Source organism: Aotus nancymaae, unplaced genomic scaffold (genome assembly GCF_030222135.1).
Source record: "Aotus nancymaae isolate 86718 unplaced genomic scaffold, 86718_ANA_hifiasm-v0.15.2.pri h1tg000058l, whole genome shotgun sequence".
In the NCBI taxonomy this organism is placed as follows: domain Eukaryota; kingdom Metazoa; phylum Chordata; class Mammalia; order Primates; family Aotidae; genus Aotus; species Aotus nancymaae.
The window spans coordinates 34,965,623-35,253,980 of NW_026988472.1; the positions used below are offsets into that span (position 1 = coordinate 34,965,623).

At 43.0% G+C, this 288,358-nt stretch overlaps 4 protein-coding genes across 13 annotated transcripts; 1 reads left to right on the plus strand and 3 right to left on the minus strand.

The window, feature by feature from the left end:
- Positions 1–28,687: 28,687 nt before the first annotated feature.
- ACOT9 (acyl-CoA thioesterase 9) lies at positions 28,688–130,675 on the plus strand. 8 transcript variants are annotated; one of them, XM_064364454.1, is made up of 18 exons: positions 28,688–28,790; positions 47,217–47,325; positions 69,065–69,203; positions 82,074–82,171; positions 96,395–96,492; positions 99,521–99,566; positions 102,025–102,195; positions 102,444–102,481; positions 110,265–110,348; positions 111,070–111,173; positions 121,091–121,164; positions 126,106–126,173; positions 127,161–127,272; positions 128,044–128,134; positions 128,308–128,393; positions 129,428–129,515; positions 129,663–129,813; positions 130,197–130,675. In XM_064364454.1, the coding sequence occupies exons 7-18, from the start codon at positions 102,041–102,043 to the stop codon at positions 130,301–130,303; spliced, it is 1,158 nt and encodes a 385-aa protein (XP_064220524.1). In that variant the 5' UTR covers positions 28,688–28,790; positions 47,217–47,325; positions 69,065–69,203; positions 82,074–82,171; positions 96,395–96,492; positions 99,521–99,566; positions 102,025–102,040; the 3' UTR covers positions 130,304–130,675. The 8 variants fall into 8 exon arrangements, with proteins under 8 accessions (XP_064220524.1, XP_064220523.1, XP_064220521.1 ...); XM_064364453.1 differs by lacking the exons at positions 28,688–28,790; positions 47,217–47,325 and adding exons at positions 64,744–65,936; positions 66,070–66,181; XM_064364451.1 differs by lacking the exons at positions 28,688–28,790; positions 47,217–47,325 and adding an exon at positions 64,744–66,181 and having other exon boundaries at positions 69,065–69,207.
- On the minus strand, positions 48,744–51,600 carry SAT1 (spermidine/spermine N1-acetyltransferase 1). Its single transcript, XM_012448856.3, has 6 exons — positions 51,517–51,600; positions 51,207–51,258; positions 51,039–51,122; positions 49,525–49,626; positions 49,393–49,433; positions 48,744–49,267 (listed from the first exon to the last, which is right to left on the minus strand). Exons 1-6 carry the CDS (start codon positions 51,580–51,582, stop codon positions 49,097–49,099), a joined length of 516 nt encoding a protein of 171 aa, XP_012304279.1. The 5' UTR covers positions 51,583–51,600; the 3' UTR covers positions 48,744–49,096.
- LOC135269908 (uncharacterized) lies at positions 51,567–51,656 on the minus strand. Its single transcript, XM_064364455.1, has one exon. It carries the CDS (start codon positions 51,654–51,656, stop codon positions 51,567–51,569), a length of 90 nt encoding a protein of 29 aa, XP_064220525.1.
- A 17,587-nt stretch (positions 130,676–148,262) lies between the features above and the next one.
- On the minus strand, positions 148,263–167,541 carry PRDX4 (peroxiredoxin 4). 3 transcript variants are annotated; one of them, XM_012448855.3, is made up of 8 exons: positions 167,223–167,532; positions 162,981–163,098; positions 159,854–159,970; positions 155,974–156,096; positions 153,355–153,485; positions 152,168–152,202; positions 148,616–148,662; positions 148,263–148,374 (listed from the first exon to the last, which is right to left on the minus strand). In XM_012448855.3, exons 1-8 carry the CDS (start codon positions 167,461–167,463, stop codon positions 148,371–148,373), a joined length of 816 nt encoding a protein of 271 aa, XP_012304278.1. In that variant the 5' UTR covers positions 167,464–167,532; the 3' UTR covers positions 148,263–148,370. The 3 variants fall into 3 exon arrangements, with proteins under 3 accessions (XP_012304278.1, XP_064220526.1, XP_012304277.1); XM_064364456.1 differs by having other exon boundaries at positions 148,612–148,662; XM_012448854.2 differs by lacking the exon at positions 148,616–148,662 and having other exon boundaries at positions 167,223–167,541.
- Between the last annotated feature and the right edge of the window lie 120,817 nt (positions 167,542–288,358).

Consider the following 288,358-nt stretch of genomic DNA (forward strand, 5'->3'; position numbering starts at 1 on the left):
AGAGAAAGAAGGCTGGGGGCAGTGACTCATGGCTGTAACTTTGGGAGGCCGAGGCAGATGGATCACTTGAAGTCAGGAGTTCAAGACCAGCCTGGCCAACATAGTGAAACCCCATCTCTACTAAAAATACAAAAATTTACTGGGTATGATAGCGGGCACCTGTAATTCCAGCTACTCAGGAGGCTGAGGCAGGAGAATAGCTTGAACCCAGGAGGAGGAGGTTGCAATGGGCCAAGATCGAACCATTGCACTCCAGCCCGGGTGACAGAGCAAGACCCTGTCTCAAAAAAGAAAATTCAAAATATAGGCAAAATTCCTGTGCTCACATATACAGATGGGAAAATGTGACTTGCTCAAGGTTAAATAGCAAATCAATAACAGGTAAAATTAGGCCATGTAGTGAATATTGTTGATTTTTATTAGTCTAAAGATATAATTGAGAATCCTTGCATTCAGAAAAAATAATAGATAGGGGTTATAGTTTCCTCATATTATCTCTTTCTGGTTTTTTTTTTTTTTTTTTTTTTTTGCCCAGGCTGGTGTGCAGTGGCATGCATGGTCACAGCTGCTGCAGCCTCAACTTTCCAGGCTCAAGCAATTCTGCTGCCTCAGTCTGTTACATAGCTGAGACTGCAGGCATACACCACCTCACCCAGCTAATTTTTTATTTTTTGTAGAGACGAGGTTTTGGTATGTTGTCCAGGCTGGTCTCAAACTCCCCAGTTCAAGTAATCCACCCACCTTGGCCTCCCAAAGTGCCGGGATTATAGACGTGAGCCACTGCACCCATCTACCTTGTCTTTTATTTATTTTTTTTTTTGAGACAAAGTTTCACTCTGTAGCCCAGGCTGGAGTGCAGGGCGCAATCTGGGCTCACTGCAACCTCCGCCTCCCGGGTTCAAGCAGTTCTTCTGCATCAGCCTCCCAAGTAGCTAGGATTACAGGTACCTGCTGCCATGCCCGGCTAACTTTTGTATTTTTTAGTAGAGACGGGGTTTCACCATGTTGGCCAGACTGGTGTTGAATTCCTGCCTCAGCCTCTCAAAGTGCTGGGATTACAGGTGTGAGCCACTGCATCCAGCCTCCACCTAGTCTTATCTTAATGAATGTACTTTGCACTCATCATTTTGGAAAGTCTTTTTTTCTTTGAGACAAAGTCTCACTCTCTTGCCCAGGCTGGAGTGCAGTGGTGTGATCACAGCTCACTGCAGCCTTGACCTCCCTGGGTTCACGTGATCGTCCCACCTTAGCTTCCTGCATAGCTGGGACCACAGGCACATGCTGGCATGCCCTGTTAGTTTTTGTATTTTTTGTAGAGATAAGATTTGCCATGTTGCCCAGGCTGGTCTTGAACTCCTGAGCTCAGATGATCCACCTGCCTCGGCCTCCCAAAGTGCTGGGATTACAGGCGTGAGTCACCTCGCCCGGCCCAAGTTTTCATTTTTCAATTCAATGTACCAACCCAGTCTAATGCAGAAACCACTGTCAGGGGACTGGTAGTACATTTGTGGGACTAAACTCTTATTATGGCTTAGTTTTCATTTAAAGTAAGTATTTGAAATCATGGTTTCATTCAGCAGTGGCTGAAACTTGCTTCAGGTTTTGGTTTTCATCCTATAAACCTTCTCCTGTCTGATGTTTTGTTTCCCTTCTGATATGTTCAACTTTCAAGTCAGTACAGGTTGAGTGTCCTTATCCAAAATGCTTAGGACCAGAAATATTTTGGATTTTGGAATTTTTTTAGAATTTGGAATATTTGCATATACGTATTGAGATATCTTGGGGATGGGACCCAAGTCTAAAAACATGAAATTCATTTGTATCGTTTGCACCTTATACATATAGGTGGGAGGTAGTTTTATAAAATATTTTTAATACTTTTGTGCATTAAAGTTTTGAGTATATATATTTTTGTTTTGTTTTGTTTTTGAGACAGTCTCACTCTGTCACCCAGGCTGGAGTGCAGTAACACGCCCTCATCTCACTGCAACCTCCGCCTCCTGGGTTCAAGCAATTCTCGGTGTCTCAGCCTCTTGAATAGCTGGGATTAAAGGCATGTTGTGCCACCACACCCAGCTAATTTTTTGTATTTTAGTAGAGACGAAGTTTCAGCGTATTCACCAAGCTGGTCTCGAACTCCTGGCTTAAAGTGATCCCCTGCCTTGGCCACCAAAAGTGCTGGGATTACAGGCGTGAGCCACTGTGCCTGGCAAGTTTTGACTATATTTTGACTAACCTGTCACATGAGGTAAGATACAGAATTTTCCACTTGTGGCATCATGTCTGTGTTCAAACAATTTTGGATTTCAGAGTATTTTGGATTTCAGATTTTAATATTAGGGATGCTCAACATGTAATTAACCAGCACATAATAACTAAGGTTATACAGCTAGGTCAAACTCCACCTTGACCAAAGTTCAGGCTTATCTATGTTTATGAAATGATAGCCAAGGAAATGTCTGGGTGGAAGAAAAGTTTGTTTTTATAAGCAACTGTGTTTCACATTTCATTCACTTAGCAGTATAGAAGAAGTCGTCTGTATTTCATGTGTAGGGGCCTTTATCTTAACTGACTTGAGTTTTGCTCTTGTTGCCCAGGCTGGAGTGCAATGGCATGATTTCAGCTCACCACAACCTCCACCTCCCAGGTTCAAGCCATTCTCCTGCCTCAGCCTCCCGAGTAGCTAGGATTATGGCACTTGCCACTATGCCTGGCTAATTTTTGTATTTTTTTAATAGAGACAAGTTTTCACCATGTTGATCAGGCTGGTCTCAAACTCCTGACCTCATGATCTGCCTGCCTGAGCCTCCCAAAGTGCTGGTATTACAGGCGTGAGCCACTGCGCCTGGCTGGAAGTAACTGTTTTCTCTGCCCACCCGCAACCTGTGAAATAGTCTTAAGATTCAGTATCCCTATAGTCAGTCTATAAATTCTCTCCTCTCAGGTACGCCTGGTGAGACTCGCCCTTCAATGCTGACTTGTTGATCGGTGTAGAGAACAGATAGAAGAACAAGGGAAAGGCAAAGAAGGAGAAAAATACAGGATTGAAAGACTGCTCTCCACAATGAAAAGTCATAGTGAGTCCTTCAAATGCTTAGATGACATAGTACTGAGATTTTGTTAGGAGGAACCCCAAATTTGTGTATGGACAGAGGATAATTTTAAATGCTTTGTTTACTACAGAAAACGCATCAGCTTTTTAATATCAGCTGTTTAACTTATCTCCCATATCCCTTCTAAATTATGAGAGAATGGCCTCCAGGTAATGGTGTGTGTAAATTCATACATTACTCACTCCTGAAACCCCAGGAAGAAAGGGATTTTTATGTAGCATTAGCACGTAAGCAAAGGATGGCGGAGGAGTCTGAGACCAGCCTGGGCAACATAGCGGGAGTACTACATCACTAACAGAAAGAAAGAAAAATAGGATGGAGAGAGGGAGACAATGGGAATTGTTTTTTCGCGACATACTCAGTGGAATTGTTTGAAACTCTGTACCCATATAACATTGACACAAATAAAAATAATTAAAATATTTAGAAGTAAATCCTACAAAAGGCAAGGAGGTTAGTACTAAGTATTTGGCCAGGTGTAGTGGCTCATGCCTGTAATCCTAGTACTTTGGGAGGCCTAGGCGGGCGGATCACTTGCAGTCAGGAGTTCAACATGGTGAAACCCCATCTCTCTTTAAAATACAAAAATTAGCTGGGTGTGGTGATGGGTGCCTGTAATACCAGCTATTCAGGAGGCTGAGGCAGGAGAATTGCTTGAACCCCAGAGGTGGAAGTTGTGGTGAGCCAAGATCACGCCACTGCACTCCAGCCTAGGCCACAGAGTGAGACTCCGTCTCAAAAAAAAAAAAGTTGTGTATACTTTGTAAACTTTGACTCTGTGTGTCCACTGGGGCCCTACCTATAGTGAAGGCATATGATAGATTTCTCCCCATTTAAAGAAAATTTAGAAGGTTATGAGTGTCTTTGTGTCTGTGGCACTTTGTCAAAGCTCTGATTCAGCCAGATGCAGTGGCTCATGCCTGTAATTCTAGCACTTTGGGAGGCCAAGATGGGAAGATCGCTTGAGCCCAGCAGTTTGAGACCAGCCTGGGCAACATAATGAGACCCCATCTCTATAAAAAACTAAAAATTAGCCGGGAATGGCAACATGTGCCTGTAGTAGCAGCTACTCAGGAGGATCACTTGAGCCCACGAGATGGAGTCTGTAGTGAGCCAGGATTGTGCCACTGTACTCCAGCCTGGGCAACAGTGAGACCCTGTCACCAAGGGGGAAAAAAAAGCCAGGTGTGGTGGCTCATGCCTGTAATCCCAGCACTTTGGGAGGCTGAGATGAGTGGATCACTTGAGCCCAGGAGTTCAAGACGGTTCCTGGGCAACATGGTGAAACCCCATCTCTACAACAAATACAGCGCATGCCTGAAATTCCAGCTATTCGGGAGGCTGAGGCAGGAGAATCTCTTGAACCCGGGAGGCGGCGATTGCAGTGAGCCGAGACTGCGCCATTGCACTCCAGCCTGGGCAACAAGAGCAAAACTCTGTCTCAAACAAAACAAAAACAAAAATACAAAAATTGTATTTTTGTTGTGCTGGTGTGTTCCTGTAGTCCCAGCTACTCAGAAAGCTGAAGTGGGAGGATCGCTTGAGCCCCAGAGGTCAAGGCTGTAGTGAGCCATGATTGTGCCACTGTATTCCAGCCTCGTTGACAGCGAGACCCTGTCTCAGAAAAAAGAAAAAAAAGCTCAGATTCATTTTCTGAATCTTTTGTCAGGAATACAACCCCCAGTTACAACACTGCTCCAGAGGGAAGCTGTGGCCTGTTGGCAGGGATGTTTCCCTGGAATGGAAGTTGTGTCATTTTGTGAAGAAAAGCAGAGACCACTTAGTATATTGTTCCCATTGCAGTTGCTCTTGAGAACTGGTAGCACCGTGCTCCTGGGAGCCTTTCCTGCCTCATACACTTGTCTCCTGTTTGTACCTCTTCTTCTTTCCTTACTTCCTCTCTATCTTATCAAACAAAGATGGTATTTTTTTCCATTGCTCACTTTGTGTTACTGGCTCTTTGTGGTCCTGCTGACCTAAAGATGCTTAGCTTACTGCTAATAGTCTTCTTTGTGTGATCGCTGTCCTCTTGGGACATGTTCTGTTCTCATCACTCATTTATGTGCAGGATGTGAGATGTAGGAAAAGCTGGTATCCTTTCAAACCCTTTTTGATTTATTTGTACTCCTGTTGAGTTCACCATCACTGGTACCTTTGTGAAGAACTGACTTTCCAGACATGAAAACCTTTTCTCTCTGAACTCCTAGATCACATTCTAGATTTCTTATGGCTTCATGCGTGTTCTACCCTTGTTTGTTCATACCTGACCTCCTCCAGTAGGGTATAATCTTCCTGAGGCCAGGACAAGTGTCCTTCTTAGTGTTCCCACTGTACTGACCTAATGCAGTGATATATACGTTGTGAATGTGTGAATTCTTGAAAGTTCAAAATTGCATTGATTCTGTTTCAGTCAAAACCTCTGTAGGATTTACATAGGTATTTGATTTGTTTGTCCTCAACCTCAGAGTATGTGTCCCTGTTTCTGACTTCCAAATCTAAAAACAGAGGAGCTCTCTAAAGGCCTTAAATCTCTAATGACTTCTCCCACTTAGATATATTAAGCACCCACTGAATGCCTGGTCTAGATATTTTGTTATGGTGGGCAGATACCTTTTACAATTCAGATTCAAAGACAAAGCAAGTACATGAAACAATCGGAGTAGTTACAGGCAGCATTATCACAATGTACAAATTAAACATCTGTGGTAGATACTGATTTTGTATTTTGGTCTTGTGCAAAGAAGCACCCAAGGATGTTTGTCTAAAACATGACTACAGCCAGGAGAGGTGGCTCACACCTGTAATCTCGACACTTTGGGAGGCCAAGACAGGAGGATCAATTTAGCCTAGGAGTTTGAGACCAGCCTGGGCAACATAGTGAGACCCCCAATTCTACAAAAAAATTTTTCTAAGTTGGCCAGGCACAGTGGCTCATGCCTGTAATTCCAGCACTTTAGGAGGCTGAGGCAGGCAGATCACTTGAGATCAGGAGTTTGAGACCAGCGTGGCCAACATGGTGAAACCCTGTCTCTACTAAAAATACAAAAAAGTAGCCAGGTATGGTGGCACACACCTGTAATCCAAGCTACTCAGAAGGCTGAGGCAGGAAATCACTTGAACCTGGGAGGCAGAGGATGCAGTGAGCCGAGGTGGTGCCACTGTACTCCAGCCTGAACGACTGAGTGAGACCCTGTCTTAAAAAAAAAAATAAACCAGGTGTGGTAGGGTACACCTGTAGTCTCAGCTACTTGGGAGTCTGAGATGGGAGGATCACTTCAGCCTGGGAAGTTGAAGCTTCAGTGAGCCAAGATCGTGCCACTGCACTCCAGCCTGGGTGACAGAGCAAGACCCTGTCTCAAAAAAAAAAAAAGTAAAACGTGAATGTACCTAGGCAGTAGTTTTAAATTTTTGTGCACACTAACTCTTGGATAAGGAAGGAAAGTAATCAGAGGAAACAAGCCTGGTAAAACAGGGGACACAGGCTTCGGATGGATGATTTGACTGAGTTAGGACTTAGCTTAGCTCATGCTCTCTTTGTGTGATCACTGTTTTCCGCTTGGAACATCTTCTGTCCCTAGCAAGACTAGCAAACGTTAGCCCAGGGTTGGGCTTTTGAGCAACCCTTGATGTATCCCACTAGCTCATTTATTAAAGCTGTTGCATATGGAAAATAGTTAATATCTTACTACTTTCACATATGAATAGGAATTTTTTTTTTTGAGACGGAGTCTCGCTCTGTTGCCCAGGCTGGAGTGCAGTGGCACCGTCTCAGCTCACTGCAACCTCCACTTCCCGGGTTCAAGTGTTTCTCCTGCCTCAGCCTTCCGAGTAGCTGGGATTACAGGCATGCACCATCACCCAGCTAATTTTTTGTATTTTTTAGTAGAGACAGGGTTTTACTACGTTGGCCAGGCTGGTCTCGAACTCCCAACCTCAGTTGATCCACCCACCTCAGCCTCCCAAAGTGCTGGGATTACAGGTGTAAGCCACCACACCCAGCCATGAATAGGGATTTGAACGTCTGGCTAAGACTAGTGCCAGCTGAGATCTTGCATATCCTGCTTTAACTAATAGATATGATAATATAGGATTAATAATATCATTTTCATAAGAAGGTATGCCAGCGTCCTTTAAATATCTCCTTGGCAGCTTAAACATGCCATTAGACAACATTTACTATAGTAATATACTTTCTTTTTTTTTAAATTCATAGATAGGAATAAACTTCAACTCACTGAAATGATTACAAATTCAGAATATTAATAAACACCAAGTTTGAGTGTTTCCTTAAATAAATATAAAATTCAAGCTTGCATGAATGACATGACCTCTACACAGAAGAGAGTTACCATAGCAAGCCTGAGCCTGCCGGCTTCAAAAAGGCCTGCTTGCAGGGTTGGCCCTTCAGAAACTGGGCTTCCCGAAAGTTTTCTATGCTCATTAAGTCTAGGGCACCAAACCCTGTTGTATCAGATCACAGAGATTGTACAAACGATGTGAGTTATGGCAAACACCTGGCTTCCTTCTGTGAGCCTGGAATTTGGGTCATTGCTACACAGAAGATGCCTACATTACCAGCCTCCAGTAAAACCCTTTGGTGCCAGCCGGGCAAGGTGGCTCATGCCTGTAGTCCCAGCACTTTGGGAGGCTGAGGCGGGTGGATCACTTGAGGCCAGGAGTCAGAGACCAGCATGACCAACATGGTGAAACCCTGTCTCTACTAAAAACACAAAAATTAGCTGGGCCTGGTGGCACGCGCCTCCAGTCCCAGCCACTCAGGAGGCTGAGGCAGGAGAATTGCTTGAGCCCAGGAGTTTGAGGCTGCAGTGAGCCGTGATCATGCCACTGCACTCGAGCCTGGGCGACAGAGCAAGATTCTGTCTCAGAACAAAACAAAACAAAACAAAAGCCTTTGGCGGTGAATCTCTAATAGGCTTCCCTGGGCAGAAGCATTGCATACGTGTGGCGTCAGTTTTGCTGCTGGAGAAAAAAAGCGCACTCAACATGTGCCCTTCCAGGTTGGGAGGGAGAAAGCATGGGAAGCCTGTGTGTGGATTTCTCCAGACTCTGCTGTGTCTTCTTCCCTTGCTGGTCCTGTCATGAATCCTTTGTTAGGATAAACCTAAGGCATGAGAACATGTATGGAGTCATTTTAAGCAAATCTTGAGGACCCACCCCCCAAAACAGCATGTTAAGATGGTATTTGTTTTATGTTACGCCATCTTGCCCTCAGCTTTAGAAGAAAAACATAAATAAAAGGACTATTATATTTACATTAAATATTTCCAGGTCACAAGACATTAAAAAAAACTTTTTATTCATCTTCTTCAGGCAAAGAGAAAGTAGTTTTTGAAAGCCACAGAAAACTCTAAGCTCCCTTGTTTAGACCAAATTAGTGATTGGGTTTTTTTCCCTGATTCTCACAGTAGAGTCTTTCTTCCTTCCCTCACGCTATGGAGGCAAGCGGTTTGGGCTGGTTCATAAGTAAATAGGTCATAAACTGCACTCCATTCAAAAGTGACGTCTTTATGAAAGCATTTATTTGTCCTACAGAGAGAGCACTGGCTCATTTCAAATATTGTTCTCAGCCTAGATCAGAATGCTAAAGAGCACGCATTGCACATGTTGTTTTAAACACAATAGTTTAATTGTTTGTTTCTTAGTGGTGCCATAAATATTTCCCTGGGAAAGCACTACCAAATAGGTAAGACTTTTAGAAGTCTGTGTGGGATCATACACCTAAATGTCACAGCTAAAACTGTTAGACTTTCAGAAGACAGCATAGGAATAAATCTTGGAAAAGGAGTAAATCGTGACCTTGGGTTAGGCAGTGGTTTTTTTAGATACAACACCAAAAGCACAGGTGACAAAACACATAAACTGTACTACCTCAACTTTTAAAAACTTTTGTGCTATAAATGACATCATCAAGAAAATAAAAAGACAGTTGGGTGTGATGGCTCATGCCTGTAATCCCAGCACTTTGGGAGCCTGAGGCAGGAGAATCGCTGAGAGGTGAAGGTTGTAGTGAGCTGAGATTGTGCCACTGCACTCCAGCCTGAGCAACAGAGTCAAACTCTGTCTCAAAAAAAAAATTAGCTGGGCATGGTGACACATGCGTGTAGTTCCAGCTACTCAGGAGGCTGAGGCAGGAGAATCGCTTGAACCCAGGAGGGGGAAGTTGCAGTGAGCCGAGATTACGCCACTGTACTCCAGCCTGGGCGACAGAGCGAGACTCCCTCTCAAAAATAAAATAAAATAAAACTCAGCAGAGGATTTGAACAGACATTTTTAAAAAGAAGATATACAAATGGCCAATAAAAAAGAAAAGATGTTCAGCATCATTAGTCATCTGTAAAATGCACATGAAAACCACAAAGTGCTATTTCATGCCTTAGGATAAAAAAGATAAGAACAAGTGTTGGCAAGGATGTGCAAAAAACAGTCTGGCAGTTCCTCAAAATGCTAAACATGGGACCCAGCAATTCTTCTCTACTGCAGTATATACCCAAGAGAAATGAAAACACGTTTGTGTTTTCAAAACACAAAAGCTTGTAAGATGGCCATAGCAGCATTATTTATCATAGTCACAAAAGAAACAATCAAATGTCTATCAACTGATAAATGTATAAACAAAATGTATTTCCATACAGTGGAATATTATTCAGCCATAAAAAAGAATGAAGTGCTGGTCAAGTGTGGTGGCTCATGCCTGTAATCCCAACACTTTGGGAGCTGAGACAGGAGGTCACTTGAGGCCAGGAGTTCAAAACCAGCCTGGGCAACATAATGAGCCCTCATTTCTACAAAATTTATAATTAGCTGGATGTGGTGGCACATGCCAGTAGTCCTAGCCAGTCAGGAGGCTGAAATAAATAGTAGGATCACTTGAACCCAGGAGGTTTATTACCCCTCTCCACTCTGAGCTTCAGTTGCCACTTTGCCATGGTTGACAGAAGCACCCAGCAGGCAGGGCAGCGGGAGCTGGTGAGACCAGGCAGCAGGGCGGGGCTTCTTCCTTCCTTGTACTTGCTGGTTTCTCCAGCCGGAAATACCCCTCTCTTAGCCCAGTGGTTCTCAGGCCATTGTGTTCCCTAGGCGTTTGGGTTGTGTCACCTTAGGAGGGGCATGCTCCTAGCATCTTGTGGGTAGAGTCCAGAGATGCTGCTGAGCATCTTGCAGTGCACAGGACTGGCCCCACAGCTTTGCAAGGCTAGCTCCTTGTCATGCAGGTCTTGACCTAAATTGACCTTTGGGTATGTCCTGACCAACCAGCATAAGGTAGTTTTGTTTTTCTTGTTGCACTATCACTCTATTATATTTTGTTTATTTGTTAGTCTTTTATCTACCCCATCTCCCTCCTACCTGCCCCCACATACAATACACTAATGAGCAGAGCTGGGCACGGTGGCTCACTCCTGAACCCCAGCACTTTGGGAGGCCGAGGTGGGCAGATCACCTGAGGTCAGGAGTTCAAGACCAGCCTGGCCAACATGGTGAAACCCCGTCTCTACTAAAAATATAAAAAGTAGCCAGTCTGATGGCACATGTCTGTAATCCCAGCTACTCAGGAGGCTGAGGCAGGAGAATCACTTGAACCTGGAAGGCGGAGGTTGTAGTAAATCGAGATCATGCCATTGCAGTCCAGGCTGGGTGACAGAGCAAGACTCCGTTTCAAAAAAAAAAAAAAAAAAAAACCTAACGAACAATATAAATTCCAAAAAATTCCAAAAGTCCACAAAGATTAAGAGATCTGGTTCCTCCTCACTGCTGTACCCCCAGCTTTTTGCACAGTGCATGGGATCCGGTGAGAGGCAATCAATACTTCTTTCATCAATGAATGAAAGAGATTTAACTTGCTGTAGCAACTCAACTCACCTCTAACTCTCAGGGCAGGCCAGTTCCCTGTTCCTGTCAGTCAGGAGGCCTCTGGTCCCTTCCTGCCTCCCCAGCTGCTAACTGCAGTGGAAGCAGTGAAACTCCTTGGGAGGGTATCCCCTAGGGGAAGCAGACCTACAGGGCTGAGGGGAGTCTCTGGAGCATCACAATCCTGAGGAGTTGGGGAGAGGAAGGGCTCATGGGAAATAAATAAGCTAAAGGGGGAAGGGTGGGGTGGGGAGAGTCCATGTGTGGGAAAGAAAGAAACTAACATGTAAAAAAGAAAAAAAACCATGTATTGAGCATCCTTCTAGATTCAGGACATCATAACTTCATTTAATCCTGTTAATCTGAGATGAAGACACTGAAGTCTGGCAGTTACTAATTTTCAGTAGATGATCAGGTGGTAATGATCATCTGGTGGTAATGATCATCTGGTACAATTAAGTACCATGTCTAAGGTCACACATGCCAGGAAGTGGCAGAGTTGAGACTTAAATCAAGGGCTGTGCGATTCCAAATCCCTTGCGGGGAAGGGGTGAGGTGAATTGCTACAGCAAATTCAGTCTCTTTCTCCAAGGAGCCATGTTGTGAAATCCTTTGGGGAAGCCAGACAAGATGGGTCCTGTCCTCAAAAGAGTTTCTAATCTGGTTTGTGAGACAGGCAGACACACAAGTTAGTATATTAAAGTCATAGTAGATATGGCCTCTTGACCAACTTAAGGTACCAGTGTCACTTTGCTGTAATGAAATTGGTCAAACACACACATAGCCAAATTAGCAGGCAGTCCAGTTTCATATTCTCTCTCTCTCTCTCTCTGTCTCTCGCTGTCTCGCTGTCTTTCTTCCCCCTGAGGGGTTTACTAGGTCTGAATGGGTCAGTCCTAAATGAAAGACAGCCATGTGGTCATTACCACCTGATCATCTACTGGAAATTAGTAATTGCAAGGACTGGAGTGGTGGCCAGTCTTTTATACTCCTATAGCTGATTTGTACCCATGGACAAAGATATTATCCCAGAGGGAGTCTCAGTACATGCCCAGGTGGTTTCAGTCTGAGACATATACCACCAAACCTACTGTGACTAAAAATGGCCACAGCAATATTTCTAGTTCCACATATTCTTGTAGAACCTTGCCACTCCTCCCACCAAAAGGTAAGAGTCTAATTCTCCTCCCTTTGAATATGTATGGGCTGACTTGGCTGGGTGCAGTGGCTCACGCCCATAATCCTAGCACTTTGGGAGGCTGAGGTGGATGGATCACCTGAGGTCAGGAGTATGAGACCAGCCTGGTCAACATGGCAAAAACCCATGTCTACTAAAATAGAAAAATTAGGCCAGGCACGGTGGCTCATGCCTGTAATCCCAGCACTTTGGGAGGCCAAGGTGGGTAGATCATCTGAGGTTGGGAGTTCAAGACCAGCCTGACCAACATGGAGAAACCCTGTCTCTACTAAAAATACAAAAATAGCTAGGCGTGGTGGCACATGCCTGTAATCCCAGCTACTTCGGAGGCTGAGGCAGGAGAATTGCTTGAATCCAGGAGGCAGAGGTTGCAGTGAGCTGAGATCTCGCCATTGCACTCCAGTCTGGGCAAGAAGAGCAAAACTCTGTCTCAAAAAAAAAAAAAAATTAGCTGTTCATGGTGGTGTGTGGCTGTAATCCCAGCTAATCCCAATTAAGACACAGTACTTAGTTGTGCTAGACTTTAGTGTCTTCATCTCAGATTAACAGGATTAAGTGAAATTACTATGTCCTGAATCTAGAAGGATGCTCAATACATGTTCCTTTCTTTCCCACACATGAAAGGGATTTAACTGGGATCCCAATTCCATCATGGCACAGCAGCAGGGACAGGTTCTCACTGCTTATAACGTCTTGACTGGAAGATGTGAAGGCTGGGGGCTTATCACTAGAAGGCTCACTCCGTAACAGAGCTGCTGGGTGATGCTGCCTGTCAGTGAACACCCACACAAGACCTCCCCATGGGGCCTGCGTTTCCTCACAGAACGGTGGTTGGATTTTGAGGGTGACAATAACGAGAGACAACTGGGTGGAAGGTTAGGACCTAGCCTCAGAAGCCATCCGCTATCACTTCTGCTGCATCCAGTTCATTGTGGGGGAAGTCACTAAGGACAGCCCATATTCTTTTTGTTTGTTTTTTGAGATGGAGTTTCGCTCTGTCACCCAGGCTGGAATTCAGTGGCGTGATCTCAACTCACTGCAAACTCTGCCTCCCGGGTTCGAGTGATTCTCCTGCCTCAGCCTCCCGACTCCCAAGTAGCTGGGATTACAAGTGTGTGCCACCATGCCCGGCTAATTCTTGTGTTTTTAGTAGAGACAGGGTTTCACCATGTTGGCCAAGCTGGTCTCGATCTGCCTGCCTTAGCCTCCCAAAGTGCTGGGATTCCAGGTGTGAGCCACTGTGCTTGGTCTGTGCAATCATTCTGCTGTGTTGAGAAATGTTAAGTTTATGAATATTGAGAAATGCTGAGAGTATGACAGAATATATTGTTTGCTGGGAAGAACGATGGCAAGGAAAACCTAGCCACCCCACCCCCAAGTAGAAAACTACTTGGGTCGGCCGGGCGCGGTGGCTCAAGCCTGTAATCCCAGCACTTTGGGAGGCCGAGGCGGGTGGATCACGAGGTCAAGAGATCGAGACCATCCTGGTCAACATGGTGAAACCCCGTCTCTACTAATACAAAAAAAAAAAAAAATTAGCTGGGCACGGTGGCGCGTGCCTGTAATCCCAGCTACTCAGGAGGCTGAGGCAGGAGAATTGCCTGAACCCAGGAGGCGGAGATTGCGGTGAGCCGAGATCGCGCCATTGCGCTCCAGCCTGGGTATCAAGAGCGAAACTCCGTCTCAAAAAAAAAAAAAAAAAAAAAAAAAAAAAAAGAAAACTACTTGGGGCATTCCAATGTGGCAGGACAATGTATAAATATACACTGGTTAAAACAATTCTTTTTTTTTTTTTTTTTGAGACAGAGTTTCGCTCTCGTTACCCAGGCTGGAGTGCAATGGCGCGATCTCGGCTCACCGCAACCTCTGCCTCCTGGGTTCAGGCAATTCTCTGCCTCAGCCTCCTGAGTAGCTGGGATTACAGGTACGCGCCACCATGCCCAGCTAATTTTTTGTATTTTTAGTAGAGATGGGGTTTCACCATGTTGACCAGGATGGTCTCGATCTCTTGACCTCGTGATCAACCCGCCTCAGCCTCCCAAAGTGCTGGGATTACAGGCCTGAGCCACCGCACCCGGCAAAACAATTCTTTAAAATATCTGACCCTGCCCCCGTGGCTCCCTCCTGGAGAATACTTTTTAGTTTGTCTGTGATCAGTGGTAAGCAGGCACCAGCTGCCTACTTGGCGTGTTTTGTGTTATGAGAAAATACCGAACATCTGTTTGTTAATAATGATCACCTGTTCAGAGAGAATAAATGTGTGGGTCAGCATCTGCTCGAGGCCTTCAGCCTGGAATGCAGTCAGCCCTTGAGGCTCTCAGCGCGAAGGCTGCTGGCCCCTTGATAGTCCCACTTTGTTGTTCTATCTGGGTGTCTGCCTCTCAGTTCCTTTGGTGCTGCCTGGGTGGGGGTCTCTACGGTTGAGCTGGTTCTTGGTACTGATGCCTCCTAGGGAGAGTTCATCTGCTTCTCTTCTGTTCTGACATGGCGTTTGTCATCTTATATTAAAGCTAGCTACTTGTGTCACCTCCTAGGCTGACTGTGAGCTCTTTTTTGTTGTTGTTGTTGTTGTTGAGACGGAGTTTCGCTCTTGTTGCCCAGGCTGGAGTGCAATGGCACATTCTCGGCTCACCGCAATCTCCACCTCCTGGGTTCAGGCGATTCTCCTGTCTCAGCCTCCCAAGTAGCCGGGATTACAGGCATGTGCCACCATGCCCAGCTAATTTTTTGTATTTTTAGTAGAGACAGGGTTTCACCATGTTGGCAAGGATGGTCTTGATCTCTTGACCTCGTGATCCACCTGCTTCGACCTCTGGAAGTGCTGGGATTACAGGTGTGTGCCACCGCGCCTGGCCTGTGAGCTCTCTTGAAGGCTGGTCCACATTATATGCCTCTCTTCAGTAGCACCTAATATGTGGCAGAGGTAACAGCACTCATTGCATGAACCGAAGAATCAAAATTCAGATCCCCTGTACAGTAGAAGATGTTTTTTCAATAGCCTTATTTATGTATATATGTACACAAGTGTGTATGTATTTTTTAAAAACAATTCATGGCCGGGCGTGGTGGCTCACGCCTGTAATCCCAGCACTTTGGGAGGCCAAGGCGGGTGGATCACGAGGTCAAGAGATCGGGACCATCCTGGCCAACATGGTGAAACCACGTCTCTACTAAAAATACAAAAAATTAGCTGGGCACGATGGCGCGTGCCTGTAATCCCAGCTACTCAGGAGGCTGAGGCAGGAGAATTGCCTGAACACAGGAGGCGGAGGTTGCGGTGAGCCGAGATCGCGCCATTGCACTCCAGCCTAGGTAACGAGAGCGAAACTCCATCTCAAAAAAAAAAACAATTCATAAGCTGGGTGCAGTGGCTGATGTGTGTAATCCCAGCACTTTGGGTGGCCGAGGCAAGTGGATCACTTGAGCCCACGAGTTTGAGACCAGCCTGGGCAACACAGCAAGACCCTGTCTCTACAAAAAATTAAAAAAGATCAGCCAGGTGCGCTGGTGCACGCCTATAGTCCCAGTTACTTAGAAAGCTGATATGGGAGGATTGCTTGAGCCCGAGTTTGAGGTTACAGTGAGCCGTGATCGCACCACTGCACTCCAGCCTGGGCAACGGAGCAAGACACCGTCTCAAAAAAAAAAAATGTGGGAAGATGAGAGAGTTCTGGAGGTGGATGATGGTGATGTTTGCACAATAATGTGATGTACTTAATGCCATTGAACTGCATACTTAAAAGTGAATAAAATGAGAAATTTTATGTTATGTGAATTTTGCCACATAAAAAAGCAAACCAGGCCATGTGCGGGTGGCTCATGCCTGTAATCCCAGCACTTTGGGAGACTGAGGCGGGTGGATCAATTGAGGTCAGTAGTTCCAGACCAGCCTGGCCAACATGGTGAAACCGCATCTCTACTAAAAATACAAAAAATTGGCCAGGTGCACTGTCTCACGCCTGTAATCCCAGCACTTTGGGAGGCCAAGGCAGGTGGATCACTTGAGGCCAGGAGTTCAAGACCAGCCTGACCAACATGGAGAAACCTTGTCTCTACTAAAAATACAAAACTAGCCAGGCGTGGTGGCACAGTCCTGTAACCCCAGCTACTCGGGAGGCTGAGGCAGGAGAATCGCTTGAACCTGGGAGGTGGAGGGTCCAGTTACCTGAGATCGCACCATTGCACTCCAGCCTGGGGCAACAAGAGCAAAACTCTGTCTCAGAAAAAAAGAAAATTAGCCAGGTGTGGTGGTGCACACCTGTAGTCTTAGCTACTCAGTAGGCCGAGGTGGGAGGATCTTTTGAACCCAAGAAGCAGAGGCTGCAATGAGACGAGATCACACCACTGCACTCCAGCCTGAGTGACAGAGCAAGACTCTGTCTCAAATAAATAAATGTAAAAAACCAAACCCCAATTCCTATATAATCTGTCATTTCTGCATATCACCAAGCAGCTATGAGATCCACACCAGAAATAGCCCTGCAAGAAGCTATAGAGAGGCCTTCTATATGGTTTCCTCTCTTCCTTGGGAGACTTCCATGAAAACGAGAGAAGGCATGTGCACAGGACGTTAACCACTTAGCTTTTCCATCATGTGCTACTCAGAGCCTTCTGGCTGAAAGTTAAGCCTGCAATCCTCCTTTGTTTTTTTCTTTTTTTTGAAACAGAGTCTCATTCTGTTTCCCAGGCTGGAGTGCAGTGGCTTGATATCGGTGCACTGCAACCTCTACCTCCTTGGTTCAAGTGATTCTCCTGCCTCAGCCTCCCAAGTAGCTGGAACCACAGGCATGTGCCAGGACGTCTGCCTAATTTCTGTATTTTTAGTGGAGATGGGGCGGGTGGATCTCCTGGATGTCAGGAGTTCAAGACCAGCCTGGCCACCACGGTAAAACCCCATCTTTACAAAAAATACAAAAAATTAGCTGGGAATTACATGCCTGTAATTCCATCTACTTAGAAGGCAGAGGCAAGAGAATTGCTTGAACCCAGGAGGCGGAAGTTGCAATGAGTCAAGATCACGCCACTGCCCTCCAGCCTGGGCAACAGAGCAAGACCCTATCTCAAAAAACAAAACCCAAAGACCAAGCAAACAAAAAACATGCATTCTGAATTATACACTTGGAGAATGTGTATGTGCCTACCCATCTCTCCAGGTTAGAAGTATTAGCCATTCATTATCTTACTATGAATTAGTTTAATCAGATCATAAGGGGGTGTTGGACAATTTTGCCATACGAAGTCAGGCCTAGAGTGAGGGAGGTAGACAGGCAAGGGATTTTTTTTTTTTTAATATGTCTCACTCCATTGCCCAGGCTGGAGTGCAGTGGTGGGATCTCGGCTCACTGCAACCTCTGCCTCCCAGGTATAAGCAATTCTCCTGCCTCAGCCTCTCAAGTAACTGGGATTACAGGCCTCTGCCACCATGCCCAGCTTTTTTTTTTTTTTTTTTTTTTTAATAGAGATGGAGTTTCACCATGTTAGCCAGCCTAGTCTCAAACCCCTAACCTCAGGTGATCCACCCACCTCAGCTGCCCAAAGGACTGGGATTACAGGCATGAGCCACGGTGCCTGGCTGGCAAGGGGAATCTTTTTATTTTTATTTTTTGAAAAGCAACATGATTGTGAAAGGGGAATCTTTAGGAAGCACCATGGCACTGCACTGGCTCCTAAAAGCAGGGAAGAGGAGTCGGGAGCTGGGAGTATGCCTTCACAGTTACACAGGAGGGGACTCTTCATAGACTGTGTTTGATGCCTTGAGGAGGGGAAGGGGAGAGGGACTGTGGGGTCTGAGACCTCTCTGTTAGTTCTGTGTTTTTTGTGACCACAGCTGTATCAGTTAGAATTGGGTTCAGATATGAGTAATAGAACTTTAAAACTCATGGCAAAAAGACAGAATTTATTTCTCAAATAAAAGAAGTTTATACATAAGCAGTCCAGGGCTAGTATGATAGCTTCAGGGACATAAGGGACCCAGGCTTGTTTCAGCTTTTCACACTGCCATTCCTGGGGTATAGTCTTCATCTTTAAGGTCTAAAATGGTTGCTGGAGCTCCAGCCATCACATCATAGTTCCAAGCAGCAGAATAGAATAAGAGAGGAAGGAGTACATGGCAGCCACCTCCCTTCCAAGACTTCCCCAAAATTCCACCCAATACTTCGGCTTACTCATTGACTGTAACTTAACCTGGCTGCAGTGGAGTCTGAAAAATGCAGTCTTTCAGCTGGGAAGCAATATGCTAAGTGAAAAACCGGGATTCTTTTAAGCTGAGAGAGAATTAGAGAGTAGAGACTTAGTAGCCAGCTAAAGCCTTTACCACAACAGCCTAAAGCTAGTGTGGTTATGATCACTAGGGAATCCAGTTCATTCACTCATTCCCTTTGCATTTAGGGAATCAGCTTGTTCTGATATGTTCAGTATAAAGATACCAGATATACTTGTCCTATTTATTCAGCACTTACTGAATGTCATCAAATGGCAGGCATAGAACTGGAGATAAAATGTTAAGATGTGGTTTTTAGCCTGGCTCGGTGGCTCATGCTTGTAAACCCAACACTTTGGGAGCGGGGGTAGATCACTAGAGGTCAGTAGTTCAAGACCAGCCTGGCCAACATGGTGAAACCCCGTCTCTACAAAAAATGCAAAAATAGCCCAGAGTGGTGGCAGGCGCCTATAATCCCAGTTATTTGGGAGGCTGAGGCAGGAGACTCGCTTGAACCTGGGAGGTGAAGGTTGTAGTGAGCTGAGATCGTGCCACTGCACTGCAGCCTGGGCAACAGAGCAAGACTCCATCTAAAAAAAAAAAAAAAAGACATGGTTTTTAATCTTCAAAATCTCACAGTCTAGTGGGTATTTGCTGTTTCTGTCTTCCCAGAACTCATTCCCCCTTCATCTGATAAGCCCTCTTTCAACTGAGAAATATATTCCATGTGCTTTGGGTGAGTTTGACCTTTATTCCCCTCTATAATCAAGGGATGGAATGACAAGAGCCTGGTGACTGTTTACTCTTGGATCTAATCATGACCAAATTCAGATCCAATGACTTTCCAGTTGTTTGGACCAAATACATTCCTTTTTTTTTTTTTTTTTTGAGACAGAGTTTTGCTCTTGTCACCCAGGCTGGAGTGCAGTGGTGCAGTGGTGTGATCTCAGCTCACTGCAACCTCCACCTCCTATGTTCAAGTGATTCTCCTGCCTCAACCTCCCGAGTAGCTGGGATTACAGGCATGTGCCACCACACCCGGCTAATTTTTGTATTTTTAGTAGAGACAGGGTTTCACCATATTGGTCAGGCCTTCTTGAACTCCTGACCTTGTGATCTGCCTGCCTCAGCTTCCCAAAGTGCTGGGATTACAGGCGTGAGCCACCGCGCCCGGCCTTATTTTTTATTTTATTTATTTTTTGCTTAGGTCCTGTTTAATCAGGTATTTTCCATAAGAAGATAGAAATTACTGGCCAGGCACGGTGACTCACGCCTGTAATCCCAGCACTTTGGGAGGCCGAGGGTGGGGGATCACTTGAGGTTAGGAGTTCAAGACCAGCCTGGCCAACATGGTGAAACCCCATCTCTACTAAAAACAGCGGGTGTGGTGGTAGGCACCTGTTATCCCAGCTACTTGAGAGGCTGAGACAGGAGAATGGCTTGAACCCGGGAGGCAGAGGTTGTGGTGAGCAGAGATTGTGCCACTGCACTCCAGCCTGGGCAACAGATCAAGACTCCATCTCCAAAAAAAAAAAAAAAAAAGAAATTACTATACAAAGGAATATAGGTATAGGTGTCATCTCTGCCTTCCATTGTCATAAATTCTCATTTTACCCTGCAGTTGGGTTAAACCTGCAAGACTATTTTTACAGGTTTTACACATTTCCCAAATTTGGGCCTGCCCACACTTTATCAGTACTGCTCCTGAAGCCTCTTACTCCAAGTCTACACATGTCCTTAAAACAGCTGTGACCCCACTCGAAGAGAGGAAATGTGGGTCATACTTTGTTGGGGAAGAGAGGAGGTCATGACATTTTAGCCAGCACTGAGAACTCATAAAATATGGAATGCAGTGTGAATATCTATTGTTTCAAACTGAAGGGAGCTGTTTCCCTGAAAGGGAAAAAGTTCGATTTAGTACTAAGAATAGAGCAAGAGAAACATCAGCTCAGTGCCTTCAGCTGAGAAATGAATTTCATTAGAGTCACATTTATTGTCTATTGTTCCCATTGGTTGTTCTGATTGGGCTGAGATCTGATTTTCACTTCAATTCTCACAGTTGGCATTATTACTTCCCTTTGTGTAACTTTTGGGAAGAAATTCAATATGAATCAGATTTTGTTTTTAGCCCCTGCCAAAGAGAGACTTTTTAAAAAAATACAATGAGAACAGACTTAGACTTAGATCAAAATACTTACATCACAATGGAAGATCTCTTAGAAGTACTATTGCGTCCTCTGCCTTTCATTGTTTCATAATCTGCAATTGCACGTCTCTTCCCGTCCCTAATTTAGAGCCGGGTGCACCTGCTGCTTAAACCGTTTGACATCCTTTAGCTCAGGCTTCCTCTTTTTGAATTTTTTTTCATGGTATTTGCAAACCTGAGATTTATTACTGGCTGCTTCCCAGTCAAGGGAACATGCATATCTCTCAGACTTCAAGGGAACATCCCATTTCATGATTCCCAGTCTTTCTTGTTCTTATTGACTGAGTTTGGATCTTTAATCTTCCCAGAGATTCTGTGAGTGGTCAGATAAAGACTTCCAAAATTTTCTTTCCTTGAGTTACCTAGATTTCTGTTTCTGATGTTTGAAACCAAGATTTTTTTTTTTTTTTTTTTTTTTGAGAAGGAGTTTTGTTCTTGTTGCCCAGGCTGGAGTGCAATGGTGCGATCTGGGCTCACCACAACCTCTGCCTCCCGGGTTCAAGTGATTCTCCTGCCTCAGCCTCCCAAGCTTCTGGGATTACAGGCATGCACCACCATGCCCTGCTAATTCTGTATTTTTAGTAGAGACAGGGTTTCTCCATGTTGGTCACGCTGGTCTTGAACTCCTGACCTCAGGTGATCCACCTGCCTTGGTCTCCTGAAGTGCTGGGATTACAGGTGTGAGCCACTGCGCTTGGCCTCAAGTTTTTTTTTTTTTTTTAATGTGGTAAAAAACACATAAAATCTATCATCTTAACCATTTTAAGGTATATTTTTCAGTAGGGTTAACTATATGCAAATCATTGTGAGACAGATCTCCAGAACTTTTTCATCTCACAAAACTGAAAGTCTGTACCTATTAAATAACTCCCCATTTTTCCCTCCCTCCAACTCCTGGCAACCACTATTCTAAACTCTGTGTCTACAAAATTATCTACTCTAGATACCTTACATAAGTGGAATCAGAAAGCATTTGTCTTTTTGTCACTGGCTTATTTCCCTTAGCATAATGTCCTCAAGGTTCATCCATGTTATAGCATGTGACAAGATTTCCTTTTTTATTTATTTTTTTTTTTGAGACGAAGTCTCGCTCTGTCACCCAGGCTGGAGTGCAGTGGCACAATCTCAGCTCACTGCAACCTCTGCCTCCCGGGTTCAAGCTATTCTCCCTCCTCAGCCTCCCAAGTAGCTGGGACTACAGGTGCGTACCACCACACCCGGCTAATCTTTGTATTTTTAGTAGAGATGGGGTTTCACTGTGTTGGCCAGGATGGTCTCTATCTCCTGACCTTGTGATCTACCTGCCTTGGCCTCCAAAAGTGTTGGGATTATGGGCATGAGCCACCACAGCCAGTCTCCTTTTTAATTTTTTTACTTTTTGTAGACATGGGGTCTCGCCATGTTGCTCAAGCTAGTCTTGAACTCCTGAACTCAAGCAATCCTCCTACCCTGGCCTCCCAAAATGTTGGGATTACAGGTGTGAGCTACCATGCCTAGCCAGGATTTCCTTTTTAAGGTAGAAAAATATTCCGTTATATGGACAATACCACATTTTGTTTATTCATTCATTCATCAATGGACATTTGGTTTGGTGCCCCCTCTTGGCTGTTGTGAAAATGCTGCTATGAACATAGGTGTGCAAGTATCTCTTCCAGATCCCGCTTTCCGTTCTTTTGGCTATATACCCAGAAGTGGGATTCCTGGATCAGATGCTAATTCTATTTTATTATTTTGACCCAGGGTCTTGCTCTGTTGCCCAGGCTGGAGTTCAGTGATGCAATCTTGGCTCACTGTAGCCTTGAACTCCTGGGCTCAAGTGATCCTCCCACCTTAGCCTCCTGAGTAACCAAGACCACAGGTGTGTACCACCACACCTGCTTAATTGTTTAATTTTTTTTTTATAGAGTCCCACTATGTTGCCTAGGCTGGTATTGAATCCCTGACCTCAAGCAGTCTTCCCACCTTGGCCTCCCAAGGTGTTGGAATTACAAGTGTGAGCCACCATACCTGGCAGGTAGTTCTATTTTTAATTTTTTGAGGAACCACTATACCATTTTCATCTTTTGGTTTTTAACTCAGATATGTAAATTTTTTTTTTTTTTTTTTTTTGAGACAGAGTCTCGCTCTGTTGCCCAGGCTGGAGTGCAGTGGCGCAATCTCAGCTCACTGCAACTTCCGCCTCCCGGGTTCAAGTGATTCTCCTGCCTCAGCCTCCTGAGTAGCTGAGATTACAGGCACATGCCACCACGCCTGGTTAATTTTTTATATTTTTAGTAGAGATGGGGTGTCACCGTGTTAGCCAGGATGGTTTTGATCTGCTGACCTCATGATCCACCTGCCTCGGCCTCCCAAAGTGCTGGGATTACAGGCGTGAGCCACCACACCGGGCCAGATATGTAAATTTTAACCTGTTTGCTGATTAAGAAGTGTATGTCAGGCTGGGTATGGTGGCTCACACCTGTAATCCTAGCACTTTGGGAGGCCAAGGTGGGCAGATCACCTGAGGTCAGGAATTTGAGACCAGCCTGACCAACATAGTAAAACCCTGTCTCTACTAAAAATACAAAAATTAGCCGGGTGTGGTGGTGTGCACCTGTAGTCCCAGCTACTCAGGAGGCTGAGACAGGAGAATCATTTGAACCCAAGAGGCGGAGGTTGCAGTGAGTCGAGATCACATAACTGCATTCCAGTCTGGGCGACAAAGTGAGACTCTGTCTCAAAAAAAAAAAAAAAAGTGTACGTCAAGGAAACACCAATATTTTGTCAGACAATGAGAATAAATTAGCAGAATTTGTATCAAATTGAATTACAAAATGAAATTATAGCAACCTTCCAGCAGTGAGCCTTTCGTTTTGAGATCAGACTCTTCAAAATTTAGCTTCATTTTCAATCTATGATATTTTACTTCTTTGTACTGTTTTTGGTCTCTTCTCATCAAACTTCATTTCCTCTACTAGAATGAATTCTCAGAGATAAAGAGGAATTAGAAATCTACTTTTTATCCTTTGCAGCTCTTTTTAATTATTAGACAAGTGAAATAAAACTAAGAAAACAAAGCTCCTACATGCTCACCATTTCATAAATATTTTTATGGCTAATATTATGTATACTTTTGTTCAGACAGATGGTGCTATTAAGAAGGAAACTTTTTTTTTTAAATGGGGTCTTGCTCTGTCGCCCAGGCTGGAGTGCAATGGCGTAATCTCCGCTCACCAGGCTCAAGCGATTCTCCTGCCTCAGTCTCCAGAGGAGCTGGGATTACAGGTGCGCGCCACCATGCCTGGCTAATTTTTTGTATTTTTAGTAGAGATGGGGGTTTCACCGTGTTGGCCAGGCTGGTCTTGATCTCCTGACCTCATGATCCACCCACCTTGGCCTCCCACAGTGCTGTGATTACAGCATGAGCCACTGCGCCTGGCTGAAGGAAAATCTTGATTGAGTTCTGCTGTGCTATACTTTTATGCCAAAGTACTCTGATTGTTAAAATACACCCCCCGCCACACACACACAAAGGGTTCAATCTCTTTTTTTGTTTTGTTTTGTTTTTTGAGATGGAGTCTCTGTCACTCAGGCTGGAGTGCAGTGGTATGATGTCGGCTCACTGCAACCCCCACCTCCCAGGTTCAAGTGATTCTCCTGTTTCAGCTTCTTAATACCTGGGATTGCAAGCATGCGCCACTAGGCTCAGCTAATTTTTGTATTTTTAGTAGAGATGGGGTTTCACCATATTGGTCAGGCTGGTCTCGAACTCCTGGCCTCAAGCAGTCTCCCTGCCTCGACCTTCCAAAATGCTGGGATGACAGGCGGAAGCCACTGCACTCGGCCAGAACTTGACACGTTTCAAAGAGCTCCAGGTAGGCTCTTACTTGGAATATCCACTTGTAGGTTCCCATGCAGTTTTCCTTCTAGTGGTTCTAGTGAGTACTGAAAGCCCATGACTCACCAGAATGTTTACTCTTTTAATTCTTTTAACAGTCTGCCTGCTGGTCTCCTTCTACCTTTGATGTTAACTGGCTAAAGCTGTGGTTCATTTCCTGTTATTTGCAACTTTGGAATTAAACTCATACATGAAGTCAAAGCAAATGAAAGGCGCAGGTCAGCTGTCCTGTTAAGGGCTACAGCTGTGGTTCTGGAAGGTTCCAGTCCAACAACTAGCTTGTTTTCCCTCCTCCCACCTCTCAGTGAAGGCCTCTCCTTTGTAGGCAGGGTAATTAAGGTTGGCCTAAGGCTCTCTAAGCAAACGTGTGTTTGCACCAGTGGTTAGTTTTTCCTACGCTGAATCACGTATCTTGCTGCTAGGGAAATGGATTTGACAAAAGTCAAGTGGAGAATTTGTCGCAGTTTATTTAGCATGTAAGTCTTTGTCCTTGAATGCCCTTTACCACTGAGATTCTAGACATAATGATATGGTACAAGTTTGCTTATTAGCTGGTGGGAGGGGGTGAAGAGGAGCCTTTATGGGCAGTCTTTTTTTCTTTCTTTTTTTTGAGATGGAGTCTTGCTCTTTCGCCCAGGCTGGAGTGCAGTGCCACTATCTTAGCTCATTACAACCTCCGCCTCCTTGGGTTTAAGCGATTCTCCTGCCTCAGTCTCCTGAGTAGCTGGGATTACAGGGACCTGCCCATGCCCAGCTACTTTTTATATTTTTAGTAGGACGGGGGTTTCACCATGTTGGCCAGGTTGGTCTCGAACTCCTGAGGTCAGGTGATCTGCCCGTCTTGGCCTCCCAAAGTGCTGGGACTACAGGCGAGAGCCACCAGGCCTGCCCATGGGCAGTCGTTTTCTTACACAGAATTTGGAATCAGAGGTACTTGTTTTCATTTCAGTTTACAACTCAGTTCAACATTCCAAGGTCATAAACTTGAGTATCTACCTCATAAATTGCATGTACAGATTAAACGAGATAATGTAAGTTATGTGCAGTAAGTGTTGTTCCTCGAGTAGCTGCCCGTGTAATCATGTATTAGAAACACATTCTCGGTCGGGCGCAGTGGCTCACACCTGTAATACCAGCACTTTGGGAGGCCGAGGCAGGTGGATCATGAGGTCAGGAGATCGAGATCATCCTGGCCAACGTGGTGAAACCCTGTCTCTGCTAAAAACGTGGCAGCACGTGCCTGTAATCCCAGCTACTCCGGAGGCTAAGGCAGGAGAATTGCTTGAACCCTGGAGGCAGAGGTTGCAGTGAGCCAAGATTGGGCCACAGCACTCCAGCCTGGTGACAGAGCAAGATACCATCTCAAAAAAAAAAAAGAAAGAAAAACATCCTCACTGTATTATAGTTTCTATCATAAGAAAAGAATCAATCAGATTTACCAAGTCTTATCTGGTACTCTATTACATGCCAGGCCTGCGGGTGCTGTGAAAGGTGGGAGGCAGAAAAAGACATAACATGACATGCTAGCAAGCTGTTTAGGACCCAGGCAGCGAAGAAAGCTATGCCGTGTGATCTATTAAGGAATATGGATCAGTCTGTAAGTAAGGGGTACAGTTCTGAGTGGGACTGATCACTGAGACCTGGGGTGGAGTCTTGTGCTGGGAATTCAAGGACTGAGAACAGAGTAGGAATTCCCTAAAAAAAGAAATAGATTAGGCTTGGTGGCTCACACCTATAGTCCCAGCACTTTGGGAGGCCTAGGTGGACAGATTGCTTGAGATCAGGAGTTCAATACCAGCCTGGGCAACATAGGGAGACACTGTCTCTACAAAAAATACAAAAATTAGCCGGGCATAGTAGGGAGGCTGAGATGGGAGGATCATTTGAGCCCAAGAGGTCGAGTTTGCAGTGAGCCAGTATCGCAAAGAAACATCATAAACTGCTGTGCTATTCTGTCAGTGCCAGGCTCTGATTCCCACAGGTCTTGGCTGTGTAGGAAAGTCAAAACTCTCTTCTCTTAGTATCCTGGCTGGGCCTGAGAATGAATTGACATAAAGCAGATTAACAGAAGAAAAGCATATAAATTTAATGTAAGTTTTATGTGACTCAGGAACCCTGGGAAGGAAATGAAGACCCAAAGAAGTGACAAAACCAACATGCTTTTGTGTTAGGTTGAACAAAGAGAGGCTATCGTGGAAAAGTAAATTATGTAGGGAGTTTGTTAAAGGAAGATAAGAATTAGTTTCATGAAATATGTTTGTACAGGATTCTCTGAGCTGTGAAGAATGTTACCTTTTTTCCTGGTACAGGGAGGGCATGTTCACATGGGAGTTTCTTTCTCCTGTTTGCAAGAAGCAAAGAGGAGATTAGAATGCCCTTCTTGCATCTGCTGTTTTTCAAGTGCCTTTAGCTTGAGGTAATCCTTACATCATGCTGGCATATTTTGGCATAGAGTCTTCTGCCACCCTTCAGCTGTATTTTGTAGAAGGCACACCCTCAAGGCAAGGAAGATGAAAGCCAACAGCCCCAGGCCACAGCCTCCAGCTTGTGAACTATTGTGAAATAGTGGTAGCCATGAAATCCTCGCTTGACCCAGTTTACCCAGCCCTGAGCCAGCTCCTTGGGAGGGTCCTGGAGAGGAGTAGGACTGATCATTTTACCAGGAAACCATGCAAGCAATAGAGGAGTTCTCTAAATGAATGAAAGGAAATTCAGGGCACTTGGGGAGGCTGAGGCAGGTGGATCACCTGACATCAGGAGTTCCTGGCCAATGTAATGAAACCCTGTCTTTACTAAAAATATAAAAAAATTAGCTGGGCAAGGTGGCTGGTGCCTGTAATCTCAGCTACTTGAGAGGCTGAAGCAGGAGATTCACTTGAATCCAGGAGGCAGAGGTTGCAGTGAGCCGAGATAGTGCCATTGCACTCCAGCCTGGGTGACAGAGTGAGACTGTCTCAAAACTTGAAAAAAAAAAAAGGCTAATATGTTGCTCATTTGTCAGCCCCTGCTGTTCAGCACAGTTTCCCCACAGTTTCTGACAACTCCTTTGTTTTTTTTCCTGCTCGCTTCCCTTGTCCTGCTTGTAAATCATGCGATTCTATTTTTCACTGCTTTCTCTTTCTCTTCATCTTCCTTATTCTTTGGACTCTTAACTATGTCTTGCTTTGGAGTTTTTCTCTTTTTTTTTGTTTTTGAGACAGAGTTTCACTCTTGTTGCCCAGGCTGGAGTGTAATGACATGATCTCGGCTCAACACAACCTCTGCCTCCCGGGTTCAAGAGATTCTGTTGCCTCAGCGTTCCCAGTAGGTGGGATGACAAGCACATGCCACCATGTCTGCCTGGCTAATTTTGTACTTTTAATAGAGACAGGTTTCTCCATGTTGGTCAGGCTGGTTTCGAACTCCCCACCTCAAGTAATCTGCCCGCCTCAGCCTCACAAAGTGCTGGGATTACAAGCGTGAGCCACGACGCCTGGCCTTGCTTTGGACTTTTTCTAAAACAAAGGACTAATAATGAAAACCTTTCCTAAAAGTTGTTAGGATGCCGTATGCAACATATACTGGGATAATTAGGCCTGTTATCCCAGGAACCACCCCAGACTTCCCCCAGACTAACAGTATAGGTGGGAGTGTGTAGATTGTGATGATGATATGATTCTGTTTTATAAAATGAAAGAAGTTAGACATAAATCCACCAGTATCAGCCACAACAGCTTCAAAAAGAAGTCTTCCATATAAATAATTCATATTAAAAGGGTTTTTTTTTTCAGTTAGAACAAATAATCCCCTTCTAAACCTTTAAATCATCCAGAAAACATATTTACTATATCTGTCCCCAAGTATATATGTGTGTATTTTATTTTATTTTACTTTTCGAGATGGACTCTCGCTCTGTTGCCCAGGCTGGAGTGCAGTGGCACGATCTCGGCTCACTACAACCTCTGCTTCCTGGGCTCAAGTGATTCTCCTGCCTCAGCCTCCTGAGTAAGTGGGATTACAAGTGTGTGCTATCATGCCCAGCTAATTTTTGTATTTTTAGTAGAGATGGGGTTTTACCATGTTGGCCAGGCTGGTCTCGAATTCCCAAAGTGCTGGGATTACAGGTGTGAGCCATCTCGCCCAGCCTATATGTGTATTTTATATTCTTTGTTTATTTTCAGTACTTGAATAATAAAGGCAAAGGTTTCTCTGAGTTCTGATGATAGCTTCTTTAACAGGAAATGAAACTGCCAATGTAACACAAAGCAAGCAAAGTACGTAATTTGTTGAAAAGAATCATGCTGAATCACCAGAAGAAAACTATCTTAAGCCTAATCAACTGAACATTGTGTGTAAGTATCTTTAAAATTAACTTGCCTTCAAAATTAAATGGCTCTATAGACAGTCATGTAATGGTGTGATTCACAATTTAAAATGCACTTTTAGAATTTCTGACTTACATGCTGATTAGAAAACCTGCAAGTCACATTTGACATTTTGGGATAGGGCAGTTGGAGTTAGAAGTGGGAAGAAAAGTCACTGGAAAATTTTAAGAACAACGTAATGTTAGGTCATATATACTACTTTGTATTTCTTTAGAGTCTGAATTTTTTGTGAACTGCTTTTACTTTAACCCGATTAGAAAATTGCATAGCTTTACACAGTGTCAAAGGTTTTTGGAGGGCTTGTTTTTATTTTTAATTTTATTTTTTATTTTTTGTAGAGACAGGGTCCCACTGTGTTGCGCAGGCTGGTCTCGAACTCCTGGCCTCAGGTAGTCCTCCTGCCTTGGCCACCCAAAGTGCTGGAATTACAGGCATGACCCACCAAGCCTAGTCTTATTTTGTTTTTTAAGTAATTACTTTGTTAGTTGATTATTTGGTTTACCTCATAGTCTTCCAAATTACTTTTTACTTTTATTGGTTTTTACAATTTTAAATTGGGATGGGGTCTTGCCATGTTGCCAAAGCTTGTCTCAAACTCTTGGGCTTAAGCAATCATCCCGCCTTGGCCACCCAAAGTGCTGGGATTATAGGCATGAGCCACTGCACCTAGCCTACTTTTTATTTTTATTTTCATTTATTTAGTTAGTGTTTTAAAGACAGGGTCTTGCTCTGTCACCCAGGTTGGAGTGCAGTGGCACAACAATAGTAGCCTCAAACTCCTGGGCTCAAGGAATCTTCCTGCCTCAGCCTCCTAAGTACCTAGGACTACAGGCATGTGCCACCATGCTCAGCTATTTTTTTAATTCTTTGTAGAGACAGAGTCTTACTATGTTGCCCAGGCTGGTCTCAAACTCCTGGCCTCAAGCAGTCCTACCACCTTGGCCTCCCAAAGTGCTAGAATTATAGGCATGAGCCACTGCACCCAGCCCCAAATTACTTTTTAGAATATATGCTTTATTACTTTGCTCACTTTACACACCTGACTTTTTCTACTAGAGAAACTGGAAAGCAAAATACTAGAATTTCCAGACTCCTGTACAGCTAGGGGTTGCCAGGTGACACGTTTCAGCCAATGAAATGTAGGTGGAAGTGCTTGGCGATGGCTTTCTTCAGAATTTAAAAAACAAAAAAGACCAAGCAGTATGAGGAAAGGCTGTGATTTTTTTACCCACTGCCTTTCCCCTTTTCCCTCTGTAGAATGGACACATTGCAGGAAGTGACATTAAGCTGAGAGCTGAGGGGTTGGGCATGGTGGCTCACACCTGTAATCCCAGCACTTTTGGAGGCCAAGGCGGGAGGATCACTTACACTCTGGAGTTCGAGACCAGCCTGGCCAACGTGGTGAAACCCCCATCTCTACTAAAAATACAAAAAAGGCCGGGTGCGGTGGCTCACGCCTATAATCCCAGCACTTTGGGAGGCCGAGGCAGTTGGGTCACCTGAGGTCAGGAGTTCGAGAACAGCCTGACCAACATGGAGAAACCCCTTCTCTACTAAAAATACCAAAATAGCCAGGCGTGGTGGCGCATGCCTATAATCCCAGCTACTTGGGAGGCTGAGGCAGGAGAATCCCTTGAACCTGGGAGGCGGAGGTTGCGGTGAGCCAAGATTGTGCCATTACACTACAGCCTGGGAAACGAGAGCGAAACTCCATCTCAAAAGAAAATAGTAATATAATAAAAATACAAAAAAAAAAATTAGCTGGGCAAGGTGGCGCACACTTGTGGTCCCAGCTACTCAGGAGGCTGAAGCAGAAGAATCACCTGAACCCAGGAGGTGGAGGCTGCAGTGAGCCGAGATCGCGCCACTGCACTCCAGCTTTGGCGACAGCAAGACTCCATCTAAAAAAAAAATGTTGAGAGTTGAGGAAGAGTAGGTAGGAGTTAATTAGATGCAGGGGATCAGAGATCTTCAAAGAATAGTGCCCGGCCAAGAAATTACATTTAATAAAGAATGATTGAAGGACGAGATATCTGACTTATCTATCTTCAGATCATCAAAAGCCTGTTCAGAGGATGAGGCAGTACTCCTGCTTCAGCAGGGAGGAATTAAGGCCACAATTGGGTGAATGCAAACAGCAGAGGAAGCTTTCAACTGCACGCTAGCTGAAGGTTTTGACAAATACAACATTCAAACGCTGCTTTGAGCTACCATGTAGGTAGTGATTTCCCCATCATTGAATGTGTTCAAGCAGATGCTGACTGATGCCCACCCAGGAACAACAGAAATGGGAGTCCTATGTCAATGCAGTGATTGTAGTGTTTCAGTTTTGTTCAAACATTTTTGCTCACATATGTCCTAAAAGAATTTTGAGGCCGGGAGCGGTGGCTCACAACTATAATTCCATCACTTTGGGAGGCCGAGGTAGATCATGAGATCAGGAGTTCAGGACCAGCCTGGCTAACATGGTGAATCCCCTGTTTCTACTAAAAATACAAAAAATTAGCTGAATGTGGTGGCACACACCTGTAATCCAGCTACTTGGAAGGCTGAGGCAGGAAAATCGCTTGAACCCCGGAGGCAGAGGTTGCAGTGAGCTGAGATCATGCCATTGCACTCCAGCCTGGGCCACAAAAGCAAAACTCCTTTAAAAACAAAATCTATTTCTATTGCTTCAGAATCTTGGCACAGCTCATTTAGCTTGAAGTTCTGTTAATGAAAAGTGCCCGTTCTGTAACCTAATGACAAAGCCAGTCCTTACTATCTTAATCAGCCAAATCAGACTAACTTGTAAATGATGGTGCAGGCCAGGCACAGTGGCTCATGCCTGTAATTCTTGCACTTTGGGAGGCTAGGTAAGCAGAAAGCTTGAAGCCAGGAGTTCAAGACCAGCCACGGGCAACATGGTGAAACCCTGTCTCTAAAAAGAAAAAACATACAAAAATTAGAATAACAAAATTAGCCAGGCATGGTGATATGCACCTGTAGTCCCAGCTACTCAGAAGACTAAAGTGGGAGGATCACTTGAGCCAGGAAGGTTGAGGCTGCAGTGAGCCGTGATCTGGCCACTGCACTCCAGGCTGAGTGACAGAGTGAGACCCTGTCTCAAAGGAAAAACAGCTTGTCACCTGGAGTAAAAGTTGCCATTTTCTTTTTCTTTTCTCTTCTTTCTTTCTTTCTTTTTGTTTTTTTTTTTGAGACGGAGTTTCGCTCTTGTTACCCAGGCTGGAGTGCAATGGCGCGATCTTGGCTCACCGCAACCTCCACCTCCTGGGTTCAGGCAATTCTCCTGCCTCAGCCTCCTGAGTAGCTGGGATTACAGGCACGCGCCACCATGCCCAGCTAATTTTTTGTATTTTTAGTAGAGACGGGGTTTCACCATGTTGACCAGGATGGTCTTGATCTCTTGAGCTCGTGATCCACCCGCCTCGGCCTCCCAAAGTGCTGGGATTACAGGCGTGGGCCACCGCGCCCGGCCTCTTTTTTCTTTTTCTATTTTCTTTTTTTAACCAAAGCTCTCTTTATTCAGGTCTTGAGAAAGAAAATTGTCCTGAACTTAATCTGGAAGAGAACTTTTAGGGCTGGGATAATTTACAGTCTATTCCCCAGGTAATCAGCTATCCTGATATAATGCTTGAATAATCTTTTTCTGGAAAGTCATGGTTTTCCCCTAGCTGCCTGGCTGCTGAGACTCTGTAACCCATAGTTCATTGTATCCCTTTTATCTCCACCAAGAAAGAAGTCTTTGAATTGATGTGCTCAGAAGCTTCTTTCTTTGTGGAACTTGAAATAAAACCCCAGTACATGCTGCTACCTAAGCAATCTGAGAAGGGGTCTCAACTCTCAGGGAGCTCTTCCCTTGAGAGCTGTACGTTCCTGAATTATTCTTTTTTTGGTGCCCAGAGGTTTTTACACCTTGGGGGTAGCACCCTCTGCTAACATTTAGGGTGGGTTAGGGATATACCCTTCTTTAGTAAGATAGGAGAAGGGCATTTATTTATTTATTTATTTTAGAGACAGGAGTTCCACTGTGTTGCCCAGGCTGGTCTTGAACTCCGGGGCTCAAGCCCTCTACCCACCTCCGCCTCCCAAAGTGTTAAGAGTACAGCCAAGGCCAGGCACGGTGGCTCACACCTGTAATCCCAGCACTTTGGGAGGCCAAGGCAGGTGGATCACCTGAGGTCAGGAGTTTGAGGCCAGCCTGACCAACATGGTGAAACCCTGTCTCTACTAAAAATACAAAAATTAGCTGGGTGTGGTGGTGGGCTCCTATAATCCCAGCTACTCAGGAGGCTAAGGCAGGAGAATCACTTGAACCTGGGAGGCGGAGGTTGTAGTGAGTTGAGATCTCGCCACTCTACTCCAGGCTGGGCAACAAAGTGGGACTCTGTCTCAAAAATAAATAAATAAATAAAAAGAGTGCAACCGTGAGCCACCCCATCCAGCCAAGAAGTGTGTTTATGAAAGAGGAGAGAGGCATGAGGAACCAAGTGTGACCTCTTATTATTATTAAAGTTTTTTCTTTTTTAGAGACAAGGTCTCACTATATTGCCCAGGCTGGTCTCAAACTCCTGGGCTCAAGGGATCCTCCCGCCTTGGCCTCCCCAAGTGCTGGGATTACAGGTATAAGCCTCTGTGCCCGGCCCAAGTGTGACCTCTTAAGCTAAGGAACATTTGCAGGCAGATTATTTCCGGAAACAGTATATATAGAAGTTGAGGTTTGGAACCCAGGTTCCTTAAAACTCAGTACCCTGGAATGCTCTTGTAAACCTCAAGCAGTAAATGTTTCCCAGTTTGATGGCCCTAAACTAGATGACTCCTATATGCTTGGGGCAGAAGCTTATATAAATGACCTACAGCGTAAGAGATCATGTCAAGTGATTATTCTGAAGGCTGTGAGATAGAGGCTTTGGGGCAGCATCCTACTACATCTTTTCTCATTTTCCCAAAGTCTGCTCTTCTCAGTTCCAGAGAGATCATGTGGTGCCCATTAAAAATAGTCACGGCTAGGTGCAGTGGCTCTCGCCTGTAATCCCAGCACTCGGGGAGGCCGAGGTGGGCGGATCACCTGAGGTCAGGAGTTCAAAACCAGCCTGGTCAACATGGTGAAACTCCGTCTCTACTAAGAAAATATAAAAATTAGCTGGGCATGGTGGCAGGTGCCTGTAATCCCAGCTACTTGGGAGGCTAAGGCAGAGAATTGCTTGAACCCAGCAGGCAGAAGGTTACGGTGAGCTGAGATTGTGCCACTACACTCCAGCCTGGGCGACAAGAGCAAAATTCCTTCTCAAAAAAAAAAGTCTCTAGAAGCCAGGTGTGGTGGCTCACGCCTGTAATCCCAGCACTTTGGGAGGCCGAGGTGGGTGGATCATCTGAGGTCAGGAGTTCAAGACCAGCCTGATCAACATGGTTAAACCCCATCTTTACTAAAAAAAATACAAAAACTAGCTGGGCGTGGTGGCAGGTGCCTAAATCCAGCTACTTGGGAGGCTGAGGCAGAGAATTGCTTGAACCTGGGAGGTAGAAGTTGCAGTGAGCTGAGATCGCACCACTGCACTCCAGCCTGGGCCACAGAGCGAAACTCTATCTCAAAAAAATTTGAAAAAAGGTCTCTAGAGGCCGGGTGTGGTGGCTTATGCCTCTAATCCCAGCACTTTGGGAAGCTAAGGTGGGCGGATTACCTGAGGTCAGGAGTTCTAGATCAGCCTGACCAGCATGGAAAAACCCTGTCTCTAATAAAAATACAAAATTAGCCAGGTGTGGTGGTGCATGCCTGTAATCCCAGCTACTTGGGAGGCTGAGGCAGGAGAATCGCTTGAAACCGGGAGGGAGAGGTGGTGGTGAGTGGAGATGGGCCATCAAAACATTAAACTCCAGCCTGGGCAGCAAGAGCAAAACTCCATCTCAGAGAGAGAGAGAGAGAGAGATAGTCTCTTTTTTTTTTTTTTGTTTGTGAGAGAAAGAGTCTCTAGAAGGCAGACCTCATTAGAGTAGACTTGAAAGAAACAAGTTGTTCGGAATCTGGCCCCTAGGGGTTGGAGCATAAGAAACCTAAGGGCTTGTTTTAAAAGGTAAATCTCAAAAAATTGTCATCTGAATCAAGACTTGTATATATTTCATTAGAAGAAAGGCATATTCTTTAAAAGAATACTTTTGGTTTTGGCTTTTGTCACTTGCAAATGTCAACTTTAAATTCTCACTTCTTCTCTTGGTCCAAATGTTATGGAAATGTCATTCTTTCCTACAAGTCATTACCAGGAAATACTTAGCTCTTAAAAGGTACACTCGGCTTTTCCCCACTGAGTTGTAGTTAGAAAGAATAATAAACGTCATGAAATTCAAACCTAGGACAATATATCCAGAAAAATACTAACATAATAACCTGCGTTGCAAAACTTGTTTAGCAAGTTTCATCTGGAGGTTAATTAAAATCAGCTTGGAAACTTCTTAAAATACAGACTGGAATGTAAACCACACACACACACACCCACCACCACCTAGATTCTTCCCTCAGGAGCTTGCTCCTCACCACTTCTCTGGATTTCGGTGGGAACGTTTTCCCAGAATTCCATCTGGTCTGGCTGAGACCAGGGTGTGCCTGACCATAACACAAGCACTTTCTTCCCATCTCAGGGGAGGAGCAAGAGGGCAGTGGGTAGATAGGCCCCTCCCTCGCAGTTCTAACAAACAGCACCCCGACTTTCAGCTCCTTAAGCCTTTGAACCCTTTTGGAAGGTGGGGTGGTATTGGAGTGGGGGTCAGGGGTAATGGAGGATTGTAAGAATTTCCCCCAGTGTTACATGTTTTTGGCCAGGCACAGTGGCTTGCTCATACCTATAATCCCAGCACCTTGGGAGGCTGAGGCAGGTGGATCACCTGAGGCCAGGAGTTCAAGACCAGCCTGGCCAACATGGTGAGACTTTGTCTCTACAAAAAATACAAAAATTAGTCAGATATGGTAGCATGTGCCTGTAATCCCAGCTACTCCAGAGGCTGAGGTAGGAGAATCACTTGAGCCTGGGAGGTCAAGGCTGCAGTGATCTGTACTTGTGCCACTGTACTCCAGCCTGGGCGACAGAACAAGACCCTGTCTCAAAAAAAAAAAAGAAAAGAAAAGGCCAGGCACGGTGGCTCACATCTGTAATGTCAGCACTTTGGAAGGCCAAGACAGGTGGATTACCTGAGGTCAGGAGTTCGAGACCAGCCTGGTCAACATCATGAAACCCAGTCTCTACTAAAAGTACCAAAAATTAGCTGGGCGTGGTGGCAGGCACCTGTAATCCCAGCTACTCAGGAGGCTGAGGCAGAAGAATCGCTTGAACCTGGGAGGTGGAGGTCAAGATGGCGCCATTGCACTCCAGCCTGGGCAACAAGAGTGAAACTCCATCTTGGCAAAGGGGGGCAGGGGAGAAATACAGAGGAGTTAAGTGACATTGTTCTGGACAGGACAAGAGAGGGCAAAAAGGTCAAAGAACAGGAAAAGGTAGGAATGCCGCCTGCCATTAGACTTGCCTGTAAGAGGCTATTGAACTGGCTGAACATTCTCAGACCTTAGCTGTGTATTTCTTCAGAAGTTCCTCAGGTTACCGCTATTATTCCTTTGTCTGGGCTTGTTCGGAATGATTGTCAGCTAACACCCCATTGGTGTATAAGTATCTGTGAGATGTGCAGGAAACAAGGCCGGGTATAATTATAACATAATGCTGTAACAACATTGCCCAAGACCGCCTCAGTACTATATGCCAGAGTACATAATGACTGTCTTGCTGACAGGCATTTGGATGGCGCATAGTGTTGGATCCCGTCTGGGAATCAGGCTTGAAGCCAGAGAAAATGGAAAATGATTTTTGTCTTTTAACTCCTTGGGGGCCTGTGTGGAAAATTCAGAAGAGCCAACTTTTGTTTCTAGTGACAGAACTCATAAGTAATTTGGCCGGGGACGGTGGCTCACACCTGTAATCCCAGCACTTTGGGAGGCCAAGGCAGGTGGATCACTTAAGGTCAGGAGTTTGAGACCAGCTTGGGCAACATGATGAAACCCCATCTCTACTAAAAATACAAAAATTAACTGGGTGTTGGGGGAAGGCACCTGTAATCCCAGCTACTCGGGAGGCTGAGGCAGGAGAATTGCTTGAACCCAGGAGGCAGAGGTTGCAGTGAGCTGAGATGGCACCACTGCACTCCAGCCTGGGTGACAGAGTGAGATCCCGTCTCAAAACAAACTCATAAGTAATTCAAGGAAGAAAAAACAAAGCAGGATGATTGCTGAACCCCTTGCCTTGCCTCGAAGCTGCTGTAGAGGCCAAGGGAAAATCAGCTGACAAAAGGCATATTAGTAGGAGAAATGGCATACAAACTTATTAACATTCGCGGAGGGAAATCACAGAGTGATTATTGCAACCCTCGCCCTATGAGGTACAGAAGCTTATATACCATCTTGAGGTTACAGGAAGAATGGGGCTCAGATCCTGGCAAAACAGAAGTGAAGGCCTCTTATAATGTGTTTAGGGGGAGAAGAGGAGGCCTGACTGGCGAAGGGATCTTATTATGTAGGTCAAACCTCACAGGTCGCAGCCCTCTTTCAGGCCTCTAAAGTCCTCTAAAAGCATCAGACTCTCAGTTCATCTTTCCTAGATCAGGACAAGGGAGGGCCTCCGAGAAAGCAGGGCTGCATCATTCGGATTTTCTCTACAGATACAAGGCTCCACAAAAGACAGCTTTGCAGCTATTCTTGTATTTCCAGCCCTTCTGAATAGCCATCTTGAAATATGTCAAAGGAGTATGTTGTGGGGTGAAACATTTTGATTTCCTTCACTGGTCTTTTGTGGAAGTGTTGAATTTTTTTGCAGAGCTGGCAGAGACGTGTTGAGACAGGGAACAGTGGACAGGAAGCCCGCATTCTCCCTGTTGCTCAACACCAAATCTAAGCACAGGCAAGACCTTTTCCATGTTTCAAAGAAACAGTCTTAGCCCTAAAGCATCATCAGTGTTTAATGACTAAACGCCACTGTGAATGGTTAGTGAGACTAGACCGTGAGTTGTAGTTTGTGAGGTATACGTGGAACCTGGCTACCCAGTTCAGATCTCAATCCTATTGCCTTCTGGTTGTATGACATAAATTGATTTCCTTTCTACACCCTACCTTCCTCATACACAAAATGATGGCTTTGCTTTAAGGATTAAATGACATAATCCATGTATAACGTGTGGGATGTAGAAAGTGTCCTATAATTATTAGCTTTCTTTTTTTTTTGAGACAGAGTCTCGGTCTGTAGTTGGAGTACAGTGGCACGATCTCAGCTCACTGTAACCTCCGCCTCCTGGGTTCAAGTGATTCTTGTGCCTTAGCCTCCCAAGAAGCTGAGATTACAGACACGTACCACCATGCCCAGCTAATTTTTGTATTTTTAGTAGAGATGGGGTTTCACCATGTTGGCCAGGCTGGCCTTGAACTCCTGACCTCATGATCTGCCTTCCTCAGCCTCCCAAAGTGCTGGGGTTATGGGTGTGAGCTGCCACACCTGGCCTGGCTTTCTTTTTTTCAATTAAACTGTGATTCTCAAAATGGGTGTCTGTTATAGGTAAAGAAAGACATTAGAATTGATTTATATTTCAGTTTCCCCCTAAAACCGTGACTGGTTTATTCCATTTATTTAATGAACATTTATGAAGTGTTTACTATGTGCCATGCATGGAATGAGGCCCTGAGGATACAGAGATTATGGGCACAGTCCCTGCCCCCAGGATGTTTACAGTCAAGAGGAGTAAACATTTTTGTGCACACTGTTATGCCAAAAGCATAAATAAGTCAGAGGTCAAATAGTGTAGTTCAGTGGTTCCCAGTCCCTAGGCCAGAGAGTGGCACTGGTGTGTGGCCTGTTAGGAACCAGGCCGCACAGGAGGAGGTGAGCTGTGGACCAGCCAGCATTATCGCCTGAGCTCAGCCTCCTGTCAGATCAGTGAGTGGTGGCATTAGATTCTCATAGGAGAGTGAAGCCTATTGTGAACTGCGCATTGGAGGGTTCACAATAGGTTGCGTGCTCCTTATGAAAATCTAATGCCTGATGATCTGCAGTGGAACAGTTTCATCTAAAAACCATCCCCCTTATCTGTGGAAAAATTGTCTTCCATGAAATTGATCCCTGGTGCCAAAAAGTTTGGAGATTGCTGGTGTAGCTCAACAGCTTAGAAAAGTGGCAGCAGTGTGGTAGAAAAAGCACACGGTTGTGAAGGCACAAACGTGGTTGACAGCCCAGACCTGCACGCCCTGTAGTTAATCCAAGTTGCTTAAACTCTCTGAGCCTCCATTTTCTCATCTTTAAAATGGGCCTGGGCTGGTCACAGTGGCTCACACCTGTCATCCTAGCACTTTGGGAGTCCAAGGCCAGCAGATCACTTGAACCCAGGAGTTTAAGACCAGCCTGGGCAATGTGATGAGACCCTGTCTCTGCCAAAAAAACAAACAAACAAAAAAAAAACAAAAATTAGCTAGGAGTTTGGTGGTATGCACCGGTAGTCTCAGCTACTCAGGAGACTAAGGTGAGAAGATCAATTGAGCCTGGGAAGTTGAGGCTGCAGTGAGCTGCGATCACACACCTGCATTGCACCTAGACAACAGAACGAGATCCTGTCTCAATAAAATAAAATACAGTAAAATAAGATGGGCCTGATCCAGTGGTGTGCTGCAGCTGCTCCTACTGGCTTGTGAGAACCTATTGTTAAATATTCAGGAATTTTGTCAGCCAGTTGCTAAAACCATTGGTACAGCCTTGGTGGAAGTATTTACACCATGGAAATCAGTCAATTCTACAAATCAAGGATACCCCACCTCCAGCTGACTTACTAGCATACCACTGGAATATCCTACAATATTGTTATGGGCATTTATGAAATAAAATCAGTGTCTGGCACATAGCAGATGCTCCATGTAGGGTTACTATAAATATTATCACATAGAATATATTCATAATGTTTATCTGCCAGGCATGGTGGCTCACACCTGTAATGCCAGCACTTTGGGAGGCCAAAGCGGGTAGATCACCTGAGGTTAGGAGTTTGAGAACAGTCTGGCCAACAAGGTGAAACCCTGTCTTTACTAAAAATACAAAAAAAATTAGTCAGGGGTGGTGGCACATGTCTGTAATCCCAGCTACTCAGGAGGCTGAGGCAGGAGAATTGCTTGAACCCGGGAGGTGGAGGTTGCAGTGAGCTGAGATGGCGCTATTGCACTCCAGCCTAGGTGACAGAATAAGACTCTGTCTCCAAATAAATAAATAAAAAGAAATAAGAGAAGTTTGTTTTTATTCTCATAAATGAAGAAAAGCCAGGATCTAATTCAATTTCCTCTGACTCCAAGACAAGTGTTCACCAGACTCAAACTGCCTCTGGACCACGTCTCTCCTCAAACAGAGATTTGCTGTTGTGGATTTAGCTGTTTTGAAACTGCTTGTTGCTGTTGTTGTTATTGATTCACTGGATAAAATAAAGCAGTATAAACACTGAGGTGAAACAAGACCATGTTGGCCCACAGCTGGTGGAACACGTCCTCAGGGAAGCCTGGAGTGAATGCAGCCACTCTCAAGCGCCACTTTAAAAGGATCTCCCTGCTGTGCCTGTGTCATCATCAAAACAGAGAACTGTGAACAACACCTGCTCCCAATAAATGTAGTTTCCCCCGGGTACCGCTGAAGCTCAGAATTACCTAGCCATTGATGTCAGGTCTGGGGGAGGAAATGTACTAGATGAGCCTGGGAAGACTTAAAAGGGAAGAAGTTAACAAAGGTTTCTGGGGTCTCGTCCAAAGGACTCAACTCTGGAGCCAACTTGAAGAAGCTTTCACTGGACAATTAGGGAAATCTGAGCTTCCATAAGAAAAATAATAGCAAGTAATTAAGACACAGGAAATGCTAAGAGGCTTTGAGTTAATTATGATACTTCAGGCCGGGCCCTGTGGCTCATGCCTGGAATTCCAACACTTTCGGAGACTGAGGTGAGAGGATAGCTTGAGCTCAGGAGTTCAAGACCAGTGTGGGCAACATGGTGAAATCCCGACTGTATATTATTAAATAATAATAATAATGCTACTTAAAAGGAAAAAAAAAGCCTAACTGGAAGATGCTGGGGACACTAAATTCATTCTTTTGGAAACTAGTAAAGGGAGTAATTAAGCATTTATTCTGCCTCTTCTGGGTGAACTGTGTATCTCAGGGTAACAATGTAAGATGGGGGAAAGTTCTCTATTTTAATAATAATTATTATTTTTTATAGAGACTTATAGAGACACGAGGGTCTCACTATGTTGCTCAGGCTGGTCTTGAACTCTTGGGCTCAAGTGACCCTCCCGCCTCGGCCTCCCAAAGTGCTAGGATTACAGGTGTGAGCCACAGCGCCCGGCTGAAAGTTCTCTTTATAGAACTATTCTAGCTCATAAATAAAGAATGATAGAATATCACCATTTTGCACTCCTAATTGATCAACATACTTAAGTATTGATGTTAACAGCTGCTAGCAGCACAGACACAACCAGGCATTTTTTGCCTCTTGAGGGGAAAAACATCACGTATGAAATATTCTTGCCAAAAACTCAAACCTGAATCTGATCAAGTATTACTGCTGATGCCTTTGGCACTTTTTTTTTTTTGAGACAGAGTCTTGCTCTGTCATCCAAGCTGGAGTGCAACGGCGCAATCTTGGCTCACTGGAAATTCCACCTCCCAGTTTCAAGTGATTCTCAGTTCTCAGCCTCCCGAGTAGCTGGGTTTATAGGTGCACACCATCACACCCAGTTAAGTTTTGTATTTTTAGTAGAGGCAGGGTTTCACCATGTTGGCCAGGCTGGTCTCAAACTCCTGACCTCAAACGATCCTCCCGCCTTGGCCTCTCAAAGTGCTGGGATTACAGGTGTGAGCTACTTCACCAGGCCCCTGGCATCACTTTGGTATGAGCATAAAAATATAAGTAAATGAGGAATCTCTCTCAGGGTGTGGCATTAGTATTTTTATGGTGCTTTCTAGGCCATCCTAATGTGTAGTCCATACTGAGAGCCACTGCTTTTTTTTTTTTTGAGACAGAGTCTCGTTCTTGTTACGTACGCTGGAGTGCAACAATGGTGTGATCTCGGCTCACTGCAACCTCCGCCTCCCAGGTTCAAGCCATTCTCCTGCCTCAGCTTCCTGAGTAGCTGGGATTACAGGCACCCACCACCACACCCAGCTAATTTTTGTATTTTTAGTAGAGACAGGGTTTCACCATGTTGGCCAGGCTGATCTCAAACTCCTGACCTCATGATCCGCCCGTCTCGGCCTCCCAAAGTGCTGGGATTACAGGAGTGAGCCACTGCATCCAGATGAACCATGGCTTTTGATGATCCAGAAAATGCTTATACTGATTATTCTTTGGAGTAGAATCCCACAGAAACACCATTCTTTCAGAGACTGTGAGGTCCTCTGAGACTATGGCAGGAACCCCAGTGGTTTGAGAATTGGTTTGGAGCTTGATTCCCAGGTCTAGTTGTGTGGCCTTAGGCAACTTAACCTCTCTGAGATTTATCTCGTTGTAAAAAGAAACTAATAATTGTACCAATCTCGTACGGTGGTTGTGAGAATTAGATGAAATAATACTGTATGCAAGATGCTAAACTGAATGCTTGGTTCCTGGTTAGTGCTTAATAAATGTTAGCTTTTATCACTGGCTAATTTTCTTTTTTTTTGAGACGGAATCTCTCCCTGTTGCCCAGGCTGGAATGCAGTGGTGTGATCTCCGCTCACTGCAACCTCCACCTCCCGGGTTCAAGCGATTATCCAGCCTCAGCCTCCCAAGTAGCTGGGATTATAAGTGTACGCCACCACGCCAGGCTAATTTTTGTATTTTTAGTAGAGATGGGGTTTTACCATGTTGGCCAGACTGGTCTCGAACTCCTGACCTAAGGTGATCCTCCTGCCTCGGCCTCCCAAAGTGTTGGCATTACAGGCGTGAGCCACTGCACCTGGCTATTATTTTGAAAACCATCTGGAAGCTACTGAAACATTTGCAGGGCAGATGTGAGCCACAAGAATGTGCTGAAATAGGGTGCTGGGAGAATATTAAGAGGAAGCCCAGACTGAAAACACAAAGAAAAGGGATGAGGATGAAGCACAAGGTCATTCTGAGGTGACAACCCACAGAAAGAGATGTTGAAAAAGCAAGAAAACAAAGATGGCATGGGCTGGGTGTGGTGGCTCACATCTGCAATCCCAGCAGTTGGGAGGCCGAGGTGGGAAGATGGCTTGAGGCTAGGAGTTCGACACCAGCCTAGACAACCTGGTGAGATCCTGTCTCTACAAAAAATAATTTAAAAAAGTAACTGGGGGTGGTGACACATGCTTGTAGGCCCAGCTACTCAGGAGGCTGAGGTGAGAGGATCGTTTGAGCTTGGGAGGTTGAGGCTGCAGTGAACCCTGATTGCACCGCTGCACTCTTGCCTGGGGGACAGAAGGAGACCTTGTCTCGAAAAACAAACAGGGCCTGGCGTGGTGGCTCATGCCTGTAATCCCAGCACTTTAGGAGGCCGAGGTGGGCAGATCACCTGAGGTCAGGAGTTCGAGACCAGCCTGGCCAACATGGTAAAACCCCATCTCTACTAAAAATACAAAAATGAGCCAGGCATGGGGGTGCACCCCTGTAAGCCCCGCTCCTCTGGAGGCTGAGGCAGGAGAATCGCTTGAACCCAGGAGGTGGAGGTTACAGTGAGCTGAGATCGCACCACTACACTCCAGCCTGGGTAACAAAAGTGAAACTCCATCTCAAAACGAACAAACAAAAAACAAAGATGGCATCTGTCAAGGAAACAGAATTCTAGGAGCAGACATGGCCACCTGCAAGCTCAGAGGAAGGTCATGCCTGTCACAGTCAGGGAGGAAATTGCTTCACTCCTAGCAGGAGAAGGTGGCTGGTTTCCCAGGGCATGGCCAGTTCCATCAGTTGCTGGTGAGCAGCCACTTGCTTCAATGAACCGTGATAAGCATCATCCATTCTAGGCCCTGCTGGGTCCCCAGTGGAAAGGAGACTCACTGGAAGGGGTGGAGTGGGTCTAAGACATTAATAAATCATTAGGTTTCTTCTGAATTGTTTCTTCAGTATTTCTGTAAAAAAGATTCTACTTTATTTCCCTAGAAAGACTACTCTGTGGGGCTGGGCACGGTGGCTCAAGCCTGTAATCCCAGCACTTTGGGAGGCCGAGGCAGGTGGATCACGAGGTCAAGAGATCGAGACCATCCTGGTCAACACGGTGAAACCCTGTCTCTACTAAAAATACAAAAAATTAGCTGGGCATAGTGGCGCGTGCCTGTAATCCCAGCTACTCAGGAGGCTGAGGCAGGAGAATTGCCTGAACCCAGGAGGCGGAGGTTGCGGTGAGCCGAGATCGCGCCATTGCACTCCAGCGTGGGTAACAAGAGCGAAACTCCTCCGTCTCAAAAAAAAAAAAAAGAAAGACTACTCTGTGGAATCTAAGTGGTTGATGATCTTGGGGTCTGGTCTGGATGATGACCATGACTCCACTATCAACCCTGTAATCAGATTCATAGCAGGATGTCTTAAGCTTATGCATGGACAGACCTAGCTACTTCCTGTTTTAATAGCATCAAAATTTTTTGATTTTATAAATCTTTTAGTGACATCATAAACTTAGCAAATAAGTTATTTTTTTTTTTGAGACAGAGTCTCACTCTGTCACCAGGCTGGAGTGTATTGGCACTCACCGCAATCTTCACCTCCCAGGTTCAAGCGATTCTCCTGCCTCAGCCTCCCAAGTAGCTGGAACTACAGGCATGCACCACCATGCCCAGCTAATTTTTGTATTTTTCGTAGAGATAGGGTTTCACCATGTTGGCCAGGATGGTCTCGATCTATTTACCTCGGTGATCTACCCACCTCGGCCTCTCTGCTGGGATTACAGGTATGAAAGTTACTGTTTTTAACACACACAGTAAACCCAAAATATCCTGATGCAATAATTGGTAAGTCCTTAGACCTGAAATACTATTTCTCTGAAATAATTCTGTTAGGTATAATATTTTAGTAAAATAGTAATTTTAAAGATATTTTTTGCTGGACACAGTGGCTCACACCTGTAATCCCAGAACTTTGGGAGACTGAGGCGAGTGGATCACGAGGTCAGGAGTTCAAGACCAGTCTGGCCAACATAGTGAAATCCCATCTCTACTAAAAATACAAAAACAATTAACCAGGTGTAGTGGTGTGCGCCTGTAATCCCAGCTACTTGGGAGGCAGAGGCAGGAGAATTGCGTGAACCTGGGAGGGGGAGGTTGCAGTAAGCCAAGATTGAGCCATTGCACTCTAGCCCTGGCGACAGTGTGAGACTCTGTCTCAAAAAAAAAAAAAAAGCGACAGTGTGAGACTCTGTCTCAAAAAAAAAAAAAAAAAAAAGTGATTTTTACGGGAGTATTGCTTATGTGGACTCTTTTTTTCCTTTTTCATGTTTATCATTGTTGTTTCTTTTCCGATAATTTCCCCATAACATGTTTTCTTACTTGCCTGGTGACTTCAAACTTTACAGATTTGCTTTATAGTTCGGTTTTTAAAGAGGTGTCTTTGTAATTGAGTTGAGCTTGCAGTGGACTAATGCTGTGGTGTTTCAGCTTCTAAATATTACACTTGGCTGGGCACAGTGGCTCATGCCTGTAATCCCAGCACTTTGGGAGGCCGAGGTGGGAGGATCACTTGAGGCCAGGAGTTGGAGACCAGCCTGGGAGATGTAGCGAGACCTCGTCTCTACAAAAAAATTAACAACAAAAAAAAAAGCTGGGTGTCGTGGTGCATTCCTGAAGTCTGGCTACTCAAGATGTACTCAGGATGCTGAGGCAGGAGGATTGCTTGAGCCCAGAAGGTCGAGGCTGCAAGTAAGCTGTAATTGCACACTGCACTCCAGCCTGGGCAACAGAGTGAGAACCTGTCTCAGGAAAAAATAAAATAAAGGCCGGGTGCGGTGGCTCACGCCTATAATCCCAGCACTTTGGGAGGCCGAGGCGGGTGGATCACGAGGTCAAGAGATTGAGACCATCCTGGTCAACATGGTGAAACCCTGTCTCTACTAAAAATACAAAAATTAGCTGGGAATGGTGGCGCGCGCCTGTAGTGCCAGTTACTCGGGAGGCTGGGACAGGAGAATTGCTTGAACCCAGGAGGCGGAGATTGCGATGAGCCGAGATCGCGCCATTGCACTCCAGCCTGGGTAACAAGAGCGAAACTTTATCTCAAAAAAAAAAAAAAAAAAAAATTCCTTCTGTGGAACATACAAAAAAAAGAAAGAAAAAAAAAATTAAATAAATAAATAAATAAAATAAAAATTAAATAAATTTTACACTTAAGTGACTTCTCTAAAGTGTATACAAAAACTTCATAACAGCCTTTATTGGCTGGGCACGGTGGCTCACGCCTGTAATCCCAGCACTTTGGGAGGCTCAGGTGGGCGGATCACGAGGTGAGGAGATTGAGACCATCCTGGCCAACACGGTGAAACCCCGTCTCTACTAAAGATACAAAAAAAATTAGCCAGGCATGGTGGTGGGCACCTGTAGTCCCAGCTACTCAGGAGGCTGAGGCAGGAGACTCGCTTGAACTCGGGAGGTGGAGGTTGCAGTGAGTCGAGATCGCGCCACTGCACTCTAGCCTGGCGACAGGGCAAGACTCATGTCCAAAAAAGAAAGGCTGGGCGCAGTGGCTCACGCCTGTAATCTCAGCACTTTGGGAGGCCAAGGTGGGTGGATCACGAGATCAGAAGTTCAAGACCAGCCTGGCCAAGATGGTGAAACCCTGTCTCTCCTAAAAATACAAAAATGAACCGGGCATGGTGGCAGGTGCCTGTAATCCCAGCTGCTCAGGAGGCTGAGACAGAGAATTGCTTGAACCTCGGAGGCGGAGGTTGCAATGAGCTGAGATCATGCCACTGCACTCCAGCCTGGGTGACACAGGGAAGACTCCATCTCAAAAAAAAAAAAAAAGCCTTTATCTTGACAATACTGGGCCTTTAAGTCTAAGCTCTAAGAAAGATAAGAAAACAAAGAGTTATATTGTAACTTGCTTGGTTAATTTAATTTATTCATATATTTAACCACAGTCAGCATGTAGTTGTTTTCCTCTAAGAGGCTCACTTTCCAAAACACAGTTTGCAAAATATCTTACTTCCCCACAAGGCTCTTTGTGTTTAGTTACCCTTTTATTTTTGCCAGTTTCTCTTATGTAGTTACTTGCCTGCCTAATAGGTCCCTGGTTGATGATTGACTTGTGAGCCTGTTTTCATGGCATGCTCGCTGAGCCACCGATAAACCCCAAAGCCCTCCTGTATTAAATATAAAACAGGGTTACACTTTTACATATGGCTGCCTTCTAATCTAGGAAGCCACAACCAGACACTGATACAAAGGATGGCGGGACAACATTCCCTTGGACCAAGGCGCTCAGTACTTCCTGGAGAACACGGAGAGATACGGAGCATTGTTTTCAGGTATCTGACTTCTTTTGGAAAACATTTATCTTGGATCTTAGTCTACAGGGGTTCTCATCAACTACTGTTTTCATTATTGTGGAAATTAGTCGGTTTAGGAATTTGGGCCAATGTAATGAATAATGAAAGGAGTTCACATATCTAAGGGGAAAACGGTCTTTTCCTCTTACCTCTTCTTTTTCATTTCAGTCCTTAGAAAGCATTTGTTTACTTCTTTCCCTCCTGGCAGTTTTAAGGGCTATTGTTTCTCTGCTCTAAAAATCCATTGTATTAACACAGTACTACAAATTCACCCTCCAAGTAAGATGGCAATTTGTCTGATTTGTACCTGTGTCCAACTGGAGCTTTTCTGTTTGCAAATTTCTGTAAAAATGTGTACTTTTTCAGTTCACAGAAGACACTTATTTCAGTGATCCACTTTACTGTCAAAATTATCTTGGTCAGGTGCCACGGCTCACACCTGTAATCCCAACACTTTGGGAGGCCAAGGCAGGAGAATCTGAGACCAGCCTAGGCAATTTAGTGAGACCCTGTGTCTATTAAAAATTAAAAAAAAAAAATTAGCCGGGCATGGTGGCATACACCTGTAGTCCCAGCTACTTGGGAGGCTGAGGTGGGAAAATTGCTTGAACCAGGAAGATAAGGCTACAGTGAGCTGTGATCACACCACTGCACTCCAGCCTGGACGAAAGAGTGAGACCTTGGCTCTATTTAAAAGAAGTCTTGTGTGGCATGAAGTTTTTGGTAACAAGATGTTTTTTCTCGATATTCAATGTTTCATAATCGCACCTCCACATTTTACTTCACTGTGGGCCTCAGTTTCTAACTTGGTTTTTCAGCTCTTGAAAATCCTGTCAGATGCACTGTACAGTGTCATCGGTGTAAAAAGTCATGTTTTGCCAGGTGCGGTGGCTCATGCCTGTAATTTCAGCACTTTGGGAGGCTGAGGTGGGTGGATTACTTGAGGTCAGGAGTTCAAGACCAGCCTGGCCAACGTGGCAAAGCCCTATCTCTACTGAAAATACATAAATTTTCTGGATACGGTGGCACACACCTATAGCCCCAGCTACTCAGGAAGCTGAGGCATGAGAATTGCTTGAATCTGGGAAGCGAAGGTTGCAGTAAGCTGAGATCGCACCACTGCACTCCAGCCTGGGCAACAGAGGGAGACTCTGTCTGAATTTAAAAAAACAGTCATGTTTTACATGTTGCTACACATAAAACCTTGATAGTCAACTGGCTTCTATCCAGACTTTGTTAATACTAGCATAACACACGATCATAAAAACTTTAAATTGGGTTAAAAATTATTTTGAGCAATTGTATTTATCCAATGATGTTTGCGGGTCATTTAGTCTTCAACAGCAAGAAAAATGTGTAAGAAATAAAGAATTAGTAAAAAAGCTTACACCAAACAATTAAATCAAAGAGTAGTTTATTAAAAAAGAATCAAAACAGAAACTCTAAGTACCAGTGTGTACATTGTACACATTTAAATGACTCACGAGAATGAAGTTTTTTTCATATATATTAAGATCACACCACCTTGTTGTTTATCGAGAGTTTCAAGAACTATCTGACTCTCCAAACTGCCTCTGAGATTGCCATTTTAAACAGACCTCATTTCAAACATGCAACAACGCCACTGGTAATAAAGCTTTGGAATGGGTGCTCATTCTATTATTTCACTACTAACAGCATAGAAAGCAAGATAAGCTGGGAATTTATTCTAAAATAGAATGGAGGTTGTCATCATCTACACCAGCACTCCTCACTCCTCTGTTGCCATTTTTAGCAAGTACTCCTTGTCAATCTTGAACAGTCTCCAACCCTCTTCACTGGACAGGTCAGAAGCACCTCTTCTTTTGTAGAAGTTGATGGATGGTTCATTCCATTCTGCTACCAAGAAGTGCATGCTGCTGCAGCGACACTTCATTGCAACCTATCATGAGAGAGTAAAATACAAACTCCGTGACATTTCAGCCTGCTTTCAAGACCCAATTTTTATTCCATCATTAAAATAATCCAGTAAACTTACAAATTTGGAAACCAAAAACTACGACATACCCTGCTTAGATTCTTCAGAATTTCTGATCCTATGCCAAAGCCTAAAAAGTTAGAGAAGTACGATTTAAAAAGTCATTGTAAGGATTTACAGCCCTGAACTCTTCAAACCCTCTGTCCCAAACTCAATCATACCTCTATAATCACTCATCACGAAGAAGTCCTCAAGATACAATAACTTGCCAATCCACGGGTCATAGGTAAAATAGTACATGGCAAAACCAACAATGCTGTGTCCTGTAATAAGAGTATCACATGAGATGTGGAGAAGGAAAACATTCCATAAAAGTTGTAGCTGCAGAATCAGAGGCCTACCATAAGTTTTAAAAAACATACATGCATGTGTTACAGAAACAAGCAGCCACGACTGTCTCATGATTTACATGAGTGCAGTCCAGGCCACTGCTGGATGATCTCACTGTTCTGAGAACATGTATTTGCAAAAAGCACACATCAGAACTCACTGAAGTCAGGCTACAACTGTGGACTTGCCACTCTGCAGACTGCTGGATCTCACACTCAGGAAGCTTTCATTACTTGCCAGAGCAAAACTGCTACGGTTTTAAACTTGCACACACATTATTCACATCCTATTGGTATACTGGTATGTTGACTTGGGAATAAGTCAGGTTTACACGGCAGTTCAGAATAGTCGATATTTGTAAGTTTACAAAGTCTTGCTTCCTTAAAGGTCAGAACATCAGGCCAAAGTACAACGTTTAATTTCAGAACTTGCCTTCCAATTTACATATTTTCCATTTGCTCTCCCCATTTGTTGAGTCAGAAGCAGCAGCACTGCCCAGAAACAGGTATTACGTAACACCCACATACTCTAAAAAGTACTCATCCCTTGTTTTCTGCTGATTTCTTCTAGCCTGAGGAACAGACGTCAGAAAAAAAAGCACCCACCCAAACAACTTCCCCTTTTAGCTGAGCTGTCTTCTGACCAATCAACAGGGATCAGCAAGAAAAAAAAGGCACCTGACACCCTCTTAACAGGTGTCTACTATTCCAAATGGAGGCAAAGGTTTCAAATTAAACTTTCTAGCCATTTTATATTCCTTTGCAAACAGACAGGAAGCGAGTATCATAGTGGGTTTCTGATCTACCGTGTTTTAACTGTGTGATAATAGGACCTTACCTCATTTATCATGATCATCTACTTTATTGTGTAAAGGATCTTTTAGTTACCTCCCCGCCCATCCATGTACACGGAAGGGCCATGTACATGGCGAAGCTAGAGACTGTAACCTGAAGATTGGGACAAATTAAAGAAAAAAATGTGATTTAACACAATTACAAAAACGGTCACGTTAGGGTCAAACAAGAACCATTTTATGAAACTGAATTACAACAAATGACATTATACCTAACTCTTCCGGGTATTCACAGCACTCTGATACTTACTTAAGCAGCTTAAACTCTTCCGAGTCTCCACAGCACTCTGATACTTAAACTCTTTTACCCTGCCCTATTATTCTCAAGTGCAGCGTATCTAATTTTCTTTTTCCTCAGTACTTTGAACACTTGCTATTTTTTTCTGTCCAACTTCTCAGTAACTTCGGCCTGTGGAGTCAGGGCTACACCGCCAACACTATTTCTTACGTAACACTCAGGCTCTCTGGCTTCTGGAAGGGGAGAGGGGTTACCTTCCGGAGTCCAGTGCTCTTTGGGGACTTCTGCAACCAGGCAGTGGTAAAAGGGGTGCTCTCCAAAGCCATCTTCTAGCAGATCTGCAAGAAGGGACAGCGATAATGGCCTCGGCAAAGGTGACAAGCACCGAAGGCTGTTCCCCCACCCCGCCGCTGTTGAATTACCTTTTTCAGTTAAGATTACTTGTTCTTCCATGTATTCATATTTAGCCAGCTCCTGGGGGGATGCACATAGGAGAGAGAGAAGCGGAAAACAAAATAAGGCTCCGGCCAGGCCAGCTCAGAGGAAGGGAATGGGGCGGGCGGGGCGGGGTGGCGGCCGCACCGGAGATGGGGCGAAGGGAGGCAGACGCAGAAAGGGGAACAGGCTGGGCTCTCACACCGGCCCAGACCCCAAGACGTGGATCCTCCCCCACCCCGGAAAACGGAGCCATCTCCACCCCACGCCCCGAGGGGAGCTCGGGCTCTCCGCTACCTTGATCAGCCGCAGTATGTCACTGCAGTCGGCGGCAGTGGCTGGGCGGATCACGAATTTAGCCATTTTCGTCTTTTGCTTTTCTTCCCTTTGCGGACCAGGCCCCTGTACTTGAACAGTAGGAGGAGGTGGTTCCTCATTCGTCTCCCGGGAGCGTCCTCTTCTCAGTCAGGCTGGCACCATGACCCAGCAAACCTCGGCGAGTGACGGAAAAACCCCAGCCGTCTTACGACTAAGCTGCGCACTCAAGCGCTGGCCCGACGCAGCTCTTAAGCGCGAGAAGCCCCGCCTCGGGCCGTGAGGCGGAGGTCTCTCGTCCAGTGAGGTCGCGGCCCCGCGGCGCACCGCTTCCTCTCCCAGGCACCACCCTCTCTTCCGGGAGCCCGTGTGAACCCGTAGGACAACAGCGTGGGCGGTGGGGCGCGCTGTGGGATTCGCTAGCCGCGCCCTCTAGTGGCGCTTCGCGGAGTCTTCCCGGAAACCCCACCAGCAGTCCGTGTGTCCTCTAGTAGCCTTTGCAAAAGAAGGAGGAGAATTCCCTCTGCGGCCCCCGACCATTGACCTTGCTCTTTTCTCCTTGGCCGGTCAGGGAAGCAAACTCAGGAGCCTTGGCCTTAGGAGATGAGAAGAAGACTAAAGCAGCGGTTCTCAAAGTGTGATCCGGGAGGCCCTGCAGATCCCTGCAGATCCCAAGATCCTTTCTAGAGGTTCGGTGGCAGAACTAGTTTTAGAATAATAGACGTCATTTGCCTTTTCAACTCGCAATGGAATTTTCCATAGGTGACCCGATGTCTAATGATGACACTGCTGTTATGACCAAAGGAATGTGAGCTCGTATATTCTTGTAGTTTTTAGAATTTCCTAGGGTAGGTTATTTGGATTTCCCAATAATCTTTTTTCCTTATACTTGTAGTTTTTAGAGTTAACAGGATATTTTTTCTTACTTTTCTAACCTTCTTGTACCTTCTTAAATCTCTGATCTTCCTTGACATCTTTCCTTCTGCCTGAGGTACATTCTTCCTAATTTCCTTTAGTAAAGATCTGCTTTTGCCAGACTTTCTCAGTTTTGCTTGTCTGAATGTGTCTTTATCTTATAATTCTTTTTTATTACAGTAGTCAAGTGCAGTAGTGAGAGTAAAATAAGGAGTTTGATCTGTAACTGACTATAAACAATCGAGATAACTTACTGCTTTTGGACCAACCCATCTAAAAATTCTTTTCTTTAACTTTTTAATTTTTTTATTTTTTAGAGACGGGTTTTCACCACGTTGGTCAGGCTGGTCTCAAATTCCTGACTTCACGTGATCCGCCCACCTCTGCCTCCCAAAGTGCTGGGGTTACAGGTGTGAGCCACCACACTTGGCCTCCATCTTAAAATTCTTGAACGGTTTATTTCATTGTTTATAGATTTTGAGGTTCAGAAGTTTTCCTCTTTCAGCACATTGGTGGTATCTGTCTTCTAACTTCAGTTGCTTTGTGATCCCCGCTTTCTCCATCCTCTGTGCTTCATTTCCTTTAACTTTTTTTTTGAAATAATTATACATGTACAGGATATGTGATGATGTCATTGCTCTAGTGACTAAAATAATATGTGCTTATGTATTCTTACTTTTTTTACAGTTTTCAAAGGTAAGGTCTTTGGATTCCTTGATACGGTTTTTTGTTTGTTTGTTTGTTTGTTTGTATTTTATAGAGACAGGGTCTCACCATCTTGCCCAGGCTGGTCTCAAACTCCTGGGCTCAAGTGCTCCTCCCACCTCAGCCTCCCAAAGTGCTGGGATTACAACTAGCTGGATTCCTTGACAAGTTGTTTTTTGTTTTTTTGAGACAGAGTCTCGCTCTGTCGCCAGGCTGGAGTGCAATGGTGCGATCTCAGCTCACTGCAACCTCTGCCTCCCAGGTTCAAGCGATTCTCCTGCCTCAGCCTCCCAAGTAGCTGGGACTACAGGTGCCCGCCACCGCGCCTGGCTAATTTTTGTATTTTTAGTAGAGACGGGGTTTCACCATGTTGACCAGGATGGTCTCGATCTCCTGACCTCATGATTTGCCCACCTCAGCCTCCCAAAGTGCAGGGATTACAGGCATGAGCCACCGTGCCCGGCCCCTTGACAAGTTTTAAATGTTCTGAAACCAGTGTTTGGGAATTGGAGGATAGCTACTCCTGGATTGTACCTTCTGGCGCAAGTATTCAAGCCTTTGTGGAATGAATGACATTTCTTTTACAACCCACTTTCCCAGACAGACCCTGCTAAGGGTCTTGCTTTGGCAGCCCTGCCTGGGTTCAGAAATGAGTCAGAGGATGATTTTCACAGTGATGAAAAGCATAAAAAGAGGCTGGGCATGGTCGTTCATGCCTGTAATCCCAGCACTTTGGGAGGTAGAGGTGGGCGGATCATGAGGTCAGGAATTCAAGACCGACCTGATCAACATGGCGAAACCCCATCTCTACTAAAAATATAAAATTAGCCATGTGTGGTGGCTCGCGCCTGTAATCCCAGCTACTCAGGAGGCTGAGGCAGGAGAATTGCTTGAACTTGGGAGGCGAAGGTTGCAGTGAGCCAAGATCACGCCACCACACTCCAGCCTGGGCAACAGAGTGAGACTCCGTCTCAAAAAGAAAGAAAGAAAGAAAAGCATGAAAGGGGTCTGCAGTGTCTGCAGTCTGTAGAAGGAGGGATTAGGCTGTTGCCAAATGACCACCCCTGACATTCAACAAGTGATTCTCTGCCTTTGCTAGCAATATCCTGTATGTAGAAAAGAAAGCAGAAGTAGATTCTCTGTTACCCTTCCTGCCCTAGGGGAATTCCACGAATAGTGAGTCACCCTGGGAGTTTATGAAACTCAAAGGTCTTTCTCAAAGTGATTTTTACAAAATGACTTTGATTCTCAGTTGCCTAAGTTACAGCGAGTAGTCTTTCCTGACAGTGTTGGTTAGACCTCCTGGATGGCCAGAAGGCCTTTTCCTCCTGTTTCTGTCTCAAATGTCAGGACTTAGGAGAGCTTGTTATACATTTACTGGTAACAGTGAATTAGACTGCTATGACTAAGCACTAGTGATAGCTGCGTAGCTAAAGCAAAACCAAAGCCATCTTCTGTTTGGGTTGCTTAGTTTAGTAGAATACTGATTGTTTCATTAAAATGCATTATAGTTTTAACTCCCAGGTTGGAGTGCAGTGGTGCAATCTCGGCTCACTGCAACCTCTGCCTCTGGGGTTCAAGCCATTCTCCTGCCTCAGCCTCCTGAGTAGCTGGGATTACAGGCACCCGTCACCACGCCCAGCTAATTTTTGTATTTTTAGTAGAGATGGGGTTTCACCATGTCGGTCAGGCTGGTCTGGAATTCCTGACCTCGTGATCCCCCTGCCTTGGCCTCCCACAGTGCTGGGATTACAGGCATGAGCCACCATGCCCGGCCCATGCATTATAATTTTTTCTGTTTATTTTGCCTTTCCAGTTTAAGTTTCTTTCTTTCTTTCACCCAGGCTGGAGTGCAGTGGCGCGATCTCGGCTCACTACAATCTCCACCTCCCAGGTGCAAGCCGTTCTCCTGCCTCAGCCTCCCGAGTAACTGGGACTATAGGTGCACACCACCAAGCCTGGTTAAGTTTTGTATTTTTAGTAGAGACAGGGTTTCACCATATTGGTTAGGCTGGTCTCGAACTCCAGACTTCAGGTGATCCACCTACCTCGGCCTCCCAAAGTACCCGGATTACAGGTATGAGCCACCGCGCCTGGACCTGTTTAAGTTTCATGGTCTTTGCTTTGCTTTGACCTTGTGACAGGAAGAACTTATTCTGAAAAACAGATGGTGGCCGGGCACTGTGGCTCATGCCTGTAAACCCAGCACTTTGGGAGGCTGAGGTGGGTGGATCGCTTGAGCCCAGGAGTGTGAGACCAGCCTGGGCAACATAGGCAGACCCTGTCTCTACAAAAAATACAAAAATTAGACAGGTTGGTGGCATGTGCCTGTATCCCAGCTATTATATTTGGGAGGCTGAGGTGGGAGGATCGCTTGAGCCTAGGAGGTCGAGGCTGCAGTGAGTGATGATTGCACCATTGCGCTGCAGCCTGGGTGACAGAGCGAGACCCTCTCTCAAAAAAAAACCAAAACAGAACAGATGGCTAAATAAAGCCTATTGTGACTGTGTTTGTGCACATCAAGAAGCCTAGACCCTAAGAAATTTGAATGTTTTTCATGGCAGTGAATCACATTATGCTTTTCCATTGTCATCAATGGATTGATGCAACCAACATTATGCTTTCCTGATACTGGAATTTGTGTGTGTATATATATATATATAAAATATAGGGGTGTGTGTGTGTTTGTGTGTGTATATATATATATATATATTTGGAGACAGTCTCACTCTATCACTCTGTTGCCCAGGTTGGAGTGCAGTGGTGCAATCTTGGCTCACCGCAACCTCTGCCTCCTGGATTCAAGTGATTCTCCTGCCTCAGCTTCCCAAGTAGCTGGGGGCCTGCCACCATGCCCGGCTAATTTTGTATTTTTGGTAGAGATGGGGTTTCACCATGTTGGCCAGGCTGGTCTCGAACTCCTGACCTCAGGTGATCCACCTGCCTCAACCTCCCAAAGTGCTGGGATTACAGGTGTGAGCCACCATGCCCAGCCGTATATACATATAATATATATAATAATAGAAATAATAATAGTAATAATTATTTTTTGAGACGGAGTTTCATTCTTTTTTTTTTTTTTGTGATCTGGGGAGGGGAGTTTCATTCTTATTGCTCAGGCTGGAGTGCAATGGCACGATCTCGGCTCATTGCAGCCTCCACCTCCCGGCTTAAAGTGATTCTCCTGCCTCAGCCTCCCAAGTAGCTGGGATTACTGGCATGCGCCACCACACTTGGCTAATTTTGTATTTTTAGTAGAGACGGGGTTTCTTCATGTTGGTCAGGCTGGTCTCAAACTGCCAACCTCAGGTGATCTGCCTGCCTCACCCTCCCGAAGTGCTGGGATTACAGGCGGGAGCTACCATACCTGGCCTATTTTTTTTTTTAAGAGACAAGGTCTTGCTCTGTCACCTGAGCTGGAGTGCAGTGGCATGATTATAGCTCACTGCAGCCTTGAACTGGGCTTAAGTGATCCTCCCACCTCAACCTCCTGAGTAACTGGGACCACAGATATGTGCCATCATCCCTGGCTAATCTTTAAAATTTTTTGTAGAGATGGGAATCTTTTTTTTTTTTTTTGAGACAGAGTCTTCCTCTGTCGCCCAGGCAACCTCCACCTCCCAGGGTCAAGCGATTCTCCCACCTCAGCCTCCTGAGTAGCTAGGATTACAGGTGTGTGCCACCATACCCAGCTAATGAGATGGGAGTCTTTCTATGTTGCCCAGACTGGTCTTGAACTCCTGGACTCAAGGGATTCTCGTGCCTTAGCCTCCCAAAGTGCTGGGATTACAGGCATGAGAACTCTCACGCCCAGTGTGGAATTTATATTTAAAATGTCATATACAGCTTATTAACAGCGGGGGAATAAATGACATAAAAAAGGGATTAACTAGGCCGGGCGAGGTCGCTCACACCTGTAATCCCAGCACTTTCGGAGGCCGAGGTGGGCGGATCACGATGTCAGGAGATTGAGACCACTCTGACCAACATGGTGAAACCCCATCTCTACTAAAATACAAAAAATTGGCTGGGCGTGGTGGTGCGCACCTGTAGTCTCACCTACCCAGGAGGCTGAGGCAGGGGAATTGCTTGAACCCAGGAGGCAGAGGTTGCAGTGAGCCAAGATCTCGCCACTGCACTCCAGCCTGGTGACAGAGCGAGACTCCGTCTCAAACAAACAAACAAAAATGGGATTAACTATCTAGCATTTGGAAAATTTTATTTGGTTAATGAGTCAACAGATGAACATGTATTTACTGAGTCTTGTACTAGGTACTCAGAGGTTTTGAAGGATGACCAAGTTTTGAAACCAGCCCTCAGGGTATATACAGGTTACTTTTAGAGATGTGTGTTGGCTTATATAGCAGAATTTAACCTTGGTGAGAAAGAGAATTCCTATAACTGAGAACTGAGTAGGGGGAGAGGAGTAGGAAGGGAATCAGCCAAGGCATTGCCTTAGGCGGTTTGCCTTGTCTCATTTGATCCTTACAACTATTTTTTTTATTTGAGATAGAGTCTCACTGTGTTGCCCAGGCTGGAGTGCAGTGGCGTGATCTCAGCTCACTGCAACCTCCGCCTCCTGGGTTCAAGTGATTCTCCTGCCTCAGCCTCCCGAGTAGCTAGGATTATAGGTATGTGCCAACCAACCTGGCTAATTTTTGTATTTTTAGTAGAGATGTGGTTTCACCATATTGCCCAGGCTAGTCTTGAACTCCTGACCTCAAGTGATCCACCAGCCTCAGCCTCCCAAAGTGCTAGGATTACAGGCGTGAGCCACTGTGCCCAGCCTATTTTACTTTTTTTTTTTTGAGAGGGAGTCTTCTTACTTTGTTGCCCAGGCTGGAGTGCAGTGGTGCGATCTTGGCTCACTGCAACCTCTGCCTCCTGGGTTTAAGCAATTCTCCTGCCTTATCCTCCCGAGTAGCTGGGACTACAGGCATGTGTCGCCATACCCAGCTAATTTTTTTGTATTTTTAGTAGAGATGGGGTTTCACCTTGTTGGCCAGGATGGTCTTGAACTCCTGACCTCAGGTGATCTGCCCACTTTGTCCTCCCAACGTGTTCGGATTACAGGTGTGAGCCACCGCACCCAGCCCTATTTTTTTTGAGATGGAGTCTCGCTTTGTGGCCTGGGCTGGAGTGCAATGGTGCGATCTCGGCTCACTGCAACCTCTGCCTCCTGGGTTGCCGTGATTCCCCTGCCTCAGCCTCCCAAGTAGCTGGGATTACAGGCACACACCACCACACCGGCTAATTTTTTGTATTTTTAGTAGAGACATGGTTTCACCATGTTGGCCAGGCTGGTCTTGGACTCCTGACCTCAGGTGATCTGCCCACCTCAGCCTCCCAAAGTGCTGGGATTACAGGCATGAGCCACCACACCTGACCTCCCCACCTTTTTTTTTTTTTTTTTTTGAGACGGAGTTTCCCTCTTGTTACCCAGGCTGGAGTGCAATGGCGCGATCTCGGCTCACCGCAACCTCCGCCTCCTGGGTTCAGGCAATTCTCCTGCCTCAGCCTCCTGAGTAGCTGGGATTACAGGCACGCGCCACCATGCCCAGCTAATTTTTTGTATTAGTAGAGACGGGGTTTCACCATGTTGACCAGGATGGTCTCGATCTCTTGACCTCGTGATCAACCCGCCTCAGCCTCCCAAAGTGCTGGGATTACAGGCTTGAGCCACCGCGCCCGGCCCCCCACCTTTTTTTTTAAAACAGGATCTTGCTCTGTTGCCCAAGCTGGAGGGTAATGATGCGATCATGGCTCACTGTAATCTTGACTCCTGGACTCAAGCAATCTTCCCACCTTAACCTCCTGAGTGGCTAGGACCATAGAGGCACATGACACCATGCCTGGTTAATCTTTAACATTTTTTTGTAGGGATGGTATCTTGCCAAGTTGCCTAGGCTAGCCTCGAACTCCTGGCCTCAAGCACTCCTCCCGCCTTGGCCTCCCAGAGTGCTGGGATGACAGATGTGAGCCACCATGCCTGGCCCTTACAACCATCTTGTGCCATAAGTAATGTTAGCTCCGATTTTACAGTTGACAACACCTGAGGCCAACAGGGTTACAACATTGTTAAAGCTGGGACATGATAGAGTCATGAATATTTATGACTTAAGACTGGTTTTGTTAGACCAAGGGCCACTGCTCTCTACCATGAACACTTTTTGGTTTTTTTTGGACAGAGTCTCATTTCTGTTGCCCAGGCTGGAGTACAGTGGTGCGATCTCGGCTCACTGCAACCTCCACCTCCTGTGTTCAAGTGATTCTCATGCCTCAGCCTCCCAAGTAGCTAGATTACAGGCGTGTGCCACCTGGCTAATTTTTGTAGTTTTTTCCTTTTTTTTTTTTTTTTAAATCCTGGGAGGGAGCTGGCCCCCGGCCTCCAGTGCCCTTACGCCCCAACTCAATTTTTGTATTTTTAGTAGAGACGGGGTTTCACCAATTGGCCAGGCTGGTCTCCAACTCCTGACCTCAGGTGATCCACCCACCTCGGCCTCCTAAAGTACTGGGATTACAGGTGTGAGCCACCGTGCCCGACCGTGACTGGCTTATTTCACTTAGCATAATGTCCTCAAGGTTCATCCATATTGTCTCATGGGACAGGATTTCCTTAATTTTTTAATATTGTATTTTTTTGAGACAGAGTCTGGCTCTGTGGCCCACGCTGGAGTGCACTGGCTTGATCTTGGCTCACTACAACCTCCGTCGCCCAGGTTCAAGCAATTCTTGTGCCTCAGCCTCCTAAGTAGCTGGGACTTATAGGCATGCACCACCATGCCCAGCTTATTTTTGTGTATTTTTAGTAGAAATGGGGTTTTGTCATATTGCCCAGGCTGGTCTTAAACTCCTGGCCTCAAGTGATCCACCCACTTCGGCCTTCCAAAGTGCTGGGATTACAGGCATGAGCCACCTTGCCTGGCCAATTATTCGTATTTTCATATAGAGATGCGGTTTTGCTATGTTGGCCAGGCTGGTGTCACACTCCTGGCCTCAGATGATCTGCCCGCCTCAGCCTCCCAAAGTGCTGGGATTACAGGCATGAGCCCAGGCTCCTTCACCCATTTTTGAATTGTGTATTTTTTTTTTCTTTTTTGGAGACAGAGTCTAGCTATGTCACCCAGGCTGGAGTGCAGTGGTGTGATCTGGCTCACTGCAGCCTCTGCCACCCAGGCTCAAGCAATTCTCCTGCCTCAGCCTTCTGCCTTCTGGAGAAAAAGGACAGGTCTATTTAGAACTGAGGGGGAGATACACGATTTGAAACCCATTCCGTGTGGGCCCTTTCCATTCCGGGCAGCCCTTCCTCTCTTCCCTCCTGTCTAAAAGGAAGACTACTGCCTATCACTCAGCTCAGAAATCAATGCTTTAACTCCTCATAAATACTTAGGATATCTGAAAAGTACAGTCAACCATCCTTAGGCCTCCTAAAGTATCAGCTCTCAGCTGGGCGCGGTGGCTCACGCATGTAATCCCAGCACTTTGGGAGGCCGAGCTGGGTGGATCACTTGAGGTCAGTTCGAGACCAGCCTGGCCAACGTAGTGAAACCTCGTATCTACTAAAATTGGAAAAATTAGCTGGGCGTGGTGGCAGGTGCCTGTAATCGCAGCTACTCAGGAGGCTGAGGCAGGATAATCACTTGAACCTGGGAGGTGGAGGTTGCAGTGAGCTGAGATTGTACTACTGCTCTCCAGCCTGGGTGACAGAACGACATTCCGTCTCAGAAACAAGAACAAAAATTAGCCAAGCATGGTAGGGTGCCTGTAATCCTAGCTACTTGGGAGGCTGAGGCAGGAGAATTGCTTGAACCCAGGAGGTAGAGGTTGCAGTGAGCAACCTGCCACTGCACTCCAGCCCGGGCAACAGACTGTGACTCTATCTCAAAAAAAAAAAAAAAGTATCAGCTCTTTGTATCTAGGTATAGAGATTACTCAATAGGAAGATCATAGTAGATTGTAGGACCGGGAGCGGTGACTCACACCTGTAATCCCAGTACTTTGGGACGCTGAGGCAGGTGGATCACAAGGTCATGAAATCAATACCACCCTGGCCAACATGGTGAAACCCCGTCTCTACTAAAAACACAAAAAAATTAGTTGGGCGTGGCGGCATGCACCTGTAGTCCCAACCACTCAGGAGGCTGAGGCAGAATTGCCTGAACCTGGGAGGCAGAGACTGTGGCGAGCCATTGCTCCACACTGCACTCCAGCCTGGTGAAAGAGTGAGATTCCGTCTAAAAAAAAAAAAAAAAAAAAAAAAAATCGTAGTAAATAATTGCCTGTTAGTGCACAAAGCATTAGACATCCCCTCTTTTCTTTGTGGCCTCTGGGTACATGCAATAGATTTTAAAGTTCAAAATCCAGCTTACCAACCTTTGTACCATTTGTCAGCTGGCAATTAAATGTTAACAGTGAATCCAGGAAAATAGAGGATGCTTCAAAGAAGGAAATCTGAGAGTACACTGCACCCAAGCAGCCTCTGTTTGGCCTGAGGAACAAGGAACAGACCCACGTTCCGGCCTTGGCATGAGTGAATGTTTGGCATAGTTGGCTGGCAACAACAGAGCTTATGACCTGAAAACTCACTCTGGAGGTGGAGGATGTTGGGGTGAGTCATTCCTTTTGGGAGGATGATGGAGGTAGGGGAAGGGTGCAAGAAGATCAAAAGTGGACCCAGAAGCACAGGACTGAGAGAAGTCCAGTACATTTTAGGGTCTCCTTATAAGATTAATTATAGGAGGTACTACAGCAGAGGGAAAACAAAATACGCAACTGGCATTTCTTTGTGCCTACTATGAGTGGTATTCCTTGTTTGGCATTATACAAATGTGATTTCATGTAGGTTTTTTTTTTTTTTTTTGAGATGGAGTCTCGCTTTGGCACCCAGGCTGGAGTACAGTGACGCCATCTTGGCTCACTGAAACTTCCACCTCCCGGGTTCAAGCGATTCTCCTGCCTCAGCTTCCCGAGTAGCTGGGATTACAGGCACGCACCACCACACCTGGCTAAATTTTTAGTAGAGATGGGGTTTCGCCAAGTTGGCCAGGCTGGTCTCAAACTGCTGAACTCAAGTTATCCTCCCGCCTCAGCCTCCCAATGTGCTGGGATTACAGGTGTGACCTACCGCACCCAGCCCTGGCCTCATTTAGTCTTAATTGCCATGTATTGTTACTTTTCAAAATATATATCCTGCTTTCTCATCTGGAGTCTATTAAATTAGAAAATATTTGTTGTACTCCAAAAAGGAGAGCCATTTAAGTAAAACTGGTCTGGATAAATCTAATCTGGAAGTATTTTCTTCAAAGCCCTACATCCTCTACTGTTGAGGTTTCTGTCATCTTAGAAGCGTAGAAAGTAATTTTGTAGTCTGAATCCCTCTTCTAAAACCTAAGAAAACTGAAGCCCAGAGAAGGTGAAGTACTTGTCCCAGATCACTGGCTAGAAAGTGGCAGATAGTTGACTAGAAACTTCATTTTTTTTTTTTTTTGAGACAGAGTTTCACTCTTGTTGTCCAAGCTGAAGTGCCATGGCGTGATCTCGGCTCACTGCAACCTCCGCCTCCCGGGTTCAAGTGATTCTCCTGCCTCAGCCTCCCAAGTAGCTGGGATTACAGGTGCCCACCACCATGCCCAGCTAATTTTGTATTTTTTTTAGTAGAGATGGGGTTTCACCATGGTGGTCATGCTAGTCTCGAATTCCCAACCTCAGGTGATCCACCCCCTTCTGCCTCCCTTCTAGGCTGGGCACAGTGGCTCACACCTGTAATCCCAGACTTTTGGGAGGCCAAGGTGGGTGGATCACCTGAGGTTGGGAGTTTGAGACCAGCCTGACCAACATGGAGAAACCCCGTCTCTACTAAAAGTACAAAAAAATAGCCAGGTGTGGTGACACATACCTGTAATCCCAGTTACTTGGGAGGGTGAGGTAGGAGAATCGCTTGAACCCAGGAGGCAGAGATTGCGGTGAGCTGTGATCGTGCCATTGCACTCCAGTCTGGGCAAAAAGACAGAAACTCCATCTCAGAAAAAACAAAACAAAACAAAACAAAAACAACCTCATTAGAAAAGAAAGAGAGTCAGAAACATAGCTTAGGTACAGACTTTTTTTTTTTTTTTGAGACAGAGTCTTTCTCTGTCAGCCAGGCTGGAGTGCGGTAGCACCATCTCAGCTCACAGCAACCTCTGCCTCCCAGGTTCAAGCGTTTTTCTTGCCTCAGCCTCCTTAGTAGCTGGAATTACAGGCACACGCCACCATCCCCAGCTAATTTTTTGTATTTTTAGTGGAGACAGGGTTTGCCATGTTGGCCAGGCTGGTCTTGAACTCCTGACCTCAAGTGATCCACCTGCCTCTGCCTGCCAAAATGCTGGGATTTACAGGCGTGAGCCATCACACCTGGCTGGTTTACTGACTTTGAAGTCAAGAAATCTTTTACTGTACCACTGTGTAATTATGTGCAATTATGACCCTCATAGATCTTCTGGCAGAAATGGTAAAAACAAAAAACAGACGTTATATGAAATATTCTCCTAGGGCGGGAACTCAAGCAAAAATCTGTAAACAAGCAAAACACGAGTCCACTTCTCACAAATTAAGTTTCACTAGTACACATCCTGTTTTGTTTTGTTTTGTTTTTTTAGATGAAGTTTCCCTCTTGTTGCCCAGGCTGGAGTGCAATGGCTCCATCTCGGCTCACCGCAACCTCTGCCTCCTGGGTTCAAGCAATTCTCCTGCCTCAGCCTCCCAAGTAGCTGGGATTATAGCCATGTGCCATCACGCCCAGCTAACTTTGTATTTTTTAGTAAAGACGGGGTTTCTCCATGTTGGTCAGGCTGGTCTCAAACTCCCAATCTCAGGTGATCCACCTGCCTCGGCCTCCCAAAGTGCTGGGATTACAGGCGTGAGTCACCACGCTGGGCTACGTAATTACAACAGGGAGTGCTCTTAACAGTTCCAGTCTCCTCGACCTCTTCCTCTTCCTAAGCATTTCTCCTCTGCTTTGCATCCCAGTCCCCAGTCCTGATAATGGGTCTGGTAAGTAGAACTCTGTAATATGGGTCAGGAACACCTACAGTTTAAGACAAGTAAACAATTGATGGCAGCAGCGGCCCTTCTGGAGCGGCTGCTGCGATGAGGCCGGCTGTACTGGGGGAGGCGCCGCCCGGGCTGCACGCTCTGTGGAGCTGGCCAGAGCCCCATCCCCTTATGAGTTGTCAAGGCGGGAGCCCCAAGCTTTCAGGCACGGCTGCAGTCATACAGCCACAGCTGCGGACCTGGACAACCCTGTGCACTAGGAGGCCGGGAAGTCCCCCTTCCCCTGCAGGCTTGGAAGTGCCTGCTCCCGCTGCCTGGCCTTTCACTGCACCTGGAGCCCACTCTGAGGCGGAGCAAAGTCGTGGCTGCGCCCAAGTGGCGTCTAGACCCAGCTAGGTTTGCTGTGCTTGGGGGCGCTGCTGACATGCCAGTCCCCTGCCACCTCGGCCCCCTCCAGACTTTGGGAACTGACAAGTGCAGGAGTGAGGCTGGTGGTAGGGGCAGGGGACGCTGAGGACAGCTCAGGAACAGCCTGGGCGGGATGGACGACATGATTGATGGTGGCAGGAGGCAGACAGGCTCCTGGGCGGAAAGGGGTGGGTCCCTGGTGAAGCCCCACCGTCAAGCCCGGGAGACCTGAAGCCTGGGGGCCGAGCTGTCAGTTCCGCGTGAAATCTGTGGCCCCGAGTGAAAACTTATGGTGCTTTTTCCGGGTCCGCCCATAGCCGCCCCACGGACCAATCAGCATGCACTTCCTCCCTTCTGAGCCCAGCCAGACTCGCACAGATTGGGACTACCAGCCGTGGAAAGGAGCTACCCAATTCAGGGCTCCTTGACTCCTGAAGACGACCAGCCTGCGGAAGGGAGCTACCTACTCTGAGTCTCCTCTCCGTTGAGAGCTGGACCCTCACTGGGACAACTTGCGTGCGGAAAGGAGTCATCCACTTCAGGTTTCGCGAGAGCTGTTCTGTCACTCAATGAGGCTCCTCTCTGCCTTGCTTACCCTCTAGTTGTCTGTGTATCTCATTCTTCCTGGATGTTGGACAAGAACTCAGGACCCACTGAATGATGGGACTGAAAGAGCAGTAACACAAACAGGGCTGAAACACACCCTCTCCCCCCACCCCGACTTGACATGTTGCGAGTGATGTGAAGGAGAGAAGTGCTGTGGCCCTTCTGGGATCCCAGACCTAGGGGCTCCCTGAGCCAGGGCTGTGATACCCTCTTTGGAGCTCTGCGGTTTCTGGCATCTTCAAACTTCTGGGCACCACTGCGTCCTCCTTATCCAGACACAGTGCCCACAGCAGATGCCGCTTGTGGTTCATCAGATCCAGCTGCAGATGTGCACGGAACTGGCACCTTTGCCAGTGCCTGGAGCTGCCCGCCCAGCTGCAGCAGCTGGTGTGTCTGGCTGTGCGCAGTGGCTAGACCCTGTGCTTGCTCACCCACACACCCCTTGCCGCTCCGTGCCTGGCTCACCCTTGGCAGGTGTGGAATCCTGGCTGGTAGCATGAGCCAAGCACAGCCTGCTAGCCCATGTCAGTGGAATGAGTCCAGCGGCCAGATCAAAACTCAGTCAAAGGCACCACTGGTCACAGAGGTTTCCAGCTGGAAAAGCAATACCCGAAGGATCTCGTGACATGATCAACTTGCTAGGAGATCCCTGCCACCCAGAGAGGCTGCAGGAAGCTGACTCCATCCAGGCCTCTTCACAGAAGGAGAATTGCAGAGACCATAGGATTTTTCTGCTGGTGAGAACAGATGGTGTCTGCCCAGGAAAATAAAATGCTTCAAGCAAAGTGCCATAGGGATTAGAATCCTGATGATCTGAGACTCTGATAATGACTCTGAATTGATTCCCAATTCTATGATGAATCATTTCAGAATGACTCTGAGATGACGATTCCTGATTCTATGATGATTGAGGCAGATCTCATTGGTTGGCAAATCTACTTGGTAAAGCTGAGTCATCATAACACCATCATTTCTTTCAGAGGTGAGAGCTGTCCCAATACTTTAAAGATGGTCTACAGGCTGCTCTGTTTGTGGAGTAGCCATTCTTTATTTCTTTACTTTCCTAATAAACTTGCTTTCATGGCTGGGTGTGACTCATGCCTGTAATCTCAATACTTTGGGAGGTGGAGGTGGACGGATCACTTGAGGTCAGGAGTTCAAGACCACCCTGGTCAACATGGTGAAATACTGTCTCTACTAAAAATACAAAAATTATCCGGGTGGTGGTACATGCCTGTAATCCCAGCTACTCAGGAGGCTGACGCAGGAGAATGGCTTGAACCCGGGAGGTGGAGGTTGCGGTGAACCAAGATTGCACCACTGCACTCCAGCCTGGGTGAAAGAGCGAGACTCTGTCTCAAAAACAAAACAAAAACAAAAAAACTAAACTTGCTTTCACTTTAACAAAATGTTCCACATCTTCATTTATATTCTTCCCTCATGGATAGAATACACACTTAACCTCAGACAGGGGTTGTGGGTTTTCCCATCCATGCAAGTGATGCCAGCCTTTTGGCATGACGCCAAAGGGTAGTTGACTCAGTTAAGTCCTTTTAGAAGGTGGAGCTAAGTGGACTTGTGTGGCAGAAAAAGCAGGGATTTTTTTTTTTTTTTTTTTAGGCCAGGCACATTTAGGTGCAAATCTGAGTGCTGCCAGTTACCAGCTGTGTGATTTTAGACAAGGTACTTGAATTTGAGTGTAGTTATGTGTAAAATGAAGTGAATAATAATAGCTTCTGGGCTGGGCACGGTGGCTTACGCCTGTAATCCCAGCACTTTGGGAGGCTGAGGCGGGTGGATCATGAGGTCAGGAGTTTGTGACCAGCCTGGTCAATATGGTGAAACCCCATCTCTGCTAAAAACACAAAAATTAGCTGGTTGTGGTACATGCCTGTTATCCCAGCTGCTCGGGAGGCTGAGGCAAGAGAATTGCTTGAACCTGGGAGGTGAAGGTTGCAGTGAGCTGAGATCGTACCACCGCACTCCAGCCTGGGCGACAGAGTGAGACTCTGTCTCAAAAAAAAAAAAAAAAAAAAAAAAAAGCTTCCTCCTCCTAAATGATGTAAATATTAAATATTAAAGCCCTTTGTAGAGTGCCTAGGATATAACAGGCACCTTCTAAAGGTTTGTTCCTTTCTGGCTACCTGGTGATAGAAGGATTACAACTATTTTTGGATTAGGAAGAATAGCTGGGAGTGGCCTAATGGGGCCCTAGGCTTGTTTTGTCCTGCCCTTACGCAGGACCATTCTCTTATTCACTGACCTTTGGCATGAAGCATTGACCTTCCTCACAAATAATAAATGTGCAATGATTCTTGTTTGAAAAAAGTATGGATAATAAGTATTGTAAACCCTGTTGCACGTTCCTTGGAGCATTTTGTCTGCCTGGCTAGACACATTGACCATGTGAACAGGGTCAATCCAGAATACATCACCTGGGTAAATTATTTACAGGTCTATCTCACTTTAGAAGTGGACCTTATTTGTGACTTAAATAACATTCAACTATAATCGACACTTGGAGTTTTTTTTTTTAAGAAGCAAGCTTACAGAAAAGATGAAAGTAGGAGAAAACGTGCAAAAGGCCATGATTCAGAACATATCAATTCACACAACTTTTCTTCTTTGCTCTTTTTTTTTCTTTCTATTTTTGAGATGGAGTCTTGCTCTGTCACCCAGGCTGGAGTGCAGAGGCGGGACCTTGGCTCACTGTAACCTCTACCTCTTGGGTTCAAGCAATTCTCCTGCCTCAGCCTCCCGAATAGATGGGACTACAGTCATGTGCCACCATGCCCAGCTAATTTTTGTATTTTTAGTAGAGATGGGGTTTCACCATGTTGGCCAGGCTGATCTCGAACTCCTGACCTCAAGTGATCCACCTGACTTGGCCTCCCAAAGTGCTGAGATTCTAGGCGTGAGCCACCGTGTCTGGCCCTTTGTTCTTTTTATAGATATTTTACAGGTACTGGATAGGGAGAAATTATGCAGTTACAGTGCTTAGAATCTGGACAGGACAGCAGACATAACAATTTCCCAGACTTTCTATTTTTTTTCCTTTTTAAAAAGAATGTCAGAAACCTATTGCTTGTTAAATTTTCCCAAACTTTCTTTCAGTACCTGTCTCTGAAGCCATGGTTAAAAACAAAAATAGTTAAAGACCTGTGAATAGTTGTTAAGCACTCTTTATTTACCTTCGGTAATATATATCAGTGAAACACAATTCTCAATCTTGTAGTTCTCATTCTACATTTGGAATGTTCCAAATTTATTGAAGACTATAAATTAACACACCTAAGAATCCCAGTGAATCCCAAGCCACATAAACACAAAGGAAACCACAAGGCATTGCAGAATCAAATTTCTGAAAACCAGTGGTTAGAGATTTTTTTTTTTTTTGAGATTGAGTCTCGCTCTGTCGCCCAGGCTGGAGTGCAGTGGTATGGTCTTGGCTCACAGCAACCTCTGCCTCCCGGGTTCAAGTGATTCTCCTGCCTCAGCCTCCGGAGGAGCTGGGATTACAGGCATGTGCCACCATCCCCAGCTAATTTTTGTATTCTTAATAGAGACAGGGTTTCACTATTTTGGCCAGGCTGGTCTTGAACTCCTGACCTCGAGTGATCCACCTACCTTAGCCTCCCAAAGTGCTTGGATTACAGGTGTGAGCTACCACGCCTGGCCTGATTAAGAGAAAATTTTAGAGATGAGACTGATGGCTGGTTTCTCATCAAAAACAATGCAAACTAGAGGTAGTGGAATGACATCTTTAATGCGCTGAAAGGAAAACAGTGTCAGCCTAGAATTTTATATCCAGTGAAAATGTTCTCCAAAAATGAAGGCATAATCCAAAAATGGATTTTTATTTCAGGAAAACTGAAGCCAAAAGAATTCACTAAAACTGTACTATGAGAAATGCTAAAGGAAGTTGTTCAGATTAACGGAAAATTATACCAGATGGATGCTTGAATTTACGCAAAGGAATGAAGGGCACCGGAAATGGCAAATATGTGGGTAAATATAAAATATATTTTTCTTGTTTTTAACGTCTTTAAAAGATATTTAACTATCTTGGGTGAAAATAATAACCATGTATTATAGGCTTTATAACTTTTGTAGAAGTGGCTGGGCACAATAGCTCATGTCTGTAATCCTAGCACTTTGGGAGGCTGAGGTGGGCAGATCACTTGAGGTCAGGAGTTCAAAACCAGCCTGGCCAACATGGTAAAACCCCGTCTCTACTAAAAACATAAAAAATTAGCGGGGCAGCCGGGCATGGTGGCTCACACCTGTAATCCCAGGACTTTGGGACACTGAGGCGGGTGGATCACCTGAGGTCAGGAGTTTGAGACCAGCCTGGCCATCATGGTGAAACTTTATCTCTACTAAAAATACAAAAAATTAGCCAGGCATGGTGGCGTGCGCCTGTAATCCCAGCTACTCGAGAGGCTGAGGCAAGAGAATCTCTTGAACTCGGGAGGCAGAGTTGCAGTGAGCTGAGATCGTGCCATTACACTCCATCCTGGGCAACACGAGAGTAACTGTCTCAAAAAAAAAAAAAAAAAGAAGGGAGTGGCTTAGGGTAGGCAACTAAAGGGTTAACTACGTTCAGTCCTGGACACACAGAAAAAGAACCTCAAAGGCCAAAATTGGCACCACTCAATTTGGTACTACACTGGGCACAAGAATACCCTGATGTAAGCATTTCCGTCATTGAATCTTGAGACAGGTGTCTGTATATTGTGGAGATAGATACATCAGTCTGTCTTTATTTATTCATTTATTTAACAGATTTTTTTTTTTTTTTTGAGACGGAGTCTTGCTCTATCGCCAGACTGGATTGGCTCACAGCAACCTCCGCCTCCTGGGTTCAAGCGATTCTTTTGTCTCAGCCTCCCCAGTAGCTGGGACTACAGGCATGCACTACCACACTTGGCTAATTTTTGTATTTTTTAGTAGAGACAGTGTTTCACCATGTTGGCCAGAATGGTCTTGATCTCCTGACCTCGTGATCCACCCACCTCAGCCTCCCTAAGTGCTGGGATTACAGGTGTGAGCCACCACACCTGGCCCAGAGTTTTTTATTGTATCAGGTACTATTATAATCTCTGGAATTATAGCAGTAGAAAAATCAGACAAATCTTTACCATCATGGTGCTTACATTCTTGTGAATGTATCTTAGCTGAACGCAACTGATTTCATGCTCATCAATAAATTTTCTAGTTACGGCCAGGCGTGGTGGTTCAAGCCTGTAATCCCAGCACTTTGGGAGGCCGAGGCAGGTGGATCACGAAGTCAAGAGATCGAGACCATCCTGGCCAACATGGTGAAACCCCATCTCTACTAAAAATACAAAAATTAGCTGGGCGTGGTGGCACGCACCTGTAGTCCCAGCTACTTGGGAGGCTGAGGCAGGAGAATTGCTTGAACTTGGGAGGCAGAGGTTGCAGTGAGCCGCGATTGTGCCACTGCAGTCCAGCCTCGAGCCTGGCGACAGAGTGAGACTCTGTCTCAAAAAAAAAAAAAATCTTCTAGTGATAATTGGGCTTCTCATGGCCCTCAAGCAGACCCACATCTCATTATGAATTAAAAAATTGAGACCAGGCAGGGAGCGGTGGGTCACGTATATAATCCCAGCACTTTGGGAGGCCGAGGCCGGTGGATCATTTGAGGTCAGGAGTTTGAGACCAGCCTGGCCAACATGGTGAAACCCTGTCTCTACTAAAAATACAAAAATTAGCTGGGAAGTAGTGGTGTGCACCTGTAATCCCAGCTACTTGGGAGGCTGAGGCAGGAGAATCACTTGTGCCTAGGAAGCAGAGGTTGTGGTAAACCAAGATCGCACCATTGCACTACAGTCTGGGTGAGAGAGTGAAATCCTGTCTCAAAAAAAAAATAATGGAGACCAGGTGTGGTGGCTCAGGCTTGTAATCCCAGGAGGCTGAGGTGTGAGGATCACTTGAGCCCAGGAGTTCAAGACCAGCCTGGACCACGTAGGGAGACCTCATCTCTACAAAAAAAAAAAATTAAAAAAATTAGCTGGGCATGATGGCACACACCTGTGGTCCCAACTACTTGGGAGGCTAAAGTGGGAAGACTGCTTGAGCTTGGGAGTTTGAGGATGTAGTGAGCCATAACTACACCACTGCACTTGAGCCTGGGTGACCGAGTGAGAAATCCTGTCTCAAATAAAACAAAATAAATTGATATTCTAATTTCATGTATCAGTCTCTTGGCTAATGTGAGTCCTTCTAGATGCACAGATTTACCTTTAGTGAAGTGACAAATCAAGTTTCAGACTTGCATATTGGAGAGCCAGTATCGGAACCGTGGTAAACTCAGCTAGGCATTTCAACCCTGTGAGCCACTATGGGAGACAAAGAGCCACACAGCTTTTTACATTAATGACACCAATCTTGCAGGTGAGCTTTTCCCTTATTTGGAGTGTTTACACGTATTCATATATGTGAAAGGGATACAAGAAGGAATATTAAATTACAAGCATTTGAAATCTATCCAAGGAAGGTGTACTGACCTTGAAATTGATTTGGTAATGTATTATGAACTAATTGGATTAAAAATCATTCCCTGGAGCATTCAAAGTTAAAAAAAAATCCTGTTGATGGACATTTAGATTTGTTTTCCTTTTCTTTTTTTTTTTTTTTTTTTTTTTGAGACGGAGTTTCACTCTTATTACCCAGGCTGGAGTGCAATGGCGCAATCTCGGCTCACCGCAACCTCCGCCTCCTGGGTTCAGGCAATTCTCCCACCTCAGCCTCCCGAGTAGCTGGGATTACAGGCACGCGCCACCATGCCCAGCTAATTTTTTGTATTTTTAGTAGAGATGGGGTTTCACTATGTTGACCAGGATGGTCTCGATCTCTTGACCTCGTGATCCACCCGCCTCGGCCTCCCAAAATGTTTTTTTTTTTTTTTTTTAATTTTTGGAGATGGAGTCTCGCTCTGTCGCTCAGGCTGGAGTGCAGTGGTGTGATCTTGGCTCACTGCAACTTCCACCTCCTGGGTTCAGGTGATTCTCCTGCCTCAGCCTGAGTAGCTGGGATTACAAGCGACTGCCACCATACCTGGCTATTTTTTTTTTTGTAGTATTTTTAGTAGAGATGGGGTTTCACCATGTTGGCCAGGCTTGTCTTGAACTCCTGAGCTCAGGTGATCTGCCTGCTTTGGCCTCCCAAAGTGCTGGGATTATAGGCATGAGCCACCATGCCGGGCTGACTTTTACCCATTTTTGATTGACTCATTTTTCTTTTTCTTATTCATTTAGTAGCCCTTTTATATAATTCATTATTCTTATTCCTCTCTTTTTGTTATTTTTGTTACAGACGTGTACTGAATCTGTGGCTAGGATACTTTTTTGCCAGTAGTGTCTTTGGTCATATGGAAGTCTTTCAATTTAAAGTAGTCAAGTTTGACCAGGTGCAGTGGCTCATGCGTGTAATCTCAGCACTTCGGGAGGCCGAGGTGGGAGGATCCCTTGAGTCCAGGAGTTTGAGACCAGCCTAGGCAACATGACAGACTTTGTCTCTACTAAAAATTTAAAAGATTAGTTGGGCATGGTGGTACACACATGTGGTCCCAGCTACTCAGCAGGCTGAGGTGGGAGGATTCCTTGATCCCAGGAGGTTGAGGATGCAGTGAGCTGTGATAGTGCCACTGCACTGCAAGCTGGGCAATGGAGCAAGACCCTGTCTCAAAAAAAAGGTCAAATTTATCAATGCAGTTTTAACTGAGACTATGTTATTAGGTACAAGCAAGTTCAGAGTTTTTATATTAATATTTTTATGGTGAGCTTTTTCTTTTATCATGTTTGTGCCTCTTTATCTTTAGAGTCGTTTTTTATCTAATTTATTTTTTATTTTACTTTATTTTATTTTTATTGAGATGGAGTTTTGCTCTTTTTGCCCAGGCTGGAGTGCAATGGCACAATCTCAGCTCACTGCAACCTCTATCTTCTGGGTTCAAGTGATTCTCTTGCCTCAGCCTCCCGAGTAGCTGGGATTACAGGCATGTGCCACCATGCCAAGCTAATTTTGTATTTTTAGTAGAGATGGGGTTTCATCATGTTGGCCAGACTGGTCTAGAACTCCTGACCTCAGGTGATCCGCCACCTTGGTCTCCCAAAGTGCTGGGATTACAGGTGTGAGCCATCACGCCTGGCCGGTTTTTTATTTTTTAATTTTACATGTTATTGTTTATTTATTTATCTTTTGAGATGGGGTCTTGCTCTGTCGCCCAGGCTGGAGTGCATTGATACGATCATGGCTCACTGCATCCCTGACCTCCTGGGCACAAGTGATCTTCTGCCTTAGCCTTCCGAGTAGCTGGGACTACAGGCACATGCCATCACTCCTGGCTAAGTAATACAGCTTTATTTTTGTAAGTATTTACCTGATAATCCTTTTTCCTAATCTTTACTTTGAGTCTTACTGTGGCCTTATGTCAGTGTCATACCAAGGACAGAACAGCAGGAATGGTCCACTCCAGTTGCAGACAGTACAGACCCTGTAGCCCCAGCATGAGCTCACCATTCTGGTTTTGAATTTCATGCTTATTACTCTCCTCTCATCATCCACTGTTTCCGTGGTAGACAGGACTGAGATGGGTAAGAATGATACATGTGTAAGGATGTAACCAATAAATGAGACGGACTCACATTCGCCAGAAAGGACACAATGAAATAGTAAGAAGTCCAGAATCTATTTTTGCCAAAGTGCAGTGGGAAGAAGTGAAAATACAGTTTCCTTATTTATTGGCTTGAGAGAGAAAAGAGTCCTGGATTACGAAAATTAAAATGCAGACATAGGGTTCTGAGATGACAATTTTCAAGTCATTTGGTTTGCAATATGGTGGGGAGCCCGTCAATTGAGTTAGAACCATCTGTCATTCATTACTTTATCATTTACCAGAGTAAAAATAAATGTAGAATACGTTTGTCCCCATGAAGAGACAATCCAAAAAGGGAGAAATATTGGCTGAAGGCTTGGAAAATCCTGAATGTGTACGTGAAAGGGGAACTTGAATATTACATTTTGAGGCCCCGTGATCATTTAGGTTTCCAGATGATTTCTCATTTCCAAGTTTGAGTCCTGTGACTGCAGAATCTCCTGATTTCACCAGTGATTGCTGTTATCAATGACCAGGGTGATGAGCCTACTTTCAGATCTACCCCATTATCAGTTTTTCTGTGGCAAGTCTTGGGTGCAGGAGTGCGCCCTCTGGTGGAGAAAGACACAACTAATTACACATCTGATAATAGTCTACTTTCCATGGCAAAAACAGCAATTACTTTTGCACCAACCTAATATTTGGTAAATTTGTGCTAGCCATCAATTGCTGGCCATTTTGACTTTCTGGAGAGTTACTTAATGTCTCTAAACCACAATTCCCTTATCTATAAAATGGTAATACTGACCTCATACAGTTGTGAGTATTAAATAAGATTAGTGCTTATTTAAGGAATAGTGCTCAATAAACAATACAATCCATGCAATACATTCGCTCATTTTTTTTTTTTTTGAGATGGAATCTTGCTCTGTCACCTAGGCAGGAGTGCAGTTGTGCAATCTCGGCTCCCTGCAACCTCCACCTCCTGGGTTCAAGCGATTCTCTTGTCTCAGCCTCCCAAGTAGCTGGGACTACAGGCGTGTGCCACCACACCTGGCTAATTTTTGTATTTTTCTTGGAGACAGAGTTTCATCCTGTTGACCAGGCTGGTCTCAAACTCCTGACCTCAAGTATCCACCCGCCTCAGCCTCCCAAAGTGCTGGGATTACAGGCATGAGCCACTGCGCCCAACCCCTCATTTGTTCAGCATTTATTTATTATGTATTTTCTTTTTTTTTTTTGAGACCAAGTTTTGCTCTTGTTGCCCAGGCTGGAGTGCAATGGCGTGATCTCGGCTCACGACAATGTCTGCCTCCTGGGTTCAAGCGATTCTCTTGCCTCAGCCTCCTGAGTTATCTGGGATTACAGGCATGTGCCACCATGGCCAGCTAATTTTGTATTTTTAGTAGAAATGGGGTTTCTCCATGTTGCTCAGGCTGGTCTCGAACTCCTGACCTCAGGTGATCTGCCCACCTTGGCCTCCCAAAGTGCTAGGATTACAGGCGTGAGCCACCGTGCCCGGCCTTATTTTATATTTTTAACATGTTAGGCACTAAGTACTCAATACACGGTAGCTGTCACTACTGCTATTTATTCATTTGGTCAATCTACATTATTATGTAATTATAGTATATCAGGCAGTGTGCCAGGTATAGTAGCTACAGCAATAAATAAGACAGAACCTTCAAGACTCTGGATAAACTTTTCTGGTTTTATCAATAGGACTCTCTTCTCCCTTATGAAAGAGATCTTTGTCAGTTCCTTTCCTACAACGTGCTAGGTTCTGGCTGACCAAAGGATGGAGGCGGGTTATCAAAATGTGAAAAGTCGGCTGGGCTTGGTGGCTCACATCTGTAGTCCCAGCAATTTGGGAGGCTGAGGCAGGCAGATCATTGAGCTCCAGAGTTTGAGACCAGTCATGGGCAACACGGTGAAACACTTTCGCTACAAAAAATACAAAAATTAGCTGGCATGATCAGCGCCTGGAGTCCCATCTACTCAGGAGGCTGAGGTTGCAGTGAGCTGCAGTGGTGCCACTGCACTCCAGCCTGGGTGACCGAGTGAGACTATCTTAAAATAGAAGAAAAGAAGAGAGGAGAAGAGAAAAAAAAAAAAAGAGGCTTTTTTTTTTCCTTTTTTTGAGATGGAGTTTCACTCCTGTCGCCCAGGCTGAAGTGCAATGGCACTGTCTCAGCTCACTGCGACCACCGCCTCCCGGGCTTAAGTGATTCTCCTGCTTCAGCCTCCTGAGCAGCTGGGATTACAGGTATGTGCCACCACTCCTGGCTAATTTTAGTTTTTAGTAGAGATGGGGTTTCACCATGTTGGCTAGGCTGGTCTTAAACTCCTGACCTCAGGTGACCTGCCCACTTTGGCCTCCCAACCAAAGTGCTGGGATTACAGGTGTGAGCCACCGTGCCCGGATTTTTTTTTTTTTTTTTTCCAGGAGAACCTAGTGTACCAGCTGAAAAAAATTTCCATTAAAATACTAGGGGAAATTTTATGCTGTAACTGGAGAAAAAAATATAGTCACAAAGCAACACAGATCACAGATCAAAACATCTACTCCAGACTTCCCACCAGACACCAAAAGAAAGCTGGGGGACTTGTCTCTTCCCAGTGGGTAGGGAAAACCCAGCCCTTTGAATTTCTTCCTATCCTTAGCCTTCACTGGGGTGTCAGTCATCCAGTTCCTTCTGGCTGAGACAGGCTGGGAGTAGAAAAGGGGTAAGGATTTCCTGGGCCTTCAGTCATACAAGTAAGTTGGAGATGGGAAGGGAAGAAAGAGGCCCTTATCATGATTCTCCCTCAGAAAGTATAAGCTCTAAAAAAAATCAGACCTTTCCTACTGCTAACATTCATATTCTGTCATACTATGAAATGCATTCTTCTGTTTTTTAAATTAATTATTATTTTTTTTGAGATGTAGTCTGACTCTGTTACACAGGCTGGAGTGAGTGGCGCAATCTCAGCTCACTGCAACATTCACCTCCCAGGTTTAAGAGATTCTCCTGCCTCAGCCTCTCAAGTAGCTGGGACCACAGGTCCCTGCCACCATGTCCTGCTAATTTTTGTATTTTTAGTAGAGAGGGGGTTTTACCCTGTTGGCCAGGCTGGTCTTGAACTCCTGACCTCAAATGATCGCCCACCTCGGCCTCCCAAAGTGCTGGGAGTATAGGTGTGAGCCGCTGCACCCAGCCAAAAAAGGTTATTTATTTATTTATTTTTTTTTTGGAGATAGAGTCTCGCACCGTCACTAGGCTGTAGTGCAGTGGTGTGATCTCGGCTCACTGCAACCTCCGCCTCCCGGGTTCAAGTGATTCTCATGCCTCAGCCTCCCAAGTAGCTGGAACTACAGGTGTGCGCCACCACACCAGCTAATTTGTGTATTTTTAGTAGAGATGGGGTTTCACCATCTTGGCCAGGCTGGTCTCGGACTCCTGACCTCATGTGATCACCTGTCTTGGCCTCTCAAAGTGCTGGGATTACAAGCGTGAGCCACCGCGCCCAGCTGATAATGTATGTTCTGACCTGACCTTGGTGGCATGTGGAGAAGATGGTTTGGGACTTGTTTATTTAGGAATAAAGTTCATGTTAGCAAGCAGTGAACCTCCCTCAGTGATTTGGGCTCAGCTTGGAACCATCCTGAGAGGCATGTGACTTCTTGCAGAGTGTGGAACTAGGATACTCTGAAAATGAAACAAAAAGGGAGCTTTTGCTTATGCATCCCGCTTCTGCTGAGGAACACGCGGCTCTAGTCACCTCCAGCACAAGATTCATGTGGGGCGGTAATAGTAATAGTAACCCTGCTAGGCCACTTAGGCAAATCTCCCGCCGGGGGATGGCCAGCTGGGCCATTGATACAGTGGTACCCAGCCAACTTTCATGAGTGCCTTTAATTAAAATGACATTTTAATTAGGTATTTAGATATATCATAAGGTGAGACAGAAAGACAAATAAACATGTTTTCCTTTAATTTTTCGGAAAACTTTCTTAGCCCCTTATAAAGGGTTTAGCAAGAAACTAGGAAATTCAATTTGGATAATTTAGTTTCTTTTTCTCTAATTTAGTTTCATTTCTCTTTACACAAATGTCATTTCCTCTGTCGCACTCCAGGTCACTATGCTGTCTCCTCCCCAGGACTTCTCTAGCCCTCCATCCTGGCAGAATTAATTGTTTGCTGCTTCCTGTAGACTATGTGGCACGTGACTCACTGAAGCAATTATCACAATGTATTTGATTACATTTCCGCTTTTTCCCTCTAGGTGGCGAATTCTCAGAAGTTGGGAACTCTCCCTGTTTGATCTTTGTGGTCTCAGGACCCAGTATAATACCTGATATATAGTAGGTGCTTAGTAAATGAATTAACTGGAATTGAATTAGTATATTGGCTTTCCTGATCATTTTGTTGTTTTAGTCCCCTCTCCTCTTTACTGGTCTGGTTATTTTCTTTTTCTTTTCTTTTTTTTTTTTTGAGATGGAGTCTCACTTGCTCTGTCACCCAGGCTGGAGTGCAGTGGCATGATCTCGACTCACTGCAACCTCCACCTCCTGGGTTCAAGCGATTCTCGTGCCTCAGCCTCCCAAGTAGCTGGGATTACAGGCATGCACCACCACACCCGGCTAATTTTTGTATTTTTAGTGGAGACGAGTTTTCACCATGTTGGCCAGGCTGGTCTCGAACCCCTGACCTTAAGTGATCTGCCCACCTCAGCCTCCCAAAGTTCTGGGATTACAGTGAGCCACTGCACCCGGCCTGATTGTTTTCAAAGATTTGAAGATAGAGCGCATCAGAAACATTTTTATATTCATTATCTTTACTTTCTATTGCTCAAACTACATGAACCATTTGGCCAAATAAAAGCCATTGATGGAAATGGTTTGCAGATGATTCTTAAAAGCGGCTGAGAGGAGAGGGATTAGGGAGGAAGCAGACTCCTTGTGGGACAGCGTCAGAATTCAAAGAGGAAATGCAGAATTAAAAACAAATTTGACTGAATTCTAATAAGATCAGGTATAGAATCATAAACCTGAGGACAATCTAGGTATATAAACCCAAGCCGTGGACCAGGCATGGTGGCTCACACCTGTAATCCCAGCACTTTGGGAGGCCAAGGTGGGAGGAACGCTTGAGCCCAGGAAATTGAGACCAGCCTGGGCAACATAGTGAGACCCCCATCTCTTCAAAAAAATAAAATATTAGCTGGGTGTGACAGCACATACTTACAGTCTCAGCTACATGGGAGGCTGAGGTGAGAGGATTGTTTGAGTCCAGGAGTTCGAGGCTGCAGTGAGCTATGATCACACCTCTGCACTCCAGCCTTGGAGACAGAGTGAGACCCTGACTCAAACAGAACTGAAGAATAAACCCAAGATGTGGAGGAGTGGCATCTCAGAAGCTAAATTCTAGGAGTCATGTGATCCTCTTACCTCAGCCTTGCAGATAGCTGGGACTACAGGCATGCACTACCACGTCCAGCTAATTTTTGTATTTTTTGTACAGGTGCGGTTTTGCCATGTTGCCCAGGCTGGTCTCAAACTCCTGGGCTCAAGCAGTCCTCCCGCCTCGGCCTCCCAAAGCGCTGGGATTACAGGTGTGAGCCACCGTGTCCAGCCTCATCCATGTTTTGGTCGCAAATATTATGTTGAGGTAAAAATCTAAAAATCCCATTTCCTCTCCCTTCCTCCCCAACATGACATATTAAAACTGGTTGAGACCAGGCGCGGTGGCTCATGCCTGTAATCCCAGAACTTTGGGAGGCCGAGGTGGGTGGATCACCTGAGGTCAGGAGTTCGAGACCATCCTGGCCAACATGGTGAAATCCATCTCTACTACAAATATAAACAATTAGCCGAGTGTGGTGGTGCCTGCCTGTAATCCCAGTTACTCAGGAGGCCGAGGGAGGAGAATTGTTTGAAATTAGGAGGCGGAGGTTGCAATGAGCCCAGATTGTGCCACTGAACTCCAGCTTCGGAGACAGAGCAAGACTGTCTCAAAAACACAAAAGAGGGAGGAGGCTTCCTGAGAGGGAACGGAGCAGGTGGAATCCTAGAGTGTTGTGAAGGAGAAGGAGGAGGAGGAGGATGAAGGTGCTGGAAGTGAGGGGAGGTGGGCCAGAGCCTGATCATCAGGGCTCAGTGGCCCATGCTGAACATTCTGGTCTTTATCCAAAGAGCAGTAAGCAGCCTTTGAAGTGGTCAGCTTTAGGTGGAGGAGTCATATGATTCAATTTCCATTTTAAGTCCCGGCTTTGGGTAAAGGGCAAGAGAGAATAGGAGTAGATCAGTTAGGTGTCTCTGATAAGAGTAATCCAGATGAAAAAGACAGGTGGTGGATCTGGAGCATAGTGAACAGATTTGAAATGTTTATTTGGAGTTAAAAATTGGTACTTTAGGATGGGCGTGGTGGCTCATGCCTGTAATCCCAGCACTTTGGGAGGTCGAGGCTGGCAGATCACGAAGTCAAAAGATCGAGACCAGCCTAGCCAACATGGTGAAACTCTGTCTCTACTAAAAATACAAAAATTAGCCTGGTGTGGTGGCACATGCCTGTAGTCCCAGCTTCTCCAGAGGCTGAGGCAGGAAAATCACTTGAACCTGGGACACAGAGGTTGCAGTGAGCTGAGATCATGCCCCTGCATTCCAGCCTGGCGACAGAGCGAGGCTCCGACTTAAAAAAAATTGGTGATTTATTAAGAAAGACTTTTGTACCATAAACATTGTCCTTGATGGCTTTGTGTGTGCCATGGCTCGATGCTTATTTCTTTCTGCTCCATAGATAATACTAAGTGCTGATTTTCCTCTCAGCCATCTTCCCCGCTCCATGACTTGGACCCCTAGACTGTTCAGTAGGTGAGGGAATTTTCTCAGTCTGCATGTTTCCTTATCTGCAAAATGAAGGCAGTGGATGGATGTCTAAGTTCATTTGCCATTCTGTTATTCTACAATCCTGTAATTTTTTTTTCTCTGTTGCCCAGGCTGGAGTGCAGTGGCATGATTTCAGCTCACCACAACCTCCACCTCCCGGGTTCAAGTGATTCTCCTGCCTCAGCCTCCCAAGTAGCTGGGATTACAGGCATGCGCCACCATGCCTGGCTAATTTCGTATTTTTATTGGAGATGGAGTTTCTCCATGTTGGTCAGGCTGGTGTCGAACTCCCGACCTCAGGTGATCCACCCACCTCGGCCTCCCAAAGTGCTGGGATTACAGGCATGAGCCACTGTTCCTGGCTGATATAACTGCTTCTATAATTAGTCACAAGTGAAGGGAACTAAGTAGTCAGGTCAGTTATAGGCTGGGCTGCAGACATCAGTAACAATCAGGGATGGATCAATTCTCAATCTCCCAAGTGCCATGGGAGGCGAGGAGTTGAGATGGCCATAGAATAGAGGATTGGGGAGGGAGGGTGTGGAATAATATGCACCTGTCCTGTACTTCTGCTAACATTTACCCAATGTCTGGACTGAGAAGCAGAGCTATTTTTTTTTTTTTTTTGAGGCAGATTTTCGCTGTTGTTACCCAGGCTGGAGCGCAATGGCTTGATCTTGGCTCACCGCAACCTCCGCCTCCCAGGTTCAAGCAGTTCTCCTGCCTTAGCCTCCCGAGTACCTGGGATTATAGGCATGCACCACCACATCCAGCTAATTTTGTATTTGTAGTAGAGACGGGGTCTCTCCATGTTGGTCAGGCTGGTCTGGAACTCCCGACCTCAGGTGATTTGCCTGCCTTGGCCTCCCAAAGTGCTGTGATTACAGGCGTGAGCCACTGTGCCCCGCGAGCTAGTTTTTCTCATTACAGTGGTGGAGCGGACATCCTCCCCCAGGCACATGGAATGGCATATGGCAGCATCTTACATTCGTGTTTGCAGCGTAAGTGTCTGAAATAGCTTTGGAGGACTACTTCTCTGGTTTAGGGCTGAAAAACCACTGTGTCATTGAAGGAACTAGCAATATTTAACCTGAACTCAAGAAGATGGAAGGAAAGGAGTAACATGGCAAAGATTTAAACTTGAAGGGTTGTTTAAGAAAGTGGGACTAGACTCACTCTGTGTCGTATCAGGAGCAGTTCCAGGAAGCAGATATGAGCCCCATGTGAAGAAAAATGTTTAATAACAAGAATACCCCAAGAGAACTGCCCTAAAGAATGGGGAGCTTCTGGAAAAAGGGTTACAAAAGGGCATTTCTGCTTTAGGGGGCAGGTTTGCTGAACTGTTATTTATTTATTTTTGACATAGGGTTTCTCTCTGTTGCCCAGGCTGGAGAGCAGTGGTGTCATCACAGATCACTGTAGACTCAACTTTCTGGGCTCAAATGATCCTCCCACCTCAGCCTCTTAAGTAGTTGGAACCACAGGTATGTATCACCACACCTGGCTATTTTGTTTTATTTTGTAGAGACAGGATCTCACTATATTACCTAGGCTGCTCTCAAATTCCTGGGTTCCAGTGGTCCTCCCACCTCAGCCTCCCAAAGTGCTGGGATTACAGGCATGAGCCACCGCACCCATCCTGAACTTGTTCCTATAGGGTTGTTGCCAATCCCAATATTCTATTCTTTTTTCCAGATCGGCCGCCAGGAAACATTTGACTTTTATTATATTACTGTAGGCATCTTAGGTCACTTCCATAAAAACTAGCACTCAGAGTCAGAGGGGAGACCAGTGTAGAATTTTCTGATTCACCTCTGCCCCATATCACAAAAAAACTTGCTTAACTGATTATTGTAAAAAGTTCGATTCCTTTTTCTTCCTTTTTGTACTGTATCTTTCTTTTTTTCTTTTTCTTTTTTGAGATAGTGTCTCGCTCTAGTTGCCCAGGCTGGAGTGCAATGGCGCGATCTCAGCTCACTGCAACTTTCGCCTCTTGGGTTCAAGAGATTCTCCTGCCTCAGCCTCCCAAGTAGCTGGGATTACAGGCATGCACCACCATGCCCGGCTAATTTTGTATTTTTAGTAGAGACGGGGTTTCTCCATGTTGGTCGGGCTAGTCTCGAACTTCCGACCTCAGGTGATCTGCCTGCCTCGGCCTCCCAAAGTGCTGGGATTACAGGCATGAGCCACTGTGCCTGGCCTGAGCCATCCTGCCTGGCCTTGTATCTTTCTTTTCTAAAAGTTGCAGCTTGATTGACCAATTGGAAAATATGTCCTCTTTTCTCATAACACGTGCTTAGCCATGCAAATTGCTGTTTTGTACACTTGTAGCCCTTGAGAGATGATGTAGGGGGCTGAAAATGTCTTGGCTGGGTTTTAGGGGCCTTGGATTATAGTTCTGGCTCTGCCACTATGGCCTTAGGCAAGTCTTTTAAGTTCACTAAGTCATATTTTCCTTATTAAAAACATTGTTTGTTTTTGTTTTGTTTTGTTTTTGAGACGGAGTTTTGTGCTTGTTGCCCAGGCTGGAGTGCAATGGCACCATCTCGGCCCACTGCAACCTCTGCCTCCTGGGTTCAAGTGATTCTCCTGCCTCAGCCTCCAGAGTAGCTGGGATTACAGGCACGGGCTACCATGCCTGGCCAATTTTCTACTTTTAGTAGAGACAGGGTTTTTCCAGGTTGGTCAGGCTGGTCTCGAACTCCCAACCTCAGGTGATTCCCCCATGTTGGCCTCCCATAGTGAGCCACCGTGTCTGGCCTGTTTGTTTGGTTTTTGAGATATAGTCTTGCTCTATCACCCAGGCTGGAATGCCATTACAGTTCACTGCAGCTTAGACCTCCTGGGCTCATGTGATCCTCCTATTTCAGCCTCTCAAGTAGCTGGGACCACAGGTGTGCACCACCATGCCTGACTAATTTTTGTACTTTTTGTAGACACAAGGTATCGTGATGGGCTCAAGTGATCCTCCTGACTTGGCCTTCCCAATTTTTGAGATTATAGGTGCGAGCCACCATGCCCAGCCTCATTGTTAAAAAAGTTGTAAAAAAATTTATAAAAACATTTGTATATGAGGAGAGGAAAGAAGGAATAGGACGGTTTTCTAGGTCCCGTAGAGCTCTGAAATGTAAAGTTTGTATCATTGGTGAGCTGAGTCCAGCGAAGTTGTTTTATGTCTTGATCCCACTTCTTTCCTCACCTCCACCCCCAATCAAATGATGATAGACAATGTGGGGTCAGATAATCAGGTAGTGTTACATGAAATCTCAGGAAACCACTTTTTTTTTTTGAGCTGGAGTCTCACTCTGTCACCCAAGCTAGAGCACAGTGGCACTGTCCTGGCTCACTGCAACCTCCACCTCCCGGCTTCAAGCAGTTTTCGTGCCTCAGCCTCCCAAGTAGCTGGGATTACAGGCGCCCGCCACCACACCTGGCTAATTTTTGTTGTTGTTGTTGTTGTTCTATTTTTAGTAGAGACAGTGTTTTGCCATGTTGGCCGGGCTGGTATTGACCTCCTGGCCTCAGCTGATCCACCCACCTTGGCCTCCCAAAGTTCTGGAATTACAGGCATCAGCTAGTGCACCTGGCTGAGAAAACCACATTTTAAAAATGGACTTGAGGTAGTCTCCTGAGCTACTAGGTACAACTGTTTATGGAGCAATATTTTTTTTTTTGAGACGGAGTCTGGCTCTGTTGCCTAGGCTGGAGTGCTGCGGCACAATCTCGGCTCACTGCAACGTCCGTCTCCTGGGTTCAAGCGATTCTCCTGCCTCAGCCTCTCGAGTAGCTGAAACTACAGGTGTCCACCACTGCGTGCTAGCTAATTTTTGTATTTTTAGTAGAGACAGGATTTCACCATGTTGGCCAGGCTGGTCTCGAACTCCTGATCCTAGGTGATCCACTCGCCTCGGTCTCCCAAAGTGCTGGGATTACAGGTGTGAACCACTGTACCTGGCCGCAATACTATTTTTAATTGGGTTTTTAATCCAGTAGACGTTTACATTAATTGCTCATTTTCTGTCCTTTTTCTGAACTGGCAGTCTGCATGTTGACCTGGAGATTGGCCCCCAAGCGTGGGGCTTCCATGTATCTGGGAGTGCAGTTATGCCCGCTGTGTTTGCAGTTAGACTTGAGGGACATTCACAGCTCCAGGGACTTGCACCAGTGCTTTCCCCAGGTTCTCAGGCCTCATGGGCTCAACAGCATGGACGTCCACTTACTGAGGTTCATCTGGCTACTACTGCCTTTGAATGTCCAACCTGCCACCAGAGATCAATGCCGAGTTCCCTGATATGGCACTCTTCCTCAAGGAGACCCACAAGCTACTTGGCAAGTTGGTGACATTGGACCCCTATTACTTTAGAAGGGCCAGAGATTTAAAAAATATGTATGTGTGTATATATATATATATATATATTTATTTATTTATTGAGATGGAATCTCCTCTATCACCCACATTGGAATGCAGTGGCCCAGTCTCAGTTCACTGCAACCTCTACCTCCCGGGTTGAAGAGATTCTTCTGCCTCAGCTTCCTGAGCAACTGGGATTACAGGCACATGCTACCACGCATGGCTAATTTTTTTTTTTTTGAGACGGTTTCTCACTCTGTTGCCCAGGCTGGAGTGCAGTGGCATGATCTCGGCTCACTGCAACCTCTGCCTCCCAGGTTCAAGCAATTCTCCTGCCTCAGCCTCCCCAGTAGCTGGAACTACGAGCATATGCCACCACGCCAGGTTAATTTTTTGTATTTTTAGTAGAGACCAGTTTCACCGTGTTAGCCAGGATGGTCTCGATCTCCCGACCTCGTGATCCACCCACCTCAGCTTCCCAAAGTGCTGGGATTACAGGTGTGAGCCACTGCACCTGAGAAGGGCCAGAGATTTGCTCTCACAGGAATCAATACTTTCTCTGAGTATGACTTTGCCTTTCCTACCTGTAGGAGTCTCGGCACACTGCGACCTCCGTCTCCAGGGTTCAAGCGATTCTCCTGTCTCAGTCTCTGGAGTAGCTGGGACTACAGGCATGTGCCACCACACCTGGCTAATTTTTTGTATTTTTAGTAGACACGGGGTTTCACCATGTTGGCCAGACTGGTCTCAAACTCCTGACCTCAGGTGATCTACCCACCACAGCTTCCCAAAGTGCTGGGATTACAGGCCTGAGCCACCTGTTCTTAAGCAATTCTCCCACCTCAGTCTCCCAAAGTGCTGGGATACTGCTTCCAGCCTTGTTATTTGATGTTATTGTTCTGCTTGTAATAATGACATTAATAATATCTTATGTATCTGTCAATGCATGATTAGGTAACTTTTAATTACACAATTGATACCATCTCTGTTACCCTGAGACCATATTGAAATAGAACTAATGGAACATAACAGGAAACAACAAGGTTGGGCAGAGAATCTGTTACTTAAGATCAGTGATTCTCACTACTATACAATTGTTGTACGTTTCCTGATCTGGTTTTGTGACCACTTCCCCTTCCTTCCCCACTATCCAAAATGTGGTAGAGCATCTATGCTTGACAATAACGACAACAACAACACACACAGAAATCAGAGTTGCTAAGCTGTTTAAGAATTTTTTTTTTTTGAGATGGAATCTTGCTCTGTTGCCAGGCTGGAGTGCAGTGGTGGGATCTCAGCTCACTGCAACCTCTGCCTCCCTGGTTCAAGAGATTCTCCTGCCTCAGCCTCCCGAGTAGCTGGGCTTACAGGTGCATGCCATCATGCCTGGCTAATTTTTGTATTTTTAGTAGAGATGGGGTTTCACCATGTTGGCCAGGATGGTCTCGATGTGTTGACCTCGTGATCCACCCGCCTCGGCCTCCCAAAGTGCTGTGATTACAGGCATGAGCCACCGTGCCCCGCGGCTGTTTTAAGAAATTTATGCATGTTGACACTTGAGATAGTAAGAGACTCGTGGATGAATGCTGGGCAGGCTGGGTCTAGCAGGGGTTCCTTGAAGTTAGAACTAAAGTAGATGGGCTAAGTGATGTGCTCATTTTTTTCCTCTTTAACGTCTGTAGTGGACATCTACGTGGTTGGCTGCTCCGCACGCCTTTTGTTTTCTTTCCTTTTTTTTTTTTTTTGAGACAGAGTTTCACTCTGTCACCCAGGCTGGAGTGCAATGGCTCGATCTTGGCTCACTGCAACCTCTGGCTCCCAGGTTCAAGCGATTTTCCTACCTTAGCCTCCCAAGTAGCTGGGATTACAGGCATGCGCCACCACACCCAGCTAATTTTTTGTTTTTAGTAGAGATGGCGGCGGTGGGGGGGGTGTCCTTACCACTTTGGCCAGGCTGGTATCGAACTCCTAATCTCAGGTGATCCGCTCACCTTAGCCTCCCAAAGTGCTGGGATTATAGGCGTGAGCCACTGCGCCCAGCCTCGGTATTCCTTTTCTAAGAAGGTGCTCCGTATCCCCATCTGTGTGGTTACTTATGGAAATAACCGTGTTGGTGGATTGTGACCCAGTACCTGGCCATGAGTCTGGGTGATGGGGTTCCTGGTAAGTCAGGGCAAGGGTTCCTTCCCCCAACTGTATAGTTGACTAGTCCAGGAGTGTGTAACTGACCCCAACTGGACCAATGACTCTCTTCTCAGAACTTTTTTGTACTTGGGCTGTAGAAATTTGGGTCAGTTTGTACATGTGTGGCTGTAAGATGTAAAGTTCAAGAGCTACTTTTTTTTTTAGACAGAGTCTTGCTCTGTCACCCAGGCTGGAGTGCAATGGCACGATCTTGGCTCACTGCAACCTCTAATTCCTGGGTTCAAGCAGTTCTCCTGCCTCAGCCTCCTGAGTAGCTGAGATTACAGGTGCCTACTACCATGCCTATCTAATTTTTTGTATTTTTAGTAGAGATGGGGTTTCACCATGTTGGCCAGGCTGGTCTCAAACTCCTGACCTCAGGTGATCCGCCTGCCTCAGCTTCCCAAAATGAATGCTGAGATTACAAGCGTGAGTCACCGCGCCTGGTCAAAGTTCAGGAGCTTCTATTGCCATATGGAGAATGCCATTACTTAGAGAGAAAAAATAATGAAGCCAGTATGCAAAGGAGAAGCAAAGATAAGCAATAGAGAGAAGGCATCTGCATGGCATTGAGGCTCTGGTTTCAGCTGTTCCAGCCAAAATCGATGCTGTTTATTACATTGATGAAAATTTGTCTTTATAATTTGGAAATTGATGGAAGATGACTTGATTGCAGGAAAAGCTATAAACTGTACCTACCTATTATACCATTTACAAAAAATTCTCTCTTGTGCATATTTTTTCTCCCTGAGCCTCCTATTGCTTCAACAAAAAGTTCAAGTAAAAAGAAGAACAAAAATAGTATAATTCAGTACAATATTTATTGTTCTTTGTGTTAGGTGTGGTAGAGTATGAAGAAGTATGGCTGACACAAAACCAACTAGACAATCACTGAAAAGGTACAATGTGAACAAATATGAAGGAGAGATCCTCGCAGGCTAAAAGGGGAGTCTTCCAGCTGTGGGACTGATAAAAGCAGGGAAAATTCGGTAGAAAGCCAAAGACCATGCTCCATGTGTAACTCATGAAGTGATTCAAAACAGAAAGCTAGCTTAATTCAAATCAATGCATTTTTACTAAGTATGGGGTACTGCGAAAAAGCATACAGCCCTTGCCTTTTAGGAAACTGCCATCTTTAGAGGTAAAGCAAGACTTGCATATATTCTCAAAAGATCCCCATTACCTTATTTCCCCTTTAAACCGCTTCACCATATTTGAAATCACGTTATTTGCTAACTTGTTTGCTGATTTGTTTTCCTTCCTTATCAATAGCCCCTTAAGGGCAGGGATTTTTGTCCTTCTTTGTTTTTGGAACCCCAGCCTCTGCCATAGTGCCTGGCACAATGCAAACTGCTCAATAAGAATTCATTAAAAGAAATGGAGAATTACGTCGTAGGGTGAAATCATCTTAAACTCTCTGGCCTTGAACCTCTCTAGCTCGGCCAAGATGTCAAACATTAGGGGTTAGGCCGAAAAGAGAAGAGGAACAATTTTTTCCCTTTAGGTCAGTGGTTCTTAGCTTTTGTTTACATTAGCATCACCTGGGGGCATCTTTAGACATCATCCCGAAGCCCAGAGAGCGCCCAGAGAGCACCCAGGACTAAACCAGAATCTCCAGTCAGTGGGTGTCAAGCATCAGTATTTTTTTTTGTTTTTTGAGACAGAGTCTCCTTCTGTCACCCAAACTGGAGTGCAGTGGTGCGATCTCGGCTCACCGCAACCTCCGTCTTCCGGGTTCAAGCGATTCTCTTGCTTGTCTCTCGAGTAGCTGGGATTACAGGCGTCTGCCACCATGCCTGGCTAATTTTTGTATTTTTCAGTAGAGAGGAGGTTTCGCCATGTTGGCCAGGGTGGTCTCGAACTCCTGACATCAGGTGATCTGCCCGCCTAGGCCTCCCAAAGTGCTGGGATTACAGACGTGAGCCCCCGCGCCCGGCGAAGCATCAGTACTTTGTAAAGCTGCCCAGAAAATTCCAAAGTGCAGCCGAGGCCAAGAACAGTCGGAGACAAGGCGCAGGGGTCAAGGATAAAGGAGATAGATTCCACCGAGCAGGGCCGCGCCTCTTCTCGGCGTCGCGCCCTGGCGGTGCTGCGTGATTGGTTTACTCAACCGAGAATGGGCTGGCCTCGCTCTAACAACACGCCCCGCACAGATTGAGTGGGAAGCTCCGCAGCGGCGGACTCCAGCCTCACGCCAATGAACGGGTAGGATATGCCCAGGACAGCGCGGCCCCGCCCCCGGACGCCGAGGCCCCACCCCCGGACGCTGCGGACCCGCTCCCGGACACAGTGGTCCGGCGCCCGGGTGGTTTCTCGGCCAGGGCGCGGTCGGAGGAGTGGGGCTCAATTTGGTGCTCGTGCTCGTGCTCGCGCTCGCACCCGCTGCCGTTTTATCGCCTGTTTCCCTCCGCCGACCAGCGCGCGGGGCCCGGTTCTCCATCGTGCGCACAGCAGCCTAACGCAATGAGGCGGGCAGCACTGCGGTAGGTGGCGGGGCGTGGAAGGGGCTGCCAGGGCGGTAGCCTGGGGCGCCCCCTCTTCCCTCTGAGCTCCAGGCTAACCCCGGCGGAAGAAGTGGGCCGGGGCGGGTGGAATAACGTGTGGACACTTGGGCTCGATGATAAGGGGCGCTCGCTCACTGGGCCGGACATGGGCCCGCCGGCCTTGGGGTGGGAGAACCTCGCCCACGTTTTGGCGACTTCTGGCACTGAGTTGACATTAAAAGCAAAGCAGCAGTTTTAAGGGAGGAAGTTGGGTGTTCCCTGAAATTCCTTTCTCCTTGCTCATCAGGGATGTGGTTGGCAGCCGCTTTGGGGTAGCCCCTTGTCAGATAGTATTTGGAGTTCCACATTGCCTCTAGCCCTTCATCCTCCTTTGGAGAACATTTTTAGGATTAAATGCTTGACCTGTTTGGGCTCTGACCTAAGTTTGTTGTAACATTGGCAGAGATTGCAAGGCACCATTTGGCTCTCAGGACCTTAGTTAGTTAGGACTGTGTCTAGGGCCCTGGTGCCGATTTGAACTTTACCTTTAATGAGCCACAAAGCCCGTATAAGAGGCGGGATGCTTTGATTGGGCCACGTGAGGGGGATGCCTTTTTGTATATGTAATCTTCCCAGCTGGCACAGTTAAGGCCTGAGGGCCTTAGACTCCAGAGCGTGTCTGGCTCTCTCTAATCCCTTTCACCCCAGCATGCCAGTCTGTCCAAGTTTTCTGCCTGACTGGATCCCAGGGGGCTCACATCTACTCCAGTTCATGAAGTTATCTTGCTACCAGTGGGCCTGTCCCCCGATGTGACTCATAGTGCTTTTGACTCACACTGATCCCGTCAATTCTCTTGGGGGTCCTGGATGTCTCTCAGGGTTCCTGAGGACTTTGTTATCAGTTGTAAGGGTTCTGTCTGTCTTGTTTATAGTACTTAAAAAAAAGGCCTTGGTTAAACTATTTGAAGACAGACTGAAAGTTATTATGAGAGGGGCCGCAGTTGGCTTTAGCTTGCAATGTGAAAAATCTTCTACAAAAGCTCCGTGGTCTTGTTCAAGTACTTTCTCTCATAACGCCGTATTCCTTTCTTGAAAGTTATATTGAGGCCGGGTGTGGTGGTGCACATCTGTAGTCCCAGCACTTTGGGAGACTGAGGTGGATGGATCACTTGAGGCCAGGAGTTCGAGACCAGCCTGGCCAACATGGCGAAACCCCTGTCTCTACTAAAAATACAAAAATTAGCAGGGCGTGGTGGTACACATCTGTAGTCCCAGCTACTTTGGAGGCTGAGTCAGTAGAATCGCTTAAACCAGAAGGTGGAGGCTGCAGTGCGTGGAGATCGCGCCCTTGCACTCCAGCCTGGACGACACAGTGAGACCCCGTTTCAAACAAACAAAAAACTATTGAACCTTAAGCAGATAATCTGTCAGTGTCTAGTGAGAGGAGGAATTCACAAATGAATACAGACTGAAATGATTAGGTGGGCAACCTTTATAGCTTCTTTTTTAGACTTGCAAGAGGCTCTTGACTTTGTGTAGTCTCTAAATAGATGTTATTTCCTCAGAGTGAAGGGCATGTGAGTAGCATCGCCTGTTATTGCACTGAAAACTCTTCCTTGCCACCTGCTCTAAGCTTGGGACCTAGGGCTGAGTCAAGACATTTGTTCATGTTGGCCAGGACAGTCTCAATCTCTTGAGCTCGTGATTTGCCCGCCTTGGCCTCCCAAAGTGCTGGGATTACAGGCATGAGCCACCGCGCCTGGCCGCCCTCAGTTTCTTAAGGAGGTTGGTTTGAATCAGAATCTTCAAATATAGAGGGACATGGGAATATCAAAAAGGGTCTGTGCACCCCCTGAAATAGTATATACCATTTTGTGTGTGAGCAAAACTGTATTCCAACTCTCCCCGTGCCTGCTTGAAGTTCACAGTTTCCATCAGATTATCTGTAGATAGGATGCCAAATGTAGTGAAAAGTTACCATTACATGCCAGGGATGGTGGCTTACGGCTGTAATCCCAGCACTCTGGGAGGCCGAAGCGGGTGGATCACTTGAGGTCAGGAGTTCAAAACCAGTTTGGTCAACATGGTGAATCCCCATCACTACTAAAAATGCAAAAACTAGCCGGGCATGGTGGTACACAGCTGTAATCCCAGCTGCTTGGGAGGCTGAGGCATGAAATCGCTTGAACTCAGGAGGTGGAGGTTGCAGTGAGCCATGATCGCACCACTACACTCCAGCCTGGGTGACAGAGTGAGACTCTGTCTCAAAAAAAAAACAAAACGTTACCATTACCCAAATACTCCCAAATACTATGTTAGCAGTGTGATATAGATTTACTATTACCAATATGCTATTGGTATAAGCAACGTTGTTAAAGTATTCAAATTATGCCTTTGTTGTGCCACAGGAATGTATTTCCGAATTTCATAAGGCAGCATGCAAAGAATGGGGCTCTAGGACCACAATTTTCCAAAAAAATTGGCCCAAGTTCTCCATATTCATTAATTCCCTTCTTTTCTGCCCTCATTTGATTCTGTGTTTGGCAGTGGTCCATGATAGTGCCCGGCTTAGGCTAAGTTTTTGGTTCTTTCTTTCCTTTTTTTTTTTGAGATGGAGTTTCACTTTTGTTCCCCAGGCTGGAGTGCAATGGCCAGATCTCGGCTCACTGCAACTTCTGCCTCCTAGTTTCAAGTGATTCTCCAGCCTCAGCCTCCCGAGTAGCTAGGATTACAGGTGCCCGCCACCATGCCCAGCTAATTTTTGTATTTTTAATAGAGACTGGGTTTCACCATGTTGGCTAGGCTGGTCTTGAAATCCTGACATCAGGTGATTAGCCGGCCTTGGCTTTGCAAAGTGCTGGGATTACAGGCGTGAGGTACCACACCTGGCCCTTTTTTTTTTTTCTTTTTGAGACAGAATCTTGCTCTTTTACCCAGTCTGAAGTGCAGTGGTGCAGTCATGGCTCACTGCAGCCTCAACCTTCCTGGGGATCAAGTGATCCTCCCACCTCAGCCTTCTGAGTAGCGGGGACCACAGGTATGTACCACTATGCCTGGCTAATATTTTAAAATATTTTTGTAGAGATGGAATCTCCATATGTTGCCCATGCTGGTCTCAAGTGATCCTCCCACCTTGGCCTCCCAAAGTGCTGGGATTACAGGCATGAGCCATTGTGCCCAGCCTGGTTCTTGCTTTTTGATTTTTAAGGGAGACTTTGGAGAAGCATGACTTTCTGGAATAATAATAACTGGAGTTTTTTTAGGGCTTGGCAGTATATTAGATACGCTCTTCTAGACATGCCCTTCAGGGTTTAATATGTGTTAATTCCTTTATTCTTTTGACAATCCTATAGGATAGGTACTATTATTATCCCCATTTTACAGATTAGGAGACTGAGGATCAGGGAGGTTAGGTAACTTGTCTAAGGTCACTCAGCTGACAAGCAGCATGATCGGGCTCTTTTTTTTTTGTGATGGAGTCTCGCTCTGTTGCCCAGGCTGGAGTGCAGGGGTGCGATCTCGGCTCACTGCAGCCTCTGCCTCCTGGGTTGAAGCAATTCTCCTGCTTCAGCCTCCTGAGTAGCTGGGACTGCAAGTGCCTGCCACCATGCCCAGCTAATTTTTGTATTTTTAGTAGAGATGGGGTTTCACCATGATGGCCAGGCTGGTCTCAAACTCTTGACCTCAAGTGATGTACGTGCTTTGGCCTTCCAAAGTGCTGGAATTACAGGCGTGAGCCACTGCGCACAGCCTTTGGGCTCTTAACTCCTGTACTATATTGCCTCACACAGGCAGGATGGAATGATTTTCATCCCTCTTCAGAAAATGCTGCTTCTTAGGGTAGGAGAACAGTTTCTGTGCATATGTGTATTTATTCAGATATGTGAGACTGGTTATATAGCTCCTGTTAGTGATACGTATTCAAGGTATTCAGCCATTCAGAATCAAGTCCCATTTCTTATATTGGATACATTTAACGTATCTATTATAGTTGCTATTAATGTGTTGGAGGCGTGATTTTTTTTTTTCTCTTTCAGCTAATGGTAGCAATAGAAAGGATTAGCTTTTTCCAGTGTGTTTTTTAAAACCAGATATATTCAGTTGTAGAATGCTAGTTTCTTTTTTTTAGATGGAGTCTCACTCTGTTGCCCAGGCTGGAGTGCAATGGTGCCATTTTGGCTCACTGCAACCTCCACCTTCTGGGTTCAAGTGATTCTCCTGCCTCAGCCTCCCAAGTAGCTGGGACTACAGGTGTGCACCACCATGCCTGGCTAATTTTTATATTTTTAGTAGAGACATGGTTTCACTATGTTGGCCAGGCTGATCTCAGACTCCTGACCTCAGGTGATCCACCTGCCTTAGCCTCCCAAAGTGTTAGGATTACAGGCGTGAGCCAGCGCGCTCGGCCGCTTGTGTCTGAGATGGAAGAATGAAGGAATACATACTCTGTTTCCTTCAGTAAGGCGTGTGAACCTACAGAAGATTCACAGAGTGAAATAATGAAAAAAACGGAAAACTCAAATTATGTTCTGAGAAAATGCAGATTAGATGACCAAAAACAAAAAGACAAATATTAATCTACATACAAAAGTACAAGAATGGAATATTTATTGTGAAAAAGTAAAGCTAAAATATATGAGAGAGGCTTGTTAGCTGTATGACTGAAGAGTAAACAGAGATCTAAAATCCCAAACCCTCCAGCAAGAATTTTGGTCTTAGTGGACCAGCAGGGATTGTGTTGCAACCAAGTTAGATGACTGGGTGAGGCCGCGTGCGGTGGCTCACGCCTGTAATCCCAGCACTTTGGGAGGCCGAGGCGGGCAGATCACGAGGTCAGGAGTTCGAGACCAGTCTGGCCAACATAGTGAAATCCCATCTCTATTAAAAATACAAAACATTATCTGGGTGTGGTGGTGTGTGCCTGTAATCCCAGCTACTCGGGAGGCTGAGGCAGGAGAATCGCGTGAAGCTAGGAGGTGGCGGTTGCAGTGAGCCAAGATAGTGCCATTGCACTCCAGCCTGGGCTACAAGAGCGAAACTCCGTCTCAAAAAAAAAAAAAAAAAAAAAAGACTGGGTGATTAAGAAGTCCAATTAGCCAGTGAGCATGTGCTCATATTTCTGTGTTCTATGCAATTAGATGAGTTGACTTGGTGAAAGGATAAGGATTTCTAGCAGCACAGTTTCAAAACTGCATGTGAACTTTACAGAATACTGTAAATACTGAGAGACTTTCTCTGCTGTCATTCAGAAGAGAAATCAATAGTAGCTTGGTCTCTAAAGAAAACTAAAAATATCCTTTTTTTTTGTTATTGCTTATTTTCACGTTAGGTAGTAAGAATTTACTAGTAAATTGAACTAGAATGAGTGACAGTATCTGAGTTTTTTTTTTTTTTTTTGATACAGAGTCTCTCTCTGTTACCCAGACTGGAGTGCAGTGGCGTGTTCTCGGCTCACTGCAATCTCCATCTCCCGGTTCAAGTGATTCTCCTGCCTCAGCCGCCCAAGTAGCTGGGATTACAGGCGCCCACCACCACACCCAGCTAATTTTTGTATTTTTAGTACAGGTAGGGTTTCACCATGTTGACCAGGCTGGTCTCAAACTCCTGACCTCAAGTGATCCGGCTGCCTTGGCCTCCCAAAGTGCTGGATTGCAGGCATGAGCCACTGTGCTCGGCCTGTGGGTTCTTGATCTGTTCAATGCCTTGCCTTCTTCAACTATGCTCTCACAGATCAGTTTGTTAATCTGTGATATTGTCTGTGTGCTACCCCTGACATAATATTGTGTGATTAGGAGTCAACATTTAAGCAGTAGTGAACCAAAATCAACTTACTTTGGGAGAGTAGGTCAGGCACATTTAGGTAGATAGCTTTTATTTTTTATTTTTTTTGAAGCAGGGTCTCATGTTGCCTAGGCTGGAGTACAGTGGTGCAGGCTTGGCTCACTGCAGCCTCGACCTCCTGGGTTCAAGTGATCCTCTCACCTGAGCCTCTGAGTAGCTGGGACCACAGGTGCATGCCACCACACCTGGCTAATTTTTGTATTTTTTGTAGAGATGGGGTTTTGCCACATTGCCCAGGCTGGTCTTGAATTCCTGGGCTCAAGCTATCCACCCTCCTCAGCCTCCCAAAGTGCTGGGATTACAGGCATGTGCCACCGTGGCCAGTAGATAGCTTCTATTTCATTGTGTTGGGACTCTAGAAAATTTCTGTGTAAGTTAAATAAATACTTTCTTTGCATCTGGAAAGGGTTAATTCAGTGTTCAAAGTTTACTTTATGATTAGGTTTATCTTAGTTATTGAGGAAATATGATGTGATAATAAAGGACAGAATAAATAGTTCATAATGAGTTTGCTCAGTTGTTTACCAAATCAATAATGGACTTCTGAAACTAATAAAATAGAAAGACCAATAATAAATCCATTAAACTTAGTTGCCATCTTTTATTTATTTTGTAGATAATTACCTAATTGGTCTCTGCTCTCAAGAAATGTTTGCTCTAGTTGGAGAGATGCTTTATGTAATAGCCTCATATGCAAATATATGTATACTTGTGAAACGACTGCAAAATCCTACAAGACAATATATACTAAGGGAGTGCTATGGCCAGGTACTCTGGGAGGAGGGTAGATCTTTGGGGTTGCTGGGGAATAAGCCATGGAATCTACTCTGTTTTATCTTGTTTTATAGGCTTTGTGCCTTGGGCAAGGGGCAGCTTACTCCTGGAAGAGGACTGACTCAAGGACCCCAGAACCCCAAGAAACAGGGAATCTTCCACATTCAAGAAGGCAAGCATGGTGTCTATGTTTTATGTCTATGTGCTGAAAAACCTTGTTTTACTTTTATTTGAGAGGTCTATAGAATGATAGTTTAGAGCAAATGAGGCATATTAAAGGTAGACCTTTCATAAATGTTTCTTGACAAAATGACCAGGATAGCTGCATAATATTAATAGCTTCGGGTAGAAGTCACATCCAGATTTTGAACTATTGTTCCTGGGAGCCTTGGGGACTGAGCTCTTTTAGTTAAGCGATTTCCACTTCCTGTGTGTAGGTTCTGAAGACATGGAAAAATGGAAAAAAAGAGATGGGCCTGTTAGCTGTACCAAGTAAACACTCCTAGTTCATAGTTATGTTCGAGGGATCCTGTTAGTCCATGTTTAATGAAAGTTAATTTCAATTACCAATATGATATGTGAACTATGGGCTGTCTTTATTAAACTAGGAGTATTCATTATAATTAAAATTGTGGCTTCTTTAAAGGGTCCAAATAAATTTATGTTATATATGTATATAAATATACATAAATAAAATTTAAAATTTTTTCCTTGGCCCTCACTACTTGCCTCTCTTCTTTTTTTTTTTTTTTGAGTCGGAGTCTCACTCTGTCGCCAGGACTGGAGTGCAATGGCGCAGTCTCAGCTCACTGCCACCTCCACCTCCTGGGTTCAGGCAATTCTCCTGCCTCAGCCTCCCTAGGAGCTGGGATTACAGGCGCCCACCACTATGCCCAGCTAATTTTTTGTATTTTTAGTAGAGACAGGGTTTCATCATGTTGGCCAGGCTGGTCTCGAACTCCTAACCTTGTGATTCACCCACCTCGGCCTCCCAAAGTGCTGGGATTATAGTCATGAGCCACTGCGCCTGGCCTACTTGCCTTTCTTCTTACACTGACTAAGCTAGTAGTAATTATTTTATGTCTGTGAGCATCAGTAGTTCGTGTACTATTTGAGGTACCTTCTGTCCATTCTTTTTTTTTTCTTTTTCGAGATGGTGCCTTGTTCTGTTGCCCAGGCTGGAGTGCAGTGGCAGGATCTTGGCTCAGTGTAACCTCTGCCTCTGGGGTTCAAGAGATTCTCCTGCTTGAGCCTCCTGAGTAGCTGGGATTACAGGCATGTGCCACCACACCCGACTAAGTTTTGTGTTTTTAGTGGAGACAGAGTTTCACTATGTTGGCCTGGCTGGTCTTGAACTCCTGGCCTCAAGTGATCTGCCTGTCTTGGCCTCCCAAAGTGCTGGAATTACAGGTGTGAGCCACCATGTGTGGCCTGCCCATTCTTTTTTTTTTTTTTTTTTGAGACAGAGTCTTGCTCTGTCGCCCAGGCTGGAGTGCAGTGGCCTGATCTTGACTCACTGCAGCCTCTTCCTCTCTGGTTTAAGCAATTCTCTGCCTTAGCCTCTCGAGTAGCTGGGATTACAGGTACCCGCTACCTTGCCAGGCTAATTTTTGTATTTTTAATAGAGATGGGGTTGCACCATGTTGGCCAGGCTGGTCTTGATCTCTTGACTTCATGATCCATGCACCTCGGTCCTGTCTATTCTTTTATTCAAGGAAGTTAGGAGGAAAAAATTAGAAATAATACTAAAGTAGTAATGGTTGTTGTTTGCAGTTCTCTATGATTTAATTGTAATTATATGCCAAATTTATAGGGTATCCATAATTGATAGAAAAGTCAACCATTGTTTCATGTTAAAATGCATGTTAAAATAAATCATATTTGGTTTTGATCATTTCGTTACTGAAGGACTGATAATTACTATAGATAATTTCCTATAACTGGAATATATATTTTGAAGTGCTAAGAAAAAACATGTGAACTCAAGACAGTATTTGAAATACTATAGAGTTATTTTTTACTTTCAAATTATTGCTGGTTTTCTAATTGATTTTCCCTTTATTCATATAGCATGTTCACCTATACATGTGAATCATGGTGTGTGTGGTAATTAGTATCAGCTTGTCTTTTAAGTGCTTGAATTTTGTAATTGCTAATATATGTTTGCACTTTTGGGCAGTGGCATTAACAAAAATTGCATTATTTGCCTTAGCTTGATATAAGTCTTTGCTTTATTTTACTGGCTTAAACTTTTCTAACAACCAGGAGACTATAAATATGAGAAATGAATTATAATGAGACTCAGGTTTGGATATTAGTATTAGTCCCTGAACTAAGTAATTTGATCTAATACTGTGTATAAGAAGATAGGTCGGGGCCGGGTGCGGTGGCGCAAACCTGTAATCCCAGCACTTTGGGAGGCCGAGGCAGGTGGATTACCTGAGGTCAGGAGTTCAAGACCAGCCTGACCAACACAGTGAAACCCTGTCTCTACTAAAAATACAAAATTAGCCAGGCATGGTGGTGTGTGCCTATAATCCTAGCTACTTGGGAGACTGAGGCAGGAGAATCGCTTGAACCTGGGAGGCAGAGGTTGCAGTGAGCCAAGACTACGCTATTGCACTCCAGGCTGGGCAGCAAGAGCGAAACTCCATCTCAAACAAAACTACAAAACTTAGCCGGATGTGGTGGCACAACACCTGTAATCCCAGCTACTCGGGAGAGTGAAGCAGGAGAATTGTTTGAACCTGGGAGGCAGAAGTTACAGTGAGCCAAGATTGTGCCACTGAACTCCAGTCTGGATGACAGAGCGAGACTCTGTCTTAAAAAGAAAAAAAAAGAAGATAGGTGGGAATCCCGTTCATATCTCCATCATAGTGGTTCTCATCGGACTAACACTCATACAGCCCCATTAAATGAATAATTGAAGTTATCCGTTTTTGTTTGTTTATACAAATGCTAGCGATTGGCACAAAGGTATTCATTTGTGCGCTAAGGAGACAGTATAGTTGTTTCAGGTTTTTAGGGAGCAGAGGCTCGATCCTGTCCCTGTGTTGTTTGTTGTGGCATTAAATGGAAATCTGTGGATCTTTAAATCTTTTGCATACGTGAATTGCTTTTCACAGTTCTTGAGCTCATTGCTATAATCTGTTTCTCATATTTCTTTGTTTCATGGAATGACCTGTTTATTTTTGTTTCAGTTCGAGATAAGTTGCGGGAGATAGTAGGAGCATCCACAAACTGGAGGTATGCATCTTTGTTTTCATTCATTCTTTTCATCCCCAAGGTATTATACTAGGCTGTATTTAGGCTCAGTTTATGGTCTCACAGTGGGAATGGGGAGCCCTGTGTTCAGAGATAGGTTGAAAGTATTTTGCTTGAGGGAAAAGGTCAACATTTCAACATACTCATCAGATGACACCTCGTTGTCGTGAAAGAATATGATTTACATATATTCTGCATTTTTCAGAGTGCATTTAGGTATATTACCTCACTGATTCTCAAAACTTGTGACATACTCATGACATATGTTCCTGTTCCTTTTTTACACATGAAACTGAAACTCAGAGATTGAATGATTAAATGTTAGGGTTTGGGACTTGAACTCAAGTCTCTTAGTTTCTCTGTTTCATGCAGCTTGACTCCTTTATTGCTTCTTGTCAGTTCAGAATTCGGTCTCCCATATTGTCTTTCTCTTTCTCATAATATTTCCTAGTTGTAAAATAGGATCATATCCCTGTTGGTGTACAGAATTTTGAGGCTAAAATGAGATAGAAAAAAACATGAGGGATCACTAGACCTATAATAATCTATTGTTGGTGTAGAAATTATCTAATGACTTATTTTTAAATTCTTTTTTTTTTGAGATGGAGTCTTGATCTTTTTGCCAGTCTGGAGTGCAGTAACGTGATCTCAGCTCACTGCAACCTCTGCCTCCTAGGTTCTAGCGATTCTCCTGCCTCAGCCTCCTGAGTAGCTGGGATTACAGGCATGCGCCACCACGCCTGGCTAATTTTTTGTATTTTAGTGGAGATAGGGTTTCACCATGGCCAGGATGGTCTCGATCTCCTGACCTCGTGATCTGCCTGCCTCGGCCTCCCAAAGTGCTGGGATTACAGGCGTGAGCCACCATGCCCAGCCTATTTTTAAATTCTTTATATGAAAAATTTCAATTTACTAAAAAGTAGAAAGAATGAATACCTGTGTACCCACCACTTGGATTCGATGCTTATTAATATTTTGCCAAATTTGCCAATATACACATATTACTGAACCATTTCTAAGTAAATTATAGACATCATGACACTTCAGCGTGCATCTCCAGTAAATATTTTTTAAAACCAGCCTTCGTGTATCTCCAGCAAATAAGACATTCTCACATGTAATGAAATTGACAGCAATTCCCTAGTAGTACATTAATCATCCATAGTCACATTTCCTCAACTGTTTCTAGTTTTTTTCAGTAGATTACTCCTTTTAACAAAAATATTTTTTATAGCTTTTTAAAAAAATCAAGATCCAATAAAGGATTGCATATTGCATCTGATGGTTATGACTCTTTCGTCTCCCCTAATCTAGATTAATGGACAGTGATTCTTCCCCCATGAGCTAGACTTTAAGGAGGCCAAGCCATTTGTCTTGAGAATGTTCCACATTCTGGATTTACTGGTGTCATTTAACTCGTTCCTCTATCTCCTGTATTTTTTGTAGGCTAAACATTTCTGGAAATAATTCTTTGCAAGTTAAGCTTAGAAAGACATCTTAGCTAATGTTCTTGTCAACATTGCTGTTCCATATCCCCTTGTCTCTCTTTTCTCTCCTGACTTAATCTTCTCTTCTTTTTCTTCCCTTTCTGTCTCCTTTTTATGTTCCGTTCTTCTTTACCTTTTGTTCTGCCTTCCATACCTCCTTTGGATATAGTCCATTTTCCCTCCTCTGTCTCTCTTTCCTGAAATTGAAGGCAGAGAGAGAGAGAGAGAACTGGGGCTCAGAGAATCCGAGAAATGGGAATATAAAGTAGAGTGGCCAAGCCATTCTTTAGCCTGGAGATATCTATATACACTATTGTATCCATCTCTCTGAATTTTTAATTTAATTTCAAATATTCTAGTCTTTGAGTATGATTTTTGATAAGGGTGAATATGTAGCTCTTTTGGATATATTTTATATATATATATATATATATAAAACTTTTAAGTTTTTTTTTTTTTTTTTGAGACAGAGTCTCACTCTGTCGCCCAGGCTGGAGTACAGTGGTGTGATCTTGGCTCACTGCAACCTCTGCCTCCTAGGTTCAAGCAATTCTCCTGCCTCAGCCTCTCAAGTAGCTGGGATTACAGGTGCCCACCACCATGTCTGACTCATTTTTTTGTATTTTTGATAGAGATGGAGTTTTCCATGTTGACCAGGCTGATCTCGAGCTCTTGACCTCAGATGATCCACCTGCCTCGGCCTCCCAATGTGCTGGCGTTATAGGCGTGAGCCACTACTCCCAGCCTTAAGCATGTTTTTAAGTCTGAGAAATGATACCAGAAATGATCAGTTTCACCAAGTGGCGGGTGGGAAGGGAGGGAAGGATGAGAAGGTGAAAGTAGGTCCAGATCTTCTTTTTCCTCCTTTGATGGTATCTTACTGGCCTGTGTACCACTGGAATCGTGGGCTAGAAGTGCTCTTGTTTTATGAATCCTGCATCCTTTCTTCTCAGAGACCATGTGAAGGCAATGGAAGAAAGAAAGTTACTTCATAGTTTCTTGGCCAAATCACAGGATGGACTGCCCCCTAGGAGAATGAAGGACAGTTATATTGAAGTTCTCTTGCCTTTGGGCAGTGAGCCTGAATTACGAGAGAAATATTTGACTGTTCAAAACACCGTAAGGTAACATAGTGCTATTTTTATGTATTTGTTTTTATTTTATTCCCTTGTTTTATAACAATTTTGAAATATAATTCACATACCATACAATTCACCTGTTTAAAGTGTACAACACCATGGTTTTGGTATTTTTAGAGTTGTGCAGCCATCACCACAATCAATTTTAGAATGTTTTCATCACCCTGAAGTGTGTTATTTATTTCTGAAGGGAGACATGATTTTCGTTTAATTCAGTTTGCTTTATTTCACAGATTTGGCAGGATTCTTGAGGATCTTGACAGCTTGGGAGGTACTGGTATTATTTTAGTCTTTCTAATAGATACTTACAGATATACGTTGAATTCTGTGACTAGAAAGGGCTTTTTTATTTAACTGCACAGATGGGGATATTCTAAAGTGCACAGAAAAGGAGGGCATCTACTACTTCTGAATTGTCATAATTTTTTTCCTATATAGATTCCTATTTAACGGATATATAGTCTGAATAATCTTTCTTACTAGTAACTTTTTTAAAAAAAAGTCTTAAACTTGCAGAAAAGTTGCAAATACCGTATAAAAAATTGTTCTTCCCTGAATTATCTGAGAATAAGTGGCTGACATGATGCTATATCACCCCCAAATATTTGAATATGTCTTTCCTGCAAACAAGGGCATTGTTCTACATAACTACAAAACAACCATAAAAAAATCAGGAAATTGGCCGGGCACAGTGGCTCACGCCAGTAATCCCAGCACTTTGGGAGGCTGAGTGGGGTGGATCATGAGGTCAGGAGTTCAAGACTAGCCTGGCCAGCATAGTGAAACCATGTCTACTAAAATTATAAAAATTAGCTGGATGTGGTGGCAAGCACCTGTAATCCCAGCTACTCAGGAGGCTGAGGTAGGAGAATAGCTTGAACTTGGGAGGCGGAGGTTGCAGTGAGCTGAGATCACACCACTGCACTCCAGCTTGGGCAACAAGAGTGAAACCCTGTCTCAAAAAAAAAATCAGGAAATTAACACTGATGTGTCATACTGTCTAATCCTCAGGCCCCATTCAACTTTTGCCAGTGGTCCTTCATAGCAGAAGGATCCAGTTCTGAATCATACGTTGATTTAGTTACCATGTCAGGACTAGTGCCTTCATCTTTCTTTTGCTTTCGTGACCTTGACATGGTTCTTTTGTGTATTGTCCCTCGATTTGGGTCTGTGTGTTGCTTCCTTATGATTAGCTTTGGGTTATGCATCTCTGGCAGGAATGTCACTGAAGGGATGCTCTGTTCTTACTGCATCCTATCAAGTGGTGCGTGGTTTTGATTTGTCCCATTACTGATGACATCAGCTTTGCTTACTGGATGATGATGATGTCTGCCGCTCTTCTTCACTGTAAAGTTACTCTTTTCCCCTTTGTAATTAATAAGTACATCATGGGGTGAGGGGTGAGTAACTTTGAGACCTTTATCAGACTTTCGATTCATTATTTTTAAATCGGTATGAACTCAGGAATTCCTATTTTATTGAATGGACTATGATATGTTACTATCATCTATCTATTGTTCACATAGTCCTGGGAGTGTCCCAGTCCCTTCACTCTAGCTTCTGTGTGGATTTTTTTGATGTGTTCCTATTATTCTTCGAGCACTTTCTGGCACAATGAGATATTGTAGGCTCATCTTGTACTTTCCCTGCCCCAGTCCTAGAATCAGCCACATCTCCAAGGAGCCCTTTTCTGAAATGGAGAATGATATTTTCAAATGGAGGATGATGTGTAGGGATGGAGATAGGTGCGTTGGGAGTGGTCATTGTTCCTTGGTATCATTGCTCCCATACCCTCTTAATGGACGAGCTGGGAAATAGATGTACATATACATACATCTATGTTTTTTTTCTTTTTTTTCTTTACTTGAAAAGCTTGAAAAGGCTACTCTGAGAATCTAACATCTATGTTATTTCTTTTTTCTTTTTTTTTTTGGAGATGGAGTCTTGCTCTGTCGCCCAGGCTGGAGTGCAGTGGTGTGATCTCGGCTCACTGCAACCTCCGCCTCCTGGGTTCAAGTGATTCTCCTGCCTCAGCCTCCTGAGTAGCTGGGATTACAGGCACATGCCACCACGTCTGGCTAATTTTTGTAATTTTACTAGAGATGGGTTTCACCATGTTGGCCAGGCTGGTCTTGAACTCCTGACCTCGTGATCTGCCTGCCTTGGTCTTCCAAAGTGCTGGGATTACAGGCATGAGCTACTGTGCCTGGCTCATCTATGTTATTTCTAAATCTTTGTCGTATAGATGTATGTATGAAAATGATGGTATCACACGGATAGCTCCAATTCCAGTTCAACCACCATGGGGTTCGTTCTCATTTCCTTCCTTTCCATATTTGTAATTCCCTTCTCCAACTGGCTTCATTCTCCTTAATATATTTACTTGTTCAATCAATTCCCCTGTATGTGACCAGTTTCCTATGGCTACCACCCTTCATGCATCATGGATGCTCCCCTCACCTCACCTGGGGTCTGGTACCCCATACCAGGTCCCCCGCTACAGGCTTACCTCTTCATTGTGCTCAAGCTGTGACATGCTGTGCCATCACTCTTGCAGCTCCTCTGCAAGGATGTCCTCTTCACCCTGCTTGGGCGCCAACACCCTACTCTAGGCTATCTTACTTGCCCCTACCTAATGACATTTGGACTGAATGGTTGAGAAGAGGTCCGAAGAAAGGCTCTAATGTCTTTTTTAAAAACTATTTTTTTAATAGTGATGGGGTCTCCCTATGTTGCCCAGGTTGGTCTTGAACTCCTGGGCTTGAAGGATCCTCCTGCCTCAGCCTCCCAAAGTTCTGGGATTACAAGTGTGAGCCACCGCGTCTGCCCTAACTTTTTTTTGAGACAGAGTCTCATTCTTGTCGCCCAGCCTAGAGTGCAATGGCACAATCTCAGCCCATTGCAACCTCTGCCTCCTGGGTTCAAGCGATTCTCCTGCCTCAGCCTCCCAAATAGCTGGGATTACAGGCACCTGCCACCATGCCTGGCCAATTTTTGTATTTTTAATAAAGATGGGGTTTCACCACATTGTCCAGGCTAGTCTTGAACTCCTGACTTCAGGTGGTCCATCTGCCTCGGCCTTCCAAAGTGCTGGATTACAGGCGTGAGCCACCACGCCCAGCCCTAACTTTTAAAATGTAGATATAAGCTTGTTGTTAAGCTTACACCTAGCAACTTCTTTTCTCTAGATTAAATAAACCCAGTTAAAATGGTGAAACCCCGTCTCTACTAAAAATGCAAAAAATTAGCCAGGTGTGGTGGTACATACCTGTAATCCCAGCTACCTGGGAGGCTGAAGCAGGAGAATTGCTTGAACCCAGAAGGTGGAGGTTGCAGTGAGCTGAGATTGTACCACTGTGCTCCAGCCTGGGTGACAGAGTGAGACTGTCTCCAAAAAAAAAAAGAATCTTGGCTGGTGGGGCATGGTGGTTTACACCTGTAACCCTTTGTAATCTTTGCATTTTGGGAGGCCAAGGCAAGAGGATTGCTTGAGGCCAAGACTTTGAGACCAGCCTGGGCAATGTAGTGAGTCCCCATCTCCATAAAAACCAAAAAATTAGCTGGGTGTGGTGTTATGCACTGGTAGTTCAGCTACTTAGGAGACTGAGGCAGGAGGATTGCTTCAGCCCAGGAAGAAGTCGAGGCTGCAGGGAGCTGTGGTCACATCACTGTACTCCAGCCTGGTTGACTTTGGTTTGCCTAGGTGTCCTTATATAGACAAACTCCCCTGCCATTACCCTCTTTCTTATTCATTAACTCCTGCTGATGGCCAGTCCCTTTAACCTGTTCACTTGATTCTGTTCCTTCTGTTTCTTCAAGGAACTGCCTTATCACTTGGCTTTCTCCCTCATTTCCTGAGCCTTTTCTCAACTTCACTTTTCCCTCAAGTTATAAACATATTTAAATTTCTTCCATCTTAAAATGAAAAATAGGCCAAGTGGGATGACTCACACCTGTAATCCCAGCACTTTGGGAGGCTGAGGCGGGTGGTTCACTTGAGGCCAGGAGTTCAAGACCAGCCTGGCCAACATGGTGAAACCCCATCTCTACTAAAACTACAAAAATTAGTGGGGTGTCATGGCACACGCCTGTAATCCCAGCTATTTGGGAGGCTCAGACACAAGAATCGCTTGCACCTGGGAATTGGAGGTTGCGGTGAGCAGAGATTGTGCCACTGTGCTCTAGCCTGGGCAACACAGCGAGATTCTGACTCAAAAAAAAAACAAAAATTACCCAGGTATAGTGGTGCATGCCTGTAGTCCCAGCTGCTCAGTAGGCTGAGGCAGGAGAATGGCTCCAACCCAGGAGGCGGAGGCTGCAGTGAGCTGAGATCTCGCCACTGCACTCCAGCCTGGGTGACAGAGTGAGACTGTCTCAAAAAAAAAAAAAAAAAAAAAAGATAAATAAAATTCTCTTTCCTTAAAACACCCTCACACTTTCTTCCTCACTTCATAGCTCACTTTCTTAAAAGAACTGGGAAAATCACCTTCTCTCATTGCCTCTGCGTGCTAACTTCCTGTTATTAAATATTTGCCGATCTTCTCCGTTCTGGCTTCTGCTCCTCCACGCCGTTGAAACTGCTCTTGCCAAGCTTGCCGTTGGCCCCTTTACAGCACAATCAAATGGATACTTTTCAGAGCTGACCTGACCCCTCTGTGGCTTCGATTATCGTCCAGCCCATCTTTGGGCCTTGGTGACATTTCCTTCTGCTTAGCTGGCTGCTCTTTTGCAGTCTCCTTTGTAGGTTCCTCTTTTTCTATTGATCCCTTTAATGTAGGTTATCCCCAGGGTTTTGTCTTCTTTCCTTTCAATAATGATTATTTATTTTTTGAATTTTATAATTTGCTCATGTTAATTAAACTTTAATACATTTTAAAATTTAACAATGAAAATAATTAAATCTTTTAAAATTATTAAGTTTTTGAGACAGGGTCTCTGTCACCCAGGCTGGAGTGCAGTAGTGTGATCACAGCTCACTGTAGCCTCAACCTCCTGGGCTCAAGTAGTCCTCCTGCCTTAGCCTCCTGAGTAGCTGGGACTATGGGTGCACACTACCATGCCCGGCTATTTTTTTTTTTTTTTTTTTGAGACAGAGTGTTGCTCTGTTGCCCAGGCTGTAGTGCAGTGGCACGATCTTGGCTCACAGCATCCTCCACCACCCGGGTTCAAGTGATCCCCTGCCTCAGCCTCCTGAGTAGCTGAGACTACAGGCATACACCACCATGCCTGTATTTTAGTAAAGATGGGGTTTCACCGTGTTGGCCAGGATGATCTCGATCTCCTGACCTCGTGAACTACCTGCCTCGGCCTCCCAAAGTGCCATGATTACAGGCGGGAGCCACCACGCCTGACCTATTTTTTTTTTATTTTTAGTAGAGACAAGGTCTGCCACATTGCCCAGGCCGGTCCCAAACTCCTGAACTCAAGGGATCTTTCCACCATGGCCTCCCAAAGTGCTGGGATTACAGGTATTGGCTGCTGTGCCCAGCCCTATTTTTAGTTGAGGTTAAAATATACATATAAAATTTACCATCTTTATCTTTTTTTTTTTGAGACAGAGTCTCACTCTGTTGCTCAGGGTGGAGTGCAGTGGCACGATCTTGGCTCACTGCAACTTCCGCCTCTCCAGTTCAAGTGATTCTCCTGCCTCAGCCTGCCGAGTAGCTGAGATTACAGATGCCTGCCAAAATGCCCAGCTAATTTTTGTATTTTTAGCAGAGATGGTTTTCACCATGTTGGCCAGGCTGGTCTCAAACTTGTGACCTCAGGTGATCGGCCTGCCTCGGCCTCCCAAAGTGCTGGGATTACAGGTGTGAGCCACTGCGCCTGGTCCATCTTTATCATTTTTAAGTGCACAGATCAGTGATAAAAAATATATTTATATTACGTTTTTCTCTGTCTCTTCTCTACTCTTCTGCCCTTTTTTGTGTTGACATTGCACGTTCTCTCTTTTTTTTTTGTTATTTCTCTCAGGAGGTTGGAGGTGACATTGCACATTCTCTATAAACTCATCTACTCCCACTGTGTCAGTTACTATCAGTACACTGAATACTTATGAAGCTACATTTCCTGGCCTGCTTTTCTGAGTTTCAGGTTTTCCTCTTAGCTACTAGATTTCTTTTTCTCTTTTAGAGACGGTCTCGCTCTGTTGCCCAGGCTGTAGTGCAGTGGTAAGATCATAGCCTACTGCAACCTTGAACTTGTGTGCTCAAGTGTTCCTTCTGCCTCAGCCTCCTGAGTAGCTGGGACTACAGGCACGCAGCACCATGCCTGGCTCATTGGTTTTTTTGGGACAGGGTCTTGCTCTGACACCAGGCTGAAGTCCACTGGTGCGATTGCAGCTCACTCTATCCTCGACATCTGGGGCTCAAGCATCCTCCCACGTCAGCCTCTCAAGTAGCTGGGACCACAGGTACACGCCACCATGCCTGGCTAATTTTTGTATTTTACTGTAGAGATGGGATCTCACCATGTTGTCTGGGCTGGTCTGGAACTCCTGGGCTCAGGTGGTTCATCCACCTCTGTCTTTCAAAGTGCTGGGATTACAGCCTTGAGCCACCACGCCTGGCCTAATTTTTAAAGCTTTTTGTAGAGACAGGAGTCTCACTATGTTGCCCAGGGTGGTCAAGCTCCTGGGCTCAAATGATCCTCCTGCCGTGACTTTCCAAAGCCCTAGGATTACAGGCGTGAGCAACTGTGCCCTGCCCAATACCTTCATCTGGATGTGCCATAGGATCCTCAAATTCAACACATTGAAAATGGCCCATTCTTTTCTTCCTGTAGTCTCTTTTTATTGTAAGACAGGGTGTTACTCTGTTGTTCAGGCTGGAGTGTAGCGACACGATCATGGCTTACTGCAGCCTTGACCTCCTAGGCTCAAGCAATCCTCCCACCGGTCTCCCGAGTAGCTGGGACCGCAGGCATGTGCCGCCACACCTGGCTAGCTTTTGTATTTTCAGTACAGATGGAGTCTGTGCTATGTTGCCTGGGCTGGTCTTGAACTCCTAGGTTCAAGTGATCCTCCTGCCTTGGTCTCTCAAAGTGTTGGGATTACAGGCGCAAGCCACTGTACCCAACCTGTGTTCTCTTTTTCAGTGACTAGTACACCATGCTTACCTATCCAAGCTAGAAAACTGAGTTTATTCAAGTCTTGTCAGGTTTACCTTCTTAACTCGTAGTCTTTTCATTTCTACTGCTGTTGCCATAGGTCAGAGCCATCTGATTTCTTTTCTGGACAAAGACTTTTAAATGGAGTTTGTTGCCTTTAGCCTATCATTCCCCCGGCGCGTCCTTTAGCAGGTGCATAGATGGAAGGATTTACGTTTACTCAACAAATATTTGTTGAGCCACGTATCCCGTCCTAAGAGTTTGTGATACAAATTTGAATGGATCATGGGGGAAGCTGGGAGCCAGTCAACGTATAATTATACAACTTTAAATGAGTTGATGTCTGTAAGGTGCTGAACCATGCTTGGCACACATAAATACTTGTTAAAATATGGAAAGTATACAGATAACCACAGGGTGGTATAGGAGCCAAGGGTGTTATGGGGAAGGAGGGGTCACTGAGTGAAATAATTGTTTCGTGATTAATTAGGACAGAGCCAAGGGCAAAACAGGTAGCCAAGTCCTTGTGATTTGTTTCTCTTTCCTGAAGATGTTTGATACTGTCAGACTCGTGTGCTGAGTCCTTATTCTGATTTGGGCATTGAGTCTGTGTGCAGTGGTAACAAGCCACCTGGTGGCTCTGGGCTTGCTTTGGGCTTTGTTTTCTTCACCAAATCTTAAAATTGAGGGGGCGGTCAGATTGGAGGATCTCCCAAATCCTCCCATTTATAAAAGTCTTTGGTCCTGGGATAAGATTATCAATGCAATATTGGGGGCTGGGTCTTCAAAACGAGACAAGATTTTTCATGGATTTCAGGGAGTAAATTTTATTTTATTTTATTTTTTTTTCCTGAACATCTTTCTTGAATTAATCAGGGAGCAAATTTTAAATGTTGGGAAATAATTCTGCCTTTTTTGAAATTTGGTACTCTCCTGTTTTCCTGCAGTTCTTGTTTGTTACATGCACAACAAAATCCATTCAGCCAAGACGTCTCCTTTATCAATAGTTACGGCCCTGGTGGATAAGATTGGTAAGTCATATCGTTTCCTGTGCATACTTAGAATTCTTAGTAATTGCAAGATATTGTTGAGATTACTGGAAGTACTCTCCTTTTTTTTTCTTTTCTTTTTTTTTTAGATGGAGTTTTGCTCTTATTGCCCAGGCTGGAGTGCAATGGCTTGATCTTGGCTCACTGCAGCCACCACCTCCCGGGTTCAAGCAATTCTCCTGCCTCAGCCTCCCAAGTAGCTGGGATTGCAGGCTGTGCCACCACACCCAGCTAATTTTTGTATTTTTAGTAGAAACGGGGTTTCACCATGTCAGTCAGGCTGGTCTTGAACTCCTGACCTCAGATGATCCAACCGCCTCTGCCTCCCAAAGTGCTGGGGTTACAGGCATGAGCCACTGCGCCCGGCCCTTTATGGGGAATTTTAATGTATATATGCACATGAAAATGTCTAGAATGCTATATACCAAGATATTTATTATAATTAGGTGGAAGAGTTTTGCGTGATTCCAGTTTTATTTATTTTTATTTTTTACTTTACATTTTTCAAAAACAGATTTTTGAAAAAAATTTCTTCTGTGTGTCAAAAAAGTTATCTTAGATTTCTTCTGTGTGTCAAAAAAGTTATCTTAGTTTTCAAGACAAAAAAGAAGTGTAGTGGAATTTGCCATAATTTCTAATTGTCCATTTACAGAACAGAAAAGTTTTGGTATGATTTGGACTCTGATTGACTTCTGTTTTGCAGATATGTGTAAGAAGAGCTTGAGTCCAGAACAGGACATTAAGTTCAGTGGCCACGTTAGCTGGGTTGGGAAGACATCCATGGAAGTGAAGATGCAAATGTTCCAGGTAGATATGCACCTGAAGATTGTCCACTGTTTAAATAAAACCAGCTAGCCTCCATGCAAGAAAAGCTTATTTACCTATGTGTCTGTAGACAGGTATGCCACTCACTGCTTCTAGAAAAACAATTGAATTGGGAGGCCGAGGCGGGTGGATCACGAGGTCGGGAGATCGAGACCATCCTGGTCAACATGGTGAAACCCTGTCTCTACTAAAAATACAAAAAATTAGCTGGGCATTGTGGCGCGTGCCTGTAAACCCAGCTACTCAGGAGGCTGAGGCAGGAGAATTGCCTGAACCCAGGAGGCGGAGGTTGCGGTGAGCCGAGATCGTGCCATTGCACTCCAGCCTGGGTAACGGGAGCAAAACTCCGTCTCAAAGAAAAAAAAAAAAAGAAAAACAACTGAAGGCCGGACGCAATAGCTCATGCCTGTAATCCCAGCACTTTGGGAGGCCAAGGTGGGTGGATCATGAGGTCTGGAGTTTGAGACCAGCCTGGTCAAGATGGTGAAACCCTGTCTCTACTAAAAATAAAAAAAATTAGCTGAATGTGTTGGCAGATGCCTGTAATCCTAGCTACTTGGGAGGCTGAGGCAGTAAAATCGCTTGAACCCAGGAGATGGAGGTTGCAGTGAGCTGAGATCACGCCACTGCACTCTAGTCTGGGTGACAGAGCATGTCAAAAAGAATAAATAAAAATTGAAAGCTATGTCATACAGATGGTGGGTTATTAATATCCTCCTTGTGGGCAAAGCCTGATGTACTGTTTGGTGTTTAATATTTATTACTTTCTAATCATATACAGCTCCATGTTAAGGTGTTTATTTCTGCTTCTGCCCAGGAGAATTTCACAGAAGTCTGTGTTATGGGAGGAGTGAATGGAATTGATTACTGTATTCATTTCCCAGGACTGCTGTGCAGTTGGCCCTCTGTGTCCATGGGTTTCACATCCACAGATTCAACCAACCATGGATTGAAAATGTTTGGAAAAAAACAATGAAAAATAATACAAATAAAACACAATATAGTATAATAACCATTTAAAAAAATAGAGACAGGGCTGGGCGTGGTAGCTCATGCCTGTAATCCCAGCACTTTGGGAGGCGGAGGTGAGCAGATCACTTGAGACTAGGAGTTTGAGACCAGCCTGGCCAACATGGTGAAACCCTGTTTGTATTAAAAAAATACAAAAAATAGGCAGGTTTGGTGGTACATGCTTGTAATCCTAGCTACTTAGGAGGCTGAGGGATGAGAATTGCTTGAACCTGGGAGGTGGAGTTTACAGTAAACTGAGATTGCGCCACTGTACTCCAGCCTGGGCAACAGAATGAGACTCATCTTAAAAAAAAATTAAAAATAGAGAAATAGAGATGACGTTTCACCATGTTGCCCAGGCTGGTCTTGAACTTCTGGCCTCATGTGATCCTCCAGTCTTGGCCTCCCAAAGTGCTGGGATTACAGGCATGAGCCACCATGGCTGGCCTTATAACAACAATATATGGCATTTATATTGTATTAGGTATTATAAGTAATCCAGAGATGATTTAAACTATACAAGAGAATGTGTATAGGTCTTACATAAATATGACACCTTTTTATATAGGGGAGTTGAGCATTTGTGGATTTTGATATTGGCAGGTGGTGGTGGGGAGTTTAGGAACCAATCTCGTGTGAATTCCAAGGAACAGTGGTACCACAAAGTACCATCAACTGGTGGCATAAAAGCAGAAAATGTATTGACTCACAGTTTGGAGGCTACTAATCCAAAATCGAGGTATCAGCAGAGCCATGCTCCTTCTAAAATTAGAGAGAAGGCTTCCTTGTCTGTTTCTTACTTCTGGTGGTTTGCTGGCAATCCCTGGCGTTCCTTGGCTTGCAGCTGTAGTACTTCATTCAGTCTCTGCCTCTGACATCACGTGATGTCCTCTCATGTGTCTCTGTGTCTCTTGTCAGGATGCTGCTAATCATAATGGATTAAGGACCCACCCTACTCCAGTGTGACCTCATCTTACCTAATTATGTCCGCAACGACCTGATTTCCAAATAAAGTCACATTCATATTTATGGGGGTTAGGATTTCCATGTCTTTTGGGGGGACACAGTTGGACCATTAACAGTCATTTGGGCTATTATAGTATTTAGGAACAGCCCATCTGATGAGTAAAACTTAGAATAGCTATTACAAACAAATGAAGAAATTTGACAAGAAAAGGTACCGTACACAGAAATAAATGATTTGGTGTATGTCCAGGATTTCATTGTGGAAAGCTTTTTTTTTTTTTTGAGACAAAGTCTTGCTCTGTTGCCTGGGCTAGGTACAGTGGCACAATCTTGGCTCACTGCAACCTCTGCCTCCTGGGTTCAAGCCATTCTCCTGCCCCAGCCTCCTGAGTAGCTGAGACTACAGGCATGTGCCACCATGCCCGGCTAATTTTTTGAGACAGGGTTTTACTGTGTTAGCCAGGATGGTCTCGATCTCCTGACCTCATGATTCACCCACCTCGGGCTCCCAAAGTGCTAGGATTACAGGCATGAGCCACTGTGCCCTGCCTATTATGGAAACCTTATTTAAGAATGACTTATTCTGTTGTGCCAGAGTATTCTGTAGACCAGGGGTCCCCAATCACCGGGCCATGGGCTGCATAGCAGGAGGTGAGCCGTGGGCAAGTGAGAGTTACCGCCTGAGCTCTGCTTCCTGTCAGATCAGCAGCAGCATTAGATTCTCATGGGAGTGCAAACCCTCTTGTGAGGTCCACATATGAGGGATCTAGGTTGCACATTCCTTATGAGAATCTAGTGCCTGATGATCTGAGGTGGAGGAGTTTCATCCCCAAACCACCCCCCAGCCCACCGCAGTCCGTGGAAAAATTGTCTTCCACATAACTGGTCCCTGGTGTAAGAAAGGTTGGGGGCCACTGCAGTAGACCTATTATTCAGATGCATTTTTCCCTGCTATGGAATGATGAAGCATTTCATGTTTTGGTGAGAAAAACTTTCACACTTTCAGAAAAAGTCTAAAGCTAGCTCTGTAGTAGTTATTTGTCAAAATAGACATTTTTAAATCCAGTACTATATGCAAATGATTGAATCCTTCAATTCCCATGTTGATGTAACTGACAGTAATACTGCTTTATTTTGTTTGTTTTTTTGAGACAGTCTCACTCTGTCCCCCAGGCTGGAGTGCAGTGGCACAGTCTCAGCTTGCTGCAACCCCCTCCTCCCAGGGTTCAAGTGATTCTCATGCTTCAGCCCCCCGAGTAGCTAGGACTACAGGTGTGTGTCACCATGCCCGGATAATTTTTGTGTTTTTAGTAGAGACGGGGTTTCACCATGTTGCCCAGACTGGTCTTGAACTCTTGGACTCAAGCCATCCACCCGCCCTGGCCTCCCAAAGTGCTAGGATTTACAGGCGTGAGCCACCATGCCCGGCCAGTAATACTGTTTTAAAAACAAAACATTGCTGGGATGCTGCTGTGACCTGCCTACAGTCTGGGCGCCGTGGCTCATGCCTGTAATCCCAGCATTTTGGGAGGCTGAGGAGGGTAGATCATGAGGTCAGGAGATTGAGACCATCCTGGCTAACCTGGTGAAACCCTGTCTCTACTAAAAGTACAAAATATTAGCTGGACATGGTGGCATGTGCCTGTAGTCTCAGCTACTTGGGAGGTTGAGGCAGGAGAATCGCTTGAACCCGGGAGGTGGAGGTTGCAGTAAGCCAAGATCGTGCTGCTGCACTCCAGCCTGGGCAAAAGAGCAAGACTCTGTCTCAAAAAAAAAAAAAAACAAACAAATAAAAAAAAATATTCTTTTTTTTTTTTTTTTTTTTTTTTTTGAGACGGAGTTTCGCTCTTGTTACCCAGGCTGGAGTGCAATGGCGCGATCTCGGCTCACCGCAACCTCCGCCTCCTGGGTTCAGGCAATTCTCCTGCCTCAGCCTCCTGAGTAGCTGGGATTACAGGCACGCGCCACCGTGCCCAGCTAATTTTTTGTATTTTAGTAGAGACGGGGTTTCACCATGTTGACCAGGATGGTCTTGATCTCTCGACCTCGTGATCCACCCGCCTCGGCCTCCCAAAGTGCTGGGATTACAGGCTTGAGCCACCGCGCCCGGCAATAAAAATATTCTTGATTAATTCCTAGTCTCCTCAGTGCCATGCACAGCAGATTCCTGGCACAGGACCTGCCTTTTAGGGAATCTTGACAATTTGAATCTTGGAGAAATAGGTTGAAAAAGAGATACAAGAATTATTGAGAGAGAACCAGTGGAAATCAGTGTCAGACAAGTAAACACTTCTGTTTTAAATTTGCATTATTCGCTGGCTATTTGACTAATAATAGATGACTTGAGTGATCCTTTTTATTCCAGAGAGGTGGCCTGTGGATAAGCACTCTGCCTCTGGTTTACATAGATTTAGGTTCTAATCCCAGCTCTGCTGCTTCCTACTCATGTGGCTTTGGGTAAACCCCTTCTTTGAGCCTCTGTTTTCTCAAATGTAACAAGAAAATAGTAACAAGAGTACCGTGTTATATGATATGGTAAGAGAAATTTTGAAAAAAACCCATTCATGTGAAGTACTCGGTAGTGCCTATCACACAGTAACCACTGTTGGCAATGCTTTTTTTTTTTTTTGAGACAGGGTCTCACTCTGTTGCCCAGGCTGGAGTGCAGTGTCATGATCTCAGCTCACAGCAGCCTCTGCCTCCCGGGTTCAAGCGATTCTCATGCTTCAGCCTCCCTAGTAGCTGGGATTACAGTTGCACACCACCACGCCTGGCTAATATTTGTATTTTTAGTAGAGATGGGGTTTCACCCTGTTGGCCAGGCTGGTCTCGAACTCCTGACCTCAAGTGATCTGCCCGCCTCTGCCTCCCAAAGTGCTGGGATTACAGGTATGGGCCACCACTCCCGGCCTGGCTATAATGCTAATATAAATACTGTTGAGGTGGCCTCAAATTTTTATTCTGCGCTTGACCTTTTGAGCCACTTCTGAGTGCTTCTTGTATTTCTCCACCTAGACGTGCTGTTGCTACCTCAAGTTCCAATAAACAGTAGTATGCTCCAAACTGAATGGCTCCAATCCTGATCCTCTTCCACTCTCCCCTTTGCCAGCCTCCTGGGTCCTCCAGCTCCAAACCTTTGTGACAGCTTTGCTTTTTCCCTTTCCCATGCAGCCTTTTGCCAGGTTTTGCAAATTCATCACCCACAGCAACTCACCAGAATTCTTTCTCCCCGTATCCTTGTGGCCCTGTGTTTTATTCGAGTCCTCACTGCTTTTTGTGTGAGCGCCTTAATGGTCTTTTAATTAATCTGCCTTTCTCTAACCTGACCTCTCTCTGTTAATGTTACACATTTTTACCACGTAAGTCTTCCAAAGCTGATCTTGAATCAGGTCACTTCCCTTCTCAAAAACCTTCAGTGACTGACTATTCATTATCTTTGGATTAAAGTCTAAACTCCTTTGACTGGGCCAGGCACAGTGGCTCACAGCTGCAATCCCAGCATTTTGGGAGGCTGAGGCAGGTGGATCTCCTGAGCTCAGGAGTTCAAGACCGGCCTGAGCAACATGGTGAAACCCCGTCTCTGCAAAAAGTACAAAAAATTAGCCGGTTGTGGTGGCGTGCGCCTGTGATCCCAGCTACTTGGGAGGCTGAGGTGGGAGGATAGCTTGAGGCCAGGAGGTGGAGGTTGCAGTGAGCTGAGATCGCGTCACTGTAATCCAACTTGGGTGACAGAATGAGACCCCGTCTCAAACAAAATCCAAAAACTCCTTTGATTAATTGGACCCCAAGGGACTTCATAAACTAGCCCAGCCTACCTTTCCCACTATATTCCCTTTCACGTATCATTTATATGCCTTCTTTTTTTTTTTGAGACAGAGTCTTACTCTGTCGCCAGGCACCAGACTGGATTGCAGTGGTGTGATCTAGGCTCACTGCAACCTCCGCCTCCTGGGTTCAAGCAATTCTCCTGCCACAGCTTCCTGAGTAGCTGGGACTACAGGTGCGTGCCACCATGCCCAGCTAATTTTTGTATTTTTTAGTAGAGATGGGGTTTCACCATGTTGGCCAGGATGGTCTCAAACTCTTGACCTCATGCTCCGCCCGCCTCGGCCTCCCAAAGTGCTGGGGTTACAGGTGTGAGCCACCGCGCCTGGCCTTATATACCTTCTTAATGCTCACCACTGGCCGTCAAGCATCCGAAGAATAGCGAGCTACTCATCTTTGCATTCTAGTGCTTGGCAGTAGTGACTGTTCATGATAGTAAACCATAATTTAAATATAGATTGAGTATTGCAATGCTGAAATCCAAAATGCTCCAAAATTGGACTTTTTGACCACTGTCATGATGCTCAAAGGAAATGCTCGCTGGGTTTGGAATGTTCAACCTGTGAGTAATGCAAACACTGCAAATCCAAACAGCCAAAATCCAACATAGTCTGAAATACGGAACACTTCTGGTCCCAGGCATTTTGGATACGGGATATTCAACTGGGAGTGAGTGAATGAGTATAATTGCTTATGCTTTTTCCTTTGCCTGACATGCTCGTGCTCTGGCTCTCTATCCACATTCCCCCTGTGCTCCAGGATAACTTCATGCTCGATCGCTTTCCTTATCCTCCCAGCGTGTAACACCTGTTCCTTCCCCAGGCCCCTCCCTCAATACTGCCTCTGACTCGCTCTCCTGGTACCTGCTAGTCTCCTGCAGAGCTGTGTGTGAACATGTCTTTTCTCTCCCACTGTGGACTGTACCCCTCAACAATAAAAGACCTGGGTTTGAGTCACCTAGCTCACTTCCCGACATCCATTCATTTAGCAATCATTTATTGAGTGTCGTCCTGTGTTAGGCATACAGCAGTGAGCAGAACAGATAGAGTTCCATTCTCTTGGAGTTTACATTCTAGTAGTGCCTAGAACCTGCCTCCTTCACTGGCAAGTGTTGATCAGGTATCTGCTATCTGCCAGTCTCTGTGCTAAATAAATACTAGGGATATAACTGAAGGAAAATGGTCTTTGTCTTCCAGGAGCTCATGGTGCGGTAGGAAGATAGCCACATTAACAAATGAGTATGGCTGAAGGAATTAACAGACAGTGCAGAGTAAAGAAAAAAAAACAAAAAAACACAAATGAGTATGATACAGTATATTGTTATGCAGTATTTTTCAACAGGGACACTGTTGGCATTTCTTGTGGGAACATTCTTTGTTCTGCAGGCCTGTCCCCTGCATTGTGAGGTATTTAGCTCTCTGGTTACCCCTCTCCACAGTAATGCCCCTCAAATTGTATGACAACCAAAACTACTCTATATTTTTCAAATGCCCCCCTATCATTGTGATATCTGCCTCTCTTATATTGAGAACCACTGTCAAGAGAGGACTCTATTTCTTTCCTTTTTTTTTTTTTTTTTTTTGTTGAGACAGAGTTTTGCTCTTGTTGCCCAGGCTGGAGTATGATGGTGCGATCTTCGCTCACTGCAACCTCCACCTCCCCGGTTCAAGCAATTCTCCTGCCTCAGCCTCCTAAGTAGCTGGGATTACAGGTATTAGCCAAGCCTGGCTAACTTTTTGTATTTTTAGTAGAGACGGGGTTTCTCCATGTTGGTCAGGCTGGTCTCAAACTCCCGATCTCAAGTGATCCACCTGCCTCAGCCTCCCAAAGTGCTGGGATTATAGGCATGAGCCGCCACGCCTAGAAAGAGAAAAGAAGACTCTCTTTCTATTAAGGGGGATGAATGGAGGAGGGCAAGATAAAGTTAGTCTGGGGAATCGGGATGGGGCAGGGAGGAGTGTCTGAAGAATGAGGCTGCTGAGGAAAGCATCAGGTAAAGACACATAGACAGAGGGCAGTCAATAACCTGCTGTATCTCAGGACCTCTCAGTTGTTGGCTGTGGCTAGAGAAAAAGGTGCAGGTATGAGCACAGTGTTTGGTGAACAACTGGAGAGGAATCCTGGGCTCTGTTGTGGAGGGCTTTATATGCTGCGCTAACAGGATTAGCCCAGGTGCTGGTGTAAGAAAGGAGGAACTGTTGAAAGATTTGAATAGGGCAGAGGCATAATGAGACTGGTAAGACCATTCCTGCAATTGAGGGGGAAGGCGGTAAGGGCCTGAGTAGGCAGTAGTGATGAGGCTTATATCATTTGTTGAGGAGGGAACCGAATATGCTTTCAGGTTATAAATAGCTCTGTCATTACTTTATGGTATGCCTTTCCTGGAAGTACAGACTTCCAGGGGATAAAGAAACATCTTAAGGACCAGGCATGGTGGCTCACGCCTGTAATCCCAGCACTTTCGGATGCTGAGGGCGGCAGATTACTTGAGCTCAAGAGTTCAAGACCAGCCTAGGCAACATGGCCAAACCCCATCTCTACAAAAATGAGCTGGGTGTGGTAGTGCATGCCTATGGTCTCAGCTACTTGGGAGGCTGACGTAGGAGGATTGCTTGAGCCTACGAGGTCGAGGCTGCAGTGAGACATGATTGTGCCACTAGCTGTACTCCAACCTGGGTGACTGAGTGAGACCCTCTTCCAGGGGGAAGAGAAAAGAGAAACAGGTCCCTGGAAGATACTAGTGTTTGTGATCATGGTGGGAGGTCCACCTGGGTATGTGTGTCATCAGGAGGACGGGTAGACCCTGCAGGAAGCTCAGATTCTGAGGCAAGCAGGTAAATTAAATGCTGATGATACCCTCTGTGAACCTTGCCTTTGGGTCCCAGTATTGCACAGTTCCAAATTCCATGCTGACTGCCCATCGCACGCTGTGTACTGTTTGCGTTTTCTTTCTTTTGTTTTATTTCAGAGATGGGATGTTTTCTGTCACCTGGGCTACAGTGCAGGGGCGTGATCATAGCTCAGTGTATCCTCGAACTCCTGGGCTCAAGGGATCCTCCTGCCTCAGCCTTCCAACTAGCTGGGACTACAGGCATGCATCACCATGCCTGGGTAATTTTTTAATTTTAATTTTTAGTTAGAGACTGGGTCTTGCTGTGTTGCCTCGGCTGATCTCACACTCCTGGTCTCAGGTGATCCTCCCATCTTGCCCTCTCAAAATGCTGGGATTATAGGCATGGGGCACTGTGCCCAGCCCCCTGTTTGGGCTTTGAGGTATTTTTCTCTTCTGCTAGGCCACAGGCTCCTTTGTCATCCTGCCATTCCCAGAGCCTACTGCTGTGCCTGGCTTAAGGTAGGCCTTTAGCAGATGGTGGTTTTTTTTTTTAAAGACAGTCTCGCTCTGTCACCGAGGCTGGAATGCAATGGTGAGATCTTGGCTCACTGCAACCTCCGCCTCCTGGGTTCAAGCGATTCTCCTGCCTTAGCCTCCTGAGTAGCTGGGAATACAAGCGCCCACCACCAGTCCCGGCTAATTTTTGTATTTTTAGTAGAGACAGGGTTTCACTATGTTGGCCAGGATGGTTTCCTGACCTCGTGGTCTGCCCGCCTTGGCCTCCCAAAGTGTTGGGATTACAGGCGTGAGCCACCGTGCCTGGCCACATATGGTGGTTAATGAGCATGCTTCTCCTCTTTTTCCAATTTCAGGCTTTCTTTCTCTCTCTCTCTCTTTTTTTTTTTTGAGACAGAGACCTGCAATCTCAGCTCACTGCAACCTTGGCCTCCTAGGTTCAAGCAATTCTTATGCCTCAGTCTCCTGAGCAGCTGGGATTAGAGGCATGCATCTCCACACCCTGCTAATTTTTATATTATTTAGTAGAGACTGGGTTTTGGCATATTGTCCAGGCTGGTCTCAAATTCCTGGCCTTAAGTGATCCTCCCACCTCGACCTCCTAAAGTGCTGGAATTGCAGGTGGGAGCCATTGCTCCTGGCCAATTTCAGGCTTTCTCAAAGCATATATACTGTCTGTTAGAATTGTGGTAGGTCTTCCCAATAAATCTGTTTCTCATATGTACATTTTCTTTTCTTTGTTCTTTAGTTACATGGTGATGAATTTTGTCCTGTTTTGGATGCAACGTTTGTAATGGTGGCTCGTGATTCTGAAAATAAAGGGTAATTGGTATTTTTTCATAATTGTTTATTTCAAAGGATTTCAAAGATACATAAGACTGGGGAGAAGACTATAACGAATGTCTATATGCCTATCACTTGGACTTAACAGTTTTAATTGAAACATTTTGGCCATTTTTGTTCCATCTGTTTTTTGTTTAAAGAAAATTTATAATATTTTAAGGCAAATCCCAGACATAATGACATTTCACTCTTAAATACTTTAGTGTAGGCATCTTTTAAAAAATGAGAACATTCTCAGGCTGTGTGTGGTGGCTCATGCCTGTAATCCCAGCATCCCAGCACTTTGGGAGGCCAAGGCGGGTGGATCACTTGAGGTCAGGAATTCAAGACCAGCCTGGCCAACATGGTGAAACCCTGTCTCTACTAAAAATGCAAAAATTAGCTGGGTGTGGTGGCACGTGTCTATAGTCCCAGCTACTGGGGAGGCTGAGGCACGAGAATCACTTGAATCCGGGAGGCAGAGGTTGCAGTGTGCTGAGATTGTGCCACTGCACTCCATCCTGGGCGACAGAGCAAGATTCTGTCTCAAAAATAAATAAATAAATAAAAGATATTGCACAACTCTGTGAATACACTAAAAGCTATTAAATTGTACACTTTCAATGGATGAATTGTGTAGTATTCGAATTATACCTCAATAAAGCTGTTACCAAAAAAAAAAAACAGACTTACAAACATAAAAGTCAAATGTAATGTGTGGATCATATTTGGATCCTGATTTGAACAAATCATTCAAAATATATTTGGAGAAAACTGGATATGAATGAACTGAATATTAGAATATATTAAGGACTTATTTTTGTTAGGCCAGGTAATAGTAATGTAGTTACTTAAGAGAATATATATATATTTTTTAGAAGTTTCGCTTTTGTTGCCCAGGCGCATCTCAGCTCACTGCAACCTCCACCTCCCGGGTTCAAGCGATTCTCCTGCCTCAGCCTCCTGAGTAGCTGGGATTATAGGCGTGTGCCACCACACTGAGCTAATTTTTGTATTTTTAGTAAAGATGAGGTTTCACCATGTTGCCCAGGCTGGTGTCGAACTCCTGAACTCAAGTGATCTGCCCACCTCAGCCTCCCAAAGTGCTGGGATTACAGGTGTGAGCCACCGCGCCCGGCCAAGTCGTGCAATCTCTTAAATCTGTTTTAATCCAGAATAGTTGCGTCTTCACAGTCCCCTTACTGTTTCTTCCTCACTCGTTGAGAGGCTGGATAGTAGTTCTAAACAGTGTCCCGCTTTCTGGATTTGCCCTATTGCTTTCTCAGGGTGGTTTGTTTGTTTGTTGGTTGGTCTCGTTTATCTATCCCTAGTAATTTCTGTCACCTGAAGTTAGATCTAAATCCTTGTATTAGATTTGGGTTGAGCGTATATGGTGAGAGTACTACATAGGTGATGTCGTATATCTTGTGTTGTATCTCATGTTGCGTCATATCAGGAGGTAAAGGTTGTCCCACTCACAGTGATGCTAAGATTGGTGTGTGGGTTCAAGCAGTGACACCCTAATCTCTCCTTTGTGAAGTTCAGTTTTTCCTCTTCTTATCAGCAAGTTTGCAGGAGTGTACTTTGTCATCCTGCAAATAGCTGAGTTTCCCAGCGGTCTTTTTCCAGTGCTTTCAAGGTCCACTGCTGATCATTGCTGTGATCATTATCATTAGGTGATTTCAAGTAATTCTCAAATTTTGTCATTCCTTCTACATTTGTTAGCTGGGGTTCTGTAAAGAAGAGCTTTCTCCTAACAACTAGGGCAATTGGGTTTGAAATGGAGAGTTAGGATCCATGCTTCATTCCTGTCTTTTATTTACTTGTTTTCAGAATAAGGAGTTGGTTCACTAGCTAGTAATGACATACTTTTCCCAGTTTTTTGGCTTTTTAGAAAAGTATCATGTTTTTAAATTTTATTTTATTTTTTGTTTTTCTGTCTGTGTGTGTGTTTGAGACACTGTCTCGCTCGGTTGCCCAGGCTGGAGTGCAGTGGTGCAATCTCAGCTCACTGCAGCCTGTTTCCTGGGTTCAAGAGGTTCTCCTGCCTCAGCCTCCCAAGTAGCTGGGACTACAGGCACGCGCCACTATGCTAGGCTAATTTGTTTTGTATTTTTAGTAAAGACAGGGTTTTACCATGTTGGTCAGGCCGGTCTCGAACTCCTGACCTCAAGTGATTTGCCCACCTAGGCCTTCCAAAGTGCTGAGATAAACAGGCATGAGTCACCGTGCCCAGCCCCAGTTTGTTTTTTTTTTTTTGAGATGAGGTTTTGCTCTGCTGTCCAGGCTGGAGTGCAGTGGCATGAACATGGCTCACTGCATCCTGGACCTCTTAGGCTTAAGCAATCCTCCTGCCTCAGCCTCCTGAGTAGCTGGGACCACAGATGCGTACCACCATGCCTGGCTAATTTTTTTTTTTTTTGAGATGGAATTTCACTTTTGTTGCCCAGGCTGGAGTGCAGTGGTGCAATCTCAGCTCACTGCAACCTCCGCCTCCCAGTTCAAGCGATTCTCCTGCCTCAGCTTTCTGAGTAGCTGCCCAGCTAATTTTTAAATTTTTTGTAGAGATGGGGTTTTTGCCATGTTGGTCAGACTGGTCTCAAAATCCTGGGCTCAAGTGATCCTCTCGCCTCGGCCTCCCAAAGCGCTGATATTACATGCATTGCCACTGTGTCCTGCCAGGAAAGTGTCATTATGAATTCATGGTTTTAATATATTACATGCATTTCAATAAATTGCAGCCGTTGTTTCTCTTGATGCTGCGACTGTGCCATCTTTGGTCAGTGGGGGCTCCTGCATCCTTTCCCCCATCTCTTTGCTACCTTCCTGCTCTCTGGCACAAGATGTCTTGGGCTCATGTTACGTATTTCCTGCCCCAGACCTGGAGTCAGCCGTTCCCCAAGTAGTTCTGGGGTTCCTTTTAGGGGGAAGGGTATTTAGACATCAAAATCTGGGCACTGGAGCTGAACATTGTTACTAGTTTGTTATCGTTTCTAGGCCTTTTCAGTGGACAGAGCTAGGATATATTTTAAATAAACAAAAAGCCTCGTGAGGGCTGGGTATGGTGGCTTACCCCTGTAATCCCAGCACTTTGGGAGGCCGAGGTGGGCAGATTGCTGGAGCCAGGGAGTTCAAGATCAGCCTGGGCAACATGGCGAAATCTCTACTAAAAGTACAAAAAATTAGCCAGGTGTAGTGGGCATGCGTCTGTAGTCCCAGACAATGTGGGAGGCTGAGGTGGGAAGATCGCTTTAACCCAGGAAGCAGAGGTTGCAGTGAGATGAGGTTATACCACTGCACTCCAGCCTGAGCAGCAGAGCAAGACCCTGCCTCAAAAAAAGCCTCATTAGTTTATATGGTCATTTCAAGTCGGATTTAACCGTATAGAGTTCAACTTAGTTCACATAATCTTTTTTCTCTGAAATTGAATTCTTGGTTTCTAACAACAGTTACACCCAAGATATCCAAACTGAGAAAAAGTAATTGTGGGGGTAGAGCTGGGATGGGAGGGATTGCTCTTTGCACAGGACAGAGTCAGGGCCTGTGGAAAATCTCACTTGTATTAGAAACTTGATTTAGGAGTCTGCAGTGAAAAATCTTTTCTGCTGCATGGAAAGCTGACTTGGAAAGCCAAGTTAAGATAGAAACGTATGTTGATCACTTAGTAATCTGAGGGAAGAATAACACCCATCTAGTCTGGCCCTTCCTGCCAGCCCCAGCTGACCTGCTGTGGCCAGTGACTGGCCTGGGGCTTCTATTCAAGCACTGAAGCCACTGCTACAAGTTTCACTTTCAGCTGATGCATGTCACTTTTCCAAGCTGTTGTTTTGATTCTTTTGTTTTTGAGACAGAGTTTTGCTCTTGTTGCCCTGGCTGGAGTTCAGTGATGCGATCTTGGCTCACTGCAGCCTCCACCTCCTGGGTTCAAGTGATTCTCCTGCCTTAGCCTCCCAGGTAGCTGGGATTACAGGCACATGCCACCACGCCTGGCTAATTTTTGTATTTTTAGTAGAGACAGGGTTTCACCACGTTGGCCAGGCTGGTCTCGAACTCCTGACCTTAGGTGATCTTCCTTCCTTGGCCTCCCAAAGTGCTGGGATTATAGGCATGAGCCACCATGCCTGGCCTGTTTCAATTCTTTTGTTTCCATTGTTTCATCAAATGTTCGGATTCTACCACAGTGAAGTATTATCCTTTTTCCCTTATTATTTCAAGAAATTTGATGCTTACAGAAAAGTAGAAAGAATAATGCAACAAACATATGCCTTTCACCTAAATTGTATTATATTTGTGTTATTCTCTTGCCCTCTGTCTATAAATACACATATTTACATATTTTTTTCCCATGAATCATTGGAAAGTAAGTTTGAGACTGCTTCACCCATCAGTAGTTCAGCATGTATTTCCTAAGAACCAGGTATTTCTACATAACCTCAATGCCTTTATTATATCTGAGAAATTTAAGAGTGATACAATGATTTCATATGTGATCCATATTCAGATTTCACCAGTTGTCCCTAAAATGTCTTTTATAGCTATCTCTGATTCCGGATCCAGTCCCTCAAGGATTGTATATTGCATTTGGTTATCCTGCTTCTTTAGAACAGTCTTTCTGCCATTTGCTGTCTTTCAAAAATTGACCAAAAATCCAAGCCAGTTTTCTTGTAGAATGTTCTACAACCTATATTTCATTGTTTCCTCATGATTAGAATCAGGTTAAACATTTTGGCAATGCCAGAATCCTCTTTATAATGTGAACTTTCTAGTGTGCAGTTATCTGTACCCATAAGGCTTCCCTAACTGTTAGTGTTCATGTGTAAGGCAGGGGTAAGCACTGCCCAAAATGAAAAGCAGATTCTTTATAACTAGTGGGTGATTGTTCATCTTCGAGTTTTATTAGGTAACAGCATATTTTAAATTCTTTTCTTTTCTTCTTTTTAGGCCGGCATTTGTAAATCCACTCATCCCTGAAAGCCCAGAGGAAGAGGAACTCTTTAGACAAGGAGAATGTACATTAATTTGTTGATAATGAAATAAATTTTAAAAGCACATTAATTATACTGCAGAAGAGATTACTTAAGGTTTTATATGGGCTCTTCATACCAGTCAAATGTCTTTTTTTTTTTTTTTTTTGAGATGGAGTCTTGCTCTGTTGCCCGGCTGGAGTACAGTGCTTATAATCTTGGCTCCCTGCAACCTCCGTCTCCGAGGTTCAAGCAATTTTCCTGCCTCAGCCTCCCAAGTAGCTGGGAATACAGGTGTGCACCGCCACGCCCAGCTAATTTTTGTATTTTTAGTAGAGATGGAGTTTCTTCATGTAGGCCAGGCTGATCTCAAACTCCTGACCTTTGAGATGGAGTCTTGCTCTGTTGCCCAGGTTGGAGTACAATGGCATGATCTCAGCTTACTGCAGTCGCTGCCTCCTGGGTTCAAGTGATTTTTCTGCCTCAGCCTCCTCAGTAGCTAGGACTACAGGCACGCGCCACCATGCCTGGCTAATTTTTGTATTTTAGTAGAGATGGGATTTCATCATATTGGCCAGGATGGTCTCGATTTCTTGACCACGTGCCACCATGCCTGGCTAATTAAAAAAAATTTTTTTTTGTAGAGACAGGGGTCTCTCTGTGTTGCCCAGGCTGGTTTTGGGCTCTGGACTCAAGCGATCCTCCTGCCTCAGCCTCCCAACCTGTTGGGATTACAGGCATGAGCCACTGCACCCGGCCTGCTTTCTCCGTTTTAATGAAGTGAGAAATACCTCTTGATGGGATAACTGCAGGTCAGGGCTCTGGATCAGGATGATTTCAAGTGATCTCGCACTGAGCCAATATAGTTTCCATGTGGAACCAAAGGCTCACTGGGAGTTTTATGTGGCCTCTGCAGTTTTTTCTTGGATATCCATATAATTTTCCATGAGATTGAAAGGTATTCCCGGTCAGAGCTCCCTGTGTTATAGTGTGACCCTCCTGATCATTGCTCCTTATTCTCCCATGTTCCAGTGAACAAGGGGAGAAGAATTGCCTTCAGCTCCACATCGTTACTGAAAATGGCCCCCAGCGCTGACGAGAGGACCACCATCCATGAGATGTTTCTCAGCACACTGGATCCAAAGTAAGGATGATAAGATTCCATGTTGGGAAAACATTTAAACCTTAGCCTTTTTTTTTTTTAGATGGAATTGCTCTCTTGTTTCCCAGGCTGGAGCACAGTGGCATGATCTCAGCTCACTGCAACCTCCGCCTCCGGGTTTCAAGCGATTCTCCTGCCTCAGCCTCCGGAGTAGCTGGGATTGCAGGCATGGGCCACCACACCTGGCTAATTTTGTATTTTTAGTAGAGATGAGGTTTCACCATGTTGGTCAGTCTGGTCTCAAACTCCTGACCTCAGGTGATCTGTCCGCCTCGGCCTCCCAAAGTGCTGGGATTACAGGCGTGAACCACCACACCCCACCTTTTTCTTTTTCTTTTTTTGAGACAGAGACTCTGTCACCCAGGCTGGAGTGCAGTGGCACAATCTCGGCTCACCGCAAGCTGTGCCTCCCGGGTTCAAGCAATTCTCCTGTCTCAGCACCCCCACCCCCGAGTAGCTGGGATTGCAGGCGCCTGCCACTACGCCTGGCTATTTTTTAAAATATTTTTAGTAGAGATGGGGTTTCACCGTGTTGGCCAGGCTGGTCTCGAATTCCTCACCTCAGGTGATCCGCCTGCTTCAGCCTCCCAAAGTGTTGGGATTACAGGCATGAGCCACTGCGCCAGGCCTAAACCTTAGCCTTCTCCAGAGCCACGGTTGCCTGAGTATATTGGGAGTGGCTTGCAAATGTTTTTAGTTTTCAACAGCAGAACCATGGCATTAACAGGGTTTAATAAATATTCATTTGTACAGGACTATAAGTTTTCGAAGTCGAGTTTTGCCTCCTAATGCAGTGTGGATGGAGAATTCAAAACTGAAGAGCTTGGAAATTTGCCACCCTCAGGTATTATAATTTAGTGAGAAATCTGAATAGGATAGCTTCCATTCATGATATTTGTCCAAGATTTGACATACCTTTAAACTGGCCTTTGTCCTGTGGCATTGTTAATTCCTCTGTTCTGTATACAAAGGTGGCCATAAGTTTGTATTCATTGATACTTGTCTTACGTCGTGTAGGAGCGGAACATTTTCAATCGGATCTTTGGTGGTTTCCTTATGAGGAAAGCATATGAACTCGCATGGGCTACTGCTTGTAGCTTTGGGTGAGTTACATGTAAGGCAGCCTTAACTTCTGAGAAGGAATTTATATCACCCCACTGAATTTAAACCTTTTGGACCAGTCTTGTGTGTGGGAATATGTTATGGTTTTTTTTTATTTTGAGACAGTGTTTCACTCTTGTTGCCCAGTCTGGAGCGCAGTGGTATGATCAAGGCTTACCACAACCTCTGCCTCCTGGGTTCAAATGATTCTCCTGCCTCAGCCTCCCAAGTAGCTGGGAATACAAGTGCCCACCACCATGCCCGGTGAATTTTGTATTTTTAGTAGAGATGGGAATTTCTCCATGTTGGTCAGCCTGGTCTTGAACTCCCGACCTCAGATGATCCGCCCGCTTCAGCTTCCCTAAGTGCTGGGATTACAGGTGTGAGCCACCATGCCCGGCCTATGTTATGTTTTTAAATTGAGTACCACACCCATACCAGCTGAGTTTGATCTTCCTTTTAGAAGGTTGTTGCTCTCAGCCAGGTGTGGTGGATCACACCTGTAATCCCCGCACTTTGGGAGGCGGAGGCGGGCAGATCACCTTAGGTCAGGAGTTTGAGAACAGCCTGACCAACATGGATAAACCCTGTCTCTACTAAAAATACAAAATTAGCCAGGCGTGGTGGCACATGCCTGTAATCCCAGCTACTCAGGAGGCTGAGGGAGGAGAATCGCTTGAACCCGGGAGGCAGAGGTTGCGGTGAGCTGAGATCAAGCCATTGCACTCTAGCCTGGGAAATGAGCGAAGCTCCATCTAAAAAAAAAAGGTTGTTGCTCTGACTTTGTAAGTTCGTACATGAAAAAACCCACTCAGAAAATATAGTGATGATATGTAGAAGGGAAAAGATAGTAATTTTGGCCCTGATCTGGTCACAATGGCATCTCTTTACCATTCCTCAGTGGTAGGGTCATTTCCCTCTTCACTAACTTTATTCTTCGTTCCTTTTTATTTCGCTTCAGTTAGTTGTTAGGGGAAAAAATTGAGGTCATCGGAATTTTGCAGTTTACCCCCAGTTCTGTCTTTTCCCCCAACAGTGGTTCTCGACCATTTGTGGTAGCAGTAGATGACATCATGTTTCAGAAACCCGTTGAGGTTGGCTCCTTGCTCTTTCTTTCTTCGCAGGTAGGTGTGTGATGAGAGATGAAATACAACTTTTTTTTTTCATTTGAGCCTGGAAGTTTTCATGTCCAAAAGCTACTGTTTTCCCTTATGACTCCCCTTTCCCTTTCCTCATGCAGTTGACTGACTGTAGTGTCTGTAATCTGTTAGGTATGCTTTACGCAGAATAATTACATTCAAGTCAGAGTACACAGTGAAGTGGCCTCTCTGCAGGAGAAAACTCATACAACCACCAATGTCTTCCATTTCACGTTCATGTCAGAAAAAGAAGTGCCATTGGTTTTCCCCAAAACATATGGAGGTAAGCAGTGATTATTGCTTGTCCCTAACAAAGGGAGGAACTTCTGAGGACATTTTTCTCCTTTTGAATTGTAGGAAGTGTATCGATGCCTTTCAGCCCAAGCACACGTCTTTGGGAGTTTTTGCTTTTCAGATTCAGCCGCCCTGAAGGCCAAAGATACCTGTGGCCCTCAGGCAGGCAAGCAGCCACTGGTAGTCAAAAGCTGATCCAGCCAGAGGAAGGGGCCAGGAGTCATGCCTGCTCCCATGGGAATGTGGCACCCTCGGCCCAACAGTGCATCTCATTCTTTCTCAGTGTTCCCAAGTAGTCTCATGTCTCTATGACGATATGATGTTTTCTAAGGTGCTACACGTTTCTCCGGGGTTCTCTTTCTTGTGTTTCAGAGTCCATGTTGTACTTAGATGGGCAGCGGCATTTCAACTCCATGAGTGGCCCAGCGACCTTGAGAAAGGACTATTTTTTGGAGCCCAAGGAAAGCCACACTTGTTGAAACTGGCACTCCACCCACAGCGACATGATATCTGATAAAGACCCGATCATATGTATTGGTTTTAGTGTTGCTTCTCATCCTCCATACAGGAGGAGAATGGATTCAGCCTTTAGGATGATCAGAACAGAAAGAGAGAGTGGCTGGATGGGGCTGAGGGGAGAAAGAATATTAAACAATAAATACTTCCAGCCGGGCGTGGTGGCTCATGCCTGTAATCCAAGCACTTTGGAGGCCAAGGCGGGCGGATCACCTGAGGTTGGGAGTTCAAGACCAGCCTGACTAACATGGTGAAACCCCGTCTTAAAAAAATAAATAAATAAATATAAATATAAATAAATAAAAAAACAATAAATACTTCCAAAACAGTTTTAATTATGAACCTACTATGTTGCCTCCCATCTGCTTAAAAAAAAAAAAAAATTGAGAGGCCAGGTATGGTGGCTCACACCTGTAATCCCAGCACCTTGGGATACTGAGGTGGGCAGATCACGAAATCAGGAGATCAAGACCATCCTGGCCAACACAGTAAAACCCCATCTCTACTAAAAATACAAAAATACTAGTTGGGCTTGGTGGTGGGTGCCTGTAGTCCCAGCTACTTGGGACGCTGAGGCAGGAGAATCGCTTGAACCCAGGAGGTGGAGGTTGCAGTGAGCTGAGATCACACCACTGCACTCCAGCCTAGGCGGCAGACCGAGACTTCATCTCAAAAAAAAAAAAATTGAGGACAGAATGCCTTTATTGATTGATTGATTGAGACTGAGTCTCGCTCTGTCACCAGGCTGGAGTGCAATGTCGCGATCTCGGCTCACTGCAACCTCCACCTCCCGGGTTCAAGCGATTATTCTGCCTGAACCTCCCAAGTAGCTGGGACTACAGGTGGGCATCACCATGCCCAGCTAATTTTTGTATTTTTAGTAGAGACGGGGTTTCACCATGTTGGCCAGGATGGTCCCCATCGCTTGACCTGCTGATCCTCCTGCCTCGGCCTCCCAAAGTACTGTGATTACAGGTGTGAGCCACCGCGCCCGGCCAGAATGCCTTTTTATGCCATTGGATGCCTTCTTTTCTTACACACATTGGAACTGTCAGTACACAAGGTTTCCTGCCAGGGCATTTGGATGACATTCTTTAAGCCGAACCAATTCCTCTGTGTTGTATAAAATCCCATCAACCGTACATGATTCCTTTGCTTCCCTCTATTTCCCAGCATTTGTTGTCAGAGGGTTGATGACAAGTTGGGATGAAGGGATTTAACAAAAGATACTGCATCTGTAAAGATTTGTGGGAAGCTTTAGGTCTGAAGCCATACCATGAGGTGGTGTTTAGAGATGATCTAGATGAGGAAACAGGACCATTTGGTCATTCTTTCATTCACCAGACAGCTATTTAGCACATTCTGCTAGTGGCTAGGCAGGACATATCTGATTAAACAAAATAGGAACCACAATAATAGCCGCTTATGCTTATGGAGCATTGCCATGTGATAGGTAGGCACTATCCTCAGCACTTGGCAGGTGTGAGCGCCTTTACTTCTTCCAATCAACACTAATGGGCAGGTTCTGTAACCCCCTCTCAGGGTTAGGCCACTCAGGAAACTGAAGCACGGAGAGCTTAAGTACCTTGCCAAGGTCTGATACATAACACGTGGAGGTGCTGGGATTCAAAACCAGGCAGCGTGGGTCCAGGGCACCCCTGCCCAGTACCTGTACTGCTTTCAAGGAATAGAGCGAGGGAGGTCATACCTAATAACACAGTGTCACCTAGGAAGCCCAAGAGAGGCATTCCCATTAATCTGAGGTCAAGACCGTCTCTTTATTGACAGGAAGGTAACTTGATCAAGTTCAGAAGATACAAGACAGGCTACATAGAAGAAAAAATAATCTCTGAAAAAGGTGCTCCCAAGGAGGTAATATTTACTGTGGGTTTTTTATTAGTGGTCACAAACTTGGCTCTGCCTCAGAATTAGGTGGAAAGCTTTTTTTTTTTTTCTTGAGACAGTCCCCCTCTGTCACTCAGGCTGGAGTGCGGTGGTGCAATCTCTGCTTCCTGCAACCTCCACCTCCTGGGTTCAAGTGATTCTCCTGCCTCAGCCTCCAGAGTAGCTGGGATTACAGGCGCACACTACCATGCCCAGCTAATTTTTTTTTGTACTTTTAGTACAGACGGGGTTTTACCATGTTGGTCAGGCTGGCCTCGAACTCCTGACCTCATGATCCATCCACCTCAGCCTCCCAAAGTGCTAGGATTACAGGCGTGAGCCACTGTGCCCGGCCTTTCTTTCTTTCTTTCTTTTTTTTTTTTTTTGAGATGTAGTTTCACTCTGTCGCCCTGGCTGGAGTGCAGTGGCACAATCTTGGCTCACTGTAGCCACTGCCTCCCGCATTCAAGCAATTCTGCCTCAGCCTCCCGAGTGCCTAGGATTGAAGGTGTGCACCACCATGCTCAGCTAATTTTTGTAGTTTTAGTAGAGACAAGGTTTCACCATGTTGGCCAGGCTGGTCTCGAACTTCGGACCTCAGGTGATCCACCCACATCGGCCTCCCAAAGTCGTGTGATTACAGACCAGTGAGCCACTGCCCCCGACTGGTGGGAAGCATTTTTAACAAAAAAATTTTAGGCCAGGCACAGTGGCGGCTCATGCCTGTAATCCCAGCACTTTGGGAGACTGAGGTGGGAGGATCGCTTGAGGCCAGCCTGGGAAACATAGCAAGACCCTCTTTGTGCAAAAAGTTAAAAAGTTAGCCGACCATGGTGGTGTGCACCTGTAGTCCCAGTTACTTAGGAGGCTGAGGTGAGTGGATTGTTTTGAGTCCAGGAGTTTGAGTCTGCAGTGAGCTATGATCATGCCACTGCACTCCAGCCTGGGTGACAGAGTAAGACCATGTCTTCTCAAACAATTTGTAAATATTAGTTTATGTAATGTTTAAATCACAGTGTCAATAAGCACCTCTGGCATGAAATAGTCACAGGAGCAAACACAACTATCTCTTGGAAGCATGCAGCTGAACTCATGGAATCAAGCATGTGTTGTACTAGTAGTAGCTTGTCTCTCCACGCTGTGATGCCATTCTGAGATCTACCTGGCCTTTCGGTACAGCATTTTGCATATCCACCTATGACATGATGGGAGGTGGCTAATGGGGAGGGATGGGCCCTGGGGAATTTTGTGAAGGTGTTAAGTGGAGTTAAGAGACCTACTGAGGCTGGGCATGGTGGCTCATGCCTGTAATCCCAGCACTTTGGGAAGGCCGAGGTGGGAGGATCACCTAAGGTCAGGAGTTCAAGACCAGCCTGGCTAACATAGTGAAACCCCGTTTCAACTAAAAATACACACACAAAAATTAGCCGGGCATGGTGGTGCTTGCCTGTAATCCCAGCTACTTGGGAGGCTGAGGCAGGAGAATCACCTGAACCTGGGAGGTGCAGGTTGCGGTGAGCCGGGATTACACCATTGCACTCCAGCCTGGGCAACAAGAGTGAAACTCCATCTCAAAAAAAAAAAAAAAAAAAAAAAAGGGAAAGACCTACTGCATGCTATTATAAAGATTATACACTATACATTTAACCATTTGTTGCTATACACTGAAGCTTTTTCTAGAGTTTTATTTTTTGCTATTATAAACAATGTTGCAGGAAATATCCTAAATACTCTAAAACATTTGACCTTTATTTTCTTTGGAAAAATATGAAGTGAGGTATTTAGGTCAAATAGGTAGACGTTGAAGGCTTTGAATAAGTATTTCATGTAAGTCTTCAGAACACTTTCACACATTCACTTAGCAGCAATTTCCCTCAACTTTGCCACATTTTATCTTTTCTTTTAAAAATATCTTTGCCATTTTGATAGGTGAAAAATGACATTCTATTGGATGTGGTAGCTCACACCTGTAATCCCAACACTTTGGGAGACCAAGGTGGGCAGATCGCTTGAGGTCAGGAGTTTGAGACCAGCCTGGGCAACAGGGTGAAAACCTGTCTCTACAAAAAATACAAAAATTAGCGAGGTGTTATAGTCTCACCAATGCACTGAAATGTAGCAATCTCTGGTTGTCTGAGATAGTACCTGGAGTTCTTTGTCTCCGGAGCATGAACACAAGGGTGAGGTTGAAGCAAAAGTTTAATAAGCAAAAGAAGAAAGCTCTCCACAGCGGAGAGGAGGGGCCTGAATGGGTTGCCACTATGAGGTTGGGGTTGGGGGTTTTTGTGGACTGAAGGGGAAGGAATTTGCTTAGTATGCGGGCTGTCTTGGAGAAAGCGATTCAGCTTGGTCTGGGAGCAATCAGCTGAAGTGGTGATTCATTGGGGCTACTCAGCTTAACCCGGGACCTATCAGGACCTATCAGAAGTGAAAGCTTGGCCCCAGACCAAACGGGCTGAAATGGTTAGCAGGGACCGAGCTCAGAGTCCAAAAAGGAAAGGAAAGTGCCTACTGGAACCCCCTGGAGCCCACCGTGTTCATGCCTGAAAAAGGAGAAGAAACCTCTTCCTGGGAGCCCGCTGATGATACAAAGGACAAAGGCCTTTCTATGGCACGTCTTGTTCCCTTATCTGAGTGAGCCGGAGGTTTGTGCAAGTTTTTGTCTGAGTGGGCTGGAGGTTCTCCTATCTGTGCAGCTGCGGGCTTGCCTCCAGGCACACCACCGCCCTGTGCTAGTTCCTTTATCGGTGTCTGCAGCTTGATTTTTTTTCCTCCAGGCTGCTTTTTATGTTGTTATGTGGGGATGAGGCACTGACCCGTGGGTTGGGGGCTCTCTGGGGACCCTTACCTTGCCGTCTACCTAAGGAAAAGCTAGCTAACTCTTCTCAGTGTGATGGTGCACACCTGTAGTTCCAGCTACTCAGGAGGCTAAAGTGGGAGAATCGCTTGAGTTCAAGAGTTTGAGGCTGTAGTGAGCCAAGATCGCGCCACTGCACTCCAGCCTGGGCAACAAGTGAAATCCTGCCCCCCCCTAAAAAAGAAAAGAAAACTGAATTTGTTAATTGCCTTTCTTTGAATTCTACTGAGATTGAAATTAAATTGCTTATTGTTTTTTTGTTAAATTGTTCATGTAAGTTTGGATACCAGAATCTTCACCCCAAATCTGTCATCTACCAATACAGATATAAGAGCTAGAGGTCAGGCTGGGCGTGGTGGCTCATGCCTGTAACCCCAGCACTTTGGGAGGCAGAGGCGGGTGAATTACGAGGTCAGGTGTTAGAGACCAGCCTGCCCAACATGGTGAAAACCTGTCTCTACTAAAAATACAAAATAAATTAGCTGGGCGTAGTGACAGGTGCTTGTAATCCCAGCTACTCAGGAGGCTGAGGCAGGAGAATCGCTTGAACCTGGGAGGAGGAGGTTGCAGTGAGCCGAGATCGTGCAGATCTCGGGGGACAGATTGAGACTCTTATCTAAAAAAAAAAAAAAAAAAGCTAGAGGTTGTTGTTTTTAATACAGGACTTTAAGAAGATGAGATGAAGCAAACTAAATGATATACACTAGGTTCTGGATTATTAGTGTTATGTCCTCCCTTAAAGAATAAAGGAGAATTTTTGGCCGGGCACAGTGGCTCACACCTGTAATCCGAGCACTTTGGGAAGCTGAGGTGGGTGGATCATCTGTGGTCAGGAGTTCAAGACCAGCCTGGCTAACATGGTAAAACCCCATCTCTACTATAAATACAAAAATTAGCTGGATATGATGATGGGTGCCTGTAATTCCAGCTACTCGGGAGGCTAAGGCATGAGAATCACTTGAACTCTGGAGGCGGAGGTTGCAGTGAGCCGAGATTGTGCCATTGCACTCCAGCCTGGGTGACAGAGTGAGATTGCATCTGAAAAAAAATAATAAATAAAAGAGAATTTTTAACCAGTACCAGCACTGCTAAGTTCTAGCATATATCTTCCTCTTGTGAGTTGGACATTGTTTTATATTAAATAGTCTGTGCTGAGATCCCAGTTTTGCTTCAGGCATTTATTACCAAGTTCTTAGTTTTTGCCTCCATACTTCTTCAATGTGTAGTCTTTGAGGATGATGTCTTTATCACTGGTTTCTTTGGAAGAGTTTACTTCATTCTAGTATGCTTTACACTGTGTTGGGCATGTCCGTGTAATTCTGTGGTCACCCAAATATTCTGTCAGCACGTCCCATTTGGTACCCGTGTTCGCTCTGATCCAGTCTGCTTTCTTGCACCTCTTTGAATGGAGCCAAGCACTTGACTCCTGGAGAAACGAAGTTTCACCCATCTCCCCTGGGATTTCAACATTTTAATCTTTATTTTCAATTAGTTTGTGCAGTTTATCTTTCTAAAGACATACTTGATTCTGTGGGAGGGCTGGGCTCACCTGGGAGGTTCTGTTCCATGTGGCATTGGCTGAGGTCACTCAGCTCTGTTTATCTGCGAGTTCATCTGGGGCTGGGACATCTGGTGCCTCAGCTAGGGGTGGCTGAGGTGGCTGGCTACCAGGCTGGTTGGATTTCTTTCTTTTTTTTTTTTTTTATTTTGAGACAGAATGAGACAGTCTTGCTCTGTCGCCCAGGCTGGAGTGCATTGGCATAGTCTCGGCTCACTGCAACCTCTGTCTCCTGGGTTCAAGCGATTCTCCTGCTTCAGCCTCCCAAGTAGCTGGGATTACAGGCACCCACCACCACGCCCAGCTAATTTTTGTATTTTTAGTAAAGATGGGGTTTTACCATGTTGGCCAGGCTGGGTCTTGAACTCCTAACCTCAAGTGATCCACCTACTTGGGCCTCCCAAAGTGTTGGGATTACAGGTGTGAGCCACCACGCCCGGCCTTGGATTTTTTAAATGTTGGCTTGAGGACTCTAAGAGCAGCCAGATTCCCAGGTCTTGACACCACCACCCTCCGTCCTCTCAAAGCCATTTTCGTGGAGGGATCATTGGTGTCACTGAAGGCTGTAAGGATGAGTACTGGGAAAAGGCCACCGATTAGATGATTAAGAGGTCCCTATTAAGCACTTTGGGAGACAGAGGCAGGAGGATTGCTTGAGGCCAGGAGTTCAAGACCAGCCTGGCAACATAGTGAGACCCTATCTCTACAGAAAATAAAAAATTAGCCAGTTGTGGTGGCACATGCCTGTAGTCCCAGCTACTTGGGAGGCTGAGGCGGGATGATTGTTTGAGCCCAGGAGTTTGAGGCTGCAGTGAGTTGTGACAGTGCCACTGCATTTCAGCCTGGACAACAGAGTGAGACCCTGTCTCTAAAAAAATAATAATAAGTGCCGGGCACAGTGGCTCATGCCTGTAATCCCATTACATTGGGAGGCCGAGGCGGGTGGATAACTTGAGGTCAGGAGTTCAAGAGCAGCCTGGCTAACATGGTGAAATGCCTATAATCTCAGCACTTGGAGAAGCTGAGGTTGGTGTATTGCTTGAGTTCAGGAGTTTGAAACCAGCCTGGGCAACATGGTGAAACCCTGACTCTACAAAAAATAGAAAAATTAGCTGGTCATGGTGGTGTGCGCCTGTAGTCTCAGCTACCTGGGAGGTTGAGGTGAGAGAATTGCTTCAGCCAGGGAGGCAGAGGTGGCAGTGAGCCAAGATTGCACCATTGCACTCCAGCCTTGGCAACAGAGGGAGACCCTGTCTCAAAAAAAAAAAAAAAAAGATGTAACCATAATCATTTTTATATGTGGGTAACACACATTGATTGGATTCTTAGGCACAGTACTAATGACACTAAAATGTATACTCTCATTTAATCCTTACAGTAAATCTTTGAGATCAGTACTATTATTACTTACGTTTTCGTTTTGCAGATGAGGAAACAGGCTTAGAGAGGGAAAGTGACTTCCTGAAGCCTAACTCATAACTATATAAGTGGGATAGGCAAGGCTGGGTCTAGAATTTTGGTCTTTGCCACATTTCTGACATATTTTCTCAGCTGTTAAAGTAAAATGTTAACTAATGGCATGTATTTATATGGATCAGAATGTAGTCAAGCCTCAACCACAAGAATGAATGATGGCTGAAATATTCTGGGCATTTGGTTTATTTCCTCTTAGAATAAAACTTTTGTAGGCCAGGCGTGGTGGCTCACGCCTGTAATCCCAGCACTTTGGGAGGCCGAGGTGGGTGGATCACTTGAGGTCAGGAGTTCGAAACCAGCCTGTCCAACATGGCGAAACCCCGTCTCTACTAAAAATACAAAAAAAAAAAAAAAAATTAGCTGGGCATGGTGGTGTATGCCTGTAATCCCAGCTACTCAGGAGGCTGAGGCAAGAGAATCGCTTGAACCTGGGAGACGGAGGTTGTAGTGAGCCAAGATCATGCCACTGTACTCCAGCCTGGGCAACAAGAGGAAAAACTGCATCTCAAAAAAAAAAAAAAAAAAAAGAATAAAACTTTTGCTACAGTTGTGATCGACTCTCTAAATTGACTTATGTTTTCTTTTCTTTTTTTTTTTTTTTTTGAGATGGAGTCTCACTCTGTCACCCAGGCTGAAGTACAGTGGCGTGATCTCAGCTCACTGCAACCTCCGCCCCCTGGGTTCAAACAATTCTTCCACCTCAGCCTCCTGAGTAGCTGGGATTAGAGGTGCCTGCTCCCACGCCTGACTAATTTTTGTATTTTTCGTAGAGACAGGGTCTCACCATGTTGGCCAGGCTGGTCTTGAACTCCTGACCTCAGGTAATCTGCCCACCTTGACCTCCCAAAGTGCCGAGATTACAGACGTGATCCATGGTGCCTGACTGACTTGTGTTTTCTTTCCCTTCTGTTGGCACTAAATAATGAATTTACTATAAAATGGGAAGCAGAAAAGAAGAGTTAAAAGTAGGGATTAGAGCCGGATGTCATGGCTCATGCCTGTAATCCTAGCACTTTGGGAGGCTGAGGCGGGAGGATCTCTGGAGCCCAGGAGTTCAAGACTTCTTGGCCAACATGGCAAAACCCCATCTCCACAAAAAGTGAAAAAACTAGCCAGGTATGGTGGCACGCACATTTAGTCCCAGCTACTCGGGAGGCAGAGGAGGGTGGATTGTCAGGATGTTGAGGCTGCAGTGAGCTGTGATCACACCATTACACTCTACACTCAAGCCTGGGCAACACAGCAAGACCCTGTCTCAAAAAAATAGTAGGCATTAGGCAAGTCACAAATGGATTTCAGGGGGCCTTGGCTAATTACATTGCTTCTAGATGAAACTGTTGTGTCATGAGATTATTTTCATTTAAGGGGATCAATCTGAAGTAGATATGGCGTCTTTTTGTCCAGCATATGGGTTTCCGGGCAGGCAGAGTGATATGCTAAAGACTCCTAAACCTGGCCGGGCGCGGTGGCGCTTGCCTGTAATCTCAGCATTTTGGGAGGCTGAGGTAGGTGGATCACCTGAGGCTGGGAGTTCGAGACCAGCCTGACCAACATGGAGAAACCCTGTCTCTCCTAAAAACAAACAAAAAAGTTAGCTGGGTGTGGTGGCACATGCCTGTAATCCCAGCTACTGGGGAGGCTGAGGCAGGAGAATCGCTTGAACCTGGGAGGCAGAGGTTGTGGTGAGCTAAGATCAGGCCATTGCACTCCAGCCTGGGCAGCAAGAGCAAAACTCTGTCTCAAAAAAAAGAAAAAAAAAAAAAAAAGACTCCCAAACCCATCTCTGGACCAAAAGACCCAGGAGCAGTGCTGGCCTGAACGTCTATACCTGTGAAATCTTGCCTGCTTCTGCAACCAGCTAGTTCCAATTGTTGGGTGAAGGATTAATCTCTTAATGTCTTGTTTCTTCCACAGTAAAAGGAGGAACATTTTTCTCATTTCAGAGTCCTCTGATTTAGGCCTATGTTCTTTCTTCACTTGATTCAGCTATTGGGTTAGTGAAATAAGCTGAAAAAAAATGGGAGCCTCAGAATGAAACGGGCCCTCCCGAAAACCACCAAGTAAACCAGAAGCATAGAGGAATTAATAACACACAGAAATGGGATTATAATAACCAAAGAATGGGTAAAGATATTCTGGTTTTTGTGCCACAGAAATTGTGCACCTGTAATAGAAGGAATAGTATGGCTAAAACAGATGAACAAAACAATAATGGTAGTAAAATGAAAATTACATGTGATAAGGTATTGTTGTACCCTGATTTTATACATGTTTAATATATATTTTCTTAAAAATATGTCTATATATGGCCAGGTGCAGTGGCTCATGCCTGTAATCCCATCACTTTGGGAGGATGAGGCTGGCGGATCATGAGGTCAGGAGATCAAGACCATCCTGATCAACATGGTGAAACCCTGTCTCTACTAAAAATACAAAAAATCAGCTGGGTATGGGGGCGTGTGCCTGTAGTCCCAGCTACTCAGGAGGCTGAGGCAGGAGAATCACTTGAACCCAGGGGGCAGAGGCTGCAGTGAGCCCAGATCACACCACTGCACTCCAGCCTGGGCAACAGAGTGAGACTCTGCCTCAAAAAAAAATATATATATATATATGTATTTTTTTTTCTAACTATGGACTTGAAATTAGTGGGTCATAAAATTGAGTGGGCTTGAACATTTAAAAAAAGAAAAACCATCAGAATGTATCATGGATAGTAATATTAAGTGTTGTGTGACACGTTATATATGTGCATGGTACGCACATCTACGTGTGTACTGGGTCACAATGTAAAATGTGCCTCTACGTGTGTTAGGGTTAAAAAGTTAGACCTTCCATCACGGATGGAAGGAGTACACGCGGTATAAGTTAAGATACCTACTTAAGTTGTGCTTACTTTTGAATTGTTCTGAATTTCTAAGTTTTTTCCTGTTTTTTAATACATTAACTTTGTAAAAAAAATTAGTTCGACAGTTATTGTTCTTTCAGTTTAGCCTGAAAGGCGCCTCCCCTTCCCCCGCCCACTTAGCAAGTCGCTGTTGATTTCTGTGGGCTGGATGCCATCTCGTGGCCTTTGCGTTATAGTGCAGTGTACTCCCTTTAACACAACCTGCAAATCCTGTTTCTGAAGTCCAGAGTAGAGTGAACTGCACAAAAGACCAAAGCTTAAAGTTAATGAAATCAAGACTACAGATTCCATTCTTTTTTTTTTTTTCTTCGAGACAGGGTCTCATTCTGTCACCTAGGCTGGAGTGCAGTGGCTCGATCACGTCTCACTGCAGCCTGGACTTCCTGGGCTCAAGTGATCCTCCCACTTCAGCCTCCCAAATAGCTGGGACCACAGGCACACACCACCAGGCTTGGCTATTTTAAAAAATAATTTTTTATAGAGTTGGGGTCTCACTCTGTTGCCCAGGCTGGTCTCAAACTCCTGGGCTCCAAGCGATCCTTCTGCCTCATCCTCCCAAAGTGCTGGGATTACAGACATGAGCCATTGCACCCAGCCTTGTTTCTTTTTTTTTTCCCCCAGAGATGGAGTTTCGCTCTTGTTGCTCAGCCTGGAGTGCAATGGCGTCATCTTGGCTTACTGCAACCTCCGCCTCCCAGGTTCAAGCGATTCTCCTGCCTCAGCCTCCCGAGTAGCTGGGATTACAGGCATGTACGTCCACGCTCGGCTAATTTTGTATTTTTAGTAGAGACAGGGTTTCTCTATGTTGGCCAGGCTGGTCTCGAACTCCTGACCTCAGGTGATCCACCCTCCTCGGCCTCCCAAAGTGCTGGGATTATAGGTGTGAGCCACCGTGCCTGGCCTTCAATTCTTAAAACTTCCATCTGGCCTTGGCCCCACATTAGACCCCAACCCTAGCCAATCAACTCTAAAGTATGTGCCATTTGCCAGTAGTTAATCATGACAGAGAAAGACCATTCAGTGCTTGGTCTCTTGACATTGGGTGATAAGTACTGTCTCGTTCTGTAAGGACTACTTGCAGGTGATACGGCCTTCAGTGGAGAAATGGGAAATGGGTATACACCTCCTCTTCCCTGTGAAACCTTCCTCATTCCGTCCCTGCTTTTTCTTGTCATTGTTTGTGCTCTCCATAGAGCCTCCAGAGGAGTTGGCATTTTTAGCATTTATTCCACTGTATTGCAATTCCTTTTTAAAATATTTATTATTTAATTTATTTATTTGAGACAGGGTCTCACTGTGTCACTCAGGCTAAAGTGCAGTGGTGCGATCATGGCTCACTGCAGCCTCAACCATCCTGGGGCTCCAGTGATCCTCCTGCCTCAGCCTCCCAAGTAGCTGGGACTACAGGTGTGCACCACTTTGCCTGGTTAATTTTTAAATTTTTTGTGGAGACAGAGTTTCATTATGTTGCCCAGGCTGATCTTGAACTCCTGGGCTCAAGTGATCCACCCACCTTGGCCTCCCAGTGTTGGGATTACAGGTGTAAGCCACTGTGCCTAGCCATATTTCCTGTTCTTCCATGTTTATTTCACTTATGAGACTGGGCTTTTTGAGGGAAGGAATTGCATCAGATCTTTTTATTCCTATTGTCTAGCAAAGTCCCTTGCACATGTTTAGGTAATAAGTATTTTTTGTATGAACAACTGTAAGATTTAGGTGAATTTGGGTGTTTGAGTTGGCTTTTGAATTTGTTAATTAAAAAAATTGTAAGGCTGGGCATGGTGGCTCCTGCCTGTAAACTCAGCACTTTGGGAGACTGAGACGGGTGGATCACAAGGTCGGGAGTTTGAGACCAGCCTGGCCAACATGGTGAAACCCCATCTCTACTAAAAATACAAAAATTAGCTGGGCCTGGTGGCGATTGCCTGTAATCCCAGCTACCTGGGAGGCTGAGGCAGCAGAATCACTTGAACCCGGGAGGCAGAGGTGTTAGTAAGCCGAAACCATGCCATTGCACTCCAACCTGGGCAACAGAGCAAGACTCCATCTCAAAACAAACAACTGTAGGCTTAAGCCTCAGGATGGAGGCTCTTTTAAAATATATTTTTGGGCTGTGCACAGTGGCTGATGCCTGTAATCCCAGCACTTTGGGAGGCCAAGGCAGGCTGTTCACTTGAGGTCAGCCTGGTCAACATGGTGAAACCCTGCCTCTACTAAAAATAGAAAAATTAGCCAGAGTGGTACTTGCCTGTAATCCCAGTTACTTGGCAGACTGAGGCAGGAGAATTGCTTGAACCTGGGAGGTGGAGGCTGCAGTGAGCTGAGATCATGCCACTGCACTCCAGCCTGGGTGACAGAGCAAGAGTCTGTCTCAAAATAAATAAAATATATTTTTAGCATTTTACATAAATGTACAATATTATGCTAAAATTATGTTAGTAATAGGATTGGTAAAAATTGCTTTGCTATCTGAAACTAAATACATAATAACTATGATAAACATTTTCTTTTCTTTTTAGAAGCTAGGTAAAAAAATGAGTTTCTAGAAGTGTCTGTGTGTATATATATATGTGACACATTATATATATATATATATAGGTTTTTGTCCATGGTTCCTGGCTTATAAGTCCCATAGCCCTTGTTATTTCTTAAGTGATTAAACAATCAGCATATCTTTTGTTAAAGTATTTGTTCTTTAGTCCTTGGTTCCTAAAGCAGCTTTGGAAGTGTTTCAGAGCGATCAAAGTAAAGGACCGTCTTTGCTTTTAACGTGTGGGTGCTGTAGGTTTCAGAAGCAGGCCCCAGAAAACAGTCTCTCCCTCTGATCTTCTCGTACTTTTTTCATCTGCTCCTTTTTCTCTCCAAGGCAGGCCGTAGACACTGAAAATATAATCTACCCCCGCCTTTGTATCTTGGAGCTGGGCATAAAGAAATGCTCTGACCTACCTTGTCTGATTGTAGGTCATAAGACCCCCATTTTAGAAAGGGTCCTGCCCTCTACCCAGGAGGAAGGAGTGCTGTACAGAGAGGCCAAGACGAATCTGAACAGACAGGCCTTGCTGGGCTGTGCACAGTGCCCACGCGGTCTATTAGCATTAAATCATACCCTTTTTGTCCAATCACATTTTGCACTTGATCTTGGCCGAAAGGCCGAGAAACAAACCAATCACATTTTGACACGGTTGTCCGTGCTTCAATCATGCCTATCCAATGAAGTCTCCATAAAAGGCCCAAGAGGACTAGGTACAGAGAGCTTCTGGGCAGCTGAACTGGTGAAGGCTTACAGGAAGGTGAACAAGAATTCATCCATGTGCTGGGGTGATGGTGCACCCCAACTCTACGGGAATGGAAGCTCCTGAGCTTAGGACCTTTCCACACTTCGCCCTTGCACCCCTTCACCTGGCTGTTAATTTGAATCCTTCAAGATAGACTTTATAAGAAACTAGCAAATGTAAGTAGGTGTTTCCCTGAGTTTTGTGAGCTGCTCTAGCAAATGAATTGAGCCTAAAGAGTGGGTCATGGGAACTCCAATTGAAGTCAGTCGGTCAGAAGTTCCAGAGGCCTGTACTTGGGAGCTGGTGTCTGAAGTGGGGATAGTCTTGTGAGACTGAGCCCTCAACCTGTGGTATCTGATGCTATATCCAGGTGGACAGCATCAGAATTGAATTGGATCAGAAGATTCCTGGCTGGCATCCACTGTAGAATTGATTGCTTGCCTGTTGGTGGGGAAAATCCCTACACATTTGGTCACAGAAGTCTTCTGTATTGATTGTTGTCGTGTGAGAATGGAGGAAAAACAGTTTTTCTTTTTCTTTAGACAGGGTCTTGCTCTGTTGCCCGGGCTGGAGTGCAGTAGTGTGATCACAGCTCACTGAAGGCTTGACCTTTTGTGCTTAAGTGATCCTCCTGCCTTAGGCTCAGGAACAACTGGGACTACAAGTACAGAACATCACACCTGGTTAATTTTTGTACTTTTTGTAGAGATAAGGTCTCACCATATTGTCCAGGCTGGCCTCAAACTCTTGGGCTCAAATGACCTTTCTGCCTCAGCCTTCCAAAGTGCTGGGATTATAGGCATGAACCACTGCACCCAGATGTAAAAGCTTTTCAACCCTACATATGTATATGAATATATATAGACACACAAATACACAGATATGTGTATATATATTCCCCCCTAGAGACCTTTATGAAACTTTTTTTTTGAGAGAGTCTTGTTCTTTCACCAAGGTTGGAGTGCAGTGGCACGATCTTGGCTCACTGTAATCTCTGCCTCCCAGGTTCAAGCGATTCTCCTGCCTCAGCCTCCCAAGTAGCTGGGATTACAGGTGCCTGGCACCATGCCCAGATAATTTTTTTATTTTTGGTGGAGACAGGGTTTTACCATGTTAGGCTGGTCTCTAACTCCTGACCTCAGGTGATCCACCCACCTCAGCCTGCCAAAGTGCTCGGATTACAAGTGTGCGCCACTGCGCCCAGCCGGTCACCTATTTACTTTTTTTTTTTTTTTTTTGAGGTGCAGTCTCGCTGTGTCACCCAGGCTGGAGTGAAGTGGCAGCGATGTTGGCTCACTGCAACCTCTGCCTCCTGGGTTCAAGCGATTCTCCTGCCTCAACCTCCTGAGTAGCTGGGATTATAGGCAAGTGCCACCACGCCCAGCTTTTTTTTTTTTTTTTTTTCTGTATTTTTCGTAGAGAAGGGGTTTATCCATGTTGGTCAGGCTGGTCTTGAACTTCTGACCTCAGGCAATGTGCCCGCCTTAGCCTCCCAAAGTGCTGGGATTACAGGCGTGAGCTACCATACTCGGCCTTCCTTTTTTTTTTTTTTTTTTTTTTTTTGAGACAGAGTCTCACTCTTGTTGCTGAGGCTGAAGTGCAGTAGCATGATCTCGGCTCACTGCAACCTCCACCTCTTGGGTTCAAGCAGTTCTCCTGCCTCAGCCTCTCCAGCAGCTGGGATTACAGGCATCCACCACCAGGCCTGGCTACTTTTTGTATTTTTAGTAGAGACAGAGTTTCACCATGTTGGCCAGGCTGGTCTTGAACTCCTGACCTCAGGTATCCACCTGCTCCGCGCTCCCAAAGTGCTGGGATTACAGGTGTGCGCCACTATGCCCGGCCTTATTTACTATTATTTAAATGTTTGCAGGCAGGTCATCTCTTGATCTGTTATTGTGGGTAAGTGCCTACTGTCGTGGCATTGTTCTGACCTCCTGCTGTACAGGCAGCTACTACACGATACTGGTCTCCTCCTTTCTTTAGTCTCTAGAGAGGATTTTCTCAACATTGCCACAATCAACATCTTGGACCAGATAATTCTTTGTTATGGGACTGTCCCGTGCATTGTAGGATGTTTAGCAGTACCCCTGGCCTCTACCCACCAGATGCCAGTAGTATTGTTTTGACAATAAAAACATCCCAGATACTGCCATGTCTTTTGCGGGCAAAATCCCCATTCCTCCCCGTTGAGAAGCACTGCTCTAGATTATGGTAGGTCAGCATCTTCTGGGAATAGGTCTCTAGTAGCTGCCTCCTGGTTAGGCCCAGGGTCCATCCTCTCCAGTAGGGCAGGGGATATCCTTTCTCAACTCTTTTTCGTCTTCATAAGTGGCCACATGAGACTATCTTTAAGATGTAAGTTGGACTTACGGCCTTTCAGAAGCCAGCTCTTTGAAGGGATCATTTATAAAAAAGGCACTGACAAAAGGGGTGCTTTTATTCGGAAGCTATTTATAGCAGTCAGCTAATATGAAAAGTGGTGAGGGGCCGGGCGCGGTGACCCACGACTGTAATCCCAGCACTTTGGGAGCTGAGGTGGGCGGATCACTTGAGGTCAGGAGTTCAACACTACCCTGAGCAAGATGGTGAAACCCCATCTCTACTAAAAATAACAAAAGTTAGCCAGGCATGGAGGCACACGCCTGTAATCCCAGCTACTCGGGAGGCTGAGGCAGGAGAATTGCTGGAACCCGGGAGGCGGAGGTTGCAGTGAGCCGAGATCATACCACTGCACTCCAGCCTCGGTGACAAAGCGAGGCTCAGTCTCAAAAAAAAAAAAAAAAAAAAGTGGTGAGTCAGCGTGTATATATTCACTTACTTGTGGGTACCAAGAAATTACTATTCTATGAGCACCTGCTTTAGTAATCAAATACTGAGCTCCTTGATGGCAGAAATTTGTCATTTGGTCATTGATGTATGCCAAGTGTTTAGGTGGTCAATAGTTGCTAAGTGTTGAATGAAACATTAGTGACTGTTTTTTTTGAGTGGACCTACAAATAGCTGTCCTTGTAAACCATACTAAAATGAACAGGAGGCTAGAGAAGCTCCAAAGAATGCAAACTATTAATCAAGAAGATGTAGGCTGGGCGTGGTGGCTCATGCCTGTAATCCAAGCACTTTGGAGGCTAAGGTGGGTGGATCACCTGAGGTCAGGAGTTCAAGACCAGCCTGACCAATATGGTGAAACCCCATCTATTAAAAAAAAAAAAAAAGATGCTGGTCCATGCCTGTAGTCCCAGCGACTTGGGAGACTGAGGCAGGAGGATCGCACCTGACCTCAGGTGATCCAGCTGCCTCAGCTTCCCAAAGTGCTAGGATTTACAGGCCTGAGCCACCATGTCCGCCCAGTTACATGTATTTAAGGATTTAAATTTTGTCAAACTAAATATAAATATGTAACTTGTTACTTATAAATTTGGTACAAGTTGAAAATGTAAATTTAGAGATGGGTAGGGGGAGGTTTTCTGTTATTACAGAGCAGCGGGCCATGGGGTCAGCTGTTCCTATTACTGTGGAAGGTGAATGTGCTCACAACCTGTTCTTTACCACTACCCTTAAAGGTATGGAGAGGGTGAGCCACGGTGGAGTGCTAAGAGTTCAGAAACAAGAATTAGCCTGCCTGGGTGCAAGGTCGGATTTTGCCTTTGCTAGCTAGCTATGTGACTTTGGGTAAGTAATTTACCTGCACTTCAGTTTCCTCATCTATAAAGAAAGAACTCAATGACTTGCTGTGAGTGTTAAATAATGCCCCTAACCTGCTTAGCACAGTGCCTGGTGCACGGCATGGACTCCGTAAATGTCATTATTGCTGTTACTCAGTTTGATTCAATCTCACATTTCTTCCTTTGGAAAGACAGAGAAGAACTGCTTGTGTTTTGGCATCAGTGTCTAACTCGAACACTAAATATCTTTGGACTCTGATGTGGATTTTTACATTCTCCAAGAAATTACTACTGCAGCACAATGTGGTAATAAAACCGTGAACTTTATTGAGACCTTTCAAGCATCATAACTTGAAGTATTTTTCAATTCAGTTTATCGAAATACTTCAGCTTTCCAGCTGGATCTGGGATTATCTGTTAAAAAACAAAACAAAAAAGGCAATTATTCATTTTAAAGCCAAAGTACCTCATTAGTAGTCTCACATTAGTTGCCCATGCCTTGACTAAAGACTTTTTATATCAGAGTGTATATTTAGAGAAAAAAACGGGATTTGTCCTACCTACTAATTTCAGCTATTCCAAAAGACAAATATTTTCATTTATTTTTTTAAGAATAAATTAACATCTGTATTCAAGCACGCCAAAACTTACTTACAGCTCTTCTCTTGGCCACCAGGCTTTCATGGCATCTTCAGGTTTGATCTAATTGAGTCAAACACATTGAGAGAGCATGGCTACAGATGTTAATGTACTTTTAAAATCATTTGCTGATAAAATGATGGTATGCCACAATTATCTGTAAAGTGGGCAGGTATTCACTAAGGGCTTACTAAAGTCTAGAATACAACTTTTAAATCTCAAGCTGCAAAGTAAACCCCCCAAACTCAAATACATCAAGCACTACTGTCAATAGTTAATGAATAAATACTGTTGTGCTCCCTCCAAGAGCACTACAGCCTTAGAAACGTGTCACACTTAAAAAAAAATTTCCAATGTAATTTGACCTCACATTAACTATGTTACCTGCTAGTTATAGGTAAAGTACGTCTATCTTTATATATATAAAAACAACTTGGGGCCAATTTGACACAGGACTTTTAAGATAACATAAAAAAAAAGAAAAACAACTTATTGTAACGTTTGTGATTCACTGATTCTGAATCAATTTCTGATGGGTGTGCAAAACAGCTTTGCCTTTGAGGTCACAGTTAATGTTACAATAGCAAACTTACTCATCCATACGTTGATCTGATGGATCTCAAAGGGGATTTGAAATTACACATTAAAGGTCCTTTCAGGCCAGGCACAGTGGCTCATGCCTGTAATCCCAGCACTTTCAGAGGTTGAGGCGGGCAGATCACTAGGTCAGGAGTTTGAGACCAACCTGACCAACACAGTGAAACCCGGTCTCTACTAAAAATACAAAAATTAGTCGGGCGTGGTGGTGCATGCCTGTTATCCCAGCTACTCAGGAGGCTGAGGCAGGAGAATTGCTTGAACCTGGAAGGCGGAGGTTGCAGTGAGCCAAGGTCTTGTGACTGCACTTCAGCCTGGGCAACAAGAGTGAAACTCCGTCTCAGGAAAAAAAAAAAAAAAAAGGTACCTTGAGCACTAGGTACCTTAAAGTATAAATCAGTCATTAGGTTACTTTACATTTACTGATTATGAGGCTTATAGAAAGAAATATGAATCAGAAGCTTCTGGCTTAGGTAGCAGCTTAAGAAGCCTTAAAAAGCATTTCAGACACATCTTCAAGGTAGGGGGCATGTCCCCTGGAGGTGCAGCAAAACCAACTGTGACTGATGAATAACATCACCACCAATCACAGGCATATGCTAGAGATCAGTGAGAGCTCCCAAGAAGTACAAATTAACTCTGAAGGGTATTATAGGATGAGTACTGGACATTTCAGAAAACATGTTGACTATTTACATGATTAACTTTTGGGGGCCACAAATCCCTTTGAGAATCTGATGAAAACTACGGATTGTCCCTCCAGAAAAATGCATACGTATTATCACATACTGTGTGTGGTCATTCTTTTTAATTTTATTTTTGATTGACAAATAATAGTTGTATATATTTATGTGTTTGGACATTCCTTCAACAGACTCGCTCTATGGAAACTATTCCGAGTATTATGATAGGCAATATTTATTAGTGAACAACACAGTGAAAAGTCCCTGCCCTTCGGAGTTATATCCTAATTCGAATTTTAGATTGTGGTAATAAATGCTTTTAAAAATAGGTTGGTTGGGCCAGGTGCACTGGCTCACGCCTATAATCCCAGCACTTTGGGAGGCTGAGGCGGGTGGATCACTTGAGGTCAGGAGATCGAGATCTGTAGAGAGCCAGAGTGGCCCACCCGCTCTGGGGAGATCAGCAGCAAGGCTGCTGTGAACGTTGGTGAACTCCAGAGAAGTGAAACCATATAGGAGAATGTGTATGTCTCGGAGAAGAGCAGAAGGACCTAGAGAGATAACCAGCTTTCGCTGACCTTGCTGCAAGGTAGTTGTTAGCTGAAGTATGTTAACTGAAGTATGAGAATTATAACCACGGGCTGTTCTAAGTAACTGTACCCTCCCTCTGCTATGTGCTTTGTGAACATATAAAGTACTTTGAGACAGGTTGGGGCTGGACATCCTCACTTTCCCAGACCGCCTGGCCCAGCTTTCTCTATGTCTGTCTTTGTGTCTTTCTTTATCCCCCACCATTCCCTCTTAGGTCTCTGAAACCTTGTGCAGTGCAAGATGCAGCACGCACTAGAGAGACCAGCCTGGGCAACATGGTAAAACCCCGTCTCCACTAAAAATACAAAAATTAGCCAGGTGTGGTGGGGCACGCCTGTAATCCCAGCTACTTGGGTGGCTGATGCTGGAGAATCCTTGAACCTGGGAGGCGCAGGTTGTAGTGAGCCAAGATTGGGCCACTGCACTCCAGCCTGCGTGACAGAGTGAGACTCCGTTTCAAAAAAATAAAAAAGTTGGTTGGAGGATGTCTAGGGTGGGGATAAAGTGGTAAGTAAAGACTTCTAAGATGCCATCTGAGTTGAAAGATGAGCAAAGAGAGGGAACCAGTCACGCAGATGGAGTAGAGAAAGAACAGCAGGGGCAAAGGCCCTGAGGCAGGAGTCAGCTTAGCATGTTCAAGGACCAGAAAGGGGCACACCTGAGGTTAGAGTGCAGGTTTCTACCAGTGGTTCTCTATGGCTAATGGGACTTTTCTTTGGTTTACTAAGGAAGAAAGTCTTAGGAGTCTGTATTTTTCTTTTACCCAAAGGTAATTATTTTTTCCTCTAATGCTCTAGTATCTTCCAATTTCCCAACTGCAGTTTGTGTAAAACTCCTGATTTTTAGAAGATAGACATGTTCTTCCTAAAAAGGTTCAAGCAAGTTTCTAAATTGTATTTTGACAGGAGACTACTTTAGGGATTATCTATAAATTACACAGCCTCCTGGCCGGGCACAGTGGCTCACACCTGTAATCCCAGCAGTTTGCGAGGCTGAGGAGGGTGGATCACTTGAGTCCAGGAATTTGAGACACGGTGAAACCCTGTCTCTAATAAAAAATATAAAAATTAGCTGGGTGTGGTGGTGCAGGCTTGTAGACCCAGCTACTTGTGGGGCTGAGAATCACATGAACCCTGGAGGCAGAGGTTGCAGTGAGCCCAGATCACGCCACTGCACTCCAGTCTGGGTGACAGAGCAAGACTCTGTTTCAAAAAAAAAAAGCCTCCTAAATGAAAGAATATACCTGTTTCAATGTTTCAATCTTCTCTTTCTTCATGACAAGGAGAGAATCATTATCTTCAGTAATGACCTAGATTTTCTCAAAAGCTTTTTACTATGCATAGAAAGGTTCTGCTTGTGACTGTTTTTTCTGTCCACAATACAGGAAGAAATTCGATACATGAGCTATAAGACCTCTGAATTATTCTACCAAGTCTCCACTCTGCCCTTCTTTTTTTTCGAATGGTATATTTCGCAGTATATTTGGCTTTACTATTCACAGCATCACGCCCCACATTCTACTTTCTCCAGTTTCAGCTACTCTTCCTACAGGCCAAAGAATGTCTGTCCTCTGTGATTTCTGCTTAGCAGTGTTTACTTATCAAGACAGTTCTAGTAATGAGGAAAGATTATTCTAAGGTTAGCATTTTTGTTTTTGACTCTAGCCATCACCTCAACGGAAAAAAAAATACACTTACTGTTTCACTGCCAGGTTTCCAGCCAGCAGGGCAGACTAAAAGGAATAAAAATAGGCAAAGACAGTTTAAAAACAAAATTCAGTTACCTTTAGCAACTCCTGACTTTTTCTGTTTCCATATGAAACTGAAGTTAACAGAATATACTAATAAGAACACTTCCAGACCACTGAGCACATGACTTCTATTAGCCTGCCTGTTTGCACCAAGGAATTTTAGTCATGGAGCTTATCAGCAGGCAGCTATTTTCATTTTTACTGATTATGTTTAGTTACATTTAAACTATGAGAAAACAAACTGATTGCCAGTTTGTTTTAGTTGGAAAGTTTGTTTTAGTATAGTTAGAAAGTTTGGGAATCTGGTGAGCTGAAAGGCCAACGCATGGCAAAAATTCCTCCAAATTTACATAAACTTCCAGTAAGCTTGTTTGCCATGTATCCTGCAGTATTTTGTACTGATGACATGATTCACTGTTTGTCAAAAGAGATTCACTGTTTGTCAAATGTATCCTGACTCAGTGACTCAGTGGCATTTTTAAAAGAAATATATAATATGTTCTATTTTGGCAAAATGATGAAGTTGTATATTACAAGTGTGATACTGAATAAGCCCAGGGATTACATTATTATACTTCATCTGAGCTGAAAGGCAGAGAAGTGATCAAGGATTACATTATTTAAAAAGTTGAATTCAATAATGCAAACAGGCAAATAAAACCTACATCACTAAATTTTGCCAGATTGACACACTGTAAGCTTGCAGAAACGTAATTTTAAAAATTGCAAGAGCAGAAACTTTTCTCTGAGTTTCTTCAAAAGGACTATGCAAATAATGAATATTTTTGCATCTTATTTAGTAAGCAGAATACATTAGTTACATATACATATGTGATTTTTAGTAGAGGTGAGGTTTCACTGTGTTGCCCAGGCTGGTCTCGAATTCCTGAGCTTAAGCGATCCTCCTGCCTTGGCCTCCCAAAATGCAGGGATTTCAGGCGTGAGCCACCATGCCTGGCCTGATATTTTGTTAAAGCACTTTAAATTATAATTTGGTCTGCTAAAAAGATCTGCTAATAATTTGTAAATAATCAGAAAACTTGGGAAATATCCAGATTACTTTTATGATAAGAAACCAAACTAATGATGCTATCCTTCAAAGTAAAAAATCGAAAGGTCAGAAGGGAGGGGTACCTTCTCCATGTTTGTCAGTGTACTGGAATGCCTGAACCAAACGTAGTGTCTCATCCACTGATCTACCCACAGGAAGATCATTCAGAGTAATTTGTCTTAGGATTCCTTTGTCATCAATAATGAAGAGACCTCTGTAAAACAGAATGGTAGAGGTGAGGCCATTTCTTCTCAGTTATGTATTAATGTAAATTCCATTCCTATACCATCCACACAGAAGGATGCTATACAGAACAAACACCACACTACCTACCTACTCTATTGTTACACACACACACACACACACACACACACACGTGTGCACGCACATGTTCGGACATCACTCCCCCAATTGACTGTGTAATTTGGAATTATCACTGTAAAATTGCAGCTTTAAAAATTTGTTTTTGGCTAAGAAATGTATCATGTATTTATAGTTGTTGAAGATTATCTGACTTTTAAAAACTATGTGCATGTGTGCATGTATTATTTTGAAAAATAAAAAATAATTTATTTGAGATGGGATCACACTCTGTTGCCCAGGCTGAAGTGCAGTGGCATGATCTCAGCTCACTGCAGCCTCAACCTCCTGGGCTCAAGTGATCCTCCCACCACAGCCTCCTGAGTAGCTGGGACTACAGGTGTGTGCCACCAGGTCCGGCTAATTTTTGTATTTTTTTGTAGAAACAGGGTTTCGCCATGTTGCCCAGGCTAGTCTCAAACTCCTGGACTCAAGCAATCCACGTGCTTTGGCCTCCCAAAGTGCTGGTATTACAGGTGTGAGCCACTGTGCCCAACCTTAAAAAATAATTAAAAAAATAAACTACTGGCACAAATCAAACAATATAGCTAACATTAGATAATTTTACTTGGTTAATGTTCAAATGATTCCACATTTAAAACTGCCTCGGTCTTTTAGGGGGCATATTTACGCTTGGGAATTGACTTAGTAACAGACTTTATGAAAGTCAAAGACAATAAAGACTTAGCAAGTACAAAAGAAGGGAAACTACCAGTAGCAATGCATGATTCAATACAATGAACCTTGAGAACATTATGCTGTGTGAAAGAGGCTAGTCATAAAAGCACATATTGTAGGATTCCATTTACATGAAATGTCCAGAATAGGCAACCATAGAGACATAAAGTAGATCTGTGGTTGCCTAAAGCTGGGGGAAGCGGGTTAGGGGAAACAGAGTGATTGCTAATGGGTATGGGGTTTTTTGGAGTATGAAACATTCTAAAATTGTGGTGATGGTTGCACGACTCTGTGAATACACAAAAACCACTGAAATGTATTCTTTATTTTTAATTATTTTTTTAGGGACAGGGCCTCACTCTTGTCACCCAGACTAGAGTGCAGTGTTGTGATCATAGCTCATTGTAACCTTGAACTCCCAGGCTCTAGCGATCCTCTTATCTCAGCCTCTTGAGTAGGCTGGGAATACAGGAATGTGCCATCACAATGGGCTAATTTAACAAACAAAATTTATTTTTTTTTGTAGAAGACAAGGGTCTTGTTATGTTACCTAGGCTAGTCTCAAACTCCTGGGCTCAAGAGATCCTCCCACCTAGGTCTCCCAAAGTGCTGGGATTACAGGCGTGAACCACCAAGCCTAGCTGAATTGTATTCTTTAAGTGGGTATTGTATTATAAGTGAATTATATTCCAGTAAAGTTGTTATAAAAAAACACAGGACTATAAAATACTGACACTTTCACAGAAAACACAAGAAAAATTATTGGCATTAAAAAGCAAATCAGTAATACAACCAAATTACAACTGTTTCACGCTAAAACTGCCCCCTTTTCAAAGAATTCTATCACTGTTTGTTAGCTCAAGTAACCCAGTGAGAGCATCTAGGTAAAATATTTCCTTAATTTTTCCTACTCCAAAGACACAGGTTTGCTAAGTAGTATGACATTTGTATTTAGAAAAAAACATTACTGGAGTCAGTTTGGAAAAAAGGAAAAAGAAATGGACAAGGAGTTGGGGGATCTGTATTTATGTCTGGGCTCTGCAATTAAGGAATTATATAACTTTGGCTAAGATCATGGAACTCTATAAATCTGTCTCTTTTATCTGTAAAATGACAGGGTTGGTCAAAGACCTCTAAATAATCTTCCAGCTCTAATAGTCTATGATGCTAACGTAGTTTAAGTAGGGCTAATATAAACTAACATAGTTTAAGTTTAGTACTTTATTTTAAAGAGTGTCTACAAGATTTTAAAAATAGAACAAAGTAATACATTTTTTTCATTCTGTTGCCCAGGCTGGAGTGCAGTGGCATGATCTGGGCTCACTGAAACCTCCGCCTCCTGGGTTCAAGCAGTTCTCCCACCTCAGCCTCCCAAGTAGCTGCGACTACAGGCGTACGCCACCATGCCCGGGTAATTTTGGTATATTTTGGTAGAAACAGGGTTTTACCATGTTGGCAAAACTGGTCTCGAACTCCTGACCTTAAGTAATCCACACACCTTGGTTTCCCAAAGTGCTGGGATGATAGGCTTAAGCCACTGTGCCCGGCCTGAAAATAATATTTCTTGATCAAAATTTGTTCTTCTATTTCATAAGTAACATCTATTTCAAGGAGGATTATAAACACACTTGGATTTGTCATAATGTAAAACCACCGAAAGGTACCTAAGAGTATGGCCTGAGTCCTCTAGGTATACACCATAGTCCTTCGAGATCTGATGGGTCAAATCTGAAAGAAGTGGAATCCTTATTGGCCCAAGTCCTCCTTGTCTTCGAGGGGTATTAATCCTGTAACAAACAGAACACTTACCTCTCAGAGCTAAGTAAATGGCATATATTAAAATAGCACTCTTTCTCTGTACATGCACATGCACACACTTGAACAAAAGACACTCTTTCTCTAACAAAAACAGGCTAATATACTTTCTATTTTTTTGCTTTTCCCATTTAACATATTCATATCCTTTATATATATACATAACACATTTTAATTTTTTTGGGACAGGGTCTTGCTCTGTCTCTCAGGCTGGAGGGCAGTGGTGTGATTGTAGCTCAGTGTGGCCTAGAACTTCTAGGCTCAAGTGATCCTCCTGCTTCAGCCTCCTGGAAAGCTGGAACTACAGGTGCACAACATCACACCTGGCTAACATTTTAAACTTTTTTTTTTTTAATAGAGATAAGGTGTAGCTTTGTTACCCAGGCTGGTCTTGAACTCCTGGCTTCAAGCAATCCTCCTGCTTCAGCCTCCTAAAGTGCTGGGATCATAGGCGTGAGCCACTGTGCTCAGCCTACAACACATTTGTTTTTTGAGATGGAGTCTTGGTCTGTTGCTCAGTGCAGTGGAATGATCTCAGCTCACTGCATACAACCTCTGCCTCCTGGGTTCAAGGGATTCTTCTGCCTCAGCCTTGAAAGTAGCTGGGATTACAGGCATGTGCCACCACACCTGGCTGATTTTTGTGTTTTTAGTAGAGACAGGGTTTCACCATGTTGGGCAGCCTGGTCTCAAACTCCTGACCTCAGGTGATCCACCCTCCTCGGCTCCCAAAGTGCTGGGATTACAGGCGTGAGCCACCGTGCCTGGTCTACAACACATTTTTAATGTATGGATACACAGATACTCCTCGACTTATGATGGGGTATGTCTTGATAAACACATAAGTTGAAAGTATCGTTAGCTAAAAATGCATTTACTATCTCTCAAACCCACTGTAAAGTTGAAAAATTATAAGTCGAACCATCATAAGTGGGGATCATCTGTACTATATCTTACTAATCTCCATGATGGAGATTTAAACCATTTACTTTTTTTTTTTTTTGCTTTATAAACACTGCTGAAACATCCTTGTATTCTTACTTTTGTACACTTGTCTAATTAATTTCTGAAAGTGAAACAGAGATCAAAAGATACATAGTATCATAAGCATAACCTTAGTAGTGTGATCATAAGACGAAGCCTTGAAGAGATAGGCAGGATACAAATGGATGACATTTGAATATTCTGAGAGACAAAGAAATGCAAAGTCCACTTGAAGCAGTGAAGGAAGTTAGTTATAATATCAGATGCATCAGTCTTCAGATTTCAGTACAGGCTATGTATCCCTTATCGGAAGTGCTTGGGACCAGAAGTGTTTTGGATTTAGGATTTTTTCTGATTGTGGTATATCTGCATACTTACTGGTTGAACATCCCTAATCTGAACTCTGAAATGCTTCACTGAGCATTTCCTTTGAGCTTCATGTCAGCATTCAAAAAATTTCGACTTTTGGAACACTGTAGATTTCAGATTAGGGATGCTCAATCTGTATCCTGTAACTTGAAACCAGGAGACATGGGCTGATGCCCTAAAAGGAGGGTACTGACACAGCAGCTAGGAAACAAACCGACGTTGCTCCAGGTATCTGTAGCCCTGGTTCTGACACCCAAGAAGAAATCTCTGGTTGATGTGAAACCTATCCAGATGAAAATATCTCCAAATTTCCTTGGGAAAGAAATCCCAAATTATTTGGGATGACATAACTTTTTCCTTAGTGGATATGCATTTTGATCCTTGGAAGATTTAGAATTACTACATAGAAGTGATGAAGCACAGCCTGGCAACATGGCAAGACTCCATCTCTACAAAAATAAAAATAAAATAGTCAGGCATGGTGGTGCAAGCTTGTAGTTCCAGCTATTTGGGGAGATAGAAGGATTGTTGGAGCCCAGGAGTTCAAGGCTGCAGGGAGCTAGGATTAATTGTGCCACTGCACTCCAGCCTGGGCAACACAGTTAAGACCCCCGTCTCTTTTTTTTTTTTAAAAAAGGAAATAATAAAGCAAATTAAGCCTATATTTTAATTTTTTTTTTGAGACAGGATCTCACTCTGTTTTCCAGGCTAGAGTGCAGTGGTATGCTCTTGGCTCACTGCAGCCTCAACCACCTAGGCTCAAGTGATCCTTCCATCTCAGGCTCCTGAGTAGCTGGGACCACAGGCATGTGCTACCACACCTGGTTAATTTTTTAAATTTTTTGTATAGATGGGGTTCTCACTATTTTGCCCAGGCTGGTCTTCAACTCCTGGGTTGAAGTGATTCTCCTGCTTTGACCTCCCAAAGTGCTGGGATTTTAGGTGTGAGCCACCATGCCAGGCTATTTTTTTTTTTTTTGAGACAGAGTCTCACTCTGTCGCCAGGCGCCAGGTTGGAGTGCAGCGGTACAATTTCGGCTCACTGCAACCTCCACCTCCCGAGTTCAAGCAATTCTCCTGCCTCAGCCTCCTGAGTAGCTGGGACTACAGGCGCACGCCACCACGCCCAGCTAATTTTTGTATTTTTAGTAGAGATGGGGTTTCACCATGTTGGCCAAGATGGTCTCCATCTCTTGACCTCGTGATCCGCCCACCTGGGCCTCCCAAAGTGCTGGGATTACTGGCTTGAGCCACCGCGCCCGGCCAATATTTTTATATTAACGAATAATCAGTACACATTTATATACTAAGTTATTATTTATTCTTTTTTTGACCACAAATATGCCATACATATTGTTTGCATAAGTTATTTATAATGTTTAAGAGAATTTGGCACATTAGAACTACTGTAGTATTTGGGAAGGTTTGTCTGAAAATTGAGATATTTACGGAATTCAAATATATTAAATATATAACTGCATTTAAAAATACTTAGGGGAATTAATTTCTTAGGGAAATGTAATTAATTAAATTGTAGCTCCCCAACCAATGAAAATTTGTTATATACACATACATACGATTATAAATAAAAAAACTTGTTTTAAATTTGTAACTTTCATAAATCGAACATTATGTTTTAAAACAAAATAATTCCAAATAGTCTTTATTGTGCACAGTTTTCTGCACAAGACTGTGGACACTATTAAAAACTCACATTAACATGTAAATTTCCAATTTCCATGATGCCCAACTGCTCTCCAGAAATGCTAAACAGCTGGGTGTGAGTACCATTTCTTCAATTTTTGTCCACAGTGGATACATTTTTTCAATTAAATCTTGGCTAACGAGACAGGGAAAATTGGCATCTCCTGTCATTTTAATTTGCAATTCTTTACAACGAATTTAGGTAGATCCTCTTTTAATAATTAATAAATTTTTAAAAATTTCTTTTTAAATTAAAAAAATTATTGTTTCTTGAAAATCATAAAAGCTGAGTTTGACTATATAACTGTGTAACAGAGAAATGGCATATTTTAAAGATTTTTTTCCTCCAGATTATGGTAACCCAATTTATCATAATAATCATATAATTCAGTGGTTTTTGCTACGGAAATCACATCTATTGCATTTAACTTTTCCCCTAATTTTAGAATAAAATCCTTAAGCATTTTTACTATAGCAGCTGATTATATTACTCTTCTTTTTTTTTTTAAACCTGGAAAATGGGTAGATGCATGTATTACTCTTAGATAAATCTATTCCTGAATTGTATGATAAATGACTATATTCTTATTACATCATATCAAGAGTTATCTGCCTATACTTTAAGAGTAAATCCATTCTTTTTTTCTACAATTGTAAGTGTAAGATACTGACCAGGCCAAATGGGTAAACTGTGAATCAACAGAGCACGCTACCACTTCAGTATTTATAGCTCTGAATTCTTCAAGTCTATCGCCAAAAGCGATAATTTCAGTTGGACACACAAATGTGCTGAAAGGTAAAAAGAAAAAAAAAATCAGTATTCTCCAAATAAGCATATACCTAAACTTTCAAACAACAATTTTTACAAATACTTTTAGTAAAAAAAATGCACATTAAGAACAATTTTATATATGAACCTTTTCAAAATGCAGTCTAAAAGACTGTCACTTGATCAAATATTCAATAACAAAACATATTACAGAGTTCCCAACTACATCTCATAAACTTTATTACAACTCAATAGATCAGTAGTCAACCAATGTTCCCTCCTCCCTTATAGCAGTACCCAACCCCCATTTTATTAGCTGTTATTTAATAATGCCTTTTATGTACATAGTACTTTACAGCTTTCTAAGGATCTGTACAAATTTTACATCATTTTACTGTTGCTTTTCATATTCCTACACCGACCCTATAGAGCTGGATGCATCTATCTGTATTCTGGAGAGAAGGCAATGTTTTCTAGTACTCCCCCTCCTTTGTTGATAAGGTTCTCTTCTACCTTGTCTACCAGTCCTGTGCAGCCAGGGATTTTATGCCTTAATATCCTCATGTTGTCAGAAGGCCATGTTTAGAGAATACTAGAGTGGTATTTTTCAAACCATGGTAGGGACTCCTTAAATCAACTGAGTTCTAAACATTTTTAAAAAGTGAAATCCAATAGAAAATATGAGACTATATCATACATAGTAAGGGTAAATTATGAAACATGTTTTTATATGCAAATACATATATGTGTTTGTATTCAACAGTGATATTCAAAATATTTAACAATCTTAACTCAAAGCTGGCTTTAGTTCTGGAGGTTTCTGAAAGGCACCAGGCAGGAGGACTAACTTGTTGGGGAGGGAAGGGAAGTGGCTATTTACCACATGATATGAGGGTATTTCAGTATTTCAAGGGGCATGGCTGCGTTGGTGCATAAAGACTGAATGTTACTGTATATATATATATGCCTGTGTACTAGCTAGTAATAAAAAATGTATTTCCTACTGTGAGACATGGTCAAGAAAGTTTGAAAAGCATAGACTTAGTTAGGGGATAGATTCCTACCAGAGCCCAATACAGGATTTTAACATGTTTTATTTGTCACGTGCACGTAGACAGTTCTAATCTAGGATGACGTCCCTGAAGACCTGGGCTATACTATGTATTTTTAATAGTTTCTAAAGGGTGGGAATAGTCAGCCTCAGCCTTCCTTTTTTTTTTTTTTCAGTGGCAGGGTCTTACTCTGTCATCCAGGCTGGAGTGCAGTGGTGTGTGATCTTGGCTTAATGCAACCTCCTCCTCCCGGGTTCAAGCAATTCTCCTGTTTCAGCCTCCCGAGTAGCTGAGATTACAGGCACCCACCACCACGCCTGGCTAATTTTTTTGTATTTTCAGTGGAGATGGGGTTTCACCATATGGCCAGGCTGGTCTGGAACTCCTGACCTCAGGTGATCCACCCATCTTGGTCTCCCAAAGTGCTGGGATTATAGGAGTGAGCCACTGCACCCAGCCTCTGCCTTCCTTCTTATTATTTCAAGGAATGCTACCTAGAGACACATTTGACCAACTTCTTACTGAAAAAGTTTTAGCAGGAAACTGAAGGCTTATGTTTGTAACTTTCCTTCTTGTAGACTGTGGCAAATGCCCCAGAATTTTTCCTTCTCTAACCAGGCCCAGTCCAGTATTACATGAAAACAGGAAGAAGCTATCTTAGCTCCTTATCCCAGAAGACCATTGCTAACACCATACTCCAATTAACTATCTCTTGCCCATTATGGAGTTTTGAATAACAATGGAGAAACAGAACATATTTTTCTGCTACATTAGACTAATTTCCAAATTCAGGGTGTTAGTCATATATATTTGACATACATGTTAACTTTCTGGTTTTATAACAACATGAATTTAGAAGGCCAGTCATTTTTTATATCTACTGAAATTTCTACTTCTGCTTTCTATTAGAAATTAAGCTATACTTAAAAAAATCAAGTCACAGTATGAGTTGATTAGAAAGAAACAAGTTCTTACTAAAAGATTATGTATTATGCAGACTCATAACTTTAGTCTCAATCTGATAATTTTCATGAGAATTCTTCCTATTTGGCTTAGAGCGGGGGTTGGCAAACCGGTCAATAGGCCATATCCATCAGAAAAAGTTTGTTAATCCCTGGCCTCGAAACAACCTATAGAAATGAGCTTAAGTATACCATCCCTGCAAGTTTAAATTTGATCTATGCAATTCTAGATTAGTCCTAATGGAAAAAGGCATGGTGGCAAAGATAAGAGGAGGAAACTTTTAGTTACTTTTTGTAACCAAAAAGTAAGTTCCAAGAGAATAAAAGATAAAAATGGACATAACTCTTTTTGGTCTCTTTTCACTTCATGAGTTTTGAAAAACACTCAAAATAGTGTTTTGCAAAATCAAATTAAATCCTCAATGTGAATTGTGATTTGAGTCAAATTTCTGACCATATACAAAAACGCTCACCATTACAGAGTTAAAGAAAGACAAGAAACCCCATAATAACCATAACATATTAGCAGGTTATTCCTTATTCCTTAAGCAGTATAGAACAATTTCAACAAAATGTTCAAATCCCAGGAAAGCAATAGAAGCAGCAAAGAATAAAAATGGAAAAACCACTGTTACGTGGTCTCACTAGAGAAAATGCTTAATTGATTTTCTAATTAACAGAGATACATTAAAAAGAATTATGGCATAAGTCTTGCTATTAAATGCTTTCTAAAATATTATCAGTCCATTTTCTTGCCTTATTAGGTATTGCTTAATAGATGTAGCTTTCCTCTACTTATTCTATTATCAAAACATAATCATGTAGATATAAGTATTGAGGTCAGTGTGTTATGACTCTGAAATATATGGTGGATGTTACCTTTTTAAATACATTTCTTTACTTCAGCTTGCCTTTTTAAAAACCAAGAGCTGAACAAAATAATTTGTTTGATATTCCTGAAAAATAATTGATAAAGACTGAGATTTTACTAGCTGCAATTTACATGTATTACTTACAAATCAAGTGGGTAGAAGAAAAAAACCAAGTATTTCCCACGATAGTCAGTTAACTTCAGCTCCTTAAATTCTCCATCGATCACAGCTGTTCCTTCCCAGTAGGGTGCTGCCTTGGAAACTAAGAAAGAAAAATACATGATGTTCTGTAACACTGAGAAAGTTGGTGGAATGGCAGAAGGACATCTTTAGAAAATCACTAAAAATCAGGGCTACCTTTAGATCTCTTTGGCAGTCTGGTGAAGCTTACAGACTTTTTTTTTTTTTCAAGACAGGGTTTCACCATATTGGTCAGGCTGGTCTCAAACTCCTAACCTCAGGTGATCCGCCTGCCTCAACCTCCCAAAGTGCTGGGATTACAGGCGTGAACCACCGCGCCTGGCTAGACTTCTTAAAATAATGTTATTAAATGCAAAAAGGAAAATACATATAATTACAAAAGAAACCAACTGTATTTAAATGCAGTTATCAAAATATTAAAAAATTGGTGCTCACAATACATGTGTTCTATAACACTTCAAAACTGCAAGATCTAGTCATGATCTGACAACTACCTAAGATAACGATGAGTAAAAATGGTGTTTCAGGATACCTGCAATAACCACAATGTAGCAAGAAAATAACTGTGATTCAGCCAGGCGTGGTGGCTCACTCCTGTAATCCCAACACTTTGGGAGGCTGAGGCAGGTGGATCGCCTGAGGCCAGGAGTTCAAGACTAGCCTGATTGACATAGTGAAACCCCGTCTCTACTAAAAATACAAAAAATTAGCCGGGCGTGGTGTCGGGCACCTGTAATCCCAGCTACTCAGGAGGCTGAGGCAGGAGAATCATTTGAACCCGGGAAGCAGAGGTTGCGGTGAGCCAAGATAGCACCATTGCACTCCAGCCTGGCCAACAAGAGCAAGACTCTTGTCTCAAAAAGAAAAAAAAAAAAAGAAAGTGTGATTCCATTGGTGAAAGGTACAAGCAAGTACTGCTGAAGCTAGTGTAGTTTGTTGCTGATGTTCATAATAGAAGGAAACACTACATTTCAGCTGGGGGTTAGTGAAAATAAATACCTTTTCCCCCTATTCATGCTCACAGACCTCTTAAATTCCACCCTACACTAAACCCTCCTGGATACTTCACTATAGCTCCGCTTCAAGTTGTCAACTTCCTACATTTCAAATAATTAGATTTTCCTTTTTCTAATGGCAGTTTTCCAGATGTACTAATTTAGTTTGGCCAGCTTCTGACATACACATGGAGGACCTGCTGCAGATGAGGCTACACAAAACGAGGAGGGAATGTACAAATATGTTAGGCTAGAAGTATAAAATCCCAGACCATGGGATCATTTTCCAAGAGGGCTCTGAAAGAAGACTCCCTTGAACAGGTTTCAAGTGACCCAATGGAAACCGAACAGTTCATGCTGCTCTCTTGTAAGCACATACAGTAATTTTAGCCAACACACTTAGATAATAATGCACCTTCATGCTCTGTTAACACATTCAGATAGTACTCACACTTTTAGACCCCTTACATACACTGATGTCAATAGTTGCTTCCAAGTTTGGCTAAGGTTCCTAGAAAGTAAGGCTTATACTTTTCTATAACAGCCACCATTTATGGTCACTCCAAAATAAAGACAGACAACATGAATTTCTCTGAAAAATTAATGTATGACATATGATTACATCTTAAGCCAGCAGCCTACCTCATATATATAATCCTGATCTGATTAGGTAAAGGCCAGGAGGGAGAAATAGACAGCAGAAAGGTTTTCAATTATATAAACTTTAAATAAATTACTTAAAATGCTACTCAAGTGAGAGGTTATAATAACTGTAATGATCTGTTACAATGACATGCCTTAATGATTTTAGCATACTGGAAAAACTTTGAAAAATAAATTTTGTTCTGAAAATTGATTTTGGAAATATTTGGTGAAGAATGGTAGTTACTTTGCTAAGATCTATAAGTGGAATTCCCAAAGTAACCCCTTGCATTTATTAAAAAAACAAAAATTGTCTTGAATATAAATTATGAAATTAACATGAAGATTCTGGTAAATGCAGAGAAGTACAAAGAATACTTAAACCCCCTCTCTCCATAACTCCCATCAACTTAACTACTGTTAACGTTCTGATGTCTGTCCTTCCAGTCTTTTTTATTTTTTTAAATTTTAATTATTTATTTTTTTTGAGACAGAGTCTTACTCTGTGATCCAGGCTGGAGTGCAGTGGTGTGAGCTGGGCTCACTGCAACTTCCGCCTCCCGGGTTCAAGGGATTCTTATGCCTCAAACCCCCATAGCTGGGATTACAGGCATGCGCCATCACACCTGGCTAATTTTTGTATTTTTAGTAGAGTCGGGGTTTCACCATGTTGGCCAGGCTGGTCTCGAACTCCTGACCTCAGGTGATCTGCCTGCCTTGGCCTCCCAAAGTGCTGAGATTATATGAGTGAGCCACTGCGCTTTTCCATTCTTTTTTAAACACAAGTTTGCCATGTTGCATCCTCCCCTTTTCTTTTTTTCTCCTTAAAGGAAACAGTAAATTAATTATGAACGGTTTTTGACATTACTAAAAATTATTTGAAAATATGGACTTAATGGCTCCATAGTCTTTACTAATAAAAGTCTTTGTATTTTTAATTCTAGATAAGACTACATGTGACAGAGAAATGTAGTAAATAACTAAAATTTTAAGTTTTGCTGGTAAAGGGAAAGCTTTGAAATGGATTTGTTTCTTATGGGAAATACATGTAATGTAAATAAACACTTAACTGGCTGATATATTTAAAATACTTTCCCAGGCAAGTAAAACCAGTGGGACTTGGAAATACTATGATTTTAAATTTTAAGACCAGTTTTTTAAAAAATCCCAAAGTAGGCCGGGTGTGGTGGCTCATGCCTGTGCACTTTGGGAGGCCGAGGTGGGCAGATCACGAGGTCAGGAGTTCGAGACCAGCCTGGCCAATATGGTGAAACCCGTCTCTACTAAAAATACAAAAATTAGCTGGGCGTGGTAGCTTGTGCCTGTAGTCCCAGCTACTTGGCAGGCTGAGGCAGAATTATTGCTTGAATCTGAGAGTGAGCTGAGATCGCACCACTGCACTCCAGCCTGGGTGGCAGAGCAAGACTCTGTCTCAAAAAAAAAAAAAAAAAAATCTCAAAGTAGTTAACTTTCAGTAAGTAAGAACTATAAATGTTTAAGAGGACAAAACAGTTTTTCTCATTTATCACTCCCACCCCATCCAAAGTCACAACAACATTCCATTTAACTCTAGGGATTCAGAATTGTGAAGCATTACTTTTTTCACTGAATACTGGCATGGAACATGCTGTAACAGAACGACAAAAGCCAACTACACACCTACAGAATGTCAAATGGTCTGTAGGAAAAGCAGGTTACCGAAGAGCAAGCAAGAGACAGCCTCTATCTATTGCCACTGTTCGCTTGTTTTTCGTTAATTTTAACATCCAGATGAAGCAGGCCACAACTTTCACAGCATCTACTTCGTCTGACGTGTCATTCCTGAAAGTGACGTGTCATTTTGTACATTGGACTGAAATGCAAATAATCAAAAACCAAATTGGCAGGACACAAATTTGCCACGAGGTTTATCATCAACCCAAATGCATTACTTCTAACCTCCTTTTGCCCCATTTCCCTCAGAAGTACACTCTGTAATTGGTTCTTCCTATCTGAGAAACGTAAAGAATATCCATTAACTACACAGGCTTTGGGGAAGGTGGCTTTTACTAATAATCTTTGTAAGATGCAAACAAACAAAAAACCGAAACATTTGACCTCCTGAGCACTGTGTTTAGCAACTTTTGTTTAATCGAACTTTCTGTGAATCATTATTCAACCTATCAGTGTCTTCCTTCATTCACTGAAATAGTACCTGAAAGAGACGGGATGTGCTGCAGGCACTTTGAGATGTTTCAGGAACTGTTTCAGTTTGCACAACATCCTCGATGTAAACCCGGGACTAGGGCCACCCACTTTCCCTCAGCTGTGGCTTTTGGGGTAACCACTACCTCTTCTAAAATCTGATCAGTGGAAACCATCCCTTTCTTCACAGCTAGAACTACCCTTTAATCCCCTCCCCGCCCTCCTAGGAGAGTACCAGGCCCGCCCAGGGCCCGGAGGCAGCCCAGCGGGTGCCGCCCAAGCCCAGGCTCCCGAGGTGTAACCAGAATACACGTGTCTCCGGAGTCTCCCCTCCCCACCCACCCCTTGACGGGACACTACCTACTCTTGGCTTTGCTTAGGTGCAGGGAGTGGTCTGCGACTGACACCCGGGATGCCTCCCCTGGGTACACTTGTCCACCCGCGTAGAAGTGGCACTCCTCTTCGCGGTTCCGGGGCCTCTCCTCTGTCTCCAAGCCCTGCACAGCTCCAGCAGGCAGCAGGAACAGCAGTAGCGGCAGTAGAAGCAGCCTTAAGTGCCGGCCATGGGCCGGAGTCGTCGCGGCTAGCACCGGCAGAGCCTCCATGACCACGCGAGCGCAGAAACACGTCCTTTGGCGCAAGTGTGGCTTCTCCCGCCGCCAGGCGGCCACAACCGCGTGCACTACGCCCGCGCGAACCGGGGCGCGGCCTCGCGAGACCTGCTCCGCCCCCTTCCCCCCTCCGCTCCCCTCCCCGCCACGTGGGCGACGGCCCCGCCCCCCCAGCCCGTATTTGCGCCTGCGCCCCGCGGCGGGCAAGGACCCGGCGCATCGCCCAACTTTGCTAAGGCTGTGACAACGTCTCCTGACTTCAGTGCTGTTTTAGACATCCTTCCACAAAGCCTCACCACTGCAGAGAAGCCCCTCACAAGCAGAATCTGACCTATATGCTTGTGAATGGCTTGCATTTTATACTTCTAACAAGCTTTTTAAAAGTCACTTAACATTTTTAAAAATTATGTTTGATTGACAAATCATAATTGTATACATTCGTGGGATGCAGTGTGGTATTTTGAAATATGTATCCAATGTGGGATGATTACATCACATTAATTAACTTATCCATTGCCTTGTTTACCTATGACTTTTATGGTGAGACATTTCAAATGTACTCTTATTCATTTTGAAATATACAGTACAGTATTATTGACTGTATTTAACCTGCTGCTTACCAGAGGCTGGGAAGTAGGGGAAGCGGGGAGAGAGGGAAGGAATGGGGAGTCAGTTGTTGGTCAAAGGTTATCAAGTTCCAGACAGACAGGAATATAAGTTTCGAGATCTAATAGACATTTACTGATTTTTTTTCTTGAAGTGATTTGTGTGAACAGTGCCCTGACTCTCCCTACTACTTGCAGCTCTTTTAAGTCTTGGAAAAACTTAGAGAGGCTAGGTTTAACCATTTACTCTCATTACCGTAGGCAGGGGCGAACAGGCAGTTTTTGGTGACCTAATCTATTGTTTCAAATATAGATTTTTTTAAAAAAATGAAGACTTGAAAAGTTACTAGAAAACTCTCCTAGCACAATGTTGTTCCTTCTTCTGACAATTACCCCATCACCCAACCCCTGGGCTTTTCCCTGCTTTCCCCACCCATCTGCCATGCCCCCTGCCGGCCGTGGGCACCTGCCCTCCTTCCCTCTGCAACCTGCCGTGTGCGCCTGCGCACTGGGAGCAGGCCCAGGCCACCGAGCGTCCACCAGCTGGATGAAGACCACCTTGTGTCGTCACCTGTGACTGACCTCCTGCCCTCCCACCGTCAGCACTGTTTTAGACCCTGTTCATCCTTCCGGGCCCGTCTTGTTCACAAAACTTCACAGGTGACTGGCCTCGCGCCCTCAGCACTGTTTTAGGGCGTCTCATCCTTGATACCTATTTCTTCCACAAAGCTTCGTCCATGGCGGCTTCCCACCATTGAAGTGACTGACCTCCTGCCAACGCCCCTCGTCCCCAGCACTTGTTAGACACCCTTCGAAGCCCATCTCTCCCACAAAGCCTCCTCATCCACGCCACCCCCTGCCCCTCAAAAGGAAAACTAACCTTTCTGCCTCTGAATAGCTTGCGTTTTCTCTCTCTAACAGATATTTCTTATTCTTTTCCTTGCAGTAATCTGTGTGTAAGCCATGACTCCTCTCCCAAGTCAGAGCCCTTTTCAGGTCCCCAGAAAACTTGGAGAAGAAAAGTCTAACCTGAAAAGCCGTATCCCTTCCAGCTGGGAAGGAACTATAGGGCAAACAGGCAATGTTGCAACTTAACCCTGCGTTAGGTGTGTATTTTTTTTTGAGACAGAGTCTCGTTCCTCCTTCGGTTGCCCAGGCTGGAGTGCAGTGGTGCGATTTCGGCTCACTGCAACCTCCGCCTCCCGGGTTCAAGTGATCCTCCTGCTTCAGCCTCCCGAGTAGCTGGGACTACAGGTGTGTGCCACCATGCCAGGCTAATTGTGATCCACCCATCTTGGCCTCCCAAAGTGCTGGGATTACAGGCATCAGCCTATATGCTCCCAGGGTGTCCTCTGTCTTCCTGTGAGTGCTTATCTTTCTTTTTAAATTAAAAAAAAATTTTTTGTGGTTACATAGTGTGTGTGTGTGTGTGTGTATATATATATATATATATATGTATTTATGGGGTATATGGGATATTTTGATTCAGGCATACAATATGTAATATGTAATAATCACATAAGGGTAAATGGGGTATCCATCACCTCAAGCATGTATCCTTTGTGTTAGAAACAATCCAATTACACTCTTTTAGTTATTTTAAGATATACAATTAAATGATTATTGACTATAGTCACGCTGTTGTGCTATCAAATACTAGGTCTTTTTTATTCTAACTATATTTTTTACCCACTAACTATCCCCACTTTCCTCCCCAGCCCCCCACTACCCTTCCCAGCCTTTAGTAACCATTCTTCTACTCTCTCTCTCCATGAGTTCAATCGTTTTAATTTTTAGCTACCACAATTAAGTAAGAACACGTGAAGCTTGTTTTTCTGTAAGCACCTGTTGTTACTTTTCTGAATCCTGCAGAAACTATCCTAAGTTTCTTTCCTCTACTAGACTGTGGGCTCTGTGGCTGAAATCAATGTCTAATTGGTCTTTGTTTCCCAAAGAACCTGGTCCACAGTAAGCATTTGACATTGCAAACACCCGATTTTGTAAATAACAATATTCCAAACACCCTCAGTTTCAAGTTGCTCCTTGTGACAACAACCCTTTGTGGCAGATAGAAAATCTCTCCCTTCCAAACTCATCCCTCACCCTTGTTCTGCCCATTGTATGCTCTGCTTTCTGCTTCCTGGCCCCTGCTTCCTGGAGGCAAAGGATAAAAAAGGTGAAGCCTGCCTCCTTCTGCTGAGGGAGGTTGTGTCCTTACCCATAACATTATCTGTTAGCTCTTCCCTTTCTGGTGGCTCGTAGACAGGAGGTCTCTGACGAGGTGGCTCTCGCTCGCAGTCTTCTTCCCTGGCATCCTGTTCCACGTGGAAGGGGAGTGGGATCCGGGAGGCTCGGGACTGAGTCCCAGGGATTCGGTTCATGCCTCTGCCCCGGAGTCGGCTTCGGTGATCCATGGTGACTGTTGGTCTCTGACGAGGTGGCTCTCGCTCGCAGTCTTCTCCTTCCCTGGCATCCTGTTCCACGTGGAAGCGGAGTGGGATCCGGGAGGCTCGGGACTGAGTCCCAGGGATTCGGTTCACGCCTCTGCCCCGGAGTCGGCTTCGGTGATCCATGGTGACTGTTGGTCTCTCACGAGGTGGCTCTCGCTCGCAGTCTTCTCCTTCCCTGGCATCCTGTTCCACATGGAAGGGGAGTGGGATCCGGGAGGCTCGGGACTGAGTCCCAGGGATTCGGTTCACGCCTCTGCCCCGGAGTCGGCTTCGGTGATCCATGGTGACTGTTGGTCTCTCACGAGGTGGCTCTCGCTCGCAGTCTTCTCCTTCCCTGGCATCCTGTTCCACGTGGAAGCGGAGTGGGATCCGGGAGGCTCGGGACTGAGTCCCAGGGATTCGGTTCACGCCTCTGCCCCGGAGTCGGCTTCGGTGATCCATGGTGACTGTTGGTCTCTCACGAGGTGGCTCTTGCTCGCAGTCTTCTCCTTCCCTGGCATCCTGTTCCACGTGGAAGCGGAGTGGGATCCGGGAGGCTCGGGACTGAGTCCCAGGGATTCGGTTCACGCCTCTGCCCTGGAGTCGGCTTCGGTGATCCATGGTGACTGTTGGACAAACAACAACAAGCCTCAGTGAATTCTAGGCCCAAAACTGGGCCTCTAAATTTGGACCTGAGAAGAAAAGCTTGAGGAGAGTGTTATGTCCCTATACCTCTTTGCTCTGGGCTGAGCTGAGATGCCCTAGCTGGCAGCAGGGACTGCTCACCAAGTGGGGCCCAGTGGCCCACTGGAGAGAGTGACCAGATAGGCCAGTTCTCAGGCACCTTCTGGTCGTCCCTCAGTTCTGTTGGAGTCCCCTGGCAGCTGACATTCTAGGTGGCAGTTGCTCTGACTCCTTTCATCCAATAATATTTGTGCAGACATTGTGATGTCATAGTGACATCAACAAGGAAGTTTGAGGTGGGGGCCCTGCCCTCAAGATACTCACTATCCAGCTTGAGTCAGTAGCCCATATTAATAATACAAAACCATCAGAGACAGGTGGCAGGTTCCAAATCAAGGATGTACCTCAGAAACACTTGGGGAGCTTAAAAACATTTTGGCTGGGCACAGTGGCTTGCGCCTGTAATCCCAACACTTTGGGAGGCTGAGACAAGCAGATCACCTGAGGTCTGGAGTTCAAGACCAGCCTGGCCAACATGGTGAAACCCTGTCTCTACTAAAAATACAAAAATTAGCTGGGCGTGGTGGTACACACCTGTAATCCCAGATACGCGGGAGGCCGAGGCAGGAGAATTGCTGGAATTTGGGAGGCGGAGGTTGCAGTGAGCCGAGATTGAGCCACTACACTCCAGCCTGGGCAACAGAGTGAAACTTCATCTCAAAAAAAAAAAAGAATTAAAAAAAATGAAGTGATTGCTGGTATAGTCACAATACTGTGATTTGTGTTCACCACTATTTGATTCCAGAACACATATATACACCCCAAAAAGAGGCCTCATACCTGTTAATGACTCTCAATCCCCCCTTCCTCCTATCCAACAAGCAACATCCCCCCATGCAACAGCTAATTTACTTTCTCTGTCTCTAGATTTGCTTATTCTGGGCATTTTATTTCAATGGAATCATTTGTATCTTGCTTCTTTTACTTAAGCATAATGTTTTCAAGATTCATCCATGTTGTTTCATGTGTTAATACTTCATTCCTTTTTTTATTGTGGTGAAATATATATAACGTAAGATTTACCATTTTAACAGTTTTTAAGTATGCAGTTCAGTGACATAAAGTACATTCACATTGTTGCATACTCATCACCACATCCTCCAGAATTTTTTCATCTTCCGAAATGGAAACTGTACCCAATTAACAATAAATCTCTATCTCCCTTTTCCCCTAGGACCTGGAAACCAATATTCTACTTTCTGTCTCTATAAATTAGAATACTTCTAGGTACCTCATTTAAGTAAGATCATATAATATTTGTCCTTTTGTGTCTGGCTTCTTTCACTTAAGCTTCATGTTTTCAAAGTTTATCCATGTTGTAGTGTCTATTGGCACTTCATTCCTTTTTACGGCTTCCATAATATTCCATTGATGATATGCCAGTTTTGTTTATCCATTGATAAACTGATGGATATTTGTGTTGTTTACACTTTTAGGCTATTTTGAACAATGATGCTATGAACAATCTCATGCAAGTTTTTGTGTTAACATATATTTTTAGTTCTGTTGGGTATATACCTAGAGTGGAATTGTTCAACCATATGGTAACTCTATGTTTAACTTTTTGAGGACCTGCCAAAATGTTTTCCACAGCAGCTGTACCATTTTTCACTTACACCAGCAGTGTTTGAGGGTTCCAATTTCCGTACAGCCTCTTCAACACTTGTTATTCCCCTGTTTTTTTGGTTATAGTAATCCTAATGGGTGTGAGGTTCTATCTCGTTGTGGTTTTGATTTGCATTTTCCAAATGACTAATGATGTTGAGCATCTTTTTATGTGTTCTGTGGTCATTTGTATATCATCTTTGGAGAAATGTCCAATTAAATCTTTTGCCCATGTAATAATTGGGTTATTTTCTTTTTGTTGTTGAGCTATACAAATTCTTTATATATTCGGGATACTAAATCCTTATCAAATGTATGATTTACAAACATCTTCTCCTATTCTGTGAATTGTCTTTCATCTTTCTTGCTAGGGTCCTTGATGCAAAAAAGTTTAATTTTGTTGATGTACGAGTTATCTCTGTTTTTTGGTTGCTTGTATGTTTGGTGCCATTTTTAGGAAGCCATTGCTTAATCCAAGGTTCTGAAGATAAACATCTGTTTTTTTCTTCTAAGAGTTTTATAGTTTTTATATTTAGGTATTTGGTCCATTTGAGTTAATTTTGTGTAACATATGAGGTAGGGATCAGGAATAGTTTTTGAGCACTTACTATGTGCCAGACACTGTCATTGGGAGGCAGCACTAACAAAATAGACATGTTTCTGCTATCATCAAACTAAAATTCCATTGATGCTCACAAATATTAGTCAATGGTCACCTAAGTGTTCATATGTAAACTTGATTTCACCACACACTGTTTCTGACCTACAGTGGGGGCCCAGAAAATACAAGGTTTGTGGGAGAAGGGCATACCTTTGGCTTAGTGATATGGAGGAAATCCTTGTCTGACACAGTCATGGGAACATTTGCAGGTTCCTTGAGAGACCACAAAGTACGGGACCCTGCCATGTCCAGTGTCTTTCCTCTGGCCATTTAGGCTTCCCCTCAGTCCCTAGGCCTTTTGTAGCCCATCCCTATGTTGGGTGGCCCATTAGCCCAGGGATCCACGTTTGTTCCCTGGAAACATAGATTTTTTTGCATTTGCTGGTAGTTCAGGTTGTGTCCAAACCTCCCATTTTTATTGTTCCTTCTGCCAGGAGCTGCTCCAGCCCTAGCCTCTTGACTTTACTTGTACGAGTCAGATACTATTTCCTGAAATCCTTAACCTGCAGGAGGTATAAATGGAGCTTTCTGAAGTTTTTTGTCATTTGCTTGAGGTAATGGGGAAGTAATATTTGTTCCTCTCTCATTCTAGAAGTCATCCACCAGGTTGTGAGGACATACAAACGGCCTTTGGAGAGGCCCATGAAGGAAGAAATAGACCTGTCACGAACTACCAGCACCACCTTGCCAGCCTTGTGACTGTATCTCCTTGAAAATAGATCTTTTACCTCCAGTCAATTTTGATGTTGCAGCCCCAGCTGACATCTTGACTACAGCCTCACGAGATGCACGGGGCCAGACCCTCAGCTCTGCCATTCCAGAATTCGTGATCCACACAAACTGTGAGTTTGAGAAATATTTGTTATTGTTTAATTTTGCAGTTTTGGGGGAATATAATTAATACACATAAACTTTGCTATTTTAAAGTGTATTTAAAATACAGTGATTTTTAGTTTTTTCATTATTATTTGACAATTACCACTATCTCATTCCAGAACATTTCCATCACCCCAAAATGATACCCCATACTTTTTAGCAGTTACTCTCAGTTCTCCCTACTTTGTGTTACCTGCAACCATTGATCTGCTATCTGACTGTATGGATTTGCCTATTGTGGATATTTCTTACAGATGGAATCATGCTGCTTAACATTTAAGAATAAGTTTCTATATTCAATTCTATTCCAGTCCTAGGTAAATATACAATAGAATTGAACATAGGTTCACATGGAAACGTATTCTCAAATGTTCGTAGCAGCATTATTTGTATGCAGATCCCATACATATGTGACTGTCTTTTAGGTCTCTCTGGATTCAAATCCACCTGGTTATTCTCAAGAGAGAATTTTCATACTGGACTACCTCCAGTGTGATATTGTCCACACACTTTTAAGCCTGGGTGTTTAGTCTTGTGGGTTCTCTCAGGGAGCCTGTTTTGTAAACTTAAATACCCACTTAGAAATGTTTTGGTATATGTTGGATATTGATTTCACTATAGCTTCGTGCATCTAGACAATGTGATTGATCAGTATAGGTAGTGCTTCATTTTGGTGATCACCACTTTCTCCTGTTATATTCCTTTTGCTATTCATATAGCAATATGTCAGTCGTCTAGGCTCTATGCATGGCGTGGACTGGCTCCATTCCAGTCCAGAAAGCCTGAGCCCGAGTTTGTGTGTTAGGCAGTAGAAACATCTTGAGTGGTTTGTTTTTATGTAGGCCCCTGGCCTGAGCTGTTGAGCTTTCACAGGGACTGGGTGGTCATTGGTCCAGAGTTTTTGACAGATTGACTCCATGGGATTTTAATTCCTTCCTCGTGGAGGCTGCTAAGGCCATAATGTTCTACTGGAAAAATGCAGGTGAGACCCTGTAAGCTGAAATAGGATGCTCTTATTTGAGCACCATAGCTGTGAAGTGAGACATTATCAACTCCTGTCTCAGAGGTTATCTCTTTACATTTGCCTAGCTTTTTCTAGGCATGGTTTCTTTTTTGAGATACATTTTTGATATCGCCGTTCCACAATTGTTTGAGGGAAGGCAGACCTTTTTCTAAACAGTGAACTTTCTTCCAGAACATGTTTACATCAGCAGTTTGTTGAGAAACCTTTGATGATAATAAAGAGAAGGCAACTTTTTTCTCCTACTTAAACATGGAAACTGCCTTGGGGATCTGTTCTTCCAATGTCTAGGAGGAAATCTCTGGAAGGTCTCATAGACATCTGTTTACTTTTAAAAAACCAACTATCCTGTTGTCACTTCTAAGCAGTTAGAAGCCCAATGTACTATATCAGTCAAAGCCGTATGCTCCTAAAGACGGAGACATTTCTGCCTACTCTATTTTTTATTTATTTATACTTGTTAAATTTTTGTTGGTAGAGGCAAGATGTCACCATGTTGCTCAGGCTGGTCAGCAACTTTTGGCCTTAAGCTATCCTCTCACCTTAGCTTCCCAAAGTGTTGGGATTGTAGGAGTGAGCCACTGCACCCAGCCCATTTCCATGAACTCTAACTGGAGCATTCATGGGTTTTGTCATCCTGTCAGTGATGTGTATATATGTGTAATAGGATGGATATAGTAACTCTTTTTTTTTTTTTTGAGATAGAGTTTAGCTCTCGTTTTCCAAACTGGAGTGCAGTGGTGCAATCTCAGCTCCCTGCAACCTCCACCTCCCAGGTTCAGGCAATTCTCCTGTATCAGCCTCCTGAGAATTACAGGTGCACACCACCACGCCTGGCTACTTTTTTGTCTTTTTAGTAGAAATGGGGTTTTACCATGTTAGCCAGGCTGGTCTTGACCTCCTGACCTCAGGTAATCCGCCTGCCTTGGCTTTCCGAAGTGCTGGGATTACAGGCGTGAGCCACCGCACCCAGCTATAGTAACTCTTTTTGCCTTTCCTGTCTTCATCTCCTCTTCCCTTGACCACCACTGTTTTTATTTTGAGACAGGGTCTTGCTCTGTCACCCAGACTGGAGTGCAGTGGCACAATCTCTCTTCACTGCAATCTCCACCTCCCAGGCTCAGGTGATCTTCTTGCCTCAGCGTCCCAAGTAGTTGGGACTACAGATGTGCACCACCACACCTGGCTAATTTTTGTATTTTTAGTAGAGATGGGGTTTTACCATGTTGGCCAGGCTGGCCTTGAACTCCTGACCTCAAGCAATTCACCTACCTCGGCCTTCCAAAGCACTGCAATTATAGGCGTGAGCCACTGCGGCTGGCTGTAAAAGTGTGTTTTTGTGGAATAATAATTTGAGCCTTGTCCTTGTCCTTGCATATCTCTGTGAATGAGATGACATATCTGGTCTGGAATGTGTAGCTGAAAACGTTGGCCCTTTTGTTAGACAAGACAGCACACTGGTCAGGTTTGTTTCTAAGACACATCTTCTCACATAAGTGGTAGGCAAGAGGGACAGTAGGTTTCCTCCACTAGAAGATTATAAATTTCATGTTAGGATGGATAAGGTACCAGGGATCCATGGCACTGGGTTTACTGAGGTCAAGCCATTGGATGAGATGAGATTCTTATGACTGCGTAACACAGATAGGGTGGATTAGGAGAGATCAAGCCTCCTGGAATCCTTGTCTACGTGGTGGGCAAGTGGGGAGTGCAGGGGTTCTCCCATTGTCCAACAGTGGGCCAAGTTAGGGGTCAATGGGCCTGCTGTGTGTGGGCCAAGTTAGGGGTAAGATAAGATAGCTTCTTTGTGATCCAGTAATATATGTCACCTGTTGAAAGAGTTTGGCAGGTTAGGCAGCAAGAAGTAAGATTAATCATCTGTTTAATTGGTGCCTAATTATTATTAGAGGTACATTTTTTTTTGTGGCCCCAGAGAATGGCTGAAAGCAAGTACAAACTCGTGCTTACTGGTGCCAGTTGTTCCCTCAGTCTGTCTCCCACCTCCTTATTTTCTGGGCTTCCAGTCAAGGAGGGTAGATGGTCTCCTGGAGTCTGGTATTGTAGTATCTGTGTAAAAATTGTTTATAGTCTTTGTTTCTGTAAAAAGTGTCTGAAGGCAGCTGGTAGAACTTGTAGTGAAAAGATAAAAAAGTTTAAAAGTGATTTTGTCATGGAGAGGCCTGTGAGCTGATTCATTGTATGCAATGTTTACTAATGTGTAATTAGTTTTGAAATGTGTTACATGTTGAATTGAGAATGCTTATATTGTATCAGTGAAAAATTCCTCTTTTTTTTTTTTTTTTTTTTTTGTTGAGACCAAGCATCAGTCTGTTGTCTGGGCTGGGGTGCAGTGGTGCAATCTTGGCTCTTTGCAACCTCTGCCTCCCAGGTTCAAGCAACTCTTCTGCCTCAGCCTCCCGAGTAGCTGGGACTACAGGTGTACACCACCATGCCCAGCTAATTTTTGTATTTTTAGTAGAGACGGGGTTTTACCATGTTGGCCAGGCTGGTCTCAAACTCCTGACCTCGTGATCCACCTGGCTCGGCCTCCTAAAGTGCTGGGATTACAGGTGTGAGCCACCACACCTGACCTGAAAAATTCCTCTTATGCCCAGTGCCTTCACTGTGTTATGATGTCTCAATTGTTAAATTGAAGGTGTCATTCCCTATGGCCTCAGATACATACCAGCAAGGAAAACTTAAGATCCCCAACAAAATCCAGGGCTGACCTGCCAGTTATGATACTTGAAATAATGTAAGTGGTTTTGCTCACTGAATCCCATTTGTAGTCAAAGAACAACTATTATCTTTCACCAAATAAAGTATTGTGTGCTCCCGAGAGAACAGTTGTTGCTACAAAATGGCTGCAAAAGTTGACCTGTTTATCTCAAAGTAAAAGAGGGAAAACTACATGGGACTCTGCCACACATGCTTTTATTTTTTTTATTTTGAGATGGAGTCTTGCTCTGTCACCAGGCTGGAGTGCGGAGGTGCTATCTCAGCTCACTGAAACCTCCACATCCCGGGCTCAAGCGATTCTTCTGCCTCAGCCTCCCAAGTAGCTGGGATTATAGGTGCATGCTACCATGCCCAGTTAATTTTTGTATTTTTAGTAGACACGGGGTTTCACCATGTTGGCCAGGCTGGTCTCTATCTCTTGACCTCATGATCCACCCCCGTTGGCCTCCCAAAGTGCTGGGATTACAGGCATGAGCCACGGCGCCTGGCCTCCATCTGCTTTTTCACACGTTGATTCCATCATATTTTAAACTCCCTTTTCCTGGAGGCTGATAAGGTCATAGTGCCCTTTTGGAAAAAATACAAGTGAGATCCCACAGGTTTATTGGACAAGTATGGAATGGGACTTGAGGAACAGTAGCAGACTTCATTGATAAAGTGGTAACAGAGAGACTGTTATGCAGAAATGTACTGCGGTCTACTCCTACATTGAGTAAGAAAGAAGTGATATTGAGGATGGGCCAATGCCCAATGAGACAATATGTGTTTGGCTCCTTGGTTAGCAGATGAGGGAGTCCTGCCAGTTGTGCTGGAGGACAAGGGGTGAAGATCACTCCATCATCTATGATCTGCCCTGTGTTCCAAGCCAGTCTGGCCATGACCACATTGCTAATCACAGGAGAAGACTTGAGTGGCTTATCCTCCCTTGCTGAGATATATGCGCTTCAGAGTGACATTTATCACATTTAACACCACCTTTCTACCTAGATCTTTCTACTTTCTTTTTTTTTGAGACAGAGTTTTGCTTTTGTTGCCCAGTATGGAGTGCAGTGGCATGATCTTGGCTCGTTGCAAACTTCACCTCCCGGGTTCAAGCGATTCTCCTGCCTCAGCCTCTCAAGTAGTTGGGATTACAGGTGTGAGCTACCACACCCAGCTATGTTTCACCATGTTGTTCAGGCTGGTGTCGAACTCCTGACCTCAGGTGATCCACCCACCTCAGCCTCCCAAAGTGCTGGGATTACAGGTGTGAGCCACTGAATCTGGTCTAGATCTTTCTCCTTGTAAAAACATACGAGTCTATGCAGAGGATGTGGCCCCTCCTTCTCTAAATGGAACTGGAGGCTTTATGCACCGATCAAGGTATGTTGGGAACTTGATGTAGTCAAGGGTTGGGGACTTAAAAGTAGTCAAACCATTTCAGTCCTTATGGGCATGGGAGCACAAGTCACTATGGCTCTTAGAAGTCCCAAAGGGCATGGTCAAAAAATTACTTTGGATGTGGAAATAACTGTCAGGTTGGACTATGGACTGATGTGAGTTTATGGGTGGGCCTTTTTGGGCCAATACATAGGCAATATATTACAATTGATATTGCTGAGTGTTTTGTGGAAAGTGTTAAGTATATATAATTCTTCTCTTGATTATAAGGGCTGTTTCCATTGGGGGAAATGCTATGATCGAGTAGCAGTAGTTGGTTGAATAGGTAACCCAGAGCCTGCCAGCCTTCTCCAACCCAGCCATGGGGCATAAGTAAAGCAGTTTAGGGTTTCATGTTGGGGGCAGGTGAAAGGAGTTCCCTAAGTTGATCAAAAAACCCTGTAGTACTTGATGCTTTCCTGTACAATATAATGAGTTCAATATGGCAACAGTCCTCTTTAATGCTCCACTTGTAAATATCAAAGTGATCACACAGTTAATTGATGAGAAAGAATGGCCTGGTGTGTGGTGGTGGACATGCCGATGCTTTCTTCAGTATCACTGCATTATTTTTTGAGAGCCTTTTTGGCTTCATAGATTACAATGTATGTTTACCTGCTGCCTCATGGTAACTCAAACATGTGATTATTTATCAGTGGATAGGATGAAACCTACAAAAGACTGAAATCTAACCAGAGGTGTCCTGGTACCTTTAAATGATGACATTATTCTGATTGTAAGGGCTATGGACACTGTATTATCTGTGTTAATAGTCCAATATCTGAGTGACCAGCACTGGAAGATTAACCCTGACAAGAATCAACAGCCAGTTATTTAGATATAGTTCTGGTGAACCATGTGGGTTGATGCCCAGAGTACAATCTTTGATCCTGTTCAGAAAAAACTGATGGTCTTAAAACTGCCTTAAAACCAAATTTGGCACAGAACATTACAAGCTTGTTTAGTATTGAATCTATTTCATACACATTACATAGAGATTCTGTCAGCTTATTACATAAGATTGCTTGAAAGGCATTCAACTTGACCAATAGCCTGCCTTAGAAACTCTCCAACAAGTTGTCTAGACCACCTTGCCGCTGAGGCAAGTCACCCAGAGGCATTTGGAAAGAAAGTGTCAGTAACTGCTATTTATACAGACAAAAACTTGTAGCAAAAGATGTGGCCCTTTTGCTAAAGGTAATAGCACATATTGGGATTTATTTGTGGTCCTTGTCTGAAACTATCACTTGATATATGTTACTTTAGAGACTTTTGATGGCTTGTTAGTTGGTGTTGGTGGACATCAACAGAGTAACAAGACAAAAATAGGTCTTGCTACACCCTGAATTCTTTATTATGGGATGCATCCCAAACAAGAACGCTATCAAAGTGAGTTTTGGATAAGAAACATTCATTTGAAAGGGAAAAAGGTATTTCCAGAGAAGTACATCAGGTAGTAACAGTATCTTGGAAGTACAGGAAAGAGTGTCCAGTCACCCTCTAGCCGTGGTTGTCTCAGATGCAGGGACTGTGCCACCTTGATGTTCCTGGTGGCTGTGGTGCATCCAGGTTCCTGAGTGTTCCTGAGTCTTGTTCATGGACGCATCCACTAAGTTGAAGGCAGACGGGGTGTAGTAGACTGCAGAAGTTGTACAATCTGTACAAAACCTGCTTGCTTCTGTGCATGAAAAGGGAATTCTGATGTATCGGTTTAGATATGGGCTGCAGTGCTTGCCTTAGAAATGGCCCCCCACTGCACCTTGTCATATTTTGAATCATTCCTGTGAAGGTGCTCATGGGCTGACAGTGTGGACTAATGCCTGGCAGGGGGACGACTATATGATCAAGTCTCAGTCTCAGTGGTGGCAACTATAATCAGGTAATTGCATAAAATACATACTTCCTGTCCCTGCCTTATGTCAATTCTTGTGGATAAAGTCCATTTGGGGATGAATGTTAGTGGAATTAATAAGCTCATCAGACATGTCCTGCCCATGTTGAGATAATGGCCACCTTGATAGACTATGCAGCAAGGCATGGTAGTCTGCTGAGTACCAGCCCGGCTGGGAGACCCCCACCCAGGCAGTGCTGAAGGAAATGAGAGGCAGACACCCAGACAGAATAGCAAATTGGGTCTATCTAGGGGACCAGCAGCCTACCAAGCTGAGAGCCTCAGTGGTTGACAGCATTCCACGCTGAAGGCCCCGAGCAGATTCTGATCCATGTATTCTCTCTGCACAGGTGATTATTATTAACCAACAGGTGTTCTATGTTTTCTCAAAACTCAAAAATATACTAAGTAGGCAGCTGTTACCCACTTACCACTGATTACAAACTAAAAGATATTCTCCACAAGGGAGCCACGGGGGCAGGGTAAACTTGATATTTCTCAGCAGTAGTCCATCTACAATTCAGGATCTGGACTCAAATTAAGACTTACTGTTTCCAGCATATGAGACCAAGGGAGTCTGGCAAATGTGCTCAGGGTGCCAGCTGTCTAGTGGAGTAGAAAGAGGATCTCTGGATCCCAGATGCAGATAGTTGAGACCTGGTGCTGTACCCTTTCTCAAGGTTACCACTGTGCATGGGCTGCAGTAGATCCCTTTTTTTTTTAAAGGCATTGTCAATCCTATGCACACAGCAGATGAGGAATTCTTTAGGATAACTGTTAGTTGGACTGGTTTAATATTTGCATTCACCAACTACATACAGTTACACATTGGTGCAACCTTTATAGCAAAAAGTACTCCCTGCAGTGAACTATTTACTTCACATGCCATCCACAGGCAGCAGGTGCTGTTGAAAAACGACTCAAATTCTTAAAGAAGATGGATCGGCGGTGGCTCATGCCTGAAATCCTAGCACTTTGGGAGGCCAAGATGGGTGGATCACAAGATCAAGAGATCGAGACCATCCTGGCCAACATGGTGAAACCCCATCTCTACTACATATACAAAAATTAGCTGGGCATGGTGGCACATGCCTGTAGTCACAACTACTTGGGAGGCTGAGGCAGGAGAATGGCTTGAACCCGGGAGGTGGAGGTTGCAGTGAACTGAGATTATGCCACTGTACTCTAGCCTGGTGACAGAGTGAGACTCCATCTCAAAAAAAAAAAAAAAAAAAAAAAGAAAGAAAATGGATCATTACACATTTTATACATATAACAAATTATCACATGTACCCTCAAAATATGTACAACTGTTATATATGGATAAAAAAATAACAACAACAACAACAACAAACCCTTAGTGAAATAGACAGCTGATGCTTAGCTTCCAGTGGAGCACAGGCTTAAGAAAGTCAGTTTGGTCTCTAAATGTGGCATTTTCCCAGCAGTTTTCTTCCATTGAAATTCAATGTTTATGAGGTTAGGGAAAGCAAGTGAAGGCTTTTATTCAGGACACAGAAGAAAATGCCTACCACAGTGACAACTCTCTTTATAATTTCTTTCCTCCTTCTTCCACCTCACTTTTCACATCTCCAAGGTTGGAAATGGTCTAATGTCAGCTGACCCAGTTTTGCTCTGGGTTTCGGCAGGATAGTATGGTACCTCACCTTAGGATATGGGGTCCTAGACATTTATTGTTTTGACCTTTGGAGCCTCTGACAAAATACTTACATCCAAAAGTATATTGCTTTCAATATCCTGTTCAAGACAGACTTCCAGGGACTTGTCTGACCCACAGCATCTTGCCTCAATGCAGCCTTAATTGTAGGTCTGAGGATACATTTAGTTACCTAGTTTACATATTTCAAAAGTGAATGTACTCCGGTATTCCTTCCTTCTGTCATTCTGTGAGATGTCAGCACGCATGCAGACGCTGCCACAGGTTGACTTCCTTCTGCTCTCTAGACTTGAAGCCTTCTGGTTGTTCTCAGAGATAATTTTTATATTGGATTATCTCCATATCTTTAAATGGGGGTATTTAGACCAATGGTTATTCTCTGGGAACCTCTTTTGTATTTTTCAAGGTACCCTGAAAAGGCTTGGTGATTGTTGGCTTTTGAATTCACTGTACCTTCTGGTGCCTAGTAAATCCACGTGTAGTCCTATAATTTTGCAAAAATCATTTCCTCCAATTTGTATTCTTTCTGCCTTTTGGATCATGAGATGTTGTGTATCCATTTGTTAGGCTAGGAACTGTAATCCCAAGTTTGCAATGAGGTGGTTGGCAGCCCTCAGGGGACCTTATCTCCGTGTTGGTCTTGGGCCTCAGCTCCCACATGGAGCAGATTTTCAAGGCCCCAGCTGCTTTTGACAAATTTACTTGATGGAATTTTTAACCTGTCTTCTAATTCCAGAGGCACCTAAGGTCACAGTGCACTTTTGGAAAAATGCAGTTGGTAGTGAAAAAGGGTAGGAGGAGAATCTGGTCATTGGAGAATCTGGTCAATCATGGTCGTTGGAGACTAGATCTCACTTAGGAAACCGTATATATGGGCGATGAGTATGTGGAAATAAATGTTATTAGGATACTCCCTGCTCAGCTGTGGCTAGGGAAGTGTCCTTGAATGATTGGGATCCAGTCTTCATTGTGAATCCCATTGTATTTTTTTTCATAGATACCACTCAGCTTAATAAGAACATGGGAAACATGGGGAAAAATAGAGAAAGATTAAAAAAGGGAATAAAAGGATAAAAGGGGGTTGAATGGGGAGAAATCCAGGAAGATAGGGCACGAATAACGTGTGTGTAACCCAATATCTCTTTATGCCATCTTTCTGTGAGATGTCAGGGTGCATGCAGACTGCCACATATGTGACTGCCTCCAGCTCTTTTTGGGTTCGTAGCCTCCTTTTTATTCCCAGAGGATCATCTCCAGTATGAAATTCTCCTTACCTCCTTTAAGCAGGGGAATTTATACTAGTTGGTTTTCTCAGGGGGCCTCTTTATTTTTTAATATTTTCAATATCCAGTGAAAAACGCTAGAACAGTAGGACTGTGCATAGCTGAGAAGTCACTCCGTATCTCCTACCTTGGGGCTACCAAATATTCCAGAGACGAGTGCCATCCTGCAGTCCTCATTATGACTTCCTGGCTGTCCAATTTCTTTGGAGCATATTCAGATAGAAATTTGTTCACTGTGTCCACAATTGTGTTATTGTTGAGCTGCCTTCATGGAAACAGAAAGAAAGTAACTTTCTTTTTATGTGTAACAACTGGCTTGAGAATCTGTTCTTCGCTTGTATGGGAAGGAATCTCAGGAAGTTCCCATAGTTATCTGGCTAAACTTAAGGAACTGCCCTGCAATCTCTTCTAAGCAGGTAGAAATTCAATCTAGAATAATACGTTAACTGTAGTCATCATGCTGTACATTAGATCTCCAGAACTTACTCAGGTTATAATGGAAAGTTTGTACCCTTTGACCAGCAGCTCCCCAGTAACTCCATCCTGGTAACCACCCTTCTACTGTCTGTTTCTGTGAGTTCAACTTACTGAGATTCCACATATAAGCGAAGTGATAAGTAATGCCAGCAGATTCTGTTTGTTTCCGTTTCTTCCCAAGGTGTCCTAGTGCCTCACTTTAGATTATAGGAGTATTTGACATTTATTATCTTGGCCTTTGGAGATTGTATTAGTCTGATAAAGCTGCCACAACAAAGTAGCACCAACTCAGTGTTTAAGCAACAGAAATTTGTCTCACAGCCTGGAGGCTATGTCAGAAATCAATGTGTTGGCAGTTGTTTCCTTCCAAGGGCTGCAAGAGAAGGCTCTGTTCTAGGCCTCTGTCTTTGGCTTATAGATGACCGTCTTCCTTTATACGTGGCATTTTCTCTATATATGTGTCTATGTCCAAATTTCCTCTTCATTTTTTAAAAAATTTTACTTTAAGTTCTGGGGTACATGTGCAGGTCATGCAGGGTTGTTGCATAGGTGCATACATAACCAGGTGGTTTGCTGCCTCTATTCCCCCTTTTACTATATCCAGCATTTCTCTCCATTTTATCCCTCCCCACCCCGCACTGTCCCTCCCCTAGCCACCCCCGCAACTGCCCCCAGTGTGTGATGCTCCTCTCCCTGAGTCCATGTGTTCTCATTGTTCAACACCTACCTATGAGTGAGAACATGCAGTGTTTGGTTTTCTGTTCTTGTGTCAGTTTGCTGAGAATGATGGTTTCCAGATTCATCCAAGTCCCTACGAAGGACACGAACTCATCATTTTTTATGGCTGTGTAGTATTCCATGGTGTATATGTGCCACATTTTTTTGGTCCAGTCTATCATTGATGGGCATTTGGGTTGGTTCCAGGTCTTTGGTTGCCTGACATATTGGAATGGAACCACCTAATGTCTTTGTTTTAATTTGATTACCTCTGTAAAGTCCCTATCTCCAAATAGTGTCACATTCTGAGATACTGGGTGTTAGGACTTCACATATAAACGTTTTGGAGGACACAATTCAATCTGTAACAGAGTCTCTGCCAAATAGCTTACCTGAGACAGTGTGTGTTTGACTTCCCATTCAATGAAGGTTTTCAGGAATGTGCCTTTTCTCAGTCTGGGCATCTTAGCCCCTAGGATTTGTCACTCATCCCTCTGTTGTGCTCCCTCTTTTCTTTCCAAGTGTTCCTCTTGGATGCTTTGATTTTAATACAATCTCAGGCCACTCAATGTTACAGCCTCCACATGTAGACATTGGAAAGCAGTTATTTCTTGTGCATGGGATAGAAGTGTGGTTCACTCACAAGTCAGTCTCTTATTGTATCTTCTAGCAAGAGCATTCCAGCCACAGGTTCTGGACTTCATTTGTGTGAGTCTGATATTAATTCCTGTTTTTGCTAATTCCAGGAGGATATAAGACAAACTTTAAAAAATAGCCTTATTGAAATATCATTGATATATTAAAATTATATATATTTAAAGTATATAACTTGTTTTGATATACAAGTATGAAATGATCGCCACAATAAAGCTAATTAACATATTAATTACCTCTACAGAGTTACCATTGTGTGTTTGTGTGTGTGCGTGTATGTGTTGAGAAGATTTGATTTAAGATACATTCTCTTAGAAAATTACAAGTATAGGGTACAGTACTGTTAGCTATTGTGACTATGCTGTAAATTAGATCTCTAGAAATTATTCATCTTGGAAAACTAAAAGTTTGTACCCCTTGACCAACATCATCCCCTTTCCCCTACCTTCCATCCTTTGATAACCATACTTCTATTCTCTATTTCTGTGAGTTTGACTTTTTTAGATTCCACAGATAAGTGAGATCATGCAGTAGTTGTCCCTCTGTGTCTGGCTTATTTCACTTAGCGTAATGTCCTCCAGGTTCATTCATGTTGTCACAAATGGCAGGGTTTCCTTTCTTTTTTGAGGCTGAATAATATTACACACACACACACACACACACACCCACCCACATTTTCTTTATCCATTCATCCATCCACTAACACTGAGGTTGTTTTTATATTTTGGCTATTGTGAATAATGCTGCAGTGAACATGGGAGGGCAGATATCTCTTTTAATTCATTTCAATTCCTTTGGCTATATACCCAGAAGTGGGATTGCTGGGCCATATGGTAATTCTATTTTTAATATTTTGAGGAACCTCCATACTACTTTCCATAATGACTGTACTGATTTACATTCCCATCGACAATAACATCCTCAACAACATGTATTTCTGACTCTTTGGTAATAGCCCTCCTAACAGTGAGGTGATATCCCATTGTGGGTTTGATTTGCACTTCTCTGATGATTAGGGATGTCGAGCACCTTTTCATATACCTGTTGTATTGTCCTCTTTGGAAAAAGGTCTATTTATGTCCTTTGCCCATTTTTTTTTTTTTTGAGACAGAGTTTCACTCTTGTTACCCAGGCTGGAGTGCAATGGCATGATCTTGGCTCACTGCAACCTCCGCCTCCTGGGTTCAAGCAATTCTCCTGCCTCAGCCTCCGGAGTAGCTGGGACTACAGGTGTGCACCACCATGCTCAGCTAATTTTTTTGGTATTTTCAGTAGAGATGGGGTTTCACCATGTTGACCAGGATGGTCTCGATCTCTCGTCCTTGTGATCCACCTGCCTCGGCCTCCCAAAGTGCTGGGATTATAGGCGTGAGCCACCGAGCCTGGCCCTTTGCCCATTTTTAAACTGAGTTGTTTTTTTTCCCCCGTTAATTTATATATTAACCCGTTGTCATATATGGTTTGTAAATATTTTTTACCAGTCTCTAGGTTGCCTTTTTATTTTATTGATTCCCTTGTTGTGCAAAAACTTTTTAGTTTGAGGTAGTCCCATTTGTTTACTTTTGCTTTTGTTGCCTATGTTTTTGGTGTCATATGCAAGAAATCATTGGCAAAACCAATGTCAAGAAGTTTTTCCCCTGTATTCTTCTAGGAGTTTTATAGTTTTAGGTCTTATATTTAAGTATTTAATCCATTTTGTGTTGGTTTTTGTTTATGGTGTAAGATAAGGGTCCGATTTCATTATTTTTCATGTGGATATCCAGTTTTCTCAACACCATTTTTTGAAGTGACTATCCTTTCCCTATTGTGTATTTTTGATGCCTTTGTTGAAGATTAGTTGAGCATATATGCATAGGTTTATTTCTTGGATCTCCATTTTGTTCCTTTGGTCTATATATCTGTTTTTATGCTAGTACCCTACTATTTTGATTACTATAGCTTTTTTTTTTTTTTTTTTTTTTTTTTTGAGGCAGTCTCACTCTGTTGCCCAGGCTGGAGTGCACTGGCATAATCTTGGCCCACTGCAACCTCTGCTGCCTGGGTTCAAAGCAATTCTCCTACTTCAGCCTCCCATAAGTAGCTGGGATTATAGGCGCCCACCACCACGCCTGACTAATTTTTGTATTTTTAGTAGATATGGGGTTTCACCATGTTGGCCAGGCTGGTCTTGAACTCCTGACCTCAGGTGATCCACCCACATTGGCCTCCAAAGTGCTGGGATTGCAGGCATGAGCCGCTGCACCCAGCTGATTATTATAGCTTTGTAATAGAATTTGAAGTCAAGAAGTGACTCCAGCTTTGTTCTTCTTGTTCAATATTACTTTGGCCATTCAGTTTCTTTTATGGCTCCATATACATGTTGGAGTTGTTTTTTCTGTTTCTGTAAAGATGCCATTGTGATTTTGATGGGGATTGCACTGAATCTGTAGATTGCTTTGTATAGTATGAACATTTTAACAATATTAATTCTTCCAATCCATGAACATGGGATGCCTTTCTATTTGTATTTTACAATTTCTTTTATCAGTGTTTTTGATTTTCAGTGTACAAGTCTTTAATCTCTTTGGTTAAGTTAATTTTTAAGTATTTTACTTTATGTTTTTGCTAATATAAATGGGATTATTTTCTTAATTCCCCTTTTGGATAGTTTGTTGTTAGTGTATGGAAACACCACTGATTTTTTTTATTGTTGATTTTGTATCCTACAACTTTACTGAATTTGTTTTTAGTTCTAAGAGGTTTTTTTTTTTGTGTGTATGTGTGTATGGAGTCTTTAGGATTTTCTAGGTATATGGTCATGTCATCTGCAGACAGAGATAATTTTACTTCTTTCTTTCTGATTTGGTTGCCTTTTATTTCTTTTTCTTGCCTGATTGCTGTGACTAAGACTTCTATTACTGTCAAGTAGCAGTGGCATGGGTTGTCATCCTTGCCTTGTTCTGGGTCTTAGATGAAAAACTGTCAGTTTTTCCTCATTGAAAATGATTTTAACTGTGGGTTTTACATAATGGTCTTTATGGTGTTGACGTAAGTTCCTTCTATATCTATTTTATTGAGTTTTCTTTTCGTAAAAGGATGCTGAATTTTGTCAAATGCTTTTTCTGCATCTATGGAGATGATTATGTGGTTTTATCTTTCATTCTGTTAATGTGGTGTATCACATTAGACTTTGTATATTGAACCATCTTTACATCCTAGGGACAAATCCCACGTGGTTGTGGTATATAATCCTTTTGATGTACTGTTGAATTTGGCTTTATAGTATTTCATTGAAGATTTTTGAATCTATGTTTCAGGAATATTGGCCTATAGTTTTTTTTCCCCCTTGTGTTATCTTTGGCTGGGTTTGGAATTAGGATGATGCTGGCCTCATACAATGAGTTTGGAAGTATTCCCTCTTCTTTTACTTTTTGGAAGAGTTTAAGAAGCATTGGCGGCCGGGCGCGGTGGCTCAAGCCTGTAATCCCAGCACTTTGGGAAGCCGAGGCGGGTGGATCACGAGGTCGAGAGATCGAGACCATCCTGGTCAACATTGTGAAACCCCGTCTCTACTAATACAAAAAAAAATTAGCTGGGCACGGTGGTGCGTGCCTGTAATCCCAGCTACTCAGGAGGCTGAGGCAGGAGAATTGCCTGAACCCAGGAGGCGGAGGTTGCGGTGAGCCGAGATCGCGCCATTGCACTCCAGCCTGGGTAACAAGAGCGAGACTCCGTCTCAAAAAAAAAAAAAAAAAAAAAAAGAAGCATTGGCATTTGTTCTTTGAGTATTTGGTAGAATTCGCTCGTGAAACCATCTGGTCTTGGGCTTTTCTTTGTTGGGAGGTTTTTGATTATAGATTTGGTCTCCTTATTTGATACTGATATTTTCAGGCTTTTTGTTTCTTCTTGATTTGGTTTTGCTAGGTTGTATATTTTTCAGAATTTATTCATTTCTTCTAAGTTATCCAATTTGTTGGTGTATAATTGTTCATAATCTCTTATAATCCTTTTTATTCTGTGTCATTTGTTGTATTGTACCTCTTTCATTTATGATTTTATTTGAGTCTTCTCTCTTTTTTCTTAGTCTTGTTAAGGGTTTGTCAATTTTATCTTTTCAGAATGCTAACTCTTAATTTTATTGATTTTTAAAATTGTTTTTCTGTTTCATTTATTGCTGCTATAATCTTTATTATTTCCTTCCTTCTGCTGACTTTGGACTTAAGTTTTTCTTTTTCTAGTTCATTGAGTTATAAAGTTAGGTTGTTTAACATCTTTCTTCTTTTTAATGTATTTGTTTATTGCTATAAACTTACCTCTCATTGCTGTTTTTGCTTTATCTCTTAGATTTTCATAAATTGCATTTTCATTTGTATCCAGGTAATTTTAAAGTTCCCTTTTGATTTCCTCTTTTGTCTAATGGTTGTTCAAGAGTGTGTTACTTAGTTTTCATGTGTTTGTGAAATTTCCTATTTAAAAAAAAGTGAATTATTTATTTTTTTAAAAAATATATTTTTAGAGATGGGGGGGGTCTCACTATGTTGCCCAGGCTGGTCTTGAACTCCTGGCCTCGAGTGATCCTCCCACTTTGGCGTCCCAAAGTTCAGGGATTACAGGCATGAGCCACCATGCCTGGCCTGTTTTCTTTCTGTTATTAATTTCTTGTTTTATTCCACTGTGATCTGAGAAGATACTTGGTGTGATTTCAATCTTCTTAAATTTTCTAAGACTTGTTTTGTAACCTAACATGTGATCTATCCTGGAGAATTTTCTGTGTGCACTTGAGGAGAATGTGTATTCTTCTACTGTTCAGTGGAAAGTTCTGTATATTTCTGTTAGGTCCACTTGGTCTATAAAATTGTTCAAGTCAGCTGTTTCCTTATTGATTTTCTGCCTGGATGTTCTATCCATGACTGAATGTGAGATAAGAAAAGCTTTCTAAAATTCTGCCATTTGCTTGAAGGAAGGGGGAAGTTCTCTATGTCTTTTCTCCTCTGGTTGGAGAAAAAGTCTGTCATTCTTTCTCAGAGTCCACCTGTTCACATAGAGATCACAAGCCTTTTTTTCTGCAGGAGATAGAGGTGCAGGTCATTGTCTAGCTAGCCCACTTTTGCATATTCTGGCAGGGGCATCTCCAGCCCCAGATTCTATTCTCTTCATACATGTGTTGGACATTAGTCTTTGTATCTCTCTAACTCAGGGCCATGAGTGAAGCTTGTGGGAGCTGTTACATTTGTGTCATCCATCCCATCCTTCATCCCATAGTCCATCATGAATCTTCAGTCATGCAAATCAGAATTCTACAGAGAAACATGGTGGATGATAGATAGTACCAGCTTCCTCCAACAATGAGGAACCTTTTGACTTATGAATATCCTAGGAGGAGGAAGCTCTGTTGTTATCCATGTATAGGGCATTGCATGTGTATTTTGTCTTGGTGAGCTTCACGTATTTATATAGGCCATGTAGGGACAATCTTGCAGCATGGCTCATTTGAGTGTGGCAAAATGCCTGGAGATTGTTCTGAAACATGAGTGAATGTGAGGCCTATGAGAAATTACTCAGAGGCTATGTCCCACTCATTTTCCCACTCATTGTGTGGCATGGATGGTGGCTGTAGCAGTGGTGAGACAACCCTTGGGCTCCTACATGGCAAACACTTGTGATAGTGGTGCCTATGGCAGGCTGGGTGGGCCAATCCCCTGCCCCCTAGTTGGTGTGTGCAGGTAGGTGCTGGCTGTGATGGTAGTAGTAGACTGGGTGGGCCTGTCTTCAGGTATCCAAGAGGAGTACACAGATGCCAACAGTAGTGGAGGGAGCAGGCCCCCAGGTGGCATGAAGTGTCACTTCTCTGTTGAATTCCAGTGTTCTCTCTTAGATGCTCTATTCATAGTGTAACCTGATTACTTCTTATTCCACCTTGCCATGCTCATTGGCTGTGGGCAATTATGGAGCATTGTGATAATGATGGTGACTATAAGGTGATAGTCACCTGCGTACTGAAGAGGGTGGTGCCAGACTGGTCAGGCCTGCCTTCAGGTTCTCCCCAGTGGTCCAAGTGGGCACAGGCTGTGGTGGGCAGGGCAGGGGGATTCCCTAGGTTCCCCAGCAATGTGCTTGGATGGTGTCACAGCAGTGGCAGCAAGCGAGGAGAGTCCATCGTCAGAGAGTATGTGCAAATGCATTGTGGCCCTGCTGTTTGTGGGGAGGATGGGTTTGCTGTCAGTGACAGCAGCTGCAGGCAGGCAGCTCTTAGGCTCTGGGGAGCCTGTGCTTCAGTTCTGTTAGTGGTTGCCATGGTGGTGGCATAAGCGGCAGCTGGGGGAACCAGTCTTCAGGGTGCATGCAAGTGTGTGTTGGCCGTGCTGCTGATGGAGGCGGGGAAGAGGGGACCATGTCACTGTCAGTGGTACATGCTTTGGTCCTTGGTGGCAGCAGTGGCAGTGGCTGCTGTGGGGGAGAATCTGACCTTAGGGTGCATTTAAGTGCCCTGCAGTCCTGCTGGTGGTGGGAGTGGGGTTGCCGTCAATAGCTGTCGCTCCAGGCAGATGAGTTTCAGGCTCTGAGGAGCATGTCACTTGGCTCCCTTTGCCTTGGGGGCAGCCTCCTGGATGTACTGCACTGCTGATTCCTGGGGTGCAGGGCAGTGTGTGTGCCATAGTTCTGGGGAACCTGCTACTTTGCTGGGTATAGCTAGTATCATACTGCTACAGACCTCTGGGTGGATGTGAGGGGATGTTAGTGGGACTCCAGGGATATGCAGATGCAGGGGCTGCTGGGTCCCAGGGGAGAATGCAGTATGGTAGGGGTTGGACTCTCAAAATGGTGCCATGCTACAGCTGCTTAGGACTTGGGGAGTGTGTGGGACCCAGCGTGAGCAAATTCTCTAGAGCAATGCCATCACAAAGTCTTCAGGCAGCTCCCCATGCTAGTCTTAGGGCCTGTGAGGGTTGGGGGGCTCTATTGTGGCTAGCATTATAGGAGTCTGTAGTGGGAATGTGGACCACTGGGGATCTCTCACTTACCCTTTCTCCACACTGGGGAGCCTCTGGGCTGCCATCTGATCCTGGCTGAACTGCTTTGCGTACCTCTCCTTTCCTTCCATGGCTTGGGTATTTCGTGTCACTTCTCTGTTGAATTCCAGTGTTCTCTCTTAGATGCTCTATTCATAGTGTAACCTGATTACTTCTTATTCCACCTTGCCATGCTCATTGGCTGTGGGCAGTTATGGAGCATTGTGATAATGATGGTGACTATAAGGTGATAAATAATAATGTGTTCCTAGTGTGACCAGTATGTCTGAGGGCGGGAGATGTTCTTAGATGGTACAAGGTATATATGGAAGGAATTGGTGAGCCACATAAGGATGATCTGGGCATACTGTGTAGGTAACGTGATGGGAGGATTATAAAAGGTGGAAAGCTACAGGGAGTGGTCATACTGACATCCCACAGTTGTATATAGATCCATGAGTCTTTTCTCAAGCCTTTTTAGCCTGATGGTCCCCTTACCCCTATGACTTTGGTGCTCCTCTGTTGTTCATCTTGTTGCTCTGATTGTTCCTTCTATGACTAGTCTTTCTCTTCCTATCATCTAAGTTTTGGTGTTTTCCAACGATATGTCTTTAAACTCTTTGTCTCAGGTCCCTCCTTTGCCAAATCTCACAAGCGTGAACATGTCTCCATCAATATCTCCTCTCTTGACCTCTCCTGTTGCTTCTAGCTTTCTGCCCTAACCTCTCTACTTGTTCCTTTCTCTCTCATGTAAAATTCTGGGTGGGAACTCCAGACTGGCATCAGGCTGCTATCTTGTTACTCTGCCATATTAAACTGTTGCCTTCCTTCACGCGACCGGGGATTGCTCACTACCATGCCAGCCCCTAGGAGGAAAGGCAAGGGCAAGGGGCTAAAGTCTGTAGCAGGGAGCCTGGACATTTCCTCAGGTGAAACTTCCAATTCTGTAAAAGAAGGGGAGTATGAATGTTGATCAGTAGCTAGCCTTCTCTCTGTAAGATAGCTTTACTATTCATCATATAGCAATTTAGTATTGTAATCAAATTTGGAGTGGATTAGCGTAGAGAATTATTGGAGCTGCCCTCTCTCCATTAGCTGATATCATGTCCTCGGGACGGAGAAGTCTGAAAGGTCGTCACATTGCAATGCTAGCTTTCTTGTAGTTCCTTTTGTTCTTTCTGTCATTCTCTACTAGTGACTTTAAGTATCCCAGTTATTTTATAGATTTGTAAACTTTATGCTACTTGTTTATTGTAAGCTCAGTTCAAAGCTACTATGGAGGTGGGACAGGGTGGATGGTGAGAGATTATTTAATGGGTACAGTGTATGTTATTTGGGTGATGGATACTCTAAAAGCCCTGACTTCACCACTATGCAATCTATGCATGTAACAAAATTACACTTGTACCTTTTACATTTATACAAAAAAGCTATATGGAGATGGTGTTCATTGAAGAGCACTAAAGGGGATAAGGCATTGGGGACAAATATTGCTGTTTTTGTTAGGGGTGTTTCTTCATGATAGGAAAAGGTAATGAAGTAGTAGAACGACTGTATTAAAGCAAGAAGTGTTTCAGTGTAAAGTTCAGTAATTCCACTAGATGGTAGCAAAAGGTTACATGTTGTGTCTTCACAGTGACTGGGCTATTGATAACATCCTTAAAATTAGTAAAACAGTTCTGGAAAAGTGAAAATTACATCTGAAATATGGTTCCTTTGGAGAGGGTAAACATACTGGGTTCAAACGTCTAAAAGAAAGTACTGATAAAAGTTGTTTTCTCAATAAAATAGTCTCTGTTCAAATGGTAAGAAAACACCAGTCTCAGGGCAGGAAAAGCACTTTATTTGAGCAGTCAACAATTTACATCTGTTGGTGGTGTAAGGACTCCTTCACTTTCAGTTGTCCTAGTGCCTTCTTCCAGGAGGAGCCAATGATCTGGCACCCCTCCCAGCCAAGAGGCTAAGACTTCAGGTAGAAACATTCGTTGCTGATAAAATTTTTCATTCTAAGTCTTAAGTCCAGAGTGCATTACTCTGGACACATCTTTGTGCAGAGGCTTTGGAAGAGCACCTGCATGGCCACTATGGAACATACAACACCAAAGGGGGTTAGCTATTAGTGTACATTTTGAAACTCTTTGATATTCTTTGGCTATGATGAGGATTTGGTTGTGTGGGGGGCCTCAAATCACTCACAGACAAGGACCCACTTGGGAGCTGAGAGGGAAAACTTGTGCTGAACATTATTTTCTGACACTCTTTTGCTCTGAGTTGGATTGCGATGCCCCTGACTGTGGCAGGCACTGACCCCACGTGGGCCCTAGTGAGCCTCCTGCCTACTAAAGAGAGTATCCAGGTCGGCCATCTCTCGTGAATCCTTCAGTTCCTTGGCACCTCCTAGAAACTGTCTTCCTGGGTGGTGGTTGCTCAGAATCCTTCTAAGAAGTGCCTGCTTCCTTTGGGCAGATATTGTACTGTCACAGTAGGTTCCACAAGGAAGGTTAAGGTGGGAACTCTGTCATCAAGGTACATAGCATCCAGCTGGAATCAGCTACCCATATGAATAATACAAACTTATCACGCTCAGAGGGCTCAGAGGGGGCAGTTCCAAGATACACCTCAGCAACACCAAGGGATTTTCAAAACCATTCACGTGCTTGGTCCTTAGCCCCAAAGACGAATATTTAACTGGTCCTTTGGGCAACATGCATCTTTGCTTTCACATATAGCATGTCTGCTTAAGAAACACCACTGATGTAGGTTAAGAGCACAGGTTTTGAGTTAGCAGTTTGTATGTTCAAAAAGGATCTCTGCATATGTTTGTTGCAGCATTATTCACAACAGCAAAGACACGGAATCAACCTAAGTGTCCATCAATGGATGATTGGATAAAGGAAATGTGGTATGTATATACCATGGAATACTCGTCAGCCATAAATAGAATGAAAGAAATCATGTCTTCTGCAGCAACATAGATATAACTGAAGGCCATTATCCTAGGGAAAATAATTCTTGAAACAGAAAGTCAAATATCCCATATTCTCATTTTCAGTGGGAGCTAAACAAAGGGTACACATAAATATATAGAGTGGAATAAAAGACATTGGAGACTACAGAAGATAGGAGGGTGGGAAGGGGAGAGGGCTGAAAAATTACTCGTTGGATACAATGTTCACTGTTTGGGTGATGGGTACACTAAGAGCCAAGACTCTACCACCATGCAGTATATGCATGTAAGGAATCTGCACTTGTGCCCCCTTGATACGGTTTGGATCTGTGTCCCTGCTCAAATCTCACGTCAAATTGTAATTCCTAATGTTGGAGGTGAGGCCTAGTAGGAGGCGATTGGATCATTGGGACAGTTTCTCATGAATGGTTTAGCACTATCCTCCTAGTGCTGTTCTTGTGATAATGAGTGAGTTTTCGAGACATCTGGTCATTTAAAAGTGTGTAGCACTTCCCCTCGTCTCTCTCTTGCTCCTGCTCCCACCATGTGAGATGCCTTGCTCCCCCTTTGTCTTCTGCTATGATTGTAAGTTTCCTGAAGCCTTCCCAGAAGCACAGTAGAATGCCAGAATCATGCTTCTTGTACAACCTGTGGAATCATGAGCCAATTAAACTTTTTTTCTTTTGAGACGGAGTCTTGCTCTGCTGCCCAGGCTGGAGTGCGATCTCGGCTCACTGCAACCTCCGCCTCGTGGGTTCAAGTGATTCTTCTGCCTCAGCCTCCTGAGTAACTGGGATTATAGGCATGCACCATCATGCCTGGCTAATTATTGTATTTTTAGTAGAGATGAGGTTTCACCATGTTGGCCAGGCCGATCTCGAACTCCCGACCTCAGGTGATCTGTCCACCTCAGCCTCCCAAAGTGTTAGGATTATAGGTGTGAGCCACCACGCCCAGCCATTAAACTTCTTTTCTTTATAAATTACCCGTTTTCAGGTATTTCTTTATAGAGTGTGAGATCTAATACACCTCTAAATCTATAAAAATAAAAAAGAATACATTAAAAACAAAAACAAAAATGAACTCTAGCACCTATTCGTTTTGTGGCCTTGGGAAATTTATTTGATCTCTCTGAGCCTCAGTTTCTTGATCTGTAGATGAGAGAGAGTGATACCTTCTTATGTGATCAAGTTGGAATGATAGGATAAATATGCTTTACCTTGAGTGTGGGCCAGACTTAGGGACTCACTTCTCATAAATATATAAGATGGTGGTAATGTTTTGTGACTTCTGAGGCCTGATTATAAAAAGAGAATAGCTTCTCTCTGTCTCTCACTGGGATTACTCATTCTGGGAAAAGTCATCTACCAAGTCATTGAAGATACTCCAGCAACCTCCAGAGAGGCTCATGTGGGAAGAATCTAAGGTCTCCCACAACCTACCATCAGTGTCTTCCCAGCCTTGTGACTGTACCATTTTGGAAGCAGATTTTCCCCCCTAATCAATTCAGATCACTGTAGCCCTGGTTGACATCTTGACTGTAACCTCATGAGATACCCTGTGCCAGAACCACTCAGCTCAGCCTTTCCTGAATTCATGATCCACACATAAACTATGAGTTTGATAAATGTTTATCGTTTTATTTTGCAGTTTTTTGAGATACAGTTCAGCATTTTAAAGTGTATAGTTCAGTGGTTTTTAGATAATCACAGTGTTATGCAACAGTTGCTACTGTCTAATTCCAGAACATTTCCATTATCCCAGAAATGACACCCCATACGTATTAGCAGTCACTCTCAGTGCCCCCTACTTCCCATTACCGCACAACCGCTAATCTTCTATCTGACTCTATGGATTTGCATATTGTGGATATTTTCTATACAAGGAATCATAAAATATGTCACCTTTTGTGAATGGCTTTTTCTCATGTAGCATTGTTTTCTAGGTTCATCCATGTTGTAGCATGCGTTGATTCTTCATTTCTTTTTATGGGTGTATAGTATTTCATTGTATAAACATTTGCTCTGTACATCTATCAGTTAATGGACATTAGTTTGTTTCCACTTTTGGCTATTGCAGATAATGTGCTATGAATATTTGAGAATGAGTTTTTCTATAAACATATGTTCAATTCTATGTGTAGTTACCTAGAACTGGAATTGTGGGGTATGGTAACTCTGTGACTTTGTGAAGATCTGTCAAAGTGTTTTCCGCAGCGGCTGCACTATTTGCATGTCACCAATGTATGAAGCTTTCAATTTCTCTAAATCCTTGCCAACATTTGTTATTGGCCCTGTTTTTTGATTATAGCCATTTTAGCAGGTGTGAAGTGGTATGATTTTGATTTATATTTCCCTAATGACTAATGATGTTGAACATCTTTTCATTTGCTTTTTAGGACTTGGTATATCCTTTTGGAAGAAATGTGTATTCCTAAACTTTCCCATTTTAAAATTGGGTTGCCTTTTATTGTAGAGTTTTAAGAGTATTTTATTTATTCTGGTTACAACCTTATCACATGTATGATTTGCAATTATTTTCTCTGATTTCATGGATTGTCTTTTAACTTTCTTGATAATGTCCTTTGGCACAAAAGATTTTAATTATGATGATTCCCAATTCAGATATTTTTTATGGTTTCTGATGCTCCTGGTATTATACTTATGAAACTCTTAGGTAACACACTTTTGCAAATATTTACAAATATTTGTCCTTCTGAGACGTTTATGATTGGTAAGTAGGAAAAGTGAAAAGGGAGATCATGAAAAGTAAGAGAGGAGAAACTGGTTGAGGCTCAGATTCCTTATAGGTGGATATTATTTAGGAACACACACACATAGAAGATAAGAATGACAAAAGGGATTCTTTTAGAATCTCTCTACCCAAGTAGTCCTAAGAAACCTCCTGTAGCATTGGGGACCTAACCTGAGTCAGAGAACCACTGCATTCTGTATAAATACCCCGTCTCTACTAATGCAGTCAGAGAACCACTGTATTCTTTATAAACACCACTAGTAGAATGAGTGATGATGGGAAAGATGTGGGGAAGGTAGACAACAAGTGGAAAATTGAGGAAGGAGCAGAGAAAAGAGGACACATGAGAGAATACTGGGAAACTGAGGTTGAGTAAAGTGGGGTAAAGCCTGTGTTTCTTTATTCCATCCTTGTAGGAGTAGTCAGAGATCATGCAGACCTTCCACATAAGTGATTACATTTAACTCTCTCTGGGCCTGAGTTCTCTTGGTTATTCTAGTGAGAATTTATATATTGGATTATATCCAGTGTGATAATGTCCCCATACTTTTCTTTTTTTGAGATGGAGTCTCATTCCGTTGCCTAGACTGGAGTGCAGTGGCGTGATCTCTGCTCACTGTAACCTCCGCCTCCTAGGTTCAAGTGATTCTCCTACCTTAGCCTCCTGAGTAGCTGGCATTATAGGTGCGTGCCACGACGCCCAGCTAATTTATTTTGTATTTTTTTTAGTAGAGACGGGGGTTTCACCATGTTGGCAGGCTTGTCTCCAACTCCTGACGTCTAGGGATCTGCCTGCCTTGGCCTCCCAAAGTGCTGGGATTACCGGTGAGAGCCACCATGCCTGGCCGTCTCCATACTTTTAAGCCTAGTTCCGATGCTAGTTCCTGTCCCCCTCAACCTTCATGGGCATCAGTCGACTTTTCTGAATCTCTTTGTCAATGGTTTGCATCAAGGGGGAAGCAATTACTGTTCATCTCTCATGAATGTGGAGAATATGTGATATTTGGATTTGTGGGTTTTGGGAGGCAGCCTGTTTTGTATATTTAAATGTCTCCTAAAAAGACTTAGTATTTGTTAGCTGTTGATTTCACTGCAGTTTCAGGTATCTAGTCAAAGTGGGCTGGCTGGACAAGTGGGGAGCCCTTCATTTCATAAAACACCAGTTTCTGCATTTTTACTTCATTTTCCTGTTATAATGTGACATGTCAGGGTTCTAGGTGATTTCTTTTGTAATTTTAAAGGTCCCTTAGAAAGTAATAGAAAAATGTATTTGTGGAGGGTTGAAAGGTCACAGTCTGTGGTTATCTCTGGGATTGTGCTATCAACTAGGCAATGTGGATGACTCTCCTGCAGTCCTGAATATGACTTCTAGGTTGTCATATAACTTTGGAGCATAGTCAGATTGGAATTTGATCACTGTTTCTTCATTCAAGTCCTGTTGAATTCATGTGAATGAAGTCTACAACAAAGAAAAGAAAGCAACTTCATTCTTTTTCCTATGAAAACTACGTTGCTGACCTGTTCTTCCCATGTCTGGGAAAAAAAGCCCAGGTTGTTTTCATAGCTTTTCTTGTTACTCTCATAAAGCCAAATGTCCTGTGGCTACTTCCATCTTGTAAGAAGCTTATTCTAGTATAATAATCAATACATCATTTCCTGAATCTTGGGAAATATCTTCTACTCCCAGCTGAGGCTTGCTTGAATATTGGAATCCTGCAAGCGATGTGCATATATGGGTTGGGAGTGGAAGTGGCAGCCATTTTTTTTGCCTTTATTTTCTCCGTCTATACCCCAGTTGAGTATTTGCTTATTTTTATCCTCTGATGGGATCTGGAGAGAGTGAGAGAAGGGCTTAGGGAGACATTCACACTCTTGCATGATTGGCTTTGTAATGTGGGTATTGAGTTCCAGGATAAGAAATCCTGAGTGGAAGATCTCATGGGGACTTCAGATATCATGCCCCTGCCCTGTACAGGGTCTTTCCTTTGGTTACTTAACTGCAACCCTCCTCGCATAGTTCCTTGACCTTTTGTGGTATCTACCAGTATTGAGCTCTTTTTCTCCCCCCAGGTCCACAAATGGATTCTGGAAATCAAGTATATTTCTTTTGTAAATGGTAGAATTGCTGTTCACTTACCAGGTGAACTTTTACTGTGCTGCAGGGGCACCACCAGTCTCAGCTTTTTGTTTTTCCTTGTACAAGCCAGATACTAGTTCTTGTGTCCCTCAACCTTTATGAGCATCGGTCAACTTGTCTGGATCTCATTGTCAGTGGTTTGCATCAAGTGGGAAGCAATCATTGATCCTCTCTGATGCATGTGGAGAAAATGCTCATCATACGAACAACTCTCTCTAAGAATTATTTTCTCTTTCCACCTCAAATCTTATATGTGTGTGTTGATTAGAAGTTGAAATTCAAGGTATTGACTGAGTTTACTTTTTCTGAGGGCTGTGAGGGAATGATCTGGTCCAGCCATCTCATTTTGGCTTGTAGATGGCTGTCTTCATGTTCACATAGCATTCTCCTGTATTTGTGTCTGTGTCTAAATTTCCTCTTCTTATAAGGACACTATTCATATTAGAATAAGGACACTATAATAACCTTATTTTATCTTGATTATAGTTGTAACCCCTCAGTTTCCAAATAAATTTATGCTTTGAAATACTAGATGTTAGGTATTCAACATCTGAATTTTTGAAATACATGATTCAATCAATAACAGAACCTCTGAAAAATCACTTAAATGAGAGGGCTTGTTTAAGGTAGGATTTCAGGAATGTTTTTTTCCCCTCTTCCTGGCCACTAGATGTGCCCTAGTCCCTAGGAATTTTTGGCCCACCTTTCTGTAGGGCTTCCTCTTTTATTTCCAAGGGCTCTTCTTGGGTACTTCAATTTTAATACAGTTTGAAGCCATTCAGTATTGTAGCCTCCACATGTGACATTGGAAATTACAGCCTTTTCTTCTGCATGTGGCAAAGGTGTAGTTTGCTCTCAAGCCAGTCTCTTATTGTATCTTCTGGCAGGGAAGCTTAAACTCCAGGTTCTTGATTTCACTTGTATGAACTTATTACTAACCCTTGTGTTTCAACACTCCAGGCATGTAAGACAAGGCTTCAGATGGTCTTTGACATTTGAAGCAAAGAGCAAGTTCTTTTCATCATTTCCTCTTGATGGTAGAGAAAATCCTATCCCACTCCCTTTCTAACCATCCATATTTCCACATGGAGAACATAAACCTTTCTTCTACAGGAGATAGAAGTTACTACCCAACTAGCCCCCTTTTGTAAATTCTGGTAAGAATAGATCTAGTCCTAGATTCTTTTTCTAATGAGTCAGACACTAATCTCATGTTCTATAACTTAGGGCTGTGAGTGAAAATTACTGATGCTGTTTCACTAGTGTCATTCAAACCATCCTGCATCCCCTCATTCATCGTGGTGGATCTCCAGTTATATGACTTAGAATTCTATAGAGTAACACATGGTGGATAATGGACACCACCAGCTTCCACCCTGAATGAGAAGATATTTTGACTTACAGATGTTCCAGGAGGAGGAACACCAAGACGTTATCCATGTGTAGGGTACTGCATGTACTTTTTTTTTTTGAGATGGAGTTTCACTCTTGTTGCCCACGCTGGAGTGCAGTGATGTGATCTCAGCTCACTGCAACCTCCACCTCAAGCAATTCTCCTGCCTCAGCCTCCTGAGTAGTTGGGATTACAGGCATGCACCACCACACCCGGTTAATTTTGTATTTTTAGTAGAGATGGGGTTTCTCCATGTTGGTCAGACTGGTCTTGAACTCCTGACCTCAAACGATTCGCCCACCTTGACATCCCAAAGTGCTGGGATTACAGGCGTGAGCCACCACGCCCAGCCTGCATGTACATTTTGTCCTGGTGACCCTACACATATCCATATAGGCCACACAGGGCAGAGCTTGAGCATGGTTCATCTAAATGTGGCAGAATGTCTTGCAATCTTCTCAGAATGCAAGAGGATAGGAAGCTTGTGAGGAATTGCTCTGAGGCCATCTTCCACTCACCTACCTGTCTCCCTTGAAAGTTTTTATGAGGAAGTTTTTCATCTTCTCCATGGTCTTTTGGGATGGGGCTTTTTGCTGCCCATCCACCACCAGATTAGTGCTGCAGAATAGAAAACACCTTAGTGTTCACAACATTGGTACTCATAGACCACATTGATAAATTCATTGATGATAAGGGCCATGTGATCTTTCACCTTTGTCTCTGAGACACGTGTTGTCTTGAGTTGATAGTTCATGTTAGACATAAATCTAAGAAACGCAATTCCTATTTGTTGAATACCTATCTGTGTTACTGGGAAATTGAAACTGCCTTACTCTGGCTATTACTTATGACCACACATAAAATAGTAGCTGCTGATAGATTGTAGTCAGTTATATAGAGATGTTCTGAGGTCTACTTCTACAATGAATGGAATGGAAGGGACAGGAAGGATAGGTTTGAGTAAAAGCCCAATGAGTCTGTAGAGGTTTCCTCCTCAGTGAGCAGATGAGGGAGCACTGGCAGTCATATCAGAGGGAATGAGTGGAGATTGTTGTTTTGCCTTATCACTTACTCAGTGTTGTAAGGAGATCACCATTTTGCCTAACAATCTACCCAGTGTTTTTTTTTTTTTTTTTTTTAAGTAGAGACGGGGTTTCACCATGTTAGCCAGGTTGGTCTCAATCTCCTGACCTCGTGATCTGCCTGCCTCGGCCTCCCAAAGTGCTGGTATTACCGGCATGAGCCACCACACCTGGCCCCCTACCAAGTGTTTTAAGCTTACCTGGCCTTGACTACATTGCTGATGATATGAGGGAGACCAAGAAGACCTAGGAAACCTTGCTAATGTCTGTGTTGTTTGGAATGTTATTGATCTAACACCTTTAATATCACATTTATATCCAGACTTTTTCTCTTTCAAGAACAAATAGCTGGGCATGGTGGTTCATGCCTGTAATCCCAGCACTTTAGGAGGGAGCCCGAGGTGGGTGAATTGCTTGAGGTCAGGAGTTCAAGACCAGCCTGGCCAACATGATGAAATCCCATCTCTACTAAAAATACAAAAATTAGCTGAGTGTGGTGGCACGTGCCTGTAATCCCAGCTACTTGGGAGGCTGAGGCAGGAGGAACCTGGGAGGTGGAGGTTGCCGTGAGTCAAGATCGCACCATTGCACTCCAGCCTGAGACTCCATTTCAAAAACAAAACAAAAACAAAACAAAACCACCCTAAAACAAATAGGTCTAGGGTAAAGGGGAGGGCCATTCTTCTCTAATCGTAACTAGAGGCTTTATCCACTGGTCAAAGTGTGTTGGAGGCTTGACAACACTTTCCAAACTTTTTCAGTTCTTATGGATGCTGAGGCACAAGTCACTGTAATACCTTGAAGCCTCCATGGGCATAGTAAAATTTTCACTTTGGATATGGAAATAAGTCTCAAATTAGACTGATGTAAGTGTATGGGTGGGCTCTTATGGAACAGTATACACAAGATGTTGTAACTATTGAGTATATTGTAGGAAGAGCTGTGATAAGTATGTGTAATTCTTCCCTTGATTATAAATGATGTTTCCAATGGGGAAATTCCATGATTGAGACAGTGGTGTTATAGAACCAAATTGGAGTCCGCTTGCCCGATGTAGTAAAACCAGATAGCTACATTTTTTTTTTTTTTTTTTGAGACATAGTCTTGCTCTGTCGCCAGGCTGGAGTGCAGTGGCGCAATCTCGGCTCACTGCAACCTCCGCCTCCTGGGTTCAAGCGATTCTTCTGCCTCAGCCTCCCGAGCAGCTGGGACCACAGGTGCATGCCATCACGCCCGGCTAATTTTTTTGTATTTTTAGTAGAGACGGGGTTTCACCATGTTGGCCAGGATGGTCTCGATCTCTTGACCTCGAGATCCGCCCACCTCGGCCTCCCAAAGTGCTGGGATTACAGGCATGAGCCACCGCGCCCGGCCGCCACATTGAAGTTTTTGCAGCAATAGAAAAGAAGGCATTTATTTGCAGGATGCCAAGCAAGGAGAACTAGGCAGCTATTGCTCAAATCCTGACCTCTTTGATGGCTTGAAGATAAGAGTTTTTAAAGGTAGGGGTAAATTTCAAAAAAGCAGAAGCTACAGGCAAAATCATAAATCAGTATCTTGAGGTTACACTTTGGTTTTGGCCTAAAAGGGTGGGATATGTTGAAGTGGGTTTATAAGTTGTAAGTAGATTCAGAGGTTTTCTGATTTGCAGTTGGTTAAGGAAGAGAAGCTTTGTTTAAAAATTTGGAGTCAGTAGAAAAAAGTGTTAATTGGTTTTGGAGTGTGACTTCAAGCCCCTCAGGAAGAAATTTAGAACAGACAACAGTAGTCAGAATTCACCATTGGACTGTCTTCAATTTCCCTTTATTTTGAAGTGTGTGTGCCAGTGGATCCATTTGGTGGGGGGTCCTCAGTATGTGTGTGGAGGAGTCCAAGTTTTTGAAAGACAACTTAGGTACATAGGTTAAGACATTATCTTTATTTTATTTTATTTTTGAGATGGAGTCTCTCTCTGTTACCCAGGCTGGAGTGCAGTGGCACAGTCTTGGCTCACTGTAACCTCTGCCTCCCAAGCTCAAGCGATCCTCCCACCTCAGCCTCCCGAGTAGCTGGGACTATAAACAAGTGCCACCATGCCCGGCTAATTTTTTGTATTTTTGGTAGAGATGGGATTTTGCCATGTTGCCCAGGCTGGTCTCGAGCTCCTGAGCTCAAGCAATCCTCCTGCGTTGGCCTCCCAAAGTGCTGGGATTACAGGCGTGAGCCACAGTGCCCAGCTAAGACATTATCTTTAATTTCTATACAGGAATCAAACATCTCTGGACTCTAACTTCCTTGGGTGTTGTTTTAGGCTTCTGTTACCTTTTTGCTTAACAAGTTGCTTATTTACTTCTCAGGGCTAGCTGGGTGCCTGGAATTTCCCTTGAGGGAACTCAGGATTTTCCTTTGTTTCCATGCTTGGGAAATGGTCCCTAAAAACAGGGTCACTACTCCATCTCAGTGGTAGTAAGTTGAGTGGACAACCAGGAGCCCACCAGGTTTCCACAGCTTAGCCATGGGTAAAGTATAAGTAAAGCAGTGTAGGATACTATGTTGTGGCGGGGACAAAGGGAGGAGGATGAAAGGAGGAGGTTCCCATACAGATCAAGGATGTAATAGAGGCAGAGGTGCTTAATGAGACTATATGACTTTACAGTAGCCCTGTATGTCCCTGGAAAAACCAAGGATTCTTCACACCTCACTGTGCTGGTACCATCAGCTTAATTTGACAGTATTTGACAGTAGTCTTTTTTTGTACTTTTAATTCCTGATATCAAGATGCTCTCTCATCCATTGCAAAGACTGGGATTCCTGGCTAATGGTGGTGGACATGTCAATGCTTTATTCAAGTACCACTGCATCCATGGGATCAGAGTCCAATTGCCTTCATGGGCATTGGATTACAAATATGTTTACCACGCTGCCACAGAGAATCTATACTCTCTTAGGATTTTTCACAAGTGGATATAGTCTAGACGTGGAAAAGACTGAAACCTTACCAGAGCTGTCTTGGTACTATTACATGGATGGCATGATTCTAAATGGAAGATCTAAGGATAGAGTACAATCTGCTGAAGGTAGATGGTCTGATATCTGAGTGACTAGGGCTTGAAGATTAAACCCTGAAAAGAATTGGGAACTAGACACTGATATAAAGTTTTGTGAACCATGTGGGCTAATGCTCAAAGCACAATCCTTGAGTCTTTAAAGAAAATCTGATGGACTAATAAAACTCCAGCTAATCTTGTTTTGAACAGCATATGATAGAAAAGCACATGTCATGATAGGTTTTAAAAATATTGGATATACTTCATTTCTCACATAGGAACTTGCTTAACTAATGACATAAAATTACTAGAATGGCATGCAGTTTTACCAAAAACATGCCTTAGAAACTCCTGAAGGCTGTACAGAACACATTTCCACATGAAACAAATTTTGAGGGAAAGTGGCACTGATTGGCGTTTATGCAGACAGGAACTTGTAGCAAAAAGACGTGGCCATTAGGCAAAGGTAGTCTATGAGATTTGTTTGTGGCACTTGCCTGAAACTGCTACCTGATATACCCCAATTGAGAGGCTATTTCTGGCTTTTTAGTTGATGCTAGTGAACATCGTGAGAGTAACAAAGCAAGAACAGGTGTTGTTATGTCCTGACTTTCTCTATCATGAATTTGGTCTCAAATGAGAACACCATCAAAGTGAGTATTTCCCAAGAAGCTTCCATTTTTAAGTAAAAGTGGGATATCCAGGGAAGATGTAAAACGGGAATTAATAATGTCGCAGAGGTACAGGAAAAAGTGTCCAGTCACCCTCTAGATGTGGCTGTCTCAGATGCAGGGACTGTGCCAGCATATCAGGTTTCTGGTGGCTCTGGAACACTCAGGTTCTTAGGATGCCTGGGTCTGGTTTATGGACACATCCATTAAGTTAAAGGCAGACAGTTTCTATTGGCAGCAGAAGCTGTGCAACCCCCAAGAAATCTGCTTGGACCTGTGCATGGAAAAGAGAATTCTGCTTCATGGGGGGCAATATGGGCTGTGGTGCTTGTACTGGAAAGCCTCCCTACAAATGCACCTTATTACATTTTGGCTCACATCTGGCCAGGTGCCCATGGGCTGACAGTGTAGATGATTGGTGGCTGGTAGCATGATAAATGGTTGGTCAAGTTTCAGCCTTATGTATGTAAAAAATATCAGCATATTTCTCAAGTAACATTTCTCCTGTTCATGCCCATTATGGATGCCTATGGATAAGACCTTTTGAGGATGGGGACTAATAAAGTTAGTAAGTTATTCAGACCCATGATGCCCAAGTTAGGACAATTGCACAGGGCATGATAATCCATCTTCAGTTCAGGACCTGGCTCAAAAACCAAGTGATTCCAATTCTAGCACATGAAGACAAGGAATCCTGGGAAATGTTCCCAGAGTGAACATGAATATAAAAGGGATCTTTGGGTCCACTAGTGAGAAGTACTAGACGTGGTGCCCTAACTTGCTCTCCAAGGTACTGCTCAGGGACAGTAGTGAATAGCTCTTCAAAGAATGGCACTGCCATCCCTGCCCACATAGCACATGTAGGCAAATATGCAAGGAGTCTTAGTGGGACTGTGTTTTATATTAATATTTGGAATCAATGACCACATCCAATCAGACAATGTAGGCACTTTCATAGGAAACATACACAGCAGTGTACGGCTTCATGGGATATTCAATGGACCATTCATGCTTCATATCATTCCCCAGTAGTGGGTACCATTGAAACATAGCTTGGATTCTTAGAGATGAGACTGAATAAGATAAGTGGAAAAGAGCGGGCAGGCCAGGAGCACTGAGAGCCGAGGGACAGGACTTACGGCCTCAAGCCCGGCCTGCCAGACTCACAGCCTCCGACCCCGGCCCTGCCCACTTCAGTTGCCCCGGCCCCTGGCCGGTGTCTCCCCGGTGGTCTCCGTGTTATATGCCCTGCCACCTCATCTTGGCTCAGGGTGATGCCTGGTATGCCCTTGATTATTGCAGGTGTTCCTCTCTCCCTACACCTGGAGTGTCCGGGTCTGCCATTGTGGACCCACCCCCTCTATGCTTTTTACCAAGTCTCTTTGCCCACAGACCTCCTCATTCCCTCCCAAAACATCCTCTCAAGAGAAGGGAGGAGAAGTTTCCAGAAATCCAGAAGGGTGGGTTTAGACCCTGGCCCGGGTGGGGGCAGTGACCCTGCCCTTGATCCCTCTAGCCTTCTTCCTGGTGGAAAAAATGACCCTGGAGAGGCATTCTTGTAGGGGAAGAATCTATCGGCTGGGGAGAATTGAGGCCAGGCTGGCGGTGGGCAGAGTCCACTGCCATATACACAGGGAGGAATTTGCAGGCCCAAGCCCCACCTCTCTAACCCTTGGAGAATTCCTGAGACTTTACTGCTCTGCCTCTGGATAACACTGGGACGGACCCACTGATGTTCAAACAACAGGTTAGGCCAGGTAATAGCCCTGCACCAGGCCGCTGCCCACGCCTCTGCCCTGGCACCCCCATGGGATTCCTCGCCCATCCCATCTCTCTGCAGATGGATGTATGTGGTCCCCTCCTAGGTGCCCCTCAACTAGGACCAAGATGGGGCTTCCAGAGGAGGTAAGGAGAATCTTTGGCAGGTGCTTGGAGACATTGACTACCTAGGATGTAGACACAGCAGAGATACCCCCACGTTGAGGCTCCTCAGACAGAACAGGTGGGCCCTGATAGCACTGGATTCTCCCAGCAGGATGAGGAAGGAGGGTGTGTTAACCCAACCAAGGGAGTGCCCCCCCACCCAGGTGTCTCCACAAGGCCACAAAAAGCCCAAAGATCTGTCACTGATCATTGTAAATAAAGTGGACCTGCTTTTTCAGCCCTATCACTAAATGTCTCCCTTAGCTGTGCCACTGACTGAAGTCTTCTCATTGAATCATTTATGTTTTGTATTGAGGGAAGTCCCATTCTTGCTGAGTCCTGGTAATGCTTATAGAGGGCAAGCTACAAAAAACATATCTTCATGACTTAATTTCAGGAATACTTCTGAGTACCTCCAGTGTCATTCACAAACTGTAAACCAATGTTGTCTAAGTGTTTAGATGTAAAGCAATAACTGCTATGAAGATAACATGCTCGTGATAGTGAATAAGTCTCATGAGATCTGATGGTTTTAGAAAGAGGGGTTCCCCTGCACAAGCTCTCTCTTTTCCTGCTGCCATCCATATAAGAGGTGACTTGCTCCTCCTTGCCTTCTGCCATGATTGTGAGGCTTCCCTAGCCATGTGGAACTGTAAGTTCAGTCAAACCTCTTTCTTTTGTAAATTGCCCAGTCTCGGGTATGTCTTTATCAGCAGCATGAAAATGGACTAATATAGAGGCCCAGGATGTTTTGTAGGTAGATATACTTCAAGAAAACCTACATATGGAAGATGAGAAGGGAAATGTGTTCCATTAGGACTCTATGTGCCCATGTAGCTTTAAGAAAGTGTCCTTGCAGGATTGGGGTCCTGACCTAAGTCAGAGAACCATTGTACTCTTTATAGATATCCTTTGGCATAGTGTGGGAGAATAGGAGAGACTAAGAGAAATCAGAGAAATAGTGGAATGTGGGAGAGAAGGGGAGGAAGAGTAGACAAAGATGAATACTGGAAAGTGGTGGTGGAAAAAGTGAGGGCAAGCCACTGTTCCTTTATCTCCCATTGTAGGAATTGCCAATGTGCATGGAGAACCCTTCACATATGTGACTGCTTCAGATCACTCTGAGCCTGAATGCTCCTGGTTATTGTCAGAGAAAAATTTTATTGGGTCATCTCCAGTGTGAAGTCGTCCCTGAATTTTCAAGCCTGGGTACTTTTTGTTGTGAGTTTTCTCAAGGAGTCTGTTTTGTGAAATTAAAGGTCCCTTAAGAAGACTTGGTGTTCATATACCTTGATTTCACCACAGCTTCTGGCACCATGTCAATCGGAGCTCACCATAGTAGGGAGCCTTGCAGATTGATGGACACCAGTTTTTGTATTTGTACTCGATTTTTCCATCGTACTGTGACATGATGGGATTCAGATGTTTTCTTTCATCATTTTGAAAGCCTTATAAAAATACTAGAAATATGGGTTTGTGGATAGCTGAGAAGTCACAATATTTCATAATCTCTTGCCTCATGGTATTACTAGTACACACCTATATGACTCTCCTGCAGTCCTCGCTATAATGTCTGGGTTATCATACAACATTGGAGCATAGTCAGATTGGAATTTTATCACTGTTTCTTCATTAGAATTCCTGTTGAAATATGTCAATGGTGTCAAAAGAAAGTAGTCTATTATTTTTCTTTTTCCCTGTGAAAACTGGCTTACGGACCTGGTCTTCCCATGTCTGGGAAGAAAGCTGAGGTGGGTCCCATAGTTTTTCTGGTTATTCTTACATAGCGAAGTGCCCTGAGCCACTTCAACTGTAAGAAACCTGCCTATTTCAGTATAATAATCAAAACCTCAGTTCGTGAACCTTGGGGACTATCTTTCAGTCCCAGGTGCATATGTTAGGGCCTGTTTGAATATTTGAATCCTGAAATGGTAAGTGCATAGGTGTGTGGGTAGAAATAGGCACCTACTTCTTTCTGCATATCTGCACCCCAGTTGACTGCTTTCTCTTTCCCCCGGTGAGATCCTGACAGTGGGAAAGATTTAGGGAGAAGAAGACATAGTATGATCTGGGGCTCTGAGATATGGAGGAAATAATGAACTGATAATGTTAGGAAGCATTTTCCTTTTCTTCAGATACCTCAGACTTTATATTCCTGCCACATGCAATGCCTTCCCTGTGACTTATCACTTAGAGTCCTCAACCCCTAGGCCTTTGTGAGCTTTATGTCTGCTGGGGTCTTTCTTCTTCTGCAGGCAATTCTCTTGTGTGGCTTCCCTAAGAAGTAATTATCAGGCCTCTCTTTTTTCCAGGATGACATATTGACCCTGGAAATAAAGATCCTTCCTTTGTAAATGGTGGAATTACTCGTTCTCTCACAAGGCATAGTGTTCTTTTTCCAGGAACATCTCCAGCCACAGCCTCTTGATTTTCATTGTGAGTCAGATACCAGTTCCTGTGTCTCTCAACCTTCATGGGCATCAGTCGGCTTTTCTGAAGCTCTTTCTTTGTCAATGGTTTCTGGCAAAGAGGCGCAAACCATTGACCCTTTCTCTCTCACGAGTATAGACAGAATGTCCAGCACACTGACAAAACTCTAAACATTCCTTTTTTCCCTCTTCTACCTCAACTATTTTATATCTGTGAAATGACTTAATGGGCTAATGCTGGCAGAAACTGGTTCTATTTATTTTATTTTCTAGGTGGTCAGCAGCTCACTTCAGAATACAGAAGTGTATATATATATATTTTTCTGGAGACAGGATATCTCTCTGTCACCCAGGCTAGAGTGCAGTGGCAAGAATATGGGCATATTTGATATGTCTTGGCCTTTGGAGACTGTATTAATTTTCTAGAGTTGCCATAAGAAAGTACCAAAATGTGGAGGGTTAAACAACAGAAATTTATTGTTTCATACATCTAGGCCCAGAAGCCCCCTGAAATTCAATGAGAATGTTGGCAATATTGGTTGTAAGGGAATTCAGGGAAGGTTGTGAGGGAATAATCTGTTCCAGGCCTCTTTCCTTGGCTTGTAGTTGGCTGTCTACATGTTCACATGGTGTTCTCCATGTATATGTGACTGTGTCCCGATTTATTCTTCTTATAAGGACACTGGTCATGTTGGATTAGGGCTACTTTGGTGACCTCATTTTAACTTGATTACATCTTTAAAACCCTTTCTCCAAATAAGGATATATTCTGAGGAACTGGTTGCTAAGGATGAACATATGAGTAGGGGGTGCCTAATTCAATCCCATAACAGAGCTTCTGCCGTTTCTTTCCTGAGAGGGTATGTATTTCACATCTTATTTAGTGCAGGCTTTCAGGAATGTGCCTTTGCTCTGACTGGCCCCAAGAGGGATCCTGACTCCTAGGATTTTCTAATGTATCACTCTGTTGTGTGCCCCCTTTTCTTTAAAAGGGCCACTCTTGGCCAGACATGGTGGCTCATGCCTGTAATCCCAGCACTTTGGGAGGCCAAGGCAGGCAGATCACCTGAGGTTGGGAGTTTGAGACCAGCCTGACCAACACGGAGAAACCCCGTCTCTACTAAAAATACAAAAAATTAGCTGGATGTGGTGGCACATGCCTGTAATCCCAGTTACTTGGGAGGCTGAGGCAGCAGAATCACTTGAACCTGGGAGGCAGAGGTTGCAGTGAGCCCTGAGGTTGTACCACTGCACTCCAGCCTGGACAACAAGAGCGAGACTCTGTCTCAAAAAAAAAAAAAAAAAAAAAAAGACCCCTCTTAAAAAATACAACTTTATTAATTTTATTTTTTATTATAAATTCAACTTTTATTTTTGATTTAGTGGGTACATGTGGAGTTTTTTTACATGGATATATTGCATGATGCTGAGGTTTGGGGTATGACTGATCCTGTCACCCAGGTAGTGAGCATGGTACCCAATAATTAGTTTTTAAACCCTTGCCCCCTTCCCTGCTTCTAATAGTCACGAGTGTCTATTGTCATGTTTATGTCCATGTGTACCCGATGTTTAGCTCCCATTTATAAATGAGAATGTGTGGTATTTGGTTTACCATTTCTGCATTAATTCACTTAGGATAATGGCCTCCAGCTACATCCATGTTGTTGCAAAAGACATGATTTTGTTTTTTTATGGTTGCATAGTATTCCATGTGTGTATGTACCACATTTTCTTTTTCCAGTCTACTGTTGATGGGCACAGAGGTTGATTCCATGTTCTTGCTATTGTGAATAGTGCTGTGATGAACATGCAAGTGCACGTGTCTTTTTAGTAGAATGATTTATTTTCCTTTGTATAAATACCCAGTAATTGAATTGCTGGGTCAAATGGTAGCCCTGTTTTAATTTCTTTGAGAAATCTGCAAGCCTCTTTTCATTGGATTGTTTGTAACTCAAAGGATAAATGCTTAACAGGATGAAAAGAAGGATACTCTTAGACTTTGCTTCATGTTTGGATTCACTGGCAGTGCTACCAGGTTTACAGGAAAAGGTACTCATCTTGGGAAGCTACCTGGGATAGGTACTGGTCCATTTATGCCCTGTATAATAGGTAGCAGATGCCACTGAAAGATGGTTTGGATTCTTAAAGAATATATTGAAAAAGAGGTATAGATTACTAATGTTCAGCTCCCAGTGGAACAGATGGTTAAGAAAGTCAGATAGGGCTTAAGTTCCTTCTGGTAATTTCCTAGAGGGTTACCTTCCACTTAAATAGAATGTTAGATTATGTATTTTTGGAAGAAGGGAGGAGAACCAGACTCATGATGAGAACCAGGCTCATGATGAGAAGTTGATTCATGATGGTGGAGAATATGCATACCACATTAACAATTGTCACTTAAACATTTTATATTCTTTCCAATGAAACTTTTTTCTTTTTAAACTTTGGAGTGGCCTTAAGATAATGTCAGCAGAACCAGTTATGGTCTTTTTCTTTGCAAGATGGCCTGTCTCTTCAATTTATAATGTAGTTCTATAATGATTTGCCCTTTGGATCTTTGCCATATCTCTTGCATGAGAGGATATGTTACTTTCAACATCCTGTTCATTGCAGATGTTTAAGAACATGTCTGACTAACTGAATCTTCAGTCACTACTCTTTTTGAATTTGTGCAAATTTATGGGATACATGAGGAATGTAACAATTATATATTATGCATACTAATAAAGTCAGGGTATTTAAGGTATCCATCACTCAAGTACAATACATTTTTGAAGTATAGTTATCCTACTTTCCTATCAAGTACTGAATTCATTCCTTCTATCTTATTGTATGTTTGTACCCTTTAACCCAGTTCTCTTTATCCACCTCCCTACCCTCCATTCATCCTTCTTAGTCTCTGTTATCTATTTTTCCACTTTGTACCTCCATGTATTCAAATTTTTTAGCTCCCACATATAAGTGAGAACATGTGATATTTGGCTTTTTTTCCCCTGGCTTTTTTCACTTAAGATAATGACCTCCAGTTCTATCCATGTTGCTGCAAATGACATGATTTAATTTTTTAATGACTGAATAATATTCCATTGTGTATATATAACACACTTTATTGCATTTTAGGTTTTGGGGTACATGTGAACAACATGCAAAATTATTGCATAGGTACACACATGGCAGCATGATTTGCTGCCTTCCTCCCCTTCACCTATATCTGGCATTTCTCCCCATGCTATCTCTCCCCAACTCCCCACCCCTCTCTGTCCCTCCCCTATTTCCCCACAACAGAACCCAGTGTGTGGTGCTCCCCTCCCTGTGTCCATGTGTTCTCATTGTTCAACACCCGCCTGTGAGTATAACACACTTTCTTTATCAATTTATCCACTGGTGGACACTTAGGTTGATTCTATATCTTTGCTGTTGAATAATGCTGCGATAAACATGCACATACAGGTATCCCTTTGATATATTGATTTATTTTTCCTTTGGTAGTAGTGGGATTGTTGGATAAAATGGTAATTCTATCTTTAGTTTTTTGAGAAATCTCCATACTGTTTTTCACAGTGGCCGTACTAGTTTACATTCCCACCAAAAGTGTATAAGTGTTCTATTTTCTCTGCATCTTTGCCAACATCTTTTTTTTTTTTTTGCATCTTTTTATTAATGGCCACTCTGACTGGGTAAGATATCTCACTGTAGTTTTGTGATATGGTTTGGCCGTGTCCCCACCCAAATCTCATCTTGAATTCCTGCATGTTGTGGGATGGACCTGGTCAGAGGTAGTTGAATCATGGGGGCAGATCTTTCCTGTGCTGTTCTTGTGATAGTGAATAAGTCTCATGAGATCTGTTAGTGTTTTAAAAATGGGAGTCTTCCTGCACAAGCTCTCTCTCTGCCTGCTGCTATCCATATAAGACATTACTTGCTCCTTCTTGCCTTCCACCATGATTGTGAGGCTTCCCCAGCCACATGGAACCGTCCCAGCCATGTGGAACAATTTACAAAATTTACATGGCTTCCCAGCCACATAGAACAATTTACAAAAGAGGTTTAAGTCCAAGTTAACCTCTTTTGTAAATTGCCCAGTCTTGGGTATGCCTTTATCAGCAGTGTGAAAACAGACTAATACATTTTGATTTGCATTTCTCTGATGATTAGTGATGTTGAGAATTTTTTCATATACCTGTTGGCTATTTGTACATCATCTTTTGAGAAATGTTTGTTTATGTCCTTTGCCCACTTTTTAAGATTATTGGTTTTTTTTTTCCTGTTGAGTCAGTAGAGTTTCTTTTTTTTTTAAAATTTATTTATTTTACTTTAGGTGCATACTACATCTGGCATTTCTCCCCATGTTATCCCTTCCCACCCTCCCCTCCCTCCCCACCCCCCATTGTCTCTCCCCTACCCCCCCAACTGTCCGCTGTGTGTGATGCTCCTCTCCCTGAGTCCATGTATTCTCGTTGTTCAACACCCACCTATGAGTAGAGTTTCTTTTATATTCTGGATATTAGTCCCATATCAGATGAATAGTTTGCAAATAGTTCCTCCCATTTAACAGGTTGTCTTTTCTCTTTGTTGGTTATTTCTTTTCTGTCCAGGACCTTTTTAGTGTAATTAAGTCCCATTTGTCTATTTTTGTTTTTGTTACATTTGCTTTTGAGGTCTTAGTCATAAATTCTTTGCTTACATCAATGTCCAGAAGAGTTTTCCTTATATTTCCTTATACACATTATACATTTCAAATATTCTTCCATCCTAGGACACAGCTTTATGGTCCTATCAAGTGATAGTAATTGTATACTGCTGTGGCCTTAGAATTACCCTAAAAGAGGAGGTTTGCCTGACCAGAAGGACGTGGGGTGGTATATCCATCTGGTGTGGGATTTCCTCATTTTCTTGCCTAAACACATAGGTTTTGAGTCAATAATTTTTGGTTACAATCTGAGCTCTACCACTTATTTGCCTGTGGTGTTAGGAGAGACATTTAATATCTCTGAGCCTTATTATCTTTACCTTTCCATGGGAGATATTTCATGATTCTCCTTATGTATTAAAGATGAAATTAGATGCTAAGCACAAAACTTTAGTACAGGTCCTGATACTCAATGTTGTAGGTCTTCTTATTAATCATTGAAATCAAGTGTTAGATTCAGTGAAAAATGTAAGCATTCAAAGCAAGGACAGTAAACTAAGGCTCATCAATTGAGAGTCACAAATGATTGTCTTAGTGTCTGTGTGTTAGTGTGTTAGACCATTTCAACATTGAGAGTAGCCTCTAGTTGAATATTGTCAGGTTTTAATTGTCCAACATGTGTACCTGTAGTAAAAGTTAGGTAGGAGGGAAGGACATGCGAATGGAAGATTTCAAAATGTTTTTCATTTACATTTTGGAGGAAGAGAAAAAGAGAGCACACTAAGTCCTGGAAATCCCTTCTTGTTTTCTCCTCTTGCCAGGCACATGCTTCCTTCTATGGTATTCTTAAAATATCAAGTTGGGCTCGACTCGGTGGCTCACGCCTATAATCCCAGCACTTTGGGAGGTGGAGGCAGGTGGATCACGAGGTCAAGAGATCGAGACCATCCTGGTCAACGTGGTGAAACCCCGTCTCTACTAAAAATACAAAAATTAGCTGGGCATGGTGGTGCACACCTGTAGTCCTAGCTACTTGGGAGGCTGAGGCAGGAGAATTGCTTGAACCCAGGAGGCAGAGGTTGTGGTCAGCCGAGCTTGCGCCATTGTACTCCAGCCTGGATAACGAGCGAAAATCCATCTCAAAAAAAAAAATAACAAGTTTGTGGGAGTTAGTATTTGGCTTAGGGAGCAGATTGTATCCACATGTAGACGGTCACGTAGGTGATGTGATTCCGGGAGCCCCTAGAAGTCTATCCATCTGCACCTGTCTTCCTCTATTATCTCTATGTACCATTGTGGGCTATTCTGTCATTGATATTTATTCTTGTTCTGTCTTGGTCATGCAAATTAATCTGTTAAAACATGACCTTATATTAACCACTAATTTCTGGAATAATTTTGAATGCATATCACAGTATGGAATAGGTACTAACCAAAAGGACATGTTTCTGCCCTTAAAGTGCTAAAAGACAAGGGGAGTTATCAGTAATTTAGAGTGTTGCTGTATAACTGTAAAACTGTAATGTGATAAGTACTCTGTTGATTCTCATGGGAAGAAAAGCAGGCTACCATGAGGGCCCTTTGTATAGAACACAGGATTTATTCTGGATTGGGGTCAGAATGGGTGACTGAGCGATGAGGACAAGCTTTCCTCAGAATGTTACCTTTGAGTACCTGAAGACAAGATGGTTGTAACTAAGTGTAGAAATCACCAGGGTAGGGTGGCAGGGTTAATAATCAGGAATGAACATTCCAGGCATCCAGCAAACAACATTATGGAAATTTGGTGCTAGAAGGGATAATATAAACCCCAGGACCTGGGAGAAATCCAAAAAGTATGTAATATGACTTACCCATCTTAATTTGGAGTTGTGAAAACTTGGCTTAGAGAAGGGGACTGAGTTAGAAATGTCAAAGACAGACTCTGAGTATGGGCTTTCTGAATCCTGATCAAGTATTGTGTTCCCTATTTTGAACAATTCTCTTGAAAAGTTCTTTCCTCCTTCTTCCACTTCAACTCTTTTGTATCTCTGTGGTGGATGATGGTCTAATACTAGCAGAACCTGTTTATGTCCATTTGTTTTTAAATTGGCCTAGTAACTCCCTTTAGAATATGGAAGTAGACTGGGCTCAGTGGCTCATGCCTATAATCCTAGCACTTTGGGAGGCTGAGGCGGGCGGATCACTTGAGGTCAGGATTTTGAGACCAGTGTGCCCAACATGGTGAAACCTTGTCTCTACTAAAAATACAAAAATTATCTGGGCATGGTGGCGGGCTCCTGTAATCCCAGGTACTCAGGAGGCTGAGGCAGGAGAATCACTTGAACGCAGGAGGCTGAGGTTGCAGTAAGCTGGGATTGTGCCACTGCACTCCAGCCTAGGTGACAGATCTAAACTCCAACTCAAAAAAAAAAAAATATGGGAGTATTTGGCATTTATTGTTTTGGCTTTTGGAGCCTTTGACAGGGTTCTTTTCTGAGAGGGTGTGGGTTGACATCCCATTCAATGTAGGCTTTCAAGAATGTGCTTTTCCTCTGACTGGTCATCAGATACACCCTACCTCCTGTGATTTTGTGACTCATCCTTCAGTTGGGATCCTTCTTTTCTTCCCTTGTGCTTTTCTTTGATGCTTTCCTTGTAATATGGTCTCAGGCTATTCATCCTCCTAGTGTCCATATGTGGATATTAAAAAACACTCTTCTTTCTTCTGCATGTGGTGGAAATGCAGTTGATGGCCAAGCTAGCCTTATTGTACTTCCTAGTTATGGCGTCTTCATTCCAGGTTCTTGACTTCACTTTATTTTGCAAACTGAAGGGACTACAAGGCTAGCTTTCTGAAGCTATTTGTCATTTGCTTGAAGAAATGGGAAAGTGTTCTCTGTCTCTTTTCAGCATGTAGAAAATCCCATCACACTTCCTTTTGTGGGATCCATGTGGACACATGGAGAAAACAAACCTGTCTTCTGAAGGCGGTAGTCATGTCACACTCCAGTTAGTTCTCTTTTGTACCTTCTGGCAGAAGCAGCTCCAGCCCCAGATTCTCTTCATATGTGAGTGAGATATTAGTATCTTTGTCCCTCTGACTCCAAGGTTATGAATGAAGCTTATTGAAGCTGCTGCACTTGAACCAGTCATGCTCTCCTTCATCTTCTATCATGGGTCTCTGGGCGTATGAGTTAGAATTCTAAGGAGAAACATGTGATGTGATGGATAGCAGCAGGATCCTCAGAGAAGGGGGTGATTTTATGACTTATGTGAGTTTCAGGAGGAGTAACCCTCAGTGTTATCTGTGTGCAGGACATTGGCTCTGCATTTGTACCCTTTCAACCTTACACCTATCCATATAGGTCATGCAGGCGGGGAAAAGCTTGAAACTCATCTGAGTGTGGCAGAACACCCTGAGGTCCTCAGAATGCTGGAGGATGCGAAGCCTGTGATGTGTTTCTCTGAGTTTGTGTCCCATTTGCCTCCATTATTCTTTGAAAGGCTGTCATAAGGCAATTTCTACAGGAAGTGCTACACCTTGACCCTTCTAGCAGGATAGGTAGAGCCCTGTGTTTTCTTGCTACACTATTCAGATAGTAGGCCATATATCCTTTGAAATCTAATGAATGTTACTGTAGTTTTCTGAAGGCCTTTGTTATTTGCTTGAAACAACAGTCAAGTAATCTTTGTTTCTCCCTCACAAGAGTGGAAAAAATGCCCACCCCACTCCCATTCTATGGGTCCACATATCCACCATGGAGACTACAGCTTTTTTTTTTTTTTTTTTTAAATTGCTGGTGGTAGCATTGCAGTTTACTCCGAAGTGAGGCACGGGCAACTTCAGACCCAACTTCTCTTCCTAAGTGAGTCAGATACTAGTTTCCTTATCTTTCTAATTCTGAGGGACTTGAAGTTCCCAGGGACTGACATGCACCAAAATTTCCTGCCCCTTCATTAAGCACTCCTCTGGATACTACAATTGTTCAACTAGACCCCAGAGCTTTATAATAGTTGCGTCAGACAGTTCTTGCCAGCTCAATGGTTGTTTTGGTGGATAGACCTACCTATTGATAGTGCCTCCAAGTCAGCTATCTTCCATGGCCTCTCTCAGCATGTTTCCTAGATATTATCAGACTTTCCTGGTTGTGTTGACGGATCACTTTTTAAGCTTTCGTTTGAGCACAGTAACTGTGAAGTTATCATTATAATCTGTGTAACAGATAAGGTGACCTTCTTAGAAGTATTTGGCCATGTTTGCACAGCCCATTCCAAGAAAGGTGCCTTTTTGTGTGGTCATTTTTGATATTATCATTCCACAATGTTTAGAGGGAAATGGAAGCCAGACCCTTTTATAAAAATCTAAAGAGAGGACTTCCTTCTGTTTAGAACATATCTTCATCAAAACTTTGTGAAACTTTGGTAAGGGTAAAGAGAAAGTTACTTTCTTCCCTTTCTTACATTGAAAACGGGCTTGAGGATCTGTTTTGCCTATGCCTGGAAAGAAATCTCTGGAAAGCATTTATAGCTGTGTGGTTGCTCTTCAATGACTGAACATCCTGATAACTTACACACTCTTAGAAGCTGTGTGTAGTGTAATAATTAAAACCCTACACTCCTGAATAGTGGGAGATTTCTGCCTACTCCAGGCTGGTTTCTGATTGAGTTTTTAGTCTAGCGGGTGATGCATGTGTATGTATATATGGGCTTGACAGATTTTACCTCTTTTTGCCTTTCTGGTTTTCATCTACTTTCCCCTCATGACCAACACCCTTGATACGGTCTCCAGGGAGAGAGGTGAATGTGCATAAGAGCATACCCTCATATGGTTTACAAAGTTATAATGAGGCTTTTGAATTCTGTGATATAGAAGAAATCTGGCTGGATGCGGTGGCTCACACCTGTAATCCCAGCACTTTGGGAGGCCGAGGCGGGCAAATCACGAGGTCAGGAGATTGAGACCATCCTGGCTAACATGGTGAAACCCTGTCTCTACTAAAAATATAAAAAAAAATTAGCCAGGCATGGTGGCACTTGCCTGTAATCCCAGCTACTTGGGAGGCTGAGGCAGGAGAATCGCTTGAACCCAGGAGGCAGAGGTTGCAGTGACCCGAGATCGCATCATTGCACTCCAGCCTGGGTGACAGACAGAGTGAGACTCCATCTCAAAAAAAAAAAAAAAAAAAAAAAAAGAAGAAGAAATCCTGAGCTGACATTCTCATGGGTGCATTTTGAGCTTCCAAAAGGGACTCGGCTGGCTCCTGCCATATCCATTGCCTTTCATCTAGCTGGCCACTAGACTCCCCGCCAGTCTGTAATCTATTGTGAGCCACACTGTTGGGGTCATCTGCCTCTCTGGGCACTTCTTGACACTTTCCTTTTAAGATAATCTGAGTAAACTCACTTTCATGAGATTCTCATGTTGACCATGGAAAAATAACTTCCTTCTTTAGGTAGAAGAAGTACAGTTCACATTCAAGTCAGCTCTCTCATTGTATATTCTGGTTGGCATTTTCAGCCCTAGATTCTTGACTTCATTTGCATGAGTCAAACGTTAGTTCCTATGTCCTGCTCATGCAGAAGACACACATCAAGCTTATGCCAACCCTGGAGAACACAGTTGCTGTTTCTGCAGGACAGCTTCATCATCCCCAGCTTCTTTTTCCATGTGACTCAGATACTCATGCCTGTCTCTCTTTATTTTTATTTTTTTTGTAGAGACAGGGGCTTGCCATGTTGCCCAGGCTGTTCTCAAACTGCTGAGCTCAAGCAATCATCCCACCTCGGCCTCCCAAAGTGCTAGGATTACACGCGTGAGCCACCATGTCCAGCCTCTGTCTCCCTTTAATTGAAGGGTCTGTGGGTTGACCTTCTGACTAGACACTAGACTTCCCCGAAAACCCCAGAGTTATGTGGCCCTCACTTCAGTTGGAGTTTTCTGTCTCTCCAGGTTCTCCTTTTGGGAGCTTGCCTTTTAGCACAATGTTTGTTCACTAACTTTTGCAGGGTCTATATATTAACCATAAAAACACCATCATTCTCAGCAAACTGACACAAGAACAGAAAACTGAACACTGCATGTTCTCACTCATAAGTGGGTTTTGAACAATGAGAACACTCGGCCACAGGGAGTGGAACATCACATACTGGGGCCTGGAGGTTGGGGGTGTAGGGGAGGAATAGCAGGGGGTGGTTTGCTGCATCCGTCGCCCCATCATCTACCTTAGGAGAAATACCTAATGTAGATGATGGGGCGACGGATGCAGCAAACCACCGCCATGGCATGTGTATACCTATGTAACAAACCTGCACGATCTGCACATGTACCCTAGAAGTATAATAAATAAATTTAAAATAAGTAAATAAATAAAATGGAATCTCAAAAAAAAAAAAAAAAACCACTGGCCTTTCCTCTGCAACTGTTAGAAGTGTCATAAACCAGTCCTCTGTTATACCTTTTGATCTGGACAGATCCTGACCCAAGTTCTTAACTTTATTTGCATGATTCATATAGTCCTAGTGTCTCTCTAACTCCAGGATACATAAACTAAGTTTTCTGAAGCTGTTATTTGCTTGAGTGAAGGGGGAAGCAATCATTGTCCCTCCCTCATGATGGTGGAGGAAATGCCCACCACCATTATCTTTCTCAGAGTGCACATGTCCACTTTGGAAAAACCAGTCCTTTCTTTTGCAGCTGCTGGAATTTCAGTTATTTCTCAGGCTAGCCCTCTTTTTATTTTCTGGCAGAGGCAGCAACAGCTCCATCTTTTGTAACCGTGCAAATTAGACACCAAGCCTTTGTCACTCTAACTCCAGGGAACAAGAGTGAAGTTTTCTGAATGTTGAGCTTGGGTCATCCATTCCAACCCTCATCCCCATGAGATAGTTTTCCCATTCTCCCTGGGGTCTGTTGAAATATGGGGATTTTGGCCCTGCTCTTACTTAAGAATAAAACTGCGGAATAGAAAACCACTTAGCTACACTCTAGATGCGCCTCTTCCACAAGGGGCTATCCTACAATTTGCATCGACTTTATTTGTCCCCTTTTGTTATCCTGTTGTTATTTTTGGTGTGAGGTATAAGAGCTGACACTTTTACCTCATTTTTCTTTTTGCTGTCTTTTAAAGTATTACAGTGTCTCAATGTAAAAGTGTTTTTTTTAAATTTTTTACTGTAACAAAAGTGGCTTTTTGTATTTTTGCTGTTCTTAGCTTTCATGTCCCTGTGCATGAGATGGCGAATTTGGCCTCAAATGTATGCCCAATAAAGTTATGATGCCCTTTTATTAGACAGGAGACCACACTGGTCATATTAGTGCCCAAGATATATTCCCCAGCATCTAGTAGTATATGCCTAAGTGATGAATGAGGGTGGGAGTGATAGGGTCCCCTCTAAGTAATTGCATGTTTCATGTTTGGATGGATAAGTCATTAGGATGGGTGGCAGCTTGGATTGTTCAGGATGGGTCATTAAGATGAGATGCTTCAATTTGGTCAAACAGCAAAGGCATACTAGGAGAGATCAAGACTCCCCTGGACCTGGTAGAGCAGTGGGGGCCTGATTATAAGAGGTATGGCTTCCTGGGGTCCAGTAGTCCACCCTTATCTACAAGGAGATGACGGTCCTTCCACTGTTTAGTCTTCCAGGGTGTGTGGACCGGGTTAGGGGTAAGACAGATTCTCTGGGATCTGATAATGTATCTACCTATTGAAGAAAGTTTGGGGGCTTAGGCAGCAATAGGTAGGATTGGAATCACCTGTCTGATTTGTGCCTAATTGTTGTTATAAGCACATTTTTTTGTGTGGCCTGAGAATGGTTGAAAGTACGTGAAAATCTTTGCTTACTGGTGCCCGTAGCTCTACCTCTCTGCTCCCCACTTTGTTTTCCAGGCTTCCATCCCAGGAGAGTAGAAACTTCCACACAAGGAGTCTCCTAGAAACTTACGTTATAAAAATATCCATGGTCTGTGATCCTGTAAAAAGTGTCTGAATGCAACTGTAGAACTTGTGGTGAAAAGATAATTAAAAGTGATTTTGTCATTTGGAGGCCTACAAGCCAATTGATTGTATGTACCACATAATAATGTGTAATTGGTATTAAAATGTGGTACATGTTTTAATTGTGAATGTTCATATGGTTTCAGAGAAAAATTCCTCTGATATTACGTTCTTTTACTTTATAATTTTTTTTAAAAAAATTTATTTATTTTACTTTAGGTGCATAGTATATCTGGCATTTCTTCCCATGTTATCCCTCCCCACCCTCCCATCCCTCCCCACCCCCCACTGTCTCTTCCCCACCCCACTCAACTGCCCCCAGTGTATGATGCTCCTCTCCCTGAGTCCACGTGTTCTTGTTGTTCAACACCCACCTATGAGTGAGAACATACGGTGTTTGGCTTTCTGTTCTTGCATCAGTTTGCTGAGAATGATGGTTTCCAGATTCATCCAAGTCCCTACAAAGGACATGAACTCATCGTTTTCTTATGGCTGCGTAGTATTCCATGGTGTATATGTACCATATTTTCTGAGAGCCTTCTTTGGTTTTCAAAGTCCCCTGAAAAAAACTTGGTATTTGTCTACTCTAGCTTCAGGTATGAATTTGATTCTGGTGATCAGTGTGTGTAATTCAATTTAGCAAAACCTAGTCCTTGCATTTGTATTCTTTCTGGCATTTGGATTGCTACATATTGGAGAGATTGTCACTTTGTGCTGGTGGTGGCACCCTTAGGGGCCCCATTTCCAAATGAACCTGGTCCTGAGCAGCCATATGAGTGGGGAGGTCAGTTCCCATATGTGTTGATGATTTATGTTGGGACTCCAGGCACACAGGTATTTAAAGACCTCTTGAAAAGACTTTGTCTCCTGGATTCAGACATCTGTTCATTCTGGGCCAGTGTGTGTAACCCTTTCTTTTGCACACACTTTTTTTTTCCTCACATTTGTACTCAATGTTTTGGTTGTATTGTTATATGCCAGGGCTTCAGGCACATAGTGATAAGTTCTAAGCTTGGCAGGAACCCAAGCGTACATGTGTTGTGGTGGCAGCATATTTCTACTATGGCCCCACCATCATGTTGAAACTGCAGTTCATGTTCCAAGTCAGCCTTCTTGTTGTGCCTTTTATTGAGGTTGCTCCATCCCAGATTCTTGTCATCATTTGGATGAATGAGACACTGGTTAATGTGGTTCAGGGGACATAAGAGAAGTTTTCTGAACCTCTGTTATTTGCTTGAAGCAAGAAGCAAGTGATCTTTGTCCCTCCCCCATGAGTGTGGAGAGAATAGCCACCAGCTCTTTTTCTTAGGTTCCACATATCTCCCATGGAGAATATGTTCGTTTTTCCTGCATGTGGTGAAAGTGTAGTTCTCTCCTAAACCAGTCCTCTTGTTGTGCCTCTGACAAGGGCAGCTCTAGGTCTAACTTCTCTTCCTCAGTGACTTAGCCCCTCTAGCTTCTAGGGGCTTGAAATTTCCAGAGGTCTAAATTCACTGACATGTTTCAGCCTTCTTCTTCATCACGTACTTCCCTGATGCTGTAAGTGTTCAACTAATTTGCAGAACTATAAATTTTATGCTCCAGACAGATCTTGCCAGCTCAGTAGTTGTTTTGGTGGATAGACTAATGCCTAGGGTCTCCTACTCTGTCATCTCATGTGAGTTCTTTTGATACTTGGAGTCCAGATCATTTGGAGCTCCCAGATGTCTACATTCTGGGCAGTGCATCCTTTCAAAATGGGAGTTAGTGAGATTTTCTCCTTGTTTTTGTAATTTGACAGACTATGTGAAAGGGGATAGAGGAAGGTCCGCCTTAGTTCCTGGATCCTTCATACATTGATGTTCTTTAGGATAACATACATTTAAAAGATGAGAATGCGGAAATTGATTCCATTAAGACTCTGTGCTCAGGTATCTCTAAGAAATTTCCCTTGTAGGATAGGAGTCCTGACTTGAGCCAGAGAACCACTGCATTCTCTTCTTACATTCCTCAGAAGATTGATTGAGAATAGCAAAAAAGTTGAGTAATAAAAGAATCTGGAAGAAAAAGAATGAAAGTAGATGTAGGAGAATACCAGGAAGTCATGGTAGGATAAAGTGAGGGAAAGCCAATTGTCCCTGTACTTTCAAGCCTAAGTATTTAGTCTTGTGGATTTTCTCATAGAGCCTGTTCTGTATATTTCAAGGTTCCTTAAAAAACTTGGTATTTGTTGGTTATTGATTTTACTGCAGCTTCAGGCACCTAGTCCAATCATACTGACCAGATGGGTAAGCCTTTATTTTAGATAATACCAGATTCTGCATTTTTACTCTATTTTCCTACTGTAATGTGACATGTTCATGTTCCAGATCTTGTCTCCTTCCTTCCTTCCTTTTTCTTTCTTTCACCTGCCTTTCTTTCCTTCTTTCTTTCTCTTTCTTTCTTTCTTTCTTTCTTTCTTTCTTTCTTTCTTTCTTTCCTTTCTTTCTCTTTCTCTCTCTCTTTCTTTTCTCTTCTTTTCTTTTCTTTCTCTTTTGTTGAGATGGAGTCTTGCTCTGTTGCCCAGGCTGGAGTGTAGTGGTGTGATCTTGGCTCACTGCCACCTCCACCTCTCAGGTTCAAGCAATTCTCATGTTTTAGCCTCCCGAGTAGCTGGGACTATAGTCACGCACCTCCACGCCTGGCTAATTTTTGTATTTTTAGTGGAGATGGGGTTTCACTATGTTGGCCAGGCTGATGTTGAACCCCTGATCTCAAGTGATCTGCCCTCTTCAGCCTCTCAAAGTGCTGGGATTACAGGCATGAGCCACCACGTCCAGCTTTCACGTCTTTTCTTTTGTCATTTTGAAGGCCCTGTACATTATTAAAAAAACATATTTGTGGACAGCTGAGCAGTCACAATGTATCTCGTGATATCAGGTAGTGCATATGAAGATTGCTCTCCTGTAGCACTCACTATGAATTCCAGTTTGTCAAATAAATTTGGAGGATATTCACATTGGAAATTCACCACTGTTTCTTCATTCAAATTCCTTTTGATGAATTCCAAGAGAAGGTAACTGCATTCTTTTTCTTTTTCACTATGCAAACTGGCTTAGATCTGTTGTTCCCATGTCTGTGATGAAAGTCCAGGAAGGTCCCATAGACTCTGTTTCCTCTTATGAAGCCAAATGTTCTGTAGCCATTTGCAATCTGTGTGAAGCTGATTACAGTGTATAATCAAAATCCTAATTTCTGCATCTTGGGAATTATCTTCCACTCCCTACTGAGGCCTGATTAAAGATTGGAATTCTGCAAGTGTTATTTGTACATGTATTTTGGGTGGAAATAGGCAAGCAGGTTTTGCCTTTTTTCCATCTTCTCTCCAACTATGCAACTGTTCATTTTCATTGATACCAAACTCAGAAAGAGGAAGATTCCAGAAGGGCACATTCTTGCATATCTGGCTAAATTGTAATGTGGGCATTGGGCTCTGAGATATGGAGGAAATACTGAGCAGAGCCTCTTGTGGGGACATTTTCATTTTTCTATAGGGACCTCAGACTTCATGTTCCTGTCACATAGATTGCCTTTTATCTGACTGATCACTAGGTTGTCACTCAGTTTTGAGGCCTTTTATGGCCTTCAACTCTTTTGGGATCATTTGCTTCTCCAGCAGATTTTTTTGATTGACATATGTTTTAAGTTACTCTCAGGTCACTCTTTTTCCCAAGGTCCATATATCAACCCTGGAAATCAAAGATCTTGCTTCTGTAAAGGTTGAATTTCCTTTTCAATCAAAGGTACACTGTTACTCTCCCTTCTTTAGGGGTACTTCTAGCCCCAGCATGTTCATTTTACTGACGTGAGTCAGACATTAGTTCTATGTTTCTCAACCAACCTACGAGGGCATCAGTCAAGTTTTCTGAAGCTCTTGATTTGCGGTCAGAGAGTAATTTGTAGTGAGGAAGAAACAGTCCCTATCCCTGGGGATAAAATGCTCAATACATTGACAGCTTTCTCTCTAAATTATTTTTGCTTCTTCCATGTCATTTATTTATTTATTTATTTATTTGTGAGACAAGGTCTTGCTCTGTTACCCAGGCTGGGGTGCAATGGAGTGATCATAGCTTACTGAAACCTCGAATTCCTGGGCTCAAGTAATTCTTCTGCCTCAGCTTCCTGAGTAGCTAGGGCTACAGGTGTGTGCCACTACATCTGGCTAATTAAAAAAAATTTTTTTTAGAGACAGGATCTTGCTATGTTGCCCAGGCTGGTTGTGAGCTCCTGGGCTTAAGCAATCCTTCTGCCTTGGCTTCCCAAAGTGTTGGGATTATAAACCTAAGCCACTGTGCCCAGCCTTAATTATTTCATATCTCTGTGGTGGGTGGTGGTCTAATAATATTCATTTGATTCCACTTAAAAATTATTTTAGTTTTAATTGACACAATAATTGTGTATATTTATGGGGTACAATGTGATGTTTTGATACATGTATATATCATGTAATGATCAAATCTGGGTAATTAATGAATCTATAACATCTTACTTTAGAATATGGGAGTATTTGTTATTTATTATTCTGGTGTTTGTAGCCTCTGACAAGTCTCTTCCCTGAGAAGGTATTTGTTTAATATCCTGTTTAATATCCTATACTATAGGCTTGTAGGATCATGCCTTCCTTTGACCGCCCACTAGAAATGTTCTACCTTCTTGAATTTTGTGAGCCATCTCTCTGTTGTACCCTCTCCTTTCTTTCCAAGGGCTTTTTGTGGTGTTTTCATTTAATACTGTCTCAGGCCACTCACCCTCATAGTGCCTGTATGTGGACATTGGAAAGCACAGGCTTTATTTTGTGTGTGGTACATTTGTAGTTCACTCCCAAGCTATTGTACTTTCTGGAAGTAATACAATACTGTTGGCCCCTCCAGCCCAACACTTTGACTTCATTTGTGAGAGTTAGATATTACCCCTGTGTTTCTGTAAGTTCCAGGGGATATAAAGCCAGCTTTCTTAAGTTGCTTGTCATTTGCTTGAAGTAAAGGGGGAAGTAAAATTTGTCCCTTCCTCTTCAGGGTAGAAAAAAGCCCACCATAATACCTTTCTCAGGGTCCACATTATCTACATGGAGAGCACAGATGTTTCTTCTACAGGAGGTATAATTAATTGTAGTTAACTCACAAGGAAGCCCACTTTTTCTCTTGTAAAAGGAGCAACTCCTGTCCCAGATTCTTTTCCTATATAAATCAATTGATATCTGTGTCCCAGTAAGTCAGGATCATGACTGCAGCTCTCAGAAGCTGTTGTTCTTATGTCACCCATCCCATCACTCATTTCAGAATTTATTATGGGTCTCCATTCATGCAACTGAGCACAGAGAAACAGGTGGTAGGTAATAGACAGTCTCAGCTTCTTTCATGGATGGTTATATGACTTGTGAGTGTCTGAGGAGGAGGAATGTCCTGGTGTCACCCACATGTAGGGCATTGCTCTGCATTTTTGCCCTGGTGACCTTGAACATATCCATTTAAGCCACAGAGGGATAAGCTTCAGCAAAGTTCTCTGAGTGTGACAGAACACTTTGTGATTCCTCTAAAATGCAGGACAGTGGGAGGCATGTGAAGAATTGCTCCAAATGCTATCTCCCACTTGCCTCTTTATCTCTTATTAAAGGCTATCATGGGGCAGTTTCTCTTCCCCTCTGTGGTCTTTTGAGATATAAGGCTTTTTCCTGTCAGTTTACCTCCAGAAGAGAGCTACAGAATAGAAATCATGTTAGTGTTCACAGCTCTGGCACACTGTAAGACTATGCTGCCCAAATGTTTGGTGACATGGGGCCACGTGATCTTTCCCCACTGTCCTGAGCTCCCTGCTGAGTTGCAAAGGTGGTTCGAGCTAGACATAAAGTGGGTAGGACCACATAAATCTAATGAAAGTGTTGTGTAGTTATTGTGCACCCATCTGTGTCATTGAGAAATTAAAACTCCTTTCCTCTGACTACTAGCCCTGGCCATAGATGAATTCCTCCCTGCTGATCAATGACAGTTATTTACATAAATGTACTGAGGCCTGGTTTTCCAATGAGCAGAAATGGAGGAACATTAAGAATAGGTTTGGTCAAAACTTTAATGAACTATAGAAGATTCCTCCTTGACTAGCAAATGTGGGAGCTCTATCAATTGTGCTGGAGGGGAGAGTGAAAATCACCCAATGGTCTATTGACTGTTCCAGTATTCTAGCAACTGATCCTGTAAGCACCTGGGTAATGTTTAGAGGAGGAACTAGAACACCTAAAACATCTTTCTGAGATCTGTTTTCTTCTGACTAATGTTTAATAGATCCAACACCACCATTTCTTGTTCTTAAAAGAAGTTCTAAGGTAGAGTTTAAGACTTTGAACCTTCTCTAACTGGACCAGAAGGCTTTACCTACTGGTCAAACGATGTTGGGGGGCTTGACAGTAGACATATTTTAAACTTTCTCAGTCGTCGTGGACATGAGGCAGAAGTCACTCTGCTGAGTGGGAGTATCCATAGGCATGGTCACAAATTTACTCTGAATGTTGAAATACCTCTCAGATTGTATTATGAACTGATAGGAGTTTGTGGCTCTGTTTTTATGGACCAATACACATGCAAGTTGTTGTAATTGACATTTCTCAGTATTTTGGGGAATAACTGTGTTAAGTGTGTGTAATTCTTTTCTTGATTATAAGAGTTGTTCCCAGTGGGGAAATGCTATGATTAGAACAGTAGTAGTGAAACAAATGGAAAACTTTAAGCCCATGGACATCTCCACTAAGCCATAATGATCAACAAAGCAGTGTAGGATTCTATGTTAGATACCAAGTGATAAGAGATTCCTACACTTATCAAAGAACTTATAGATGCAGAGTTGCTTAAAGAGACTGTAGCACACTACAATAGCCTCATGTGACCTGTGAGAAAAACCAGTGCTGCTTGACCCCTTACTGTGGATTACTGCAAGCTTTGTGTGGCAGCCAATCTTCCTTGCCCCTGTTGTTTTAGATATCACAGTGGTCACAAAGTCCATTGTACAGATTGAAGGACCTAGTATATAATGCTGGATATGTTAATGTTTTCTTCATATCCCACTATAATCAGAGGATCAGAACATTTATGGGGCTTAGCATGCAAAATAAGCTCTCTATTCTGCCACATAGAGACTTAACACTACACGATTTCTCACCAGTGGATTGGTCAAGACCTTCAGAAGACTGAGTTCTCACTAGAGTCCTGGTACCAGTAAATGGTGACTGTATTCTGATTAGAATCAGCAGAGACACCATATTTTCTGTTTTAGATATACAGTTGAAATTTGAATAACCAGCACCGAAAGTTTAATTCTGACAAGAATAAGTGGCCTGCCACCCAGATACACTTGGGCTGAATCATGTAGGCTGCTGCCCAGATAACAATCTCAGAGCTTGTTTAAGAAAAATTGATGGCCTTAAACCTTCTGAAAACCCAAGTATGGCACAGCATATGACATATTTGACCAGTATCACATGAATTTCATATCTCAAGAGGACCCTGTTCATCCCATTACATAAGATTATTGGAAAGGCACCACTTTTTTGTTTTAAATAGATTTTTTTATTGCACTTTGGGTTCTGGGGTACATGTGAAGAACATGCAGGATTGTTGCATAGGTACATACATGGCAATGTGGTTTGCTGCCTCCATCCTCTTGTCACCTATATCTGGCATTTCTCCCCATGTTATCCCTCCCCAACTCCATAGCTCCCACTGTCCCTCCCCTAGCCCCCACCAACAGACCTCATTATGTGATACTTCCCTCCCTGTACCCATGTATTCTCATTGTTCAACACCCATCTATGAGTGAGAACATGTGGTGTTTGATTTTCTGTTCTTGTGTCAGTTTGCTGAGAATGATGGCTTCCAGGTTCATCCATGTCGCTACAAAGGACACAAACTCATCCTTTTCTATGGCTGCATAGTATTCCATGGTGTATATGTGCCACATTTTCCCTGTCCAGTCTATCATTGATGGGCATTTGAGTTGGTTCCAAGTCTTTGCTATTGTAAACAGTGCTGCAATGAACATACGTGTGCATGTGTCTTTATAATAGAACTATTTATAATCCTTTGGATATATACCCAGTAATGGGATTGCTGGGTCAAATGGAATTTCTATTTCCATATCCTTGAGGAATCGCCACACTGTCTTCCACAATGGTTGAACTAATTTACACTCCCACCAACAGTGTAAAAGTGTTCCTATTTCTCCACATCCTCTCCAGCATCGGTTGTCTCCAGATTTTTTAATGATCACCATTCTAACTGGCTTGACATGGTATCTCAATGTGGTTTTAATTTGCATTTCTCTAATGACCAGTGATGATGAGCATTTTTTCATATGTTTGTTGGCCTCATAAATGTTTTCCTTTGAAAAGTGTCTGTTCATATCCTTTGCTCACTTTTGAATGGGTTTGTTTGTTCTTTTCTTGTAAATCTGTTTTAGTTCTTTGTAGATTCTGGATATTAGTCCTTTGTCAGATGGGTAGATTGCAAAAATTTTTTTCCCATTCTGTTGGTTGCTGGTTCACTCTAATGATTGTTTCTTTTGCTGTGCAGAACCTCTGGAGTTTAATTAGATCCTATTTGTCTATTTTGGCTTTTGTTGCCAGTGCTTTTGGTGTTTTAGTCATGAAGTCCTTGCCTATGCCTATGTCCTGAATGGTTTTGCCTAGGTTTTCTTCTAGGGTTTTTATGGTGTTAGGTCTTATGTTTAAGTATTTAATCCATCTGAAGTTAATTTTAGTGTAAGGTATCAGGAAAGGGTCCAGTTTCTGCTTTCTGCACATGGCTAGCCAGTTTTCCTAACACCATTTATTAAACAGGGAATCCTTTCCCCATTGCTTGTTTTTGTCAAGTTTGTCAAAGATCAGATGGTTGAGGCCTCTGTTCTGTTCCATTGGTTTATATCTCTGTTTTGGTACCAGTACCATGCTGTTTTGATTACTGTAGCTTTGTATTATAGTTTGAAGTTGGGTAGCGTGATGCCTTTGGCTTTGTTCTTTTTGCTTAGAATTGACTTGGCTATATGGGCTCTCTTTTGGTTTCATATGAAGTTTAAGGTGGTTTTTTTCCAGTTCTGTGAAGAGGGTCATAGGTAGCTAGATGGGGTTACCATTGAATCTATAAATTACTTTGGGAAGTATGGCCATTTTCACAATATTTGTTCTTCCTAACCATGAGCCTGGAATGTTTTTCCATCTGTTTGTGTCCTCTCTTATTTCCTTGAGCAGTGGTTTGTAGTTCTCCTTGAAGGGGTCCTTTACATCCTTTGTTGGTTGTATTCCTAGGTATTTTATTCTCTTTGTAGCAATTGTGAATGGCAGTTCGTTCTTGATTTGGTTCTCTTTAAGTCTGTTATTGGTGTATAGGAATGCTTATGATTTTTGTACATTGATTTTGTATCCTGAGGCTTTGCTGAAGTTGCTTATCAGATTTTGGGCTGAGATGATGGGGTCTTCTAAATATACAATCATGTCGTCTGCAAATAGAGACAATTTGACTTCCTCCTTTCCTAATTCTTTTTCTTGCCTGATTGCTCGGGCCAGAACTTGAATTGGAGTGGTGAGAGGGGACATCCTTGTCTAGTGCCAGATTTCAAAGGGAATGCTTCCGGTTTTTGCCCATGCAGTATGATATTGGATATGGGTTTGTCGTAAACAGCTTTTATTATTTTGAGATATGTTCTGTCGATACCTAGTTTATTGAGTTTTTAGCATAAAGGGCTGCTGAATTTTGTCGAAGGACTTCTCTGCGTCTATTGAGATAATCATGTGATTTTTGTCTTTGGTTCTGTTTATGTGATGGATTATGTTTATAGACTTGTGAATGTTGAACCAGCCTTGCATCCCAGAGATGAAGCCTACTTGATCTTGATGAATAAGCTTTTTGATGTGCTGTTGCATTCTGTTTGCCAGTATTTTATTGATTATTTTTGCGTTGATGTTCATCATGGATATTGGCCTGAAGTTTTCTTTTGTCGTTGTGTCTCTGCCTGGTTTTGGTATTAGGATGATTTTGGTCTCATAAAATGAGTTGGGGAGGATTCCCTCTTTTTGTATTGTTTGGAACAGTTTCAGAAGGAATGGTACCAGCTCCTTTTTGTCTGGTAGAATTTGGCTGTAAACCTATCTGGACCTGGGCTTTTTTTAGTTGGTAGGCTATTAATTGCTGCCTCAACTTCAGCCCTTGTTATTGGTCTATTCAGGGTTTCAATTTCTTTCTGGTTTAGTCTTGGGAGAGTGCAGGTGTCAAGGAATTTGTCCATTTCTTCCAGATTTACTGGTTTGTTTGCATAGAGTTGTTTGTAGTAATCTCTGATGGTATTTTCTGTTTCTGTGGAATCAGTGGTGATGTCCCCTTTATCGTTTTTTATTGCATCTATTTGATTCTTCTTTCTTTTCTTTTTTATTAGTCTGGCTAGCAGTCTATCTATTTCGTTGATCTCTTAAAAAAACCAGCACCTCGATTTGTTGATGTTTTGAAGGGTTTTTTGTGTCTCTATCTCCTTCAGTTCTGCTCTGATCTTAATTATTTCTTGTCTTCTGCTAGCTTTTGAGTTTTTTTGATCTTGCTCCTGTAACTCTTTCAATTTTGATGATAGGGTGTCGATTTTAGACCTTTCCTTGCTCCTCATGTGGGCATTTATTGCTATGAATTTCCCTCTAGACACTGCTTTAAATGTGTCCCAGAGATTCTGGTATGTTGTGTCTTCATTCTCATTGGTTTCAAAGAACATCTTTATTTCTACCTTCATTTCATTGTTTATACAGTTGACATTCAGTAGCCAGTTGTTCATTTTCCATGAAGTTGTATGGTTTTGAGTTTGTTTCTTAATCCTGAGTTCTAATTTGATTGCACCGTGGTCTGAGAGACTGTTTGTTATGATTTCTTTTCTTTTGCATTTGCTGAGGAATGATTTACTTCCAATTATGTGGTCGATTTTAGAGTAAGTGCGATGTGGTGCTGAGAAGAATGTATATTCTGCGAATTTGGGGTTGAGAGTTCTGTAAATGTCTGTTAAGTTCGTTTGGTCCAGATCTGAGTTCAAGTCGTGGATATCCTTGTTGATTTTCTGTCTCGTTGATCTGTCTAACATTGACAGTGGAGTGTTAAAGTCTCCCATTATTATTGTGTGGGAGTCTAAATCTCTTTGCAGGTCATTAAGGACTTGCTTTATGTGTCTGGGTGCTCCTGTGTTGGGTGCATATATATTTAGGATAGTTAGTTCTTCTTGTTGTATGGCTCTTGTTACCATTATGTAATGCCCTTCTTTGTCTCTTTTGATCTTTGTTGGTTAATGTCCATTTTATCAGAGACTAGGATTGCCATCCCTGCTTTTTTTTGCTCTCCATTTGCTTGGTAAATCTTCTTCCATCCCTTTATTTTGAGTCTATATATGTCTTTGCACATGAGATGGGTCTCCTGAATACAGCACACTGATAGTTCTTGGCTTTTTATCCAATTTGCCAGTCTGTGTCTTTTGATTGGGGCATTTAGTCTATTTACATTTAATGTTAATATTGTTATGTGTGAATTTCATCCTGCCATTTTATTACTGGTTGGGTGTTTTGCCCTTTGGTTGGTGTAATATCTTCATTGCATCATTGGTCTTTACCATTTGGTTCTTTTTTGCAGTGGCTGGTACTGGCTTTTCCTTTCTGTGTTTAGTGCTTCCCTCAGGAGCTCTTGTAGGGCAGGTCTGGTAGTGACAAAATCTCTCAGCAATTGCTTATCTGTAAAGGATTTTATTTCTCCATCACTTATGAAGCTTAGTTTGGCTGGATGTGAAATTCTGGGTTGAAAGTTCTTTTCTTTAAGGATGTTGAATATTGGCCCCCACTCTCTTCTGGCTTGTAGGGTTTCTACCGAGAGATCCACTGTGAGTCTGATGTGCTTCCCTTTGTGGGTAACCTGACCTTTCTCTCTGACTGCCCTTAGTATTTTTTCCTTCGTTTCAACCCTGGTGAATCTGACGATTATGTGACTTGGGTTTGCTCTTCTTGAGGAATATCTTTGTGGTGGTCTCTGTATTCCCTGGATTTGAATGTTGGCCTGGTTTGCTATGTTGGGGAAGTTCTCCTGGATAATATCCTGAAGAGTGTTTTCCAGCTTGGATTTGTTCTCCTCGTCATCTTCAGGTACACTGGTCAAGTGTAGATTAGGTCTTTTTATATAATCCCATATTGCTTGGAGGCTTTGTTCATTTCTTTTCACTCTTTTTTCTCTAATCTTGCCTTCTCATTTTATTTCATTGAGTTGATCTTCAGTCTGTGATACCCTTTCTTCTGCTTGATCGATTTGGCTATTGAAACTTTTGTATACTTTGTGAAGTTCTCATGCTGTGTTTTTCAGCTCCATCAAGTTGTTCATGTTCTTCTCTAAGCTAGTTATTCTAGTTAGCATTTCATCTAACCTTTTTTCAAGGTTTTTAATTTCTTTGCATTGGGTTAGAACATGTTCCTTTAGATTGGAGAAGTTTGTTTTCACCCACCTTCTGAAGCCTGCTTCTGTCAATTTGTCAAACTCATTCTCCATCCAGTTTTGTTCCCTTGCTGGTAGGGAGTTGTGATCCCTTGGAGGAGAAGAAGTGTTCTGCTTTTTGGTGATTTCAGCCTTTTTGCACTGGTTTCTTCCCATCTTCATGGATTTATCTACCTGTGGTCTTTGAAGTTGGTGACTTTTGGATGGGGTCTCTGTGTGGTCATTCTTTCTGTTGATGTTGAAGTTATTTCTTTCTGTTTTTTAATTTTCCTTCTAACAGTCAGGCCCTTCTTCTACAGGACTGCTGAAGGTCCACTCCAGACCCTGCTTGCCCGGGAATTACCCATGGTAGCTGCAAAACAGCAAAGATTGCTGCCTGTTCCTTCCTCTGGTATCTTCGTCCAGAAGGGTACCTGCTAGGTATCAGCCAGAGCTCTGCTGTATGAGGCGTCTCTTAGGATATATGGGGGTCAGGGAGCCACTTGAGGAGGCAGTCTGTCCCTTATCAGAGCTCAAGTGCTGTGCTGGGAGCTCTGTTGCTCCCTTCAGAGCTGGTGGGCAGGGACGTTTAAGTCTGCTGAAGTGGGATTCACAACCACCCCTTTTCCCAGGTGCTTTGTCCTGGGAAGGTGGGGCTTTATTTATAAGTCCCTGACAGGCTGCTGCCTTTTTTCAGAGATGCCCTGTCCAACAAGAAGGGAGTCTAGTTACAGTCTGGCTGCAGAGGCCTTGCTGAGCTACTGTGGGCTCCACCCAGCTGCTGTGTAAAATTCCCAGTGACTTTGCTTACACAGGCAAGGTTACAACTGCCTCAGTAATGGTGGATGCCCCTCCCCCCACTGAGCTCGACCATCTCAGGTTTAGCTCGGACTGCTGTGCTGGCTTCAAGAATGTCAAGCCAGTAGGTCTTAGCTTGCTGGTCTTTGTGGGGATGGGACCCACCAAGCCAGATCACTTGGTTCCCTGCCTTCAGCCCCCTTTTTTTTTCCAAGGGAACAAGTGGTGCTGTCTCGCTGGCATTCCAGGCGCCGGCTAAAACAGTCATCCAGGTTTGTGCTGGAAACTTGGGGCACCAGTGTTGTAGGCACCAGTGAGAATCTCCTGGTCTGTGGGTTGTAAAGACTGTGGGAAAAGTGCAGTATCTGAGCTGGAGTGTCAGAGTGTCTGGAAAAGTCCCTAATGGCTTCCCTTGTCTAGGAGGGGGAGTTCTCTGGTCCCTTGCACTTCCCGTGTGAGGCAGTGCCTCAACCTGCTTTGGTTTGCCCTCCTTGAGCTACACCCACTGTCTAACCAGTCCCATTAAGATGAACCTGGTAGCTTGGTTGGAAATGCGGAGATCACTCGCCTTCTGCATTGCTGTTGCTGGGAACTGCACTTCAGAGCTGTTCCTATTCAGCCATCTTGGTGGAAGTCCCCAATAACTTCTTCCAAAGGTTTTTCCTCTTTTTCTACCTCACCTTTTCATATTCATGAGTTCAAAAGGAATTGTGTCTGCCGACTCAGCTTTGATCAGGTTTTTGTTGATTAGTATTTTATTATCCTAGATGTTTATTATCTTGGCATTTAGTGCCTTTGCTGAATCTCTTTGTATGGCAAATCTGAAAACATATTTCATTAAACTTCCAGTTCAAGATAGTCTTTCAGCAGAGTGGGAGAGGACAAGATGGCTTACTAGATGCGGCTGGAAAATGCTTCTTCCACTGAAAGAAACCACAATTTCAAGTAAACACTTTGAACAGATCTTTTGAGATAAATCACTGAAAATTGATAGAGAGGTGACACAGACACCATAGTTGAAGAGGGAGGAAGCTGGGAAGCCTGCTTAGAGACACTGGGCATGAGGATAGGTCCCTGGCCATGAATGAGATGTAAGGAAAGTGTGAGTGAAGTAACTCCAGGGCACCAGACTCCTACTGCTAACTTCTAGGATCCTAACCATAGGAGTTTCCATGACCTTCATTGACATTTGAACTGACAAGTGGAGCCACCCAGAGATCAGGCAGCGGCAGAATTTGAACTTGTGCAGAGCACAGAAGGTTGCTGAGTGGTGCAGCTGCAGGAAAACATGACCATAGCTGCCTATCTTCCAAGGCTTTCTATTTTGCAGTCAGTGGCTGCAGTTCCTGCTGTCTGCTGGGCTGTGAGAGAGCAGGGCTGCTACTGCTGTGGAACTGGGCTACACCTCATTCATATGCCCCTCCCAAGACTGCCTGCCTGAATGCTACTGCAGGAGGGTGCCCACAGTACAGCCCCTGCTGCCCTGCTTGAGTATCCTGCCTGGAGGTCTGGGAGCAGTTTGGCCCCACCAGCATAGCTAGTTAATATAGTTTGGATGTGTGTCCCTGCCAAAATCTCATGTCGAATTGTAATCCTCATGTTGGGTATGGGACCTGGTAAGAGGTGGCTGGTGGTGGATTTCTCATGAATGGCTTAACACCATCCCCTTGGTGCTGTCTTTGGCACAGATCTCTCATGAGAATTGGTGGTTTAAAGGCTTGGAACCAACCCAAATGCCCATCACTGATAGACTGGATAAAGAAAATGTGGCACATATATGCCATGGAATACTATGCAACCATAAAAAGGATGACTTCATGTCCTTTGGAGGGACATGGATGAAGCTGGAAGCCATCATTCTCAGCAAACTAACACAAGAACAGAAAACCAAACACTGCATGTTCTCACTCATAAGTGGGAGTTGAACAATGAGGACACAGGGAGGGGAACATCACACACTGGGGTCTGTTGTGGGGTGAGGAGCTAGGGGAGGGATACCATTAGGAGAAATACCTAATGTAGATGACAGGTTGATGGGTGCAGCAAACTACCATGGCACTTGTATACCTATATAACAAACCTGCATGTTCTGTACATGTATCCCAGAACTAAAAGTATTAAAAAAAAATGTGTGTGGCATCTTGCTCTCTCCCTCTTGCTCCTACTTTTGCTCTGTTTCCCATTTAAAACTGATTTTTTTTATTGCATTTTAGGTTTTGCGGTACATGTGAAAAACATGCAAGATTGTTGCATAGGTGCATATGTGGCAGTGTGATTTGCTGCCTTCCTCCCCTTCACCTATATGTGGCATTTCTCCCCATGCTATCTCTCCCCAACTCCCCACCCACCGCTGTCTCCCCATTCCCCCTCAACAGACCCCAGTGTATAGTGCTCCCCTCCCTGTGTCCATGTGTTCCCATTGTTCAACACCCGTCTATGAGTGAGAACATGCGATGTTTGATTTTGTGTTCTTGTGTCAGTTTGCTGAGAATGATGGTTTCCAGGTTCATCCATGTCCCTACAAAGGATGCGAACTCATCGTTTTTGATGGCTGCATAATATTCCATGGTGTATATGTGCCACATTTTTCCTGTCCAGTCTATCATCGATGGGCATTTGGGTTGGTTCCAGGTCTGTGCTATTGTAAACTGTGCTGCAATGAACATTCATGTGCATGTGTCCTTATAGTAGAACGATTTATAATCCTTTGGATATATACCCAGTAATGGGATTGCTGGGTCAAATGGAATTTCTATTTCCAGATTCTTGAGGAATCGCCACACTGTCTTCCACAATGGTTGAACTAATAATTTACACTCCTACCAACAGTGTAAAAGTGTTCCTATTTCTCCACATCCTCTCCAGCATCTGTCTCCAGATTTTTTAATGATTGCCATTCTAACTGGCGTGAGATGGTATCTCAATGTAGTTTTGATTTGCATTTCTCTAATGACCAGTGATGATGAGCATTTTTTCATATGTTTGTTGGCCTCATGTATGTCTTCTTTTGTAAAGTATCTGTTCATATCGTTCGCCCATTTTTGAATGGGCTTGTTTGTTTTTTTCTTGTAAATCTTTTTTAGCTCGTTGTAAATTCTGGATATCAGCCCTTTGTCAGATGGGTAGGCTGCAAAAATTTTTTCCCATTCTGTTGGTTGCCGATTCACTCTATTGACTGTTTCTTTCACCGTGCAGAAGCTGTGGAGTTTGATTAGGTCCCATTTGTCTATTTTGGCTTTTGTTGCCAATGCTTTTGGTGTTTTGGTCATGAAGTCCTTGCCTACGCCTATGTCCTGAATGGTTTTGCCTAGGTTTCCTTCTAGTGTTTTTATGGTGTAAAACTGAATGATTTTAACAGAACTGAAGTCCCCTCTTGAAGCTTTGCTGCTTAGAAATTTCTTCCACCAGATACCCTAAATCATCTCTCTTAAGTTCAAAGTTCCACACATCCCTAGGGCAGGGGCAAAATACTGCCAGTCTCTTTACTAAAGCATAACAAGAGTCACCTTTGATCCAGTTCCCAACTAGTTTCTCATCTCCATCTGAGACCACTTTAGCCTGAATTTCATTGTCTGTATCATTATCAGCATTTTGGTCAAAGCCATTCAACAAGTCTCTAGCAAGTTACAAACTTTCCCACATCTTCCTGTCTTCTTCTGGGCCCTCCAAACTGTTCCAACTTCTGTCTGTTATCCAGTTCCAAAGTTGCTTCCACATTTTTGGGTATCTTTTCAGCAGTGCCCCACTCTACATCAGTACACCAATTTACTGTGTTAGTACATTTTCATGCTTCTGATAAAGACATACCCGAGACTGGGTAATTTATAAGGAAAAAGAGGTTTAATGGATTCACAGTTCCATATGGCTGGGGAGGGAGGCCTCACAATCATGGCAGAAGGCAAAAGGTACATCTCACATGGCAGCAGACAAGAGAAGAGAACTTGTGCAGGGAGACTCCCCAATATCAAACCATCTGATCCCATGAGACTTATTCACTGTCATAACAACATCATGGGAAAGACTTGCCTCCATGATTCAATTACCTCCCACCGGGTCCCTCCCACAACACATGGGAATTGCAGGAGCTACAATTCAAGATGAGTTTTGGGTGGGGACATGGCTAAACCATATCAGCTACTTTGATGCATCCAAAGCACAATCTAAGTTTTACTTTGATTTGATTGAAAATAGTCCTCATATTGGATAATGAACTTGGGTATCTCTATAGCTTAGCTGTTTCATGTCAATACATATGAAAGGTGTTCTAACTGGTACTGGTGAGTGTATTGTGGTAAGAGTTGTGTTAAGATTTGTAATTATTTTCTTGATTTTAATGGATGTTTCCAATAGGGAAATTCCAGTATAGAACAGTGGCAGTGGGATAAGTGATTAATCAGAGTCCACCAGGTTTCCTTGGACCAGCCATGAGGTAACAACCAAGTGTGGTAGGATGCTGTGATTTGGGGTTTGGTGGTAAAAGGAGGACCCTACACTGACCAAGGAAGTAATGGAAGCAGAGATGTTTCACAAAACTATACTACTCTACAATAGCCCTGTGTTACTGGTGAAATAATCCAATGGTCCTTTTTTGTTTTGTTTTTGAGACACAGTCTCATTCTGTCACCTAGGCTAGAGTGCAGTGATGTGATCTCAGCTCACTGCAACTTCTGCCTCCCGGGTTCAAGCAATTCTTGTGTCTCAGCCTCCCAAGTAGCTGGGATTACAGGCACGAGCCACCGTGCCTGGCTAATTTTTTTTTTGTATTTTTAGTAGAGACCGGGTTTTGCCATGTTGTCCAGGCTTGTGTCGAACTCCTGACCTCAGGTGATCTGCCCACCTTGGCCCCCCAAAGTGCTGGGATTACAGGCGTGAATCCAACGGTTCTTGCCACCTCACTGTATTTACCCAGAAGATCAATATGATAGCAGTTTTTCTTATATCTTTCCTGCTCTTCCAGACATCATAATAGTTATGGAGTCTATTGCACAGAATGAAGAACCTAGAATCCTGTGGTAGACATATTAATGTGAAGCTTTCTTCAGATACTACTGAAACCATATGATCAAAGCATATTTGCCTCATAAAGCTCATAAGCTCTTATGACAATATATGTCCACTGTGCTGCTCCACATGACCTATCCTTTTTTTTTTTTTTTTGAGACAGAGTCTCACTCTGTTGCCCAGGCTGGAGTGCAGTGGCACAATCTCGGCTCACTGAAACCTCTGGCTCCTGGGTTCAAGCGATTCTCCTGCCTCAGCCTCCCAAGTAGCTGGGACTACAGGTGCATGCCACTATGCCCGGCTAATTTTTTGTATTTTTAGTAGAGATGGGGTTTCACCATGTTAGCCAGGATGGTCTCAAACTCCTGACCTTGAGATCTGCCCACTTAGGCCTCCCAAAGTGCTGGGATTACAGGTGTGAGCCCCTGTGCCTTGCCTGACTTATACTTCCAAGCAATTTTTCATCAGTGGTTCCATGACCAAAATAAGATGAAACCTCACCAAATGGGTCCTGGTAACCTTACATGATGACATTATACAGATTGGCAGGCTATGGGCAGCATACTATATACCTGAGAAAGATGATGTGAAAACCGAGAGACCAGGGCTGGAAGATTAACCCAGACTCATTAGCAGCCAACCACGAATGGAAGGAATGTGGCTGATGCCCAAAGAACAATCCTGGAGCTTTTTAAAGAAAAACTGATGGCCTCAACGTCTACAGCAACCCACATGAGGCATAAAATATGATAACCTCATTCAGTACTGGATGCATGTCATACCTTCAATGGGAATCCTGCTTAGCACATTACCTAAGATTACTTGAAAGGCTTACACTTTGGACAACAACATGAGTTACAACCTCTTCAGCAAGCTGTACAGAACAGATTTTCTCTTAGCCTGGTACCGTTGCATTATGTTTTGAGAGAAAGTGTCAGTGACTAACACTTTTGCAGGACCCAGTGGCAATATGATGTTTTCACACTTTGGGATTTGCTCATGGCACTCGATTGATATTTCTACCTGATATACTCCATTTGAGAGACTATTGTTGGCTTGTTAGTGGTTGCCAGTGGACATTAAGAAAGTAACAAAGTGAGACAGATGGTGTTATGCTCTAGCTTCCATACCATGTGATTTGTCCTAAGTGAAAATACCAATAAAGTGGGTCTTGCCCAAGTAACATCTGTTTTTAAGTATAACAGATATATCTAGGAAAGAAAGAAGCCAGGAATTAATGATATCTCAGAGCTACAGGAAAGTGTCTTCAGTTACTCTCCAGATATGACTGTCATAGTTGCAGCAATTGTGACATTACCTTGGACTTCTTGGTGGCCTTAATACAACAAATTTCTGATGGATATCTATACCTTGTTCAGGGACTTATCATCTAAGATAAAGAAAAAGAGATATGTGGGCTACTGTGTCTGTGAAACCCTCCCACCCTCAAACTGTTAATGATTACATGGAAATAAAAATTTTCAGAGTGAAGATCTGGGCTGTGTTGATTGCCCTGGAGATCAAGTTCCCAAATATACCCTGTTACATACTCTGGATTAGCTGACAATAGTCTGACTATGTGGGCTTGTGGCTGATGGATGAAGGACTAGATGACCCATAGTCTCTGTGGGGATGAATCTTTAAACAAAAATTTTTCAATAGTTTTTAGGTTACAAGTGGTTTTTTGTTATATGAATGAATTATATAGTGGTGAATTCTGAGATTTTAGTGTACCCCTCACCCTAGTAGTATACATTGTACCTGATAGGTAGTTTTTTAAATCCCTAGCCCCTTCCTACCCTCCTCCTTCTGAGTCTCTAAAGTCCATGATGTAATTTGTATACTCTTAGCTTAGCTCCCACTTATAAGTAGGAATATATGTTTTTTTGGTTTTCCACTCCTGTGTTACTTCACTTAGAATAATGGCCTCCACACTGTTTACAATAGCAAAGACTTGGAACCAACCCGAATGTCCATCAGTGATAGACTGGATGAAGAAATTGTGGTACATATACATCATGGAATACTATGCAGCCATAAAAAAGGATGAGTTCATGTCCTTTGCAGGGACATGGATGAAGCTGGAAACCATCATTCTCAGCAAACTGACACAAGAACAGAAAACCAAACACCACATGTTCTCACTCATAAGTGAGTGTTAAACAATGAGAACACATGGACACAGGGAGGGGAACATCACACACTGGGGCCTGTTGGGGGGTGGGGAGGCTAGGGAAGGGATAGCAGGGGTTAGAGGGTTGGAAGGGATAACATTAGGAGAAATACCTGATGTAGATGACAGGGAGATGGATGCAGCAAACTACCATGGCACGTGTATACCTATGTAACAAACCTGCATGTTCTGTACATGTACCCCAGAACTTAAAGTATAATAAACAAAAAGAATAATGTCCGTCAGCTCCATCCAAGTTGCTGCAAAAGACATTATTTCATTCCTTTTAATGGATGAGAAGTATTCCATGGTGTATATATACCACATTTTCTTTATCCACTCATTTGTTGATGGTCACGTAGGTTGATTCCACATCTTTGCAATTGTGAATTTTACTGCTATAAACATATGTGTGCAAGTGCCTTTTTAAATATAATGACTTCTTTTCTTTTGGGTAGATACTCAGTAGTGGGATTGCTGGATTGAATGGTAGATCTACTTTTAGCTCTTCAGGGAATCTCGTGGGGATGAATCTTAGCAGCAGAATTCTCAAGACACACACTTCCTTTTCATGCTTTATGTGGATAACCATGAATAAGAATTGTTTTAGTGTCAAAACCAGAGGAATCAAGAAGCTCATCAGGCATGTCCCACCCAGGTTTAGGACCATGATGAGGTGGACTGGCTATGCAACTAGGCATGGTGATGTATCTACAATTTGAGGCTTGGCCTCAAAATGTGATCTAGTGATTCTAACACATGAGGCCAAAGAATCCTAGAAAAGGTACAGAGTGTTCCTGCTGCACAGTCCAGTAGAGAGAAGATCTCCAGGTCCCATAGCCAGAAGTACCAGAACTGACCCCTGTCCCCTCTTTTCAAGGGTACTGATGATCATAGATTGCATTAGATTACTTTTTTTAGTATCACACGGCCATCCCATTTCCACAGCAGACAGGATAATCCTATGCAGGGACTCAGACTTTTCTACATGGCTTGATTCATAGACTGCATATAATCAAATAATGATACCCAGTTTATAGGAAGTACCTGTTAGTGGGCAGCTACCGGGCTTGTTTGCTTCATGCTCTGATTAATAGCTAGGTAGCACGTTATGTTGGAGAATGGCCTGGATTCTTAAGGAATAACCTAAAAATGAGAACTAGATGATTTTTTCTCAGCTCCCAGTGGAGTGCATGTTTAAGAAAGTAAGTTTGAGTACTAAATGTGGTAATTCCCTAGAAGGGTACCTCCCATTTAAATGGAATGCTTAATTAATTAATTTTGAGATGGAGTCTTGCTCTGTCACCCAGGCTGGAGTACAGTGGCATGATCTCGGCTCACTGCAACCTCCGCCTCCTGGGTTCAAGTGATCCTCTTGCCTCAGCCTCCTGAGTAGCTGGGACTATAGGTGCATGCCACCACGCCTGGCTAATTTTTGTATTTTTCATAGAGATGGGGTTTTGCCATGTTGGCCAGTCTGATCTTGAACTCCTGACCTCAAGTGATCCCCTCACCTCAGCCTCCCAAAGTGTTGGGATTACAGGTGTGAGCCATTGTGCCCAGCTGAATTATTTATTTAAGGAGTGGTAATAGTTGGCCTGAACCCATGATGGTGAAGAATATGTCTATCACATTGACAACTCTCACAAAATGCTGTATTTCTTCTATTTATTAACTAAATTATTGAATATCTTAGGGTTAGGCCATGTGACAATGCCAGTGGAACCCGTTATGGTCTATTTCTTTGCAAACTTGTGTAACACTTCACTTTAAAATATTGTAGTCCTAGGCATTTAATATTTTGTCCTTTGGAATATCTGCCATATCTTTTACATGAGGGGACATGTTGCATTCAATATCTTTGTCTCTGTAATTTGTCATGCTTTTGTTTTGAATGTTTCTGTTGTATGAGAAAAAAATGCCTAATTTCTAAAGTTTTCACTGTACAATAATGTCTTGTTGATTGGCAAGTTGAAGTTGGCATTCTTTATGTTCTTGGGTACCCCCAGTGAAAGAAAATTAAGATCCCTAGCAAAATCAGGGCCTGTCTGCCAGTTATTATACTCAAGATTATTTAAATGAGCTCACACACTAAGTACTGCTATCTTTTATAGTCTAAGAATTTTGAAGAACACTTGTTGTTCCTACAAAACTGTTGGAAATACTGTCTCGTTTATCCTATAGTAAAAGGGACAATACCACACAGGCCTTTGACCAACCTCTTTTTGAGGAACTTACTACATGTGATTTTAACCCCTTTTCCTGGAGGCTGATAAGGCCACAATGTCCTTTTCGGGGAATTAGGTGAGAATCTGCAGGTTGACTATCCAAGTATGGTATGGTATCTGCAAAGCAGGGGTAGACCTTTTTGATAAAGTGTTTGGTGTAAAGGGGCAGTTGGTTATGAAAAAAATGTGAAGTCTATTCCTACATTTAGTTGGAAAGAGGTAATTTATTTTTTGAGACAGAGTCTTGCTCTGTCATCCAGGCTGGAGTGCAGTGGCAGGATCATGGCTTACTGCAGCCTCGACTTCCTGGGATCAAGTGATCTTTCCGCCTCAGCTTCCTGAGTGGCTGGGACCACAGGCACACACCACCATGTCCTGCTAATTTCTAAACATTTGTTTTTGTAGAGATGTGGTCTCAGTATGTTGCCCAGGCTGGTCTTGAACCTCTGGGCTCAAGCTATCCTCCTGCCTCAGCCTCCCAGTGTTGGGATTACAGGCATGAGCCACCATGCTTGGCCGAGAAGTAACATTGAAGAATTTTGGACAAACACCCATTGAGCTTGTATATACTTGGCTCCTTGCCTAGTAGATAAGGGAGCCCTGCTGGAGATGAAGGAATGGAGATCATGCAGTCATCTATGACTGATCTCATTTTTTAAGTTAGTCTGGCTATGACATTCTCACTAATGACAAAGGAGGACCAAGAAGACCTAGAAAACTTTGCTAAGTTTGGTGCTGTTCATAAGGTTGTTTATCTAACAACATCCACATAACCTTTCTACCTAGACCTTACTTCTTAGAAGAAAAAAGGGGTCTAGAATAGATGTCAAGGACCTTTCATTTATAACAATAAATGGAGACTTTATGTACTGGTTTGAGTGTATGGGGGAATTGACTGTTCCCAGGTTGAACAATCTTTTCTGCAATTTTGGACACTGGGGAATAAATTGCTGTGCTGTATAGTGACCCCTGATGTTCTTATGAAGATTTACACTGACTTGCAGACTGTAGAATGTATTTAAAATGAGTTTTTAGGTGAGTCCTTTCTGGCCAATACACCTCCAAAATGTTGTAGGCGAGACTGCAGAGTGTATTGGCCAGAAAGGATTCTCCTAAAAACTCATTTAAGTTCATTATTCAGTCTGAGAGTCAGTAATTCTTATTGTGATTGTAAGGGATGTTCCCAATGGGGAAATGCCACAATTAGGTTATGGTAGTGGGATGAGTTGACACCAAGATCCCACTAGGCTTCCATGGTACAAGCTGTGATATATCAGTAAAGCCATGTAAGATACCAGGTTGAGGGCAGAGGATGAAAGAAGGTCCATACACTGATCAAGGAACTAATGGAGAGAGAGGCGCTTAAGGAAACTATACTACCCTGTATTAGCCCAGTATAGTTGGTGATAAAATATAATGAGTACTTGGTGCGTCACTGTATCATACAGCAAGATGAATGCAGAGTAGTCCTTGTACCTGCACTTTAAGGGTTAATGATCACAGGATCTATTGCATAGACATGGGGCCTTGTTCTTAGTGGTGGACATTATAATGCTTTCTTTCAATCCTACTGCATTCGTGGGATTGGAGCCTATTTGACTTCATGAGGCTTAGATTACAACACATATTCAATGTGCTGCCTCAAGATGACCTAACACCTCCCTTAACTTAGGTCCAGAAATACAGAAAATTGAAAGAGCAGCCAAGTTGTCTTGTTAATGTTACATGGATGACATTATTCAAATTGGATAGACTGGGGAATACATACTGTCTGTCTTAGGTAGGTAGATTGATATCTGAGTAACCAGAACTTGAAAATTAACTCTGTAAGAAGTGGGGGCCAGCCACTGAAGTATAGCTTTTGGAAACCATGTTGGTTGATGTCCAAAAACAATCCATGAATTTGTTCAAGAAGAACCGACAGTCTAAAAGCCTCCAGGAAATCATATTTTGCATCACTTATGATAAACTTTTTCAGTATTGGTGTTCTTTATACCTCACATAGGGATCTTGCTCAGACCATTGTACAACTAATTTATCTTTAAATACATCTAATTTGACCATCAACCTATCTTAGAAACTCTCTAGGCAGCTGTGTAAGTCCACCTTTCTACTCAGATCATTCTCTATGCAGTATTTTTTGAGAAAGTTGTCAGTGAATGATACTGATATATCCTAGAGCCTGAAGCAAAAAGATGTGGTCATTAGAAAGTAGAACCTTTTGGGTTTTGTTCTTAATGTATGACTGAAACCACCATCTCATGTGCCCCATTTGAGAGATTTGTTAGTGGATGTTATTGTACATTCAGCAAGTAATGAGGCAAGATCAGGTGTAATATGACTTGAGCTTTCTATCACACAAGGGTACCATATGTGAACACCAACAAAGGAGATATTACTCAAGGAATATCCATTTATAAGTGAAAGGGGTAGATCAAAGGAATGCATAAACCAGGCATTAATGGTTTCTCAGAGGTATAAGAAAAAGTGTCCAGTTGCTCTCCAGATGTGGCTCTCAGATACAGGAACTGTGCCTAGCACCTTGGCCTTCTTGGTGAGTTCCTGAGGATGACTGGGTGTGATTTATGGACTTATCAGCTAAGTTTAAGACAGAAGGATTTGTGAGCGGTGGAAGCTGTAGAACCCCTAATCAAACTGCTTACATCTATGTGTGAAAAGGGACATTCTTCTCAGTAGTTGGAGTTACATGCTGTGGTGCTTGCCATGGAAATCACTTCCAAAATGCACCGTCTTACCTTTTGATTAATTCCCAGGCATGTGTCCATTTGGTGAAAGTTTGGACTGTTGCTTGAATGCAGGAAGCCTGACCAAGACTCAGGCTTAGAAAATATTATCAACCAATATCATAAGATGCACAACTCCTACTCATTCACCATGTGATGTGCATGGATAAGGAGCTTTTGAGAATGAAATTCAATGGAATCAACAAGCTGATCAGACGTGTTCTGGCCAGGTTAGTACCAAACAATCTGGATAAAGTATGCAAGAAAGCATGAGAATCCAACTTCAATTCAGGATCTGGCACCGAAACACCTACTGATTTCATCCCATGAGGCCAAGGAAACATGGAGAATGTGCCTAAGGTGCTGGCTATACAGTCTAGTAGAGGGGGGAATCTCCTCTTCGGATAGGCAGAAATACCAGACTTGTACCCTAACCTTCTTTCAAGGATACTGCTGGCCAAGGATGCAGTAGATACCTTTATTAAGAATGGCATTGGCATACTCATTTTCACAGCAAGTGGAAGCAACATACCAGAACTCTTTTTTGGATTGTGTCTTATATTTGTATTCAGAAACCACATTCAATGAGACAATGGTGACATTTTCAGAGGAAAAGTTACCCAGTAGTGAGAGGCTTCATGGGACTTCTGGTAGATGTAACCATGTGCCACATCAGTCCCAACATGAGGGACCATTGAGAAGTGGCTTGGATTATTAGAGAAGAGACTGAATAAAATAGGAGAAGAAATCAGACTAAGATCCCAGTGGAGCATAGGCTAAGAAGGCAAATTTGGGCTCTAAATATGGCATTTCCCCAGCAAGTACTTCCCATTTAAATAGAATGTTTAATTATGAGGCAGAGGAAAGGTTGAGGATGCCAGAGTCAGGATGGGATGAAAATGCATATCTCATTGACAACTCCCTCTAAAATCTCCCTCTTCCTTCTTCTACCCAAATGTTTTATATCCCAGAGGTAGGTGATGGGCTAATGTCTACTTAACCATTTTTGGTTAAGGTTTTATGAAGATAGCTGAGAACCACACTTTAAAATTTGGGGTACTGGGAATGTATTATTTTATCTTTTGTACCCTCTGGTCAAACTCTTATATTCTAAGATGTATTGCTTTCAGTATCCTGTTTAAGGAAGGCTTTCAGGGATGTGTCTGATCCACAGCATGTTTACTCTCCACATTTTTTTTTCTGAGATGGAGTCTTGCTCTGTGGCTCATGCTGAAGTGCAGTGGCATGATCTTGGCTCACTGCAGCCTCCACCTCCCAGGCTCAAGTGATTCTCCTGCCTCAGCCTCCCAAGTAGCTGGGATTACAGCACTAGCATATCCACCTGTAGTGGGTATGCTAATCCTGGCTAATTTTTGTATTGTTAGTAGAGATGCAGTTTCACCACATTGGCCAGGCTGGTCTCAAACTCTTGACCTCAGGTGATTTGCCTACCTTGGTCTCCCAAAGTGCTGGGATTACATGCATGAGTCACCACTCCTGGCCTACTTGCTACACTCTTATTAGGTAATTAGGTGGATTAATTTATCCAGTGTACTTATTTAAAAAGTAAGGGAAGCCTGCATCCCATCATGCCATCATTCTAATTGGTAGGATGCCTGCAGATCCTGCCATATATATATATGATGGCCTTCTATTCTCTTTGGGGCAAAGTCTTCTTTTTGTTCTCGGAGGGCATTGTTAATGTTGTATTATTTCCACTAAAAAATATCCTTCAACTTTCAATCTGGAGAATTTACATTTAGTGGATATTCTCTGGAGGCCTCTTTTCTTTTTCTTTCTTTCTTTTTGTTTTTTTTTTGAGCTGGAGTTTTGCTCTGTCACCCAGGCTGGAGTGCAGTGGCATAATCTCAGCTCACTGCAGCCTCCGCCTCCTGGGTTCAAGCAATTCTCCTGCCTCAGCTTCCTGAGTAGCTGGGACTACAGGCATGCACCACCATGCCAGACTAGTTTTTTTGTATTTTTAGTAGAGATAGAGTTTCACCATATTGGCCAGGCTAATCTCGAACTCCTGACATCGTGATCCGCCTGCCTTGGCCTCCCAAAGTGCTGGGATTACAGGCGTGAGCCACAGCACCCAGCCTGGAGGCCTCTTTTCTATTGTCAATGGACCCTTAAAAGGGCTTGGCAGGTTTTGGCTGTTGCCTTTATTCCAACTTCAGGTGTTGATTCAATTACTCTACCCAGTGTGCATAGCCCTTCATTTTAGCAAAAATGAGCTCCCTACGTATGTACTTTTTCTTCCATTGGATTACACCATCAGAGCTGCAGACAAGGTGTGAAACATAAGCCCAAAGTTCTCTGAGGTGCTGCTAGGAGCTCTGGAGGTCCCATGTTCATGTTGACCCCATTCCAAGCTCTTGTGTTAGGAGGTCAGAGTGCTATGTGTTTTTGACAGATCTACTCTTTGGATTTTAACCCTCTTTTTCTGGAGCCTGGTAATGTAACAGTGCTTTTCGGGAAAAGGATATCAGATTCTGATGGTTCAAATAGGACAAATTGATTGTGAAAGGATGGGAGAACATTCTAGATCTGCTCTATATTCATTTTGGATACATCTAATTTAGGAAACCATACCTATGGATGATGAATATGTTGAAATGCATTCCATTAGGATTACCTTGTCCAGCTACTCCTAGGAATGTCTCCTTGAATTATTGGGTACCTATCTTCAGTTAGAGAATCTCTGCATTGTATGTAGCTATCACTCAGCATGATGAATGGGATCTTGAAAGGGTTGGGAAAAAAGAGGGAAAGTAGAAGGCAAAGGGGAAAGAAGAGATAAAAGTAATGTGACTGGGAGAAATTCAGGAATATCAGTGGGTTATACATTGCGTGTAACCCAGTATCCCTTCATCCTATCCTTTCCTGAGTTGTCGGGGTATATGCAGATCCTGCCAGGTATGTGACTAATTTCAGATATGTCTTCTTTAGTAGCCTTCTTGTTGTACTTGGAGGATCATCGTCATTCTGTACTTCTCCACCCTTCACCCAACAGTGGGTGATGTGCTAATGGCAGCAGATCCTGTTTGGGTCCATTACTTTTCAAGCTGGGTTAGGACTTCATTTTAGAAGATGGAAGTATTTGACTTTTTTTGTCTTTGCCTTTGGATCCTGTAATTGTTCACTAGGATTGCTGTAGGTAAGTACCACAAACTTGGTGGTTAAGCAACTGAAATTTGTTGTCTTACAGTTTTGGAGGCTCAGAGTGAGAAATCAAGGTGTTTGCATGGATTGTTTCTTGTGAGGTATGTGAGGAAAGGGTCTTTTCCAGGACTCTTCTTAGCTTGTAGGTGGCCACCTTTGTCTTCATGTGACATTCTCCCTGCAGATGTATCTGTGTCTGAATTTCTTCTTCTTATACTAGTCATATTGGATTAGGACCATGATAATGACTTCACTTTAATTTGGTTACTTCGTAAAGACTCTCTCTCCAAAAGATAGCCTCTGCCAAATTACTTATTTGATAGTGTGTGGGCTGGACATCTCATTTAATACAAGATTTCAGGAATGTGCCTTTTTATTCACTGGCCACTAGATGCAACCTATGCCCTAGACTTTTGTGATCCTCCTTTTCGGGCTCGCTCTTTTTATTCCAAGGATTCCTTGAATGGTTTAATGTTAATATAATCTCAGGCCACTCATCATGGTAGCAAGCACATACTGACTTTGGAAAAGACAGTAATCTGCGTATGTTAGAAATGCAGTTCACTCTAAAGTCAGATCTTTTATTGTGCCTTCTGAAAGGGGCAGCTTCAGTCTCAGATTTTTCAGTTCATTGTGTGAGCCAGAATGTTTTTACAAATCCTGTGTTTACAAACTGCAGGAGACTTAAAAACAAGGCTTTGGGAGGTCTTTGTCATTTGCTTGAAGCAAGGTAGAATTAAACTTTGCCCTTCCCTTATTAGAGTAAAGAAAAAGCTTGAAACGTTTCCTTTCTCAGGGTCTATGTGTCCACATGAAGAACATTAACTTTATCTCTGTAGGATAGTGGGGGAGCAGTTTACTTGTGAGCCCCCAAAACACAGAGGACCAATACAGGTACATAAATGTAACTGATACTGCTGAGTGTACGGTGGGAAGTTTTGTTAAGTTCATTTAAATATTCTATTGATTATAATGGATATACCCACTAGGGAAATGTAACCATTAGAATAGTGTTAGTAGGATGAGTGGACAACCTGTATCCTACTAGGCTACCTAAGGCCAGCATTGCCATGTCAGTAAAGAAGTGAGGGACTAATAGAAGCAGATGTGCTTAAAGAAGCTACACCATCCTAGAATAGCCACAGTTGGCCTGTGAAAATAGTCGAGGTCAACTGACACCTCAGTGTGTATTATAACTAGTTTAATGTGGCAGCTGTCTTCTTAGTAATTTTCCAGATATCATAACAAACTAGGAGTCTATTGTTCATCCTGAAGGGCCTTGAATGCAGTAGTGAATATGCTAGTGTTTCCTTCAAATCCTGCTGAATTAATATGATTAGGGTCTATTTTCCTTAAATGGTTGGATTACATTATATGTTAACATGACAAGGCAATGAGACCCACCCTTTATCACCAGTGGATAGGCTGAGACTTAGAGAAGACTGAAACCTCATTAGAAGTATTCTGGTACCATTACACAGATGACATTATTTGCATTGGAAGTGCCAAGGACAGCATATTGTCTTCCTTTGAGAAAGGGTACAATTTTGAGTAATATATTCTGAAAGATTAAATCTGTCAAATATCAAGGAATAATCATCCAAATAAAGAAATGACATCCACTGAGGTTTTTTTTTTTTTCCTCCACCATTTGCCCTTCATGTTAAAATTCATACGTTTATGAAGCAGGCTTATAGTCTCTTAACGCCACTGGAGACACTAAGAGTATTCCTTAAACTATGTCATTAATATAACATCCAATAATGGTTTGTGGTTCTTTTCATGGTGCTTCTCTGACCCTGCTACTGCCTATACCCTGTTTCAGGGATGAATATTGGCTTGATCCTGGTGTTGGTGGATGTTGATAGTGTAACAAAGCAAGGGTATGGGTTGTTCCATCCTGGCATCCCTTTCAATGAAAAGTCAAATGAATATCCCATGACTTCATTTTTGCCTATGAGCATCCTTGTTTAAATGGAAGTGGTATATTAAGGAAAGAATAAACTGGGCATTGTTGGTGTCTCAGAATTACAGAAAATGTATCCAGTCTTTCTTCAGCTATGGCTGCCTTAGATGTAGGGTTTGGGACGTTTACTTGGGCAACTTGTTGGCTTTAGTACCTCAAGTTTTTTTGTGTCTGACTAGGTCTGTTTCATTGACTTATCAATTATGTTAAAGGCCACTGAAGCATGTGGGCCAGTGCAGCTGTGAAGCTCCAAAAATGTGTTTACAGTGTGTCTAGAGAGGGATTCGATGAAGGACTCATTCTGCTTAATGATTGTTAGTCTGGGCTTTGGTGCTTGCCTTGGAGGAAAAAACCCTCAAATGGCCTTGAGAGGTTGTATTCCTTTCAACATCCTGTTCAATACTAACTTTTTGAGATCTGTCCAATTCAAAGTGTCTTCGCTCACTATAGCCTTAAACATACTGTTGTGTATGTTTGGTTATTCATTTAGACGTTTCAAACAGTCCTGTATCCTAAGGTACAGGACTATGACACTTTCAAGAAGTAGTGCCTGAGTACCACTGTTTTCTCGGCATAGTTTTTGTTTATGCTGCTTCCCTGACACCACCACTGCCTGGATCCTATTTCATGGATTAATATTGGCTTGTTCCTGGTGCTGGTGGATATCAATAGAGTAACAAACTAAGGGTAGCAGTTGTGACCTGCTGGCATCCCTTTCAATGAAGGGTCAAAGGAAAATCTCCTAAATTAGGTCTTGCCCAATGAGCATCCTTGTTAAGTGTAAGCAGTATACCAAGGTGACAAGCAATCTGGGTATTAATGGTGTCTTAGACCTGCAGAAAATGTGTTCAGTCACTCCATGTATGGCTGTCTTAGATGGACTGGGACTTCTTGATCTTGATGGCTTCAGTACACCATGTTTCTTATAGATGCCTGAGCCTGGTTCATAGACTTATCAAGTAATTTAAATGCCAATGGGTTATGTGGTCAGTGCTGCTGTGTAACCCCAAAGAAAGGGGTTTACAATAGTTGTACATGGGAAGGCAATTCTGCTCAATGAGTGGAGTTCTGACTTGTGGTGCTTGCCATGGAAAACAAGCCTGAAAATGCTCCTTTTTACATTTTTTACTGACTCATGGGCAGAAGCCAATGTCCTGGCAGTGTAGACTGGTGTCTGATGGCCAAAAACTAGATGATTAATTCTTAGACTCTTTTGGGATAAGCATTATCAGCAGAATGCCAAAGACACACACTTTCTGTTCTTGCACTATGTGAATGGCCATGGATAAAGACCCTTTGGGGGAAAATTAGTGGAATAAACAAGCTCATCAGACATGTCTGCCCAGTTTAGGACCAGTGCCATCCACGATTTGGGATATAGACCCAAAACAAGACCTAGCAATTTGAATACATGATGCCAAGGAGACTGGAAATGTGTGCAGATTGTTAACTGCACAGTCAAGTATGGTGGGATCTCCAGGTCCCATAGCCAGAATTACTTGATAGCACCCCAGATTCCTTTTAAGTGTACCCTGGGTTATGGCTATATACCTTTTCTGAGTATGAGACTGCCAAACTTATTCTAACAGAAGACATAGAAATTGCCTGCCGGGACTCTTGGACTTTGTTTCATCTTTGGATTCCTTGACTGCATCCAGTCTGACTGAACATTACTATGTTTATATGAAGCTATACCCAGCATTTTCAGCTACCTGTGATGTTTGCTGAACTGTTTGTGCTCTCTATAAAACCTTAGTAGCAGGTGCCATTGAAAGATGGCCTGGATACTTAAAGAAGAAACTGAAAAAGAGAACCAGATGACCAATCCCCAGCTCCCAATGGAATACGTGGTTTAGAAATTTAGTTTGGGTTTAAATGTGGCAATTCTGCAAGAGATTGGAATAGAAATTTCTCAAACATACCATGGCAAACAGGCATATGAAAAGGTGTTCATCATTGATCACTAGAGAAATGCAAATCAAAACTACAATGAAATATCATCTCACCTTGTTAACATGGCTTTTATCCAAAATACAGGAAATAAAAAAAGCTGGAGAGAATGTGGTGAAAAGGGAACCGTCATATGCTCTTGGTGGGAATGTAAATTAGTAATAACACTATGGAGAACAGTTTGAAGATTCCTCAAATAGCACTAACATATGATACAGCAATCCCACTGCTAGGTATTTACCCAAAAGAAAGGAAATCAGTATATCGAAGAGATATCTGCACTCCATGTTTATTACAGCACTATTCATAATAGCCAAGATTTGGAAACAACCTAAGTGTCCATCAACAGATAAATGGATAAAGAAAATGTGGTACATATACATAATGGAGTACTATTCAGCCGTGAAAAGAATGAGATGTTGTCATTTGTAACAACATGGATAGAACTGGAGGTCGTTATGTTAAGTGAAATAAGCCAGGCAAAGAAAGACAAACTTCACATGTTTTCACTTATTTGTGGGAGCTAAAAAAATCAGAACTATTGAACTTATGGAGATAGAGAGTAGAAGGATGGCTAGTAGAAGCTGGGAAGGGAAGTGGGAGCAGATGATTAATGGGTACAAAAAAAAATTGAAAGAATAAATAAGACCTATTTGATAGCACAACGAGATGACTATAGTGAATAATAATTTAATTGTACATTTAAAAATAAAAAAGTGTAATTACATTGTTTGTAACACAAAGGATGAATGCTTGAGAGTATGAATACCCCATTTCCATGATGTGATTATGCATTGCATGCCTGTATCAAAGTATCTCATGTACTCCATAAATATATACACCTACTATGTGCTTACAAAAATTAAAAATTAAAAAAATGTGACAATTCCCCAGAAGTGTACCTGCCATTCAAGGAGGGGAACATCACATACTTGGGCCTGTCAGGGTAGTATTGATTCTACCCATCCATGAGCATGGAATGTGTTTCCATTTGTTTGTGTCATCTATGATTTCTTTCAGCAGTGTTTTGTAGTTTTCATGGTAGAGGTCTTTCACCTCCTTGGTTAGGTGTATTCCTGAGTATTTTATTTTTGCAGCTATTGTAAAAGAGGTTGAGTTCTTGATTTGATTCTTAGCTTGGTCACTGTTGGTGTATAGAAGAGCTACTTATTTGTCTACATTAATTTTGTATCTGGAAACTTTACTGAGTTCTTTTATCAGTTCCAGGAGCTTTCTGGAGGAATCTTTAGGGTTTTCTAGGTGAACAATCATATCATTAGCAAACAGTGACAGTTTGACTTCCTCTTTGCTGATTTGGCTGCCCTTTATTTCTTCTTGTCTGATTGCTCTGGCTATGACTTCCAGTATTATGTTGAAGAGGAGTGGTGAGAGTGGGCATCCTTGTCCTGTTCCAGTTCTCAGAGGGAATGCTTTCAACTTTTCCCCATTTAGTATTATGATGGCTATGGGTTTGTCATAGATGGTTTTTATCCCATTAAGGTATGTTCATTGTATGTTGATTTTGCTGAGAGTTTTAATCTAAAGGGATGCTGGATTTTGTGAATGCTTTTTCTGCATCTATTGAGATGATCATGTGATTTTTTTTTTTTTTGGCTTTTAATTCTGTTTATGTGGTTTATCACATTTACTGATTGCATATGTTAAACCATCCCTGAATCCCTGATAAGAAACCCACTTGATTATTGTGGATTATCTTTTTGATATGTTGTTAGCTAGTATTTTGTTAACAATTTTAGCGTCTATATTCATTGGGGATATCGGTCTGTAGTTTTCTCTTTTGGTTATGCCCTTTCCCGATTTTGGGACTAGAGGGATGCTGGCTTCATAGAATGATTTAGGGAGGGTTCCTTCTATCTTGTGGAATAGTGTCAAAAGGATTGGTACCAATTGTTCTTTGAACGTCTGGTAGAATTCAGTTGTGAATCCATCTGGTCCTGGACATTTTTTTTGTTGGTAATTTTTAAACTACCATTTCAATCTCTCTGCTTATTATTGGTCTGTTCGGGATGTCTGATTATTTCTTTTTGATTTAAGCTAGGAAGATTGTATTTTTCCAGGAGTTTATCCTACTCTTCTAGGCTTTCTAGTTTATGTGCATAAAGGTGTTTATAGCAGTCTTGAATGATGTTTTGTATTTCACTGGTGTCAGCTGTAATATCTCCTGTTTTGTTTCTTAATGAGGTTATTTGGATTTTCCCTCTTCTTTTCTTGGTTAATCTTGCTAATGGTCTATCAATTTTATTTACCTTTTCAAAGGACCAGCTTTTTGTTTCATTTATCTTTTGTATTTTTTTTTGTTTCAATTTCATTTAGTTCTGCTCTGATCTTGGTTGTTTCCTTTCTTCTGCTGGGTTTGGATTTGGTTTGTTCTTGTTTCTCTAGATCCTTGAGGTGTGACCTTAGGTTGTCTGTTTGTGCTCTTTCAGACTTTTTGATGTAAGCGTTTAGGGCTAGGCTGGGCGTGGTGGCTCACGCCTGTAATCCCAGCACTTTGGGAGGCCGAGGTAGGCGGATCACCTGAGGTCAGGAGTTCGAGACCAGCCTGGCCAACATGGAGAAACCCCATCTCTGAAAAAAAATAAAAGATTTAGGGCTATGAACTTTTTCCTTAGCACTTCCTTTGCTGTATCCCAGAGGTTTTGATAGGTTGTGTCATTATTGTTGTACAGTTCAAAGAAGTTTTTAATTTCCATCTTGATTTCATTTTTGACCCAATGCTCATTCAGGAGTAGGTTATTTAATTTCCATGTATTTTCATGGTTTTGAAGGTTCCTTTTGGGGTTGATTTCCAGTTTTATTTCACTGTGGTCTGAGAGAGTGCTTGATATAATTTTAAGTTTCTTAAATTTATTGAGGCTCATGTTGTGGCCTATCATATAGCACTTTTAAAATTTAATTACATTGGATTCTGGCTTCCATTGTTCTGTTGAGAAGTCCACTGCTAGTCTTATTGCTGCTTATGTGAAGGAAATGAACAGTTACATTTAGTTGTATTTGGGATATTTATCATTTATTTTTTTTAATTTTAATTTTAATTTTTTTATTGCATTTTAGATTTTGGGGTACATGTGAAGAACATGCAAGATTGTTGCATAGGTACACACATGGCAGTGTGATGTGCTGCCTTCCTCCCCATCACCTATATCTGGCATTTCTCCCCATGCTATCTCTCCTCAACTCCCCACCCCCTGCTGTCCCTCCCCTATTTCTCCCCTACAGACCCCAGTGTGTGATGCTTCCCTCCCTGTGTCCATGTGTTCTCATTGTTCAACACCCACCTGTGAGTGAGAACATGTGGTGTTTGATTTTCTGTTCTTGTGTCAGTTTGCTGAGAATGATGGTTTCCAGGTTCATCCATGTCCCTACAAAGAACACAAACTCATCATTTTTGATGGCTGCATAGTATTCCATGGTGTATATGTGCCACATTTTCCTTGTCCAGTCTATCATCAATGGGCATTTGGGTTGGTTCCAGGTCTTTGCTATTGTGACAAATATCCAGAATCTACAAACAACTAAAACAGATTTACAAGAAAAAAACAAACCCATTCAAAAGTAGGTAAAGGATATGAACAGACATTTTTCAAAAGAAGACATACATGAGGCCAACAAACATATGAAAAAATGCTCATCATCACTGGTCATTAGAGAAATGCAAATCAAAACCACATTGAGATACCACCTCACGCCAGTTAGAATGGCGATCATTAAAAAATCTGGAGACAACAGATGCTGGAGATGATGTGGAGAAATAGGAACACTTTTACACTGTTGGTGGGAGTGTAAATTAGTTCAACCATTGTGGAAGACAGTGTGGCGACTCCTCAAGGACCTAGAAATAGAAATTCCATTTGACTCAGCAATCCCATTACTGGGTATATATCCAAAGGATTATGAATTGTTCTACTATAAGGACACACACACATGAATGTTCATTGCAGCACAGCTTACAATAGCAAAGACCTGGAACCAACCCAAATGCCCATCGATGATAGACTGGACAAGGAAAATGTGGCACATATACACCATGGAATACTATGCAGCCATAAAAGAGGATGAGTTTGTGTTCTTTGTAGGGACATGGATGAACCTGGAAACCATCATTCTCAGCAAACTGACACAAGAACGGAAAATCAATCACTGCATGTTCTCACTCATAGGCGGGTGTTGAACAATGAGAACACATGGACACAGGGAGGGGAGCATTGCATACTGGCGTGTGTTGGGGAGGGCTAGGAAGAGACAGCGGGGGGTGGGGAGGTCGGGGAGGGATAACATGGGGAGAAATGCCAGATATAGGTGACGGGGGGATGGAGGCAGCAAACCACATTGCCATGTATGTACCTATGCAACAATCCTGCATGATCTGCACATGTACCCCAAAATCTAAAGTACAATTAAAAAAGAAAAAAAGAAAAAGTGGCACATATACATCATGGAATACTATGCAGCCATAAAAAAGGATGAGTTCATGCCCTTTGCAGGGACATGGATGAATGTGGAAACCATCATTCTCAGAAAACTGACACAAGAACAGAAAACCAAACACCGCATGTTCTCACTCATAGGCAGGTGTTGAACAGTCAGAGCACATGGGCACAGGGAGGGGAACATCACACTCTGGGGTCTGTTGGGGGTGGGGGGCTGGGGAGAGATAGCAGGTTGTGGGGAGATTGGGGAGGGATAACATTAGGAGAAATACCTAATGTAGGTGACGGGGGGATGGAGGCAGCAAACCACCATGGCATGTGTGTACCTATGTAACAATCCTGCAAGATATGCTCATATACCCCAGAACTTAAAGTATAATAATAATAATAAAAAGAAATTTGATAACACCTAGCTGCAGGCTTTATTTCAGGAAGCCAAGTATCCAGATAAACAAGGACAGGAGGGTGGATACTTTGGAGAAGGTAGCAGTTCTTCTATAGTACCAGTCTTACAAGTTGATGGAGGATTGAATGAGAGTACACTGTACAGTTGTTTGTATTGCATTAAAAGTACATTAAAATAAAAAACAAAAAAAACAAAAAAACCCCCATGTGGTCTCTGGGCAAGATGGTCACCCTATGTAAGAGAAAAGATATGAAAGGAAAAGGACAGAAAAGGAGGAAAAAAGTATTGCTTGTCATGGGGTGGCAAAGGGGAAAAGCTCAGGATGGCCAATGAAAGACTCACTCATTGCAGTGACACTGAATCAGAAGTTCAGGCGGCCACTTGTCAGTTGCAAAGGGATCTTTTCTAGCAGTCCCATCATCTACCCAAGTTTTTTCTTCCTTTTGGAGGAAAAAAAGTTCCCCATGTCCCATGATCCTGTACATGTGTAATCCTGTCACCAAAGCCATCAGCCAAGAGTACAAGGCAGATTAATCCAAAGAGAATAGCGGTTAACATTCCATAATGCCAAATCCATTTTTAACCAAGAGGAATTTTACTGAGGGAGGCCTCTAACTCCCTAAATCTTAGGAAGGACTCTAACCTTCCTAAGTTGAGCCTTGAACCCAAGTTTGGTCAAGCATCCTTGCCTTTTATTAAGAGGGGCCTTTAACCCTCTCTGTTTTAGGAGACATTCTAACTCTACTTAGTTGGGGCTCTAACCTAATCCCATCCTTCACCTGGGTGAAATGAACCCCACTACTTACCCAAAGTCAGCCAATTGGTGCTGTAGTCTATTTCCTTTGAGTCGGGTCTCCTCAGTATAGTTCCTTTGTGGTCACCAGGAAGATGTTACTGGAAAGGGGTCCCAATCCAGACCCCAAGAAAGGGTTCTTGGACCTCACACAAGAAAGAATTTGAGTGAGTCTATAGAGTAAAGTGAATGCAAATTTATTAAGAAAGTAAAGGAATAAAGAATGGCTACTCCACAGGCAGAGCAGCCTTTGTGATTAATTATTTCTAGCTCATGTTACATAGCATTTTATTTTGAGGAGTAAATTGAGACTTAATCTGAGGTTTATTTCTTTAGAGAGTCTTAGTGATGGCTTCTAGGGGGAAGTAAATTTAAAAGTAAATTATGGTTTGAGGTATTTATGCTGAAATATCAGTTTATCAGAGAGGGTATTTTTGATCTCTCAATCTCTATATTTTTGCCCCTTACTTTTTTGATAACCCTTATTATTATCTGAAATGATGCTATTTACTTATTTTATGTGCATATTAATTATCTTCCTTAGATGAACTTGCCTAAGTCAATTTTTAAAAACCTGGGCTGTGTTTACTTTTACTTTTATGTATTTACTTTTAATTTTTTTGGATACATAATAGGTGTATATGGGTTACATGAGATATTTTGATACAGGCATGCAATGTGTAAAAATTTGATACAGGCATGCAGTGTGTAAAAATCACATCAGGGTAAATAGGGTATCCATCACCTCAAGCATTTATTTTTCGTATTTCTAACAATCCAATTATACTCTGTTATACTCTTTTAGTTATTTTAAAATCAACAATTAAATTATTTTTTACTACAGTCACCCTGTTGTGCTAGCAATTACCTAAGTCAATTTGGTCATGTACATTTTTAAGGTTATCCTCAGTGCATAATAGTAGCTGCGGAAAAAGTTTTTAGCAGAAAATGGTTAGCTACTCCCCTGTAGCCCTAAAAACCTTTTCAGCAGCTACTATTACAAGTCACAAAGAAAGCAAGTGTCCAATCAAATCTTGCCATACATTTAGATCTTAATTAAATATCTTCATTAGCAAGCAGGCACAAAACGGTTCATTCAACCCATTCTTAAAGCTTTATAAAGCCTCTGCCCTCTGTCCTTTCAGGTGCTTTGACTTCCACCTTGCAATGAAAGATTCTGTTAGTGCAGACATACCAGTATCCCAAAGGCAGGATTCTAGTACCTCTGGTTGCATCAGGCAATGAAAAATCCTTTGAACGAATATCTAGATCCAGAACTGTTTAGAGATCAAGCTTTAGGGGCCATCTCTAAGTGTAAAGGCAATGGGGCCTTGCTGGTTTCTAATATCCTGTCCATGTAAGGGTGGACAATGGCTCTAAAATATTTTTATCCAGTCCACATTTCATGAATAGCTTTAACTTTATCGTGTGAAGCACATTTCAGACATTCATCGTGTTAATTAACAGGTCACTAACTGCATGAAGATCCCTCCTTTTGACTTTTTGTTTGTTTGTTTGTTTGAGACAGACTAGCTCTGTCGCCAGGCTGGAGTACAGTGGCGCGATCTCGGCTCACTGCAACCACTGCCTCCCAGGTTCAAGTGATTCTCCTGCCTCAGCCTCCTGAGTAGCTGGGATTACAGGTGCCCACCCCATGCCCGGCTAATTTTTATATTTTTAGTAGAGACGGAGTTTCACCGTGCTGGCCAAGCTGGTCTCAAACTCCTGGCCTCGTGATCTGCCCGCCTAGGCCTCCAAAGTGCTAGGATTACAGGTGTGAGCCACCGTGCTCGGCCTTTGACTTTCATTGTGCTAATTAATAAAGCATGGGATATTGGTCCTGATAGGATGACAGAAGAACTTGTAGTAGTGTCCTTTGGAGCATGGTCTTTGTAATATTATGCTAACTGACCACTTGGGGAATATAGAATCTCAATTAGGGCAACTAATTGTTTTCAGAATTAAATTTTAGCAAACCTGAACTTTAGCAAGACAGTACACATTTGCTATCACACTGTATGTTCTGAAGTATTTTAAAGTAAGGTGAAGTCATTGTAGTATCTTTCCCACTAGTATGGAAACTCCAGAAGGTGAGACCACTTGTCTTTTTTCTCACTGTATCCCCAGTAACTTACAAAAGTTGCTACAGGGTAGATGGTCCATAAGTGTTTACTAATGGAATGAATCTATGATAAGACATAATGAAAGTAAAACTCACAAAGTGAAAAAGCAATTATCCTAGACATAACAATGAAATTATCTGTATTTGTGATGAAAATGAAACAGGAATCATTTTAAATGCAGTCTGTCTTAAGTACAGTATACTAATAAGTGAAAAATTGTATAGTTTCACTTTGGCAGGCTTTTAAGGTGCTGAGTATAAAACCAACTTAAAAAAATAATAGAAAAAATAGTACATAATTTGGCCAGGGGTGGTGGCTCATGCCTGTAATCCCAGCACTTTGGGAGGCCAAGGAGGGAGGATCACCTGAGGCCAGGACTTTGAGAACAGCCTGGCTAGCATATTGAAACCCCGTCTCTACTAAAAATACAAAAATTAGCCTGGCGTGGTGGTGCATGTGTGTAGTCCCAACTACTCGGGAGGCTGAAGCACAAGAATCACTTGAACCTGGGAGACAGAAGTTGCAGTGAGCTGAGATGGTGCCACTGCACTCCAGCCTGGACGACAGTGTGAGACTCTATCTCGAAAAAGAAAAAAAAAGAAAAGAAAAAATCGTACGTAATTAGTGAGTAGTTTTACCACAGCTGCTACCACCACAACCAAACTCATGAGAAGGAAGCCACAGAAACTGCAAACATACAATTGTAATAAAAGTCTTTGCTAGCCTAGAGGTTCATTTTTACTGCTATTATTAAACTGTCATTGCATTTCAATGATAAGTTGAAATTTTGAAATTTTCTCTAACTTTGCCAGAAGCAAATTCTTTGCTTGAAAGAATCGCTTAAGAATTATCTATTGATCTAGAACTGTACTGCCCAATGTGGTAGCCACTAGACTTATATGGCTATTGAGTTCTTGAAATGTGTCTAGTCTGAATTTGGATGTGCTATCAGTATAAAACACACTCTGGGCCAGGCATGGCAGCTCAGGCCTGTAATCCCAGCACTTTGGGAAGCCAAGGTGGGCGGATCACGAGGTCAAGAGATTGAGACAATCCAGGCCAACATGGTGAAACCCTGTCTCTACTAAAAAATACAAAAAATTAGCTGGGCATGGTGGCATGCACCTGTAGTTCCAGCTACTCGGGAGGCTGAGGCAGGAGAATTGCTTGAACCCGGGAGGTGGAGGTTGCAGTTAGCCAAGATCGTGCCACTGCACTCCAGCCTGGCGCCTGGTAACAGAATGACTCTGTCTCAAAAAACAAAACAAAAAACACTAATGTAAAATACTTAGTATGAAAAATATAATATAATTTTAAATATTTGATTTTTGAATATATTTGGTTTGATAAAATATATTGTTAAAATTAATTTTGCCTGTGTCCTTTTATTTTTTAAAAATGTAGCTACTGGAAAACTTAAAATAGATTTGTGGTTCATATTGTATTTCTATTGGATAGTATTGGTGTAGATGTTATTAGAGTGACATACAGATAGTGTTAATTTTAAAGACTCTAAAAAGGTGAGCCTGGTCCTGGTTATCACTAGGGAAGGAGATTTCAATGCTTATTCCATTCTCATTCTCAATTCTAGATGATTCGAGTCTAGAAATAGATATTAGCTACCAGTGTCAAAAATGGCAGTCCCTGGTTTCTTGTTTTACATTGGATGCTAATGAGAACTTGGTCTCCCATTTTGCAGTCAGGGCCTAGGAAGAGACAAACCTCTGAACAGACATGTTTTCAGTGTTTCCTCCAATGTATAGGGACTTTATTTACTCTTTGGGCTCCTTAAAAATTGGTATATTCTTGTTACTTAAAAGTCTCAAACTTTTCTAGTTACTCTGCCTTTTCTTACTCTTAAAAATAAAAACTATGGACTTGGATGAAGCTGGAAGCCATCATACTCAGGAAACTGACACAAGAACAGAAAACCAAATACCGCATGTTCTCACTCATATGAGGGTGTTGAACAATGAGAACACATGGACACAGGGAGGGGAACATCACACACTGGGGCCTGTCGGGGGGTCGGGGGGCTAGGGGAGGGATAGCAGGGGGTGGGGAGATTGGGGAGGGATAACATTAGGAGAAACGCCTAATGTAGATGATGGGGGGTTGGATGCAGCAAACCACCATGGCAGGTGTATACCTATGTAACAAACCTGCACGTTCTGCACATGTACCCCAGAACTTAAAGTATAAAAAAAAATACAAAGAAAATCTTCTAAAAATGAAAAGAGTAGAAATCATTCACATTTCTACCATTCTGGCTTATCTGTTTTTATTTTTGCATATTACTTTATACATGGATATCCATCATTGAATAGTTATGGTGTTTAATGTACAAACATCCTCTTCGCACTTTGCTATTGGTATTTAACATTCTATGATAAATGTTTTACCACTTTCCAACTGGTCATCATAATCATTTTAAAGATTCCATGATATTCTGTTGTATTGTTGACTCTTAATTAAAATCTCAATTTTGGGGGTTTTCTCATGCAGGAAGTCTGGTTTAGCCTTTGCCTCTTATTACTGAGTATAGAAGAGTGTAGGTACATAACGAATCATAGTCTCTGGTGAAACATGAATTAGTGACTACAGGGTCAGTGTCATTAACATCCCTCATGATTTATACAATCAAAGCCTTGCTGAGTACTGACTTACTGCAAGAAAAGCTATTACCTAGAAAAATCTTAATGCAGTCTACACCTCAGATCATGAAAACGTACTAAGCATTTTTAATTAAACATATTAACCTAAGTAAAAATGATTATGCAACCCACAATGTATTTGCAAATATGTTTGAAGGAGTATTTTCTTTATACTTCAGTTCTTCCCAAAATCTGTATGGCCAGCTGTGACTCCATTTATCTCTTGTTTTTCTTTTAATTGCTCTCTTCTGCTTTTTCTAACCTCTTCTGAACACTGCTTGCTTTCACATGGAGAAACTGGCTCTGATCTCTCAGAGTGCCACTTTTTGCACTCTTCCTTTCTTTGTCTCTACTCACAAGGCACCAGTTTTCTTTTGTCCTGCTCATGACCATGCCTCTGGCTGAGCACCAAATTCAGTGCAATAGCTTATGTATTGCTTCTTTTATTCTCAGTGGGTTAGAAAAATGGTTTTCTTTCAGGAAACCTGTTTGTTCAGAGTAAAAAGGCAGGTTTCCTAGTAATGTTAAGTGGAATTCCTCTCTCCCTTCTCTCTAACTCTTACAGCCACAACCCCACACCCACAAATTCTGTATATTTATTTATTTATTTATTTATTTATTTATTTTTATTGCATTTTAGGTTTTGGGGTACATGTGAAGAACATGCAAGATTGTTGCATAGGTGCATACGTGGCAGTGTGATTTGCTGCCTTTCTCCCCTTCACCTATATGTGGCATTTCTCCCCATGCTATCTCTCCCCAACTCCCCACCCCCTGCTGTCCCCCCCACTCCCCTCCAACAGACCCCAGTGTATAGTGCTCCCCTCCCTGTGTCCATGTGTTCCCATTGTTCAACACCTGTCTATGAGTGAGAACATGCGATGTTTGATTTTGTGTTCTTGTGTCAGTTTGCTGAGAATGATGGTTTCCAGGTTCATCCATGTCCCTACAAAGGACGCGAACTCATCGTTTTTGATGGCTGCTTAATATTCCATGGTGTATATGTGCCACATTTTTCCTGTCCAGTCTATCATCGATGGGCATTTGGGTTGGTTCCAGGTCTTTGCTATTGTAAACTGTGCTGCAATGCACATTCGTGTGCATGTGTCCTTATAGTAGAACGATTCATAATCCTTTGGATATATACCCAGTAATGGGATTGCTGGGTCAAATGGAATTTCTATTTCTAGGTCCTTGAGGAATCGCCACGCTGTCTTCCACAATGGTTGAACTAATTTACACTCCCACCAACAGTGTAAAAGTGTTCCTATTTCTCCACATCCTCTCCAGCATCTGTTGTCTCCAGATTTTTTAATGATCGACGTTCTAACTGGTGTGAGATGGTATCTCAATGTAGTTTTGATTTGCATTTCTCTAATGACCAGTGGTGATGAGCATTTTTTCAAATTCTGTATTTTAAGCTTTCTACTGGCTATAGCTCTGAGGCTGAAATCACAGAATATACCAAAGGCTATGGCCATTTCAACTGATTGGTGGTCCCTGAAGTCAACATTTTCATGCACATCTTTTGAACCTTTACTATCCACTATGCATGGGTTATGCTAACTCTGAAGGAGGAAAGGGAAAGAGAAAAGACGTTTCATGGTATTATTAATGATCCTGGAGGAATGGAGAATTCTTCATTCTTTAGGAAGAGTTGAGTGATCTCGTTTAAAGAAAAATATATAACATAGTGAGTATTGATGGTCTATGAGCTCTTTGAAGGTAGAGGGAACTTAGGATAGACATTTTGATTCCTCCTCCCTGCTTCTTGCACCTTGGGCTGTTAAATATTTGTTGATGGATGAGTAAATGATAATGCTGTTATCTTTTCCTGTAAGCTGTATTTTCTTAAGTGTGAGATTAAAGCATGGGCATACCCTATAATTCTTTTTTTTTTTTAAACTTTTTATAAAATTTCAAATATACACAAAGTAGAAAAATAACATTTGAACCTTATATACCTATCACCCAGCTTGAATAACTATCAACTCATTGGCAATTTTGTTTTATTTATATCCCTACCCTCTTACTAGATTATTTTGAAGCAAATTTTAGGCATCATATTTCATGTTAATATTTCAGAATGTAACTTTAAAAGATGAGTATGCTTACCTTTTAAGACCACATTACCATTTATCACAGCTAAAAAGTTAATATTTTCTTAGTATGATCAGGTATTTATTTTAGTTAGAAATCAAATTTTCCTGTTTGAATCAGGATCCACATAAGATCTATACGTTGCAATTAGTTAGTATATATTTTCAGTGTTTGTTTAACTTAGAGGTTTCTCTTCCTTGCAATTTATTTGATGAGGACAGCATTATTTATCCTGTAGCATTTCCTACCATAAAGATTTTGCTGATTGCATTCCCATGGTCTTTTTTTTCTTTTAATATGTTTTCTTGTATTTCCTATAAATTGTTATTAGATTTAGTGGCATGATCAGATTTAGGCTCACTTTTTTTTTCAAGAATACATCATAGGTAGTGGTGTGAACTTCTGTCAGGAGACACATATAATCAAGTTATCTATCTTATTTTGATTTTTAGCTGTTGTCAGTAATTATTGCCTAGTTCCATTATTTCAGTATGGGCTGAAGAACGGTTATGTTATAATTTTATCATTCCTTTTTCATCTACTTACTGGATGCAAAAGAAAACTGGTGGCTTGTGAGTAGAGAATAAAGAGCAAAAGACAAATACTTCCATAAAGAGAAATTTTCTCTTACTGACTGATTGGCTAAACTGAGATATAGTTCTTACAGGAGAGGCAAATAAATGCGTAATTCTTTATCAGTTTTCAAAATATTGAGTTGGTCCCTAGCATTGTCCAAAGGTGATAAATACATTTTAAAAGGTATTATTATAAGCTCATATATTAAATATGTATTATATATTTTATTTCATTCCTATTGTTCTTACTGATTCTAAAATTATCTCATCTTTTGCCATGCGGACCCTTTTGAAGTTGACTCCTTATTTCTTTTGACATGACCTCAAATAATTTTTGATATAATCCTTGGTTTCTTGTTTGACAGCATGTTCCAGGCTCATTTTGTATATTTCCTGCCTCTGACATAGATCAGTCATTCTTCAGGGAGCTATGGTTCCTTTTAGTGTGAAATGGTATTTAGAGATCACAATCAAGGTACTAGAGGAGTTTATTGCTACTAGGATGGTCATTTTTTCAGTGGACAGAGCTAGAAATACATACATAAATGTGTATGTCTCTGTATCTATCTATCTATCTATCTATCTATCTGTCTGTCTGTCTATCTATCTATCTATCTATCTATCTATCTATACACATACACAAAGATAAAATGCATATGGGTTTAAATTAATATTTCAAGTTCAAGTTTAGGAATACACATTTTAAAAAACTGATTTCAAGTTTTATTGTAAATTAAATGGTACATGTGCAGGTTTGTTACATGGGTGTACATATGTATCCAATCCACTGTTGATTGACACCTAGGTTCATTGCACAGTGCTGCAATGAATGTGCAAGTGCATGTCTTTTTGGTAAAATGATTTGTTTTCTTTTGGATATATACCAGTAATGGGATTGCTGGGTCAAATGATAGTTCTGTTTTAAGTTCATTGAGAATTTGCCAACCTGCTTTTCAAGGTGGCTGGACTAGTTTGCATTTCCACCAACAGTATATAAGCATTCCCCTTTCTCTGCAGCATTGCCAACATCTGTTATTTTTTGACTTTTTAAAAACAGTCATTCGCGTTAGTGTGAGATAGTATTTCATTGTGCTTTTGACTTACATTCCACTAATGATTAGTGATGCTGAGCATTTTTTCATGTTTTTTTTTTTTCATGCCACTTGTATATCAGAAGTGTTGATCAGCATCACTAATCATTCTGACTGGTGTGAGATGGTATCTCATTGTCCTTTACCCACTTTTTAATGAAGTATTTTTTTCTTGTTTGTTCAAGTTTCTTCTAGATTCTGGATGTCGGACCTTTGTCAGATGCACAGTTTGCAAATATTTTCTACCTTTCTGTAGGCTATTTATTCTGTTAGTAATTTCTTTTGCTGTGCAAAAGCTCTTCAGTTTATTTAGGTTCCATTTGTCAATTTCTGTTCTTGTTGCAATTGCTTTTGGGGACTTGGCCATAAATTCTTTGCCAAAGCCGATGTTGAGAAGGGTATTTCTTAGGTTTTCTTCCAGGATGTTTATAGTTTGAGGTCTTACATTTAAATCTTTAATCCATCCTGAGTTAATTTTTATGTATGATGAGAGGTAGAGTCCAGTTTCATTCTTCTACATATGACTAGCCAGTTATCCCAGCACCATTTATTGATTAGGGAATCCTTTCCCCATTACTTATTTTTGTCAATTTTGTTGAAGATCAGATGGTTGTAGGTGTGTGGGTTTATTTCTGGACTCTCTATTCTGTTCTATTGGTCTATGTGTTTGTTTTTGGAATACATAGTTTTTACTTATCCTTCCCTCTTCTTATTCCAAAAATTCTAGTTTCTAATGATTCCAACATAATTAATTCCAACATTTACGTTTTTCCCACAAGATAGCCTCACAATAATAATAACCAACACTACTACCAGCAGTGAAAATATGATTACTGAAAATATTAGTTTATCTCTTCTTGACAATAGAATATATACCACTATGAAAGTATGATTAAATTTAGGTAATTTATATTTACTTAAAATAATTATTTTTCTATTTTCTCATAACACAAAAAGAAAAAAAAATAAAAGAACAGTTATTTTTCTCATGATTATGCTGCAAAAATGAGTACACTGTTTGGTTAATTAGTTTCATTTTGCTCCTGATATTTAGGGACTGCTTTCTTAATAAAATTTTCTTAATTTTTTCTATTCTAATTATGTACATTGCATAGTTCCAAAATAAAATCTATAAAATTCGGTAGGTATGCTCAGAGAAGTTTAACTTCTATTTCTATTCCTTCTACTTTGTTTCCTTTATTTTTATAAAGGTAACCTTTTTTTTTAAAAGCATGTATTTGGTTTTTTGTTTTTACTTAAAAATCAGTAAGTTATGTCTATCCTCTTTAATTTTTAAGATTGTGTGTATTTTTGAGGAAAAGTTGATCAAGGTTAGACTCCCTTTCACAGAAAGCAAACTTAGTTTTCAAAGCAACACTTGATCCTTCCAAACTAAATTGTATTCAGAGCAGCCTGAGTCTTCAAGGTATGTGTTATTATAATTATTAAAACTTGTTAAGTGTTTTTTCATTTGCTGCTCGTAACACCTGCTAGCTGGATGATGATCTGGACTTTACCATGGCATACTTTGTGAAGAGAAATGAAAGAATAGTGATAACATTTATGAATTTTTATACTCTTGTTTCCAGTTTACCTTATTCAGGAATAAAGATGGCATTACGATGGTTACGTGTGGCATGGTTGTGGTTGTAATTTAATCTTGGTGTTTCCCCAGAGCTTCCTACCCCTGTAATTGATTTCAACAGTGTTTTGGGGTAGAGCTCTCAGCAATAAAGGATCATATCATGGAAAATTTATGTATTTCTTGTTCTATACTGCTACCCAGCACATTGGCCTAACATATATAAGTTTATTTTTCTAAGAGGACATCTTTTATCATGACATTAATTTGAAGAGATGAAATATAGAGTCAGAAGAATAGTTTTTTGTAACAATAGTACACTGAGAATGATACTCTAGCTGGTAAAATGTAATGAGAAGAGGGCAAAGTCACAATAAGTAAGTATTTTTTCCATTAAAAAAGTTTAGATTTGTGAAAGTGACACAGTATCTGTATCATAAATGTTAAAATGTTCATACCCTTTGACCCAGTAATTTCACCTCTAAAAATAGTAAAGTATTTGTGTGTGTGTTCAACAAGCCTTACCTAAAATGAGTACTATTGAGGCTGGGCACAGTGGTTCATGCCTATAACTTTCACACTTTGGAAGGTCAAGGTGAGAGGATCTCTTGAGGCCAGGAGTTTGAGACCGGCCTTGGTAACATAATGAGATCCCTTTTTTATAAAAAAAAAAAAAAAAAAGAAGAAGAATTAGCTGGGTGTGGTGGTGCATGCCTGTAGTCCTAGCTACTCGGAAGGCTGAGGTGGGAGGATTGCTTGAGCCCAGGAGTTTGAGGTTACAGTGAGCTGTGATTGTACCACTGCACTCCAGCCTGGGCAACAGAGTGAGACTCAGATGCTTAAAACAAAAAGTGAAATAAAATAGTTAATATTGGAAACAACCTGATTTTCCAACAACTGGTGATTACACTTAAATGATTTATGGCCCATTCATATAATGTACTCAATACATTTATTTTTTTTCAATTAACATTTAATGCATGAGAAATTCTTTGTGATACAATGCTTTGGAAAAAAAGAGAATATGAAACCACACATTGTGTATGTACATGTATACGTGTGTGTGTGTGTGTGTGTGTGTGTGTGTGTGTGTATACTGATCCCAATTTTTGGCTAAAAAATATTTGTACTTTGAAAATAGACTGAAAAGTAGTATTATACCGAAAGCATAAGATAAAATTACAGAACCAAAAAATAGAAATTTAAATGGGTAATATAAAAGTAACCATTAAAAAGTCCTGATGGCTTCCATTCACTCTTAAATGGGTTGATAGGTTGTTATTCACATCCTCTGGTGGTACAGTAGTCCTACTTTGGACTTTGACCTTAGTATATGGACTCTGAGGCCCCAGCTCAGCCAGGAAAAAGGTTTGTGCTATTTCACACATTAAACAGGTATTTTAAAATTGTTTTTTTTTTCTTGAGTTGAATCTATTTCAGAGAGAATGGAATCATTTGCTCCTCTGTTCTCATGGTATAGAATTTTTTCATGGTTACCTGACTGGGAAAAAACAATCAAATATAATTGTTCATAGTCTGTTCTCCTTCTATGCCTTCCAAGGAAAAAGTATCTTCCTCTGGTTATATCTTACCATTATTATTTTATTTTCTCTTGTGTTTGAGTTCTTATATATTTTTTCACCTCATAGAGTCTATATATTATTATGAATTATCTGAAATATGTTTTGGAATGAGATGAGGTATAAATTTAATTTTTTTTTTTTTTTGAGATGGAATCTCTCTCTGTTACCCAGGCTGGAGTATAGTGGTGTGATCTTGGCTCACTGCAATTTCTGCCTCCTGGGTTCAAGTGATTCTCCTGCCTCAGCCTCCCAAGTAGCTGGGACTACAGGTGTGTGCTATCATGCCAAGCTGATTTTTGTATTTTTTAGTAGAGACCGGGTTTTGCCATTTTGTTCAGGCTGGTCTTGAACTCATGACCTCAGGTGATCCACCCACCTTGGCCCCCGCAAAGTGCTGGGATTACAAGTGTGAACCACTGAGCCTGGCCTAAATTTAAAAATTTAAAATGTTCTCTTCTCCATCTCCTCAGAGGCATCCTTTAGTCATAGTTTCAAAAGAGCACATAAACATTTTCTAAAAAGCAAGGCATAAAGTCTGGTCAGGTTAAACTCATTGAATAACCTTACATATTTGTAAAATGTGTTGTTTTTTTTTTTTTTTTTGAGATGGAGTCTTGCTCTGTTGCCCAGGCTGGAGTGCAGTGGCACGATCTCGGCTCACTGCAACCTCCGCCTCCTGGGTTCAAACGATTCTCCTGCCTCAGCCTCCTGAATAGCTGAGATTGCAGGCACATACCACAACACCCAGCTATTTTTTTAAAACAATTTTAATAGAGATGGGGTTTCACCATGTTTGTCAGGCTGATTTCGAACTCCTGACCTTGTGATTCATCCACCTCAGTCTCTCAAAGTGCTGGGATTACAGGCATGAGCCACCCTGCCTGGCCTTCAAGATGTGTTAAGACCAGATTATAGCAGGTTACAGAAGAGTAAACATAATAATTTGAAAGATAATAGTAAATGTACTGGATAAATTGTGTTCTACAAGTCATATTTAATCTTGAATATTTAATCCAAGAGATGTATTGGCATAAATCAATTGCAGAATATATAGAATATTAAAGATATGCCAAACAAAATCACTGTATTTTGGTAGCATAGAATGACAGAATAAGAAACGATTTTTGTAAGAATTCTACGTGAACTCAATGGTTTAGAAAGGAAACATGAAAATACAAAATTTGTGAAATGGTTTATTAAACAGAGTGCAGTCATTAAAGTATGGCCCTAGTTTTATTTCCTCCTACACTGTACAATTAATGCTCTGATTTTGCTAACACCTGTGCCTACAAGAAGAACAGTGAACTAGCTTCCTTGAAACAACAAACAACAAATATATCTCAGAACATGTATTAAGATTCTAGAGGCTTAATATGAAAACAGACTAAAGGAAACGAAACAAAATAAAAACAGATGAAGGATTTAATAGTTCCTCTTCTTTAACAAGTATTTATTGAACACCTATTTTGTGCCACATATTCTAAGCTCACTGAGGATACAGCAATGAACAAAACTCACAAAGTTCCTGCCGTCACAGAGCTTACGTTCTAGTGAGGAGACGTTGAACAAACACATTAGCAACTGGACATTTAATATACTGTCAGGCTGTGATAAATGCTATTGGCTTAATAAAACAGGTTAAAAGAGTAGAGTTCAACAGGAGCTACTATTTCAGATATGGCAGTTGCAAAGAGGCATCTGTAGAGGTTCCATTTTTTCATTGTTAATATGTTCTTTATGCCAATGCATATATGTACATTATGAAAGTTGCTTTTTCAAACATTAAATCATGATCATTTTCAATGGATTTAGTTTAGATTTTTGAACTGAATAGGAATACCAATATATTGGAAATCCCGTCTTCTTCGCACCTGTGTCTTAATCCTTTCATAATCTTGCTCCTGGAATCTTACGGTAGATTGCCGAGCACTCTGTTTCTCATCTTCCTCCTGCAAGCCATCCTGTGCATTTGAAGAGTATACCTGAGTGGAAACCTGACCAAAGGGAGGAAGGTAACCATATGGGTACCCAGAGTGAGAGTATTATTATTATTATTATTATTTTTGACAGAATTTCGCTCTTGTTGCCCAGGCTGGAGTACAATGGTGCGATCTCGGCTCACTGCAACCTCCGTTTCCCAGATTCAAGTGATTCTCCTGCCTCAGCCTCCTGAGTAGCTGGGATTATAGGCATGCGCCACCATGCCTGGCTAATTTTGTATTTTTAGTAGAAACGGGGTTTCTCCATGTTGGTCAGGCTCGTCTCAAACTCCTGACCTCAGGTGATCCACCTGCCTTAGCCTCCCAAAGTGCTGGGATTACAGGGTGAGCTACTGCGCCTGGCTGAGAGCATTATCTTGATGGCAGTTTTGTTTGCTTCTGATTGTGTTACTTCCTTCACTAACACTCAGAAATTCTCAAATTTTAGGGGACCTGAGAATTAGTTTATAGATGGTACTCAAGTTATCATTTGTTACGGGTAATAAAATACTTCAATATGGGTTTTTTAAAAGTGATTTTTATTATATGCAATGTTTGCTGTATATGCTGACTATAGTGACTAAATCCCAAGTAACCCTTCTCTGTAAGCCTCAAAACATCATTATGGCATGAAGTGTTAAAGTTGGTAAGGTTCATGGAGAAAGATATACTGAGGAGACTTGAGTATTTGATTTCTTTTTGCTAGGTAGAAATTTATCAAATACAGAGAAAAGATAGAAAAACAATCAGCATTTATTTTACTACTCCAGAGATGATGATTATTAATATTTTGGTGTGTGTGTTCTTCCAGTCTTATTTATTTAATAAAAATAGGATAAGGTACATATTATACTGCAACCTGCTCGCTAAGCTGTATTGGATTACAAACCTTACATACCATCTCAGGTTTCTTTTGACTGTTTCCTTCTTTTTACCCACTTTGTTGGTGTCCCATCTGCACTGGGTCACCCCTCCACATTCAGACTCAGAAGAAGCACACTGTGGGGTGTGTAATCTCGCTTTTTGAGCAACTGCTCAGGGGCCAGTTGATATTACTGGGAAATGTATGAGAAAACTTTGGCCAGCAGGAAATAGGAGATATGCAGAAGCTAGTCAGATTTTCCCCTCTGTCTTCTTTTTAAAACATTTATTTATTATTATTTTAAATTTTGTGGGTACATAGTAGGTCTATATATTTATGGGGTACATGAGATGTTATGCTACATATATGCAATGTGAAATAAGCACATCATGGATAATGGGGTATCCATCACCTCAAGCATTTACCCTTTGAGTTACGAACAATCCAGTTACATTCTTTAAGTTACTTAAAAATATACAATTAAGCTATTATTGACTATAGGTACCCTGTTGTGCTATCAAATAGTAGGTCTTATTTATTCTTTCTAACTGCTTTCTTTTGTACTCATTAACCATCCCCACCTGCCCCCTACCTTCCCACTACCCTTCCCAGCCTCTGGTAACCATCCTTCTACTCTCTATCTCCATTAGTTCAATTGTACAGTCAAATACATACACGTGTATGACCAACATTCCAATCAGATATAGAATATTTCTGTCACTCCAGGAGGTCCTTTTTTGCTCCATCATTGAACATTATTTACTAATATCCTGGCTATTTTCCCTTGTTGAGAATTTATTGCTGAAAATGGGGTTTTATAATTGTAGCAGAAGCAACAATCATCTATGAGTAGTGAGATGTCAGTTCAAATCTAGGTTTAGTCAAAAATTAGCTAGGTGATGTTGGGAGAGTCATCAAAATGCTTTGAATTTCTTTCATTATCTGTCAAATGAAAGGGTCTGATTGAGAAACTCTTATTGTTCCTTTAATTTAAACATTCTAAGTCCCAACTGGTCTTTAGGAGGACTGTTTTCTCCTTTCCTTATGAGCAAAGTAGTTGGGTGTTTCTTTAAGTAACACCTTTGCTTCCTGGATCACTATCAAGAGCCAAGTCAGTTACCTTGTCTGGAAATAGAAACCCTATATTTTGTGTTCTACTCAGAGCTTAGGTGATGAGTAGGGTGGCCTTTTTTAGGATATTTGGGGGATTTCCTTCACACCTCAGCCCTCCTGATTTCTCAATTAAATCAGAGCACCACGTTGTATAATCAACAAAAGTCATCCTTGGGCCACAGCAAGGTGAAGTGCCACTTTGGCTCTTCTCAAATTTCCCTTTAAGGTTGAGACCACTGAGGTAAGTGTCCACTTGGGAATGAAATAGGTGTTGAATATTCCTCTTTGATGAATATGATGGAGTTTGCCCAAGACTTTAGGGCCATTACATAGAGATGTGTGCTTGTGTACTGCACAAAAGTGTTCAGAGCAAGAAGGCTTACCATATGGCCTGGTGATGACCCTAGTGGTGACCTTGGTTTACTGGAACTCCATTTCTCAAGTAAATTCATACATTCTTTGATGAGATCAGACACACACACACACACACACACACACACACACACATTTCATTTTATTTATAGCTACATTATTTTAAAAATGTGTAGTTTTCCATCCAATATTTTTTTTTGTAAAGTTGCTAAGATGGAACACTTGGGACTTGGCGGTAGTTTCATATTTGCTTGGCCTGTGTCATGAAAATTGATTGGAGTCTTGTTCATGTTCTTTCAAAGAATAAATTATCAGTTAGCCATTTAAGTGCATAATTTAGAATTTAATATGGATAGGACATTTCTAGTGTAATTTGGTTAGGAATGATTCATACTAGTTGAAAAATTTAAAATAATGTTCACTTATGAATATCTCATTTGTCATTTTTGAAGGGTTCTCAGGGAGTCATAGTCATTCATAGGATTTACTATTAGTTGTTTCTTATCTTCATGACTGGATTTCTGAACTATTTTTGAATTAAGAAACACTGCAATGCATAATCTCTGATAATTTGCTCTTGAGGAAATGATTATAACATTTACTTATGTAAACTTCTATAGGAGAACAGAACAGAAAATGAGTCCCTTCAAGATATACCTTAAAAATCCACTTTCTCTTTAAGTTTCATTAGTGCTATTTATACTTGGTTTATAAAAATTCACTGGTGCCCTTAGGAAGAAGACCTATGTTAACCCGTTTTTGGATAACTAATTTTAGTTTGTGGAATTTACTTGATTTCTTGGTGATTATTATTGTCTTCCTTATATGTCTCTAGGTAATTTTTTCTTTTTAGTGTGTGGATCAATTTGCTCTGTTCTAGTTATGCTTTAAAGACCTCAGTCAATTCACAAGATAATGGCTCAAATTAAGTATTTGACCGGAACCTAGAGGAAACTAACCAGGTCACAACTCATATTAGCCATTACCTTGGCCTCTTTCCTACCTGGGGAATGTGACACGTCTTTTCCTTTGTCACATATGGGGATTAGAAAGGGAAAAGAGAGAAGTACATTGTTCTGGAGGATCGTATTATTGTTCTCAAATACTAGCTCCCTTTGTGATGAGAAATTTATATATCCTTGCTTGTTGCCATGTGAGTTGTGCCTCCTTGAAGGTGGAGTTTACAATACCACTATATTGACTTTGGGCTTTATGTGTTATATAATTTAGTCAATGGAATGTGAATGGGTGTGATGTATGCCACCTTTGAGCATCACAAACTTCCACCATTTCTCTTTCTTGTCCTGTCTGCCATTAAAATTCCAAGTTCCAAATAGGAGCTTCTCCCTCAATCTAGATCCCAGAATGAAAACACATGTGGAACTACAACAGCAGACCTGCAGGTGTCAACACATGATATGAGCAAGAAATAATGTTTGTTGCAATCCACTGACATTTCTGAGTTGGTCTGCAGCAAAACTGACTAGTATACTTGCTCTCTCAAGGTGTGAAGAGGGACCTTGGGATATTCTAGGATAGGAAGTAGAAATCCTATTTGCACATTTTGCTATACCTGCGGCTCTCAATCTTTTTGACCACAGCCCACAATAAGAAATGAATTTTACATTATTGCTCAGTACACTCAAACATATGTGTGTGTAGACACAGTATATACAGAAACAGATATACATATTGTTATGTAAATGGCCATATATATGAAAACAATTTTCAGGAAACAATTCTTTTTTTTTTTTTTTTTTTGAGACGGAGTTTCGCTCTTGTTACCCAGGCTGTAGTGCAATGGCGCGATCTCGGCTCACCGCAACCTCCGCCTCCTGGGTTCAGGCAATTCTCCTGCCTCAGCCTCCTGAGTAGCTGGGATTACAGGCATGCGCCACCATGTCCAGCTAATTTTTTGTATTTTTAGTAGAGACGGGGTTTTACCATGTTGACCAGGATGGTCTCGATCTCTTGACCTCGTGATCCACCCGCCTTGGCCTCTCAAAGTGCTGGGATTACAGGCTTGAGCCAGCGTGCCCGGCCTTCAGGAAACAATTCTTACTCTTATATGCACTTGAATATTTTTTCTTTTTTAATTTTGATTTATTTCCCTAAAAATGCTACTTTTGACAAGCTAAATTAATTGTATAATTCACTGATGATTTTTAATATGCAGCTTAAAAACACTGATTTAGAGAAAACCATTCTTTATAAAATGGAGCTGAGAGAGACTATACTCGCTCACAGTTACACTGCCATTATTTGGAACCTGGCAGAACTTAGATGCACTTGTAATGTTCACACAGTCAAATATTATCTGTAAGAGAAGAATAGAGGCTACTCAGATATGACGGAAAGAGAATTAGAGCTTGTCACTGTTTTGCTCATGGCAACTGATACATGAGCATTAAAATTAGCGCCTAACAAAATCAAAGTGAAAAGGCATGTGTAAAAACAACCCTGCAGAATTGCAGAGATTGGCAAGAACAAACCAAAGATGAAATCTCATAAAATATTAGTATTAGGACCTTTCCATAAAAAGTAACAGTTTGTTCAAACTACCAAACATTGTGGACTTATGCTCTTTTAAACTTAAGTGTATAGAATAGAGATTTGAGTCCAGACGTGATGTTACCGATTATGAAAATATTAATCCTGGTAATACACATTGCTCAATCATAGATGTTTAAAGTGACATGTAAAATATTTCAGAGGCTGAAAGAACTTTATACACCATCAAATTTTATCTCTTCATTTTACATACAAGGAATTTAAATTTCTAAAAAATTAAGAAAACTGAGAGCATGTGCTTCTTTAGACTTTAGGAGTCATCCTAGCGTGTCTTATATGCTGTTTACCCCAGTCATTGCCTTTATAAAAGCTAGTATGGTCTTCTCAAGAGGAAACCTTTTTTTAATTGTTTTTTTTCTTATACCTTTTATACTCAGGTCAAGGAGAGGGATAGTAGTTTCATTATAGCTTCTAGACCACCTTTCCTCCTCCCTCTTACAAACCTCCTGCTATACTAAGCCTCATGGAAGTGGTATAATTGCCTTGCTAAGTAAAATTGCCTTGCAAAGAAAACTTTTTGTCTAAATGCTAATTTTTCCTTGCAACGCCTAAGAACAAGCATTCTGTCTCTAACATACTCTGTCATCTTTTGTAGTGCTGTTGCTTACCAACCTTGCTGTGTCTTGTCCTCATTCATGCTGCTTTCTCCTACTCTTATTTACAACACTTTCATCATTCCTGATGAATTCAATGCCCATCAATTCGGTCTCAATCCATTGACCTCTTCATTACCAGTGTCCTTTTACTGCCACTCTGTATTAGCAACCCACTTCCAAAGTCACGCTTGGTAACATCTCATTAACCAAAACCACCCATCCCTGACGTCTCAGATTCAAATGGCTCACTTTCAGATACCTGTCTCCTTTAGTTTCAGATTACTTGCTGAACTTCCAGAATTATAGATATTTGACCTCATCAAGGTCTTTCATCCATTGACCTCATCACTCTCTTTTGGGGTTGGGGTGCTATTAATCTTGTCTTAATCTCAGCCCGATTCCATGGTTCATCACTATGATCATATTCTTGCAAATAACTTTAATGACCTTATCTTCTCTCCATTGTTATTATTTGGAAAATCCCAAACTTCAATTTCTTCTCTATAGCTAAACTGTGATGAATTCAATCACATACTTGGTGGACTCATCCCATTTTCTGTTAATAAACACAAAGCTCAAATTTGTACTTTATGTTTATCTTAGCTTGGACTGCTATAACAAAATGTCATAGATGAGTGGCTTAAACAAACATTTATTTCTCACAGTTACGGAGGCTGAGAAGTCCAAGATCAAGGCCAACATATTTGGTGTCTGGCAAGCACTTTCTTCTTGGTTTGCAGACTGTAACTTTCTTGCTGTATCTTAACATGGTGGAGAGAGAGAACATCTCTCTCCTGCGTCTTATAAGAACACTAATCTCATCATGACAGCTCCACCCTTATGCCTACTTGTCCCCCAAAAGCCCTCACTTCCAAATACCATCACATTGGAGATTAGGACTTTGACATATAAATTTTTTGGGCAAGGTACAAACATTCAGTCCATAGCAATGTAGATGGAAAATGTCATTATGTTTCAATAGAAAGCTTGTTTTTTCATTCTTTGAGATGGCTATTTCATCTCTCCCTGTTCTTCTTTCTCCTACTCTAAACTAATAACTTTGCTTCAAACCACATTGAGAAAAGAAATCACACAGGAACTCCACCAGCCCCACCATCAAATCTGTAAACTGCCAATCTCTGATCTTGTTTTCTTTCCTTTTTACCTGTTATAATTAGAAACACTGGGAGGTATCTCTAGTAATAGGAGTAAAGGTAGGGTTAAAAACAAAAGTACTGTTCAACAGTCTGTATATTAGGTTGTAAGACATTCCATTTCTGGCAATAGTGGCAAGACTATCTGGACCAATTTCTAGCTTAAAACAAATACAATGGTGCTTCTAATTTTTTAGATGATGGATGTATTAATTAGCTTGATTGTGGTGATTATTTAATGATATATACATATATCAGAATATCCAATTGTACATTTTGAGTATTCATGATTTTTCTTTGTCAATTATACCTCCATAAGCATGGGGAGAAGGAAATAAAAATTACAACTCCTGCACCCTGAGGTAACATTAGTAACCTTGACATTTAAAATTTTCAAACACAAATGTATATTATATCTATACAGTGTGATTTTTTTTCAAAATCGAGATTATACTGCACATATTGTTAAACCTGCAGTGTCAATATTATCTAGTTAAATAAACTTCAAAAATTCTATTTTAATGGCTGAAAATTATTCAATCACAGGAATTCACCACATTTATTTAGCTAATTCTTAGTTGTTGGACATGTAGGTTACATCCAATTTCTCACTATTATGACTAGCACCATGAGGAACAACTTAGCACTTTACATCTTTGTCCATTTGTCTGATTATTTCTTTGCAATAAACTACACTCACATTCTACTAACAGTGTACATAGAAAAATGTTTGTTAACTCTCTTACAGGCTCTTATATGTCTATTTTTATTTCTTGACAGTTTTGTAAGCAGAACATGCATTTTATTGGTTGACTCATTATATTCTTATTATGCCATTTTGACTGTCATTAAGCTGCCTTCCCACTAGTAGGTCTGGTGCCCCATGTGGCCCTTCTAAGGATGGCAATTGTTTTGCATCTAGCCCTCTTTTTGGTTTTACCTTATGATGTGAATTAGCCAAATTGATTACTTAGGCAAGGAATACAATCTGAGTATAAAGACAAATAATATACATAGATATTAACATGGTTTATATTATAATTTTCTTAGCCTCTTCTTCCAGTCTAGCAGTTTTGACCCTATAATACACATAACAGATGGCATTCACATATTGGACATATCTGATGGGGCACCATGGAATTTGCATAATTCTTGACATGCTACATATAATGACACTCCTTTTCTCTTGCTCTATAAAACATTTTGGAATACAAGTTAGTGCAAGTAATGTTATAATAGGATAACTTCTCTAATTTATACTAAAACAAATAACTCACCATCATACTTCCTTAAAATATTATTAGTAGCAAATTATTTGGCATACAACCATAATAGTATAAAATTCAGCTGCTCTAATGGAGATTAAAATCAACTATGCCTTAAAGAGGACAGAAGTTCATTTCTTTCTCAAAATAAAATCTGAGCAATTATGGCAGCTCTCTACTGAGAAGTCATCAAGGGCTCAGGCACCCTCCATCTTCTTGCTCTGCCATCCTTAGAATATTGACCTTATCTCACATGGTCCAACATTACTCTCCTAATATCTGAATTCCAGTCAGCAAGAAAGGTATAAAATGGCAGTGGAGGCCATATCCTTGACACTAAGTCCATGACCCCAAAGATGTAAACTCTAGCTAATCTTTAGTTGACTACAGCATAGACACATGGAGCCACACCTCTGTGGAGAGTAGCATGGGGAATGCCTTACACTGGGGATGCCAGGAATCCAGGTAAAAAGCAGGAGTTCTCCTACCATGAGAGAGAAGGGGGACAGTTGGAAGTGTCTGTTGTAACATTTCCCATGACTGTATTGCTTTTGGATACAATCATTCCCCCTTATATGCAGGTTTGCTTTCCACAGTTTCAGTTACCCATGGTTGACCATGGTCTGAAAATATTAAATGGAAAATTCCAGAAATAAACAATTTGTAAATTTTGAATTGCATGCCATTCTGAGAAGCATGATGAAATCTTGTGTTGTACCACTTCATCCCACCCAGGACATGAATCATCCCTTTGTCCAGTGCTGCCTGCCCATTAGCCATATGGGTTATCAGATAGACTGTCTAGAATCACAGGTCTTATGTTCAAGTAACCTTTATTTTACTTAATAATGGCCCCAAAGAAGATAGCCAAATAGGAACAGCTCTGGATTGCAGTTCCCAGCAAAAACGCAGAGGGTGAGTGATCACTGCATTTCCAAACGAATTTTTACTGCCCACAGACCAGGAGATTCCTGGGCGGAAAAATGCCATGAGTCTCCAGCATGGCTGTTTCAGCTGGTGCAGTGGGTCTCCGCATAAAAACTTGCATAAATCCGGGTGCTGTTTCAACAGCCGACTGGAACACCTGGGAGACAGAGTTGCCATTCAACTGAAAAAAAGGGGGCTGAAACAGGGAGCCAGGTGATCTGGCTTGGCCAGTCCCACCCCCACAAAGGCCAGCAATCTGAAACACTCTGGATTGAGAGTTTCACAGCAAGCACAGCTGGATCCGGGATGGTCCAGCTCTGTGGGGGTAAGGGCATCCGCCATTACTGAGGCAATCCGCCATTACTGAGGCAGTCCGCCATTACTGAGGCAGTCTGCCATTACCGAGGCAATCTGCCATTACCGAGGCAGTCCGCCATTACCGAGGCACTCCAGCATTACCAAGGCAGTCCACCATTACCAAGGCAGTCTGCCATTACCAAGGCAATCTGCCATTACTGAGGCAGTCTGCCATTACAGAGATGGACAGCCATTACTGAGACAGTTCTAACTATACCTCTATAAACAAAACTGCACGGAAGTTCACACAGCAGCTGGGCAGAGCCCACAGCAGCTCAGCAATGCCAGGTGGCAGACTGTCTGCTGGCAGAATGTGACTAGGCTACCTCCTTGCTGGGCAGGGCAGCTCTGAAAAAAGACAGCAGCACATCAGAACTTATAAATAAAGCCCCACCTTCCCAGGACAGAGCACCTGGGAAAAAAAGGCCGTTATGAGTTCTGCAGCAGCAGACTTAAACGTACCTGCCCAGCAGCTCTGAATGGAACAACAGAGCTCACAGCTCAGCACTTGAGCTCCTATAAGGGACAGACTGACTCCTCAAGCAGCTCCCTGACCCCCGTATATCCAAAGAGACACCTCATAAAGGAGAGCTCAGGCTGACATCTGGCGGGTATCCTTCTGGAACAAAGATAACAGAAGAAGAAACTGGTAGCAACCCTTACTGTTCTGCAGCTGCTGCAGGTGATCCCCAGGCAAGCAGGGTCGGGAGTGGACCTCCAGCAGTTCTACAGCAGAGGGGCCTGTTAGAAGGAAAACTAAGAAACAGAAAGAAAGAACTTCATCATCAACAAACAGGACGTCCACTCAGAGACCCCAACTGAAAGTTACCAACTACGAAGACCACAGGTAGATAAATCCACAAAGATGGGAAGAAACCAGCGCAAAAAGGATGAAAAAACCCAAAGCCAGAATGCCTCTCTGTCTCCTAGGGATCACAACTCCTCACCAGCAAAGGAACGAGGCTGGATGGAGAATGAATCTGACGAATTGACAGAAACAGGCTTCAGAAGGTGGGTAATAACAAACTTCTCTGAGCTAAAAGAACATGTTCTAACCCAACACAAAGAAACTAAGAACTTTGAAAAAAGGTTTGATGAAATGCTAACGAGAATAAACAGCTTAGAGAGGGATATAAATGAATTGATGGAGCTGAAAAACATGACATGAGACCTTCGCAAAGCATATACAAGTTTCAATAGCCGAATCGACCAAGCAGAAGAAAGGCTATCAGAGATTGAAGATCAACTCAATGAAATAAAACAAGAAGGCAAGATTAGAGAAAAAAGAGTAAAAAGAAATGAACAAAGCCTCCAAGAAATATGGGACTATGTGAAAAGACCTAATCTACATTTGATAGGTATACCTGAATGTGATGGAGAGAATGAATCCAAGCTGGAAAATACTCTTCAGGATATTATCCAGGAGAACTTCCCCAACCTAGCAAGGCAGGCCAGTATTCAAGTCCAGGAAATAGAGAGAACACCACAAAGATATTCCTTAGGAAGAGCAACCCCAAGGCACATAATTGTCAGATTCACCAGGGTTTAAATGAAGGAAAAAATGCTAAGGGAAGCCAGAGAGTAAGGTCGGGTTACCCACAAAGGGAAGCCCATCAGACTCACAGCATATCTCTCAGCAGAAACCCTACAAGCCAGAAAAGAGTGGGGGCCAATATTCAACATCCTTTAAGGAAAGAACTTTCAACCTAGAATTTCATATCCAGTCAAATTAAGCTTCATAAGTGAAGGAGAAATAAAATCCTTTATGAACAAGCAATTGCTCAGATATTTCATCACCATGAGGCCAGCTTTACAAGAGCACCTGAAAGAAGCACTAAACATAGAAAGGAATGACCAGTACCAGCCACTCCAAAAACGTACCAAATGGTAAAGAGCATCAACACAAAAAAGAAACTGCATCAACTAATGGACAAAACAGCCGGCTAGCATCAAAATGGCGGGATCAAATTCACACATAACAATATTAACCTTAAATGTAAATGGGCTAAATGCCCCAGTCAAAAGACACAGACTGGCAAATTGGATGAAAAGTCAAAACCCATTGGTGTGCTGTATCCAGGAAACCCATCTCACATGCAGGGACACAAAGGCTCAAAATAAAGGGATGAAGGAAGATTTACCAAGCAAATGGAGAGCAAAAAAAAAGCAGGAGTTGCAATCCTAGTCTCTCATAAAATAGAGTTTAAACCAACAAAGATCAAAAGACACAAAGAAGAGCATTACATAATGGTAAAAGGATCAGTGCATCAAGAAGAGCTAATGATACTAAATATATACACACCCAATACAGGAGCACCCAGATACATAAAGCAAGTTCTTAATGACCTACAAAGAGACTTAGACTCCCACACAATAATAGTGGGAGACTTTAACACTCTACTGTCAATATTAGACAGATCAACGAGACAGAAAATCAACAAGGATATCCACGACTTGAACTCAGATCTGGACCAAGCGAACTTAATAGACATTTACAGAAATCTCCACCCCAAATCCGCAGAATATACATTCTTCTCAGCACCGCATGGCACCTACTCTAAAATTGACCACATAATTGGAAGTAAATCACTCCTCAGCAAATGCAAAAGAATGGAAATCATAACAAACTGTCTCTCAGACCACAGTGCAATCAAATTAGAACTCAGAATTCAGAAACTAAGAACCTCACAACTTCATGGAAACTGAACAACTGGCTCTTGAATGTTGACTGGATAAACAATAAAATGAAGGCAGAAATAAAGATGTTCTTTGAAACCAATGAGAATGAAGATACAATGTAACAGAATCTCTGGGACACATTTAAAGCAGTGTCTAGAGGAAAATATATAGCAATAAATGCCCAGATGGGAAGCAAGGAAAGATCTAAAATTGACACCCTATCCTCAAAATTGAAAGAGCTAGAGGAGTAAGACCAGAAAACCTCAAAACCTAGCAGAAGACAAGAAATAACTAAGATCAGAGCCGAACTGAAGGAGATAGAGACACAAAAAACCCTTTAAAAAATCAATAAATCCAGGAGCTAGTTTTTTGAACAGATCAACAAAATAGACA

Bases quoted from the DNA above. Each gene is read 5' to 3' on its own strand.
- SAT1 (XM_012448856.3), bottom strand. From the start codon at position 51,582: ATGGCTAAATTCGTGATCCGCCCAGCCACTGCCGCCGACTGCAGTGAC. The intron at 51,123-51,206 runs GTAATTCAACAG...CCCTTCTTGCAG, and splicing joins AGTAATCTTAACTGAAAAAG to ATCTGCTAGAAGATGGCTTT. The intron at 49,627-51,038 runs GTAACCCCTCTC...CTCTTATTACAG, and splicing joins AGAGCACTGGACTCCGGAAG to GACACAGCATTGTTGGTTTT.
- LOC135269908 (XM_064364455.1), bottom strand. From the start codon at position 51,656: ATGAGGAACCACCTCCTCCTACTGTTCAAGTACAGGGGCCTGGTCCGC.
- ACOT9 (XM_064364447.1), top strand. From the start codon at position 89,686: ATGAGGCGGGCAGCACTGCG. The intron at 89,706-96,394 runs GTAGGTGGCGGG...CTTGTTTTATAG, and splicing joins ATGAGGCGGGCAGCACTGCG to GCTTTGTGCCTTGGGCAAGG. The intron at 128,135-128,307 runs GTATTATAATTT...TACGTCGTGTAG, and splicing joins TGGAAATTTGCCACCCTCAG to GAGCGGAACATTTTCAATCG.
- PRDX4 (XM_012448854.2), bottom strand. From the start codon at position 167,463: ATGGAGGCTCTGCCGGTGCTAGCCGCGACGACTCCGGCCCATGGCCGG. The intron at 156,097-159,853 runs GTCAGTATCTTA...TGTTTGTTACAG, and splicing joins CAGTTTACCCATTTGGCCTG to GATTAATACCCCTCGAAGAC. The intron at 152,203-153,354 runs GTACCCCTCCCT...TATTCCTTTTAG, and splicing joins CACTGACAAACATGGAGAAG to TCTGCCCTGCTGGCTGGAAA.